Source organism: Aedes albopictus, chromosome 2 (assembly GCF_035046485.1).
Source record: "Aedes albopictus strain Foshan chromosome 2, AalbF5, whole genome shotgun sequence".
NCBI lineage: Eukaryota > Metazoa > Arthropoda > Insecta > Diptera > Culicidae > Aedes > Aedes albopictus.
The window spans coordinates 454,794,365-455,039,291 of record NC_085137.1 but is presented as its reverse complement, the minus strand read 5'-3'; the positions used below and the strand labels follow the sequence as shown (position 1 = coordinate 455,039,291).

The window sequence follows — 244,927 nt, the reverse complement described above, 5'->3', positions numbered from 1 at the left end:
TTAAGTTGAAATATGACAGTGAACTACAAATATAAAAGTTGAACACTATGTGAAATTGTTCAAATTAATAGCAGTGTAAATAACCCAACTAATAACGATAGCTGAATAACAGCTTATTCCGACAAATTTTTCGAAATCAAACTGAAGAAAAGATTGTTCATATGTTACTGTACAACAATGTTTGTTGGGAAGCTCTATCTTGAATAAGAAAAAAAAAATGGCACGATATTCGGACAACATCCGTCGAGGTAACAAATTAGAATGTAAGGAAATAAATAGTAAACATAATTGCTGAACAAAAATTAAAACAAATACTGCTATTATTTTGAACATTTTTACTTAACCTTTTTGCAAGTGCTTCTAAAAAATGTAAATTTTGCTTTAATAAAATTTAGCATTTTTGTAGTTCGCTGGCAATTTTTTAGCTCAATTGGTCATAAGAGATCAAAGATACAGAATGTCAAAGTTGACTCTTCCATATGAAAATTGATTTTCACTGCTATTTTTATGAACAAATATGGAAATCTGCCAAAGTCAGAGGTCTGAAAATGGTATTCAAGGTATTAGGTAACATCCCAGACAACCAGTCATCGTATAAGATGTTGCATAAGATAATAAAGTGGAGGCCTTATACGTGCATGCCTCCATTTAGGCGCATGTAAAATGTACGCATATCGCCTCCACTTTAACATCTTATGCAACATCTTATACGATGACTGGTTGTCTGGGATTTCCAGCTAGTTTCTGTTGGGCTTGTACTATTGAAGCTTCAAGTGACATCAAAGCGGTTATTGTGGTGGCCATTTCTGTACTTTTAACAACCTTGTTCTTCGTTGGGGTTTAAGGAATTGTTGGTTGCACGCTTGTTTCATTAGCGATGGTCAAGGGTTTGATTGCCACTCGCGGCACTAGCAACTTATCGTTCAATCGTATGTTTGTTCAATTTTTAATTATCCAGCTTGTCAATAATTGTGTGATACCCACGTATGTGGCAACCCTATTCACACCATATGAATCTGACAGGATCCAACACCTATCGTGTATCCACATTAATGCACAAATATTTACATACAACATGTTGGATAATGAAAGATGGCGGTCTCGCACTCTGGTGGTTAACCCGGATATTTTAAAACTCATGTATTGATTCAAATTGAAGGCTTGAATTTCATAGAATAAAAACTGTAGAGAAATGTAGCGTTTTGGAGTACTTCCATGGAAAAATAGCAATCTTTGATGCAGTATTTCATATTCCTCATAGCCTTCATGGGATTTTTTAAATGTCAAAAGTTACATTTTTTTACATAAGGCACCTGGCAATTTTCCCCAATTTGGTCCCTTATTTTGCAAACAAAAATTAAAAAAAAAACGAACTTTCTAGAAAATTATTGTTTTAGCTAAAAAAAAATGTTCAAACGGGCTTGGTGGTCTAGTGGCTTCCGTATGCAGAAGGTCATGGATTCAATCCCTGGCCCGTCCCTTTCATCCTACTTTGTATCTTTCCATCCACTTTCTCTCTCTCTCTTCTCTGTATATACAACTCTTGTATATTTATATGTTCATAGCCACCGCTAGAACCAGAAACGAATTCCAAAAATTTGTTTTACTTTCATCCAACTTCCACCAGCACAGTGTATATAACGCCTTCAAGTTATGCAACCAAAGCGAACTGTGCCGCTGTCCTTCATATTCACCACACAATCCATCGCCTTACGAACACTATAAATATCCCTTATCCATGGATCGCATCTCCGACCCAACGGTGACTCCCAGATCTCCCATCCTTTTCGTCTAACAAATACCCCAGTCCGTGCTGATTGTGGGGATGCAGAGGAGAGCTCGGTCTTTAGTAGCAACAACCAGCACACTGGCCGGCGCCGTTATTGATGAAAAAATGTACGAGCTTCACTTTTTTTTTCAAAAAATTATATCTCAAAAAGGAGCAAATGGTTTTTCAATATCTCGATTGCATTGGAAAGATTGTACTCCGTTCTATTTATGGTGGAAAAACTGCAAGTACCTTTTTTGTTTGAAGCTTTTTATTAACTTTTGAAAATACGATTTTTTCATAAACAAGCAGTTGTAACTTTGAAAATCGATTAGATACAAACTTGGCGTCTTCGACAAAATTGTGAGTTTTTGGCTGCTCTAAAAGTGCTCAAAACAAAGTATTGTGAAGAAAACAACACATTAAATTATCTATATATAAAAATGAGTTTCAAGTCCCTTTGAGGCAACAAAACTCAGGAACTGCTGAACCGATCAGGCTGACCTTTGAACTGTTTGATTCGTATTCATGGTTGCTGTGTTTGTATGTACAAAAAGTTAGGAAAATCAACTAGAAAAATAAGAAAATTAATAAAATACTGATTTTTCATGAGCTGGGATGGAAATCAACACGATCAAAATGAAACCAATCTAGAGTGTGCTGCTATTTTGAACTTAACAGTTGTCAAACTACCACGAGACGGCAAGACAAAGTTTGCCGGGACAGCTAGTATTGAATAAAAACAGATTTTCATATGGAAAGCGGAACAATTTAAGCAAATTCAACTCGTCTTTGTTAGATAGATCGAAGTAACCATGTCAAAAATGTTTAAATTTGTTTATAATCCATATTTTGTCAATGAACTCAACTCAAAATGTGATTTCGAGCTGATTTCCATCAATTTAATTTTAATTTATCACTTCAATGTATGGATAGCGAAAATGTCAATCACTAGTTTATGTTGATGTTAACGTAAAAGCCTATCAAAGTTACATGATTTACAATATCTTATCAACATGGTGCCTTAATGGTGATGATAGTATAAATAAACATTGGTTTTAATGAAATGGACGACCATTTACCAAGCTACTTTGATCTATCTAACAAATACGAGTTGAATTTGCGTGAAGTGTATCGTTTTTCATATGAAAATCTGTTTTTACTCTATATAATTCTATGTGTTGATTTTTTCGCAATACTTTGTTCTGGGCACTTTTAGAGCAGCCAAAAACTCACAATTTTGCCGAAGACGTCAAGTTTGTATATCATCGAATTTCAAAGTTACAACTGCTTTTCCATGAAAAAAATCGTGTTTTAAAAATTCAATAAAAAGCTTCAAACAAAAAAGGTACCTGCAGTTTTTTCACCATAAATAGAACAGAGTATCTGTTCTTTCCAATGCAACCGAGAGATTGAAAATCAATTTGCTCCTTTTTGAGATATAAATTTTTGAAAAAAAGTGATTTTTCAAAGAAAAATACCAATATCTTTTTAACCTTAAGAGTTAGAACATTGAGCTCTTTGGAAAATATGCGTCGTTGATAGTTCTAAAAGTGCTCGAAACAAAGTATTTACGAGAAACGAGCAAATTAAAAGTTATTTCAAGAAAACTGAATTTCATGGATCACCCTAACATGAATCTTTAAAAAATTTATAAGTTAGGAACCATAAGAGATAGAATAATGGTTTCTTCGGCAAACTTGCTCCAAATAAGTTGTTTTACAACTTTGTAGAACATTTTGTAAACGTACATAAAACTATTAAAAAGCAGATGTTTGGATCAGCTAAACTGGAGGGACCACCCTAATTTCACAATAATGAGAAAAAAGGTAAAAAAATAAGAAAAAACTTTCCCAAAGACACCATGTATCCAAAACTTATGGTTTAGGCACAAACATTTTTGTCTTCGTAAATACGGCTCTGGACCCATTGTGCAATGGTCATTAAACAAAATGACTATAACTGTAAAAAAAAGCTTAAATTCGATGTACAACCATACTACACTGATCCAGCGCCATGTAGTTTCACATCATAGATGAAATAAGTACATATATTTGATGATATTGTAGAGAAAATTAAAAATTTTGTTTTATCAGATACGAAATTTAGCGACCTGTGTACTTTTCTGTGGTTTGAAAATACAGATTGTTTTCAGCTTCAGGCGCCGCCCTGCAAAGGTTAGTGACCAAAATGGGAAAATGTTTAATTAACTTTTCAGAAAACTAGTCTATTTGAGATCCCTGGGCTTGGTTTATATCTTCCACGAAGCATTGATTTTCGGCATATGACCATTGTGCATTGCAGTGTTGATTGGTTGAACTGAATGTAGATTCAATGGCAAATTTTAAAATCAGATAATTCAATCTTCTGATATAGTGATTCCAATTATACTACGGCATAGTATAACGGTATGTTGTCGAAATCACTTATGTGCCGGGAAAATATAATTCCAAGCTGGTGAGAATATTACCACTGAGGGGGATTATGAGCTCAGTCAGACCCTTGATGGGACAATAATGTGGGATAGTATATGGGAATACCATTGAAGGTGGTTATAATCTCCGAGGCTTATGAAATCCGACAGGGCGCGTGCATTAGGCTGCGGATCTATGTTAAGGGAGATCAGTAGCATCTGTTTGCTATTAGTAGAACAAAATGCCGTTCTATAAAAACGCAGTGTGAGTGACCTCCTATGGTGCTGTAGTACTATAAATGATCTCATTCTCTGTGAATTCTAACTTTGACTATCTAGTCAGTAAATAGTAAAATTATTACCAAAGGTAAGATAGCCTAGAAGCTAAACCTTAAAAGCATACATTTTCTAAATATGACAAGGTTTTGAAGACAAACATGAGCTGAGTATCAGATTTTAATCTTTTAATGAGTCATTAGCATAATCGTATGTGAGACATAGGGTCATGTCGAGCAATTGATTCAGTACTACAAATCCACGCGAACAATTCCATTACAAACTATTGGTTTTCGTCAGTCTTATGACGGAAAGGTTCAGCTATGCTGCAAATCCATGTAGGGTATTGGTTCCCTTACTAATGTCGAATTCGTTTTTGAACCTGGGTTGGAACTGGATCGGCGAAAAATGTGTAAACAAACAACGTCAAACAAACTTTAGTACAAGCGAAACCGAAGTCGGGTTGGGGTTGAAACTGTGATCTGATACAGTTCCAACCCAGGTTGGAACTGAATCAAAAACGAAAACGACATAAGCATGTGGCTCCCATTTTCATCCTACGAAAAACAAAGGATTGAAGCGCTGTTTGTTTTGTTTCTTATTTTTGTATTTTTTGTTAGAAGTAAGCAGCCATGATAACAAAAATAACGGAATCAATCGGTGCCGTAATCGCTTGTTTTCGAATAGGATGAATATGGGAGCGTGAGATTACTGATGGAACACATACCCTATTAGAGTCCGTTCATAAAACATATAGACCGAATATTGACTTCATCTCTCTCCCTCATAAAATTTTGTCTATGCAAAACTAAAATTGCATGAAGTTACAACTTCGCCTCTCTTCATGAAGTATATATGATTTATGAACGAACTCCTAGTTGAATCAAATAAATGGATTTTTATTTCTGGGGCACCCATTGGGTATATCACTTCAATAATACAAATTCTTTTTCTAGGAGGGAGCTGCTTACCAAATCTTCCGGCCTATCACATCTTGTAATTTTTATACTCCTGTATATCAATGATCGAGATGTAACACCTGGTGCTGAAAGGGCACTGATTATCTGACGATTCAATTTCCCGGATTGTGTGTCTCAGAAGATTATTCCAAATAATATTCCGTCAAAGTACCACAAAAGAGTATTGTGCTGTATTGACGGAATTGAGTTGATCTCTGAGTTGTAGATACAAGGCCAAGTCCCCCTGGTAAGGTGCCAAACTGGTAAGCACTGGGTCATTGTTTATTGTTAGATGTCTGGAGTCTGTGATATGATTGACGTTGGCATATAATTCATCATAGTAAAATAATTAGTAGGATATTAATTGAAACAAAATTCGTAAAAAAAAGTTCATAGTTCATGGGTTAATGATCGGACTCAAATAATGCCTAATAAATCAACTCGATTTCTGATGCCTCCAACATGATGTTAGCCACTGTCACTTGATCGAACAGTTAGTTGACTACACGTAACTCAGGTTAATTCAATAGTCGCTACCTCTTCTGTAGTTTTCTGTAGTTACACTATCCATTTGAAGATGTTATAGTAAATAGTAGTAGTTCATATAACCAATATCTATGTAATTTCCTCAATCCTCTTTGTAAGATTTGGTAGATAGTATGACAGCATTGATTGAAACACGAGAGCTCTTATATCATGTTATTATTCGCAGGTTAATTATTTTATGAACAATAAATTTATTGACGAATCCGATTTAAAATAATTGAATAGTAATTTTTATTAAGCCATATTAAAATAATCACTATCATTATCAATGAATGCTATCCGCTAAAGATCTTCGCTACATTGAATTTTGAATTACTGGAGGCTTCACTTATTAACAAATTTACAACAAACACGCTATAACAGTATCTAGAGAATCGTGGGGGGGGGGGGGTGTGAGAAACATGAACTAGTAGCAGTATTCATATATTTAGATTAACAATTATACTCTATTATTTTCAATCATTGCAACATTATACTAATATGTGCGGGCGGCCCATTTGCGGAGTTGTGCGGCCAATTATTCTCTTTCCATTCCAGAAACGACCGTTTTGAAGCAAGAAGTGTCCCAATAGCCAACACAAACGGGACTTGTCCGAAACACACAAGATAAGTACAACAGTTTTATAATCAGGCACCCAACTCTTTCAACTACTTTGCTAATAGATAATGCAATATGCATACTTCAATATCAATTATTTGTTTGTTTGACACTATTGAAGCATTTCGTGTCGTTAATAGTAGTCTGATAATCCAAGTCTAGTGATTTTTTTCCCTGATTTTTGCAGGTCCTCCTCGAGCATGGTCCATGTCTCGTGTCCGTAGAGAACACATATTCTGCCAACCGTATCCTTCCGACTTTGGCCACCTTCTGGATGTTAGGTTCGCCGTAAAGTAAAGCGAGCTCGTAATTCATCCTTCGCCGCCTCACATAGTTCTCCTGCAATCAATATCCACCTGAGCATGCATCGTTCGAAACCTGCTTGCAGGTCCGAGGTCCTCCATTGGTTTCCATAGAAGACATCGGTGTTATTGGTGTTTTGTACAGTTTCTCCTAGAGCCCGTAGTAAACACGACTTCCACTGATGATGCCCCTTCGTATATCATCTTCATGACTCACATTCTTTGTCAGCTGTTAGAAAGCATAACATTTGTTAAGTTTAATCCTAAATTCAAATAACGCCTAAAATGAAAAGATGTGCTTTTGCTGGTTTACTCTGTCTTACCCCTCACTCGAAGTGCTTATGAGTGCCTTCATCGCAAACAATTTTAAAAGCATAGCATACATCTATGCAAAACCTGTTCACTATTTGTTGATGCTCTCCACTCCCATCGCATACATTCGCGGCGACCGATACCTTATTTCGACAAATAAATACAAAGTGCCGGAGTATTTCACTCGCTCTCTCAAACGCAAACCACGATTTCTCGTCCACGCGTTCGAATGCTACGATACCCAAGCACTTAACTACAGAGGATTCTCTATAACCGTTCCGCGGTTATCCAAAGCCGTGAGTTCGTGAGCTTGCGAGCTACACCTCTACCTGTGTACCTGTCATTTTGTGTTGGCCACTGCCACGGGAGAGAAGCTCGCACCCTCTGATGCTGATATAGGTGTAGCTATAGCTTTTACGACGTCGTTTTAAATTCCTTCACATCAGTCAGTGCCCGAAGTCCATTTGCGCAAATAAGTCCCAACCGAAGTCAGTGTGTTCGCAGCCACTTGTGTGTATAGTTACCTGTTTCCAATTGTCTGCCGTCCGTCCGTCTTTCCGTCAACCATCGCATCGCACATCGGTCAGTTTAACTAATTGCTTACTTATTTTCGGTCGCCGTGAGTCGCTCGTTAGTGCATCCGCGTCGTAAAGTGCATGTGACACATATTTTGCGCGTGTAATCAAAGCAGGCGTGGGGTGGCGAATCGTGGTTGCCGTGGAATTTGAATTATCGAAAAATGGCGAAGTGGTTTCATCGTCGTCATCATCGTAGTAGCCGCTGCTGCAGTTTGGTGTGGTGAACGCGATTGCTTGCGAATGCCAAGGGGAGTGCTGGGGCGTGGTGGACGTGGTCTCATTGGGGTCTCAGCGTGCGCTCGTGTGTATGTGTGATTCTGTTGATGTTGGTCCCCCAACAACAAACCGCGGGGCGAAGTGAATCAGTGCGACTAGCGCCTACTATGGTGGGCAGGGTGTGAGTGGCTGTGAGGAGTAGGTTTTTTTTTGCCAAAAAAGAGAGTGGTGAAGAGGAGAAAGAAAAACAAGCCTTCCTCATCATCATCAACAACGTTGTGTCCAGTACATACCGCCGAAAACCAACAATAACCACACACTACTCCAGCAAACGAGCCCACATTGCATTGGGGGTGTGAGGTGAGCCGTGGGACGGATTTGCTGCTTTACGTATAGCGGAGATTGGCGACGAGTCGTCGTCCGCAGCGAAGAAGACTCGAACCGGAGTGCCTTGGATCCAGAACAAGAAGAAAGGCTAAGAAGAATCAATCCAAGTTATTGCCAACCCACCAAAACTCGTATTGTGCCACACACCATCCACATATCCAGCGGCAGAGGAGAATGTAAGAAAGATTATGCTCAACCTACCACCTAAGGGGAGATGGGTGCATTGGGCCCCTAGGGGACTAAATTCTCTAACCTAATTAAACTAAAATACCAACAGAAGTGAAGTGTTTTGGTATAGGACCATTTATTCAACCCACTCCTGCATTTGAAAGAGTATTGATTCCTGTCCGACATAATTTACAAAAACGTATTAGAATTACAAAATCAACGTATTCCATGTTCTAGAGTGAAAAGAAGACCAGTCATACTTGGTTAAGATAGTTTTATCATAAGAAATCAGATGCTTTGAACCTCAGACGTAGAGCTGAAGAGCCTACTGAAACCAGAAAAGCGAAGTTACAACTTCAGTTTTAAATAGTGAACTCCGCCTGTCCAGATTATGTTATGTTCTACGTTAAAAAAATGGGTAGGACAGTGTACATGTGTTATTCTGTCCACGATTTTTATTAAAAAAAAAAACAAAGAAAACTATCAATATAGCAACAATTTTTCCTGCAGAACCAAAAGCTTTTGTTAATCTTCCAGCAAATCCTTCCGAGAATTCTGCGTTAACTCCTTTCGTAATTTCACCAGGAATTTCTTCCGGGATTGCCGCAGGGGTTTCTTCTGGAACTTTTGCAGATGATTCTGGAATTTCTCATAAAGTTCAATCCTCTCAAATTGATGGAAATCCTCCAGGAGGTAATTCCTAATAACAGGCAAGACAGATACAGCGAGAGTAACTCTGTTATCGAAGTGTTGCTCAGAATTCCTCTGGATAGCTCTGGATCACTCTGTTTTTCCCGAAGTGTTACCTGTTACCAGTGAATAACCGAGCAGTCTTGCCCGATTTCCCGCTTCGTAGAGACGTTTCTGAATGAATTCGAACAAAAAAGGTTACTCAGGATTGCTCGGAGTTGCTCCGGATTTCACAATGTCTTGCCCCTTGAGTTTTCCAAATTAGTTCCTTATGAAATTAATTAATTACTTCCTTGAGGTCCTCCAACAACTCATCTAGGAATATCTACAGCAATTTTTTAAGGAATTTCTACAGGAGTACTTTCTGAGTTTTCTTAAATAGTTACTTTCCAGAAAAATCTGAAGACATTCAATAAGGAAATGGAGGAATCTCAGAAGAAACTTGCAAAGGAATGCCTGAAAGAACTTCTAGGAATTCCTAGAGAAATCCTAGAAGGAATCTCTGATAAATTCCGTAACGATTTCCTGAAGATACCCTGGAGAGAACTCCTAAAAGAATCCCAGATGGAACTTCTGAGCAACTCTTGGAAGAATTTATGAAGGAACTCCCTAAAGAATCGCATAAAGAACTCCTAAAGATAAAGAAGAGCAATGCTTCATAAAGAGCAATGCTGAATGATTTCCAGTGAGAACTGTAACTGTCGACTAGCTCAAGAGGGGAGCCTTCTTGAGACTCCCTGAAACAACACCTCAGGGTCGGCATGCTTCTCGACCAGTTATTCGCGGGCAGGGAATCTTCGCACTGTCGTACATAAAAACTCACGTCATGTTACATTATTACACACATTTATTCCCGGAATTTTCCGGCCTCTTCTTCTTCTACCATTCTCCTCATTCCCACATTCTTATAGTCTAATCTAACCTGTTCTTTCACTTCATCGGGGCCCCTTCTTCTACCTTCCACTACGCATCACACCAGATCCTAAATGATGGCGGCCTTACGTACTCGGTGCCCAGTAGCCTTCGGGGTTGCGATGGCGGCATTTCGTAGGCCCTTCTAGTCTCGGGCTGCCGAGTATGTTGACGGACTCGGTTACGACGATTACGATTTGCCGGAACTGCCTCAACATAGGGGGGGGGGGGGGTGTTTGGTATCCTTCAGCAGTCAGAACCGAAGTTCTAACCAAAAATAGCGGGGTTCTATGGATCCGGGTAAACGTGTTAGGATCATATAGGTTTGCTGGAGGAAGAACCAATTACCTGCTGTCTTTCTACGCTTCACTTGCTTTTCCGTCTATATCTTTAACTCTTTCAATGCGGGTACAACCTTCCGCACGATTGTTCACTACAACCTCTTAAGTTGGCGGTTCGTTTGGCAGGCTTTCAAGAATCATGGAGTACAAATGGGTCACTGTCCTTTATACTCGGCCAGCGACCTAGATCAGTCGTGTCCCTCTCTCATCATCGTGTCCGTTAGCCCGTCCATCTTTGTTTCTTCGTCCATTCCTTCCAGGCTACCAACAGGATCTGCTTGTCCCTCTGGTGGTGGGTTTTGGAAACTGGTGGCGTAGTATGGTAGACTGTTCAACTACGGTCTAGCAGACATCTAGCTAACGGAGAAAACTACACAACATATACGAACACTTCCTACACTTTTTATACAATACACGATTCCAATTCATACAAAATATCAAAAACACTCCACACTGAACTGCGAACACTTACACTCTCCCCCAGCTCGGGTAAAAAATATTTACAAAGTAAATATTTTTTACACAGATTACACAAGACTTCCCCGGTTACACGTACCTCTGAACCTACCAACACAAACCACTCAACACCAGAACAAATTCACTTCAACCGACGGTAGTTCACAAAACACTTGACTCGAAACGTACTAGATTAAGTCATACAGAAATACATCAATGAAACACATTGTAAAGGACCAGTAAGTACGTTTACAGAGTATCGGGGTCATAGGTTTTCATCGTTGTTACCAACTCCTCACAATTTAGAGATTAACTCTGTACTGACCGTCAACGCGATTGCTCTGGTCTCCAGCGATCAAATGCGCAAACATTGAGCTTGGCAACCTCTTCCAATACTTACATTTTGTCCATACGATTGTTTAAAAAGCTTTCTTCACAACGAAACAAATGACAATGCTCTATTTACACTACGTATTTACATTATTTACAAGTATTTACCGATTAAAATTAAATTGAGCAAAGCTACGGTATAGTACGGTAAAATAGTGCTTTGAAATGTTTCACCGGTTTGTCGGAGTTGTGATCGTTCTAGTACTACCTACTTCGAATTCCATCCGAACAATAGTCCATTGGTGTGCGTTTGTATTGAGATGATTTCGAACTGTCAAACTATTGATTGGTGTGAAATGGATGAGAACGGTGATGATATGATCAGCATAAGGTAAGTACGATGGATTTTAATTTAAGAATTATTTCTTAGCCGGCGAGTGAAAAATCCCCGTAGATTGATGGCCAAAATCAATCCGGAAATGGATTTTCGCTGCAAAAGATTAAATTCCCAAATCAGATTCCATCTCATACAACAATTTCTGAACGTTAATGAAAAGTGAGGTTATTGTGCAAAAATTTACTGGGCAATAAATATGATCAAATTGATTGCTTTTATGATTCATTATACTTTGGTTATTTTTATTCTTTGGTCTGTGGGTTTACTATCAGTTTTCACCTTATTTCCTTTTTTTTGACTAAACTAAGTAAATTCCTATGACTAACACTTACAAAATGAAATGATAAAAATCAACAAAATTCTACAAACTTTACAAAACATGCAAAAACAAATTAAAATATTGAAATGGCCATCATGCAAAATATATACAAAAATTTACAAGGAAATCCTTTCCAATTTAGGTTGATTTAGCGAGAATTTGGTGTTAAGAAGTTCTCCTAGACAAAGCTTTTAACAGGAGAGACTCCGCAACCAAATCTCTTTCAACACAATTATACACGCACTTAATGCTTTTCGCTTTCAGCTACTACTATCATTCACTTAACGCTTCTCCATTCAGAGGTTTGCTAAGTCTGATTAAATGATTGTTGACAATCAGACTAGCTACTGAAAACGAGATATCTAGCGCATCATTCTGTCTCACTCCCACTATGGGTACAAAGTGAGCAGACCTACTAAATACATGGGCCCATTAATCACACTTTAAAATCTTCCTAGGTATTTCTGCAATTACTGCCTCCGCAGCTTCGAGACAAGATGACGTCACCTAGGCCAAGCATCCGAAGAGTGGCTCGTACGAGGACTGGATGGAATAGTGTCTCTAGATGCAGTATTTACAGAGGTAACTATCCATTCCAGTTGTACTGACCCTTCGCTCCACACTTGCCTATTCATCCATCTTTCTCTCTTTTAGGGAATCTAGTCGCCCTACAGACGATCCTTCCTGTATTGAGTGACCCGGCACTCGTGTGGTCTCACCGTCTCACTTTTGGTGAGTATATCAAGCAATTTGTACTGCTCCTACCATCTACCTAGGCTACTAGATGCACGCAATCCAACCACATTCACCAACACCTTTCTACCGCAATCCCTGAGAAAGAAGAAGTGTTGACTTCTCAGTTCATCGTAGTGTAGTCCGCTGTAAGTGTAAGCGATGAATTTTGTGATCTAGTACCACCTATCTATGCTTCCCTGAGCACCTTTCTACTCTTTTACTCTAAACAGAGTCTGAAAAACATTTGGCCGTAGTGCTCGAATTCAAATTCGCAACACTAGGACTATTACCACACAAATAAACATAAACAACCAGTCAAAAGCTGGGTTTTGGCTGGGAGAACAACATTGTAGAAAAATCTAGGAATTCTTAATTAAAAGAATTAGATTTTCTAAATGGTTCAGTAATAAAAACTGTCTCCGACATTCAAACGTTAGCTTGTATGTGGAAACCAGACTCCTCTCTCGTGTGAAACCTTTCACTAGGCATGTTTTTCTCTACTATTTCTTCTTTACATCCTCTTTCGTTCTTTTTCCTCCTACTCTTGTTAACTCTCATTCATTTCTATTCATGAAATGTTCCATTGGACTAATCTTATCTCTCATTTTAGCTCATTCAACTGAACGATGACAATACGAGTAATCACCGACTCAGGACGTTTTCTGCACGCCAATTCGCAATGGAATTAAAATTTAAAAAGAACTATTTACGAGATAAAAGTATCACAGATTAGAATTTGATAACCTAGTAAATTGAAAAATGCTATAAAATTTGAAAACCTAGTAAATTTGAAAATCCTATTTGCACACGCTTCAAAAGAAGCACACAAAATTTGTTGTAAATAAAAATTATCGTTCTTTTTGGCCTTTTCATTTCACACACATCCGAAATCACATCACAACACACTAAAATTGTTTCAAACAAAAGTAAAAAGTTAAAAATGACTAGTATTGATATCTAATGTTCTTTTTGAACAATCGTTTTTCTTATGTTCATTGTGTTTCTGGACAACAAAACCCCTCCGTCGCAAATGAAATGATTTTGCGAACTGTGTAAGAAGAAAGAGTAAGTCCAAATGTGGTAAGTTAAATTCGTGAAGGCCTGGAAGTTTTACCAGAGACCTCCGTCGAAACCAGTTTGATCCAGTGCGATCTTCCGAACTGACCCTTCCAAAAAACTGTCAAGAAGACGATTTTAAGTTGGGCGCCAAAGTGTAACTGTCGACTAGCTCAAGAGGGGAGCCTTCTTGAGACTCCCTGAAACAACACCTCAGGGTCGGCATGCTTCTCGACCAGTTATTCGCGGGCAGGGAATCTTCGCACTGTCGTACATAAAAACTCACGTCATGTTACATTATTACACACATTTATTCCCGGAATTTTCCGGCCTCTTCTTCTTCTACCATTCTCCTCATTCCCACATTCTTATAGTCTAATCTAACCTGTTCTTTCACTTCATCGGGGCCCCTTCTTCTACCTTCCACTACGCATCACACCAGATCCTAAATGATGGCGGCCTTACGTACTCGGTGCCCAGTAGCCTTCGGGGTTGCGATGGCGGCATTTCGTAGGCCCTTCTAGTCTCGGGCTGCCGAGTATGTTGACGGACTCGGTTACGACGATTACGATTTGCCGGAACTGCCTCAACATAGGGGGGGGGGGGGGGTGTTTGGTATCCTTCAGCAGTCAGAACCGAAGTTCTAACCAAAAATAGCGGGGTTCTATGGATCCGGGTAAACGTGTTAGGATCATATAGGTTTGCTGGAGGAAGAACCAATTACCTGCTGTCTTTCTACGCTTCACTTGCTTTTCCGTCTATATCTTTAACTCTTTCAATGCGGGTACAACCTTCCGCACGATTGTTCACTACAACCTCTTAAGTTGGCGGTTCGTTTGGCAGGCTTTCAAGAATCATGGAGTACAAATGGGTCACTGTCCTTTATACTCGGCCAGCGACCTAGATCAGTCGTGTCCCTCTCTCATCATCGTGTCCGTTAGCCCGTCCATCTTTGTTTCTTCGTCCATTCCTTCCAGGCTACCAACAGGATCTGCTTGTCCCTCTGGTGGTGGGTTTTGGAAACTGGTGGCGTAGTATGGTAGACTGTTCAACTACGGTCTAGCAGACATCTAGCTAACGGAGAAAACTACACAACATATACGAACACTTCCTACACTTTTTATACAATACACGATTCCAATTCATACAAAATATCAAAAACACTCCACACTGAACTGCGAACACTTACAGAACATGGAAGGAATTTCTGGGAGAATCCCAAGAAGAAATTCTCGGGGAGTCGCCAGAAGGACCTCCTGAAAGAAATTGTAAACGAACTCCTTAAGCAATATGCGAATCTCAGAAGAAACTTGAAAAGGAATATCTGAACAAACTTCTAAGGAATTCCTAGGTGGATCCCAGAAGGTATCAGGTATCAGTAGGTCGGCTCTAGAGGCACGTCCCAGAAGGTAAGGAGTAATCGTAGGAGGAACTCGGATAAAAAACTCAGTAGGAAGTTCTCGAATGGATTCCTGGATGGATGCATCTAAGTAGAAACTTCTGAAGGAATCACTGGAGGAACTCCAGGACAAATCTAAGAATGAATTCCTGAAGAAATCCTTGAACTCCCAAAAGAAGTTTTGTATAGAATTCCTGGAATGATGCCCGAAGGAATTACTGGGGGAATCTCGTAATAAACATCAAAGTAAATTCCGGACAGAATTTCGTAAAGAATTCCTGATCGAGCCCCGGATGGAAGTTCTGGAGGAATCTCAGAATGAACTTCTGGAGGAATCCGGGTAGAAACTCCGATTGTAATTCCTGGGGGAATGTCCGATGAAGCTTCTGGTGGAATCTCAAACACTAAAAGAAATTCTGGAAGAGCCCATGGATATCCTTCTGGGGGAACTTAGAAGGAAACCCTAACGGAATCTCAGAAGGAATACTCAGAAGGAGGAATTTTTGAAGAAAATCCTGGAGAAACTGCAAGGAGAGTTATAAAAAAAAAAGAAAGAACTCCTTGAGAAATCTTAGTAGAGCTCTTGAAGAAAACCAAAAAATATCTGCTGGAGAAATGCCAGAAGAAACTTCTGGAGGATTGCTCGAAGGAACGATGTTCCACCGTTATTTTTATTCAATTGAAACCACTTTATAATGATAACATGACAGAATTTTTTTATTAGGCACGCTGTTTTATCTTAAATCTTCTTGGTACATATGGTATTGTTCATATGGTATCTGTTCAGTATTAGTAGCACCAGCTTCGTTTTCTTCGGCAGCAATCAGAACAATGGATGGTTTACTAGGTCCTGAGCTTCGTCTTGGTTGGTACCTAGGCACTGTGTTAATCTTCGGCTCTACCCCGTTTGGCATAATGCCATTTGGCTTAATGCCGTTTGGCATAACGCCATTTTTCATAAAAGCCATTTGGCATAACGGCCATTTGACATTCTTACCAACAAGGCTGCTCTTCGTGTTATGCCAAACGGCATTATGCCAAATGACCATTATGCCAAATGGCATATTGCCAAATGGGGTAGAGCCTTAATCTTTACTACTGATTGCACCTGGTTGATGACGGTGATCTGACCCTGGCAATCGGCGTTGCTGGTCTTGCATTTCTTTGATTTTTTAATATCTGTCTGTTTCTGTTCCATAGGATCTTGCGCCTCAGCAATGACATGCTCCTAATACATGCCTACTAAAAAATCTTAGTATTTCATGATTAAAACAGAGCTTTTCTTTCAAGAGAGCATTTTTGCCTTCTTTCTCTATACTTGCTTTGGGTAATGTATATAGAAATTCGCTCAATATCGAACAGTTCTCTTCTTAGGTTGGACTCTAAAATTTCAGATCACTATCAATAAAATCTAAACCCAATCTGGCGTGGCACTGCACCCTAAAAAACATTGACAACAAGAGAAATGGAAAAATACATATGCAAATCATTTAGCTGGATAAAACTGGACGTGATCATTAGTTTGACGACGCTGCTTTCGAAGCTTGTTTTCTTATCGGTCACGTCATCGTCGTGGCGGCAACCACCAACATGACAACGCCTCGCGTCCAAAGCGACGCGGGAAACATTTGAATTTCTCGTCATTTTGGGTGACAAACGAATATCTGTACATTCCACAAACGAGTTTTGCTCATTCTAAGCCCGTTGTAGAGCGTAACGTTTATACAAAGGCGAAAAGTGATTAAGCGGGGAAGTTTACTAACCGCGTATAGAACAGCGTGCTGGTTGTTACTCCGCTAATGCATCCGAAGGGGAAAACACTTTTGATTTCGATCAAACAATAGACCACGTACCTACTAGTGCGCGTGGGAAAAAAGTCACATTTTCGGCTTACGAATCGAATGCGCGGCTGGCTGGCTGGTCTGGCGCTGTTGCCTGGGAAACAGGTGGCAGCCAACAACGGCGTCTTCGATTGCACACCATTGATAACAGGAGGAAAAAAAATAGTTTCACTGTTCTCTGTTGTTTTTGTTGCTTCTGTTACGTCGAGTAGGCTTCCGAATCTACACGTGTGCTGTTTCTTCTGAGGAGGAACTTGCGTCTTTCTCGAATATGAAGAGTCATAAATATTTACACTTAAAAAGAGTGATGGTCATGCATTCGTACACGCAATAGGATGAATAGAATACGACTAGGTACGACGCGAAGGGAAACTCACTCTGTACATACTTATATAACGAGCTACATTTTGTACAAATCTTTGATTTGATCAGTCTAAAACAGGCACTAAAATATAAATAAGTTATAATAGTATAACATGTAATTATAAATAAGTTATAATAGTTTAACATGTAATTGGGATGTTTATTCTATTCTATTGCTTTCCTGTACAACATGCTTAACTTAGACTGACTGTACATGTGAATGGTTGCTCCTCCGTGACTGATCTGAGCTGAGCTGGTACTAATTGCACTGAGATCCAAATGAATAAGAACAGGGACATTCAACTCATTCTCAAAAGCATTTTTGACAGCTGAAACATTTTTCATCAATAACGGCGCCGGCCAAGTCCTTACAGTCAGTTGGGAAAAAAAGGAATGTTAGAGTGTGAAGGTTGTTACTACTAGGGTAATTTTCCAATTGTTGCACGGCTAAAAATTCGCCAATTGTTGCACACCCCATAAGAATAACATGGAGTGTGCAACAATAGGGTACTGCAGGCACCTGATCTAACCTCACTTTGTCTAACAGTTCAGCGAGCTTGTTTACAAGGTGTTAGAAATTTTAACGAGCGGCGAAAATTGAATTTACGTTTTCCGTCCCGAATCCATTATGATACGGAAATATCGATCATTTTCATCTCTACTAGTACAAAACCAATCGAATAATTACCGTTTTACTGAAATTGTATCGAAAAACAGTTTTGCCGGATCTCCGCCAGAGACTAAGTCCATGTAAACAAGCTCGCTGAACTGTCAGTGCACGGCTTCTTGACGTCATCTTGCAGTATCCTATAGGCGAGTTTTTAGCCGTGCAACAATTGGAAAATTACCCTACACTGCAAAAAAATCTTGTGCTATCATATCATTTTCGCTGCACATCAGTCGCGTCGTAAAAGTGATGTACAAATTACATCCTTTCCACACAGCAAATGAGCCGCCGTAGCTTGAAAGTGGGTCTAGCTATCTCTAGAACCGGAAAGATAGATGATTCATATATAAGTAAAGTATTGGCATGGATTCGTACACAGATCCACTGATTGTGAGGCATATCTCTTGCCTCTCGATTATTTGACCGAGTTAGAAGGAAGGTGATAAATATGATACTGCTTCTAAGTATCCGCTGAAATGGGTTTGTTGACTCTTTCCGGTGCCAACCAGGGTGTACATGGTGAGTGTGATAATCGTTGGAAAACGAGTTGTATATGTAGAGAAGTGAGAGCAAGAAAGCAGATAGAAAAATACAGAGAATGAACGGGCCAGGGATTGAACCCACGACCTTCTGCAAACAGGAGCAGTAGCTACTAGACTACTAAGCCCGTCATTTATTGCCTTACTACCAGTCTATGGAATCAAATCCATATCATTCACCTCAAGTTGCAGAGACTTGCGATGACTTGTTAAGACTAAACTTGGTGTAACAGAAATATTATAGGCTTAGGAACGAAACAAAATGCGAGAAGAAATCTCTTTTTTTTGTCTGTATTGACGAGATTTTTAACCCTAGGCTAGTTCATCTCGGGACCAACGCTTCACTTTCCTTCCGAAGGAAGAACCCACATTTTGTGAGTATGTCGAGAGTGGGATTCGATCCCAGGTCCTCGGCGTGATAGTCTTGTGTTCTAACCACCACACCAGGTCCGCTCCTCCAAAGGAATCTCTGAAGGAAGTCCTTCAAGAATCCCTGGATAAATTCCTAGAGGAATCCAAGAAGCAACTTCAGGGGGAATCCCTGAAAAAGATTCCGGAGGAATCTGAGAAGGCACTCCTGAAGGAATCCGTGAAGGGGATTCTGAACAAATCCTTGAAAAGGCTCTTGAAGGGTCTCTTCTGAAAAAAAAAACTACTGAAGGAACCTCTGAAAGAAATTCTGTAAGGTATCGTTGAATGAATCCCTCCACCTCCAGGTATCTCTGAAAATAAAAATAATGTGAGAATCGCTGAAGAAATTTCTTTTGAAGTCCCTGAAGAAATTCATGGAAGCATCCTTAAGGAAATCTCTGAATGAACTCTTGGAGAAATCCCAGGAGGAATTTTTATAAGAATTGTTGAAAGAACTCCTGGCCAAATATCCGTAGGAATTTCTGAAGGAACCCCTAAAGCAATCCCAGTAGAAGGATAATTTTCGAGAAATTTCTGAAGGAATTCATATAAGGAACTTCTGGAGGAAGCACTGAAGGAAACTTCTGGAGGAATTCATAATGGTACTCGTGGAGAAATCCCTGAAGGAATTCTTGGAGGTATCTGTGAAGAAGATTCTAGAAGAATCCTTGATTGATTTTCTAGTGGACTTCCTGAAGGAATAGCTGAAGAAACTTCTGGATGAATTCCTGTAAAAACTCCCGGTAGAATCTCTTAAGAAATTCATAAAACAATTCCTCAAGAAATCCCGCGCTCCTCGCCTCGTACTAACCAAATCTATGGCAAACAAAACGCCGGGGTGTAGCGAACTCGTGGTTCATCTTTAATGATCTCTCACACATCGCCGAAGATCGTCCTTAGCACGCATCGCTTGAAAATTCCGAGTTAGGGTGGTCCAAACTTGTATAAAAAACATAAACGTAAAAGACATCAATAATAATGGAAATAGAGATGTGCTTCACCTCGCTTTGTCTAATGTATAACTTTTACCACGGGTATTGGATCACCTTGCGGACTTCGACAAAGATGTTTGACACCTACAAGAATACCAAAATTGATATCAATTGAATACTTACAATGCCACCTTGCGAGAAAACTCGAAAACCTATCATTTCTGCATACGTTTAGTCATTTTTTTTTCTTTAGTTTTCCCATATTTCAAGCTCGTTGAGCGCCCCTTTAGATTTAATCGATTTTTTTAAATTTTCACCGTAGTTTCTTTGGACTCCCAGAACAGCAGATTCAGGGGAGCTTTATGCTTTGTATAGATGTGTGGGCCACCCTATCGGATGCTTCAGGACCTCATGAGGGATTTGTCTATATCTCGTGTTCGTTGAGCACCACTGGTCTTAAAAGCGTTTTGTACATGGCAATTCGATACGGCGGTCTATCTTTTCTGACCGCAGTTTCTTGTAGAGCCCATAATTGCCACGACTTCCAGAAAGGATCTGAGAGGTAAACGAATTCTTTCACTTCCTCAAATATATCTCCGTCTATTGTGACATTGCTTTTTAATCGAATGCGATTCGTTTCGGTTCCACCATGCTAAACATACTGACGGCCATTTTCATGTCGTCCGCAAAGCATAGGCATTAATTTCATGAAAATTGTAAACCAGCTGTTGAACCTAGTTTGTCTAATTACGCCTCTCAGAGCGATGTTGAGGAATACGCATAAAAGTCCGGAACCTTGTCGCAGTTCTCGGCGAGATCCGAATGAACTAACTAAACAGTTCACCTGGTACCCGATACACCCGATATAATGAACTAAATAGTTCACCCGATATGCTGTCTCGAAGCCGTCGGGACCTCATCTCTGGAGCAACATTTGAAAAGGGCATACAAGCATTGGTAAACAATGACTTCACACGTCGCTCCTGAGCCCCCCTCAGCTTATTCACACAAACTAAGACCGTTATCAGATAGAGCAAACATCGATCTTTCGCATAACGGTGTTCATTTGCGTGGGCGGGCTGCTGTTAGGCCCTGCGGAGCGTTTTCAAAAAAAGACACAAGACATCTTGGGCCCTTTTCAAATGTTGCTCCAGATCTAGCATAACATATAAAAAGGGCCTAAGTACTTTTTGTAAACAAACAAATAAACATGTTTCGGTCGCTGTAGGGCCAAATTGCATCCACCCACGAACATCAGTACCCTTAACAGATAACCCGAAGATTGTTCTATCTGATAAGGGTGTTGATGTGCGTGGGTGGATGCAGTTGGGCCCTAAAGCGACCGAAACATGTTTGTTTACAAAAAGCACTCAGGACCTTTTCTCATGTTTTGCTAGATATTCAAAGCATTTCTGGAAGATTTGTTGTACGATGAAGCCTGGCTTGATAAATTCCTACGAAGTCATTCATTTCTGGTGACAGACGACGGAAGATGGAAGTCAGGCTTGGCATTGATCACCGTTGGCAATCACTTTCACGTAACCAAAACCAGCTCTACGCGTTCACAGTCGTGCCATCGCAATAGGCTCTTCAAATCGTCTATGGCGTTGCTCGGGAGCACTTCGGGCTACGAACGTCAATCGAACGCTATAGTAACCATAGAATAAGTCAATGAAGTTTTCCAAACATTGAACTTCATCCGTTACTGAATTGACGGTCAAGTCAAGACGGTCACTGCAGCAGTTACATAGCTACCGTACTAATTTGAATTACCTGGACGCTGTGAATTCTGAATGCTGCGAATCAATCTTGGAATAACTTTTTCATTTCAACATTATAAATGAGAAAAAAAGAATAAACCCAAAAGCGCATGACTGCACAAGTGAAGGTGAATTGACCTGGTTTTCAAAACGATTTTTCACGGGTTTTTACGAATTTAGTCCACTTTTTATTTTGTTTCTTCTATTTAAGTCGGGTGACGGAATATTTACAAGATAAACGGCAAACTGAACCTCGCTCATTTGATCAGCACCTCCGTATCGATGAGATACGCCGCGTATCGACGCCGTTTCGAGAGTGGGGTCCTCACTTTCAACCCAGCCCCGGACTTCCAATAGGGTTGAACGGGCTGCTGTAGTTGAGTCACGTCATTCAGCGACGGAACGACTAGAACTGACCAAATCTAACGATGACTTGAACAGCTTGCGGTGCCTAAATTGGATGGAAAAGGACGACGAAAGTTATATAGCTTGACCAAAAAAAAACACAGCAGAATAAACAACGTATAGACTCTTTCTAAAATGGAGTATGAATAATGAATCAAAAACGTATCCATAATAGTCCTGTTCAACGACGCAGGTTGAACTTGCTCGAAGTTGCTGCATCTTGCTCTTACCCATTTGTCATCAAACGGGTAAAAGCGAGATGCAGCAACTTCGAGCAAGTTCAACCTACGTCTATGGCGCTGTCCATAAACTACGTAGACTCATTTTAGCCATCTCAGAAACTTCCCCCCCCTCCCCCTCCGTAGGCTTTTGTCCATACAAAATTTTCGAAATTTGTATGGAGCGTAGACTTTGGCCACCCCCCCCGTCCCCCCTAAGAGTCTACGTAGTTTATGGACAGGCCCTATATTATTTACTGAAACACATTTTAATTCAATATTTTTTTCACTTTATTACGTTCACTGAAAATGCCTATTCCATTGCGTGGAGATTAGAACTACGTCAGGGGTAGATTACTGTAGGGTTCTTCCGGGACTTTCAGCTCTAGATGGAACTGAGCAGCAAAAAATCCAATAATTATTTGCCGGAATCTCAACAAACTTGACTCGGAAACGTTCGTTCCATCGGTAAATATGTGGGAGCATCTAACCTGACGATATCAATCGGTTGTTATGAATCGAGATTTCCTTGCACTAGAATAATGGTTTCACATTGAATTGTTAAGAATTTCGAATAAAACTTATGAAATCTTACTATAAATCTATTCATCCATTGATACAAGGGCTTTCTTCGGGTGATGGTGTCTTCATATGCAAAATTCATGCTTGTAAGGAGATTTCAACTACGTTAACAACTCTTGACTGGCGGTTAATTTGCTGACGGTCAGTGTATAAGATCTTCAAACACATAAACAAATCGTCACGGTCAACTATCTTGGTTACGACTTTTCCATTAGCGTATACGACCTATGGTTACTACCATCGAGTCCGCTAATAAAGGATCGTTAGAATAAAACCATAGCACACTTGTGAGAATCGTGACCAATGCCAAGCCTGGATGGAAGATGATGTGGATAACACTTTGTAGGCTCGGAAGTTTTTACATCCCAAATGGTCACCTTTCTTGTGAATGGGGCAGCTTCCTTTCACTCCTCCGGCACCTGTTTGGTTTCCCAGATCCTGACTATTAACCGGTGTGGGCAGGTGCCAAACTTTTCTGGGTCCATCTTGCTGAGTTCAGCTACGATAGCATCCTTACCAGCTGATTAATTGGTTTCAAGTTGGTAAATGACATCCCTTTCTTCCCACATCGTGGGAGTTAGATTATTTCCGTCCTCTGTTGCACAGGGATAAAAGTTTCCTTCGTTACTTTAACCTTTTGGAGCCGAAGGGGTCAATATGACTCCGGCGATGAAACCGAGTATATCAAACGTGTTCGAGGCCAGAGATGTTGCGGCAGCAGTGGCAAAATTATCCGGCTCGAAAGGGTCTCGTGCCTACATTATTGTCGGCGCCATTCGGGTGCTCATCGAAGTGCTGCTTCCACCTTTTAATCATCATACTTCTTCTTTTTGGCGTAACGTCCCCACTGGGACAAAACCTGTTTAGTGTTCTATAAGCGCTTCCACAGTTATTCACTGAGAGCTTTCTCTACCAAGACCATTTTGCATGTGTACATCGTGTGGCAGGCTAGAAGACCTCTATACCCAAGGAAGTCAAAGAAATTTCTTTAGCAAAAGTTCCTGAACCCGTCACCTTCTTAGCATGGTCATGCTGCATACCCACGCCTTTACAGCTGTGGCGTTATGGGCCCTAACCATCTGTCCATATATCTTAGTATTTCTTCGGGCCATTCAATTCATGATCAATCAAGACTTGGAAGAACTTTGGTTTCCCTACACCATACCCATCAAACAACGTAACGTAATTATGAGAAAGTAAAAAATTATTTCGCCTTTTTACTTTTTAAGCTATTGATTTGACGGATTTGTACCAAAATAAACACGTATCGACGAATTTGGCTGTGTAAAGTACAGCAATGGGTTGACGACCTGGCGCGCTATAATTTACCGCGAAAAAAGCACGATGCAATTTGGCAATACCTATTTTTCTCATCCGTATTTTCTTCCACCAAAGCCACCACATTAGGACTGGCTGTATCTATAGTTGTAGCTGAGCCATGAAGCCGGCGGCCGCACGCCCCCTGGTGTATGTATAATAAATCCCCAACACCCAACACCGCTCTGATGCACGCTTCACTAAGCCCCAAACCACGATGAAGAGAGAAAGATTCCCACCCTACAGCCGGTCCGGTACCTAATGGTATTTGACGCCACTGACTGCCAACAAATCAAATAAAAACCCGATCGAAAAGGGTTTCACATCTGCCACATTAACGGTGTGGATCATGATGATCGTGCATTTCGAACGATCGATCGATCGATCGCTCCCAAATCGATCCATTACACCCTCTCTTCACAGCGCAGCGCGCAGGGTTTCGGAAGGTAAATTGTGGTCGTTCCATCCGATTCCAATTGGAAATGCGATGGAAGGAAACCCCTTCGAAGCCTGGGAGAATTCGTCGGCGATCATCGAAGTGTGGAACACCAGTCTCCTCACTCCTCAATGTGCTTGGTGCGTTCCCTATATGTATTTTCAACGCAAGCCAACACGTTGTGCTGCGCTGCGCTGTCTGCCACTGCCAGCCTGCCGGCCGGGGGGACTGAGAAATGTAAATTGACTTTCCCTGCGTTGCGTTGTTGTAACGAAATCGAAACCGGCCCGACAACGCAATCTTGGGTGGATCAGTTTATTGCATTTTTTTTCGCTTTTTGCTGGGCAGCATTTTTCTGCGCGCTCTTCGTTGTTGTCTGCGTCCGGTCTTTTGCGCGCTTGGACGACGATGACGCGATCAAGGTTGGGTTGGAGAGGTATGTAAAGTCGCTTGCAGACGTCCGCACGCATGTATCAACTATGACGAAGGCTATATCTTTGGAGTTCTTCAGAGTAGGTCCACAGGTTATCCGCTGTGTTCATGTTGTCCGCAAAGCACACAAATTGGCCGGATTTCGAGAAAATCGTACCCTGGCTCGTCGCAGAACGATATTGAAGAGTAGGCATGAAGGTCTGTCGTCAGTTGGTCGCTCGAAGTCCCCGGCGAGATCCGAATGAATTGGATAGTTCCTACTAAACTCTTACGCAGTTTTGCACACCGCCCTTTATTGCTAACCCTTTGGAGCCGTAAGGGTCACATTTGACCCCAACATGGAAACGGCTGTATAAATTCACACATTCAATAAAACAATATGCAAAATAGGAATACCTATTTGTATTTGACACTTCACTGACAATCTAGAACACCATAAAGTTTGGTATTCATTTAACCTTCGTCAAGAATATCAAAAGGTTTTTTTTTATGTTCTGGAATGTTCTAGATCTAGGTGTTCTAAACTGTCCTGTAGTAAAGTCTTCAGTTATGTTGCTGACTTTTCAGTCTTCTGGGAGAACCAAAACGACTATATGTTTTCTTGATCCGACGTTTCGGTCCTTTCGGATCAACAAAACATATAGTTGTTTTGATTCTCCCAGAAGACTGAAAAGCCAGCAACATAACTGAAGACATCCAACACACAGTCGATCACCTAAGAAAGTAGTAAAGTCCTTCAAATCTACAAGAATAATTTTATGTGTTTTCGCCATAAACAATAGCATTACATAATTTACCGGGATCCGTGAAGCTCTTGAAATCTACAATGTCATGTATAGACAGTATAGGGATATTTCAGGTCAGCCAAACAACCTTGGTGTTCAGAACTTCAGGTCTACACTCGTAACAGTAGCCATATCTGTTATTCTGAGTAACGTTACGTAATCAACCGCGACTACTGGACCAGTTTCAAGTCTACTAGACTTATAAACCTTTGGGACATTCAGGGTCGTCCAAATTGTCATATAATGAAGTCCTTCAAATCTGCAAGAATAACTTTCATAATCTGCTGGGATACGTGAAGCTGTCTTATAATGCAGTCCTTCAAATCTACAAGAATAATTTATGTGTTCTCACCATAAATAATAGCATTGCATAATCTGCTGGAATCCGCGAAGCTCATGATATCTCAAATGTCAAATACACACACTTTAGAGATATTCCAGGTCAGTCAATCTACCTTTGAGTTTATAACTTCAGGTCTACACTCGTAACTACAGTCATATCTGCTATACTGAGTAAAGTTGCATAATCAACTACGGTTACAGGACCAACCTGAAATCTACTACAAATTATTATCAACCTCCGAGACATTCAGGCTGTACTCTAAACTGTTCTAAACTATACTTTAACAAAGTCCTTCAAATCTACAAGAATAACTTTATGCGTTTTCACCATAAATATTAGCATTGAGATATTTCAGGTCAGTCAAACTACTTTGGAGTTCAGAACTTCAGGTCTGCACTCGTAACAGTAGCCATATCTGTTATACTGAGTAACCACCGACGAACCGACGTGACTGCTAGAACAAATAAATTCAAATTTGTTGTCCCCGACGCCATGATGAAAAATAGCCGAACACTACCGCCTCCTCTATAACGGTTCGCGTTGTTTTGATAGCTTAACTTCAAACCCCCGTGTATTCATATAGGAAAAGGTTCGCGCCTAAGCTGGTTTGACAGAAGCGTTCGCTCGCTTTGCTGGTCGACCGTTAATTTTAGGGGGGACACTTTTAAAACACCACTGTCACGTCGGTTCGTCGGTGGAGTAACGTCCCATAATCAACCGCGGTTACTGGACCAATCTGAGATCCACTAGATATTATTAATAACCTTTGGGATATTCAGGGTCGTCCAAACTGTCATATAATGAAGTCCTTCAAATCTAAAAGAATAACTTTGTGTTTTCACTATAAATAATAGCATTGCATAATCTGCTGGGATCCGTGAAGCTCTTGAAATTTCAAATGTCATTTAGGGCCGATTTCTTCACCTCGGCTTAACCGGTAAGCCAGGCTTACCCATATAGTTAAGTCTGGCTTAACGCTTAAGCCAAAGCGAAGAAATCGCCCCTTAGTCACTATAGGAATATTCTAGGTCAGCCGAACTATTTTGGAGTTAAGAACTTCAAGTTTACACTCGTAATAGCAGCTATAGGGAAGTGGAACCATCTCGGCAGGGGTCTTATTTTGAGCAGTTTTCTGCTATAACTCAACCAATTTTGAACCAGTTGACACAATTTTTGGAACGCGTTGATATACGAATAGTATCTAGCCGTGTACAAAATCTCAAGTCACTTTGTTTGGAATTGACTGAGTTATAGCGAAGAGTGCCCAAAATACCGGCCGCTGCCCAAGTGGTTCGCTACCCTATCTGATATACTGAGTATCGTTGCATAATCAATGGCGGTTACAGGACCAACCTGAAGTCTACTACAAATTATTATAAACCTCTGGGACATTCAGGGTTGTCTAAACTGTACTTTGATAAAGTCCTTCAAATCTACAATAATAACTTTATGTATTTCCACCATAAATAATAGCATTGCATAATCTGCTGGGATCCGTGAAGCTCTTGAAATCTGAAATGTCATTTATAGACACTATAGGAATATTCTAGGTCAGCCGAACTCTCTTGGAGTTAAGAAATTCAGGTTTACACTCGTGATAACAGCATTGCATAATCAATGGCGGTTACTGGACCAACTTGAAGTCTACTATATATTATAATGATTTTTTGAGACATTCAGGGTCGTCCAAACTGTCCTGAAGTTTAGCTTTTGACAGTTACACTAGTTATTTTCACAATGAACTGTAACATTACACATCCAACTATTGTCTGTAATTCGTTTTAAAAATATTCCAGAATAACTAAACTACTTCGGAGACCACAGGTTCAGGTCTACACTTGTGATTATAGCTTTCTCCTGTACGTTAGGTAGTGTTACATCCACTGTATTTACCAAAGTAGTTAGAGGAGCAATAAGCGTTGTTATATATGTTTGGAATATTAGGGGCCATCCTTACTATTTGTTACCGGTTAATATCCGTCACAAGGTAGAATAATCAAGAAGGTAGGGCTCTAGTGTGCGTTAACAATAATCTAAAGTTCATTTAAATCTTCACAGAAGTTAGCAAACTTTGAACAGGCCTAGTAATTATATTCAAAAAGGTTTTATAGCATAGCAATCCCCTCGCACTATAAAAAAACGACACATCTTTTGAGCTGAAAATAGCGATAGGGTAACACTTTACTTGAATCAATAGAGAAGAATAACAGGCGCAGAGGGATGGAGGATAGAGGGTGAAGGAAGGGAAGGAAAGCAGGGGATGGTGAGCGAGATGAGCGTGGAGTTGAAGAAAGGCTGCCAAACGAAGCAGAGGTGGATAGGCTCGGACGAAATTTGATCGCGGGAACCAGGCCGATAATCCAAAAGTGATACCTTCGGGTTGTGCTGGTGCAAATTGCCGTTTATCGGACATAATCAAAGCCGTATCGACGATGTTTTGGGAGAGTGAGGAAGACTGACCCCCTCCTATCCATGAGTCGAATTTCCTGTCGGTGACGCCATCTTGACTACAAGGAGTCCACACACGTGATGGCTCCGACATGCTCGGAGTTCTACGGCGGTCATCTAGATAGTGGCCGCACTTTCCTGTTGAGTTCGAGCCGCCCTCAGCCACCGGAGTGGATCTATTGGTCGTTGAGTAGCCCTGAAGCCACAATTCCGTCATCTGGAGGTCGTCTGCGGTTCAATGGACCTTCCTCAACAACTACCCGGCAATCCGCCGGCCTACCGTTCTCGGGTCGCCTGCCATCACCTGGCTACCCACTGTTCGAAGGCATCTCACTGGTCGACAGTGCGTCGTACGAGGAGCCAACGCTGTACGGTGGTTCAACGATAGTTCCCAATACTCTTTATGACGAGCCGCCGGGAGGAAATCCCCAAATCTCCGGCAGTCTGAGGTTTCCGAACCTGCCATCGCTAGGGTGCCCAACGTTCTTGGGTATCAGCCATTCGGAAGGCCGACATTTGCAACCCCTTCATTCAACCGCAAACCGCCGGATGCATTACATCAGGATCCGGAAAGCTCATTGTCCATCGAAACCCCCCCCCCCTCCACGGGTGGCCAGTGTCCGGAAGACCACCGACCGGAGAGATTCGCCGTGGGGCATTGTCTCTACAAAGGACCTGCCTGGAAATGGGCAAGTAAACACCGAATAACCAAGGTATGAATTCCTGTATCATCCGTCTCGCCCCCCCCCCCCCCCTCTCTGCACGTCAAGGGCCCCACCGGTTCTTCAAACGGCCGCAACGAGCTCTCTATATGTTTGTAAATATTAAGTTAATAAAACTGTTTATGTTAAGTTATGAATGATGTGTTTGTCAATCCTTCCATTATGTCCTTGATTGTCCTCTATTTTGTGATGGTTCGAGTAGTGCGATGTCCACGTCATTGGTGGGGTGAGTGATCCTTTTGCAAGCTGTCGCCGACCCTGAGAGGGTATAGCCACGGGGCTAGTCGGGAATTACATATTATGGAGCTTAGTTGATAATAACAACCACTGTAACATTCGTATAAATAGTAACGTTACACAACCATACAGGTTCCATGAACCTCTTTGCTCTCCAGGATCACTTCATGATAGATTTGTGATAATTTAGCTCATCCAATCTTTCACGGAATGCACAACTTTATATTAACACTTGCAATGCTGGCCTGCTGCACTACATAATGATACTTAATGAACCATTTTTTTTTAATATTTTTTTTAACGGAAAACGTCTTCAGCTTTCGGCTGTACAGACTGTTTTAAACTAAACATTAGACAACGGACAATGGAGCATGCATCAGTGGAAACGGGGAAGAAACTGTTCCCACGAAAAGTTTCAACGCCCGAAGCGGGAATCGAACCCTCACCCCATAGCATGTTGCGATTATAAGCTTGGTGACCCTAACCGCACGGCTACGAGGCTCCAAAATATTCTTCAAATACTAATAAAATACAATGAATGGGTCCCTTCTACCATGGTGAATAGTGACCCACCACCTATTTCACCATTTTTTGTGAATAAACTTCTACTTTTGTGGTTGTTTCTTTAATTTTAACCTATAATGAAGGCAATTAACAGCGGTACCAAACATGTTTATAAGATTGGTGTAAAACGATAGCCCTTATTCGCCCCAAATCTTCTTAGACCCACGGTGAATGGCGACTTGACGGTACAATTCTGAATATCTCAAGCTATGTCATAGTCTCTGATTGTTATCTGTGAGCTCCAGTAAGTATGAAAGAATATACAACATAACTCTATATAGCCAAAACAGAAACTTCAATTGCTGTAGGTGCTAGATTTTGATCATTATAATATTTTGGATGATCCCAGCCGATCTGATGATGTCAATTGAACATTCAGAAGATTTACTAGACATGACAGATTACATATCGTAGCTTTATATAATGAAAGAAGTTACTGTTACACCTATAGACTTTAGGATATAAACTCAAAAACAGTTTGGATAACCTATGACATCCCGACTGATCTGATGCTGTCTACTGAACATTCAGAAGAATTACTGGACATGATAGAATACAAATCATAGCTTTGTATAATGAAAGAAGTTACCGTTACACACGTAGACTTCAGGATCTGAACTCAAGAACAATTTAAATAACATAGGATGACTGTTCTGATACACTCTTTTGAATTTCCAGAAGACTTACTGGACATGATAGAATACAAATCGAAGCTTTGTATAATGATCCTAGGATATCCCGACTGATCTAAAAATCTCTAGTGAACTTTCGGAAGACTTACTGTACAGGATTGATTACATATTGTAGCTTTGTCTAACGAAAGAATTTATCTTTACACACGTAGACTGTAGGATCTAAACTCAAGAACAGTTTGGATGGCCTAGGATGTCCTGAATGATTTGCTTCTGTCTTTTGACCTTTCAGAAGACTTGCTGGACATGATAGATTACAAATCGTAGCTCTGTATAATGAAAAAAGTTACCGTTGCATGCGTGGACTTGAGGATCTAATCTCAAGAACAGTTTGGATGACCTAGGATATCCAGAAAAAATATTCTGCGTCATATTCTACCCTTTCTATGCTGTTTAGCATCAATACCACAGAAATACGTAGAAAAAACTCTATAATACCCGAGCAGGAGAAAATAGCTGAAGAATAACTAACTCAGGTATGGAAAACCGAATACCTACAACCTGAATGAGGTATTAAGTAGCCCTGCATAAGAGGTAAAATACCTAAAATAATAAGTGGTGTGTATTCTGTGCATAACGCGTGAATAATGACATAATAATTGGCGATTTTTCCATACAAATAGGGATTTTTCCAAAATTGAATAATACTTCAAACCATCCTCAACACCAAACCAATAACTCGTTGAGGTATTGTATCAATACCAACCAAATACCAAAATAGATTATTTTCATTACCTGGATAACCGACCAATACCTTGTCTTGGTATGATACCTGATATTGGTATGCTCCCGTTATGTGGCAGTTATTCATTCCTGCTCGGGGAACGCTGGGAGAAATTCCGGCTTCAAAGGGTTAATCAATCTGGTCAGCTTACCATTACCTGCGCTGCAGGAAAGCCGTTCTCGTTGGAACCTCACCTCACTGTCCATGAATATTCGATAACGAAATGTTTCTAAGCTTTGGACTAACTCAGCCTGGTAAACACGTTTTCTGCTGGAAGTCAATTTCCCCAAAATCCGGTCAATTGCCTGAAGATCATACCATTACTTTCAACAACACCTCAGCTCCGTCCTAGAAATAGGAGAGCTCTTTCCAAAGCGGCGGCAGCAGCCAGCAGAGAGTAGAGATGCCCAACCTACCCCACACTTGTTGCACGTACGCATTATATTGCCATTGCAAGTGGTTTACACGCGGGGAGCTCTGTGGCGAGTGCGACGAACGGACGCACCACAACCCTTGTAAAGCCGGATTGACCGCTTACTCATCATCAGCACCTCCCCCCCAACCAATCTCCTCCACCCCGTCAGTGTGAATAGCAACGTCTTGCCCCGTTTCGGTTTCACTGCACTGACTGGCATCACGGGGTCTCTCAATGAAATTGCAATTAAAGAACAACATTACCAACAATAACAATGTACACTATAGCTTCAGCCACCAGTAGTGCCAGTCGAGTTTTGCGTATAGGGGAGTTTGGCCATGAGATGATCATCACTCGTTTTAAAGCTTCCCCAGCAAGCTAATTTAAGGTTTATTGAAACGCTGATGTATGGCTTAATATGCGCTTAATCGATAATCAATCAAATTTGATTGATGAAAACACTTTCGTATGTTTTTTTTTCAATTAACAGCTTTCTACTTACAGAAGATATGTTTGGGAATCTATAAATTAATCTAAGGGAAAATTGGGAACTGAACTCGGACCTCCTGATTTATAGTCACTCACCTTTGCACATACATCACACACAATTATATACATGTCATCGAAAACGAGAGCACTACTTGTTGTATCTGAATAATCAGAAACATAAGTTGAACTGAACCTGTATTGAGGCTGCAGAAGCGATGTGGACTTAACAAAACTTGGATCAGCTGTCAACATTTATTTGATTAAAGGTTGAACAACAGATAATTAATGCTGCGAGATGGTGTATGTATAAAAGGTTACACGTTACACAGATTAATTACATTCTATCCCATCCAAGTCGAGTTCCGGAACTGTGAAGGAATTTAATGGTCATTTCAAATGGCAACACAAGTAGCAATTCATGGAGGCGCTGCTATCGCAAAGTCCCATTACGTTGTCAATAGTAAATATGTAGTATACTCACCACTGATTGTGGCAACTTGCTGAATGATGGCGCTAGTATTGTCAACACTAAAAACATTTGAGTTCTTACATAGCTTTTGAGAGAAAATTTGTTCTAGCTTGGATGTCTGTTCTCTGTGATTCTGTTCAACTATTCAGCCATCTATGCTTTGCTGATTGGGGAGGTTGAATAAGCCATACTTCAGACCAATATTCAGCTGTCATTATGTTCAGCCTTACTTGATGGGCTACAACTCGTAGCGGTGTGTCTACGCCTAATGAAGTATCCGCCTCCACTGGTCTCGGTCCTGGGCGCTTCCAGTTGCCCTTAAGGGTGTTACTTGGGATTTGTCTATATGCCGACGGGTCTCCGGGTGGTTTCTCCACCTTCGGCAATAGAACCAGGCTCTGCCTCTTCCAAACTTCTGGGAAAACTCCCTCGTCAAGGCATTTCTGCATAGCAGACCTGAACAACTCGGAAGCTTTTGTAATAGCTGTTTTTAAGGCCAGGTTCGGAGCTTCCGTCCGGACCTGGGGCCTTACCTAAGCTAAGGGACTTAGTTATCCCTGCAAGTTTCATATCGGTGACGCCTAGTTGACTCTTCCTCTACCCACTCTGCAACAATCGATACTGTAGTAAACCACCAGATGATCGCTGTGAGTAGGTACAGCCATCGTCTACTCTCCAGCTCGAACTATTTATTAGGTCATGGCTACAAAAAGTAACGTAGATAATCGACTCCACTTCGTTCCGACTAAAGGTATTTTTGGTACCGACATTGGCCAGATGAACATCTAGCATAGCCAGCGCCTCTAGCAGGATCTAACCCCGCTGATTCGTAAAACGTCTTGGCCAAAACACGATCCAGGCATTGAAGTCACCCGCTATTGCCACCGGCCTTCGCCCAGTCAGCACGGTCGTCATTCAGTCCAGCATATGTGTGAACTGCTCAATCGACCACCGCGAAGGCGCAGAAGAAGACCCCGTTTACTTTGGCGACAACGAAGCCCTCATAGGTAGTAGACACCAAATCCTGGACGGTGTATTTTCCCGTCGTCTATATCGCCGCCATTTTTCTGGACACATCCGTGACCCAATCACCGATGCCGGTGGGTACTGGGTATGGGTCCGGTATGATGGCGTTATCCGTCCCCCACTCAGAAACCGCCTGACAAAGCAGTTGCAGAGCTGCATCACAGTGGTTCAGATTCAGCTGCGTTACCTGCACTGCGATTTGTTCACTGCAGCCGGGCACCTTGGACCTCACTTTGGGTGTCTGTAGTTCACGGATTTCCAGGTACAGATCAGACAAATGGGTGGACTCATGCAGCCTTGTGCCTTATGGCCTTCGGCGCCGCATCTCCTAAACAGTTTGCTCCTGTAAGGGCCTTTGCAGTCCGATGACTTGTGCCCTGGTCCAGACATCTGAAACAAACCTCCGGTGGCTCGTGGAGTGTTAGATGACATACGCACCAGCCTACCTTGATCCTCCCTACTTTAACGGACTTTTTTTAAGTCCGCCACAGGTAGCTGTACCAAGACTACTTATAGCCGAACGGCTGCGGTGGCCACCTACACCTCGTACTGTTGCCCTATCATAAGGATGATAGGGTGACAATGGGTATTATCGGCAGGTTTGTTCTCTTCGTCATGGGGGGCTTTTGTCAGCCAAATTGCCTGAAACTTGGCCATATAATTCAGCTTAGTTGGGAAGGATTTGAGATCAACTCTGTGTTCAATAGGTTTCAAAAAATCCCTAAGACGAAGAGAACAAAACGGCCGAGAATAGGTAATTTCCTCTATAATGAGATATGATGGCAAAATTTATTTTTATTTTGTCCTTGGTTTGTTCTTTGCCTCTACCCGGGAAGTGTAATTATAATTTTTGAAACAGTCCAAAAGAGAAAGAATCATTGCAATCAGTGCTTCTCCAAAGACTTGAAAGAAGTCTGTTTGAAGAGACTCTCCCCTAATGCATATTACTTACTTATCAACCATGAAAAGCGTAAAAACCACTTGCAAACAATCTTCCCCCTTTAACAAAAGTTGCGGTTCGTTATATGACTCCCCCTTTACTTAAATGACTATGGTTAGTACACTGCACTGCGAGTACGGTTCTGAATACAGATTTCGAGGTCTGATGCACCAAAAGGTCACGCCGCCGTATCGGAATGGATTACGCGCGCATAGAAGAAGTACACTTCCGCCCTTTTGAGTCGTTTATAATCGTCGCGTCGTCAGGATGCAATCACCATCCGCCAATGTGGCGACGCCTTACGAACTAATGGTGTTAGATCTACTGGATCTACCCGCCCATGATATACCTACTTAGTTTGAGTAGCTAGCTCTATGTATTATTTGTTCCGCCGCCCATCGGAACTGACACACTTTGGTGGTGGCATCACCATCAGTTTATCCACGGGTCAAGGTTTATCACTTGATCTAGTTTGAGAGACGCGCTTGTGAACTGAAATGTATTATTCTTGTTTGATCCGATCTCTGTCTAGTGGCGCACGGCGCGGTGGTGATGCCTCAGGGCAGTGATGGCGACAGGAATAGTAGAGCTCTAGGTATACGAACATCGATACAATTGTTGAGACTTTGGCGGCGTCGAGTAGTCGACCGATGCAAACACCATAGTAGGTACCTACATATCAGTCGCCAACAAACGAATGCGCTTGCAATGAGTGAGAGCATCATCGAGTTACATCAGCTGAAAAATGCACCATTCTTCTCGGTCGGACAATAGACCGATAGGTTTAGACAGGGGGAATCGTGAGCGTGAATCACCGAAACCCATGCCGCGTGTGGCCGCAGTGGCGTGCGCAATGGGGTTGTGAACCATGGTGGAAATGAATCCCACCCGTTGAAATAGTGGTGGAGGTGTCATTCAATCGATTAAGATACGGATGGGGGAGTTGGGAGAAACAATTTACACAGCATCTAATGTCAAGATTAATTGAATACGTATTTGTGGAGAAAATATTGATTGAACCTTGAAATTGCAATCAGTATATTCCGCCGGTATGGACTCATGCGAAAATTTCTGCCAAGATTTCTCCACAGATTTGATCAGAAATTTCGACAGGAAATCTTCCATCTGGTGGACTTATCGTTATCGATATGGATATAATTTTAATGAAAATCACATGAAAAAATCATATGCACAATATCACTTGTTTCACAACGAATCGCATCACCGGTCTATTACTTTCGATACGAATCAGAGTGAATGAATAATTTCCAAGTGTGGCTTTCAACCGTTCGTCGGAGTATACTATCGTCGCCGACAAGCAGGCACACAAACAAAAGCGACAACCGATCGCTGCTGAGTGGCTTCAAGTGTGACTGAAGATGCAAAATGGGAATCAAGAACTCTGGCCGTAACTCTTATATGACATGTATGTTGCTTGTGCTGTTAACTCTTTAGGATATTTTCAAGCTCTTTCAAATAGTTTGTGGAAAAGTCCTTGTAAGAATAATTCTCTTAATTCGGGAATAATGCACTTTTTTCTTAATTAATGAGCATTTTGACATAGCCTCTATAACGAAATATTATTCAGAATTACTCACAATTGCTGGTATGGTGTTATATAACATAAACGACACTAAATCACAGAGAACAGACGAACATGCTCGAACAGTAGCGCAGTAGCGACATCAACGGTGACTTTTCCACTTAAAAACTTGTTTTGACATCATGATGGCGTTAACTAAAGAAATATTTCACTAGTTGACCTTTAAATTTTACTACTCAGAGACTGAGGTACATTTGCTCAAATAACAATAAGTATTTTGTAATTACACAAACCTAACAACAAAATTTGAGCAACTTATTGTCAACTAGTTTCACTATTTTCAATAAGAGATGAGTTGAACAATAACACAATTATTGTTTTCCAAGGGAAACCAACACGTTTGCTTGGTAGAACTATACTAGGATGCGCACTTGGTGACACTAGCGCCAAGGGGTAAAGCAACGGCAAATTTGTACCCCGATTCGAAATGTAGCAGCACCGCGTAATGGCAACATTCCCAGTTATTTCAAAACAACCGTTGTAATACTTTACACAACCGCACTTCACGAGCTTGGACGTCTGTTCTCTGCGACTAAATTGAATACACACAGAAAAAAAATTGTAATTAAAATTCAGCGAGAAATCATGCACATAAAGGGAATGCTAGAGTTATTGCACTTTAACATGAGATATAATGTACACGATTGTAACGTAATTTTACATGATATCTCATGTAAACATGCAATAACTCTAGCATTCCCTATTTCTCGCTGAATTTTACACGAATATTTTTTTCTGTGCTTTATGTGGCCAACAGGGTACCCGGGTATCCAGCGCCCATTTAAAAAGCACGATGTAGAAAAAAGCAAAAAGTTTGTCGGACACATAACGGTTAAGATACATTGTATGGCGCATAGCCATACGTTATATTGATTTTGTATTGTTTGTTGTATGGTATCTACAATAAATCGTATTGTTATGTACCAATGTATTGTATTTATTCCAATTTCAGGATTATTTTAATCATTTCGCAGAAATTCCTGCTGGAATATATCAACAGATTGCTTCGGGAAAATGTCTCAAAATTATTTCTTTCGGAAATTTATGAGCTTCTGTAGGAAGTTTCTTATGATATTCATTATTTTTTTGGAATTTATACAAACATATTTGTAATATATTTAAGAAGGTATGCTTTCCTCCGTTGGAATTCATTTAAAGATTCAATCAAATTTTCCCAAGGGATTCTTCTGTTCATTCTTTTGCAAACTCATTTATTCCTTCAAAAATATACTGACTGGTTCCTGTAGAAATTGCTCCGAAGATACTTTCGGGAATTCCTTCAAATATTACGTCGGAAATTTTCCTCTATAGATTTCTTCGGTGATCTCTAGAGGTTCAACTGGGAATTCGTCTAGCCATTCCATCGGGAATTTCTTCGAAAGTTTTCACACTCACACTCAGAAATTTCTCCTGAAACTTCTTTGAGAATACTTTCTGAGTTTCTTTCGGAAATTCAGCTCGGAATAATTCTTTAAGAATACTTCCAGAGTTTTTTAAGGAATTCTTTCACAGATTTATATGGAAATTCCTTCAAAAATTTCTTCACAGATTCCTTCATTTTCAAGTTCCTACGAGAAGTACTCCATCGATTCTTTCGGGCATTCTCCAGCGATTAATTCGGAAATTCTTCCTGAGACTCCTGCTGAAATTTATATAAAAAGTTTCCATAAAAAAATCTTCAAGAGGTTCTTCTGGAAATTACTTCCAAATTCCTCAAATGATAACTTTCAAGCATTTTCCTATAGATATTGATTTCTCTAGAGTTTTTTTTTTAATTTCTACACAGATTTCTTCAGAAACAGCCACAGATATTCATTCCGAAATTCCTCCATGATTCTGTTGGAAAATACTCCTTTGTATATGTTAAGGTATACCGGGGCAAGATGAAACGCGAAGTCTTGAAAAAAAAATTTGATGCAATTTGTAATTTTAACCTTCACAAAAAATTGTTTAATTCAAAAACTAAAGCATTGTCCAGTTAGAATCCGGACGCAGATAATCACTTATATCTCAGAGGTGGAATAACAAACAGAAAATGTGAAGCCCTCAAAACAAAGATAATTTACTGTAGTTTCATGGAAAAATATCATTAAAATAATTAAGTTTAATTTTTAATACATTTTCTCATTTTTTCCGTGATGGCTTCCTTAAAATCTGCACAATGGTAGTAAATTTTAACATCAACTACTTCGGCGTATTTGTTTAACAATCGGGTCATCTCTGTAGTGTCCTGAGACCCTCTACCAGTCTGATTAGGAATCCAAAGAAACTTTACCAAATATTTCTCTTCTTGCGAAATTAAGGGCTTATCAGTGAATTCCAATGAAGCGAAATTTGAGTGTTTTTTCGTTAATAAACACTATCCAACAGTAATGACACCACTGCACATCTCAGGCTGTCGTGATAGCTCACCAAAGTAGCTCAAACCTCTTCAGATCCCTTGTGGGCATTTTTGAAAAGCAGCACGCGATTCTTGAGGTTATCATCTTTGTACACATTTGGTATCAAAATCGTGATGTGAGAAAACGATGTCCAGAGCTTGAACTTCCTGACAAATCTTGGAATTCCAAGCAGATTTATCCATGAACATAAACTTTAATCTTCCTTGGACACTTCCTCTTGGCATGGTTAACAATATCTGAACACATCACACGAAATGGTTTTGGAGATATTAACATTTTTAGCGACTGTCGTACCTGACCACCCTAAATTTTCAGCGTGTTTGTGCAAGATTTTTTTTCTTCGCATGTCTTCAATCTGGAATAATTTTTCAATCGTAGGAAGAAAATCGATGAAATTTTCACCGTCATTAGAGGACTTGTTTATGATCAGACTGCAGTGAAAAAAATATGGTTATGATCATTGAGAGCGCCACAATAAATTATCCTTTGCGTCCGGATTCTAACTGGACAATGCTTTATGTGTTATGACGTGAACACGATTAGATAATATATTATTAACCAACATTTTCATCTTATCCCATCCGTTTCAACTTGCCCCGGTGTACCTTATTCTTTTCCAAGGGCACTTTAAAACATTTCTCTAGAGATTTTAATGAGAATTCGTCTAGTGATTCCTTCTGGAATTTGAATAACAGTTTCTGAAGCTCAAGTTTGTTTAAGAGTGGTTTGTTCCACTCTTGTACAGCAAAAATGTTTCTTGGGATTCTTTCGTTTTTATCTACAGAGATTCCTTCGAAAATTCATCCTGAGATTTCTTTGAGAATATTTCCAGAACTTCTTTGAGAATACTGCCAGAATTTCTTTCTGAATTACTTTACAGATTTCTTCATAAATTCCCGTACAGGTTTCTGTGCAAATTCCTCCACCTGTCGGACATTCTTCAGTGATTTATTCGGAAAGTCCTCCTGAGATTCCTACAGGAATTTATACAGAGTTTCGAAAACACAGCCATAACTATTTTCGGGGATTCTTCCGCAAATTCTACATATGGTAACAAAAGTTTACAGCATTTTTGAACTCGTTGAGCTGATGATCATTTTTACTGTGGATTGATGCCCTGAGTTCGAAAACACAGAGGAATTTTTTTTATCTGTATTAACGAGATTGTTAGCCCTGGGCTAGTTCATCTCGGGACCCACGCTTTACTTCCCTTCCGAAGGAAGAACTTGCATTTTGCGAGTTTGTCGGGAGTGGGATTCGATCCCAGGTCCTCGGCGTGATAGTCAAGTGTTCTAACCATCACACCAGGTCCGCAACACAGAGGAATAAAGTATAGTGGTGCGGATTTTTTTTTTTTGTCGATTTCCCACACAACGCTATGTGATTTCAAAACTGTTTTTGTTCAAATTTTTACGAAAAGTTGCTCATTTTACACATGTATTTCTCTGTAACCACTGCTCCGAATGAGTTTAAGTTTTTACTGTAATTTGCTAACATCTATATATTTCTAAGCACATTGAGAAAAACTTCAACTTTCTATCTACTTTTGAAGTATTAATATATTGTTGATAAACGTTCAAAATTTCATTCTATTCGGTTTACTGGCTTTGAAGATATGACAGTTCAAAACTTAGTTACAAAAAACAGAGTTCTATGATAATGGTTCTAGTTTGCGAAAGAATAACCAATCGAGCTCAAAATTGTACCAATTCTGAACATATAATAGGTTGACAAATAGCCAAAATTTTAGGGTTTTTGATGTTTTTTATGAAAAGTTACAGCTTGTTGACCTTTTTGTGAGAGAAAAAAAAGTTGCCTATCCTGAACATTTTGAGTTTTAGCAAATTCTGTGAACTTAGTAAACATTATACTCCAAAAATGTTTGCTTTTAATATCAGTACTTAATAAAGAAGCTTGTTTTGTTGATGAAAGAAGTAAATTTTGTATTTTTTTGTCAACTAGTGTAACTTTCACGCATTGTCAAACAGTTTCTCTTATTTTTTCTCCAGAGGTTATTTTGTAAATTTCTACATAGATTTCTTCGGGAAAATCTCCTGATATTCGTTCCGGAACCCCTCCGTAGATTCCTCTAAAATTTCCTTCTTTGTTTATGTTATTCTACACAAGGAATTTTGGAGTTTAACTAATTCACATACAGTAGACGTTCGCTCAATGCAACTGCAATGTTTTTTAACTGCAAGTCCACTAAGTGCAACAATTTTGCAGTTATCGCACCGCTATCCGTCAAAATGAAACGTCAACAACGATGCGATGTTTTTTGCATGCACTTTTGTTGCAATGCGATGTTTTTCGAATGCACATTGGTTGCATTCAGCAGCAACTGACAGTTATGTGACGCCTGTCAGTTGTTGCAGTTATCGAATCTCATTCGGTAAGTGGAACGTAAACATGTTGAACTTGTCGAACGTCTACTGTACTAGTCTATCTCAGTTATTGATCTCCAACACAAGTAAATCTACATAAAAAGCAATGTGGTATGCTAGCTATAAAATAGAATCTTTGAAAGAGATATGAACATTGTTTTCAAGTGTGATCCTAAAGTTTTGATTGGAATTGTTAATGATTAAATCGCACTTACGATCGTCCATTATGATAAAGAAAAATAAAATATAATGAAGACGCCCACTGAATAAAATATATGAGTTAACCGTCATTGACAATCACAAACATGTATGTTTGACCAAACCGGTAGTCATGTCAATAAATGAACGCATGATGGGTACAGCGCGTAATAAACTTGTCCAACCTGTTACCAATATTTGTGGATCGGTAATCGGTAAAGCTAACAACGTTTTGTATATTCCATTTCGGCCTGACACAACTGCCAGAAATAAAAAAAAAATACTACGCAACTATTTAACCTATAACACATATTTACATATCCAACCCAATCATATCTCGATTAATTATTCAACCAAGTCATCAACTCGAATGGGTGCATCGTCTGTAGGTATGGAAAACCCTTCCAAACAACTACACACTAAGATTCAGATGTTCCAGCTCAGTAATTTTTTCACTGAGTTCAGTATTTTTTCCATCTTTTTACTGAGTTTTCAACAGCAGATTTATTTCGGTACACTCGGTAATCGTATTTACCGTTCACCAGTAACGATATTTACCGTGCTTCAGTAACTTTTGACAGTTTGTGAGCTGAGCTCGGTAACTCATTTACAGAATATCCGCAAAATAAATAACCGAGCGTACCGAGTTAAATCTGCTGTTGAGAACTCAGTAAAAAGATGGGGAAAATACCGAGCTGATCTTAGTGTGTACGCTCATCGAATCAGTAGAGTGAGTATTAATTATTCTAGGCATGTCTATGAATAGGGGAATTCCCGAGGTGACAAATTATAAGGGGGGACACATTTGATAATCAAAACCGCAACGCGTTTGATCACCAGTGAAAATAGAGAGAGAAAAAATATGGATGATTCAAGTTCATTCTGTTTAAGTCTCCATTTTAATAATCTTACTTACATAAATTGAGATTCTGGGAAAGGGACTGAGAATCGTTTAAAAGGCGTGTTTATTGTGGAAATGAGAAGCACGGGGATATTGTGTGACTATTCAAGGCTTTTTAAGAACTCTCTTGGGTTTAGGTCTTGGAATCTACACGCTGAACTAGTGATATCTTGTTGTATTGTGAATAAGTTGTATATGTATACTCACATTGACCCAAATATTTATGTTTTGTCAACTAGTGATCTCTCTGATTTATTATGACTATAGTTTGAACACACAGGATCATATCTCAAAAGCAAAACAACATACATTTCTGATTTTTTTTATATGTTACGCCAAATTTCCTGAATTTTCTGATAAAAATATAAAACCAGGGTACCTGACCATGAAAACGTGAAAAAACTAATATATTTGCATATTTTATAGTACTCTTTACATTTTAGCCCCTTTAACGTATTTTTCCTGAAAACTACAATTCAATAGCTTTCAAACAAAAAAAAAAGAAGTTCAAAATCGGTCAAATGGTTCAAAAGTTACGATTTTTTGAAAATTTTTAGTTTTGAAAAACCTTGATTTTTGGACCACCCTATATGAAAATTGGTCACCCTAATGACGAAATAAAAAAACGGGTCTAATTATTTCCGAAGAACTACAAGCCCACCAAGTTTCACGACAATCGGGGAAGCACTATATCGTTTTTCTATGGAATGGCTGTACAGGCATACCTCGATAGTACGTACACCACCGCTTCGTTTAGTGTACGTGTACTATCGAAACGTACGTACTATCGAATCACAAATTTTTATTTCATTTTCAAATCAAAGAATGTTATTTCTAGAACGTCATGATTGCCAAAAAAATCCATGTGGCCTAAGGGTCCGTTTATTAATTACGTAATTTTGCTTGTTTAGGATCCTATCTCTATTGGAAAAATCTTCTTGTGCTCTGGGGATGCTTCGTAGAGGCATCTCGTTTCTGGGAACTTATATTGATTTTATTTGAATTATCTTTTAGAAGCATCCAAACTAGTCTAGATATAACTAAATCGATCTTGATCAGTTATATCTTGTTATAGAAACATTCTAGAAGTATTTTCTCCTTCTCCTGCAATATTTATTGACGTGATATTTTTAAAATCTTCTGATCATTGCTCCGTCTAGGACACCTCCAAGAGTTTATTTTTTTATGAGAAGGGATTCCTAGAGGTATCCCGGAGCTCTTGGAGGAATCCCGGAGTTCTAAGAGGAATTCAAGGAAAAATTATTTGATGAATCTTAGAAAGAATTCCTGTAGGAATCTCGGAATGAATTTCTGGAGGAATCTTAGAATGAATTCATGAAGAAATCCGGAACGAAATTCCTGGAGGTATTCAGGAAGAAATTCCTGAAGAAATACTGGAAGTCCCGAAAGTATTACAGAAGAAATTCTTGGTGAAGTTTCGGAAGGAATCTCTGGAGAAATCTCTGAAAGAGACCCTGGAATCTCATTAGGAATCGAGGAATCGCAGAAGAAACTCCTGGAAGAATCCCTAAGGAATCCCAGAAAGAATTCCTGGAGAAATCTCGGAACCAACACCTAGAGGAATTTTGGAGCTGAAAGAAACTTGAAACTTGAGGAAATCCCTAAAGCAAGCGAGAAAGTGAAATGTCTTACCCCGAATCCCACAATTCGAGTTCACTCTGAAACAATTGAATTGGTACAGCCTATAGGACAATGCAAGCGGTTGCTAAAGAATTTTTTGTTGTTTTTGATGTTTTGTGACCTTTTTATTTTCGTTCGGACTTCTAAAGATTTTTCTTCCAGAATTTCTCAAGAAGTCCTCGGAATCCTCCAGGAATTTCATCCGAGATTCTCTGAATACTTTCTTTCAGGATGTCTCTAGATTTATTTTTTGAACTTCCACATGGTATTTCTGGAAATTCTAGCAACTTCACTCAGGATTTCTCTAGGAGTTCTTTCGGAAATTGTATCAGAAATTCTTACCGAGATTCCTTCAAAAACTCCTTGCAACAATCCGTTGGGATTTATTCCTGGAATTTCATACGAGATTCTTCCCGGAGTATCTTCTGGAATTCCTTCTGAAACCCTTCCAGAAATCCTACAAGATCCCTGACAAGAACTTCATTTAGTATTCCTCTAAAAGCTTCTCCGAGATCCCTCCAGGAACTTCCGGTTTTTTTTTCGGGAGCTACTTCTGATTCAAGTATTTTTTCTGGGATTCCTACAATAAATTCACCAGGTAATCTTTCTGGGATTTACCCAGGATTCTTTCGGAAATTCCTTCCGGGAATTTCTTCTTGGTGACTGTCAGGAATTACTTTTCAGGAACTTCTTCCGGGATTCCTCTTAGAGCTTCTTCTAGGAGTTCTTTCAGAAACTGATTCCGGGATTTCTTCGAGAACTTTTTCCAGGAATCATCTAGGAACTCTTTTTTGGTTTCTACCAAGAGCTCCGTCAGGAATTCCTGCAGACCCTTCTGGAATTCTTTCAGATGTTTGTAATGGAAATCCTCCTGAAGTTCATTATGAATTTTTTGAAGTATTTTGTGTTTGGAAATCCTCGTGTAGTTTTTGTAGGATTTTCATGATTAAACACAGGAAAAAGCAACTTAGTTATAGCTTCCTCCTAGAGGAATTCTAGAATAAGTTTGTGGAGAAACCACGGAAGGAATACATGGAAGAGTTTCAGGACAAATTACTAAGGTAATCCTAGAAGGAGTAATGCTGAAGGAATCTCGAAATTAATTTCTATAGAAATCAAGGAATCTCTGGAAGAATCTCGTGGAACTTCCTGGAACAATCCTGGCAAGAGATTTTGACGGAACCCCATGCGGAACCTCTCAGAAATAAAAACTCCTGGGAAAACCCCAGGGGGATCTTTTGAAGGAATCCTAAATAAACTTCCGGAAGAAAAAGCTTACGGAATCCCTGAAGAAAGCTCTGGAACAAATTTGTGGACAAACCACGAGGGGAGTCCTGGATGGAATTCTTGTGGAATCCCAGAAGGAACTCCATGAGATGAGCCACCAAGTTATAAAACAGCACACGCACGCATACCCCCCATTCTGAATTAAAACCAGCCACTCATGATAAGCTGGCGAGTTTTTTTTAATGCGAGAGCTGACGATATTTTTAAGTCCGAATCGTAAATAACAAAGCCTCGCAACGTCAAAAACTAAGAACATTTTCCTTAGCAACCGCGGCTTGCAGTGCCCTACGGTACTCAAAGTTGTTTAAATTTCCGAACTCATGGAAAACTGTCAAATATTTTATACCTATCGCAAAAAAGTGACTGTTGGAAAACGTAAAAAAAACAAGTAAGTGAACTGAAATCAATGGTTTAGATAAGTAACTTGATGGGTTTGATTCATGTTTTGGAGAGCAATCTTCGCCGAGAAATTTAGTTTTTTTATTACCACACAAAATAGAACCATCATGTGCCTTTTTATTATTTTATTACAACGTTCTATTGGTAAAGAAAGCGTTTAGTTAATAACTGTGCAAGTGCTTATAGACCACTAAGCTGAGAAGCAGTCCTCCCCAGTTGGGATGTTACGACAGAATGATGATGCCAGCTATTATGATTGGCAGAAAATATCTCTGTAAAGCGAAGAATACTGCAATCATTACATCAAACGTATTCGTTCATGCCTTTCGTTTTGCTACATTTTAAAACTGTTTAATGACGTGCTTTCGGCGACCCACCATAGAAATTCCCTAATTTGTTGTCTGTTACAGTAAATTATTCAACTGACCCTTGCAACCCGCTGGATGAAGGCCGGCGACCCCTGGGGGGTCGCGACCCACAGTTTGGGAAACCATGGTTTACTGAAAAACCGTGTTATAGGAGTCTGCATAACGCAAATTCATAGTATCGGAGTCTCTGCTATACGTCTACTAATGATTCGAACTCATTTTTGTAGATTAAAAATTAACTAAATTTTGGTGTACGTACTATCGAGGCAAAATGTACGTACTATCGAGGGTACGTACTATCGAGGTACGCCTGTATATATATACATATTAGACTGGGTCAACAAAGTCGATTTTTCGGAACAAAGCTTTTTCGATTCCTTTTAGCGTTCAGAACAACTGTGCAAAATTTGGAAGCGATTGGTTGCTTCCCCGTATTCTGCATTGCGATTGAAATTTGTATGGAAGTTAGTATGGTAAAACGTACTTTTTTGCATTTTTCTCATACACCGTGTCCAATAAGTTCTCATACAAAATACAAAATTAGAAATTATAATTTTATTTCACATCTGTTATTCATATTTTTAAAATGAATGCATGTATTGAAGGGCCACATAATACTGATTCAATAAAGCATAAAGAATAAAGTTTTTTTAATTTGTTTTTAGAAGCCTAGTATAACACTTCCGTTTTCTGAAATCCGTTTGCTCCGACACGCAAGAAAAATGATCAAAAAGTTTTTAATTGTGCGGTAGCTAAATAGAGACCATAAAGTTAAATTTTAAGTTTTTATCCCAAGTATTGTTCAGAATGGATATACTAAGGTTAAATTTAAGAATTTTTAGTGATGATATGGTAAGAAATTTCTTAGTAAGCTCAACTTGTGCTGATTTTCTTTAAAATAACCGTTATATTAAAGATAAACATCATAAAACGTAAATCTTGAACAAAATTTACCACAATAGGGACACAAGTATGTTTTAGAAGTGAGAATAATGTGAATCAACAAGATAATATGCACCCCTGCTTCTTTAACACAACAATTCATTGGACATTTTTGTTTAATTTACGTTTTATTTTGTACAACATAAAACGGCTACGTACTTTACCAATACAGAGTCTCATATTTTTTCTCTTCTGGTCATAGTTGCTACTAGCAGTAGTGAGCACAGGAACCTAATTTGTTTCAACTTAAAACCTTTACTCGTTAAAATGAGACGAAATACTAATGAAATAGCGTGCGTGCCAGCTGAAATGGACTTAAGACACATAAGCGATCAGCAGAGAAGGATAAAGGACAATTAATTCCAAAACATATGCTGTATTTCATCAGTGTTAGTTGGCCTTTAAATAAATAAATTTACTTTGAAAATCCTAATTACAGATGTGAAATGAATTCAATTTGATTTTGTATGAGCACTTATTGGACACGGTGTAAATTAAAATTTTTCGTCTAAAAAATCTAACTAATGGCGTTAAAGTATAGCCTAGCATATGCCGAAAAACTTTGCCGAAGACGGCAAAGTGATAAAATCTCAGTGTTTGGCCTAAGTTACCAGGCGAATATTTTTTTTACAAGCGTCGGATCACTTTGCGGTCTTCGGCAAAGTTTTTCGGCATATCCCAGGCTATACTATAACATCGTCATATGGTGTTAGACAAAAGAATTCAACTTATGAGTAAAATGCTAAAAAGCAAGTTTTCCCATACTAACTTCCATACAAATTTCAATCGCAATGCGGAATACGGGGACGCAACCAATCGCTTCCAAATTTTCCACAGTTGTTTTGGACGCTAATATAGATTGAAAAAGCTTTGTTCCGGGTTGATACGATCAAATTTAAAGCTTCTCCATACAACGTTGACCCACTCGAATATATATTTTATCCGTTTATGAGTTCAATAGGTCGTATGAATAAAACTTAGTAAATACTCCACGGATTCACATTGATTTGATAAAGCGTATTTACTCAACTTTATTCAAAGGACTAAATTCCATACGTGCACAAATTCAACTATAGAGCTTGCTGACGTTTATTCACCTTTCTCTTTCAAACATGCAAGCGGAATAGGATTTGTTGTCATCAGGAAAGGTTTCCCGATGAAAACAAATCCTATCCCGTCTGCAAGCTTGAAAGAGAGAGGTGAATAAACGTCAGCAAGCTCTATTGTTTATGCGTTTCCTATACCTTCATTGAGCGTAGACCTTTAACAAAACTTTGGATCCAGTCTCGAATTTGAAACTTATATTTTGGAAAATTCTTGGCAACATCGAGATATGCCAATGACTGTTCAAACTCCAGAACATTTGCAAATCATTCAAATGCATAACACCTTTGGTTCTTCTTATTCACGTTATCCAAACCAATGCAGGTGTTCATTGCATTTATATTCCAAAAATAAAAAAAAATCCCAACCGGCAAACCAACAAATAACTTCAAATTTAGTCAGCTCAATAGCTCCACTTCGTATTCACTGCACATCCGCTCGTAACCATATAATCTAATCGATCCCCAATTGTACAAACCCGTTTTCAGCATTCGACCGGAGCAACAACAACGACCGCGCGCGCGCACGCGAATCATCACATCGCGACGAGGAAACGTAAACAAACCTAGCTAAACTGTTGCGCGCAGGCGGCAACAGCTTACGACACACGATCGATATTTGTGCCTGCCCCGTGGAATTTGGTGGAACACCTGTGCCTGGCTGAACCGGTCGAGCACGCGTCCGCCTGTTCCAAAAACATCAGAAGAACTTCAGAACTTACCGCGCTTACAAGGCCGGAGGGTAACGAGAGTGTGGGGGAAGCCTACGGAAGTACCTGCGCTAGCCACAGAACGGCCCGAGCGATGCACATGCAACCATGGCCATGAGTTCGAACATCTACGCCATTCTGGTGACCTGTTTGGGATTCTTCTGTCTGGTGATCAGTGCCACCGCCGTCGGAGTGCCGATATGGGCGTACTACGAGAGTCGAGGGGGAGGTGAGTTATTCGCGAAAGATGAACCGGTGACGCGTGATCAGATTAATTGAGTTTTATTTCTTCATTTTAGAGGATCGAGGGTACTTCGGGCCGTGGCAAAAGTGTCAGAAAATTAGTTACCGGGAACGGTGTGGAGACGTGGGCCGGTTTCAACCGTCAGGTGAGTAGCTTCTTCGCAACATGTACCTAATATTATATGCATCCTTATATCTTAAGCAATAAGAAAATACCTCAACAATCGACATAACAATATGAATAAGTCAGGTCCGTGCACAGAAGTGGTGCCAAGGGAGGGGGTTTTCCCAATTTCGGCAAAAGGGGGAGGGGCGCCTAGTGTGTGAAGCGCCGTTAATGGGGGGGCTGGGTTAACACCCAAAACTCTCCCTTATGCACGGGCTTCGAATAAGTATCTATTATACACAGGTTCCAAAACTAGACATTTAAAAAAAATGGAAAGCAATTAATCTTACACCGACTTTTCAAATCCTTTAAGCAACATCCCATAGTGTAAAAAGTTGTTGTAACTTTAAATTACCTCCTTTCACGATAATGTCCATGCCAAAGTAGGGTAACCTGGGGTAATACGCACCCCCGGGGCAAAACACCCTCACGCAGTTTTGTTATAGAGCGATTCCACGAACAAGTGGGAAATTTTTCCAGTTTTTATTTTTTGTATTTTTTGATTTGCATTAAACCTTGCATACAAGTTTTTGGGGAACGAAAACGCCGTTTTGCATACTTGGTTCGCCATTTTGAATCTAGCGTTACTTATGAGAAGGGCCTATGAAAAATGCACATGATATCTTCAAAAAAATTGTATCTCGAAAACGGTTTGTCCGATCGGTTTGGTGTCTTCGGCGAAGTTTTAGACAATTGTTGGTGCTATATGGAGAAAATATGCACGGTAAAAAAAAATATTTGGTTTTTGTGATTTGAACTAAAATATAGATTTTCCCTCAAAAGTGACATGTCAATATTTTTTTTATTATCCTTATGTTATAGCTGACTGAAAATGCTATCTAGTGCACAGTGGGTTGTTCTGGAGAAAAATAGGTTACAATGAAAAAAAAATGTTTTAAAAAATTACGGTTTTCAAAAAATGCTATTAAGAAAAGTCAAAAAAGTTTGTCGCCCTAATTTTATGAAAGTACATCAAATTTGCAAGAAAAAAGTACTTTGGTAACATTTTTCTAAGATGCACCGTTTAGAAGATATTACTAATTTAATATTGATTTTTTTGATAACTTAATAAGTTTTAGCCCTTTTCGGATGTACTCCGTGTTTCTCCAGTTTCAAAAGTATTTTTTTCGGAAAGATTGGAAAATTTTGAGTTAAAATGACACTGACAGCTTAAAGATTTGAATGAAATTCTCTGCCTTAAAAGTATTTTGAAAAACAAGTTACAAAATCCCACTATCAGGAACAATGATTTCTTCCAGTGGTTTTTGGTGTATTGTGTTGAAAATGTGCATTCAACTCTTGCATATCGCAAGCTCCTCAATTAGCAAGATTCAAAAGAGCGAATAAGGCTTATTTTTCAGGGGTGGTATTTGTGCACAATATAAAATAACAATATATTTTGTACATCAGTTTATTTTTATTCCTGTATTTTATCAAATTATTGTTTACACAACTTTCTTAACAATATCGAATATTTTGGCATCATTGTTAGGACAGTTTGAATAAAGCTTTGCCTTTATTGTATTTTCTGATAGAGGAAGAAATGAGTGGAATTTTTGAGTTCCTTGAATTGTTTTTGCATTATTATATTGATTATTTAGCTGCAAAGACATATTTTCGTATTCTTCTGTAGTAGAATAACAAAATGACAACTTTGTAAGTTCTTCTTCTTTTCGTTTGTTTGCCCAATTAAACAACTCTCTTGCAGTCTTTATCGGGTGTTCGCGTTCTTTGGCTAAACTTGCTCTGGTAGCCATGCGTTTTATCGTACCTCCAATAGCATCGCATAAACCTTTTCCGTGCGATGTTGCGAAGAAATGCCATTCAGCGTCAATACCATACTTTGACTTAAACTTACAAAGGCTAAAAAAGTTTTTTTGGTTTTTATACTGTGAAGCAGCACCATCTGACATAAAATAATTTTTTTTCATGTTTTTATTTTGATCAATTTGTAAAAATTTTATCATTTTATCAATAAACAAATTAACAGCGACTGAATCATGTCTAAGTTCTTCTGAAATTATAATGAAGCTAAAATGTTTAATTTGCATATTTTCAGTATAATATATTACGAAAGGATGGATTGTGGCCTGTTGCACGTTCCAATGGTGTGATTGAACTTCATCCTGCAAAACGAAGCTGTAATTTTCAGAAAAGTCACAAATAGCTAAAAATTCACCATCTTGCAAGTTTTGTTTTGTAGTTTTCAAAAAATTGGATTGTTCGGTTTTTACAAAATCATGCGGGAATCAAACTTTCTAATTTTGAGCTGAAAAATGTAACAAAGTCATCGGTTTGCTTTACAATAGTTTCCAAATCCCATCTGTCAATGGTAACCCATTGTTCGAATGAAAGCTTTTCAACAAAGTTTTCTTCCAGTTGTTTCAATAAACTGTCTTCTAAAACTGAGGTATCTGGGCAGTTTTTACATCTTCGTAGATGGCAATGAGTTGTCTTATTTTCGCAAAGTAATCTATTCGTTAATGTTTTTAGATCATTCAAGACATTGTATTTTTTTAAGCTAAGTAGAATTAAATTGACATTTTCATGCGTAGTGCAAACGCAAACATTATGTGTTCCTGTGATAGTCAATAGTTTACATTGCCTTGGCCGGAGGCTTGCAAATGATGAAAACCCTATTTTTACATGGACGTACATTTCATTAAAGCGATTAAAAGCTTCTCTTAATGTCATCATTAACAATCTTTTCTGAACAGCCAATCTCTTATTTCCTGTCTTTACGCTAACAAAATCTCTTTGGCCTGGCATTGCACGGCTTATATCATCGTCTTCAAAAAAATTCAAAACCAGTTCTTTTGTTTCATTACTCAAAGCTTTTCCAGAGCTTGAACCTTGAGATGAATCTAATACATTATCTCTTTCCTTTCTTGCATCTGATGCCATATTTCTACTAGTTTTAAATTCGTCTACAATTTTTTGTACTGACCATGATTTTGGTAACAATGATAAAATTGATAGTTTTTCTTGCCTTGTGGCTGAATTTAAAAATTTAAATTTCAGCTGACACCCGACCGCGACAACGAAACGAAGGTAGTGAAAAGTGTCGAATGTTTACAAGCCTGGGCCAGCGTGGCCATGGTGGACTAGTTCCAACAAAGACCATGTTCACAATCACCAACTGTACGTAGTACAGCTAACTGGTATCTAATTACCTGTATCTAATACTTATTAGCACGTTTTCAGCAGAAGGCACCAAAAACCACTGGAAAAAATCATTGTTCCTGATAGTGGGATTTTGTAACTTGTTTTTCAAAATACTTTTAAGGCAGAGAATTTCACTCAAATCTTTAAGCTGTCAGTGTCATTTTAACTCAAAATTTTCCAATCTTTCCGAAAAAAATACTTTTGAAACTGGAGAAACACGGAGTACATCCGAAAAGGGCTAAAATTTATTAAGTTATCAAAAAAATCAATATTAAATTAGTAATATCTTCTAAACGGTGCATCTTAGAAAAATGTTACCAAAGTACTTTTTTCTTGCAAATTTGATGTACTTCCATAAAATTAGGGCGACAAACTTTTTTGACTTTTCTTAATAGCATTTTTTGAAAACAGTAATTTTTAAAACATTTTTTTTTCATTGTAACCTATTTTTCTCCAGAACAACCCACTGTGCACTGGATAGCATTTTCAGTCAGCTATAACATAAAGATAATTAAAAAAAAAATTGACGTGTCACTTTTGAGGGAAAATCTATATTTTAGTTCAAATCACAAAAACCAAACAATTTTTTTTACCGTGCATATTTTTTCCATATAGCACCAACAATTGTCTAAAACTTCGCCGAAGACACCAAACCGATCGGACAAACCGTTTTCGAGATACAATTTTTTGAAGATATCATGTGCATTTTTCATAGGCCCTTCTCATAAGTAACGCTAGATTCAAAATGGCGAACCAAGTATGCAAAACGGCGTTTTTCTCCCCCAAAGACTTGTATGCAAGGTTTCATCCAAATAAACATATATGAAAATTACTCGTTGCTGAAATGATATGGAACCGCTCACATGTAAAAAAAGCAAATAGGTTTAAAAAATGACCAATTTATTTCAATCATCTGGCATAAAGTCTAGTGTTTTTGTGAACGCATTGATCATTGCGTACGCCCATTTCGGTTGATCACGTGGAACCATATGGCCGGCATCTCGTAACAGCACCTCCAGCATGTTGTTCACCAACTTGTAGTAACCGGCTATTTCGCCATCAACGTAAAATATGTACCGTTCGGCGCTCCGATATTGGTCTGCTCCATCGAAAGGCAAGTTTTTCAGATAATTGACCATCATCGGGTAGGCGCAGATAATGTCCAGCTGGCCGTTGTAGATCATCATTCGATAGTGCGACAACAGCTCTGCGATCCACGGAGCAACCGAATCCAAAATATCGTGCTTCAGGAACTTGAAGACCTTATTTTCGTCGTCTAGATCGTGGAATGGGAGATCGCCCACATGAATCGCCCGTCTAGTTTCCGATAGCTTCAAAAACCCTATAAGGTAGAACTCATCCTTTGGGTCCTCCGCTGTGTGCAGGTAATTGTAGTACGTGTTGAATCCGGATATATTCTTGAAGAATGATGCGCCTTCCTCGTCACCGTTCAACAGCTCGTCCATGAAGTGAAAAGCGCACTGGTAATCATTCTTCTTTACGCATTCCGCCGCAGCAGCTTCATCATGATCAAATCTCTCTTTCGCGTTCACATCGATCAACCCCAGCTGGTACAGATAATCTCCGTAGTCAAGTTGGTTCACAGGGTCGCTGTACCCATTACCGATGGCCATACCTTGTAGATTGATTTTGATCTTCGCTGTTGGGTTCTTCTTATGGATTGTGTAACCAATTGCCGGTACATATTTACCAGCGTACGATTCACCACTCGCATAAAATGGATTTTTCTGCAGTTCCGGGAACAACTGGAAGAATTGAATCAAGGCCTCGTACAAATTCTCTCCAACTTGGGTTTGATTCCGTGCATATCCGTCTTCGTTATCAGTGAAACTGAACCCAGTGCCGACGGGGTTATCAATGTAGATCAGGTTGTGGTTAATGTGCCAGGAGTACTCTCGTGGAAGGGCTTTCAGATTTTTCGAGATGAAGAACGGACCGTTCTCTTCGAAAAGGCCGAACAAGGAAGAAGCCCCTGGTCCACCCTGGAGCCACAGCAAGACCGGTGCATTGGCCGCGTTGTTCTTTGCAGGGAAGTACCAAAAGAACAAATTAGAGTTATATCTCTTATCAACGGTAAAGAATCCCGTGTAGCTTTCAAAGCCAACGATACGGCTATGGTTCACTCGGGCTGCGGTCTGGGCTTCCTTGATTTTCCCGGCTTCCAGGTACGGTGTGATGAACAACGGATCGCCATTATTTCCTTTGTAGCGGGGTGCTGATGAGTACATTCCACGTTTCATAAACTGTGCATACGGGTTGATAAACGAGGCACTGACCACGGACAACAGAGCAAAGGTCAAGAGCACTGCATAGCATCCTTTTGATACTACTTTTTCCATCATGACTTTCTTTTACGTTACTTCTGTAGACACATCACCAACTAACAACGCAGACTAATTCAATTATCAATGAGCAAATTAACGAGAACCGTTGCAGCTGATGGCTAGACATGAACTGAGAATTCAAATAAACCACCATATGATGGAAGCATTTTGTGAGATGTTTGTGAATGCTTCTCTCAATTGTCTGTGCCTTTAGCGATAACAATTTGTTTATAAATAAGCTGAAGCTAAGTAGCTGCAAAAAACGAAAATACATAAAGGCACACTACTGGGCAGTGATCATTATTTTGATGAAAGAAGTTAACAGACTGTATGACGCTACTTGCTCTACTAGTTGAGAAATATCAGAATTAATGGACAAAGATTGAATGTTTGAGGAAGATTATCGTAACAATTCCATTGCTCAATCGTTTTGTTTATTTTTTTTTATTAGGGTTTTATTGCAGCAATAATCAACACTCACAGTTCTAAGACTACTTTTATGAAAACCATTGATGAAATGCTTTATAGTATACTTGAAGATATCCATGAAACCAGATTTTTAGAATAACCAAAACTCTCCTATATGTAATCCTTCTGGCATTCATTATCACCACAAAAAAAAACTGTTCAAACTCTCAACAGATGGCGATCCGTTCGATTAGTAACGACATCTGTTGGTGGAAAATCAGAAACTATGACACTGCTAGGTTTATTGCGGTCATCATAAAAGTAAACTTACTTTCGTTTTATTTTCGCTATTTATGGTCGTCAGCATATTGAAGAATTACCTAGATAACGTGAATGGGAAATTTTGATCAAATTTGCAATGAATTGATAGTTTGCCGTCATTTCCATAGCATCACAAACAAACAGACGTAACACTCTTCAAAACGGCTTGGCACATGCATTTAACGATCAATTTAAATTTCATTTGATTTGCGCGATCGTTCCACCAGATGTGCTAGTGTTCAATCGCTTTGACGTTTGCCAGTGTAAACATTGCTGAATGATGCAAACGAAAATTACAGGCAATTTGTGTAGTAGTGTGCGTGTCAGCAAAACGTCAAATCGAAATCCATCATGGCCGACAGTGTCGCGCGCGTTTCTACCAACAGGTGGCAGTGTGCTCATGAAAATGACACCGGTCAAAAGTTTTTGATGAATTTCCTCTAAGAGTTACGTCTGTTTGTCTGTGATAGCATGCTCAAATAGATAAACTCTCTCAGCTGAGTTTTCTTGTAATTTGAGATAGTTTTACAAAATTAACAGATTGATTTATTCATTCCAAGATGATAATATTCAGCATTTTCGAAGCGCATTAATTTTATCTTTCTGCAACCCCAATATTCGCGGTAAAACTGAATACGCATAAGCCTAGCAACATAATAGCTACTAAAATATTAATTTGAAATGATCGCTTTCTGCTGGCAAATGATGTGTCCTACTGAACTTATTGTGCCATTGAAGAAACTTCTCTGCATCTTGAGCTGTCATAGCTTTAACTTTCTATTCATCGTTTCTTTCGTTACTTTTGTTACTCCCTCCTTCTTTGAGTAGTATTAAGTTCACCGAGAAAAGCCAATAAAATTTTATTATCATGTCGTAGCTTCTGTTGAATGAGAAACAATAAGGGAACTCGCTAAACAGTTCAAATTGCCGCGTAAGCCATGATTTTCTGTTATTTGTAATTAGTTAAGTGAATCCCCCTAATAACAATCGAGTATAGAACATTTTTCAACTAGGTTTTAAAACAGTTTTATTGCTACTCTTAATATGGTTCGCAAAACCTCTCCGAAAATGGTCCACTTAGCCGGAACATGCTTTTGGAGAGGTTATCAAGAGGTTTTGATCCCAAGTAACAGTTCCTTTGCTGATTGGTTTTGTTTGATTTTTATTAGGGTTATATTACAGCCATAGATAAAACTCGCAGTTTTATGATTACTTTTATGAAAGCTATTGATGAAATGTTTTATAGTATACTTGAAGATATCCATAAAGCCAGATTTTAAGAGTAAACAAAACTCTCCGATATGTAAACCTTCTGGCATTCATTATAACCACAATAATACTGTTCAAACTATCAACAGATGGCGATCCGATCGACTAGTAACGACATCTGTTGGTGGAAAAGCAGAAACTACGACACTGCTAGGTTTATTGCGGTTATCATAAAAGTAAACTTGCTTTCGGTTTATATTCGCTAATTATGGTCGTCGCCATATTGAAGAATTAGCTGACGTGAATGGAAAATAGTTATTTTTGCTCAAATGGGCAATGAATTGAAAATGTGCCGCCATTTCCATAACATGCTGACATAAGTAAACTCTCTCAGCTGAATTTTCTTGTGATTCAAGACAGTTTTACTAAATTAGTAAATTGATTTATTTTATTCTAAAATGATAATATTCATTATTTTCAAAGCGCATTAATTTTATGTTTCCGCAACTCCAATATTCACGGTAATATTAAATGCGCATAAGCTTACCAACACAATAACTACTAAAATATTACTTTGAAATGATTGCTTTCTACTTACGAATGATGTATCCTCCTGAACTTTACGTGCCACCGAAGAAGCTTCTCTGCATCTGGAGCTGTCATAGTTTTCGTTGAAAAACAAATCAACAACAATCATCTTAACCTCTTTTCAAGAATGGAAAAACTTTCAACTAGGTTTTAAAACAGTTTTATTGCTACTCTTAATACGATTTGCTAAACCTCTCCGAGAGTGGTCCACTTAGCCGGAAGCTTTTAAAGAGGTTATCAAGAGGTTTTGATGTATAAATCAGTTTTATTGCGAGTTTCATAAAATTGGTCATGAAGATCTCTCATAGAGCCAAACACAACTTAAAATGTTACTTGGAGATGTAGGATTCAGTTTTGTGAGGAATTGGTTACTAAAACCTCTTATAGAGCAGAATAAAACTTAAAATGTTACTTGGGGAATGCAGGTTTTGTCACAAATAATCAAAATATTTATTTAGTTTATCGACCATATCATTAAAGATTTATATTTGAATCATTTTTAGCTTTATCTGTCATTGTCTACTCAAAGAGCAAGGGTTTAGAATGTTTAAAGTAGGTAATGAAATGAAAGACTTGATAGTTCGCATACTAGGAACAAGCGTGAAGTTTGTAGTGGTTTATAGTTAGAAAGTGAAAATTAGGCATGAAGACCACATCGTCCCCTTAGTGCTAGACTCCTGGAGCAATCTCAATGCAGAGAAAAAATCATCTAACAATCCCAGGGGAGTACCTCTGAAGCATTCTCAAGGAAGAAACTGCTGAAAGAGTAGTATTAGAAGAATACTTGATAAATAACTTCTGGAAAAATCCTCGGTTTAGAACTTTTGAAGAGATTTTAGAGAAAAAACCTATGCATGAATTTCAGGGTAAACTTCTAATGGAAATCCAGAGCAAGAACTCCTAGAAAATATTCAGGGGAGAAATTACTGGAGGAATCCCTGAAGTAACTTTTGGAAGAATTCTGGAAGAATCCTGGGAACTTCAGGAGGAATGACATGGAGTATCTCCTTTGCAAAGGGACTCCGGAACGAATTCCCGCAGGAACAGATGGAATAATTCCCATAGGAACTTCCGGTAAAAGTTTCGTTGAAGAAGTTGATGAGTTTCGAAGCATTTTCGTAGTAATGCTGTTATTTTCATAAAAACTTATGGGGAATCCCTGAAGGAACTCTTGGAAGCATTCCCGAAGTAACAGTTGATGAGATCTCCGTAGGAACGAGGCGTTCCCTCCAGGAGTTCCTACGGGAATTTCTCAAGAGGTTCCAAGATAATTTTCTCCATGAGTTCCTTCTGTAATTTCTTCAGGCGTTAAAGCAGAAGTTCATCCAAAATTTTTTATGGAATTTCTCCGGAAGTTTCCATAGGAAATCTTCCGAGAGCTCTTAAGGAAAATTCGTCCAGGAATTCCTATGGGATTGCCTCCACCAGTTTCTACTGAAATTCCGCCAGCCAGAATTTCCTACGGGCAGTCCTCCAGAAGATACGACGGGAATTCCGGCAGGTCCTTTGAAATTTCTCTAGGAGTTCCTACAACAATTTGTGCAGGAGTTGCTACGGGATTTCTTTCATCTGAATTCCAACCCGGAATTTCATCAGATGTTAATACCGTAATTCACCCGACTTCCCGCGGAGATTTATTCTTGAGTTCATACTTAAAATCCTTCAGGAGTTCCTGTAAAAAAATCTCGAGAAGTTAATACGTGAATTACTTAGTGAGTTGTTACAGGATTTTTTCGGGAACTAGGTGATTTTTTGCAGGAATTCCTAAGGGAATATGATCAGAAGATTCTTGGGAAAATCTCCAGGAATTATTATGATAATACTTTCAGAAGTTTCTATGAGAATTCTTCCAGGCATTCCTGAGAGAATTCCTCAAAGAGTTTCCATGGGATTTTTTAAAGTAGTTGTTATGGAAATTCTTCAGGAGTTTCTACTGGGCATTCCTGCAGGATTTCCTATGAAAAGTATCTACGGAATCTCCAAGGAGTTCGTATGGGAATTCCTTCAGGAGTTTCTATGGAATTGCTCCTGGAATTCTTACAAGATCTCATCCAGAAGTGGCTATGCAAATTCCTCCAGGATTTGCTATGGATTTTTTCCACGATCTCCTTCGGAACTGCTCCAGGTATTCCGATGAAAATTCCTCTAGGAGTTGCTACCCAAGTAACAATTTGAATTCCTTTTAGATTTGTTAATTTTTATGGAAGCTTTATCGTAGCATGAAAAATTCATTAATCATTCATAGTTGTTTTTATCAAGAGAAAATAATCTCCGTTCGTATGCGGTTTTTAAGTTTTCTTCAAGTTAATTATGAAAATCGCGCATAAAAACTTGATTCACTAAGGCATTTCATCTTATAATAAGTTTTAGGATGTATTTGAAGTTATTTTCAACACATAACATCAACAAATTTTATTAAAAGTTTATGCTTCGTTTATTAAAGTACAATTCATCTGAGTTGTTCCCATTCAAAAACTCCTTAAAGCTTTCAATTCTTGAGCAAGAGCCTCTACCCTGGAACAAGAACTAAGCGGAATAATAAAACAACGAACTATCTTATTATTTCAAATAATATATTATGCAACAAATTGGCTTTCTTATGCAAATATAAACACTCAAACATTTTTGCTCACTGTTAATTTAGCCGTTTTGGTGCTCAAAAGTAATCATATCGACGAAATATTCATTTTATAGCCAATTAAAAATGCGAGTAGCTTGCTGCTGTCGTTCAAGCTTCAGCCAGTTACTCACACAGGCCACAGCAACTTGAGAAGATCTTTTGAGAAAGCCAGCTAAAAGATCAACATGCCTCAAGCTATTCTTGTTAAAGTTTTATGAAGTTTTTATAATCAATCATCAGTGTAAGTACATAAATACAACTAGTTTCAAAGCAGTTTTCAAAAGCAGCCTTGAAGATCTCCTGAAGAGTGGGCCAGATTAGTCTTATGGATATTTTATGCCTATTTAATCTCGGATTTGCAGAACAAAGAGCTTTATTGCTATGTTTTATTATTCAATCTTAGAAATTACTTCAGGATTGCCACAAAAGTATAATTGTTACTTGGGTATGAGAGTTCCTTCAGCAGTTCCAATAGAATATCTCCAGGACTTTCCATGGAATTCCTCTGGGAGTTCCTATAGGTATTCCCAAGGGTATTCCTTCAATAGTTTTTATGGGAGTTCCTCAAGGAGTTCCTATGTAAATTCCTCCAGGACTTCATAAGGAACTTCCTGCAGGATTTTCTACGGAATTCCCACCGGGATTTCCTATGGAAATTCCTCCAGGTGTTCCTATGGGAGTTCCTCCAAGGGTTCCCGTTAGAATTCCTCCTGGAGCTAGTATGGCAATTCTGTTAGAGTTCATTTGGAATTTTCCATGAGTTCTAATGGGAATTTCTATTCGAATTTAACCAGGAGTTCCTATAAAATTCCTCCATAAGTTCATACGAGTATTTCTCCAGAAGCGCCTTTCGGAATTTCTTCAGGCGTTCAGGTTTCCTATGAATTTTCTGTGGAAACTCATCCAGTATTCCCCACGGAAAATTCCTCCCAAAATTTCCTATAGAGATTCCTTTAGGAGTTTTTATGGAATTCCTCCGGGAGTTCTTATGCAAATTCCAGGAGTGCGTATAAGAATGCCTTCTGGAGTTCCTATGGCATTTTCACACGGGAATTCCTCCTGAAGTTCCTATGAGAATTGCTTCAGGAGTTCGTATGGGAATACCTTGAGGGGTTCCTACGGGAACTTCTCCTATTAGAAAACCATCAGGAGTTTCTACAGAGCTTCTAGGGACATTTCCATGGAAATTCCTCCAGGAGTCAATACGGAAATTTCTAACAGGAATTTCTCTAGGAGTTTTTACGGAAATTCTTCCAGGAGTTCTTACGGAAGTTCCTTCAGAAGTTACTACGGGATTTACTCGAGGATTTAATACGAGAATCGCATCAAGAGGCTATATGTAATAGGGTGGGGCGGGGCAAGATGGGTCAGTGCCATTTTTGGGCGCATTACTCATGTTTTGTTGATGTTAATAATTTTGCTAGATGACCAGCATGAATATACAAAAGTTTGAAGCATTGATTGAAAAATAATTCACTATCATTGGAAATAAAAAATAAAATGGTTTTTAGTCATTTTTCTTATGCGATACATTCCATATAATCTCCATATAAACGGCCACGGGGCAAGATGGGTCACCTTCAATTTTGAACGTATTGTTGGAGCATTCAAAAGTTAATTATTTTTTTTATTACAAGACCATCTCATAAATGACTTCAATCAAGTGGAATGAACGCTCAAAATTATAACATAAAATTATGATATTTTTTTAGTGAAAACATCGATTTTCAAGTCGCCTTAGGACCACTCAAATCGTAAAGTTTTTTATATTCCAAATAAATATATAAAATGTTTACTAGTAGCTCTTGTTTACTCAGTACCCGAGCAGAAGAAAATAACAAGTCAATAACATATCAAGGTATTTATCTTAAATACTAGCATGCCTTGATATGCCCTTCATTAGGTGGTAATAAGAGGCAAAATAACAAAAACGAATACCAAAATGTTGTACAAATAACACCTAGAAAATAACAAATCTTGTTAATTCAATAATGAATACATACCTAAAATATCAATTGCTGTATTTGTTATTCCAAAGTTATTGAATAACAAACTAATAACATTTCTTGTTATTAAATGTTTCATATGTTCAATGACTTCATGATGCAATAGCAAATCTTGTTCTTCGGTTATTTTCACTGCTAAACTAACAAATACTACATCAATACCAAACTCTGCTCAAATACCTCCAACTGTTATTGTGATGTTCTCATAACATTTTGTACAATAACGCAGCAATAACAATTTTAGGTATTAGAGCACATGTTGCTCTTCGCATGGTATTTGTAAGGTATGCCCTTCTGCTCGGGTATGGATATGGAGCATATATGAATGCGGAACAAATCTCATATTTTGACGTTTTTCGTTGAGAAAATGTGAATTACTTAAAAGGTGACCCATCTTGCCCCGCACTTTTTTCACGGCGCCAAATTGATCACTTTTTAAAACTGCTCGTTAAACATCATATTTTGTATGTAATGAACTTTTTATCGCCTTTTAACATAGCTAACTAGTGTATTAAAGAGTAGCGGACGAATGCAAACCAATACGATTTTCATTTACAAAGTTATGGTGATCCATCCTTAGGTGACCCATCTTGCCCCGCCCCACCCTATTAATTGGTAGTGAACGCATCTTGATTATCAACAAACTGGAAACCTTGAAAAATAACAACAATTTTAACTTAATGCTGAGAATTATGAACAAAACAAAACCAAAATAAAGGATAAATAAGAAGAAAACAAGATATGAAAAAAAAAACTCATGAAACGATCTGTCAATGTGAAATCGGTTGCAAGAGAACTGTGGAAGAAACATTTTCTTAGTATACAAAATGGCGTCCGTGTGGTACGAATAGAACTTTATGGTTGCACTTTTTGGCCATAAAACGATCTCCGTAGGAACTCATAGAGCAACTTGTGTTTGAATTTCTGAAGGATTTCCAGAATCAACTTCTCGATGCATTTTTATAGAAAATGTTGAGGGCATTCCCAAAGGAACTTCTGGATAGAAGCCCGTAGTAACTTCTGAAGGAATTCCCGTAGAAATTGCTTGAAAAATTTCCATCTCAACTTCTAGGAATTTCCATAGGAACTCCGGAGGAACTTCCATAGAAGCTCTTGTGAAAATTCTCTCTGGAACTGCGGGGGAAATGCCCGTATGAAATCCTAGTGGAATTCCCCTAGGAATCAAACAAGTAAGTTCCTGTTGATACCCGTACGAAGATTTTCCATCTTAACTGCTAGGAATTTTGGAGAAATTTCCACAAGTACTCCGGGAGGAATTACAGTATTTGCATCTGAAGGAATTTCCATTAGATGTAACTACTGGGAGAATACTATCAGGAAATACAATTCCGGAATTCCCGTAGTAACTCATGATGAAATTCCTGGAGCAATTCTCGTATTAAATCCTTCAGGAATTCCCGTTATGGATTTTGAGGAACTTCCGTATGAGCTCCTACAGTAATTTTCGTAGAAACTTCCTTTGAAACTTCAGAGGAAATTTCGTAATGATCTTAGAAGGAATTCCCATATGAACTTCTCAAAGAATTCCCGTAGGAAATATTCTAGGAATTTCCATTGCAACCACGAGAAGAGTTTCTGTAGAAACTCCTGCAGGAATTCCAGTATTTATCCTTGAGATATTTTCATAGATACTCCCGGAGGGTTCCCGACTAGAAAATTGTAACACAAATATAACATAATCCTAACAAACCATGATATTTATAACTCAGTGTGATATAATCATGTTCAACATCCTTGGTGTTTTCAAAATACCATAACACAATTATATCACATTATGTTATGAATGTTGTTTGATAACTCATTGTAATATAATTTAGTTTCGAGTCTTCAACATTTGAACATAATGTTACAAAACTGTATCATATTTTGATAGAAAACTGAAAATGCTGAGGCCAAAATTTATGTCACATTTTGTTATAACTTTGATATTATATAACAAAGTAGATTATAATCTTGATTAGACCAGTGTACTTTTTGTTTCAATTTTACTAATTTTAACATCATCCTGCATCTAGTTTATAACATAATATAGAAAAATATTATAATATCATAACACAATATGATATAAACATGATATGATTTTCTGGTCTGGTTTCACGTAGGAAAGAAGAACGTTGAACTCATGGAGGAATTGATTTAGTAATTTCTCGAGGAATGCTAATAGAAAGTACAGGAAAATTTCCCTGAAGGAAGTCCTGGAGCAATTTGCATTGGAACTTCTGGAGAAATCCAATGGGACCTCCTGGAGATGTTTCATAGGAACTCATGAAGTAATTCCCTTAGGCACTCCTAAAGAAATTTCTGCAGAAACTCTCTGAAGAAATGTGTAATCTCCCTTTTTTCGACAGTGAAACATCCGGAAAAAGGTTCGAAGTGCAAAAATTCCGGACGTCAAATAGTCTGTAAAAGCCCCCATTAATTAACTTTCCCATTTAATTAACAAATGTACGAAAATTGTTAATGAGGCCATTTCACCAAAACCCCGACATACATTCGTGTAAATATGGCACTTCACAAGTTGTTTAACTTCGAGCCCTGAAGAAGATCCAAACCCAAGGATCGAAACGTTGGCGATGAATTAAAATAATCAACGCTTATTTCTGTGACTGCAAGTCGAAACCATTGGAAGTTCCACCAAAATCAGTCATCCAATAAACATACCTACATATAAGAACTGTTGGAGGGATTTCCGCAGGTAATGGAAGAAATCCCTTAGCAACTCATGGAAAATTATCGTAGGAATTCCGGAAGAAATTGCAATGGAACTCCTTAAAGAATTCCCGTTGAATCTTCGGAAGGAATTTCCATAGGAACTTCTGGAAATTTTTTCATTGGAAATCCTGGAGAAAATCTGATAGTAACTCCTGGAAGACTTTCAAAGGATCTCTTGGAGAAATTCCATAGGAACACCTGAAGGAATTTTCATCGGAACTCCTGCATTCTCCCGCAAGAACTCCTGGAAAAAATCCTTAGGAACTCCTGGAGGAATTCACACAGGAACCTTTGGAAGAATTTCCGTATGAACTCCTGGAGGACTGGCCGTAAGAATTCCCATAGAAACTCCATGAATTTCCCGCAGAAACTACCGCAGGAATTCCCATTTGAACTTCTGGATGAATTTCAGTTCCAACATCGGAATAAATTCTTGGAGAACCTCCTGGTGGGATTCCCGTGCAACTCATGGAGAAAATAACCAAGGAATTTCTTGAGAAACTCCCGTATGAACTGCCGCAGGAATTCCCGTATTACCTCCTCGTATGAACTTCAAGGGGGATTCCTGTAGGAACTCCAGAAGAACTATTTTAGGAACCGCTGGATCATTGTCGGAAATCCTTGGTATATACGGTCTATATCAGATCTGATAATCATCATGAAAACAATGACAAGTTGGCGTGACAAACGCAACTTATAATTTGAAACAAACACCGGTGGAAGCGAGTGGAAGTATGTTTTTGGAAACTGTTTTTAATTTGAACCATAAATTTTGACCTCTGTTCAAAACGACCTAAAAGCGTAAGATTCCAACTAAAGAAAATTGAGGAATTATACCTAATTTCATTGTAGAGATTGTTGAGGACAAACTCGCCTCAAACTGAAAGTTCGCCTGCGTGAACATGAAAAATGCGTTTGAGAATGATAAGCCGCGCGAATGAAGTTTAGTAGTACGTGTACACATTGAACAAGCAAAACTGTTGAAAAATGTATGGAAAACACCACACGAATGCTTGGGAATCAATGTTCATTACTACTGCCCGGTTAAATGAGGCTGATGCGCCATAGTTTTATCTCGTCTCGCTTCGAAAGTTTCCAAAAGCTGGAGCATTTTTTTCAATTTCGGAAAAATTAGTTAAATTAAAATCAATAAATTGGCATATTCCTTCAATCACATTTTAAGTTTTATTATTCAAAACTGAACATCGCTTCCCTCACAGGTAGTTTTTGTGAGTGAACGAGGTGATCATGTCGAATGCCCACTTCGGTTGATCCCGTGGAACCATGTGTCCGGCGTTGCGGATCAGAACCTCCTGCAGACGGCCGGCCTTCTTCTTGTACCCGGCAATTTCTCCGTCCACTCGGTAGATTTCACGGTTTGCTCGCTTGTACTCGTTGTCCCCATCGAAGGGCATCTTCATCAGGAAGTTCACCGTCATCGGGTAGGCACAGATGATGTCCAACTGACCGTTGTAGAACAGGACACGGTAGTGCGACAGCAGCTTGCTCACCCAAGGAGCCACGGTGTCCAAGGTGTCTTCGGACAGCATTTCCGCGACCTTGTTGTGACCGTCGGAATCGTGGAACGGGAGTTCACCGACGTGGATACCCTTACGAACCTCCGGGTTGCTCAGGAACTCCATCAGGACACTGCTTTGCTTGCTCTCGTCGTCTCCCTTGATGAAGTTGTAGTAGGACGAGAATCCGGTGACCTTCTTGAAGTACGACTCCTGTCCATCGATGCCGTCGAAAAGACCTTGGATGAGACGATTGGCGCACTTCATGTCCTTGCGTTCGGCGCAGGCGATAGCAGCAGCCGTATCATCGTCGAACTTCTTCCGTCCGTTCAGATCAATCAGACCCAGTTCGTATAGGTATTCTCCGTAGTTCATCTGGTTCAGCGGATCGGTGTATCCGTCACCGATGGCCAATCCTTGCAGATTGATTTTCGGTTGGTTCTGGGAATTGTGGATAGCATAAGCGAAGGCAGGGACGAATTTTCCACCGTAAGATTCTCCGGAGATGTAGAACGGATGGTTCAACAAATTTGGGAACAAGACGAAGAACTGATGAATGAATTTCATCAGGTTTTCACCGACATGTTCTTCGTTGGTGGAGTAACCTTCATCGTTATCGGTGAAACTGAATCCGGTTCCAACTGGATTATCGATGTAGATCATATGGTGATTCTGGTGCCAGGAATATTCCCGTTGCTTCACCGAGTTGTTCCTGTGAATATGGAACGGACCGTTCTCTTCGAACATTCCAAAGAGCGACGAGGCGCCTGGACCTCCTTGAAGCCAAACGAGCAGAGGCGCTTGCTCACGGTTGTTCTTCGCTGGGACATACCAGAAGAACAGGTTGGAGTTGTGCTTGGCGTCAACGGTCATGAACCCAGAGTAGCTTTCCACTGAGCTCAGCATGGGGTGGTTGACGCGGGCTTTGTTGCGAGCTTCCTCGATTTTGCCATCCTGCAACAGTGGAGTCAGGAACAAAGGTTCGCCACTTTCACCTGGACGACGTGGCGAGGCAGATCCTCGCATGAGCTTGCTATACGGATTCCATAACGCAGCGTCACTGCATGCGTAGCAGGTGAGCGCAAACAACACTAGCGTATGAAATTTCACCATACTATTTCCACCAACCTTATCAACGAGGGCCACCAAATACAACTGGCAACACAAAAGATCTACAGGACGGTTTAAATAGATAAGCCGATCATGGTCCGATTGAAAAACTTTACTGATTTTGATGCGATAATCAATTCTCGTTTCTGCGATGGGAGTCAATGAACAGTATGAAACAACATCATCGACCTGATAACAAATAAAGTTAAACAACTACATAGAGGGCTACCGTAAGGTCCGGTAAAGTTGGACAATGCGTCATATGTTTTCATTTGTTGACAAATAGTGTGTTGGTGTTAGCTAAATTAACACTGCTTATACCCAGTGTTTAACCCTTTCCTTCCCACGACTTTGAACGAATGTTTCTATGCCAAGGAAGCGTTTCCGAAAAAAAGTGCTTGAACAAAAGTTATTGTAAATACACTGAAAGATGGCTTGCGGTTGAAATTACTATTCTGAGGGTCAATTTAAATACACAACGCCACTAAATTTGTGCAGACTGAGTTTCGTTTCAATTCAACAGAATTATGTTTTCAATTTTACCATGGACCCAATTTACGATTTAAAAAACTTTCTGTTGGCAGCCGGATTCGAACCAAGAACCTTGAGATCACCAGGCTCACACGCTAGCACGCAGCTATCGAACCGGTCTCAGCGTGCACCTTAAATAGACAAATAAATGAGTTTTACGTTGACAATATACGTAATCAGAAGCCTTTCACTTAGCATTAAGAATGTCCTCTTTTGTATGCTTTTATGAAGTTATTATACCAGTGGCAACCCTATAGGTTCCCTATAGCCACGCTGTTAAGGCGTGGGAATTCAGCATTCAGCATAACCATGCTTGACTCCCTTAGGCATAGGCTATCTTCGTACTTGCCACACGATCTACAAATGCAAAATGGGCATTGGCAGAGGAATACATACATACATTTATTTGTTCAACATCATTAAGACAAGACATAATCAACAATAGTACGCCACAATACTCGGTTTGTGGCTGCCGCTCTCCATCCTCGGTCGCGCCCAATGCTCGCCAGGGCACGCTCCACCTGGTCCGCCCATCGTGCTCTCTGCGCTCCACGCCTTCTTGTGCCAACCGAATCAGTTGCAAACACCAGTTTTGCAGGGTTGTTGTCCGGCATTCTTGCAACATGCGCTGCCCACCGTACCCTTCCGGCTTTGGCCACCTTCTGGATGCTGGGTTCGCCATAAAGTGCAGCGAGCTCGTGGTTCATCCTTCTCCGCCACACACCGTTCTCCTGCACTCCGCCGAAGATCGTCCTTAGCACGCGTCGCTCGAAAACTCCGAGTGCTTGCAGGTCCTCCTCGAGCATGGTCCATGTCTCGTGCCCGTAGAGGACCACCGGTCTTATTAGCGTTTTGTACATGGTGCATTTGGTGCGTGGGTGAATCTTTTTCGATCCCAGTTTCTTCTGGAGCCCGTAGTACGCCCGACTTCCGCTGATGATGCGCCTCCGAATTTCACGGCTCACGTTGTTGTCCGCCGTCAGTAAGGATCCGAGGTAGACGAATTCCTCCACCACCTCGAAAGTATCCCCGTCTATCGTCTATCATTACTATCCAGACGGATCCGGTCGTGTTCGATTCCGCCTACCAGCATGTACTTTGTTTTTGAGGCATTCACTACCAGTCCGACCTTTGCTGCTTCGCGTTTCAGGCGGGTGTACAGCTCTGCCACTGTTCCAAATGTTCTTGCAATAATGTCCATGTCGTCCGCAAAGCACACAAACTGACCGGAATTTTGTTAAAATCGTTCCCCGGCTGTTGAGCCCGGCTCGTCGCATCACACCTTCCAGAGCGATATTGAAGAGTAGGCATGAGAGTCCGTCAACTTGTCGCAGTCCCCGGCGGGATTCGAATGAACTGGATAGTTCACCCGAAACCCTTACGCAGTTTTGCAGACCGTCCATCGTTGCTTTAATCAGTATAGTCAGCTTCCCAGGAAAGCCGTTTTCGTCCATGATTCTTCATAGCTCTGCGCGGTCGATACTGTCGTATGCCGCTTTGAAGTCGATGAACAGGTGATGCGTTGGGTATTCACGGCATTTCTGGAGGATTTGCCGTACGGTAAAGATCTGGACCGTTGTCGACCGGCCGTCGATGAAGCCGGCTTGATAACTTCCCACGAACTCATTCGTTTTAGGTGACAGACGACGGAAGATTATCTGGGATAGCACTTTGTAGGCAGCATTCAAAATAGTGATCGCCCTGAAGTTCTCACATTCCAAATGGTCGCCTTTCTTGTGAATGGAGTAGATTACCCCTTCCTCCCACTCCTCCGGTAGCTGTTCGGTTTCCCAGATCCTGACTATCAGCCGATGCAGACAGGTGGCCAACTTTTCTGGGCCCATCTTGATGAGTTCAGCTGCTATACCATCCTTACCAGCTGCTTTGTTGGTTTTGAGCTGGTGAATGGCATCCTTAACTTCCCTCAGCGTGGGAGTTGGTTCATTTCCGTCCTCCGCTGCACTGGCATCGTCGTTTCCTCCGTTGCCGTGGGCTCCCGTGCCTATACGCAAAAAAGTCCGTTCCGATATACGTGAACTCCCCGTCACGGCAACGGGAACAAACAAGAACTATGCATAGCAACGATAACAACAATAAGAAATGTACACCGTGAACTAGATTTCACGTTTTCTAGAACGCCCATACTGACAGCTGGAACTAGTTCCAGTTCACGGTGTATATTTGCTTGTTCCCATATTTGCGTTTGTTTGTTCACGTTTATCAGAACGTTTTTCTGAGCGTGTACATTCTCCACGCCGTTCTGGTGCTGATCGAAGTGCTACTTCCACCTTTCGATCACCTCACGTCCGTCCGTTAAGAGGCTTCCGTCTTTATCCCTGCATATTTCGGCTCGCGGCACGAAGCCGTTGCGGGATGCGTTAAGCTTCTGATAGAACTTCCGTGTTTCTTGGGAACGGCACATCAGTTCCATTTCTTCACACTCCGCTTCATCCAGGCGGCGCTTTTGCTCCCGAAAGAAGCGGGTCTGCTGTTTCCGCTTCTGTTTATAACGTTCCACGTTCTGTCGAGTCCCTTGCTGTAGCATTACCGCCATTGCTGCGTTCTTCTCCTCCAAAACCGTTCTGCACTCTTCGTCGAACCATTGGTTCCGTCGATTCCGTTCCACGTACCCGATGGTGCTCTCGGCTGCGTCGTTGATGGCTGTTTTCACTGTACTCCAGCAGTCCTCTAGAGGGGCCTCATCGAGCTCGCCCTCGTCTGGCAACGCGGCCTCGAGATTCTGCGCGTATGCTGATGCGACATCTGGTTGCTTCAGTCGCTCTAGGTTGTACCGTGGCGGTCGCCGGTACCGTATAATGTTGATGACGGAGAGTTTTGGACGCAGTTTGACCATCACCAGATAGTGGTCGGAGTCGATGTTGGCGCCACGATAGGTCCTGACGTCGATAATGTCGGAGAAGTGCCGTCCGTGAATCAGAACGTGGTCGATTTGAGATTCCGTCTGCTGTGGTGATCTCCAGGTGTAACGATAAGGGAGGCTGTGTTGGAAAAAGGTGCTACGTATGGCCATATTTTTGGAGGCGGCGAAATCAATGAGTCGTAGGCCGTTTTCGTTCGTTTGCTGGTGGGCGCTGAACTTACCAATCGTCGGTCTGAATTCCTCCTCCTAGCCTACCTGAGCGTTCAAATCACCTATGATGATCTTGACGTCGTGGCTTGGGCAGCGATCGTACTCGCGTTAGAGCTGCGCGTAAAATGCGTCCTTGTCATCATCAGTACTTCCGGAGTGTGGGCTGTGCACGTTTATTATGCTGAAGTTGAAGAATCGGCCTTTGATCCTCAACCTGCACATTCTTTTGTCGATCGGCCACGCCGATCACGCGCTTCTGCATATCACTGATCACGATGAAAGCTGTTCCCAGCTCGCGTGTGTTGCCGCAGCTCTGGTAGATGGTATGATTACCTCTAAACGTTCGCACCATGGATCCTGTCCAACACACCTCCTGCAGCGCTACGATAAAGAACCCGCGGTCCTTCAGTAGATCAGCGAGTATGCGGGTGCTCCCAATGAAGTTGAGAGATCGGCAGTTCCACGTACCGAGTTTCCAATCGCAAGTCCTTTTTGTTCGCTGGGGTCGTTGCCGTTGGTCTCGGTGCGTATTATTCTGTTGCTGATTTTCCGTTACAATGGTTTTTTACGGCTGGCTCGTAGGGCCTGACACCAACCCCCTACTGACCATACCCAAGTAACCAAAAGTTCAGATAAAAGGGTACTTTATAAGCTAATCAGCTCGTTCAAGGTTGCTCATTAGCCTTCTAAGCAGCTTCTGACAGAACTTCTTTTTTTTTATCTGTATTAACGAGATTTTTAGCCCTAGGCTAGTTCATCTCGGGACCCACGCTTTACTTCCCTTCCGAAGGAAGAACTCACATTTTGCGAGTTTGTCGGGAGTGGGATTCGATCCCAGGTCCTCGGCGTGATAGTCAAGTGTTCTAACCATCACACCAGGTCCGCTCCTCTCTGACAGAACTTTGACAAAATTCATGCAGATACAAAAATGTGTTTTCCAGAATCTCAACCCTGTACCCTGTTGGTGGGGTTTGTGATTCATGTCTGGAAATTGCTTCTGATAATTATATTTTCACACATGTCGCTTCTATGTAGATTTGAACTGGATCCTCCTGCGTGAGAGCCTGCCGACTTAGGGACTGTTCATAAACCACGTAGACCAAAATTTGGCCATCTGAGACCCCCCCCCGCCCCCCTCATAGACTTTTGTCCATACAAAAATTTCGAAATTTGTATGGAGCGTAGACTTTGGCCAGACCCCCCCCCTCCCCCGAAAAAGTCTACGTGGTTTATGAACGGCCCCTTACCGCTGCGCTGCTGAAGACACTTGACAAAGTCAAGCTAACTTCACTACTGTCCAAATGTGCAAAACTAGCTGCGACAGAAAATCGATTCAAGTCAGACTTTAGCTGCTGTTCACTCAATCGCAACTGTAGTACTGTGGTAGAGCGTAGGGTTCTCACGCATCGACTGTCGGTTCGAATCCGATGGGCGGCAATTTTTTTTTGCTCAAGCCTAGTATTCATTGATTTGATAAATTCATATATGTCTTTTATTCGTGTATGCTTAAACAGTTGTTTTCTGTTAAAAAAAGTAAATTCAATCTTCATTGAAACATAATACTTCTGAACTGAACTTCTATGAACTTGAAAGTTTCGACAAAGTTCCGAGTAGCATCTTAAGCAGCTTTAAATTTCAGCGAAGTTCCGATAAAGTTCCGAATGGAACTTTCTGGCTGCTTAAGAGGCTAACAATGAGCCTTGCCGGAACTTGTGACCGAAGTTCCAGCAAGGCTCATCGTTAGCCTTTTAAGCAGCCAGAAAGTTCCATTCGGAACTTTATCGGAACTTCGCTGAACTTTAAAGCTGCTTAAGATGCTACTCGGAACTTTTGGTTACTTGGGTAGTGCACAGTTGGGCTTAGAGTCCTTCCCTGGCACTCGGACGCAGATCAGCCGCCCCTAACATGGAGATCAGACGCTGTTGTGAGCCGCTCCTCCTAGAATTATATTTCTTAAATTTCTGACTACAGACCATTGTTTGAGTTTTGAACATTACATCGATCATTTGTTGCCATTGTTCAGCTACGATTGAGCCCCAAATAAATGAACCAGTTAAAAAAAAATGTTCAGCTAAAAAGTCAAAATCGGAAGCTTAGTTCAGATAAAAAGTCAAAAAATGAATCACGTGCATTTTCAGACTTTGATGTCTGGTGATAGGTATTAGAGATGAACTCTTTATCTTAGAAACCGCGGCTTGCAGTACCCTGTCTAGCGGGCAAAGAGTGACGTGGGTTCAAAACCCACCAGAACTGCTTGTTTTTTTTGTCCATTTTCTGCTTTTCCACTAAATTTGTTAATTTTTCAACACAAATTATGCCTATGAACTTCACTGCCCCTATTCGCATAACAGCCCCATGTTTGCTGGGTTTCCTATTCACATGGGACTGTTGTGCGAATGGGGGCAGTTCAGTCATTACTTATGTATGACAAAACAATTATTGTCGGAGTAACCATGAGCAAACGATTTGAGTGAGGTGTGCAAATATTCACTGTGTAAAAATTAATTGCAGAGAAGCCATAAAATTCATGCAGTCGTCAATACAATGGGAACGTCGATAAATTACGTCACGCTATGAGGGGGGAGGGGGGGTTCAACAAAGTGTGACAACCCATACAAAAATTTCAGAGGTCTCATACAAAAAGTGTGACACAGGGGGGAGGGGGGTTGAAAATGGTAGATTTTTGCGTGACGTAATTTATGGACGTTCCCAATATTTGATTACATTTGAATTAGTGTAGTTTAATATTTGTTAAAGATGTCAGAAACCTAATTGAAAATATAAATAAAATTTAAACATGATTACACCCGATTCTTTTTTGCACGGGGGATGCGAACCGTGCAAAAAAAAATGTTTGGTTCAAAATTCGAAAAACCGTGCAAAAAAAAAGTAATGATTTCTCGACAAATCATGCAAAAATAAGAGTTTGATTTTTTTTTGTATGTTTTTTTTTGCACGGCCGTGCAAAAAAATCCGTGCAAATTAAGAATCGGGTGTACACACTACGAAACAAACGTTTTCAAGCCCAATCTCACCCTATTTTACGGTACTCTCATTTCAGGCGTCGTCTTCACCAGTGGCCTGATGGCGGTGGCAGGATGTGCCATGTTCGGCATATACTGCATACTCAGCATCATGCAGATAGCGATGATCTCGTCGCGGGACCGCATCTGTATGAAGTACAACGCACTCATCACATTGAAGCTGGTCCTGGTGGTGCTGGCTACATTCCTTTCGCTGGCGGCAGCCGGCCTGTTCGCCCTGCAGACCGACGACGATCGGACGGGGTATCACATCACGCGGGGGATCTCGTTCTACCTGCAGATCGTAACGGTGGCCCTGTCGTTGGCGCTGATGGTCCTGTCGGTATACGACAAAATACTGACGAAGCGACCGGACGGTGATCCCACCATGATGGGCAACGCCAACGGCAATGCGACCACGTACAACAATCCGGGCTTCCGGGAAACGAACGGTGGGTATTTTGGATTTATAAGAGATTTGAAGACACATTATTGTTGTTCTGATGCCATTTCTGAGCTCAAAATAGAAGACCAGAACTCATCACGGTCGCCATGTTGTGTTCTGGTTCAGAAGACAATATGGCGACCGCAATATTTACGCGCGTCGGTTGCGTCAACTTACTAAAATGTACCAACTCGAATTTTACTGCTGCCACGTGCCTCATTGCCGTCTACCATTCTGTTCTCTATTTTGTGACAAATATGATTTGTTGTTATTGCTACTCAATCGTACTTTACGTCATCTCGCCCACAGGCATCGCCGTGACCAACGCGAGCGGTCGGCCGTACTCCAGCATCAACGGAAGCGTCCAGTCCGTTACCACAACCATGACGACCATGTCCAATGGGTCAACGATAGGATCCGGTTCGGTCACCCGAACGCCGCTTCGGTCCAGCTTGAAAAAACCCCGTCCACAGAATGCCGATGGCCTGGGTATTCGAAATCCGGGATATTCCGAAAACGGCACCGTCAAAAAGGTGCGCATTCAAACGGGCAGTACTGATGTTTAAGGGGTCCTCGTAGGGTACCACATATGTACCACATGTGTCCGTCCGTCCATCATACAGAATAAGAATGAGTAGAAACAAATCTCGACAAGATGATCTTTATTTACTTAAGCTATACGCAAGCAAATCAAATAGGTATCTGAATTAAGTGTTATTTAGTCGTAGACTATACATATGAATATTTTTTTTTGTTGAAGCTGTCACTTTAAAAGTACTGATTGTAAATAGCACAACTATTGAAAACAAAAAGACGTACTAGAATGAATCAACAAATCGTATCGAATTACCTAAAAGCATTAAGTAACGCGCAAATGGAGAAGATGACAAAAGTCACCAATCTAGTGAAGATTAATAAGAAAGAATTTGCCAATTTATTATTTATGTATGAGTTTTTAACAGCAGAAGGTAGCAAAATTGTGCATCAAAGTAGAAGAAAAACTTAAGTGCACTTCAACGTTGCCTTAGTGCTTACCAGCAATATGAAGCAAGAAATCTCTATTATATGAATTATATCATATGCGTAAGAATGCGTGCGGGGCCAATCGATGAGTGCAGTAACGGATGTATACACATTTCATATCTCAAAAGCAAATTTAATCTCTGTTTCAACAAACTGTCTCAATTAGTTTTACCGAAAACCCCAAGAAAACATGAATAGTGAAGCTTCGGCCAATCACCAAGATTAATATTTTGTTAGCAAAATCAAAATTGAAATTTGGTTTTAAAATCTAAATATTTTATTTGCTATTGGATTCTTGATTTGATTTTCCTAAGATCATCGAAAAAGTTTATGTTTGTTAGTCTCCAGAGGAATTGAAACTTGATTTCGTTTAACAGTTTAATTCCAGCTTTTATGGTTCATGTTAGTGTGAATGATCACTTGAAATGTTCAATCAGCGTTTTGCAGCTCATTTCTTCTTACTTGATTCAGAATCAGGAGTATTGTGTCGAGTTGTCCAATTTTACGCATGAATATCACAACACAATCAGCATTCTTAACCATCATTACTAGGGACAATGGAAATTCGCGATTTCGCGGAAGCCGCGAAATCCGCGAAATTGAGTGTCGGCCGCGAAATTTGGAAAATTCCGCGAAATTTGCATAAAATGACGAAAAACCTTATAAATGTTCTTGAAATCTTAAGTTTTTAATCAAATTTTCAAGATTTTTACCGTTCAGAACTCTGTCCACATGAGCATTATGGATATTCAGATTTACAGTTAGGCTATTTCTTTGCGAAATTTTACTACTTTTATTATTTTCCGGCTTATCACTAATCACATTCTATGACGTCAAGTTTTCTTATACCCAAAATTGCGTTTTTTTACATTTATACGGTCAAAAACGTAGGAGCGCGAAATTCCGCGAATCTTTTAGCTTTTCAGAAAGGTCACCCGCGAAATTTCAGAAATTTTGCCGCGAATTTCCATTGTCCCTAATCATTACCTGTTAGATTTTAGTTGCCTAAGCTCCGATCGATAGTCTTCCACTTAAATCCAGAATTAAGTCCAAGTATTCTTTTTCATTTTATAGCGTAGCAGGTACCATAATTGTATAAGTTAGAGAACATCAGCAACAGTATACTTTTAGCTATGCGTTGTCGCAAATGTGAATCAAACAATCCGTCCATAATGAAACAATTGTTGCGAATCAAATTATGTGTTTATAATTTGAGTTTATTGATTTTAAAGGAAACATTATCACATAGATGAAGAAATGTGTACTGTGATTCATTCAAAATGAATTTTGTAACGGAACGAGACCTATGAATGAGAAGAACAATAAACGATTGTTGCTAACAATACATTCATTTCATTTATTTAGTTCAACATCTAATTCATGATAACACTGAATCAAAAATTTGCCGCCATAATACTCGATTTGCAGCTACAGTTCTCCAACGTCGGTCACGCCCAACGCTCGCCAGATCACGCTCCAACTGGTCCGCCCATCGTGCTCTCTGCGCTCCACGCCTTCTTGTACCAACCGGATGGTTAGCAAACACCAACTTTGCAGGGTTGTTGTCCGGCATTCTTGCAACATGTTCTGCCCATCGCATCCGTCCAGCTTTAGCCACTTTCAGGATGTTGAGTTCTCCATAGAGTGCTGCCCCCACTCGCATAACTGTCCCATATGAATAGGAAACCCAGCAAAGATGGGACTGTTATGCGAATGGGGGCAGAGTGCAGCGAGCTCGTGGTTCATCCTTCTCCGCCACACACCGTTCTCCTGCACGCCGCCAAAGATCGTGTCCTTAGCACGCGTCGCTCGAAAACTCCGAGTGCTTGCAGGTCCTCCTCGAGCATCGTCCATGTCTCGTGTCCGTAGAGAATCACCGGTCTTATTAACGTCTTGTACATGGTACATTTGGTGCGGGGGTGAATCTTTTTTGACCTCAGTTTCTTCTGGAGCCCGTAGTAGGCACGACATCCACTGATGATGCGCCTTCGTATTTCACGGCTCAAGTAATAACTTGAGTAATAACAATAGTCAGCCGTTACCAAGGAACCGAGCTAGACGAATTCTTCTACCACCTCGAAAATATCCCCGTCTATCATAACATCGCTGCCAAGACTTGACCTGTCTCGCTCAGTCCCACCTACCAGCATGTAGGGTCCTAACCGCATTCACCACCAGTCCGACCTTTGCTGCTTCACGTTTCAGGCGGGTGTACTGTTCTGCCACCGTTCCAAATGTTCTAGCAATACTATCCATGTCATCCGCAAAACAGACAAATTGGACGGATTTCGTGAAGATCGTACCCCGGCTGTTGAGCCCGGCTCGTCACATAACACCTTCCAGGGCGATATTGAATAGTAGGCAGGAAAGATCATCACCTTGTCGTAGTCCCCGTCGAGATTCGAAGGATCTGGATAGCTCACCCGAAATCCTTACGCTGGCTGTTCTGCACAACATCCATCATTGTTCTTATCAGTCTGATAAGCTTCCCGGGAAAGCTGTTATCGTCCATGATTTTCCATAGCTCTGTGCGGTGGATACTGTTGTATGCCGCCTTGAAGTCGATGAACAGGTGGTGCGTTGGGACCTGGTATTCACGGCATTTCTGGAGGATTTGCCGTACGGTGAAGATCTGATCCGTTGTCGACCGGCCGTCGATGAAACTGGCTTGGTAACCTCCCACGAACTTATTTACTTTAGGTGAAAGACGACGGAAGATGATCTGAGATAGCACATAGCACTTTGTAGGCGGCATTCAAAATGGTGATCGCTCGAAAATTCTCACACATTAACTAGTCGCCTTTCTTGTGGATGGGACAAATTACCCCTTCCTTCCACTCCTCCGGGAGCTGTTCGGTTTTCCAGATCTTGACTACTAACTGGTGCAGACAGGTGGCCAACTTTTCCGGGCCCCTCTTGATGAGTTTTGCTGCGATACCGTCCTTACCAGCCGCCTTGTTTTTGAGCTAATGGATGGCACCCTTAACTTCCCTCAGCTTGGGAGTTGGTTCGTTCCCGTCCTCTGCCGCACCGAAGCGGACCGCGGAACCGGGATTTCGGGAAGAAATAAAACGCTCCGCGTTCCGCTTCGGAGACCCGTTGTACTGCGTAGGTTGTGTCCACCTCTGCTCAACAATTTCCTCCGCTACCTTTATCTCACGTGCCTACATTCTCTTCGCCATTCAGGTGCTTGTCAAAGTGCTGCTTCCACCTTTCGATCACCACACCTTTGTACGTCAGGAGGCTCCCGTCCGTATCCCTGCACATTTCGGCTTGGGGCACGTGGCCTTTACGGGATGCGTTGAGCTTCTGGTAGAACCTACGTGTTTCTTGTGAACGGCCCAGCAGTTCCATTTCCTCGCACTCCGCTTCTTCCAGGCGGTGCTTTTTCTCCCGGAAGAGACGAGTCTGCTGCTTTCGCTTCTGTCTGTATCGCTCCACATTCTGTCGGGTTCCATACTGCAGCATTACCGCCCGCGCTGCATACTTCTCCTCCAGAACCACTGTGCACTCCTCGTCGAACCAATCGTTTCGTCGACTCCGTTCTGCGTACCCAATATTAGTGCTCTCAGCTGCGTTGTTGATGACTGCTTTGACTGTACTCCAGCAGTCCTCTAGAGGGGCCATATCGAGCACACCCTGAGCACTCAATGGTGCCGGCCATACAAACGACGACCCTCTCAGTCCCAAACCCAATTATCTTACACAACCCAAGTATCCACACTGCTGACTCTGTATGCACTGTCCGAACGAAACACACACACACACCGACACGCACCGCTCCACACAAACCACCAAGGCCCAACAAAAACGGAAAACAGCGCCACCACTGCTGAATCACCATATACCAGTTCAGTATATCGTAATTCAACAATCGTAGATCCATCCCCCGCCTATACTCAGCCCTAACGGTGCATAGCAATGCCTGTCAATGTATGCGCCCCACACATGCAACCCCCACTCCCCAACAGTATGGTCACGGGTATCCCTAAGGTTTTGATTACATGATGGTCAAGGATCACAGCCATCAAAACGTTCTACACTTAACCAGTGCTTGCGACCTGTAGTCATAATGATTATTCAATAGTTTTAAGTTTCTTTCGGCCCTTCCGCTATTGGGGGAAACCACCACACCTAGCGGTGTTACGTTCGAAAGTGGATTCGATCAAAACAAAAATGAGGTTGATACTCATATAGCCCATATAGCCGAGGCGGTAAACGCACGGGTATTCAGCATGACCATGCTGAGGGTGACGGGTTCGATTCCCGGTCGGTTCAGGATCTTTTCGTAAAGGAAATTTCCTTGACTTCCTTGGGCATAGAGTATCTTCGTGCCTGTCACACGATATACGCATGCAAAATGGTCATTGGCAGAGGAAGCTCTCAGTTAATAACTGTGGAAGTGCTCATAGAACACTAAGCTGAGATTGAGAAGCAGGCTTTGTCCCAATGAGGACGTTACGCCAAGAAGAAGAAGAAGAAGAAGAAGAAGAAGAAGAAGAAGAGGTTGATACTACACTGAAGCTAAGTAACCTACATAAACAAAGTAAGGCAGAACTTTTCGGCGTTCCTTAAAAACTCTCAAAACCTTATAAACGAATAAATGTTTGTATTGAGCCTAAACCTAAGCCGTTCCGAACACCTTCCTTCGATAAGCCGGTGGCAAATGTTCGACCATCGACAGTGGATTCGCTTCCACGACCACCAGCTCGTCATTCCCCAGCCAAGCGCTGTTCACCAACCGTGTGTACGCTTTTAGCACCTTCAAACTGTACCTCCGGCTAGGGCTGGCGCCGTCCTCTTCGTCGGCACTTCCTTTTCCGGAGTTTCTTCGCTTTCGCTGCGAGTGGTCGGCTTCGCTCTCTTCGAACTGCGACACCACCAAGCTGGAATCGTGCTGCAGAATCATCACGTCATCGTTCCGGGGATCGAACACAATCCCGGTGACCGGTTTGTTGACCGACGCCCCCAGCATGTTCATCCTCAGGTAGGACGAGAAGGTGAATTTGTACTCGCTGAAGTCGTACTGGAATATTTTGTGGTCGGGAAATACGGCCGCCAGAACGGGGGAGTTTGGCTGGATGGCAATTGCCGTCGCCGGGAGCTTATACTTGGGCAGCGTGGTCAGACGTTTCCATTTGCCAAACTTTTCTCGCTTGAACACCACTATCGCACCGCAAAGGCTGGCGCAGACCAGATAGTTGTCGTCCTCGGAAATGGCGGTTAGATGAACTCGGTCGGCGAACCCTGTCGGGAAGAATGACAGGCAATACATATTAGGTTAACAAAAATTAAGCTCTATTGAAATTTGTTAAAAACTGATTGCTTTTTAATTATTCTTTGAGACAATTTTTTTTCTCATTTTATAATTCATCAATCGAAAGATTTGATCGAAAAAAAGTGCAACGTAAGAGTCAAATTTACAAAAAAGTAATCCGTCTGCGTTTGGCCCTGCTCAATTTGGACGGCAAGGAACTTTTCTGGTACTGAAGCGTCAAGAAATTGCTTCTTTGAAGTTTTTAAATTTGTCATGCTTCTCGTGATAGTATGAAACATTTGAGGGAACATTTTAAGCATACTTGTTGCCGCGATCCCAGGAAAAATGACCTTACTTTTCCAGGTATCTGTAACTCCGATTCGAAGGAGATACCATCTCATCAGTTTCGTCCTTATTGAATTATGAAGAAGAAATTTTCAACTGGGACGACTGACTCAGACATAGTAACATGCCGCGTGATGAAACCGGGATTATGTTAACCGAATCGCTCAAGCTCTCAACAAGGAATGGATAGTATGTATACTTACATTTTCCAGTTTCGATTGTTTGCTTGTGATCGAAGTCGCCGTCCTCATTGAAGGTAAAATATTCGATCGCACCACTACCGCTGAACAGAAAAACTCCCTTCGAGTCGTGCGTAAACGCCACCCGGTAGCATGGTTGGAACTGTTCGGGTACGGCTCGCTGGCGGATCAATCTGGATTGGCCACCACTTTTGTGCTCAAATCGGAACAACCGAATGGTTGAATCGGTTGAGTAAATGATCCAATTTCCATTGGAGGAAATCGAGCATGCCACTATGTGCTCGTCCAATTTGCTACGGATTTGTAGGATCTTATCGCTTTCAACCGATTGCGAACCCAGGGTCCACAGTTCCAAATAGTTGACGTATTTTAGTAGAAGCATTCGGCTCTCTAGAGCCATGATGCTGCTGGGGCCTTCCAAATAGGGTAAATATTTATCCACGGTTAAAGGAGGAAAAGAGCTCACAATGAGTGAGCCATCGACTCCTCCGGAAATCAGCTTACCGTGGTACATGGTCATAGCTTTGATATCGTGGGTGTGAAATCTTCTGTTCAAGGTTCGAACGAAACTGTTCACCTTCTCATTGCCCTTGGTAACTTCAACTCGCTGGTACAACTTGATAACTGGCTCAACACCTCCCACGTAAAGTGTCTTTTCTCGATCGTCTATCGCCAAACACAAAACGTCAGCTTTCGATGACGGGATGCTATCCAAAGCCGTTCCTAGCTTTCCATCGAAAAACATAATTTTGCCTCGTGAATCGCCGGAGATGATGGTAAAATCCTTCAGTACCAGCACATCCCACACGATCGTTTCCTTATCGCGACTCGCTCGACCCGTCGTCATCTTGTGCACCGCATGCCCCTTCTTGATGTTCCAAATCCGTACCGCGTCCGCCGATCCCGTCACCAGGAAGTCTCCACTGTAGTCAAACCGTACGCAAACAATCCGTCCTTCCTGCTTGTCCAGGATTTTCTCATAGTTGATCTCGTCATTTTCAACATTATACACATTGATGTATCCTCCCTCTGTTCCGACAGCCAGCCTTTTCTCGTCCTTGCTGACATCCAGACACCAAGCGGCATTTCCCGTCACCAGTATGGTGTTCTTGACTGCTAACCTCCGCAGGTCCCACTCGACCAAGGTCCCCGCCAATCCAACCGAAAACAAACGATCTCCAACCCAGGCCAGTGCCTCAATCGATACCTTCTCATAACCGGGGATGGTTTTCTCCATGAACGGAGCTCCGGCCAAGCTCCAGATTTCAATCGTCCCGTCATCTCTGTAAAATCAATTAATCTGTGGAATTGCTTGCAATAATCCAACAAGTTCACCACTAACCTCGCTAGGGCCAGCTTGCTGCTGGCACTGTTCACCGCGAAACAGTTGATCCCTCGAGGAAGAAGGCTGTAGAACTGGACATGGTGCAGTTTACACTGGCCGGGTAGCGTTTTCGATATCATTACTGGATAAAGAATTCAATATTCGCTAATTTTTAGATTCTAAACGATTATTTTCAACAAAAACCACTAACTTTTGGATAAACACGCGACTCGTCGAGAGCGGCGACGAAGCAAACTGTAAACAAAAACAGCATGGTTTGCGAATGTCGACTTTATCGACAGGGTAAAACGTCAAACGAAACGATGGCCCTTCAGTAACGTTGCACAGTGGGCTGTATCCGCTGAAACGTGCAAATCCCGCTCAGAAATTTAAACTAGAAATCTAGTAGACGTCTACTACACAACCCAAAATGTCTATTATAATAGATTTTTAACCTTCCGTAACTCGCGCGGTTGACTGCCTGCGTCAGCACCACGCTAATGCTGAGTACAAAAAGCGAGATTTTTTCAACGTGTTGTACAAAATACAACAGCGCGATCGCTCGAGGGTTAAGTAGATATCTACGTATCTACTACAGGTTGCATAGAAATCTTCCTCCAGTGCAACATTTTTGTCTTCCTCAAATAGGGCGATAACAGTTTCTCCCGCTTTCTATAGAAATCAATTAGCTGTCTAGCAGATTTCTACTAGCCCAAATTTTGTTTATTTTTCTTTTTTCTAATTTTATTTAAAAATACAAAAACCTTTTTGGTCTATGAAAATTTATTTTATTTTATTTATCACTAGCTGCCCCGGCAAACTTTGTCTTGCCGTCTTGTGGTGGTTTGACAACTGTTGAGCTCAATATAGCACCGCACTCTAGATTGGTGTCAATTCGATCGTGCTTATTTCCTTCCCAGGTCACAAAAAATCGGCATTTTGTCTATTTTCTTACATTTTTAGTTCATTTTCCTAACTTTTTTTACATATAAACACAGCCACCATGAATACGAATCTAATCATGCAAGATTGGTTCTGATCGGTTCAGCCGTTCGTGACTTTTGTTGCCTCAAAGGGAAGTCAAACTCATTTTTATATATATAGATAGATACAAAAACCTTTTTGGTCTATGAAAATTTATTTTATTTTATTTATCACTAGCTGCCCCGGCAAACTTTGTCTTGCCGTCTTGTGGTGGTTTGACAACTGTTGAGCTCAATATAGCACCGCACTCTAGATTGGTGTCAATTCGATCGTGCTTATTTCCTTCCCAGGTCACAAAAAATCGGCATTTTGTCTATTTTCTTACATTTTTAGTTCATTTTCCTAACTTTTTTTACATATAAACACAGCCACCATGAATACGAATCTAATCATGCAAGATTGGTTCTGATCGGTTCAGCCGTTCGTGACTTTTGTTGCCTCAAAGGGAAGTCAAACTCATTTTTATATATATAGATTATTAAACAAAAAATACAATATAAATGGCCTAAATGCTAGAAAAACAGAAGCAGCATGTAGTTTTAAAAGTATTCAAAAAGTATCTCAAGTAGTATTCTAGGATGTCCACCAGGGTTTTCTCTAGAAGTTCCACCTTTTTCAGAATTTCTGCAGGAATTCCGCCAGATAGTTTCGATGTTTTCTTCAGAAATACTTTTGTAAGCTAGTTGGAGTGTCTCCTTGAGTTTTATCAGAGATTTTCCCATAAAATCCTACAGATGCTCCTCCAGGTATTCCTTCTGAAATTCGTGTAGGGATTCTGGTAATAGTTCTTTATGAAGCTTCTCCAGAAGTTCCTTCAAGGATTTCTCCACGGATTCCATTAGGAGTTGTTTAGGGATTCCACTAGAAATTCCATAAGAGATTTCTTCAAGAAATCCTTAAATAACTCACCGAGATCCTTCGAGGGTTCCTCTAGGAGTTTGCATTGATCCAGGAGTTCCTTCAGGGATTCCTTCAAGAGTTCCTCCAGGTATTCCTCCAGGAGTTATTTCAGGGATTCTTAAGAGAATCCATCAGAAGTTCCTACAGGGATTCCTGCAGGAGTTCCTACAGGATGGTTTCCCAAACGGCCTCCACCTTATCCAACTCGCGAATCTCTTATATCGCACATAATTCGCCCAAATCTTCATTAAGGTGGCAGCGATAGCCTTCGTAATCCATGCTAACCTTGAACGACCAGTGGACATCTTCGGGAACAGTTGCCCTTGCTTTTTTCGGTCTAAGACCGTTTTACCAAAGACTAATTTTTACGGTCCACCTGAACCTAACGGGCAAAACGGCTCACTTCAGTGATCGGATCCGAACCAAATCCACCACATTAGTGAACCGGATCTTGTGAGCGGATCAGCGGATCCGTTAGAACGAACAAGCCTCACCGAGCAAATGGGATTGCTTGCTTTCAGTTTGTTCTCTCAAACACAGCATGCGACACTCATCTCGTCTTGATGTCACATTATCTCTCTACCAGCGCCAGCACCACACAACACACTGCTGAAGAACCGAACGAAAGGAGTTATAATGTGTGAGTTCGGGCTCGGGTTTGTATCTGCTTAATCTGGGAACGAGAGATCGTATGAGTTGCTTGGGGCTGCATGCCAGGGGTGAGAGAACTGGGCCACCGAAAACACGTTTCATCGGATTTGGAAATGAACCAGAGCAAAACAAAAAGAAACTTTCGGTTCTTTCAGGATTTTTCTCACTGAAGCATGTAAACTAGTGATCCGACTCTCTCTGTAAAAGATCCACGGCTCGCTCGCTCACTTTACTGATACGGATCTTTTTAGCGGGTCCGGATCTGATTGCCCATCTCTAACCTGAACACTCCTGAAATGTCTTTTTTTAACATTTGCGCGTAGACATATATCACGACTACCGCTGCCACCTCTTCATGGTGTAAAATTTAAACTAAGGAATCGGATTTTTTACCCGCAGCCTACTATGATATGAGTTAAAGCTTACGTGCATGCAAAAAAAAACAAGACATTGTGTGTGTAGGTGATATGCAAACCTTATTTCTCGGATACTTTTTCAAAACGACGTATCAACATAGGATTTGCGTGTATTATACGTCGTATTGAAAAAGTATCCGAGATTTGTACAATGGTGCAAACATTATCACTAGACCGGCCCACATTTGTGTGACGCGAAAAAAAAAGTTTTCAAAATTCACGGGGCACCCCCTAGAATCGTGCCTTTGGATGAGAAGAACAATCTATGAAAGATTCAGCTCAATCGGTTGAAAACTGAGCTGGCGCAAATGAGTTGAAGGTTTGTATGGGATTTTCAGTCCAAATATATGGGAAATTGGATGACCTCCAGTCTCTCATACACGACACCGGTTTGGCGAGTTCGATTTGGCTCAGAATTGAAAGAATCGTAGTTGATATCCTAGTGAACAACTTTGTAGAAGACCATATCACGATAAAACTAAACTTAGTTGCGGTTTCAGCCAACGAACGCAGGATGAGGACATATTCCCCAGTTTACACTCAGTTGTTACATGCAGCACGTGTTGTTCGTTCGAAACTTGCGCACTACATCATAGGCGGCTATGTTGTCCTTCATTTCCATCGCTCACACACGTGGATTGGTATCGAGACAATGGAGAATTACATAGCTGCATATGATGTAGCGCGCAAGCTACGACCGACAAACACGTGCTGCATATAACAACCGAGAGTAAACGGGAGAAGATGTACTCATCCTGCTTTCCTTCGCCGAAACCGCAACTAAATTAAGTTTTATCATGATATGATCTTCTACAAAGTTGTTCTTTGGGGTATCAACTACTATTCTTTCAATTCTCGCCAAACCGACGTGCTGAATGAGAGACTGGAGGTCATCCGACTTCCCATATATTTGGACTGAACATTCCATACAAACCTTCAACTCATTTGCGCCAGCTCAGTTTTCAACCGATTGAGCTGAATCTTTCACAGATTGTTCTTCTCATCCAAAGGCACGATTGTAGAGGGTGCCCCGTGGAATTTTTCGACATTTTTGCATTTGGGCCAGTCTAATTATTACGCATACGGTACGCTTCATGCGTTATTACTGTGCCCTTTTCAGTGCGCTGTTTAAACCCATTGTGATACGCTTGTGCGTTTAAGACGATCCCAGTCCCTTGCCTTCCTTATTCCTTCCCCACCTAAATGACGAATGTGCCCGTGTTCATGACGATGGCACCAATTTCCCAAATGGAGGAGAACGTGCCTCTGGAGCCGACCTACTGTGTAAGGCCGTCCCTATTTTTGCAAAAGTTGGAAATGTTAAAAGTTCAATATTGCAAAACGATCGTTTTAGCTAAAAAACAATCAGGCCGCCGCACCGCGTTGCGCGTTCACTCTGGCCGGTACCTAACTCAAATACAAAAAGAGATATCCTAATTCTGAGCACATTGTTGGTTCTTTAGTATCCCAAAATCGTCGGTTTTAGTAGAATAGGGTATTTTTTGAGTCGAAAAAGCTTCATGTTTTGTGACCCCATGCAATTTTTGAGAACTTTAGGCCCCGTGGGAGACCACTTAGCCTTGAGATACGGACTCCAAATTTTGGCCTGATTGTTTTTTAGCTAAAACGATCGTTTTGCAATACTGAACTTTTTAACATTTCCAACTTTTGCAAAAATAGGGACGGCCTACTGTGTACCTGATACATGTAGTGATTCGATTTAAAACTGCCACAAATTTTGCGTAAGTCTAACGCCCACTTGCAAAGCTTCTTCAAAACTATTCGCACGCATGTGGAACAATCCTGCTGTCCTTTTATCATTTGTTTGAATTTTATTCTCGACTTTGGTATCTCCTTATATTCCATCTTCATCCATACGTCTAACACATCTTTCTTTCTATTTTCATCTGTTCTGGTTCTATAGTTTCTCTACCCATCACAAGTTAAGATCAAACTGAAAAGATCTGGGTTTGTTTTTACATGAACGAACATGCATCTTCTTATTACTGCTCTGCGTGTGTTGTTTTACGGTTAAATTGTTCTTATGTATCGTTACTCTATGTTTTAAAGTAGTAATCGTCTTCGTAATCATAATAACCATATGTGTGTGTGTGGTTGTTTGTGTGTGCAATCGTTTTTCATAGCAGCAGTATAATTAGCTTTTCCAATCTCTAACTGGACATGACTTGCAGCATTCTAACCATTCGGAAAATATGTCCCTCATCTCAAATGCATTAATGTTAACCTGACTACTCTCAGTAGTTTTTGTTCCGCTATCGTATTTGTGTTTAAATACATTTGTTGATTTTTTAAATAACCGACGATTTTTTGCGGCAAACTGCACTCTACTTACAAGTTGATAACTATCAGCAAGAAATCGCATACGAGTACGACACACGCTGCCGTGCCTGTCACTGGTTTCAATCATAGATAGTTGAAGGAAAATTCAACGAAAAGTTTGTTCTTGCGCTAAGTAAATGACTGATTCTATTGATTTTTGAGTAGATGTGTTTCTGAATCGATTCTTTCGATGTCTGTGTTGAAAACAATGTTTGAACATTTTTCTGTTATTTGAGATTGTTAACGTTTGTTCTAATCTGCCGTGTAAAGAGGAACACATTTTGGTTGTTTTCGTGCAGTTGATTTTGTTGAGTTGTTGTTCGTTAAAGAACTTAACGAATTTAATTTAGGTCCTAGACACAAAACGTTGTAAAAGTGCACGTCTTACTAATCTTTCAATAATCTCAAAATATTTGTTCTATACAACAATCAATCGGCTCGCAAAAAGATTTCCGTACTTGATCTTCATGTTTAGGCAATAACAGTAGCGACAAAAATGACGAAATTTGATTTAGTACAGATGTCTAGTTCGCTTTATGATTACTATTTGCTCCAGTGTGCCAAAGGTAATCAGCGCACCGAAGAAGGTTTCCTCTAAATTTACATTTTTATATGCAAGGTTTTATCTAAACGAATATATTTCATATATATGATTCATATCAATTGATTTAGAGAAATTTCTCTTGCCTAAGAAAACAAGGAGAGAGAAATATTTCTTCTATATGCACTACACCTTGGGTTTTTGATTCACTTTAATCGCTTGTCAAATATTTTTGTAAATTATGTTTTAACTAGTTAAATAGTAGTTTTGTTAGGTTTGCCACTCTAAACGCTCGTCCATGCCCTTATAAACGATTATCAATCACTTATCACTTAATTTACGCATTTACTAAATAATATTACGAAGTTTTCTAATTCGATTTAAGTTAGTTATGAGCTAAAAATGAAAACAAACACATAAACAAAACCTTACACAGAAGAAACGAACGAAACGGGAAAGTCACTAAAAATACTAAAACATCGTTGCCCCTCGGCGGGAACCGTACCTCTATGCGGCCAGCAGGTTCCGGATGTTTTTCGGCGTGTTATCCTCGTTCAGATGCTTGGTGGTGTATCGCAGGGCGTTGAGCAGGGGTTCGGCTTTGATGGCGGGCTGCGCTTGCAATAACCGGACGCAACCCTTCACGTCGACGTGAGCCCCCCGTGCAAATGCGCCCACCGGGTGGACGTGGTCGTACAGTATCACCAGGCCGACCATGACCCGCAGCAGCAGAAGGTGCGTCTCTTCCCGTTCGATCTGGGCCAACAGTTTACTGGAATGTAAAAAAAATGGCGTTGAAAGTGGATTAGACAAGATGCTGGAGCCTTTACCTATTATGGTGATTAGTTTGATATATATTCCTTGAAAACCATGAGACATTTCTAAAACCCCCTGGAATACCCCGGAAACCCGTTGAAACCCCCTCCCCCGAAACCCCTCTGGAACTTTGCTGAAACCCCTGAGCACCACTGAAATCACCTGGAATACCCTTGCAACTTCCCTGAAACGCCCCATGAAACTCCTATAACGCTCCTGAATTCATCTGGAATATTCCTGCAACTCTCCTGAAACCTCCTGGAACACCCATGACATCCTTGGAACGTCCTTAATTTCACCTGGAACACTAAAATTCCATAAAAAACCCATGAAACATTTCCGAAATATCTGAAACGTCCCAGAGACTCCTTGAAAACCGCTCGAACAGCCCGGAGACCCCTGGAACATTCTTAAAATCTCATGGAGCACCTCTGAAACCTCTGGAACGCCGCTTATATTACCTAAAATGCCTCTGAAATTGCATGAAAGCCCTCGAAATGTCCCTGAAACCATTTGCAACGCCCCTGAAACACGCGGGAACATTCTTATAGTCCTGGGAAACTCATGAAACGCCCCATGAAGCACCCTGGAACGCCCATAAAACCCCTTGGAACACCATTGAAACTCCTGGAACCCCGCTGAAATCCCCTGGGTGGTTCCCTGCAACCTTGAAAATTACTGAAACCCCTTGAAAACGCATGCAGCGTCAATGAAACTCCCTGGAACGTACAGAGATTCAACATAACTTAAAATATGTGTTTACAGTTTATCAACAGTTCCATGAACTCAAGGCCTGACTTCAGCCAGGTACTCAGGAATCGAGTCGAGAAATTCACACTATCCTTCCAAATTCAGGGTCTTGAGCTATCGCATATCGTAACGTTTGCTTGACAACCTAATATGGTTCCTGTCTAGGTTCCTGTAGTACAAAGTGTTGTTGGCGCCTATAACGGCCAAGTATGAACCAAAGCTCTAAATGGTAGATCTTTTCAAGCCCTAAAGCTTTTCCGAAGAAAGTATTGCGCTATCTCTGAACACACCCGAGATAATTGGCCACACCCCCAAAAAACCGAAATCCCATAAGCTCTTACCCAAGTATCAGTAGGTCGGCTCCAAAGGCACGTTCTCCTCCATATGGGAAATTTGTGCCCATTAGCCGTAAAAAATGGCACCAGATCCATGGTTAACAGAGCTATTAGGAACAACATATCTTAATAGGGCTGCTTAAAAGCCACTTTTGACGAAATATTCGGCTGATAAGGAACTAATTCCAACCGTTCGTACCGAGTCTCTGATGAAAAAGTTGTCCTAGGGGCAAGACAGATACAGCGAGAGTAACTCTGTTATCAAATAGTCTATTTTACGAAACGACAACAGTGTTGATATTGATATTCACACTCACGTGCTTGAACGCGACCTCCTGTCAAATTTTCATTCATGAAATGAGCGATCAGCTGATCCAAAACGTCTCGTAAAATGGCTCATTGTTGCTCAGAATTCCTCTGGATAGTTCTGGATCACTCAGGCTTTCCCGAAGTGCTGCTTTGATACCAGTGAAAAATCGAGCAGTCTTGGCCGATTTCCCGCTTCGTAGAGACGTTTCTGAATGGATTCGAACAAAAAGAGTTAGAGGATTGCTCAGAGTTGCTCCGGATTTCACAGTGTCTTTCCCCTAGGTTTTGTATTCAGAATTTGGTCAAATTTTGTTGAGAAATGGTCTCTTTGAGATTTTTGAACTTTTATTTCGCAGCTGGGGACAAACGGGTAATAACGTACGTTACCGACAGCCGCCTCAGTATAATCTGGAGCGACTGTAGCAAGCGGAGTGTCGCCACCGCATACGTGCAGAATCTCGAAGCAGCGTTGCCGGACGAGGGCGAGCTCATTGAAGCGCTTCATTACGAGGACTGCTGGGATATAATAAAAGCAGCCATTAACATTGCAGCTAAGATTAACGTTGGGCATGTGGAAAGGAGCCGAAGGAACGATTGGTTCGACGATGAGTATAGAAAATACTTTGTAAGAGAAGGCCGCAGCGATCGGGTGCTGAACCGTAACAGGAGATGTTGGTAGTTGCCGAACAGCTGAACGAGCTGATCGGCTACACGAGCGGGCGGACTACCATTAGCAAGGACCTGAAACAGGGCCTGCTGAAGTTCCACAAATCGCTGGCTCTGGTTAAGAAGGAGTATGATCTCCTGGTCGAAGAGCGTACTGCGGCTGATGGGAGCAGGGAAGAGCGGTAAACCCAAACAGACAGCTTCCTTTTTGCTGGCAACGCGACGATGCAGCACGAAATCATGCCAGGTGAAATTTTCAAATGTCTTCACATGTCTTCACACCCCATATTGTGGCTTTAGTATAAAATTAATGTTAAAAGTCAAAATTTATGCTATTTTCTCATTAAGGTTTTCTCACTTAGCTTTATATGAAGGTCATCTAACAATAATGCATGGGTCTCTCCAGAATTTTCATGGCAATTTTAAGAGGTTTTCCTGAAAATCCTTAAACAAGTTCCTCGGATTTATTTCCTCGAGCTCCACAAAAAAATCCGGAAATTTCTCCAGGAATTCCTTCGCGAATTCATCGAAAATTGCCCAGGAAGTCCTCGCGAATATCATCAGAAGATACCAGAGAATTCATCGTGGAGTTTCTCGACAATTCCCCCAGGAGTTCCTCGGAAATTCCTGCAGAAGCAAATCCTCAGCAAACCCTCCTGGAGATCCTCGGGAGTTCCTCCAAAAATCCTCAGGAATTCCTCCAGTAGTTCCTCGAGAACTCCTCTAGGTATTCCTCCGGAATTCTTTCATAAGTTTCTCGAGAATTCAGGAGTTGAGTTTCCCGAGAATTCTCTAGAAGTTCATCGGGGATTCCTCTAGGAGCTCTTTAGAAATTCCATCAGGAGATATTCGGGAACTCCTCCAGAAGATCCTCGAAAAATCCTTCAGGAATTTCTCGAGAATTCATCCAGTTTCCCGAGAATTTTTTTTTCTGAAGCCCCTCGGCATTTTTACCAGAAGTTTCCCGGAAATTCCTCCAGGAATTCCTTGGAAATTCTCCCAGGAGTTCCTCGGAAATTCGTACAGGAGTTTCTCGGGAATTCCTCCAGGAGGACTTCATCTGGAATTCCTCGAGGAGATCGTTCGGAATTCCTGCTGGAGTTCCTCGGAAGTTCTTCCAGGAGTTTTGGGAATTCCTGCAGGAGAACTTCGGGAGTTCCTCCAGGAGATTCTCGTAAATTCCTCCAGGAGTTGCTCGGGAAATACTCCAGGAGTTCCTCGGAAATTCCTCCCGGAGCTCTTCGGTAATTGTTCCTGGAGTTCCACGAGAATTCCTCAAGGAGATCCTCGACAACTCCTTCAGATGATCATCGAAAAATCCTCCATGAGTTTCTTGGAGATTCCCTCAGAAGATCCATGGAGATCCTTCCGGAAATTGACGAGGCTCCAAAAGATCCTCAAAAATTAATCCAGGATTTCCTTTAGAATTCATCCAAGATCCTCAGGAATTCCTTCAAGAGATCCTTCGGAATTTCTACAGGAGATCCTCGGTATATTCCTTGCAGGAGTTCCTCGGGAATTCGTCCAGAAGTTCATCGAGAATTTCATCAGCCATTCCTTTAAAAGTTTCTCGGAAAAACCTCCAGGAGTTCCTTAGGAATTTCTCTTGGGATTCCTCGGGAATTTTCCGAGGAGTTCCATGTTTCTCGGGAATCTCTCCAAGAATTCCACGAGCAGTTCTTTACAGTTTCTCGAGGTTCTTTTCCGGAAGTTCTTCGGGAATTCCTCTTGGTCCCCAGAAAACCTACTCCTGCAGTCCTGGAGCTTCCTGGTAATTCCCGACGATTTCCTGGAGGTATTCATAGATATATTCAGCTCTGGCAGTGTTGGCAAGTGTCGTGGATCCTCCTGGTGTAGACCTCCCATTTTGTACCACCCACCCACTACCTTCGAGGGTGCTGGCAGTAAATGTGCAGTGCAAATTCGAAACGAGACAATCAACCGTGAGATGTATACGGGATTAGACAAAATTGATTAATTTCGAGCCCTGAAGAAGATCCCAACATCTGGATCGAAACGTTGGCGATGAGATAAGAAAATCAACGCTTCTCTTTGACTGAAAGCCGAAATCCCCGAGAAAACAAAATATATTCAGATGAATTTCTGATAAACTCCTAAAAAATTTCACAAGAATCTTCGGGAAGAATTCCCGAGAAAATGCTAGAGGGATTCTGGAAGAACTTCTGGAGGAATTTCCAAGGAGTTCCTAGAAAAATTCCCAAAAAAAACTCCCTCTCAAGAAACTCCTGGAGGAATTTCAGAAACTCCTATAGGAATTCTCTTAGAGGCATACCCGAGAATCTCTTGAAGAATTTTGGAGGAATTTGAGGAGAAATTTTCAAGGAACTCTGGAAGAATACACGAGTAACTCATAGAGGAATCCCCAAAAAACTCCTGGAAAAAAATCCAATGAATTCCTCAGGAACTCCTAGAAGAATTCCACGGAATACATGGAGCAATTTTCCAAGGAATTTTCTAGCAACTCCTATGGGAATTTCAGAGGATCTCATAGAGGAATTCTCAAGGAACTTCTGGAGAAAATTCCGAGGAATTCATGTAGAATTTCCCGAGGGACTTCTGGACGAATTTTTGATGAACTCCTAGAGATATTCCCGCGGAACTCTTAAAAGAGTTCTCAAGGAACACTAAAAGGAATTCTCGAAGAACTTCATAAGTAATTTCCGAGGAACTCCCGGAAAAATTCCCTTGGAACTCCAGAATGAATTCCCGAGAAACTCCTAGATGAATTCCCGAGACACTCTTAGTGGAATTCATAAGGAACTTCTGAGAGAATTTTCGAGGAACTCTTAGAGGAAAGGAATTTCCGAGGAACTCTTAGAAGAAAGGTATTTCCGACGAACTCTTAGAGGAAAGGAATTTCCGAGGAACTTCTAGAGAAATTCCTGAGAAACTCCTTGAAGGAATTCTCGAGGAACTTCTGGAGGAATTCCCGAGGAACTTGTGGAGAAATTCCCGATGAACTCTGTAAGAATTCCCGAGTAACTCCTGGAGGAATCCGAAAAAACTCCAGGAGAAATACCCGAGGAATACATGAAGGAATTTTCTGGGAACTCTTGGAAGGGTTCCCGAGGAACTGCTGGAGAAATTTCCGAGAAATTTATTTAGGGAACTGCTGGAAGAATTTTTGAGGAACTCTTCGAGGAATTACCGAGGAGCTCCTGGAGGAATTCCCGAGGAACACCTAAAAGAATTCTCGAGGAACTTCATAAGGAATTCCCGATGAAATCCCGGAGAAATTCCCTTGGAACTCCAGAATGAATTCCCAAAGAACTCGTGAGGGAAACCCTGAGGAACTCCTAGATAAATTCCCGAGAAACTCCTGGTGGAATTTCTGAGAAACTTCTGGGAGAGTTTCCGAGGAACTCTTGGAGGATTAACTGAGGAACCCTTAAAGGAATTCCCGAGGAACTTGTAGAGGAATTCCCTAGGAGCTCAAGAGGAATTCTCGAGGAACTCTTTGAAGAAATTCTCAAGAAGGTATTCTCTAGGAATTTCTGGTGGAATTCCCGAGGAACTCCTGGAAGAATTTTCGAGGAAATGCTGGAATAATTACCGAGGAACTCCTAAAATAATTCTCGGAATTCTCGAGGAACTTCTGAAGGAATTCCTGAGAAACTCCCGGAGAAATTCCCTTGGAACTCCAGGATGAATTCCCGAGGAGCTCTTGAAGGAATTTCCGAAAAAGGATTTCTCGAGGAACTAATGGAAGAATTCCCGAGCAACTCCTGGAGGAACTCCCGAGAAACTCCCGAAGGAATTCTCGAGGAATAGCTTATTCCCGAAGAACACCAAGCTGAATTCCCGATGACCTCCTGCAGGAATTTTCGAGGCTCTCCTGAAAAAAAAAAATCGACAAACACCTGGAGAGATTCCCGAGGAACTGAAAGAATTCCTGAGGTGGAATATTCAAGGAACACCTGGAAGAATTCCTGAGAAACTTTTGAAGGTATTCTTGATGAAATCCTGAAGAAATTCCCGTAGAACTTCTAGAGAGATTCTGGAGGGACAACTGGAGAAATCTTTACAGGCTTGTACAAATTTTCGGAAAAGTCTGCGGAAAATTCTGGATGAAGCTTTGTAGAGAGAATGAATTTTTAGTGGGTCCAAACCCACATAACCCGAGGAACTACCTTTTGGGTATCTGATCAGCAGATTTTCTTATTCTATAAAAAAATAAAAACTGATCCAAAATCGAAATTGAAAGACCCATTTACATCCCACAGGGTATTCCAAAGCTTTACTTACGGGTTCTCCAGCATCCGCAGGCACACCTTGGCCATCGTGCCGAGCGTTTCCGTCGTGTTGTCCACGTTGTCGGAGTTGTCCTGCACGAACTTTGACGTCGCTTCGCTGAGCACCTTGAGCATGGGGGTGGCATGTGCGTAGAACAGCGACATCCGATTCGCTAGTTCGGTGGTCACGATCAGGTTGTTGCTGTGGTCTAACCGCTGCCGGCTGGCAATCCGCCGGTAGTAGCTGAAATCGTTCTGAATGGCGGGGGTTTTCATCTAAAATCAAAATGGAAATGGTTGAGTAATCGTTTGTGGATGAAGGAGGGTAACAATTACTTTGTACTCGTCAAATTTTAACACAAACTCTAGAATCTCTGCCAGCTGTTTGACGAGGGCTTGCTGTGTTTCGAGGTGCTGTGTGGGGTTGAGTCGGCCGCCAACCAGCTGTCCAAGGAGCATCGGTACTATCCGTTCTAGTTCGAGGGAGTGTTCGTAGCATCGTTTCAGTTTCTCCACCAGCGGTATCACAATGTTCCATGCCTTTTCCTGGCATTCGGGTGTGGGGTCTGCGATGGCTTCTCGGATTTCTTTGCCGGCACCCTGGAAGAGAAGGGAGAGGAAAAAAAATCTACATCAGTAATGTTGAGACGGTCATATGTCTAAAAATAGCAGTTATATTATTGTTTAATAAAATTATTAAAACGTTTCTAATTCCAATATAATTATTATTCAAAGATTGGAAAATAAAGCAGTGAAACTTAAGACTATGCTCTGAAACTAATGTTCTGCCCGACAACAACTCAGCAGCGCGAGACTCGGACGTAGTCACAGGGTCGGCGCGCTACCGGGCAACCGGAGGGGCTTCGCGGATCAAAATTGGCACTCAATCATTCAAATAATCTGTTATCACACGAGCGGTTCAAATTACACTATTTATTTGGCCAAACTGTTGTTCTGTTGTTCACGGGTGTTTCACTGGATTTCTGGCACGTACCTGGTGATCTGCAGTCCTGCGAACGCTCGCGATGGGTTGCCGGATCCAATTCCGGCGGCACGGTTACTCCTTCGGACGTTGTAGTGATCGGCAAGGTGGCCCCGATCTCGATGAATGGGGATTTGGGGACAATGGCAGTTATCGGTGGGCTGGAATGGCGGTCTTCAGCGATGTGGAGCTGGTTCGGATGATCAGGCGCTTCCTTCGGACGAAACCGGTCGACGACGGCAAGGCCGCCCTATTGTCGAACCGTGAAGGGAATTCTCCTTGGAAATTAGGGCCACAGCCCGAGAACAGTCCTCCTTGACGTAGATGGCCTTCGGCCAGAGGTATTGCGGTCCTTGACAATTAGGTCTTGGCGACTACGGAGGTCACCTTGACCGGCGTGCAATGGCGGTCTTCAGACACGCCAACCAGAATGTACTACAGAAAAAAGTACAAGACAAAAGGTCCTGGCGAGGAGGTATCAGGATAATTGCTCCTTAATTTGGTTCGAGCTATTAAATTACCTGAATTGCGGTGAACGGTCTCTCCAACGTAACTCGATTCACTACTCGCACAAGTTTTTCTTTTTTTTTTATTTCTTTATTATAGAGATTTTCAGCCACTGGCTGGTTCGTCAAGTTTTTCTTAAAAATTCTCAACTCCACAGAGCACTTCTGGTCTACACGCTCGCCTGATTAAAAGTGGGCGATGGCCGCCCAACAATCATCCTTCGAACCCTTCAGCCCACTCGAGACTCCATGACCCATCTTGTTGTAATTGTGTTACGCCATGTTACAACGGCCGTTACATATGGCCGTGTCGGACTGCTAAGTGAGTTTGACTGCCGATGATGTTCGAATATTTGAATGTTCGACCACATGGTGCATTTAAAAAAAAACTATTTGATGCTTGTAACAACGGCTCAAACTTGCAGAAATAGACTAGAAGAAATTATCAGAACTACCATAAAAGCCAAATTGAAAAATAAAACAGGTTTTATTAAAGTTACCATAACCTTTTAAAAGCTAATTGAACTTGAAAATTTTAATCCAAAACAAATTATAATTGTTGAAGCGAATAGAAAAAAAATTAACTCATCATAGGATATAAAAAAATCGAAATCAAGCAATTGAGGGAACCGTTCTTCTGATAGACGTTCATATATCTATCTACCCGGTATTTACGACGATTGCATGCACAATCTAGAGGTACAACTTTTATAGGCTAAATCACGCTTCAAAGAACATTTATTACTATGGCGCACATATGTAGTAGGTGGGTAGGGAGGTACTATAAAGTGGCTGCACACAACAACGGTTAATTTATTTCTGGCACGATGCATTTACACATGCATCTCCTCTACCACACCGTCCGTGATAGCAAACAAACAGACGACCGACCAGATAGTCACGCATAGGAAAGTGCATACAATCGGGAGAAATGCATTCTATTAAATCGGTAGAATGAAACAATTTGAGAGGGGAGAGAGAATTGTTTACGATTGTAGATATAATTGAACTTTATGCATCGCTATCTATGCACTTTTGCAGGGTTATAACGCTGTAATTTTATTTTGGACAAGTAAAAACTGATAACAAGTTGGAAGTAAAATAAAGTTTACTGTAGTACTTGGGAACTTCTGGAAGAATTCCCAGTGCAACTCTTTCAGAAATATCCAGTGGAACTCCTGGAGAAATTCCTAGTGGAATTTCTAGAAGAATTTCCTGTGAATCTCTTAGTAGATATATTGCCAGTAAAACTCCTAGACGACTCCTAGAGGTATTCTTAGTGGAACTCCTATACAAGTTCCCAATTGAACTCCTAGAAAAAATCCCAGTGGAACTTTTACATAAATTACCGGAGGCATTATATGAATAATTTCCAGAGTAACACTTAAATGAATTCCCTGTGGAACTCCTAGAGAAATCCCCAGTGGAATTTCCGAAAAAAATGCAGAGATTTATCTAGAGGGATTCTCGATGGAACTCTAAGAAATATTCCCGGACAGAACTCCTGGAGGTATTCGTAAAGGAACCCCTAGAGGAATTCCCGATGCTACTTTAGGAGGAACACTAGATCACACTTTTAGAGGGATTTCCGAAGGAACTACTGGAGGAATTCCTAGTAAAACTCATGAAGGAATTTCTAGTGAAACACCTTAAGGATTTCTCAGTGATACTACTGGAGGAGAAAATCTTCTAGTGAAATTCCCTGGTGGAACTCCTAAAAACATTACTGATGAAACTTCGAGAAAAAAAAATCTCCTGGAGGAATTTTCGGAGATAATCCTGGAGAAATACCCGAAGCAATTTACTTACTTTCTGTGTAGGTACCCATGGTGGTGCAGATGGCCAAGTTGAAAGATCTCCATCCTGAGCAATTATCCGTCATAGCCATGATCTGTGGCCAGGTAAAATTTCTACTCGGAGCAACTCCTGGTGAAAATTTCCGGAGAATCTCCTAGAGGAGAACCCAGAGGAATTTCTGGAGGAATTCCACGGAGAAACTCTTGGAGGCATTCCGTGCAAGACATCCTGGGAGAATTTTGCGGAGGAACTCCTGAAGTAATTTCGTGAGGGAACTCCTCGAAGAAATCTCGGATAAACACCTGGAGAATTTCTCGGAACAACTCCTAGTGGAATTCCCAGAGGAAGTCCTGGAGGAATTTCCAGGGAAACTAGCTAAAACTTCAAATGGAGCTCCTTGTCCTTGAGAAACTTGCGTTAAAACTACTCAGGCAGAAATTCCTAGAGAAACATGTAGAAGAACTTGTAGAATAATTTCCAATGGTACTCCCAAATGAAACTACTATCAAAGTTCTCGAAAACACTTCCGGAAAAATGCCCAGAAAATCCTAGAGGGTTTCCCGGAGAAACTCCAGCAGAAATCACAGGAGAAATTCTCAGATTAACTTTTGAAGGAATTCATAGGAGCTATTCTAGAGGAATTTCAGAAGGAAGTCCTGAAGAAATTCTTAAAAGAATTTTGTGAAAAACCAGCTGCAAAACTCTCAATAGAGCTGCTAGAGGAACTACATTCGATGCTACTATTCGAATCCCCTGTAGAGAAAATCAGAGGAATTCCTGGAAAATCCGGAGGAACTACTGCAGGAATTTCCGGATAAACTCCTGAAAGAATTTCCGGAGGGATTCCCAGAACTCGTGGAGGATCTCCCGGGGGAATTCTCAATGAGACTCCAAGAGGAATTCCCGAAGACAGCCGTGTAGAAAAATTTCCAAAAAAAACTTCTAGCAAAATTCTCGGAGGCATTCCCGGAAGGAACTCCTGAAGGAATTATTGGTTATACTCCAGGAGGAACTCCTGGAGAATTTCCCGAAGGAATTCTCGGAGCACCCAATAAAAACTTCTAAAAAGAGAAATTCCTGAAGAAATTCCCGCGGGGGAACTCACGAAGGGATTCTCGGTTAAACCGAGATTTACCGGGAGAGTGCTCGGAATAATTTCTAGAAGAATTCCCAATTCTCGGAGGAAGGCCTGGAGAAATTCTCGTAGGAATTACCCGGGAAAACTTGTAACAAAATTTCAAATGGAAATTCTAGATGAATTATCGTTGGAAATTCTATAAGAATTTCCAAAAAACTTCTACAAACATTTTTCAAGGAACTCCAAAAGAAATTTCTGGATGAACACCTGGAGAAATCCCGGGTAGACTACTAGATGAATTCTCGGAGTAACACCTACAAGAATTCCCAATGGCATTCTCGGAAGAATTCGCGGAAAACAATTTAAACAACGCATGCCCAACGATGTTTTGGGAAAAGAAGTCCTAAGCAGTACCTGCAACATCATCCAAAATGTGGCTTTCTATGCTTTGGTCTAAATAAGTTGCACTGAAAGCACACGCAACTTCCATCTTCTCAATTGAGTTGCATTTAAACTCCGAATTTCGTAAAGTTCCGGCTTTGTTTCATAGTATAGGGTAAGTGTACAGGGTGCGACAGGAAAAAATGCGAAAATTTCAAGGCGCTATCACACGTTGCATATGGGATATATATGACTATTTTTTCATGATAGTGTATAAGTCAACGTCTATATTCTACCACTACAAAATAAAAATGAACATATTTGATTTTGAACATGTTATAATGTAAGCCTAAAAAGTTGGTATAAATAAACTGCGCGCCCAAGGCAAAATGGCTAAAATAGTAAAAAATAGCTTCAATTCGATGAAAAACCAGGCCATACTAGTCCGGAGCTATGTAGTTTTACATACCAGATGAAATAAAGACATATATATGATGATATTGTAGAAAAAATTGAAAAATATATTTTATCAGATATGAAATTTAGCGATCTGTGTACTTTTCAGTGGTTTGAAAATATTGATTGTATTCAGCTTCAGGCGCAGTCTTGTAGACATTTTAAATTACCTTTTATAAAATTAGCCTGTTAGAGATCATGGAATGTTGAAACATAGATTGGTTAACGTCAAATGGACGAACATGAGGTTTGAACCTTAATCCAGTAAGTCATGAGGTTTGAAGTTGAAAAAAACCCTTTCGCATTTTCTACTGCCGCATACTGTACCATTCCTTGGCCTAATATGTAAGACATCTTAACAGTTTTGGCCATAAGTCATGAATTAATAGCTCTAGAAATAATATGTTGACCCTATTACGCACTCTAGGCAATGCATGGTTCACCAATTAGAAGTAAACTATCATAAATATTCAAGAACTTACTTAATCACGTTGAAAAGATTCGATGCGATGATATGCAACGTTGGTCTACGGTACAAAAATTGGCCTATTAGTGGATACAACGTTGGCCTATTGCTTTCCAAGTGCTAAGAACCACTTACACAGCGCAACATTTTTTTGTCTCAAGAGCAAACTTATGTGTCTCCGAAGGATTTTGGGCCGCTGAATCCGAATTCGGGCTCAGATTTGCTCTAACACGTCACAAGTTTGAGCTATACCTCAATTTATAGGGCAAAATATGCGATTGCGGGCTTTTTTGACTGCAAGCCATTAAGCTTGGAAATATATTTTTAAGCAATCAAAAGGTTAATTGGTCAATTAACATCTAAATTAACGACTCATGCAAAATATTTCGTTTTACCTAATCAAATTTGATAGATTTAAGCATTTTATTTTAGTATGAAAACTTGCATGCAACTTTTGGAGGATGACTTGTATGGGAAATATCGTACCTAACATAAATCGCTTAAAACTATCAAATTCGATTTGGTAAAACGAAATATTTTGCATGAGTCGTTAATTTAGATGTTAATTGACCAATTAAACTTTTGATTGCTTGAAAAAAAAAATTTCCTTGCTTAATGGCTTGCAGTAAAAAAAACCCAAAATCGCATATTTTGCCCTATAAATTGAGGTATAGCTCAAAATTGTGACGTGTTAGAGCAAATCTGAGCCCGGATTCGGATTCAGCGGCCCAAAATCCTTTGGAGACACATAAGTTTGCTCTCGAGACAGACAAAAAGTTAATTTTTGTTACGCTGTGTTATTATCTCATTTATTTAATATTCCTGCTGAAGTATTATCTCTGTTTGTTCACCAATCTTACTTTCAAAATAACTTTTCGAAGCCAAATTTTCACAAAACTATAAATAAATTACTAAAAAAACAGTTATTTCTTTATTTAGTAACGCGAATAACGCAACCAAATTATTGTGTCATATTTTTACAGTCACCGCACAAAAAATCTTTCTGTTCGTTTTATCTGGTTTATACACAAGCAATGTTGTTGACGTCACTTTATCGGTGTTGTTGACGTCACTTTACTGATGGGCGAAGATTTGGGAACTTAGTGGAAAAAAAAAATGTCCCTAATATTCGGCCCACATTTAATTTATAAAATAGTTATTATTCGTTGAATACAAATGTACAAGTTCAAAATAGCGTCTTTGACCTTCACATTAAATGTTCAGTTATCAAAAAGTCAATTCAAAATGTTCCAGAATCATGTCATTTATGATCATGTGTATAGACTACCCACTAAGCCGAAGAATCATGGCCTCTACAAAAGCTACACGAAGTGACATTTCCATACAATTTTAATACTCCAAAGTGCTAAAATTGAAACGAAATGTTACATTTGTTTGTTGCTTAGCTTTTCCTATCTCCAGTGATGCGTGTTTGTTTGGATTTTGGGTTTATGTTAAGATAGGCTGAACGAGGGGACTATGCCAGCGAAGCATCCCGATATCCTAGTCACCAAATACCTCGTGTTTGACATCGATTTGTGGAGACGGAGCTTACATATTCTTTACAAGTGATAAAACAGTCAACTTGCATTAAATGTGCTATGTTACAATCATGCAACATTAAACTCTGGTTTGTTTATTCAGATTATATTCTAAATGTGTTGCGAAAAACTTGCGCGTCTTTTCATTTTGACAGTTCTCTAACTTGCGACAAAGAAGGTGAAATGAAGTAACAAGTAACTTCAGTCTAGCTTTTATGGTGTTGAGTAGCAACTCTCTCACAGAGCATTTGGTGTAGTATGTAAGGTTCCATGGTGTCCATGGTTCGGGTCTGGACAAAATCTTTTTTTCAATTTTGTTTATCTTTCCCTCTCATTCAAGTTGCATAACGATTGAGAATCTGTGCTCTTTGGGTTTCAAAGAAGAAGCAATTGTGTTCTATCGTCTATAATACGGACAGTGAATAAATTGCACTAAAGTTTCTGTTACTGGCTTTGAAACAAGTCATGTTTCTTGGGGAACTCCGGCAATTCCTTTAGTAGATCCACTGGCAGTACCTATAAGAGATTTTCCGGGAATTCCTAAAGAAGATCTACTGGGAATTTCTCTAGAAGTTCCACAGGAAGTGTCTCCAGAAGCTCCACTGACATTTTTTAGTAGTTGCAGTTATAATTCTTCTAGAAATACCACAGAGAATACCTCTAGGAACTTTGCGAGGATTTTGTTCAGTAGTTTTACTGAGAGGTCCATTAACCCTAGTAGGATGTTGGGGTTAATATTACCCAGACAGGAACGCTGAACGTGCACTGCGGTATAATGGCGCGCATAGCTTAACATCTTAGGAGGATCAAGAATGCCATTGTGAAATTCTCCAGGAGTTCGACTGTGTTTTATCTTCAAAAATTCAGATACGTAGGAAATTCCTTCAGGTGTTTCACCAGGAAATTCTCTAAGAGTTCCATTAGGAATTTATCAAGGAAATCCACAAGGAATTTCTTTAGCATTTTCAGTAGGAATATCTCTAGAAATTTCACTAAGAATACGAATAGGAATGCTAATAAAAATCCTCTACAAGTACCACTGGGAATAAATTCCTCGGGAGATTCAAATGTTTTATCTGCAAGAATTCATAAGATATGTACGAAATTCCTTTAGGCATTCCACCAGGAATGTCTTTAGGAATTTCACAAAGAATTCCTTAGGAGTTCCACTGTGCTTTCTTCTAGAAGTTACTCCAGGACTTCTTTCCTTTCTCCGAAATCCCTCTAAGATCCTCTGAGAATTCCGGGAGTTTGCTCCTAGAATTCCTCAAGGATTTCTACTGGAAGTTTCTCAAGGAGTTCCACTGAGAATTCCTCTAGCAGCTCCTCTATTTTTTCGGGAAATCTTCAGAAGTTTCTCTGAAAATTCTCAGGGAAGTGCCGATAGTACCTTCAAAAATTCATCCGAAATCTCTTGAAGGAATCTTTTTAGCAGTTCCTGCAGGAGATTTTCAAAAGACCATTTAGAAATGCTTATTGAATGTAATCCGTGAATTTTAAATTCTCATAGAAATCCCTTCGGGAAATCTTTTTTTATTTTTCCATAAAAATCTCTCGCTTTTTTTAAATTCCTTAGAGAATTCTTCCGAAAGTTCCTCTGGAATTCTACTGAAAGCTTCTCCGGGAATTTTATCTGTAACTAGCTGTCCCGGCAAACGTCGTACTGCCTGCCTACTGTGTTTTTTGACACACAGCTCCGTAGGGACGTCCCCCGCAAAGTCATTTGTATGGGAGCCCCCCGTTCCAGAGACCGGAGAAGTCCCGCACCAAGCTAAGAACCTTCCCCGGCCCCACAAATATTCACATACAAAATTTCACACCGATCGGTTCAGTAGTTTCCGAATGCATAGTGGTCAGACAGACAGACAGACAGACAGACAGACAGACAGACAGACAGACGGAAATTCATTTTTATATATATAGATATCCTCTTGAGTTCTTTCTTTTCTTCAAAAGTTGCTGTAGATTTTTTTTTCCTTCTTCAAAAAATTCTCTGAGAATTTTGGATGAAAATCTGGCGGGAATTCTTTTGGGAGTTTTTATTTTCAGAATTGTTCCAATTCATACTACGGCACCGATTGAATAAAGAGCGCTTCAATCCTTTGTTTTTCGTAGGATGAACATGAGAACCACATGCTTAATAAGGGAATCAATACCCAAATAATTTCGAGATGTGGTGGGCAAAACTCCGTGTAGGTTGTGACTCACAATACGGTCATCCATTGCTGCCGGTGTGTGCTGTTTATGTTTTGATTCACTTGATTAAATGCACCGACGAAAAGCCAGACGACGACGATTCCTAGTATGGGGGAGATTGTTGCGACCAGCGGTCTCAGATAATGCCCCGCGCTGTTCCATCTCAATCACGGCACGCGGTCATTTTCATAAAATATTTATATCAGAGATGTTTATCTCCTGCATGCGGACATAAAAGGTGACAACTTGGGCGGATGGATGGTTGGTTGTCCAGTAAATTTCGTTCAAATTGGTGCACCATAAGCGTGGTTTATACTTTTGCTGGCGAGTATTGGTTTTTATTGTCACAGGGTGTTTGATGTGGCCGTGCCCATATAAATATTCATTGTGCTTCATTTTCACAGTGGCGCGTTATGGAATCAGTTGGAAGCGACATTAAAATGTGGATGTGCCTCCTACCCACTACCTACTTTATTAAGAGTGAAGAGCTACGGAGTATCTGTTTCAAACTCTGTTTGGTTTTGAAATTAAAAGTTTGATTTGCTTCTGTTTAATTGAGTTAACATTTTTTTTTCTTACGCTAAAAAATCGATTGATAAAAATGAAAATATGAATAGAGATTTGTTTTCGTTACACGACCTCTGTGATGCATAATTGATCAGATTTACGATGATTTCCATACAAAATTGTCAACTTTGAGAAGCAATAACTATGGCTTGCTTTGACGAATTGAGCCCAAATTTTGAAACGTAATTACAAATATGCTGAATTTAGCGTGTACGGAGTACAATACGTTTCCTATCACAGGTATGGGCGTGACAATGTATTCAAAATTTTCAAAGCAACAAGACAGTGATACCCATTTTATTTAAACGCGTGCCGCTTTCTGATTTGAATGACTTCCCACGTTCAGACCTGTAAAAGGAACAGTTTTGTATTACGCATACGTAAAATTTGTAGTTTCTTGTCAAGAATTTGAGCTCATTTCGCCAAAGCAAACCATAGTTATTGCATCTCAAGTTAGCAAATTTTGTATGGAAATCGGCGTGTGCCCGATCAATTATTTACCACGGTTTCTCTGATAGAGCTGATGTAGCTTTTCAATGTTACAAAATCGATAAAAATATTTCAAAATTTTAGTTTTACATAAAGAAAATCGGTATGATTCATTTGTACGAGAAAACATGGGAACAGTACCTCCTAAACATTACCTACTTCCATCACGCCCTATAAAATCACGTGTAAACCGTTAACACCATTCAAATTGATGTTTTCATTTCTGTCGGTTGCCGAAAACCAAAACCACATGCTTCGGCGATACGCCGATGTTGATGTTTACTTTTCCTGGACAGACAGAAGCGAACCAACTTACATGCTATAGGTACAACACAGACCGGGCGAACCAAAAGCACATGGTTCCGTGCGTGTGTTTAACGACCAACTGAGTCCGACACCCAAAATAAAGAATGTTGTTGTTATTTTGAAAAAGCAAGTGTGTACTTTTGCATAAGATACACAAAACATGGCACACGCAACTTCATGCCGCCTGCACCCACTACTTGAAAGTCAGAAAGAAGAATGATGGATTTTTTACAAGGTTTGGAATTTGTTTCATCTGACAGGGGATTTGGTTGCGGTAGCAATCCAATACCTTTCCTTATGTAAAAAAGATGTAAATCAAGATGAAGTGTGTAATCGTGATGAATAAACAAATGTTGTTAAGCAATTGAATTTGTTAAAACAACCTACTAGTTCCAGTATGATGTTGATACGAATGATACATGTTTTTATTTTCATACACTTTAACCAGAATCTTCAGATAAGGGCGCATTTACACATGGACAAATATTATAAATAAATCCAGCATGAACATACTAGGGGTGGCAGGTTCGATTCCCGGTCGGTCCAGGAACTTTTCGTAAAGGATATTTCCTTAAGGACAAACGTCTTGAAATTTCGCTTCAACAGTGCATCAGAACTTCAGACGCACAAATATCAAGAAGCAAGCTTCAAACAACAGTGCATTTTATTACTCTATCCTTGCTCACTTTTAAGAAGATCAGGTGCGCTAGTTTTGTTTACAAAGATATTTGTGCGGTCGAAATCGTGAGTAGGTGCCAAAGTCGGCCATTGTGGCGGCCATTTTGGGTTTCTAACAAGTATGTCCTTAATATCCTTGGGTGTAGAGTATCTTCGTGCCTGCCACACACATGCAAAATGGTCATCGGCAGAGGAAGCTTTCAGTTAAAAACTGTGGAAGTTCTCGTTACGCCAAGAAGAAAAAGAAGACAGATTCGCCACTGAATTCAACACCCCAAATATTTTTTGCTGAATTTGGCCAAGCTCGAACTTTCAGCAAAATATTCGCTGAAATTTAGCAAAGTTTGCTGATTTGTTCAGTAAAATCCAAGGTAAAACTACTGATCATCAGCAATGTTTTGCTGACATTTAGCAAATTTACCGAAAGTTCAACAAAAAAATGCTGAAGAGTTCAGCTCGGCTGAAAGCGTCTTGGTGTAAACGTCATCTCCATCGAGCTCCATTATCGTTTGTATGGAGGCAATTTTTTATTCAAATGTTCAAGCAATCCGGTTCAGTAGTGTTTATGAAGTAATATGGCTCCATTCTTTACAGGTTGCACAACGCCAACGACGAGCCCAGCAAAGCCTGAACACAATTGCTGACAAAGAATAAAACATTTCTAGACTAACATTTGTAAAGGGCGTAACAACTATGTCATGTTCCTGCTTCTCTCATTCCTCCTGAGCGTATGTCTTATTATTCATGTAAGACTCCCCTCGGGGATAAGTTTACATAAATAAATTGAAATAAGCCTACATGCAGAAAAATGACGCTCGTTTACAACAATAAAACGCATGGTTGGTTTTAAACTAAGAATTTACTCATTCCAAAGTTTTATTTTTTTATTCTTAATTTAAGTTTATCGATAAAACCATTCAATTCCGGGTAGACGAGAATATCTAAATCATATCTCAAATCGAACAACTTTTGCTGTCGTAGCTCAAAACGGTTTTGATGTGTAATTCAACAAATCAATGAACATCGCACTAGGGCAGTTCATGTTCATGAAAATGTTCAAATGAAAATTCAAAGCTCCCATATGTTCATTACAATCCTTGGTGCAAAACTAGAGTCCTGTCAAATTTTTAGCCATTTTGATGGTGATTTAATGGTGGCTTAAAAGCAAAATAGGTTTATATGGAAAATTTTCGAAAAAGGTTCTCCGCGCTGTAGAGCAATAACCCATGGATGAAGTCATAGGGTCAAAGCCAAATTTAATTCTTCAGATCTCAATGATGAATGTTGCCGAAGACCGGAACTTATTTCGACAATCGGGTAAAAAGATATTAAACAAATTCTCACTCGCAGGCGCATCTTTATACACGATGTCCTGCAAGATGTGCAAGGAGGTAACACGCATACTATGATTGCGTGTCAAGCGTGTCGATCGAGCTATGGTTCTCTGTTCAAGCATGCATGGATAAGTATTGATTAATAACTTCTGTCTCGTGAGTCGAAACGAGTTGCGGTCTTCGGCAACATTCACCATTGATATTTGAAGAATTCAATTTGGCTTTGACCCTATGACTTCATCCATGGGTTATTGCTCTACAGCTTGGAGAACCTTTTTCGAAAATTCTCCATAGTAATTCCCATATAAACTTATTTTGCTTCTGGACCACTGGTGATTTAACCACCGAAATGGCTGAAAATTTGACAGGACTCTAGTTTTGCACCAAGGATTGTAATGAACATATGGGAGCTATGAATTTTCAAAATGTTTGAAATCTGAACTGCCCTAATATCGCACGAATAGCTCAAAGTGATATATCAGTTTCTGCTCTTGTTGAAATATCTGAAAATTTCTACATAAGAACAAGCTCTTCTGTACGAAATGGAACACATACACCCATAGAGATGGCTCAATGTTAGTGAAATGCTATGTGCCTCTTTCTGAGCGGTGGAAACGAAGAACGTCATGCTTTTGTTGCCATGGTATTCAAAACAGTTAGCCACAGTTGAGTGGTAAGCATCGGCGTCAGTAAACCCTAAGGTCGTAGGTTCGATGCTGGATGTTGGCATTTCTTTTTTTCAAGTAAAAGTCGACAAATCTTGTCTGCTATTGGTTTGATCTTGTAATATCTTAACGAGCTATTATTGAGCAACTCACTATACTAGTTTTTGCCATTATTTCTGATCTTTTACCTCTTATATCAATCAAACCAAGGTCAGGTTTTTGTTCTTCAGTAATTCAGTCAATAATAACTGAATATGCTATTCATTAGATATTTTAACCAACTCGGGATACCATCATTCCAACATTAAAAACTTCATTTGTTTCTACAAAATGGGGTTTAAAAACATGACCCAGAAGCACTCACACATCTTTAAAAATTTTACCTCAACATCGGCAAAACGAGGAAGGCAACTCCATCGCCCAAATCAACGTATCTAAATACCAAGGTAAGATATTCCCGCAAATGTCAAAAACGAGACCCACCAACACATCTGCGTTAGTTATGAAAAGTTGGTGTTTTACTCTAAAATGTTATTATTTCTACAAAATTTGCAATGTTTTATTAGTTTGGACGTTTCTGATTGCTGTAAAACTACGTTTAGAACCAATTAAAAAAAATGTCACTGATTGTCAAATGGCGATATTTTCTGATATATTGAATAGAAATCGCTTTTAATCTAGTGAGATGCATTTTAATAATTTCTTCTATGATGTACAATTACAAATCTGCGCAAATTTCATAACTATCTTTTGCTTTTTCCTTTTCTCACTAATACATGAACTCGTACATGAATAATAGTTGGAATATCTTACCTTGGTATTTAGATACGTTGCGCCAAAACTTCCAAGTGCAATTTTGGTTACGATGGATAACGCGCAGGTAATTAAGACAGCATCCACAAAAAGTTGGTCTGTTTGTTGCATTTTTTTCTTTTGTTTATTCGTTCTCCTTGCCATCCGCTTGCCGAGTGTCTAAAAATAGACTTCCGAACTGGCGGAGGAGCTTCCGTCACCAACACAATCACATTCCGGCTTTGTTAGTGAAAAAGTGCGAAACTACCAAATCTCAGTTTGTCGAAAATTTCGGCAAAATATTTGTATCATCAAGCAGTGATCAGTTCAGTTTAAACTAGAGATCAGTTTGTCGCTATAGTTAACTGAAAAATCGGTTGATTTGAACTAGAATTTGATTGTGTTTACAATTTATTTCTTAGTGTGTAGAAGACGCGAAAATGGGTGGCCGTAGAGTAGTTGTCTACACTTCTGACTGATAATCAGATGATCATGGGTTCGATTCCCACCCCTTCCATCCTTTAGCTATTAAGGGAAGCCGTCTACGGACGTAAAAAGTATAGGAGTCCACGGACATTGAAACTGTCAAATTGGAAAATAAAATAAAGCAGAGCTGAAATTTGTAAACTCCACCGGAGTCGATATATCAGAACACAAAGAAAAAGCTTTGTAAGCTCCAAGGGCTGTTACAAAAATTTCGATTTAAAAACCGCAAAATCCGCGCCGAGGTCATCAAATCCGCGCCAGTACAAAACATACGGTTTTGTTGACTCAAACTCCTGAAAAGCCAGAATTTCTAAGAGAAAATCAACTATACATGACTTTTGTTGCACTCCAGGCGAACAGCAAAAAAAACTTTTAAAACCAGTCCATGACTTTGTTTGACCACTTATACATTAAACATGTTGCAAACAGGCTAGTTTTTTTGTTGCAATACAAAGTTTGGGATCAATAGTTCTTTGATTGCTTATCAATCAGGGTGTTTACTATTTTACAAGAAAAAATGAGCATTTTTGGAGAAACTTTTGAAATAATTAATAGAAATCCTGAAATCCCAAAAGATCATTTGAGAGAATTGCAAGAAAATTTTCAGAAACTTTTTTTAGCGAAGATACATTTTTTTGATTAAATCACTCTAAATTTTATTCATTAGGGTAAAATTTATGAAAATGGAAGCATTTCATATAAAATGTGGCAAATGTTATGAACAAGAGCCCTAATAGGAAAATAAGATACATTATTAAGCACAACCATTTTTTAATTTGATCATACACGAAATGATACAATCATTCACTTAATCGCCAGTGTATAATGCATTTATTAGGGATATATTTAGAAAAGTATAAATTCATTGGAACATTTTTGATAAGAGTTTCTGGTCACGCCACACCCTTGGAAATTCCCTTGGATTCCGAAAGCTTCAACAATTTCTTCAAGTATTCTGCGAAAAAACCTCCAAAAAGTCTACCAAGAAACTTTTTAATAACTTGCTCCTCTTAACGGGTGCTTCGATTGGAAATAATAGTTTTAGCACGATTTCGGAAGAAGTTCCCTTAATAACTGATTCCTATTTCGTCAATTCCGTCATTCTGAAACTCATCCGTAATGAATCAAGAAATTCTTGCATGTTTAAAAAAAATCGCTAGAAATTTCTTCTGATTAATATTTTCGACAAGACGAGACGAAATATTTTCAATAACTATTGAACATCCTATGAGGATCTTCTCAGTTTTAACAAATGCGTATAGTGCAGTCAAACTTATCTAGCACTCCAAGCTAGGGGTGTTTTTTTCTGATTTTGTTGAGTTCCTTGTCTAAATGTTTGATGTAAGTGCTTTTGAAAACCATTTCCGCAAAATCCGCACCGAAATTAGCAAAAACGCGCGAAATCCGCGCGAAACGCAAAAACCGCGAAAAACGCAAAACCCGCGCCACCTGTAACAGCCCTGGGAGTATAAACAGAAATAGATGCTGGTCCATTAGAAGGTGGTACACAAAAGAACAGTACCACCGGCCAGAAAGAAGAAGAAGAAGAAGAAGAAGAAGAAGAAGAAGAAGAAGAAGAGACGAAAGAAGCTGAGACATGCAATGGTTGTTCCGCCCTTTTGACATGTTGATGTAACTGGAGTTCCCGTCGAAGGAATCGGGTGGGTCGTCGGAGGTGCGAAGGTAATATCATACAGGGGATGGCCAAAATGTTTGGGATAGGCAACTTTTTTTTCTCTCACAAAAAAGTTCAACATGCTTTATCTTTTCATAGAGTGCATCAAAAAATCTCAAATTTTGACTGTTTGTCAACCTATTATATGTGCATCATTGGTACAAATTTAGGCTCGATTGATTAATCTTTCTCAAAGTTAGAACCGTTCGGGTAAAACACTTTTTTTTGTCTGTATTAACGAGAATTTTAACCCTAGGCTAGTTCATCTCGGGACCCACGCTTTACTTCCCTTCCGAAGGAAGAATCCACATTTTGTGAGTATGTCGGGAGTGGGATTCGATCCCAGGTCCTCGGCGTGAAAGTCAAGTGTTCTAACCATCACACCAGGTCCGCTCCACAAAACACTTTTTTTTAGACAACTCATTTTTGAGCTGTCATATCTCGGGAACCAGTGAACCGAATTTAATGAACATACACTAACAATATACAAATGCCTCACAAACTATTAAAACATAGATACTTTTTGAACGTTGAAAAAAGTTATCATGGATTGACACTTTTTGGAGTTTTCTCGAAAAAATGTAATTTTTTTATGTCAATGTCAATGTTCTCAAGTTACCTTTAATCAGATACATTAGAACCTATTTAGATTAAGGACAGAATCCCAAAATGGCCGCCACAATGGCTGACTTTGGTACCTACTCACGATTTTGAGCGCACAAATCTCTTCGTAAACAAAACAAGCGCACCTGATCTTCTTATTTTAAGCTTATTACAAGTGAGCAAGAACAGAATAATAAAATGCACTGTTGTTTGAAGCTTTCTTCTTGAGATTTGAGCGTTTGAAGTTCTGATGCACTGTTCAAGCGGGATTTCAAGACGTTTGTCCTTAAAGGAAGAACACATTTAGTAATTTTTGTGCGATATAGTAAATTTGACTTATTTTCCTCTATATGGGTAAAAATTTCAACCCGGTATAACTTAATTCGCCGCGAGAAAAGTATTAATATATTGTTGATAAACGTTAAAAAAATCATTTAATTCGGTTCACTGATTTCCGAGATATGACAGCTCAAAATGAGTTGTCTAAAAATAGTGTTTTACCCGAACGGTTCTAACTTCGCGAAAAATTATTCAATCGAGCCCAAATTTGCTTATGAAAACACTATACTAAAAACTTGACAAGATGTAAAAAATTCCAATGGAAACGTAGAGTCATAAAGAAGATATTGCTACTGGAAGCCAAAGTTAAAGTGGATCTCTCACGTCTAGTTCTACATCCGGAAACGAATCACTAGTCGTCGCTTACCAGCTAGTAAAAATATCAACACATAACAAAATCGTCTGCCACTTCCCGCAAGCACCAGTTGCGCACTATTTCCGATTCTGGATATTGGTTGTCCGGTTGGGCGCTTCGTCTGCCCAAAATAGATTCTGCTACTATAAACAGCAACAAACACTATTTACGCTTACGCCCGGTGGTGTACGTTAATGTTGTAGACAACCCTATATATTGATACGCGAATATGTGCTTGTAGCCAGTTTTATTGTAGATTTTCGTGGCCTGCCCTAAATGGGATAAACCTTCGATCAAAAGGTCCCCACATACTAGGTATAATCGCGGGTGCTTTAGTGATGGCCCCACTACTTCATCCGTTGCCGGCTCGTTTCGGTTTGGCATTCTATCTGAGCATTAGCGACGCCGGCAACAGCAACAGCAGCAGCAGACAGTCGACCGTGGACCGATATGCCATGTTTAGGGGGATTGGGAGCATAGTGGGACAATCTGCTTCAATAGCTAGAGAGTAACTGCACTTAAAAATGTTTTTATCTAATTCCCGTCTAGCTAAGCATTGACCAATAATGATCAAGTTTATTCTAGCACTTCACCTAATGCCTCATGGTATCATTTACTAATTTATAAATTAGCTCCCATATCATTTAAACATATTGTGCAAGAATTACAATTTCCTTAAAATAAAAAAAAAGATTGCATGATTGTGCCTTAAATTTTGTTTCCGTCTAGTCTACGTCTATTTCGGCAACAATCTGAATTCAATTCCCGGCACACCTTCTATGACACGTGACACTATGGTACATAGGGTGGTCAAAAATTGTGATTTGACCGTAAGTGTTTATTTGAAAGGTCAGTCAAACTGTTCGCAATCCAAATGAAATAGCATGCATCCTGGCCCATATAGCCGAGGCGGTAAACGCACGGGTATTCAGCATGACCATGCTGAGGGTGACGGGTTCGATTCCCGGTCGGTCCAGGATCTTTTCGTAAAGGAAATTTCCTTGACTTCCTTGGGCATAGAGTATCTTCGTGCCTGCCACACGATATACACATGCAAAATGGTCATTGGCAGAGGAAGCTCTCAGTTAATAACTGTGGAAGTGCTCATAGAACACTAAGCTGAGAAGCAGGCTTTGTCCCAGTGAGGACGTTACGCTAAGAAGAGAGAGAGAGCATGCATCCTCCCTAGACGAAGACAACTAGTTGTTTACAGTTTTCCGACTCCAAAAAAAAAAAGATTTATTTGATGAATTGAACAGCTTTTGCTGCATGTAGGTGTAGAATTGAATTGAACTGCTAAATGACTGAACTGAATGAATTGAACTGCTGTAGAAATCCAACTTTGAAATGCAACAGAATTTTTGTGGGCATCTAGCTGCTGCTTTTGTGCAGTTGTCTTCGTCGTTGCAATACGAAACAAACTTTCAACTCGTGAAATTAAAACGTAAAATTTTGCGTAATTATTCGATTTCCAGTGTTGTAGGGGTTTGTTATTGATAGTCTACATCTTTTTGCCTTCATCTGATGAGCCTTTGACAAAGGTAAGTTGGAAAATTTGTAATTATTGACTATTCTCGGTCTGATATGACGTGAATTAGTGCATATGACGATGTAGATTTCTACGATAAAAAATATAGCCGATGCGGTGAGCAAGCGGATATTCAGCATATGACCATGCTGAGGATGATTTCTGGTCAATCCAGGAACATTTCGTAAAGGATTTTTCCTTAAATTACTTGGGCATAGTGTATCTTCGTACCTGCCATACGATATACACATGCAAAATAATCAGTTTTGATTATCCGTTTTGCCTCAAATCCCCCCTAACATCTGCTTGTTCCACCGTATGCTCAAGTGTGTGCGATAAACGAGCATGAACGGAACAACAACCTTAGCACACATAAAACAGTTCAGGCCAAACATGTCTAAAGGTCCTATCTGCAGAAGAGATACTCTCTTTGGTTTCCCTCTCTTTCGTTAATATCTCAGCTGTTTATTTGTATTATGATTGTCTCCTTGCATTGAACGATGGTCAAATCAATCGTCTTTTGATTTGTACTGCAAAAATAGTTGAAAAGTGTACCATTACATTGCATTAATTGAAAGAGAAAGTAAACAAAGAGAGCCTCTCAAATGCAGATAGGACCTATTGAAATGTTTGGCCTGAGTTATGCTGATAGCTTTATAGGCGACAAACTATCAATTGATCCGAGTGAACGAAAGGCCACGCCTGCCTGGTGCAGCACAGCGGATGGAATTTGTTTATGGTTATTTAAGCTTTTACTCGGTTGGTTGGTTGGTTGGTTGGATGGATTGCCATTTCAATTGTGTGTAATTAAGTATTGAATGACTATTGAAAATTTTATGCTAAAACATTACACGCGGTCATGCACGACTAAATGCACTGCAATCAAATGCATAGTTGACGTGTTTAAGATTGATGTGTGCTAACATTGACCTTGATGGCAGGATTGGATCTAAGGTGGACTCCCTCAAATATGTGCCAGCAGTTTATAGCTTGCGTGAGTAGTCAGAGCTTATGTGTTTATGCTTGAATGTTGGACTGTGTTGGGTTGGCGAATGATGATATTGCATGACTCAGGTGGGATGGTCAACACACACGCAGAAAAATGAGGCTTGTTTAAAACAATAAAACGCATGGTTGATTTTCAAACTGAGCATTTACTTATTCCAAAGTTATATTTCTTTGTTCTTACTTAGAGTTTATCGATCAAAACAACCAATTCTGCATTTGTTTCAACAAAATGGGGACCTTAAACATGGCCCGGAAGCACTCACACATCTTAAAAATTCTTACTCCAACATCGCCACAACGAAGAAAGTGTAGCAAATCCATCACTGCAACTTCCAAGTGCAGTTTTGGCCGTGATGGATAACGCGCAGGTACTCAAAACTGCATCCAAAAAAAGTTGGTCGGTTTCGATTTTTTGCCTTTTTTCTATTCGTTCTCGCTTCCATCCGCTTGTCGAGTGTCTAAAAATAGATTTCCGAGCTGCCGCAGGAGCTGCCGTCACCAACACAATCACTTCCCGGCTTTGTTAGTGGCAAAAGTGCAGTCGTTTTAAAACAATCTGTTATTTTATGTTGAAACTATCAAATCTCTGTTCTAACAAACTGTCAAAAATTTCGGCAAATGAAAATATTTGCATTATCAAACAATGGAACAGTTCAGTTTAAACTAGAAATCAGTTTGTCGCTATAACAAACTGAAAAATCGATTGATTTGAACTAGAATTTAATTGTGTTTACAAAATATTTTTCTGCGTGCATAGTAATCAGCGGTTCTATAACTTAATTAGACGAAAAAACTCAAACTTGTTTGAAGACACAGTGTGAGTTTGAATGACAAATTGAGATATAAATTTGTGAAAAACTACCACTTGTTGGGATTCAAACCCACGACTCCGTATCGCTAGTCCGGTGCTTTAACCAACTAAGCCACAGAACAAGTTACAACTCTGTGAAATATATGGAATCCAGTTTGACTTTCTATTTCACAGAATCGTAACTTATTCTGTAGCTTAGTTGGTGTCAATTAAACACTCACTGTGTCTTCGAAAAAGTTTGAGTTTTTTGTCTATTTCAGACATACCAGCCGACTGGTATACCCGATAAAGGGCAATAAAATTATCTACATAACTTGATTCTTCCTAGTTTTTCAAGTTTTCTTAGTTTTTGGCAACATACACCCGATTTTTTGCACGGGTCTGGTTTTTGCCATAACTCAGTCAATTTACAACTGATTCTCATAAAATTTTGTACACATGTAGGAACGATTAGTACTATCTGTGTACAAAATAACATGAGAATCGGTTAAAAATTGACTGAGTTATAGCAAAAACCAGACCCGTGCAAAAAAGAATCGGGTGTATGTATATTTTTTGAAAGATGTACATACTTCAAAAGTAAACTTTTTTTTTCATGATAAAATATGTAAACCTTACTGGAAGATACCGCCTAGTTTCTCTATATTTTGCTCCTCAATGAACTCTAAAAATAGATATTTATTGGTGAGCTTATTCCACCTAAAACAAGAATTTTCGGAATTCTTTCAGAAATTCTTGGAGAGTTCGTATGTTGGCTGTTTTTCCCAGCCTAAAAATTAAATAAACGATTATTTGCAAATGGTCCAACGACACGTTTTTCTTTCAATTTAAATTAACTATTGGTTTGCGATCGAAGCTTCATGCCATTTCACAACTTTCCATACCACCCGGTCCTGATTGAGAACTGCTGGATTAAGTGATCAAGATTCGAGCATGAGCGATAAATAGACTGACTGCTATACAGTGACGTGTTTAGCTACCTGAAAGGTGAATCATAACGCTGTCCCCTGGTGGGTCAGAGTGTCTGACACAGTTCTAGCCTACAGTGACGTAGAGGAGGAATTCCAATGAATCATTCAAGTTTGATAGCATGATAAACGATCGTTATTATTGTAATAATTTTACAGCCACTTCACATAACCACATTGATGAATTGCAAACTAACCACAATCCAGTTAATTGATTCTGCTAGGTTGGAGAAACTTACACCTATCACCAATTTGGAATTTTGGTATGATCTGCTCCCCTCGGAATTCTCGGCTTACCTACTTTTAAAGCATCCACTTGTGGAGCTGTCCGATCGAAGAGTGCTCAACTGGGAATCCCAGCATCATCGTTCGAATAATTCAATCATCGTTAATAATAGCCACCAAACGTGTATGGCAGCGGCGTCAATCAGGTTGTGGAAAAAAAAAACGATGGATACGAATGATTCGGGATGGAAGGCAACTTCAGTCATTCCCATCAGATGAAAGATGACGACCAATTTCGAGCGTAAACATGCTCGCGCATGCATGCGGGAGAAACGAAATCGAAAATGCTTCTCGACTCAAGAACCAATTCGATCTTGGTCGGAGCGGCCGGAGAAATCAATCCAAACGGCGAAAAGGTGTTCACGGAACGAAGAAAGACACTTGTCGGTCGGTAATTTGCATATCTAGGTTGGGTGTTTGAAAAGTTTATTTGAAGATAGACAAAGCCTTCAAAACATCTTAACTTGATGCGGTAAACCCGGTTTGGGTGAGATAATTTGATACTTGATTTACGTTGTTTATGAAAACGAAGTTCCTTACGAAAAAAAAACCATCGAAGAGATTTATGAATGGCCAGAAATCGTCTTGCATAAGAAGCTTATTGGCCGGGGCCCGTGGCGTGCTCCTCGGCTTTGCAGACGATCGGCATCGATCGTAGGGCAGTGGAAGAAGCTTATGCTCATCTGAAGAGAGAGACAACGAGGATAGGACGAATAACTCTACCAAGACGAAGTACATGGTAGCGAGTAGAGACAGAGGCATGCCTAGTGGTGTTAGTACTGAGGTAGTAATTGATGGGGATGTTTTAGAAGTTGTTGAAGAATTTGTTTATTTTGGAATATTTGTGACATGTGGCAATGACGTTTCCCGTGAAGTGAAAAGGCAAATTGCAGGTGCGAATAGGACCTTTTAAGGTGACTTGGTGCATCACAGAATTTTCATAGGAATCATTGACTTTTTAATTTTCAATGATTGTTTGCCTCGCGTTTTTGAAGTGATAAAAAACGGGCAATTCTGTAGTCACGCAGCAGAAAAAGTATCATCACACTCACCACGAGTGAGCATATAGGATGATACATTTTCATACAAATGTGCGCTTTGGTGACTGAGTTTTATCACTTTGAAATTTTGAGCGAGATGTCAATGATGGTGATGACGCACTACGCGTCCTTAAGGATTGCTTAAGCGTAGGTCCCGTAATTTGCAAACGCAAACGAAATTCGTTCTATATAAGACACTGATTCTTCCGGTTGCCCTTTACGGTCACAAGGCGTGGGCGTTAAAGGAAGTAAGCCGAAAAGCTTTCGAAGTTTTTGAGCGAAAAGTGCTGCGAACAATTCTCGGTGAGAAACATAACAAAAAATGGGCGCAGACGAATGAATCACGAGTTGTACCAAGTGTACAAAGATGCGGATATTGTGAAACGTGAAAAATACGGCAAACTTCAGTGGGTTGGACACGTAGTGCGAATGGCAGAAGAAAGAATAGCAAAAACAATATTTAGAAGGGAATCAGGAAGAGGTCGGCAATTCCGTGCTGCACGCAGTTGAAGCCATAAACTACATATACTCTTAGAGGGGAGAGAAGGGCATCTGCCCCAAAGTCTATGCGCCATACAAATTTGGAAAATTTTGTATGGACAAGACTCAGAGGGAGGAAGAGGGGGAGGGGGGTCTGAAATTGCCAAATATAAGTCTACGTACTTTATGTACAGCTTCATAGGTAGAATTTTGAAACTGAAAAGTGCTGTAGAAGAGGTCTGCAGTAGATAAAATTCGGATCAACTCAGCTAATTTAAAGAGTGGTCACATGATGACGGGGCAAAAGATATCATAGGGAAGAAAATCACAGCAGTTGTGAATTCTCGTCACGAAATAACCTGCACCAACTTATAAGGGCCATTTCAAGTAAACCTTATGAACATTGCAGAAAATCCAGCCAGCTCACCACAATAAATGCAGGTATAAGAAACCGAGGTTATATTAATGCTTAAAGCTTGTGTTTTCATAAACTTAGTTCATGATTTCAGTGTACATGCTTGAACTTAGTTGTTACTCTTTACCTCTCTACAAATTGGAATCATGCCTATTTTTTCATGAACTTTTTCATTATTTTAGTATGCATGTTTCACGACATCATGACTTTATTTGCTACTCTCCATCAGTAGAACTTGAAATTCTAAATGGCATAAACTAGATTCATGATACATACTAGTGGTTTCATGAACTAAGTTTGTTATTCCGTTGTGCATGCAACATATCATGACTCAACCGAGAGTTTGTTGTGGCACCTTTTTCATGGTTAACTTTAACAACATGAAAACAAAAACGTTTATCAAAATCATGAATCATTCAGGGTTGTTACAACAGCGCGGATTTCGCGAATTCCGCGGATTTAGCGATTTTCGCGGATTTGGCGCGGATTAACCCATTGAATTTGGCCCACGCGCGGATTTGGCGCGAAAATGATTTTTGTAGTGTGTACAGCGAAATATTTGAATGATTATCGGCACTTGAATTAGAAATTATGAAAAGTAAATATTTGTTTAACCCTCCTAAGATATTAGAATTTTTGCACCACGATAGCGTAGTGTACGTTCAGCGTGCCTGACTGGGTCATGTTGACCTTAACATCCTACTAGTGAAGAATTGGGAGCAAGTTTTCGTTTTGGTTTACGGCAATCGTTTACGAATTTCATCAGCTCTTCAAAATATTTTTTTGAAGAAATTGTGCAACGATTCTTCCAATTCCAATTCCATTGTGCATCTTTATTCAACTTTCGAGTTCTTGTTTCTAAAAAAATCAAATAAGGAATAACTCAAAAATGGATTCTTAAGCTTTCATCCGACGTTTCGGTCGCTATATTGCGCCTTTTCTGGGAATTAACTATGCTCCGTTTTATCGTAAGTATGAGCCCACTGCATAGTCCACATTCGTCCCAGACGTAACATATCGTCCGCCGCCGGCGCGGTGTTCCTTTGAATGCAATATCCGAAAGATATCCGTTTATCGGAAGCCGACAGGGTAATAGTAATCTGCCCGAGTTACTGGTACAATTTTGAAAGGCACCAGCTATATATTTTGAAGAGATTTCTAGATAAATCCCTAGATTATTTCGGAAAAAAAATCTTGAAGGGTATCCTAGAGGAAACTGCTAGTAAAAACTTTGGCGAAAAACTCTGGGGGATCTCTGTCGGCATTCCTGGATATATTACTGCAGGAATTCTTGGAGAAACTCCTAAAAAATCCAGGAAAACCCTGTAGGAATTTCAAAGGACTCCAGCAAGTAAATCTTGAAAATTGTCAACATTGTCCTTCTAGGATTTTTCCAGTGATTATTTATTTTAAGGGACGTTTTCCTCTGGGCAGAGGCACAACCTTGTGATCAGCTTATTGCTGTCAGGTCTCGGGGCTTAAATGTATCTTTACTCTATAGAGAAAGATGCACACTCGTGGTGCCAAAAAGAACCGATACTTTTCATGATCAAACGAAGAAGCGTCACGGCTCTTTTTTTGTTGTTTTTGATATATTTGATTTCTATTTCCATAAGGAATTAAGGAAGGAGATTGTTACACAATTTATTCTTCTATTTTTTTTTTAAATTATTATTAACCAAGCTTCCAATATTGAAGACACAATGTCAAGAATCACAAGAAGAGCTGTTTATGCTCACTCTTTAAAAAAATCATGTAAATTTAAGTTCACTTTGATGCACATAAAAGGAGCGGCCCGTTTGACACAAATTTACATCTTCTATCACAAATCCGATGCAGCTCGGCTTCAGCAAGATCTGAACAACTTCGACCAATGGTGTACCTTAAACTGCATGGTCGTTAACCCAGAAAAATGCTCCATTATAACTTTCGCTCGAATCCGTAACCCCGTCATCTTCAATTACAAGCTTCGCGATAAAGTAATCCAACGTGTGGATCGCATAAAGGATCTCGGTGTTATCCTAGACGATAAGCTGCAGTTTAATTGCCATGTTTCGTACATCGTGGAAAAAGCGTCTCGTACATTGGGGTTCATCTTTCGTATCGCTAAAGACTTCACCAGTGTATACTGCCTCAAATCACTCTATTGCTCGTTGGTTCGATCAATACTTGAGTACTGCTCGGTTGTATGGCATCCTTATTACCAAAATGGGATTGAGAGGATCGAGTCCGTCCAGCGCCGCTTCCTCCGTTACGCTCTTCGCCGTCTGCCTTGGCGTGATCCTCATAGGCTACCCAACTACATAAGTCGATGTCGATTGATTCATCTGGACACACTTCAAGTACGCAGGAACGTCTCTAGGTCACTATTCATAGCAGATGTTTTACAGGGTCGGATTGACTGCTCCGCTATCCTAGAAGCTGTCAATCTAAACGTTCGTCCCAGGGCGCTTCGAAATAATTCTATGTTACGACTACCTTTTCGGCGCACCAATTACGGCCTAAACAGCGCACTATTGGGCATTCAGCGAACTTTCAACAGGGTGGCATCAGTGTTTGATTTTAATTTAAGTCGTGAAAATGTTCGTCGTAGCTTTTTCTCTTTTTTCTCTAGTTCGGATAACGATTAGTAACAAACTTTTCATGTTTTTTTTTGTATAAATGTATTTGTCTAGTTTAAGTTTTATTCAACCATTGGGACCATTATTGTCTGTTGGTGTTGTCAAATAAATAAATAAATAAAGTCGAGCTAGCAATCGCTAGATCCGAAGCGAGAGATAAAACTTATGTAAATAAAATAATGAACTAGATTCAAACTCTGGTCCGCTGATTGAGAGGCACGTACTATACCTCTCAGCTGTATCACCGAGTTGTGAGGCAAATGATAAATGTAAAACTGTTTCTTCATATCTGGTCAAATAGGCTTGTTGACATCTTGTGCAACCAACTCGAACTTACATGATGGATGTAAAATTGAGTCAAATTTGCCATTCAGTCATGAAATGTTTACGTACGATGATGGTTTACGTCTCGTGTAAATTCCTAATTTTTTAAGAGTGTAGTTCACTGAACATGATGCTTGATCGTCAAATTTGTTCATTTTGTGTGAAAATACGCAAAGGTAAATAATGTTGACAATTTAATTAACAACACATTCTTTTACAGCTCAATTCGCAAAATCAATCTCCCACCTTTCCTCATCCTTAAGGCCACGCAAAACTTTAAAGCCACATGGCTAAAGAGGTTGCAATACCTACTCCCAAATTCCACGGTGTATTATGGACGATGTGAGTTGTTTTCTCAGGTTTTGCCAAGTATTCTCCTTGGAAAATTCCTCACTGAAGATTCATTCAAGAACTACTAAGACATTACTCAAAAATGTTCGAAGTGATCTTATGAGAATTTTTCATGAGTATCCTTCTCAAATTCATACTGGTTTCAAAAAATTCTTTAAAAAAAATTGTTCGGGTTACTGTCTCCAAAAATATTCAGTAATACTTAAACAAAGCCAAGAAAGTTCCATTCTGTTTATTTCAAAGATTTTTTTTCAGTTTCTTATAAAAATTTCTTCAGTTTTTTTAAATATTTTTCCCACGAATACACTACCTAGTTCTTGGGATGTTTCTCCTGAGATTTTTTCTAGAAAATTCTTTTCAAAAATCGCCCAATGGATCTTTAAGAAATGTTTTTGGAAAAAAAATAACGAAAGTTTTGCCGAAACGTCTTTAAACTCACTTTCAGAAAGCATGAGTTGCGTTGAATTACGAATCAAAAGTTTATTCTTCATCCAGCAGTCCATTCCAGTTAATTGGATTTAATGGATTTCTTCAATAACGTGAAGAACGAAAAAAATACCTTCACGCTCTCGCGGATTTGGCGCGAATTTATTTCCAGTATCGCGCGGATTTGGCGCGGATTCAAATTTAACTCGCGCGGATTTGGCGCGGATTTTTTTCCACCCTTCTCGTAACAACCCATTTTATGAGAATTTGACATTTTTTTTTTCGTGAAGACTTTAACTCTTAAGTAATATAACCAGGTTCAGCAAAACCTACATAAAACCAATGATTTTAACATGATGATTTGGAATAATTCAATAATACCACAAGTAGTCCTCAATAACAAATCCAATAAAATGATGAAATTTGTTGAAGCATACTTCGTCGCAGTGGGGCATTAGATCAAGAAACAATGGATACGTTTATGCTTGTTATGACAATGTTAATCGCATATTGTAGTAGCAGCCAGAAGGAGTGTTTGTTTTGCTTGACAGCTTCTTAAATGCCAATTTCATGTTTCTCGTTTTTTTTTTCTTTTCTCTACTAATCGCTGTATTCTTTCCACTGTCGCTAGATTCATATATGCTGTATGTGCGCATATACATCAAGGGACCCATCTGCTGTCAGTGAACGGATTTTCACACTTTTTTTAGCGCATACCCACCATCCAAACCGTGGATTACATACGTTTCGCAGCCGCACATCTCGATATGTAGCTTTTCTAAAAGCATTCTAACTGAGAGGATGAGCGAGCAGCATGAAAGAAAACCATGTGCTCCACTTCACTTTTGCTTTACTTGCACCCAACACGGTTCCCCCCGTTATCCGATACCTACGAAGAAGTAATGTAATTCCCAACATACCACCGCCGTCAAACCGAAGAAGTCTCGAATAAGGTCGACAAGGTAAGGTGCACACGGTTCCCATCCGTCGTCGCCCAAGCCAGCCACAGCCAGTCAGTCAAGGCAGCGACGAGTAAATCGTTCCTTCGCGCTTTTCTGGATTGCCCAATTGACACTTCATGGATGCAGCCACCCGGACGGATTGGAATGGATTGGATGATGTTGGCCTGTCAGTCAAACGAGTCGTTCACACGTAATTGGAGGGCATATTTATGTAACACGTTTGCTCGGCTTGTCTGTGTCTTACTTGGCAGAGTTGAAGAAGGTTAGCACTTGTTCCTATGGTGAGTTATGCTCTTTTTTTTCGTTGTTTGAAGTGAGAATAACAAGAAGAGGTGCTTACACAGGCATTGCATCTTACTCTGCACAGAGTTCTTATCGTACTCTCGTACAGTGCGGGCTACAAACTCTTTACTAAATCTTATTTAGTTATTTAGAAGCTCAAAAAAAAAACCGGGAGAAAACACGGAAATAATTTTAAAGAAATGCCTGAAGCAATCAGCCAGAGATCCCTAAAAAAAAGTTGAAGATATCTCCTAATGAATCTCAAAAAGACTCCCTTTGACTTTCCTCCAATTCCATCAATTTCTGGAAGAATCTAGGGGGAAATTTCTAAAACTATCCAAGAGAAATTTCTGATGAAAATCTAGGAGAAGTCCTTGAATGAATTATTGAAAGAACAGGAATTAGTAAAGGATTCCTGGGAGAAATTCCTGGAGGAATATTAGAAGGAATTTTGGAAAGAATGCCCGAAGAAATCCTAGGAGGAATGCCTGAAAGAATCACTGAAGAAATCTCTGAAGAAATTCCTAAAGAAATCCCTGAAAGGATCCTTGAAGTAACCATTAAAAAAATCTCGGGAGGAATCTTTAAGAAACACCCCAAGTAACCAAAAGTTCAGATAAGAAAGTACCCTCTTAAGCTAAGCAGCTTGTTCGAGGTTGCTCATTAGCCTTCTAAACAGCTTCATTTTGAGGTAATTTTGGAACTTGAAAGTTCACATAAGGCAGCTGGATAGTCTTCTAAGCAGCTTCTGACAGAACTTTGACAAAATTCATGCAGAAACAAAAATGTATTTTTCAGAATCACAACCTTGTGTGTGTGATATGTGATTCATGTCTGAAATTGTTTCTGATAATTATTAGTAGATTTGAACTGAATCTTCCTGCGTGATAGCCTACTGACTTACCGCTGCGCTATTGAAGACATTTGAAAAAGTCAAGCTAACTTCACTACTGTACAAGTGTGCAAAACTAGTTGCCGACAGATAATCGATTCAAGTAAGACTTCACCCGCTTCTCACTCAATCGTAACTGTAGCATCGAGGTAGAGCGTAGGACTCTCACGCAGTGACTCTCAGTTTGAATCCGGTGGGCGGCATATTTTTTTTGTTTTAGCCTGATTTGATAAAATCAAATTTGTATGTATTCGTGTATGCCTACACAGTCGTTTTCTGAAAAAAATGACATTTAATTTTTCCTAGTAACACAATGCTATTGAACTGAAAGTTCCGACAAAGTTTCAAGTAGCATCTTAAGCAGCTTTAAAGCTGCTTAAGAGGCTAACAATGTGCCTTGCCTTGTTACTGCTACTGAATTTGAAATGCTACTGAACTTGAAAGTTCCGACAAAGTTTCAAGTCGCATCTTAAGCAGCTTTAAAGCTGCTTAAGAGGCTAACAATGAGCCTTGCCGGAATTTGTGACCGAGGTTCCAGCAAGGCTCATCATTAGTCTCTTAAGCAGCCAGAAAGTTCCATTCGGAACTTTATCTGAACTTCGCGGAACTTGAAAGTGAATTTTGTCATGGGAAGCGGAACTTTTGGTTACTTGGGACCGAGCTAACATAACCACATAGCACCATTGATCGCCTTGTGTGCAAATACAGTGCTAGTGCAGAACTGGAATGCTCTGTATTGGCCTTATAATGGCCTTATGCGAAATAGAGTGCTGATGGTTACCTGTTTCTGAGGGAAAATCGGGAAGAATCAATGAACGAATCACGGGAGCAATTTCTGAAGGGCTACCTGAAGGGATTCAGGAGGAATCCCCAACGGAAGACTTTCAGGAATCTCTGCAGAAACCACTGAAGGAATCCCGGAAGAAATCCGTAAGGGATCGGAAAAGAATCCATGAATGAATCTCAGGAGCTTCCTTTAAAGAAACCTAGGCAACTAAATATTTCCTGGAAGAATCCTTTAGAGCAGCACAGGAGACATATCTTAAGGAATCCCGGAAACTCTGAAAGAGACCTGGAGGAATCCCTGATGCAATCTCGGGAATAACCCGTGAAATAATACCGGAATAAACCCGTGTGAAATTATCGGAGGAATCTCGGGAGCAGTTCTTGCTGGAATGCGGAATATATCCATTAACGAGTCCCGGAAGAATCCCCTGCATGAATCCCAGGAGAAATCAATGAAGGAATCCCGGGAAAAATCCTAATGAAATACCAGAAAAAAATCTGGAGGAATCCTTGAAGGAATACCAAAAAAAAATTCCTAAAAAACACGGGAAGGATCCATTAAGGAATCCCGGAAAGTATCCCGAAAGGTTTCCCGGGAGAATTTGCACAAGGAATCCTAAAAAAATAACAGGAGAAATCAACTGAAGAATTTCATCAGAAATCTGGGGAAAATCTTTGGAGAAATCTAGGGAAGATTCCCTGATGGAATCGCTGAAGAAATCCATAAGGAAAACCCGGGAGAAGTTTCTTGAGTAATCACGTAAAAAATCAATGAAGAAATTTCTGGAAAGTTCCAAGGAAAATCCCCAAAAGTATCAATCAATGAGTTTCTGCAAGAATACCTAAATGAATGCTGAAATTATTCCCGGGAAAAATCCCTAATGGAATCCCGGAAGAAAATCCAGGAGGAATCCTGGAGAAGCTCCTGATGAAATCTCGGGAATAATTCGCGAAAGAACCTACAAGGAATCCTTGGAGGAATCCTTGGAGGAATCTCTTTCAAAAATCACAAAACAAATCAATGAAAGAATGCCGGGAGAAACCATTGGAGAAATCCTGGGAAGAATCCCTTATGGAAAGCCTAAAAATATCTCTGAAGGAATCTCATGAGGATCCTCCCTAAAGAAACCCCGGGAGGAATCAATGAAAGGATCTCAGGAGGAATTCCCTACATATTTCCAGACAAAAATATATTAGAGGAATCCTTGTCAGAATCCTGTGAGTATTCAAGATGAATATTCCAGGTTTTTCCTGTTAAATAAATTTCCCTGAGGGTTTCCATTTTTTTTTTCAGATAATAGACACCCTGTATAAATAGCTGGACGTGGATGGATATGGGTTAAGCAGGAATTGTTTACTATTCCGACGTTTCGGCATATTGATTTAGATTTTCTACAGGAATTGTGATTGTACTGGCTACCCTCTAATGTCATTAACAAATTTCCCATGATCTGATCTAGATCGAAGGAGATGTAGAGTTTGCATGCCAGTTGATCGCTAGTTTGTTAAAGAAGTTTGGTGAAAAAGTTTCGATCCAGCATGATCTTGCTGAACACCTACACCATCAAGGATGGTGAATGTCACAAAAATTTCATTTCGTTATTTGCTAATTTCACTGCCCTTAGTCTGAAATGTTAATTGGCGATATTAGGTTTCTCATCAATGTTTAGACTACTGTGATAATTTGATAATCCACTGAATTATCATTTTCTAGCGACATTTCACTTTAATCAAACTTATTTTGTTTACCTGTTGTGTATCCGACGCCCTTGTCATGAAATCAACCGAACTTGTTTACGCTAGCTGCTGCGAAGTCGTGTGCGAAATTCGACTGTGATAATAATGAATTTGGGCCGAGTCTAAATGGGTGCAAATGTCGTAATATAATGATCAGCTGCGTTTTTGCTAGAGGCGCTTTTCTGATAAATGCGGTAAACGTGATAACAGTGTAAAGTAACAGCGAAGGTTACACTATGCGATCGTAGACGGCGCTCGTGTTCCACGTGTTTTTCACATATACAGTGGCGCCGTCTGGCACTTATCCACTCGAAACATCATGCGCAACACGGGTGGATAATGCCAGTCAAGAAAAATGAAGTAAACAGCTTGAAATTTGTATGGAGGTGCAATAAATTCTCTATAGGTAACTGGAATGAATCCGGAAAAACGCATTGAGATAATAATTTTGTTTCTAATTTGCAACTTTTTGCCCCAGGGTACAAATCGCTGCGATGCGGAACAAGTGCAAGCCAGCGATTTGTCCATACAAGATTTTACTTCAAATGTGGTGGTGCCATCTCAAAGAAAAACGATCATTGTTTTCCTCCTATTGATTATCCATAACTAATCAGCGTTATGGGCTGGTGATGCGTTCGAACAGAAATTTACACTTACATCACTTTTAATGTAAATAAAGGAATGTCATGACATTTTTTTCATGAAATTCCGTGATATTTTCCTTCCCTGTACGTGATAGTCTTATCCGATGTGGATTTACCCATAGATGCGGCGATGGGAAACTAGTCGGCTCTTTAATTCCTACGGCGTTCTTATGGGAGTGACGTCATGTTTACAAATATGGAACATGACGTTACTTCCATAAGAACGCCGTAGGACTGACAGAGCCGACTAGTTTCCTTTTGCCGCACCTTAGGTAATCCACATCGAGTCTAACCTATATTGGGTTCTAAAAAGTGACGATTCCCTTGCGACGATGATCTTGGATCAAAATTCAGTTTTCCAAGCGGTACCCTTGTTATGGGTGGAAGAAGGGTAAAAAGGAGTAGTAGAAATATTTAACAATCATAATAATGGTTTATGTTCTAATGTTTCGAAAAAAAAAATCATCAAAATAATTAGTTACTCAGATTTTGTCTTCAAACATATCAGACGTGCATTATGCAGCATACGGCATATACATGTACATATATGCATGTATATCATTAACACAAAACGTTGTCATACTTCATGTCATCCAACCCGTTCAATGTGTATTCAGACTTCAAATAGACCATAAATCATCCGTGAAAATTGGGGAATCTCCTGGCAATGCGCCTCGAGGTTCTCGGCGTCTTTGAATAGAGTCTTCAAGTTCTGGTCGCACCATTTTCCCCGCCAATCAGCACCAGGCAGAAACAGGCAAGTTAAATTTAATTTTCCACTCATTAGCAGTGCACATTCCAACATTTCGCACATTTTGCGCGCTGTCCCACTTTGGCCGTTCGCATATGTTTGTCAGTTCGTGCACCGTGTTGCGCCTCACCTCGCCGAAATGTCCATACAATTCAGCTGTCCAATTCTCGGCTGCGTTTTCGACTTCCAAGATCGCTGCGATTACCACCAGTCTCGGTAGAAGCATCTTTTCTCTAGCAACGGACCCATCCTCGTCGCCCTCACTTGCGTTTGCAATGTAAACATGAGCCGTTTAATGAGCATTACATTGACTGACGCGAGAAAAGCAAAAAAGGTGGCATGCATAATTAATGACATGTAGAGAAGCAACAGCCAGCAGCTTCTACCGAGTCGAGTGAATCATCGACATCAACATGTGGGATTCTCTGCGCTGTGCTGCTGGCCGTCAGGCAGTTTTGAGCAGCGAAAAATGCGCGTGAAAAGCCGTTAGCCTTGCCGGTTCTCCCCGGTTTCCGCTGTTACGAATCGACTGACGACGACGAAGACGAGACGGAAACCGGCCGCGGTCGAACGGTACTGTCGCGCTCAGCTGATCACTACTGCGGCGGCGGGTGGCGGCGCGCCGATCTGTATCAGGAGGCAAAATCAGTCTCGGTTCGGTTCAGTTCTTTGTTGGATTGGATCGGGGGAGCTGGATCCACCAGATCTAAATCTAGTTACCGGGAGTTTACAGTCCAACTGACTGTAGCAACTGGTGCCCTGTCAGAGTGGAACTCAGGCTTTTAGAAGTATTGGTCAAATTATCATGAATAAATAAAAAAAAATAAAATCAATAGGCTAGAATACGGATTCGTTCTGCTCAGGATTTCGGCAAAATCTTATACAAAATTATCACAGAATTCCAGCATCCCGTTCAGAATTTCACAGCATCTTGCACATGGTCACCTCAGAATCCTGTTTCAGAATTCCATTCAGGATTCCGTCGGAATCCTAGTCAGGATTCCGTCGGAATCCTAGTCAGGATTCCGTCGGAACCCCAGTCAGGATTCCATCGGAACCCCAGTCAGGATTCCATCGGAATCCTAGTCAGGATTCCATCGAAATCCTAGTCAGGATTCCATCGAAATCCTACTCAGGATTCCAGCGGAATCCTACTGAGGATTCCAACGGAATCCTACTCAGGATTCCAGCGGAATCCTACTGAGGATTCCAGCGGAATCCTACTGAGGATTCCAACGGAATCCTACTGAGGATTCCAACGGAATCCTCTCAGGATTCCAACGGAATCCTACTCAGGATTCCAACGGAATCCTACTCAGGATTCCAACGGAATCCTACTCAGGATTCCAACGGAATCCTACTCAGGATTCCAACGGAATCCTACTCAGGATTCCAACGGAATCCTACTCAGGATTCCAACGGAATCCTACTCAGGATTCCAACGGAATCCTACTCAGGATTCCAACGGAATCCTACTCAGGATTCCAACGGAATCCTACTCAGGATTCCAACGGAATCCTACTCAGGATTCCAACGGAATCCTACTCAGGATTCCAACGGAATCCTACTCAGGATTCCAACGGAATCCTACTCAGGATTCCAACGGAATCCTACTCAGGATTCCAACGGAATCCTACTCAGGATTCCAACGGAATCCTACTCAGGATTCCAACGGAATCCTACTCAGGATTCCAACGGAATCCTACTCAGGATTCCAACGGAATCCTACTCAGGATTCCAACGGAATCCTACTCAGGATTCCAACGGAATCCTACTCAGGATTCCAACGGAATCCTACTCAGGATTCCAACGGAATCCTACTCAGGATTCCAACGGAATCCTACTCAGGATTCCAACGGAATCCTACTCAGGATTCCAACGGAATCCTACTCAGGATTCCAACGGAATCCTACTCAGGATTCCAACGGAATCCTACTCAGGATTCCAACGGAATCCTACTCAGGATTCCAACGGAATCCTACTCAGGATTCCAACGGAATCCTACTCAGGATTCCAACGGAATCCTACTCAGGATTCCAACGGAATCCTACTCAAGATTCCAACGGAATCCTACTCAGGATTCCAACGGAATCCTACTCAGGATTCCAACGGAATCCTACTCAGGATTCCAACGGAATCCTACTCAGGATTCCAACGGAATCCTACTCAGGATTCCAACGGAATCCTACTCAGGATTCCAACGGAATCCTACTCAGGATTCCAACGGAATCCTGCTCAGGATTCCAACGGAATCCTGCTCAGGATTCCAACGGAATCCTGCTCAGGATTCCAACGGAATCCTGCTCAGGATTCCAACGGAATCCTGCTCAGGATTCCAACGGAATCCTGCTCAGGATTCCAACGGAATCCTGCTCAGGATTCCAACGGAATCCTGCTCAGGATTCCAACGGAATCCTGCTCAGGATTCCAACGGAATCCTGCTCAGGATTCCAACGGAATCCTGCTCAGGATTCCAACGGAATCCTGCTCAGGATTCCAACGGAATCCTGCTCAGGATTCCAACGGAATCCTGCTCAGGATTCCAACGGAATCCTGCTCAGGATTCCAACGGAATCCTGCTCAGGATTCCAACGGAATCCTGCTCAGGATTCCAACGGAATCCTGCTCAGGATTCCAACGGAATCCTGCTCAGGATTCCAACGGAATCCTGCTCAGGATTCCAACGGAATCCTGCTCAGGATTCCAACGGAATCCTGCTCAGGATTCCAACGGAATCCTGCTCAGGATTCCAACGGAATCCTGCTCAGGATTCCAACGGAATCCTGCTCAGGATTCCAACGGAATCCTGCTCAGGATTCCAACGGAATCCTGCTCAGGATTCCAACGGAATCCTGCTCAGGATTCCAACGGAATCCTGCTCAGGATTCCAACGGAATCCTGCTCAGGATTCCAACGGAATCCTGCTCAGGATTCCAACGGAATCCTACTCAGGATTCCAACGGAATCCTACTCAGGATTCCAACGGAATCCTGCTCAGGATTCCAACGGAATGCTGCTCAGGATTCCAACGGAATCCTGCTCAGGATTCCAACGGAATCCTGCTCAGGATTCCAACGGAATCCTGCTCAGGATTCCAACGGAATCCTGCTCAGGATTCCAACGGAATCCTGCTCAGGATTCCAACGGAATCCTGCTCAGGATTCCAACGGAATCCTGCTCAGGATTCCAACGGAATCCTGCTCAGGATTCCAACGGAATCCTGCTCAGGATTCCAACGGAATCCTACTCAGGATTCCAACGGAATCCTACTCAGGATTCCAACGGAATCCTACTCAGGATTCCAACGGAATCCTACTCAGGATTCCAACGGAATCCTACTCAGGATTCCAACGGAATCCTACTTAGAATTCAATGAGAATCCTACTCAGGATTCTATGGGAATGCTACTCAGGATTTCATCAGGATCCTGCTCAGAATTCTACTTAGGCTTCCACCGGAATCCTACTCAGAATTCCACCAAAATCCTACTCAAGATTCCAAGGGATTCCTACTCAGGATACCAACGGAATCCTACTCAGGATTCCAACGGAATCCTACTCAAGATTCCAAGGGATTCCTACTCAGGATTCCAAGGGAATCCTACTCAGGATTCCAAGGGAATCGTACTCAGGATTCCAAGGGAATCCTACTCAGGATTCCAAAGGAATCGTACTCAGGATTCCAAAGGAATCGTACTCAGGATTCCAACGGAATCCTACTCAGGATTCCAACGGAATCCTACTCAGGATTCCAACGGAATCCTACTCAGGATTCCAACGGAATCCTACTCAGGATTCCAACGGAATCCTACTCAGGATTCCAACGGAATCCTACTCAGGATTCCAACGGAATCCTACTCAGGATTCCAACGGAATCCTACTCAGGATTCCAACGGAATCCTACTCAGGATTCCAACGGAATCCTACTCAGGATTCCAACGGAATCCTACTCAGGATTCCAACGGAATCCTACTCAGGATTCCAACGGAATTCCACTCAGGATTCCAACGGAATCCTACTCAGGATTCCAACGGAATCCTACTCAGGATTCCAACGGAATCCTTCTCAGAATTCTAACGGAATCCTACTCAGGATTCCAACGGAATCCTACTCAGGATTCCAACGGAATCCTACTCAGGATTCCAACGGAATCCTACTCAGGATTCCAACGGAATCCTACTCAGGATTCCAACGGAATCCTACTCAGGATTCCAACGGAATCCTACTCAGGATTCCCACTGAATCCTACTCAGGATTCCAACGGAATCCTACTTAGAATTCAATGAGAATCCTACTCAGGATTCTATGGGAATGCTACTCAGGATTTCATCAGGATCCTGCTCAGAATTCTACTTAGGGGCCATCCATATACCACGTGGACAGCTTGGAGGCGGGAGGGGGTTAGCGAAAAGTCCACGCTTTTCCACGGAGAGGGGGGTGGGGGTTCGTCAAATGTCCACGTGGACAACATTGACATATAAAATAGGAAACAACAATCAACAATAACGAAACAAATTATGTCGCATTAGTGATAAGATTCTCTTCAACAGTTCTTTCATACATTTTATTTTATTATACATTGTGTTTTAGTTGTAAGTTATTTCTACAAGGGAAAACAAATCATGGTATTGATTCACAGACTAATTTGTTTTGAACTATCAGAATTTCTAATTACTTAGTTTCCTTCATCGAGGAATATTCTGGAGATTAAAAATGGAGTGTAGGCCATGCAAATGTTTCAGTCAGAAAGTTTTCATTGAAGTTCTGTATGGATTTTTCGAAGTTTCATATCAAATTTTTAAACTACTTCAAAGTTTCAAAATACATGTAGGGAATTGCAGGCTTATCTCCAAAACTTATTTTTTGTAGGTTCCTTCAAAATTTAAAATGATTCTATTGGATATAAAAGTCTAAACCTCAGTAAAACAATTCAATTGCTGTAATTCTTAAAAAAATAAAATCTTATCTCAACAAAAATCTAAGATTTAAAATTACCTTATCTCAACAAAACAATCAGACAATCATAGATTGAACAAACATTCTGAAAACACCGTCTTCAACCAGAGGCTAGACAGACTAAACATTGAACAATCGCTAACATTAGGCTATGGACATTACACGAAAAACGACCAATGAAGAATTTTTCATTTGACGAAAATTTTTCACCAACTGGCGCAAAAATCGAACCCACACTCTCACAAACATTAAGCTGAATTAAAAATAGTGTTGAAAACTTGTAGGTACCTATTTTGTGCTACTTGTTTGTATTCTATAGAATATTTGTTTTTCAGAAAGTTTTCAATTATATTTAAGACATTGTTTATGAAGAAAAAACAACAATATTTAAAAAAAATCAAAATCACTTTTTCCATTTATTTTAGAAATATGAAAAAAAAAACTTTTTTTCGGATGTCCACGTGGACATTGAGAGAGGGGGGTAGGGGTCAATGAAAAGTCCACGCTTGTCCACGGGGAGGGGGGAGGGTGTCAAAAACCATGAATTTGCTGTCCACGTGGTATATGGACGGCCCCTTAGGATTCCACCGGAATCGTACTCAGAATTCCACCAAAATCCTATTCAGGATTTCATCAGAATCCTTCTCTGAAATCAGAATTCTAAGAAGAATTCCATCAGAATGCTACTCAGGAATTTTTCTCCAGGTTGATGGAAAAGTTGTTGCCAGAAAGTCTTGCTCAGAGATTCAAGTCTAAAATTTTGCTTCGTACTGGTGCAAGAATCCCATGCCAAATACAAGACAGAATCCTACTCCAAATTCAAGAAGGAACTCTTTTTCGGAAAGTATCCTATTCCAGATTTACGGAAAAATCTTCCCATGATAATAAACAAATCATCCCCGATTCAAGATGGATTTTTGCTCTAGATTCAGGTGGAATTTAAATCAAGAAAGAATTTGACTGAATATTCGGGTGATCCTTCTTGATATATGGAGAAAAATTCTGCTCCAGATTAATGCAACAGCCCTACCCGGAATCTGCATTTTGCTTCAGAAAGAAAGAATTTTCGACTAGAATGCAGCTGTTTAATGAGGAAGCCTCCCTGCTCCCAGATCCAGAAAAGGATTCTACTGTATATTCAGGGAATGATGCTTCTCTCTCTCTTCTTGGCGTAACGTCCTCATTGGGACAAAGCCTGCTTCTCAGCTTAGTGTTCTATGAGCACTTCCACAGTTATTAACTGAGAGTTTCCTCTGCCAATGACCATTTTGCATGCGTATATCGTGTGGCAGGCACGAAGATACTCTATGCCCAAGGAATTCAAGGAAATTTCCTTTACGAAAAGATCCTGGACCGACCGGGAATCGAACCCGTCATCCTCAGCATGGTCATGCTGAATACCCGTGCGTTTACCGCCTCGGCTATATGGGCCCTGGGAATGATGCTTATCTTGGGGGAATCCTAGATTCAGAGCAAAATCCTACTCCAGATTTAGGGAATGATCCTGCTACAGAATAAAAAAAAACTGCCTCAGCTTTAAAGGCAGAGTTTAATGCAGAGAAAGAATTTTACCGAAAGTGTCTACTTCATATTCAGGGAAGAATTTCAATTTTTATTCTCAATTCAATAAACAAATCTACTCTAAATTTTAAAGAAAGAATTCTATTTCAAGTTCCAGATTAAGGGAACAATTCTGCTCCCGATCTACGGAGCGGCTCTGCTTCACATTCAGTGGAAACCCCTATTTGAAATTGAAGAATAAATCTTCTCATAATTCAGATTAGGACAACAAACCTTGCTCAGACCACTAGAGGGCTCCTGATTCAGATTCAGAAAAATAATCTGCTTCAGATTAGAGGAAGGATCCTACTTCAAATTAATCGGAAAACCTGCTCCAGAGGTACGTTATTTGGGACATTTGTGCCATCACTACTTCAGATTAAAAAAAATCCTGCTGTAGATGCTTGTAAAACCGTAGGGTGAACTACAAATCAGTAGAGTGTAGAATTAGCATTTAAGTTAAAATACACATAAATAAAAACTAAAAAAAAATACAAATCAGTGAATAATCCTCCTCCAAATTCGGTGACAAATCCTGTTGCAGATTCAGAGATGCTATTGCCAAATCGGCAATGGAGCTTTACTTCAGAATAAAAGAATTAGAGACGAACCAGCCAAGGGCTGAAAGACAAATCAATCAACCAAAGAAGAGCCCTACTCCACATTGAAGGGAGAATCCTATCACAGATTAAATGAGCAAACCTACACCAAATCCAGGTGTGGACTTCGTAACCGTGTGCCACGTCAGTTGTTTAGGCGTATTGTGAGTGCCACAGAGTGGAGGTTCGATTGCCGCAACAGTCGAGCGAAACCTTTCGTTAAACGAAAAATCCTCCACTGCAGCACTGGTCCACTGGGTTCTTGAAGCAAATCCGGTTTCAGTTCAGAGTCTTTGCTTCACATTCACGAAAGAATTTTACACCAACTCCAGATAGAAAAGAGATAAATGCTACTCTTGATTTGGTGTTGGATTCTACTCTACATTTAAGAATCTTACAGTACTGCTACAGATCTTGGGTGAGTTTGTGCTAAAGATTTAGTTAAAAATTCGACTAAATTTGCAGGTAAAACCCATGTTTCAGAGTGCCAACCACACGATATACACGCAACAGTTATCGATAGAGGAAGCTTTCCATCAATGACTGTGGAAGTGTTACAAAATATTAAGCTGAGAAGCATGATTTGTCCCAGTTGGAACATTACGCCAAGAAGTATGTGCTCCCCAAGCTAAGATGCTATAATGCTATGTGCAATAGACCCCGTACGATCACCCAAATCCGGGACTGTGCCCTGTGCAAGCTCGATGGTGATGAATATGTAAGTGCTGAAAACCCATGCCGCAGGGAAACTGTAGTGTTAAACCGCTCGGAAGCACGTGTTGAACAGTTTTCTTATTCGTTGATGCTCCCCACACCGTGGTGCGGCGCAGATGGAGTTTTCGTCGGTCGAGAGTGTGCGGTAAACGTGATGAAAACTAGGTGGTTCGTTGCTCCCCGTCAGTGCCTGTGTAGGAGCACCGCACACGACTCGCTTCGATCGTTAGAGCATCAGCAGCAGCGTCGAGGTTTAATTATCCCTAGAAGCATAAACAGCACTTAGAATAACACTCCGCAGTTAGCGAACCTTAACAAGCCCTCCGAATGAATTTGTTGCCCACCAACTAAGCTTATTAGATCATCCCAGTAGTGAATATTTATATGGAGCAAATTTGCCACGCCTGTTCAACCAGTAGCATCCAATGCATTGGTACACGTAGTGTGGGGCACTGACTGGGACACAAAGCGACAAGACACCGCTATTCTGCCTGGCTGGCTGGTTAGTGGTGGCACCTCGCATTTTAGTAGGTGGCAAACTGCGCAAATGGGTGTCGTGCTGGTTTACCGGGAATCAACAGCGCTGCCCTGAGGGGCCACTGCAAAGCTGCGAAGCACAACCGCAGAATGAGTTTGATTTCTATGGAAATGACCTTGGTCAAGTGCGCGAAATTGCCGCATCGCGTCCGATTAATATTAGAATCAGGGAGTGGTTGAGTGGAGATGGTACCGTTGAAGTGCTTCGCATACTGTTCATGATTCGCAATCCAATGTTCGACTGTAAATTTAGGAAACGAAATTCTAAGCCGAACGCAAATGAACACAACTATATTGTTGAATGCAATCCAAATATTGAACAGTCCCTGAAAATTGTATAATAAATCGAGTGTTAAGTAGGTATTATTGCTCAATGTAAATATATGATATAGGTGCTTTGCTTAGGCATAAGTTCGACGTTGCGGCGATTTGGTTACAAAATTTTAAAGATTTCCAAGTAACATGTAGTTTCGCTGATGACATAAAAAGCACCATTGTTAAGAAAATGTTGTTACAAATAAGCTTTGCGTGGAAAACTCACCACAGATTGGCCGTGAGGTTAGGCATAATAATTATTATGCATGCTGGTTAATGATCCATGATGGGTTTAAATGACCGGCCTTAAGTCAGAGTGCACTAGGCGATTTTAAGGGCAGAAAAAGATAAGCGAAGATATTCGACAACTCATGACTTTTCGACGTTGTTTTGAAGCCAAAGTTTCATTACATAGAAGAATTATAATTTTCAGAATTGGCACTCAGAATCTCAGCGCTTGAATTGCTATCCCAACACGACATTTTTCCGAAATCATTGAAAAACAGATGGTTCCGTCTGACTTAACACTGACCAAGTAGCGTTTCAGGACATTGCACGAGGTTCCACAGGGGAACTTCAAAAGGGATTCAGGGATGATTCAGTTTAGATGCGGCTGCTGAGTTTAGATGCGTTTCGGCGGTTTTAGAGGCGTTTAAGATTGAAGGATTTATCATTGACATAACCGTCATCATTGAAAATTCAAAAGCAGTTTTCCTGTTCAAAGCGGGAAATTCCGCAGTGAAAATGTATTCACTGTACTACGGATATAGAATGGATTACAGTGAATATACTTCCAAAGTAAACATTCAAGTTTTGTTGCGAGAAAACTGCTTTCGAATTTTCAATGATGACAATTGTGTCAATGACGAATCCTTCAACCTTAATTACATGAGTTTTGAAGTTTTTAGGGGATTTCATGGTATCACAAGGGAGTATCTAAAGGAGTTTAGAGAAGTTTGAAAGGGTTTGTGGCAGATCAAAAGGATTTCAGAGGAGCTCCATTGGTTTTTGTAGGGTTTGTGGAGTGATTGAAAAAAATTCGGGGGTTATAAGGAGGTTTTCAGAGCTTTTAGGATGGTTCTAGAGGGTATCGGAGAGGTTTCAATAGTGTAACGATCCAACTTAATCAAGCCCTGTCTGGCGTGAACCCTGGACAACGTGATTCGAAACCATCATACTCTAACGAGAGATCTGCTTTTGCCGCGGCTTTTGAGATGGACTCTGGTGGTGATGAGAACTGGAGAGAATGGGAGCCTGATGCTGTACGAGGAGCAGTGGTGTTCGATCTACAGAACGGGTGATTGTTTAAATATGGTTCACTGTTAAAAGTTTGTATTTTTTTCAATAAAGTTTCCGTTCGTAAATAAATACTGTAACAATAGGATGTGTTTCCAGAATTAAGGGGAGCTTTATCTTCCTGAAATAGCATTGAAACTCTCAGAAACAGCCAAGAATTATGAGGTTTCCCGTGAAACCCTCAACACAGATAAAAATAATGAGGTTTACACGTCATGTAAACTTCATGTTGAGATGGTTTACATGTTATATCGTGTAAGTTTGTTTTATATGTCATGTAAATACTCTGAGTCATACTAAATTACATGATATATAATGGAAGTTTCCATGATATTTACATGATAAGTCACGTAAACTTCTGTGATATCCCACGCTCCAATTATGTGCATCATACGGGGTGGCCAAAATGTTTGGGAATGTTTTTTTCACAAAAAAGTACAACATGCTATAACTTTTCATAGAGTGCATCAAAAAATCTCAAATTTTGACTGTTTGTCAACCTATTATATGTGCATCATTGGTACAAATTTGGGCTCGATTGATTAATCTTTCACAAAGTTAGAACCCTTGGGATAAAACACTATTTTTTAGACAACTAATTTTTGAGCTGTCATATCTCGAAAACCAGAGAACCGAATTGAATGAAATTTTGAACGTACATTAACAATATATTAATGCTTCACAAATTATTAAAACATAGGTTCTTTTTGAACGCCGAAAAAAGTTATCATAGATTGACTCTTTTTGGATTTTTTTCCGAAAAAATGTAATTTTTTTACATTAATGTCAATACATTTTCGTGTTGATATCCAAAAATTTTCCACTTCTGTTCTCAAGATATCTCTAATCAGATATATGAGAGCCCATTTAGATTAAAGAAATAATACATTTAGTAATTTTTGTGTAGTATTATAAATTTGACTTATTTTTCTCTATATGGGTAAAAATTTCAACCCACTATAACTTAATTCGCCGTGAGAAAATATTACACTTTATAACGTCATATTAAGTATCAATTAATTACGTTTAAAATTTCATTTAATTCGGTTCACTGGTTTCCGAAATATGCCAGTTCAAAGATTAGTTGTCTAAATAATAGTGTTTTACCCGAACGGTTCTAACTTCGCGAAAAATTAACCATTCGAGCCCAAATTTGTACCAATGATGCACATATAATAGGTCAACAAACAAACAAAATTTGAGATTTTTAGATGCACTCTGAAAAGTTACAGCATGTTGAATTTTTTTTGTGGAAGAAAAAAAAAAGATTCCTATCCCAAACATTTTGGCCACCCCCTGTATGTCACAGAATGTTACACTCTTTTTTCGATCTGTGTAGAACTACCTGAAATATTTCTGAAACCCCCTGAATCTTTTTGAAATCTTCCTATATCCTTCAGACTCTCGAAATGCCTCTAAAACACGTTTGTAATCAACATAGAGTCTGTTACCTGAAAACCTGCAGTTTAATGGGATTTTACTAGGAAAAATCCTTGAATTCTCACGGAAATATGGAGACAATCCAGGAATTATGTTGATAAGCAATGAAGTAGAAGAATTCGTTTGGGATTTACATGTTCTAGTTCTGTAGTTCTTTGTGATTATCATGGTTTATTTAAAAAAATATATCACCGAACCAAATTATTTGAAAGTGTTACGATTAATATCTTTAAAAAAATTCTATTGAAATTAAAAACATTGCTTGCAATTATTAAATAAAATTCAAGCAACATTTATGGAGCTCTATTTCTAATGAATCTTGTGGAATTTCTGAAGAAACCTTTGCGACGAAATAAACCATATTCTGAGAAAAAAACCTCAAGGGCTTATTAAAAGGTTCTGTTAAGAAGGCCATGAGGAAAATTCTAACCGAATTGCTGAAAAAAAAATTAAGGATTCTTCGTAGATTTTTTTCGGCATTCATTGAGGGAGGCGTCACTTCCTCCAGGAAAACTGCACTGGATCCCTTCAGTGAATACACCAGTGATTCTTTGAAGCGTTATTTCCAGTATACGATGAGAGATTCTTTTAAAAATTACGCAAGTTCTTTCAGAGCGTCCCTAAGGCGAAACTGGATGCTTCTTTTATTATTATATTTTTATTTTTTTGGTTTTTGATTTTTATTAAATAAAGGAGCAACATTTTCAAAATCGGTTTTCATATACGGTTCAATCAATCTTCTGATTTTTATATGGTGGAAAATATTTATCAGTTTTCAGAAACTTTTTTCTTCAATTTCGTTTGAAAATGGTTTCTTTAAAATTCAAATTGATAAAAAAAATCAATATATGTAGAAAAACATCCAGTTTCGCCAAGTGGTTTCATTTGGAATTTTCCTGAATTCCTTTAGAATTTCCATGGGAAATGCTCAAGGCATTTTTCGTGGATTTGTTTTTTGAAATTCTTTATTGCAGTTCCTTCCAAAGTTTATTCCAAAATTTATTTGGGCTTTTTGTTAAGGGTTTCTTTAGACGTTTGTTTAGTGGCTTCTTTAAAAATTACTCAACAAATATCTCGAAAGATTCCGGTGAATATTTAGGGAGTTGCTTTCGAATTTTCATTATGGATACCTGCTGGAATTTCTCAAGAAAATCATTCAAAGGTGTAATTATTTAATTTGGATATTTTTAGTATTCTTTTAACCTTTCAGGACGCGCGCCATCAATCAGCTGAAAAGGCACCGCGCTCGCGCTGTATTCGATGTGCACGTCCTAATAACCTTTCAAGATGGAAGATTTCTTCCGACAATTAATTCACATGGAAATTTCTTCAAACATTTACAGAGACTCTTCGAGAAAATCTTCCTTAAAGGATTGCGTCAAAGATTTTTTTAGGCATTCCTACAGATATTTCTCTCAAAATTACTCAACAAATATCTTGAAGGATTATTTTGAGAATTACTTGACTCTCTAATACCCAACCCTGCCTTTAGACGGAATATAGTTTGAGCATTCTCGTATTTTTCTTCTCTGGGCTGTGAAAACTTTTATATTTTTGGCCCATATTTAGGACTATTCTGTATTTCTTAAAATATTTTTTGTAAATATGCTTTAGTTACATTTTTTAAATCATTGAAAAATTGATGTTTTGTTCACTTTTCAGATGTCTTTGTTTCTTTTGCATTGAATCGCATCACTTAACATATTTTAAGCAATTCAGTATCGTAATTTCAATTTTATGTAACTCATTTTAATATCATAATGGTCAACTTTTCCGCACTGGTTCATTATGCAACTGAAATGAGTTGCATAATAAAAAAATAGTTGCATAATGTTCATAATGCAACTCATTTGAGTTGCATTATGAACATTATGCAACCCAAATGGGTTGTATAATAAAAAAATCATTGCATAAAATGTTGTATGTTACTCGTTGCAAAACTGGATTTTTTCAGCACTCTTTGTATTTATCCAACTCGGCAAGCTAAATGTACGATACGAGCTGAAAAAAATCAACTTTTTGCAACTCGTTACAATAATAACTATTATATTTTCCCCGAATCATTCTGTTGTAGTAAAAGAGCTTAGGAGAGTTCCTTTTAAATTACAAGAAAAATAAAAATTATTCAATATAAACAATCATCAAATTTCAAAATGTTTTTGTTCTTAACAATCGATATCCCAAATAGGCTTCCAGGAAAAATATAAATGCTTAGGGATGTTTGTAGGGTTGTTTGGCCACCACCACCAGCACCACGCTAATGCTGAATACAAAAAGCGAGATTTTTTCAACGTGTTGTACAAAATACAACGATTGTGCTGTTGCTCGAGGGTTAAAAATAAAAATAAAAAATAAAAAATAAAACCAAAATTCACAAAATAGCGAGTTACCTTCCAGAACGTGTTTAAAGCTCCTAAGATGTTAGGTTTTTCGCAGCACGATGAGAATTAGAGGGTCAAGATATCCTCTTAAGGCGAAACTGGATCCATTTTCTCATTTTTTCGGATTTTGATTTTTCATTAAATAGCGAAGCAATATTTTCAAAATCGGTTTTCGTGCACATGTAGAGTATGGATCAAGGTATCTTCTGAATTTTTTTGAGGTGGAAAATGTTTTCCATTTTTGCAGAATCCATTTTTTTGTGAAATTTTGTTCAAAAATGGTTTCTGCAAAAACGAAAAACATTTTCCACTACAAAAAAAATCAGAAGATACCTTGATCTATACTCAACATGTACACGAAAACCGATTTTGAAAATATTGCTTCGTAATTTAATAAAAAAAATCAAAAACCAAAAAGTGAGGAAATGCTTCCAGTTTCGCCTTAAGCATTACTTCTAAGATCTAAGATCTTTGGGAATACTTCAAGGATGTTTTGAAGGATTGCTTTCGATGTGCATTGAGGGGTTCCTTCAGGGATTCATCACATGATTTCTTTAAAGAGTACATTTTGGATTTTTCTGAAAATCGCTCCAAAAATTCCTAACTTTTTCTAAGATACGTATTCTGGGAAAACATCTTTTGAAATTTTTCCGGTGGTGCATGCAGAAATCACAAGGATTCCTTTAAGGAATCTTTCATTGATTACTCCAGGATTCTTCCGGAGATTCCGTTCCCTCCCCCCATCAGAGTCTACGTAGTTTATGGACAGGCTCTTTTGATAACTATTCAGAGATTCCTCGAAAAATACCTTCAAAGGTTCCTTCTGAGAATTATAGCATTTTTACAATAATTACACCGGCAATTTATTCAGAAATTTTTGTATTGACTTGGGGATTTATTCAGTGAATTGACGTTTTAATATATTCCTCAGATCAATCCCCGAAAAAATCTCCAGAAAATCCCTGAAGGAATCCCAGAAGGCATCCTTAGATCATTGCCCGAGATAATCTCGGGGAGAATTGTTTTCGAAATTTTGAGAGGAATCTCTGGAACAATCCCTAAAGAAGCACTTAAGGCGAAACTGGAAGCATTTCCTCATTTTTTTGGTTTTTGATTTTTTATTAAATATCGAAGCAATATTTTCAAAATCGGTTTACGTGCTCATGTAGAGCACGGATCAAGGCATCTTCTGATTTTTTTTGTGGTGGAAAAAGTTTTCCATTTTTGCAGAAACCATTTTTTTGTGAAATTTCATTTAAAATGGTTTCTGCAAAAACGAAAAACATTTTCCACCATGAAAAAATATCAGGAGATACCTTGGTCCATACTCTACATGTGCACGAAAACCGCTTTTGAAAATATTGCTTCGTTATTTTATAAAAAAATCAAAAACCAAAAAGTGAGGAAATGGATCCAGTTTCGCCTTAAATTCAGGCGCGAGCGAATCTTCGAAAGCATACCTGAGAGATTCCCTCAAGCAGTTCCTGGAGAATTCCCTGGATCAATTTTTGAAGACAACCTTGGTGGAATCCATGCGAGAATTCCCAGAACAACCCAAGAATCTCCGGAGCAATCCGTGAAGAAACACCCAGTTGAATCACTGCTGCAGATGGTTGCATGGTTTAAACTGATCAAAGGCTAAGCAGTTCTAGACGGTTAAAACGTGTTGATAACTAACCCATCTTCAATAAAAGAAAATCTGGTTTTGTCTTCCTCAGGGGAAAATAAATAAATTAACACAATACACAATTACAGTTAGATTGTTAAAGTCGAGTCAAGTACAAGACACTGAAGACGACCTTATAGTTGAGATCGAAATACGTAGCTGCCAAAGGATGCAAATTGTTAGTGGAATTAAAAGTAACAGTACTTAACCCAATTTTCTGTTTATTAACTTTAGGTTGTCATGTTTTAACCACCTAGGACTGGGTTGCCTTTAGTCAGATTGAAGATAATTGCAAACAGTCGACTATCATCTGAATTGTTTAGCCGGGAATTCCATCAAGGATTGTCCCGAGGATCGATCCATGAATTTTTCAGGGAATTCTCTCTTTAATTCCATAGAAGACTCGTTTAGGAATTGCTTGAGGGATTCCTTTAGGTATGCTTTCGAAAAAAAATCCGAGTATTCTTCTGAGGATTTTTTCATGAATTACTCAAAGATTCCTTTTCAGATGCCATCAGGGATTATTCTGGAGATTTCTTCTGGGATTCCTCTGTCTTTTGAAATTCCTTTAGGGGTTTTCAAGAGTGCTTAGGAGATTGATCTCTACGCGTTTTTACGGAGATTCCTTTTTAGAGACCCATCATGAAATACTTCGATTGCTCTAAAAGTTCCTTCTGGGATACCTCCACTGGAGTGGAGGCGGTACCTCCACTGAAATTTCCTTCAATGATTCGATCGAGTTTATTTCCAAGAATACTCCAGGGATTCTTCCAGGATTGTTCTAGAGATGCCTTATGAAATTCATCTGAAGAGTTTATCTGAGATTGCCCCATATGTGGAGACTTTTTCTGGAAAAGCTTTTGGAAATCCTACAAGTGTATATACTATACTGTATAGAGTTTGCTATATGGATATTATTACATGGATTCTTTTTGGGATTTCTCCGGGGAATTCTCAGGTATTTCTCCGAGGAAAACTCAGGTATTTCTCCAAGCTTGAGAAATGCTGCTCCTCAAAGGTTTCCTTAAAAAAATCTGCAAAAATTCTTCCACAGTTAATTGAATTCTGATTACAAATAGTATGTGAATTAATGACACATTTAAACTGTGGTATACCTGTGAGTATACTTAATAACATCCGTGCACGGATACACATTACAGTTTAAATCCATTTTTTTTTTCAAAATGTTTGGAAACGCTCAGTAAACATTCCAGATTCGAATTATTCAAGATAAGCTACTATACCAATTTACGACATTTCAAATTTGTTATTCAAATCATATACCACTTCTTCGCATATAAACTAACACATTATAAAACTACATCAAAATTATTCGTCACGTGAACTCGTTACAAAGCACATAAAGTACAAGTTGTGCTGTGAAAAATAACGTCATTTGAGGCTTTTGAACGCTTGCACATGTTGATACAAGTGGCGAAAATTCACATTGATTTTACTAATTTGGAATAGAATAGAAACAAAATATTCTAACGCTGTAATAAACGAAGCGATACGCTTCATTTTAACAAAGCGGAATAATCTTGGACAAAAAAATAGCGTGTATATCAACTCCGGGTAATCCCAACGTGACAAATGTACAATTAGCATAATGCCATTCTGACCGGCTAACACCACCAGAGAGCCACATCGTATACATTTCAGGTCGGCGCTGTCCAACCATTTTGGTCGACAGCTGAGTGGGAAGTGGATCCAAAACGGCTTATTTCCAAAACTGACGGCCGGGGTATAATTCTGTGATTTGTTTCACATTTGCATGGACATTTAGGAAGCTAGGCTAGATTGGTCATCTTCTATGAGTGGGTGTAGTATACTCTGCGCGTGCACGTTAGATGAGTTTTGCGTAATGACGTAGAGAAAAAAATCATAAATACTGAGAATAATTATTTCTGACCTTGCTCAAACAATCCTGTGGACTAACGTCAATCCTAATGGCGAACGTTACCTGAAACGATAAAAAAATAAACAAAATGGATGAGTAAAAAATATGCCTGCTTTCATGAGGAAAACTATACAAAATACGACTACAGAAACGTGAAAAGAAATCCGTGCAGCTAATATCCTATAGCCCAACGAGTAGACAGAAGAGTGAAAAACTAATATCCACTTGCCAACAGAGCACACCAGTCAGCAACAACCTTCAAAAGTTTTCCCGCCGTAGTTGGAAGAGAAAAGTACTGGATGGGTTGTGAAAAGGCATCAATATTTAAACATCTTTTGGCCTTCCTTCGGAGTTCGGGTTCGGAGAATCGGAAGGTTAGCGAAAAAAGTGAAATACACCTACAACATGCACTGTGGACATAACTTCCCTCTTTTCTAGACTTTGGTGTCACTGTTCAGAATTCTCTTGGGGCTAATGGAAAATGATTGGGAGCAAAAAAGCAGCATCCTTCTCTACGTAACGTAACGATATTTGCGCAAGCAGACGTGCGGAGATATTTTATGTCTGCTAGAATCCGGTGGGTATTTGGCAAACAACGGCAAAGTGAGGAGAATTCCAAGGCTGGTGCTGATGAGTTTGTGATTACGGTAAATAACTTTTATGATTATTTCATTGGGCCCATATAGCCGAGGCGGTAAACGCACGGGTATTCAGCATGACCATGCTGAGGGTGACGGGTTCGATTCCCGGTCGGTCCAGGATCTTTTCGTAAAGGAAATTTCCTTGACTTCCTTGGGCATAGAGTATCTTCGTGCCTGCCACACGATATACACATGCAAAATGGTCATTGGCAGAGGAAGCTCTCAGTTAAAAACTGTGGAAGTGCTCATAGAACACTAAGCTGAGAAAGCAGGCTTTGTCCCAGTGAGGACGTTACGCCAAGAAGAGAGAGAGAGATTATTTCATTGAAGACGCAGACGAGGCGTTCTGCCGTTTAATTAATAAGAGTAAGAAATTAACCATGTAATTCATGAAACAACTGTCAAGAATATTGAAAAACTTTCGAATGCAAACTTTACGCAAATACTGATGTAATATCAGTGATATTGCTCTTCATCATCACTTTAAAAATTTGTCACAAGCTCAAATTTATAATCCTCCGAGTGCGAAACAACACTCACCCGTAAAAGTGTCGCAGGAAAATCATCATTAAATTCCCCATGCTGTCTGGTGCACTTCTCCTATCCTCAAACCAGTCTGAATGATGCATGCACGGATGTATCAACTGCAGCGCGCACTCGAGTTACTGCCTAAATTGGATAGAATGTCGCGACCTGCAGCGCAGTAGTTCATCGCGATACCTACAGAAAAATACGTTCGTTCGTGGACTCCCATGATGATATGGAGAACCCAAACCACCGCACGTTGAACGTTTTCCGCTTTGTTTTGACTGGATTACACAGCCGGAGCTGAGGATTTACTTCTCGGTTATAGCAGCACTGCAGATAATGCAGACTGTCACCCAGCACAGCACAGGTGACGACGAATGGCGAGACAGTTAATGCATACCATTCAGTTTGGTGTGGCGGTTAGTTAGACGGCTGTTGAACAAGTGGTGTGAGATGAGAACCCCTTTGTTTTCACCTATGAATACCTTTTCATCGCCTCGGAGCTTGGGTTACATATAAACTGACGAGAGGGTAAGCTCGGCAAGTTAATTTCCTGAATGCCAATGGAATCGCTGCTGCGCTGGTTGGCTGATTGAAAAGCTAAGTTTGTGTTGTACATTCTTTAACCGACGTGTATTAGAAATGATTCTTCATTTAGTCTAGTGGTTAAGGCTATGGATCACCAATCCGGAGACAGCGGGTTCGATTCCCGTTGCGATCGGCTTTTCGGGCCCGTATGAAGTTGATCACCAATATTAACTTCTTTTCCCGATCAGCCTAGATAGCTGTGTAGTGTCGGTAGCGGTCAGTTTAATTGGCTAAGAATAGCACTACGGACCGCCTGTTCCAGTGGTAGGAGTCCACTAATCAGGTGACCCCTAATTCAAGGTGTTATGCGGCTTTACGATTACCGTGCCTAGGAATGAATGGTTAATCGCAAACGGAGCCTGTGGAGTACCAGGGCACCCTCCACAGTATTTGCCCTTACTGTGCTAACCGGAGCAATAGTGCGGTGGACCTTGTGTTTCTCCGAGAGAATCAGCTGCCCTTCTTCAATCTCATACGTGAGGCTGAATAAGGGCGGGATTATGAAGATGTTATTAATTAGTTTAAATTTTCACCTATATGGTTTCGCATTATGCGTTCTATACAGTGTATTCTGTGCATTCTCGCCTTTGGCGCACTCAAATCGATACCGATCTGGCTTTAGAGGAATTCCAAGGGGTCATGTCAGTCGATCCTGAACGACCATTTCAAAAATATCTGAAACTTTGCACAGTTTTTCAATTTCATCTAAATCGCCATTTTTCGATATTAAACCTTCATATTCTCTCACGACTAACTTTTCAAAAGGGTGTATGCGAAAATAGTTCAAAAATATTCTAAAAGCTGTACAGCAAAAACGGATTGTTCGATTGTTATGAATTTTTCAGCAAAGTTAGATAACTAAATGATGATTCCTTAGAATATATACACTGTAAAAAATTTCTTTTTTTACTTTAAAAAAATATGATCTTTGTCACAAAAACTCAAATATCTCAAAACCCTATCTTTTTACCAACGTCAATTTTTTAGAGGAAATGGACCATTATATCAGCTATCTACCATAAAATTTTGGTGATGGTAAACTGATAAACAAAAAAGTTATGGCATTTCAAACATTTCACAATTTTTACATTTAGTAACAAAAAAAAATTTTTTCTGTGTAAATTATTTTGAGAATTATATTTTGATGCTGATTTTATTGTAAAAGCTACCGCCTGAATTAAGCAAGTTGTTTTCATGATATTTTTGTTTGAGACGAACCATCCAAGGGCTGAAAGTCTCTTTAATAAAGACAAATGATTCAATGAATCAATCAATATTTTTGTTTGATTATTCATAATTACTATAGTATTTATTTGAAACTTAGACGCGATCCAGTGTTGTGATCAAAAATATTGAGTGTCATACTTGTTATTGTACGTGACTGGTTAAAAAATCCCTTGATAGTGTTGAAAAGATGTTGATTATAAGAAAAATGGAATTAAACTTATTTTTAAGACAAAAGCTGTACCGTCAAACGGGGTTACTTGCAACAGCGGTGTAACTTGCAACACGATGGCATACACTAAATGTGAAGTATTTTCTAATAATAATGAAAACTAGTATGCCCTTTTATTTCGGTAATATAGATTATGTATACCAAGGATCGATTTAGTGGAAAAAATAGTTTTGTTTCTTTGTTTATTGTTTCGCTACACTGTTAAAACGGTTTGCTCATTTTATGCCATAAAAACAAGTATGAAAATCGTGTTTCACCTCTCCCCTATGGTAAGTGCGATAAGTCTGATGACCTTGGTTGTAGTTAGGGTACCTAATAGTAAGCTTAGCTAAACGATAAAATTTTATTAAACTTATCGACTAAGTAATGTAAAAAATCATTATTATATTCGTCAACCACTATGGGGTAGCTTGCAACAGTTAAATTTGACAAAATCTTCTATTATTTATCTTCATTTCACGATATTTTTGTCAGAAATAACCGAAACGGATCATTTCTTGGTTACGTAACGAGTTCATTTTCAAATGACAACTCATTTTTTACATTTTTTGAACGTGATTTTCAAACATTGTTAGGAAATACCATATTATGGAGTTTTATTCATGTTACATCTTGTTAACGTGAATTTAATTTATAGGCGCTTCAAAACAATCACCAACATCAATGCTGAACCTAGATGGACTAAATTATTTCAGCTGAGCATCAAATTAACGACTTCGATATTTACAAAGTTCAATAGATGTGTTTCAATCAAGGTTATTTTAGTTGAAATTGTCAAACATCACTTCAAACTGAAAACTACTTAAAAATGACTCACTCTACCTTTTCAAGAAATGACAATTATTATTGTTGACATTTTGTTACGAGTACTATGTCACGAAATCCATACATATTTAATATTTGAGGGACGTGAGACCTGTTGTTAAACGATATACTCTCACTTGCAGTAACTATCAACACTTTCATGAAAAATTATATGTCAATTGGTTAGTGCACATCTTAGCAATGCATTTTTCATGCATTTCATCAAAAAATTACAATACGACTAAGCACTAGAATGTTCGTGCTGTTTAATGATAGCTAACTTAACTTCATGTCCTGTGTTGCAAGTTTCCCCACAGATGGGGAAACTTGCAACAAGCATGTATTCCGCACCTCCTGATTAGGTGACAACATATTTTGATAAATCAATTGCTGCATAGTATTCTACTCTGGGTAATTAGCGTACACGATGCTTTACAGGATGGTTCAAATGTTTAGATTTTTAATGATATTGCTTCAAAGTCGAAAAGTGTTGCAAGTTACCCCATTTGACGGTATAATAAAAGTATATACGCGTATACGTCTAGTTTATCTGCAAAAAAATACCTCTTAGAGAACAGACTTTATGATCGCGCGAGTAACTTCAACAACAACAAATGCATGAGAGGTACATACCACAGACAAACAGACGAAACGCCTAGAACAATTTTCGTGAAAATCCATCGCCCAGTTCACACTACCACCACCTGGTGGAAATGTTTCACGAAACACTGCGTTGTGCAATATCGTCATCAGAAGGCGCTAGTATGAAACGTCAAACGCAAAGAAAAACGATGGGCGCTCTTCTGGTTATGAAAGCCACAACCAAGATTCAAAATGATCGTTAAAGGCGTGGTCAATGAAAATTTCGTCAGTGTTACGTTTGTTTGTCTGTATACATACCATGACAATGCTCACGAAAAAACAAAAAAAATACTACCGCTATGGATATTAAAAATTTTATAGTAAATTTTTTCTTCAGCCAAGCAAACAACACCTAACTAGTCAGTTAAAACTAATAAGTGATTTTGTTTATTATAATTTAACAAACAACATGGACAGTCGCTTTCTCAAAGGTCTTCAACTCAACGCTCTCTTGTAGACCGTTTGATGAAAAAAAAATGTTCAAAAGAGTTACGAAATCTCACCGAAAGCACCATAGATAAACTGAAAGAGACTGGTTATGCCCAAATGTCCACATTGAATACAAATTTACGCATTTGCACGTTTTGCCGTCTAGACTTTGACAAACGAGCCATCTGTATATCATCGGTAAAGCAGAGCGCAGGAAGTTCGAAAACGACAACAACTGAGAAATTGCCAGAAGTGCTAAGTGCAGAGAGTCATGCCACCGTACCATCAGCGACATCTGTTTAAACAATTTAATCACGCCCCTTTTCAAAAATGCTTTGAAATATTCTTCAGCATCTATACCTATTTCAACATTTTTAACGTTGCAAAACACGCTTTCAACATTCATCTTGAAGAAGAGGGAAAACACTTGTCCTCAAATGTAACAGCAAATTAATAAATAAACGACTAATGCGCGAAGGGCGTGATAAAATCGGAACATTACTGTACATATAATATACATTATACATAATAAAAACAACTTGTTTTTCTCACGCAATGCCATTAACAATAAAATCAGCATCAAACTGCGATTTCCGGCCGAAATAATTTACACTAAAAAAAATATTTCTAAATGTGAAAATTGTGAAATGTTTGAATTGTCATAACTTTTTTGTTTATTAGTTTACCATCACCAAATTTTTATGGTAGATTGCTAATATAATGGACCGTCTTCCCTAAAAAAAATACGTTGGTAAAAAGATAGGGTTTTGAGATATTTGAGTTTTTGTGCCAAAAATTATATTTTTTCATGTTAAAAAAGATTTTTTTTTCACAGTGTATATTTTCTTAGGAATCACCATTTAGTTATCTAACTTTGCTGAAAAATTCATAGCAATCGAACGAACCATTTTGGCTGTGCAGATTTTTGAATATTTTTGAACCATTTTCACATACACCCTTTTGAAAAGTTAGTCGTGATTCAAAATAAAAATTTGATATCGAAAAATGGCGATTTAGATGGAACTGAAAAACTGTGAAAAGTTTCAGTTCAATAGAAAATCACGAATTAAAAAATGTCCTTAATTTTGATGCTGTTGTTTGGAATCGCTCTTTATTGTTGCTGTTTTTTTTTGTGCTGTGATTGTTAAGAGTTTAATCTTGCCTAGTTTGGGTAGTGGCTACGGTTAGGAAAGCTCAGATCAATCTTCAGCACAAAAGCAACGATCAATCTTTGTAGACTTATGCAAAATGGTACAGCCCAAGTGGCCTTGGTCCAAAAACCTTACTTCCGTAAGGGGAATTTCTACCAAGGAACCCTTGTGAACCCGGTGTTTGCTACTTTCAGTAAACATGAAATGGCAAACTCGCGTGTCATGGCTCGAGCCTGTGGCTTGTCAACAACGCAATAGTTGCTACACTCATCTCTGAACCAACCGCCAGAGATGTATGTGCTATAACAATTGATGTATCTGTTGGAAACCTCAACAGGAAATACGTATATTGTTTGGTTTATTTATCGCATGACGAACCATCCCCTACGGATGCTTTCAAACACGTTATCGCATACTGTACTTCAAAAGTGGGATTTATCCTATTTTGCTTCAGAAGGGATTTGATTATTTCAAACATGTTTTGAAAAAAAAAACTTGTTTGCAGTTTTGCTACAGGGTATATTCCCAAATCTTGGCGGGATATTACTGTGAAGTTCATTCCGAAACAAACTAAGTCGTGCGTCGTATGAAGAAGCAAAGAGTTTCAGACCTATCAGTTTGATCTCTTTTCTTCTGAAATGCTTAGATCGCATTGTGGATGTTCATCTGGCCAACGTGCCTTTTCATGTGAACCAACATGCCTACCAATCTGGTAAGTCCACTGTGACTCTTGTACACAAGGTTGTTTACGATATCGAGAAAGCATTCGCTCAAAAGCAATCCTGCTTGGGTGTTTTCTTAGATATCGAGGGTGCCTTTGACAACGTTGCCATATTGGAAGCCGCACGGAGTCATGGTATATCTCCAATGATTTCTAATTGGATTCACCAAATGCTCAAAAACCGACATCTCTTCTCGACATTGCGTCAAGCGGCGATTAGGAAATTGAGTGTTTGTGGATGCCCCCAAGGGGGAGTCTTATCACCACTTTTGTGGAATCTTGTAGCAGATACGCTATTGAGGCAACTCAATAATAGCGGTTTTCTACTTATGGTTATGCCGACGACAACGTAACATTGTTAGTCGGTATGTGCATCAGCACCCTTTTCGACCTGATGCAAAACGCTCTTCAGGTAGTTAAGGGTTGGTGTCGCCAATATGGCCTTTCGGTAAACCCGAGTAAAACATCTATTGATCTTTTCACGGAAAAGCGAAACCGTAATGGAGTTCAACCTTTGCGTCTCTATGATTCTGAAATCAACGTGACTGAACAGGTAAAGTACGTTGGAGTCATTCTTGATTCCAAGCTTCCCTGGACACCTCATATTGAGTTCAGAATTATTGTATGGCCTTCGGGCAATGCCGGCGAACCTTTGGTACGACTTGGGGTCTAAAACCCAAGTATATCAAATGGATTTACACAACTGTTGTTCGTTCAATATTGGTCTATGGATGTCTTGTGTGGTGGCAGAAGGGCGAAGTGAGAACGGTCCAATTAAAATTAGGCCATCTCCAAAGGATGTGCTAAATGGCGATGTCTGGAGCGTTCTCTTCAACTCCCACGGCAGCGCTCGAGGTTCTCTTTGACGTTGCTCCACTACACATTCATCTCAAACAAGAAGCACTTTCTTGCACTTACCGCTGGTGGGTACTCGGTCTACTAGAGGAAACTCCTGTAAACCGCACATCAACACACACCTCGTTGTTTCCACTTTTGGTGAATTGGGACAAAGTTGTCCTTGCTCCAAGTGGTCTTACAATTGCTTGTAATTCTCCATATAGAACATTTTCCACGAAATTCCCTTCCCGGGAAGAGTGGACATCTGGATATCTGGAGAGAAGTATTTCAGACGACATCGTATGTTACACTGATGGCTCCCTTCTCGAAGGTCGAGCAGGTGCTGGTGTTTATTCTCGTGAGCTAAGGCTGTATCAGTCTTACTCACTTGGTAGACACTGCACCGTTTTTCAGGCCGAAATCTTTGCTCTTTTGTGCGGAGTGCAATCAGCACTTCAGCAGCACGTAATGGGCAAAGTAATATACTTCTGTTCAGATAGCCAGGCTGCTATTAAACCACTTGCTTCGGCCAACTCCAGGTCGAAGATAGTTATCGCTTGTCGAACTCAAATCGAGGAGCTAAATTCAGCAAACGCTGTTTACCTTGTATGGGTACGTGGCCATTTTTCCATCGCTGACTTCATTGGTCCTGAGCCAGTTATTCCGGTATCGAAGTGTTGGGTAAAGCTTCAGATTTACACCTGGGCTGCCACTCAGCACAAACAATACTGGAATAGTTTGGAGTCATGTCGTCAAACAAAATTGTATTGTACTGAACCATCTCCAAGGGTGGCGAAGTATCTAACAAATCTGTCTAAGCATAATTGCAGCATGCTGGTCAAAGCGTTGACTGGCCACTGCCGACTCAGCTATCACATGGCGAATATTCAGCAAGCTGATTCATTTGTTTGTGATAGCTGTGAATCCGATTATGGAACTTCGTATCATTTGATATGTAACTGTCCAGTTTTTGCGCAACTGCGTTTCCGAGTACTCGGTAAACACTTATTAAGTGAAACTGACTTCAGAAACCTGAATCATCAGGTCATCCTGTCGTTCTAAACCCGCTGTGGTAAAGAGCTATAGTCTCTCTTTACGCTTTATGCGATATCACAGTGCCCTTTTCAGGGCGCTGTTTGAACCCGTTGTGGTACGCTTATGCGATATTACAGTGTCCTTTTCAGGACGCTATGTGAACCCATTGTGGTACGCTTATGCGTGCATGAAGACCCTATTCCTTCACCTGTCCTTTTCCCTGTACCATCCTTTTTTCCTTCCCTTCTCCCTCTGGTAAATGATGAATAGGCTCGTGATTATGGCGATGGCACAAATTTCCCAAATGGAGGAGAACGTGCCTCTGGAGCCGACCTACTGATACCTGATACCAACTCAGAGCTCTAGAGTTTTCAGAACACTCTGGGGTAGTTTATTGCTACTGAAAATCATTAGTTTTTACACTACTTTTTTAACTTAATAGTTTAATTTGTTACAGATTAGACGGGCTTGATGGTCTAGAGACTATCGCTTCTGATTCGCATGCCGAAGGTCCTGGGTTCAATCCCTGGACCGTCTCTCACTAGGTATTAAATAATATGTTCACCCGAGCAGAGGGGAATATCAAATTAATAACTACGAAATTACAAAACCTGTTTTTATATCTCGTTTTGTTATTATTGTATTATCAAGGCATTACGTTTCCATAACATGTTTTGTTGGACAATCTTATTTTGTTATGACCAAGCTATTGATATACAGCCATTAAATAATATTTCAATATTACATTTTGTTGTGGAACAAGTTTGATTATTATTGTATTATTGAGAGTGTACCAATACTTTATGCTATTGCTATCAAAACTTAAACCAGTTTTGAAATAAATCCTACGTCATTCAACAACGTTATTTACAATATTTCGCGAGTTATGCTTACGGTATCATATTTGTTAAGAGGTGTGGTATATTACGTGACATGGAGGTGCTGTAATGTGTACAAAACCAAGTCCCTGCTGGGCGCCGCGAGGTTTCAAATTGACTGAGTTGTAGCTGAAAAGTTCCCAAAATATCAGCCACTGCCCAAGTGGCGCAGCACCCTACATACATCAAAACGTGAACATAGCGACGATACTGAAGGTGGGGTTTGAAAGGGACGTTCCAGATTCCGCATTTGACATGAGAATTTCAATTATAAAAATGTCAAACTAATTTAGTAAACTTGTTTGAACGAAGTTAATACAGACAGCTGAATACAAAATTGTAGATGGTTTTGAATGGGATTTTTCAGAAATATTTTATATTTTCACACGTTTTCCAGAGGATGAACCTATTTTTGGTAAAAGATTACATGAATAGTTTAAAATACACCTATGAGGGAAGAGAGAAACTTAAGTTCGCAATGATTGTTCCGTTATTCTCACATGCTGGTCTAAATATGTATAGCATTCTCAGCCAACACGTAGTCATATAGGGTAAGTGTACCAATTATGGCTATAGTACCAATTATTCGCCATAGATAATTTTCACCCTTTAACGATGTAAATAAACAAGAAAAATTTTGTGAACAACGGATCACTTTCACAAAAAATAGTCGCACTCATTTAATTTCCAAATTTTACTCAAATCATGGTAGAAATAAATCATTTTCCTTAAAATTTCGGCTTCCTTGCACCCTTTTTTGCCATAGTGTACCAGTTATGGCTAACCCCATAAGGAATGCATGCAAATAGTGCGAAAAGGAACCGAAGTTAAAAAATGTAACCATAACTGGAACAGGGTTCCTATCATTGGCACACGCTGTAATCAATACTAAAAGTAGTTTTGGCTCCGTTTCTATATTTTTCCTGTAAAGTGTGGAAACTAAGCCGTCTTTTAATTTATTGATGACATTCGTTGGTCTTCTCGTTATTTTTGTATAAATAGCTTTCCTTAGGTAGTGCCATAATTGGTACACGCACCCTATGATGTAGAAAAGGATGCTAATGTGGAGGCCATATGCGTACATGCTTTCATTTAACCACGGGTAAAGTGTACGCATATCGCCTCCACTTTAGCATCCTATTCAACAGCATGTGCAATTGTTTGATATCATAACTAATTTTGCTTTCGGGATGTTATCAATAACTCTTTAATATCAAAATTTGTTATTGAAATATTTCCCAAATTTACTGTTATTAAGTTGTTATTGACACTAACAAAACATGTTATTATATTGGTTTTCCAGGAACAAATTTTTGTTATGTAACTTGTTATTTTGCCGCTTATGACAGACAAGTTTATAACTCAATATGTTATGTTAATAACATAAAAATAACTAATTCCATTATGCAGTTATTTTGCCAAAATAACGCATTTTGTTATGCTGTTATTATTCTCTTCTGCTCGGGCATAGCCATCGCTAGAACCAGAAACGGTTGAAAAGCTGTTTGTCTTCCTTCCAACTTTCACAGCACTATGTTAATCTATCAGATAACGCCTACGAGTTATGCAATCAAGCCGAACTGTGCCGCATTGGCTTCATAGTTATAAATCATACAAGTCTATCACCTTACATGCCTGGCATACACGCACCAATGTGTGAACCCTCTGCCAATCATATCCCACCAGCACTCCAACATCCGCATGAATTTGTGCAGACACAGAGATATATTCGGTCTGCTGTGAATATCAACAATTGCAATAATCACTTTGTTCCCCTTCCCTACATTGACCTGCAACCTGACGTGACTGTCGCCACTGTCGCCTAAAAACAGAAGATCATCAACGCTCACACACTGAAGATTTCTGCCAGTCCCCGGCAGAGATCTCATTGGTTCCATGTGTGAGTGTAGCTGGCCCGACGATACTGGAGTAGCATCCACAAGCGGTCAATCAAGGTCAAGCGCAATCGTTAAATTTGTAACAAATTATATAACAATTGTGGTATGTATGGAACAAAGTTTTAGTTATATGTATCAAAAAAGTTTTACATCTTGCTTTCGTATTCTGTATTTTACATGTTAATGACGAAACAACAATTCGCTACAAAAAGTCTTCGTAAAACATAATAATATCTTATTACAGCTATTGCAAAAAAAAAATACAACATCAAATTCGCAAGAAGACTAAATAAAATACTCATTGGCTGAAACACCGGCAGCTATAAATAAAACATAAGTAGAATATAAATTAAGTAACCGAAATAGCACACTGTAAGCATCTTCGTTCTTCTACTACATGGCCAACTTGCAGGAGATAAGAGTGTAGACCAGCGGTGCCTTCCCTTCAGTGAGTGCGGCCAAGTTCAATGACCAATGGACAGCTAATTGGCTCAAACAGACCGCTACCCCTCTCCTCCATCGCCAGCACCAGTCGCCCCTCCTCACCACTAATCGCCAAGCCAGGTGGAACCACCTGGAAACGGTTGTTGTAATGAGGCGTTCATCTTCCGGAACGACGACGACGAGAACGGCACTTGAGCGGAAGAAAACTCACCCCAGTCGGTAGAGTAAAAAAACGGCTGGAGCTAGAACATAAATCACTCACCGTTTCTTCGGTTGCCTTCGTGGAAATGTTTTCCTCCAATCCCTCAATGAATGGCCGCCCCCCAGCTCAAACGGAAGGCCGAAATCGGCTTATGCAATTTCCCGTTTTCAAAAATCGCCTCGGAGTAAACTGTAGCTACAGCACCTGTCAGCACCGAAAATGTCCGCGAATTGGTTGCGGAGAACACTAGCACTTCTGGTGGCTCCCCCACTTTTAGCAGCGAATGTGCTACCTTACCTCACGCTATGTCTGAACCAGCAGATTATAAAAATCGAATGTACATCGGGTTTCTTTCCACAGAATATCAGAATTCATGCTATATTATCATATGCAGAAACTTTAAAAATATTTCATCGGGGAAATTTAGATTTTTTCATCTTTTTAGCTGTTTTTCATACAAATTTGCATGAAATTCTCATTATCGGCCAATTCCTCTCCCATACAAAATGTATGGAAAATTTTTCACCGATAGAATATTTTGAAACCTCCTGCACATGAAAATATAGCTCGAATACTGATGTTTGGTGGAAAGAAACCCGATGTACATTCGATTTTTTTAATCTGCTTGCTCAGACATAGCGTGTACCTATGATTTTGAGTTATTACCTTGGGGCATGCATTCTTGCTCCGGTTCCGGTCCGTTGGGTGGTTGGGTTGTTGGGTTGGTTGCATGTTTGCAAGGAATCTTCTTTCGAGAACGGAAGCCCGAAATGGTTGCACCAAAGGATTCCATATTTAGAACACGTCGTCGTTGTCGTCGTTGTTCAGTAGCAGCAAATTGTTGTTACCCACATACTGGCTGGTATGTCATGTGACCTGCATTGTTTGGTGCTTATTCGGTTCACCTTTGCATGCCGAGGAAATGTGTGTCAATATTTATAGCCCGCAGATTGTGGTCGGTTCCGTTCCGGTGTGGTGCATGTAGTTTCGCTGACGACGCTGAGGAACTACTTTGGACTTCAAGGTAACCTCGAACATGCTTGTATGCGGTAATGAGAGCAGAAGAAATAATGACAGAACTGCTCCGGTTTTCCAAAGAAATAAACAATCGTGTTCTCAAATAGTACTGTTCCATGTGTTTGCATGACTGATGATATTAAGATAGTAAAAATATAACGTGTTGTCCCTTCTTTAGAGTGTTTTACCTTAAATGAAGCAATAACTGCAGAAGTTTAGTGCTATACACGAATAATAACTCCATGCATGTAATTTGGTCAGGTTCAACTCTAGATATTTAATACAACGGTAGTATTTAACTGATGCATACAACTCATAAACATTCAACAACTATCGTCTATTTGTATTGTTGGGTATGGAGGGCCAAAGCCGAAAATACGCGTGTATTCAGGAATACCATGCTAAGCGTGACGGGTAGGAATTCCCAGATTTATTCTGAAGGAATCCCTTGAAGAATTTTTGGAGGAATTCCAGGAAGAATTCCACAAGAAATCCAAGTAACAATTTCAGAGGGAATTTTAGGAGGAGTTCCTGAAGAAACCCCAGGAGGAAGCTTGAAATCAATCCCAAAAGGAATTTCTTCCAGTTCTGGGCACCCACGGTGGTTCAGAGGGCCGAATTGAAAGATCTCCGTCCTGGGCGATTGCCAGTCATCGCCTTGACCTGTGGCCAGGTGAAATTTCTGTCGACTTGCTTGATTTCGTTGTTGAGGCTGCGCCGCCATGAGCCTCTGGGTCTGCCTCTGTTGCGATGTCCTGCTGGGTTCCAATCTAACGCTTGCTTGCAGATTTCGTTTCCGCCCCTGCGTAGAGTGTGGCCGAACCACCTCTACTTTCGCTCCCGAACTCCTGTCGCTATCGACTTTTGATGACATCGACGATGGACATGGAGCTCGACGTTGGAGATCCAATTGTGAGGCCACCATGCACGAATTATACACCGCAAGCATATAAAAAAGACAATTACACCGTCTTCTACCTTACGGTCTCTACAGACTGAACAGTACAAACATTCGACAACGGACCACACATGTAACTCCCAGTGGCCCAGTGGAGAATTTTCCGTTTGACGAAAAGTTTTCCCCGACTGGAGCGGGAATCGAACCCACACTCCGAGGCTTACGAGACACCTAAACGACTGACGCCGCTAACCGCTCGGCCACGAAGCCCACATATGTTGATGAAGACCTGCAGCCGTTGAGTGTTCTCCACTGATACACACCAGGTTTCACAGGCGAACAGCAGCTCAGATTTCACGTTCGAGTTAAAAATTCGGATTTTGGTGCGTCGACTAATCTGGTTGTTTTTCTATACATTTCTTAAACTCGCAAAAACAGCTCTCACCTTCTTGATATGTGCACCTATGTCGATCTTGGTGCCGCCATCGGCCGCCTTTTGACTACCAAGATATTGGAAGCTTTCAACATTCTCCACTAATTACCCAGCTACCGTAAAGCTGGAAGGGTTGTCGGTGTTTACATCCATCGATTTGGTCTTGTTGACGTTGATGGTAAGACCTGCCACTGAGGGGCGATTGGCAAGATCATCGAGCTTGCTCTGCATACCAGAGCGCCGTTGAGCTAAGAGAGCAATGTCATCAGTCAGTTCGAAGTCATTTAGGTGCTCCATGGTAATGGGCTGCCAAAGCAATCCACGATTTGGTTCACGGTCAATCGCACCAACCAGGATCTCGTCGATTACGATGAGGAACAGTAGCGGTGATAGTATACATCCTTGCCTCACTCCATCAACGATCCGGATGGGATCGGACAAAACACCGTTGTGCAGTACTCTGCACGAAAATGCCCTGTACTGTGCTTCAATGAGGCCGATGATTTTCTCAGGGAGACCCTTGCGCCTGAGGGCTTCCCACATGTTTCCGTGATTGAGACGGTCGAAAGCTTTTTCGTAATCAATGAACACCAGGTAGAGAGACTCTTGGAATTCATTGATTTGCTCCAGAATAATACGGAGCGTGACAATATGGTCCACACAGGATCGTCCGACACGGAATCCTGCTTGCTGCCGTCGGAGAGTTGCGTCAATATTCTCCTGTATCCGGTTAAGAATCACTTTGCAGAGGACTTTGAGAACGAAACACAGTAACATGATGCCCCGCCAATTATCGCATGCAGTCAGGTTACTCTTTTTGGGTACCTTTACTAAGACGCCTTGCATCCAGTCGGCTGGAAATGTCGCGGTTTCCCATATGTTGCGGAATAATTGATGCAGTAGTTGAGCGGATACTACGGGGTCAGCTTTGAGCATCTCAGCTGATACGCGATCGACCCCTGGGGCTTTGTTCGATTTCATGCTACGGATGGCTGTTTCTATCTCCTGCACTGATGGAGCTTCGGTGTTGACACGGGTAATGCGTCGAACCCTTGGCGGATCATGATGACGTGGCCGACACTTGAAAAAGGTTTCCAAAGTGCTCGAACCAGCGTTTCAACTGGTCCACCGGGTTGATCAGTAACTATCCAGACGTGTCTTTCACGGGCATCGTAGCATTCATCGTGGTCCCAGTAAAGCGACGTGAAACATCGTAGAGGAGACGGATGTCGCCGGTGTTTGCGGCTTTCTCGCCTTCGTCGGCTAGGGAGTCCGCCCACACTCTTTTGTCCCGTTGACATGAGCGCTTCACTTCCTTCTCGAGAGCCGAATAGCGCTGACGGGCTACGGCTTTGGCTCCTCGTGTTTTCGTTCGCTCTATCGCGGCTTTGGTGTTCCTTCGCCCCTTTATCTTCCTCCAGGTATTATCTGTGATCCACTGCTTTCTCCGGGTGCGTAGCTCACCCAAATTATTCTCGCCGGCGGCGATGAAGGCGTTTTTGATGGCGCTCCATTGATCTTCTACGCTTCCACCTTCTGGAATATCCGCAGCACGGTTCTCTAGCTCCTCGACGAAGAACCTTTTCGCCGCAGCGTCTTCCATTCTCCTCCTGTGGATGGATCCTAGCAATGCACAGTCGGATCTCGCCATTTAGGAGATGATGATCGGACGCAATGTCGGCGCTACGTTTGTTGCGCACATCAAGAAGGCTCCGTCTTCATTTTCGGTTGATGTAGATGTGGTCGATTTGATTTTCCGTGACGCCATCACGAGAAACCAATGTCACTTTGTGCGCTGGTCGATGAGGACAGAGCGATCCCACAATCACCATGTTATTGTTGCCACAAAACTCAACAAACAGTTCTCCGTTTTCGCTCATTTCTCCGAGACCATGGCGTCCCATGACGTGCTGATAGTCCGTCGGAATCAACCTTCGCGTTGAAGACGCCCATGAGGATCTTGATATCACCTTTCAGGATCTTGTCCACGACAGCATTCAGTTGACTGTAAAAGTTCTCTTTGTCGTGTAATTCGGAAGCAGGAAACCAACTCCACGGTGGCGAGGAGCATGTTCACCTCGTAGGCCAGAGTATAGCAGAATTTGGCCAGACACCAAACTGTGTTCTCCAAAGTTCAGCCAACGGACATCCCTCCCTCAGTCCTAGGATCTCAAGCATCATACGCCATGCCTCATTGCCTAGTTGTGTCAGTTTACCTTGCTGGGCTAGGGTTAATACATTCCATGTTCATTTTCGGTTTCAGTAACGGTTTTTTGGGTTTCGGAAATAGTAGATTGTTGGCATAAGGTTCCCTATCCACCGTGGTGGGGCTGCCACCTCAGGTATAGCTTCTAGTGGAGGAGCTTTTCATACTAAGCCGCTGCACAGTGTTTTATTTTGCTGATTTCGTGCGCTTTTTTAATAACGTTTCAACCGATGATTTTAGCGATATATCTTCTTCGGAGAAGTTTCTACATTAGACAAGGCGCATCTTTTGGCATAAAGAGTTGAATGATCAATCCACCTATAAGTGAGATGAAAAACATATTTTTTTCAAAAAATGCAGATAGACGTTTGATGTCTTCGGCAAAGTTATGTAAAATGCAATTTTGAACAACTTTGTCAAAGACGTCATAATGCTGAATCTTATACTTTACGAGCTATATTGTGTTGTATGTGCATGACCCCTAGAAATAATATATTTCATCATAACTTTTTAACGGGATTTTTTAGATTTTTTGCGTCTTCTACAAAGTTGTTTGGAATGTAATAATACATGTTTTTGCTAAACATCGAAAAACGCTAGCTTTTGAAATAACAAAGTTATTTACAGATTACTGATTTTTATAGGGTAACTCTGAACTCGTGTTACTATTTTCGGCGCAATATGGCGCAGAGAACAGTTTCGAATAATGAAAAAAACTATATTTCTACTATATGAAAATGGCCTAAACTTTTGTATGCAAGTGTATTCTTTATGTGTCATGGTAAATATACAAACAATTATCAAATATTGAAATTATTTAATAACTTCTCAATTTAAAGAGATAGAATGTCGCAATGTTCAGCAAAATTGTGTATTCTTGTATGCTCAACAACTTTCTAGAACATGAAAAAAATGTAGGAAATCTTGGTAAAAAGCTATGATTATTTTAACGAATTATAAATAAAAACATATTTAAAAATCGCTCAAAAATTGATTTTTATTATAACTTTTAATCCATAATTTTAACATTATTTGCATGTTCTGCAAAGTTGTTGAGCATATAAAAATACACAATTTTGCTGAACATTGCGACATTCTATCTCGTTGAATGAAGAAGTTATTAAACAATTTCAATATTCGATAATTGTTTGTTTATTTACCATAGCACATAAAGAATACACTTGAATACAAAAGTTGAAGCCATTTTGATATAGTAGAAATATAGTTGTTTCATTATTCAAAACTGTTCTCTGCGCCATTTTGCGCCGAAAAAAGTTACACGAGTTCAAACTTACCCTAAAAAATCAGTAATTTGTAAATAACTTTGTTATTTCAAAAGCTAGCGTTTTTCAATGTTCAGCAAAAACATGTATTTTTACATTCCAAACAACTGTGTAGAAGACGCAAAAAATCTAAAAAATCCCGTTAAAAAGTTATGATGAAATATATGATTTCTAGGGGTCATGCACACACAACGCAATATATCTCGTAAAGTATAAGATTCAGCATTATGGCGTCTTTGACAAAGTTGTTCAAAATTGCATTTTGCACAACTTTGCCGAAGACATCAAACGTCTATCTGCATTTTTTGAAAAAATATTTTTTTCATCTCACTTATAGGTGGATTGATCATTCAATTCTTTATGTCAAAAGATGCGCCTTGTCTAATGAAGAAACTTCTCCGAAAAAACTATATCGCTAAAATGATCGGTTAAAACGTTATTTAAAAAGCGCACGAAATCGGCAAAATAAAACACTGTGCGCTGCGTGCCAGAGCAGACGCTGTTTGAGCCGCACCTCCTTGGTGAACAGACGCTCAGGACGTACCTCCTCAATCTAGCTGAAGTCAGAAGGACAACATTGCCCAGGCTGCACTACCAGCTAAGCGCACAACTCTTAGCTGGCGGTCTTTATCATTGCTTGACCCGTGGGGGCATGAGGTAGGAACTTGTGAGGACCAGCTCGGGTTTAAAAGACACAAAACTGATTATACTCATTCGAAGCGGGTACTCTACTTAGAAGTTTCGAAAAGTCGGTACATGACTTGGAACTGTTCAGGAATCTCCTAACTTTCCTTGGGCATAGAGTATGTTCGTGTCGATGAATAAATAATAAAAAAAATACCATTGGCAAGGATAGATCTCAGCTCTTTTGCCACAAAATGAAAACGAACATAATTCGCAGTATAACAACATTTACGCATACGCTAGTAGGTCGTACCCAGGAACAACAACATCTGCTGCATTATGCGTCAGATTGAATCGATTGCATGAAGCCAACAAATATAAATAAGCGTAGTGCACTAGAGCAGGTTCCCAAGAAGGAGAAGTACAAAATGATTCGTGTTGCGGATGCAAAGTACGTGTTGTTGTGCTAAATGCATAATTAGAACGATTGAGTCACGTTCCAAGTAGGATTTTTTATCCTTAATAAAATGTGAAGGACTCTGTTATTTTTCTTACTGACTTTAATTTTCCACTGAAGTTTTATCTACTTCTTCAACTATTGTTGCCTGAATTGGAAATTATGTGACAAGTACAATATGTAATAATATAATCATATTGGAGCGGATCTGGTTGGATGGTTAGAACACTTGACTATCACGCCGAGGACCTGGGATCGAATCCCACTCCCGACAAACTCACAAAATGTGAGTTCTTCCTTCGGAAGGGAAGTAAAACGTGGGTCCCGAGATGAACTAGCCCAGGGCTAAAAATCTCGTTAATGCAGATAAAAAAAACATAATCATATTCCGAAAGATATTCGACCAGAAAAAAGATATTATGCATCATTATGCCTCTTTAACACACAAAATCAATCTTTAACCTCTTACGATTCATACTGATCTCCCACTTGACCCGTTGACTCATTTTAACCTACATCTAGAAACAAGCGTCCTTTAAATCGTAGCTCATTTCTTCTGAACAATCACGTCCAACTGGCAAACAACGATGATGATGCTGGTTCTGAAGCTGATCACCAGCCGCTCTGCAGTCAAGAACCGAGAACAAGGCAACAGACAGTGTAGTGCGCCAACCGGAGCACGATTCGCAATCTAAATAATCGAGATTTTCTCCATTCCCCCTCATCCATTTAGAGAGTAAATATGTGCGCTGCTGGCTGGTTGACTGCCGGGGTCCAGCTCAACTCAGTTCGCACTTATTCCAAGTCACTTTCTTTGTCTGTCGGTGCCGCAGTTACCTCCAACATCTCGTCGTTAACCGGTGGGAAACGACATAAAAATGCATCGCACACACAGTATCCCTGAACTCAAACCTGAGTTCTTTGTTCCACATGTTTGCTTCGCAATTGCAAAAAAAAAAAACATACGATGGGATTAGTCAGTAGAGATGCGAGAGTGAATTGATTCTGGTGAATCGTGTCCCCGAGGGAATGGAACCTTTTAAGGACATTCGCACAAGTAGAATAACTCCAGTTGCAACTCATGAGCTATGAATGAGTTCAGTTACATAAAGTGCGTTTTGATAAGCGTCATAACTTACAGAAATTTGTTTGTTAATAAGTCATCTCTCATAACTGAAAAAAAAAATTGATGGGCAACATTTTACGCGTTTACGGCGAAATATTTTTCTCTACATCACCCCTTTCTCCACATTTACTTTGTTTAGAATCTTGAGGCTGTCTTGTTTACTGTGGCAAATGGTTTCTTTTTCAAATTTTCATCTGGTCTGCACTATTTACTCGTACAAACAAATGCAAAGCTAGGACAAGTGGTTGGTGAGATGTTAATCTCTTCTCCTAATGCACGACATGCACATGCTTCTTCTCGTAGCGTGTTTTCTGTAATCCCCTGGGCTGTTACGGTTGACATGGTTGGAGAGCATCATCTCTTGAGCGAAACAGAGAGACGGGTTTTTGGGGCTTGATGACAGATATAGGGCAGTGATATTCTCGACTCGCAAACGAGACATTCAGCACTCTATAGACAAGGTGAATTTTAATTTTGGTTGGTTTCCATTGGTTCATAAAACTGCAAAATATATTCTGAAATCGCTCTATTCATTTTCAATATGCTTTACTTTGACTTAAAAAAGCAAACTTGCATATTTGTCAATAGAGATAGTTGTTAATCTCGTTAACTTCACAGTCGTTCCACAATTCGTTTCGTGTGAGTGATAAAAAAGAAAACTGAAAGTAACATTGATTGACAAGAATCAAACATATAGGATGGAAAAAATCTTGTTTTATTTTTAAAAAAATGTTATGTTTAATATTTTAACGGGGATTATTTTTCAAAAATTTCTAAATTACCAAATGAATTAAACTTAAAACTTCAAGCTCAGATCAGCATTGATGGTTCACTAATCAAATGTTATACATATCATCTGCTGATCTGCTATGACTCAATCGCAACCATAAATAGACCATTCAGTCATAAACTAATAAAACTGTCAAATCATAACCCTAACATCTAACTTCACGGCACCGTAACCGGTAATGACCAGATTTGACAAATTAGCCAGCTCTGAGAAACGCCTCCCCGGATGATCATTATCATTCTGCATTGTTTCGGATTTGCAAAAAAGGCGACGACGACAACACTTGAACCCACTCGTAAAATTTACACTAACGAAAAGAAGAGAGACACACTATCCTAAATCAAAAGCCAGCGAAAAAAGGCAACAGCCACCTATCAAAACAGTAAATGGTAGAGGTATCATCGAACGAAAAAAAAATCGCCGACAAAACTGACGATTGTTAACGAACGGAGAAACCCGCTCTGGAACGGATGGAATCATAAAACGTAATCGGCTTCCACTGCGGACTCAACTACAGCCAAAACACGGTGTTTAGCAGCAATTTGTGTTACCGAAACTGCAAAGGAAGAGAAGCGGAATGAACTAACATAAAACTTGTCGATGAGTCATATTCGTAGTAGAGGAGCACCTTCTTCTCCTACTACTTTTGCTTCTTGGCGAAACGTTTCAACTGGGACAAAGTCTGCTTTTCAGCTTAGTATTCTATGGCACTTCCACAGCTTCTGAGAGCTTCCTCTATCCACGACCAAATGAAATCGATTTATGTAAGAGTGGCGATGAACCTACCTTTACAAATGCTATTAGACAGGAAGTTTTAGATTTGACATTGTGTAGCCCTACACTTTCGAAAAAAATAAAAAATTGGCATGTGTCAGAGGAAATTTCTTTATCTGATGACAAGCATATACTGTTTGAATATGAGGCTGGCTGTCAGCTCAAGAAATTCCAGGGAAACTAACTGGGAGATTTATACCTCGAAACTTTTATCGGGAATGGATAACTTAAATTACATTTCAAATTCTCGTCATGAGCTTGAAGAAAGCACTTAGACACTTTCAAGCATAATCAAACATGCTTTTCATGACAGTTGTGCACCAAACCCGAGCAAAGGATAATATCAGATTCATAACATCAGAATCACAAAACCTGTTTTTATATCATGAGATGTTATTATTAACTTATCAAAGTATTACTATCTTATAACATGTTATGTTGGGCAATCTTATTTTGTTATGATCAAGTTATTGAGATTCATCCACTAAATAACATTTCAATAACATACTTTGTTGTAGACCAAGTTCTGTTATTATTCTACTATTGAAAATGTACAAATATGTGATAACCTATAACACAACAATAACAAGTTTTCAAATTCACTGCATGATTCATTGTTATTAAGTTGCTATTGAATCTAACAAAACATGTAATTAGATTGATCTTCCAGGAACATTTTTTTGTTATGATTTTTGTTATTTTGCCGCTTATGACAGACAAGTTTATAACATAATAAGATATGTTAATAACATAAAAATTACTGATTCCATTATACAGTCATTATGCCAAAAGAACATATTATATTATGCTGTTGATATTTTCTTCTGCTCGGGAAGAAACGCTCTTCAAATAGAGATGTTCCTTGGTGAAATAGTAATCTACAAAAACTGTGGCAGAAAACTCGGCAATTATTTACCCGGGCTAAAAGAACACAACAGTGGGAACAATACAAAGAATCCCTCACGATTTATAACAGGGAAGTTCGAAGGTCGAAGAGGATAAATTGAAGGCACACATGTGAAAACATTGAAAGTACTCCGATTGTTAGTTGCTAGATTGCAAAAAGTCCTCGCTAAAGATCATTCAAAAGGTCTTGGAACTCTTAAAAAAGAAGACGGTCTTTTACGAAAAGCTCCGAAGAAATTTTAGAAACAATCTATTCTATTGTTGCTTTCACTGAAGACCAGAATACATCCATATCACAAACTGAGGACAATGAAACCAGGAGATATATTCAAGGAGATGATGAATCAACTGGATTAGAAGGTGCCAGGAGTGATGCATGCATTCTGGCCGATCAAATTATTACTGAACAAAAGGTTAAATGGGCGATTGATTCCTTTGAGCCCTTCAAAGCGCCGGGTAGGGATGCAATTTTTCCTGTACTATTGCAGAAGGGTAAAGAAATCTTAACACCTATTTTAACCAAGCTGTTCCGATTAAGCTTATCATTAAGTCATATCCCTACAGCTTGGAGAGAAGTGCGAGTCACTTTTATCCCAAAGGCAAAAAAGAAGGATAAATCATCACCATAATCCTTCAGACCCATAAGTTTATCGTCCATTATGTTGAAAATAATGGAAAAAATACTAGGTGAGTATATAGAATCGTCATATTTAACTAAAAGCCCATTGAGTCAAAATCAATTTGCATATCAAGAGGGCAAATCTTCAGTGACAGCACTTCATAAGCTGGTTACAAAATTGGAAAGACCATTTGAAGCAAAGAAGATTTCACTTGCTGCGTTTCTTGATATTGAAGGAGCGTTCGATAATACATCTTACGATTCAATGAGAAATGCTATGTCAAGACATGGTTTTGACAGATGCATTGTTGATTGGATTGGAGAAATGTTATCAAAAAGAGAGATATCATCTAACATTGGCAGCTCATTTATTACCGTTAGAGCAGTTAAAGGGTGCCCACGAGGAGGCGTGCTATCACCTCTATTTTGGTCTTTGATAGTTGATGATCTCCTCAAAAAAAACTGGAAGCACAGGTCTTCGAAGTAATTGGCTTCTTGCTATTGAAATACGACTGTATGGTAGACTCTCTTGATTAACGGCTATGCAGTCTTGGAATTTAAAAAAACGAGTTGTTTTATTAACCCGACATTTCGACACGGGGATTGTGTCTTCCTCAGGGGGAAAATAATTACTATCGTTTTTTGTCAATTGTTTTGTCTAACTGTAACTATCCCTTTTTATGTCGTTTTTGGTACATGACTTCGGAATCACTTTCAGCAAGGATCGGTAAATTCGCCTCACTCCATTCATATTCACTCCTCTTTGCTGAAGCAAATCGAGAAAGATGCAGCAAACGGATAGTCGTGATCTAACACGCAACCCCATCACCAGTGGGAAGCGATGCGCAAGCTGGTTGACATGGATATTCGTGGCCGATCGTCGCAGTTTGGATCGCAAGCGAATGAATGAATGGCGAATGGTGACGAATGCTGGTGAGCGATCGAAGCGGCTATTATCATAACTAGAAGAGAATTTCTGCATGTAATGCATACGTTTTTAGTGTATTGTTGTAGAAATGCTAGATTAGCAAAAAAATAATAAACATTTTTTGAAAACTTCAAATATTCTTACGCGCAATATCACTCACGAATCGCATCACCTCATCATCGCTTGCGATGCGAATGTGGACGAATGTTTAAATTCCATGTATGGCTTCCCACCGTTCGCCGGTGTTTGCTGTCGTCGATGACAAGCACACACACAAACTAAAGCGACAACCGTTCGCTGCTGACTGTATTCGAGTGTGGAAGAAGATGAAAAGTGGAAATCAGGAACCCTGACTTTCAGTTTAACGGTTTTTTAGGCAATGGCGAAAATTTTCCCTCTTTAGCATTAGCATACCATACACAAAAATGCACGCCAATTCAAAGGCTATTCAGATTGCATATGCAAATGTTACCCAATCAAACTGGGTAATACGGGTAAATAATGATATCTAACATCCGAGGTGAGAGTGCATATGTGTTTCCCCAAGTTTCACAACTACATCTACAAAAGAGACACGCACACATTTGAACGTCATTACCACTATTAGTGTGCCGTCGGACTCTCGACGGGTCGGTCCTCGGCCGACTTATTACGGTAGTGTGACCGTAGCACCCTACAAATGTCAATTCTGCGATTTTTGCTTAGGCTAACCAACCGTATATGAATGTCGAAGCAATCAAACGTTAGGGTGGGGCTAATTTCAAAAATCTCTCCGATATATGATTTCCCAAGTGGAAAATGATCTACTAGTCGAAATAAGTCAGCTATACAAAAATGAGCGATTTCGGTTGATATTTAGGGGTGGCGCAAAGGGTTCAGTGAAATTTTTGCTAGAACAAACTTTCAAAAATCATTTCAAATTTAATTTTCAAACTTATTTTTTCTAGACTAAATCGGTGATTCTAGAACCCAATTGGGCCAAATTTGTGCTCAAAATTGCGATATCTCTACTGGTTTCTGAGATATTTGAAAAAAAAATGTCGTTTTTCAGTATTTTTTGGGTTTGGTACCAAAATATGTCATTTTTCTCAAATATCTCGGAAACCAGTGGAGATATCGCAATTTTGAGCACAAATTTGGCCTAATTGGGTTCTAGAATCACCGATTTAGTCTAGAAAAAATAAGTTTGAAAATTAAATTTGAAATGATTTTTGAAAGTTTGTTCTAGCAAAAATTTCACTTGAACCCTTTGCGCCGCCCCTAAATATCAACCGAAATCGCTCATTTTTGTACAGCTGACTTATTTCGACTAGTAGATCACTTTCCACTTGAGAAATCATATATCGGAGAGATTTTTTGAAATTAGCCCCACCCTAATCAAACGTGGTAATGTTCACTTGGCTTGGTTGGTGGTCAAATGACTCCGTAGCTTAGAGGAACGCCCGTCTAGTGACTTGGAAGTCGTGGGTTCGATTCCATCCGGAGTATGTGGGTTTCTTTTAAAAATTCAAATCTTAAGGCCCCTTAGCGTGTCATCGCAAAATGGCTTCTTCAAAATCATTGACCGAAATCAACTTTACACAACATTGCACCAATACATGTTTGTAAAAAATCGACACTTATCTTATTCTATAAAATAATCAATTTCACGCGAGATATTCGGCATTAAAATGTATTCACACTACTTCAAATACAAACCTCTTTCCAAGTAATCACAATTACTAAGCATTAGTTCACTCGAAAGTAGAAATTTTAACGATTTGGTTCGATCGCACTAAAAATGTGGTTGGCGCTGTTTACCACCCACCGCAGTACCAACGACGACGGCGGCGGCGCGGTGATGTCTTTTGGCGCGCACAATCATCGATCATTGCACGCAGTGATGTCGATCCTGCTGGCCAAAGCATCAATGAAATTGATCGAAATCAATTAAAAAATCCGGGTTGCCGGGTCATTAATTGGCTCGGTAGCTTAGTTGGTAAAGCACTTGTCTAGCGAATAAGGGTCGTGAGTTCAAATCTCACCTGAGCTGTGGATTTTTTCCCAATTTAACCAATAGTTTACCCATCTGTACATATGTACGTTGAGTTATTTGAAATTCATAATTGACCACACGGATTGGTATTACCGAAAATTTGCATGAGTCGTAAAAAATCCAGTCAAACACATTGGTTATGCGTCATAAAATCAAAAATAATTTGTGGGGTAAATATTTTTTAACTTTTTTACCACAATTGTTAGTGAAATAAGCAAAGTCTCAGAGACGAATGCCTCAGAGGTAAAGTCTCTCTAATAAAAAAAAAAAAAAATAAGCAAAGCATTATAATTTACGAAATCTTCACCAAGCGGTCCACCAGCACTGCTGTTGCAGCAAACATAAACAATGGGAGAGCGTACCAAAATAATTGGATCATTTCTAGCTTGTTACATAAAAAGTCTAACATTTTTCGTGACATTTGGATATATTTCCTCGTTATTCATTGAAGTAGAGTAGTTTACTGCTTGAGTTGCTTTCAAATGATTCATATTCTCGAAATGTTTACATTGGAGGTACCGAGACAAAGAGGTGCTATTTTTGTTTGTTTGTTTATGGAATTGGTATAGAAAGGCTGCACAGCTACTATCGTGCTTGATGATTGTTTGGAATAAGAATCAAATAAGTAGAGCAAAATTTGAGCTGACACGCTAAGGGACCGTAGTGTTCATCAAACACGTGTTTCAATAGCGTGTTTTACTCGACTTCTTAAGCAAAAATCGAGAAATGGACAACATAACACTGATTGAAATAATCGGCTGGTTATTGAAGTTTCCGAATTATTACCACATTAGTCATTAAATACCGGTCAAACTTTCATATCATTCACAGTTCGAAAAAAACCCTGTAAAATTATGACGAATCGAGTGTAACAAAAGGACCCCGTTATGTGATGGAAATTATTGTGCGATCTTAAAATTACATTGCAGATATTTGTTAGAAAATATAAAGTAAAATTAAGCTCTGAGCGAGTATCGAACTTAGATCCTTGGGGTGTGAGTAACACACCCGAGCACGCAATTTCTCAAACACAGACGCCTAACCTTATAAAAAAAAAACTTAAAAAAAACTTGATTGACCGCTCGCAGTTGCTACTCTAGTATCGCCAGATAAACAACACTCACACAAGGAACCAATGAGATACAGGGGATAGACAAAATGATCGGGACAGGCAAAATTTTCGCTTCTCAAAAAATGAGAAACTAACTGTACCTTTTCGAAAAGTGCATAAAAAAATCTCAAATGATTACTGTAAGTTAGTCAAATATTTGCATTACATTCAGTTCACATTCGGAGATATAACAATTCAAAATTGCTATCAGATCGGATAATTATGCCTTTTACTGGAATTTTTCTCATTTCATGTAGAATAGCTCGATCTTCTCCAAATTTGGACCATTGATAGACAATTAGTTGACCAACTCACAGTAAAAATTTGAGAATTTTTTATGCACTTTTCGAAATGCTACAGCTAGTTTACCATTTTTTGAAAAGTGAAAATTTTGCCTGTCCCGATCATTTTGTCTATCCCCTGTAGCTGCTTGGGACGAACATCAGGCATGTTCAGGGTGTGAGCGTTAGTGGTCTTGTATTGTTGGGCGACAATAATGGCGCCTGCTGCGATGAATGCAATTGCTTATTGCCAACAGACCACGGCGTTCACTCCATCTGCACAAGTTCATGCAGATGTCGCAGTGTTGTTGGGAAATGTTTATTTTTGGCAATTCACGCATTGGTACGTGGTACCAGGCGTAAAGTGATAGATAGCGATAAGATTACTGTTAAGCGGCACAGTTCGCTTGATTAGGTAAAACAAAATATTTTGCATGAGTCGTTAATTTAGATGTGAATTGACCAATTAACCTTTTGATTGCCTAAAAACAATATTTCCTTGCTTAATGGCTTGCTGTCAAAAAAGCCCAAAATCGCATATTTTGCCCTATAAATTGAGGTATAGCTCAAAATTGTGACGTGTTAGAGCAAATCTGAGCCCGGATTCGGATTCAGCGGTCCAAAATCCTTCGGAGACACATAAGTTTGCTCTTGAGACAAAAAAATGTTGCGCTGTGATATTTTCAAGATTATCAATAAAACGCGCATGCTTTTTTGTTCATACAAAATTTTCACAATTTTCATGGGGCGTAGACTTCGACTAGGCCCTCCGTTTCCCCTAAAAGTCTACGTAGTTTATGAACAGACCCTTTCTTGAAAACTTATACAACTTTGTGGAAAAGAGCCACAGTAACTCTCCCAAACTGGGAGGCATGTTACATCATATGAAGAGGCATGTTAGCCGACGAAAACCACTGAAACGATAATCAACAACACGTTTAAAGCATTTCAGAAGAACCAATGTTAACCAGATACATCTGAAACTTATTCCTTCATCATACAACGCACGCACCCTTTCGGGATAAAGCTAGAATAATTTCACGCCATGAAAATACCCACTAGGAAAACTACAAGAGAGTATTCCTCAATTCCATTTGTTACTGAAAGCAGTAAAGCTTTTAAGTGCCCACTAAATCGATTCTATAGCTACAACACTCGGAGCGAAAGCTAGAGATTCGTAACTATACCAACATATTGGTTTATCCGAAGAATGAGAAAACGTCTGTTGGAACATCTTCTACGTCGTTTCCTGAGCTTGACCACACAGCCTCACACAGATCGCATAGAACAAGCTTTTTTTGAAGCTGTAGTTATGGTATACCACAATGAAGGGCGTTGTTAGTAGCAAAACCGTAATGAAACTATCTTGAAGTGTCAATGGAAGCAAGTTATAAGTTTTTCTATTGTTATTTTTATAAATTTGCAACCAGCGCTACCTAGTGACAGAAACTAGAACCAAACGGTTATTAATCTGAAAGCATCTGATCTACCAAACAACTTTGCCAAAGACACCATCTCTCGCAGTAATCAGAATCATGAGATATATGAAATCTTAAATTGTTATGCCCTCTAGTGCCGTTTAGTGGCAAAATTTCGAATCAAACTTTATAGGTTCTGGCCCAGCCGAAATTAACTTTTAATTATAATGGGGGCGTTGCTAGAAGTAAAATTGCGCCAATTGCGTACAATAGGTTACAAAACTATACCAACGAAATCAATCATATACCAACAACAAATCAACCAGACACTCAGACAGTCCATATGCAGCATAGCTGCCCCATGTTACTTTTTGAAGATTTTCACTTTATATCGCAAAATGGTCTGAATTCACATCAGTATACTTTGTTCGGAAACACCATGAAAACAACCTCAAGTCAAGATGTCCCATATTCATTTTTTCTCATAATTCATCGTTTGTGCAGTTTATTCGCATAAAAACTGTATCACAAATGCTGAAGAGTGAGAAGAGAGAAGTGAGCAATGTAGAGTGTTCAGAAAACAGAGTAACCTGTAAATAGTACAGAGTGTGGAGCAGTGAGGAGTGAAAATTGGCTTCTTTAGCAGTGTTGAGATAATTCCATATTCTGAATCTGCATGCCAAACTGAGCCGAAATCCAAATTTTCATGAATTTTGGTGTCTGGAAACCTATTTAAAAATTAATTTGAAGTTTGTATGGGAGCGATTTGATGAATCACCCCTCGTCGGTTTTGTACAGGGCGGATCTGTCAAACAGTTGCCCAGCTGTCAAAAGATGATTTGAAAAAATCTCTTTGTAATTGATTTTAGGTATCAAAACAAAGTTCTAAAAATCTGAAAAAAGTAGTGAAAAGTGGGGAATAAGAAGTAAGCTGTGAGGATTGAACAGTAAGTAGAGTGAATCAGTCGAGCACTCGACACTGAAGAAGTCTGTAAGTCGCAGACGAAAAAGGCCTATCTGTCCGAAGATAAGCAAAGTAGTAGAATTGAAAGGAATTTGCTCGTCGTTGTAAATTAAGTTTGTTTTTTATTTGGAATATTCCAGTGTCCCAAAATGAATTCCAGTCTTTACTCGGTCTTACCCCGCTTGTTCAACACTCTTTAATTTGACATTACACATGAAAGTAGAATGTGAAACTTTTCCAAATAATGTGGCAAAATCGACCTTTGCCCCGTTAATCACCCCTGGGCCCAGAAACTCCATCGATGGATGGGTACCAACCATTTGATCTTACACGACATTTGTTCTAATTTAGCGTTTCGACTCGGACGGACATTCGCCTCTGACCGGGGAGGGTGAGCCCACCATCGCAAACGCAACCCAATAAGCCCCGAGTAGGGTTATTTCCCAGTGGATTTCCGAAGTGTTGAGTTTATGTTTCGAACGGTATTAGGCTGTCGTCATTGTCGTAATCCTGCTGCTCATTTTTGGTTTCTGTGTTGTGGTTTGTCTACGTTGTTCATATATTTACAACCTCGGGGACGATGGTTCAGCCAACGAAGCAAGGAAGTAAAGGAAACAGTAAACCACCCACCATCGAAGGGGTGGTTCCTAGCTAGGTCGTTTATTAGTAATAGATATAGAACAAAAATCATGAATGGGCGGAAAAGTCGTTGAACAAAACCGTCTAGCAGCGCAGGAAGTCGAGTTAGGCAGCTAAGCTGCTAGCTACCGGTGAACAACGCTATATGGCATTGTCAGGGGCGCTCATGCATCTGACTGGCGCTGGAGTCTTTAATGCCGGATTGGTGGGCGATGGTGATGAAAAGTGGAAAAAGAACGGGAAAAAAGCAATTCGTGCCCAACGTGCTGTGGAAATTAGCTGTTGTTGTTTGCTTTACTTGCCTCGAAGAAGGGGTGTTGTCGAACCCATTGGATTGGTTCAGGTGAATAAGATTAACTTCCCGTGAAGCGAAACCGAATTAGAGAGGCACTGGATTGGCTCGGTGTTTAATTGATTCGAAGTCGATTAGAAACTAGAGCTGTTTTGATTCTATTTATTTTAACTTAAAAATTACTACCGAATGGTTTGAAAACAAACAGAATGATTGGTTTCGGGGCCGCGTGGGTATTCAACATGAACATGCTGAGTATATCTGGAACCGATTTCACCTTCCTACCTAGCCAGACAGCCGTATGAGGTTGCAATGCCACAGAGAATTGAATTCAGCGCAGCAAAACACGATAGCGCGAAGAGAGTGTTGTTATTGAGGAGCAAGAAAACATGGATCGGAATGATATTCGGAGGTTTTATGCAATAGTTTCTGATGCGCGACCCAAGACTGCGCCAGTGTTTGTATTGTGCAATAATCAGGAAGGAAATTTTCCATTTTTATGTTTTAAAAGCTACATATTCTTCCTAGGGCCCATATAGCCGAGGCGGTAAACGCACGGGTATTCAGCATGACCATGCTGAGGGTGACGGGTTCAATTCCCGGTCGGTCCAGGATCTTTTCGTAAAGGAAATTTCCTTGACTTCCTTGGGCATAGAGTATCTTCGTGCCTGCCACACGATATACACATGCAAAATGGTCATTGGCAGAGGAAGCTCTCAGTTAATAACTGTGGAAGTGCTCATAGAACACTAAGCTGAGAAGCAGGCTTTGTCCCAGCGAGGACGTTACGCCAAGAAGAAGAAGAAGATTCTTCCTGTTGCCCTTTACGGTCTGAATGATATGTAGTCCTACGTCAAAACTACCAATGTTAAAGTCAAATATCAACTACATTTTTTGAACTGTATCGGATTGTAAATAAACCGGCAACTCCGTTGAATGCTACCGCGACACTAGGATGAGTCACATCTACTACAGGCAACGAATGTAATATTATGACAATAACGAAGTGCTAACGTGAGGACTACCTATACCTTGCATGCACACACTCCCACAGCAGTGTCCATAAGTGGATGACCAGGTTGCAATTTAACAGCGCCATACCCAGAGTGTATGGTGTAAACCGCTTCACAATGTGATGACGGGACGGGAAATGAAACAATATTAAATTATTTCATTAAGGCTCTATTGAGAATGGCAAATGTACCAGAACTAAAAAAGCACTTTTTCCCTAAATGATCCACAAATTGAAGAAAATAAGAATGTCCGATTATTTATTTAGTCAATTATGACAATCGGACACGCTGGTTTTGTTCACTTTTTTGTCATTCTGGAGAAAAGTGCTTTTTCAGTTTTGGATATTATATGATTCTCATTTGAGCCTTAACAATCGGGTGGCGGTGAAAATCATCGTCACTGAACAACACTTGGATCAGATGGTAGATTTCTTCTGAACCTGCCCCCTATTGAAATATATTGTACATTTATGCGTACATCGAAGATCGGGAATGACCTGTAGGGGATGCGATGTGGCTTCCTCTTTCATTGTCGTTTTTTTGCTGTCATGGTTGTGTGTGCATTGCATGTTGACCGTGACTGATTAACTTATGGGAATTGGTGATGAACGTGTTATGGGCTTAGAGCGGAATGCTGCTCTAATTAACAAAGCTATGTGAGATTTATAAGTGATGATTAATGTGGAAAATTTTACTTTTTGAGTGTAAGAGTATAGTGAACTTATATATGTATATTTGACAAAGTAACGTATGAAGATTTTTGTGTGGTTCAAATTTGGAGTGCTCTATGCAGTGCTGAAAATTTCATTTCGTCATATTTAAATTCAACCACCTACAGCTCATTTTAGAAGCTGAACCTGAGAATATGCTATATAGAAAACTTGTGCGGCCAAACCAGTTCTGCAAGAAAGTCACGGAAAAACCGCTATTTTTCAAATATTTAAGACAAATGTCACGGACTACCTTTGAAAAATGCCAAATGATATTCACCGTGAATATCATTGGCATTTTTCGAAGGTAATCCGTGACATTTACCTTAAATATTCGAAAAATAGCGATTTTCCCGTGACTTTCTTACAGAACTGGTCTAGCTGCACAAGTTTTTCATATACCATATTCTCAGGTTCAGCTTCTAAAATGAGCTGTAGGTGATTGAATTTAGATATGATGAAATGAATTTTTCAACACTGTCTATGTCCAGGAAAGCCCACGGAGACAAATTTCGTTCGTTTGAAACAAAAATATTCATGTTTATTCGGTAAACTGATAAAATATTTAAAACTAAAATATTAATTTTTAAAACAAACTCAATTACATATTGATTTCTATAATACCCATTGAAGAGCTCCCCGTTCCGCCGTCGAGAACATAAACAAAACTCTCAAGTTCCAGCTGCATCACCAAACAAGATTTCCTCTTGCAAAAAAGGCAAGTTTCACCAAAAGTTTCCACGAAATCCCATTGATTTCGGTAGCGTATGTTATCTACATGATGTTGGCATTGAAAGTGCCACTCGGGAAGTGGGTTTTCCTAGAGAAGGAAATGACTTTGTAAATTTAATTGAAAACAAATATTTCCGTAGGGCCGACCTGCCACAAAAAAAAACAAAAATGTTTACATTTGTTTCTAACATAACCTGTCAGAAGATACATGTTTGTTTCAAAAATGGATTGCATTTGCTTCAAATGTGACGTTCGATTTGCTCCAAACAGTTTTATTTTTGTTGCCAGAACAAATTGACAATTTATTTGAGTTTACCTGAAATATTTTTGATTTTACCATGCTTTTTTCTGCGTGCCGATGAAACTTTGATTGCAAAAAGATCTTAGCCTGTACCGGAAATAAAAACATAAACAATCTAAGCAAGGTCTTACTGAATAGTTGCACGCTTGTTGGTAGACCTAGACACGAACCGAGAAGTTAAGATCGAGCCCTGAAGAAGATTAAAACCAAGGATCGAAACGTTGGCAATGGAATAAAACTATCAACGCTTTTCCCGTGACTAAAAGCCAAAAAACTTCATAGGTATCAATAACCCCAGTTAAATTATTAACAGATTTCAATATCAGTGCAATAACGAATGAATAGCTAGATGAAGTTATTCTCGGAGCTCAGTTTTACATTATATTTTCTAACAAATATCTGCAATGTAATTTTAAGATCACACAAAAATTTTCATCATACATGACGGGTAATCTACTTTGTTATTGTTTTGAAATTTTCAAAACAGACTCTTGGTACTATTTTTTTGTATTCAACTTTTTACTTATTAAGTATGCAAGTATCCAAGTATCTAACGAATTTTCAAGACAAAAACTTAATGCAGCCGAATAACGATGCTCCCAAAATTGTCTCTTCATTATTAGTATCAAATTCGACAGACATAATGGTTTTCACTTTCCTCCAAAAACCGATCGCGTGTTTCTTCTTTGTTAACCCATTCTTGGCAAACTTTCGTCGATGAATCGATATCAAATATTAAACATTGTCTGCTCCATGCATGGCCTTACCATTTAACCCTCTTCAACTGCCTAATATCAAATATCGCTCCATTATTGAGTGCCAATATGCATCAGAATGTAGCCGCAATGCCATTAGATAGACAGACAGAAAAAAAAGAGCGGGCCGAGTGATGGCGAAACTGTATCCGATTTGGCAACAAGCCCCTGACACGATATTAACAGTGTGTAATTGATACCGGAGACAGTGTGCCAGTCAGCTAGTGCTGTGATATAGCATGTCATTCATCATGTTCGTTCATGCTTATGACTATAGTTATTCATTTATGGTATTGCACATAATGACGTCTCAAGTATGGACGGACAATGGACACATGGAATTCTATGCGTACTACAAACATGATGTCATTCATGGAGTTCTTCATTTGCCAGCCACCCTTCTTGCTTTCACTTTTATTCAATAGAAGTCTAATTGTATTTATCTTTTCTGTGTACACTCGAGAAAGCTTGAAACAAAATGTGAATAAGTCTTACGGGAACATAAAAAATTTACACACTTAATTTAGAGTCCTATATTGTGTTATATTTTAAAATTGGTACATTGCACCTTAAATACCAATACCAGAATAATAATTGGCAAGATGTTGGATCCGTATACCAGCAAAGACTTTTAGGTACAAGATGATTCACTCTTGAGTTTTTCATGCTATCGATCGGCGAACAGATTCGTATGACACAAGTGCCATGTTGCGACAGAAAATGAAACTGATGATTCTTCAAGACATTTTTTTCTGGGATTTCTTTAGAAATACCTTTTGAGAACACTTCAGGAGTTCCTAAATTCCGTCAAAATTCTGTCCGAAATTTCTCTAGCAATTATTTCCGAAATTTCTCCAGGATTTCCTTCTTGGATTATCTCAGCCATTTTTCCTGAGATTCCTTCGAGAATTTCTTTCGTAGTTACTCCACAAATTAATTCTAGGATTCCTCTAGGATTTTCTTTTGTGATATCTCAGGAGATACATTTTGGATTTTTTTGGGTTTCTTCAGAAGTTCCCTCTAGGATCCTTTCTGAGATTCCTAAAAGGTTCCTCCGGGAATTCCTTTCATGAAACCTTAAGAGATTCCTTCTAGAACTTTAAGGGATTTCTTCCGGGACTTCTAAAGGAGTTCCGGTGATCCTCCAGGAATTCCATCCAAGATTATCCTAATTGTTTCCTTATAGCTATTTAGAATACGATCAGGGGTTTGAAAAATTGTCTCTCTGTTTTTGGCTATTTGCGGTCAAAATTGATTTAGGAGATAAAATGCTAGCGGTACGCCTCTATAATGAGTAATTTTAGTAAAAAATGAGGCCCAAACCAAGGGCCAAAACGTTGGAAGCTGTAAAGTGATTCCACCTAAAATCAACTTTGACCGGACAAAGCCAATTACAGAAGGACAGTTTCTTAATAGTATTCCTGGAAAATATGTCTGGGATTTATTCCGCAATTTCTCCAGGAGTTTACTTCGGGAATTTCTTCGTAAATTACTACAGAAACTCCTTCCAAAACTACGTCTGGGATTCCTTCCAGTAACTTCATGCGAGATTGCTCCCAGAGTTCTTTCTGGGATTTCTACAGGAATTCTTTCTGCGATCCTTTCTGAAATTTCTTCAGGAACTGCTTTGTGGATTCCTTTGGAAACTTCTTTAGGGACTCTTATCGGAATTGTTTCGGGAAGTAACTCTGGAATTCTTTTAGATGTTTCTAATGGACATCCTCTAAGATTTTATTAAGGAGTATTTTGAGATTCCTCCTGATGTTTCTATTTATGGCATTCCTCATGAAGTTCCTACCGGGATTTCTATGAGGAAATACTCCATCAAGTTCCTTCTGGTTTTCATCCAACAAGAGCTTCTGGAGGAAGCTCAGATGGAACCTTTTAGGAATCCCAAAAGAAATTAGGAATCGCAGAAGAAGATTCTGAAGGAAACCTACATAAACCCCCAGAAAGAATCTCATCACGAACTCCCTACGAATCCCACAAGAAACTCCTGGAACAAATTTGTGGAGAATCCACGAATAATTTCTTGAAGGAATCTGTTGCTTATCCAGAAATTAATTCCAGGATTCCTACAGGAATTCCTCAGGGAAATTCTTCCGGAGGTTTATTCAGGATTCTGTCAGAAGTTCCATTAGGATCCTTCCAAGAGTTTTTTTTTCTGAGATGCTTAAAGAGGTTCCATCTGGAATTCTTCAAGTAGTGATTTACGGGATTTCTCCAGCAACTCTTCGCGGGATTCCTACCAGGTTTTATCTAGGAACTTCTTTCAAAATTCCTTTTGGAGTCTCCGTATTCCTCCAGTTCATTCTGAGATTCATCTAGAAGTTACTACAGGGATTTATACAGCCATTCCATAGAAAAACGATATAGTGCATCTCCGATTGTCGTGAAACTTGGTGGGCTTGTAGCTCTTCGGAAATAATTAGACCCGTATTTTTTTTTATTTCGTCATTAGGGTGACAAATTTTCAAGGTTTTTCAAAACTAAAAATTTTCAAAAAAAAAAAACGTAACATTTGAACCAGTTGACCGATTTTAAACTTCTTTTTTTTTGTTTGAAAGCTATTGAATTGTAGTTTTTAGGAAACATACGTTAAAGGGGCTAAAATGTAAAGAGTACTATAAAATATGCAAATATATTAGTTTTTTCACGTTTTTGTTGTCTCGGGACCAAAGAGGTACGCTGGTTTTATATTTTTATCAGAAAATTCAGGAAATTTGGCGTAACATATCAAAAAATCAAAGATGTATGTTTTTTAGTTTTTGAGATATGTATATTGTAAATGTATATGTGTATTTTCTAAAGTTCTTTTAGTTCCTTTTTGAATGTCTTCAGCAGTTTTTTTTCTGGGATTCCCACTAGGAATAGGACACGTTCGGTGTAGTGCTAGAATTGTAGTAGTGAGATGAATTTTTGTATGTTGAGAAGCTGAATTCTCCGTTTCTGCAATGAAATGGTGCATGTGGTGACAAGTACCTTATCAATAACTATTACATATACGATACACACCTATGCATAAGCGCACCTGCGCGGTGGGCCGACAACAAGCATACGCTCCGCTGCGCCGCTCCAGAATGATCAGTCTTCTATACACACTCGAGCTACCCACACGCGGTTACCACAAGTGGCGACGAGGATAAAAAAAAAAATAGCGCGAAAATAATAAAGCGATGCAGTGAATTGAATCAAAAGTTTTGTAAATTAGTAGTGCACAGAACAAGTGGTTTTTCCCGGTTACAAAAGGGGAAAATTGGAAAAAAAATGATGAGGATGAGTGGGTGACGCCAATCTTGTCGCAACATGTCGGCGACCAGTGAAAGTGAAATATGAAAGAAAAGCAAAGTTTTGTCTATTCTGCAGCGATGGGGGTGCGGTGCACATGTAATTAAATGAAATGGTTTGCATCTCGTGTTGTTTTATCATGTTTGTCGGCGCCCTTGAAATAGAATACGGAAGATATGTATTTACTACAGAAAAGAGCCAAGTGATAAATGCGCTCTCGTGGTGAAAGTGATGATTCGGTGGGGCACAAATTGTGCCGTAAACGTGTGATGAGGTGGAGGTTTGCATCAGATCTACATCAAAAAAGGTATGTAATTATTGACAATTTGTTCAACTTTCCGGCTGTCGCAGTCGTATACATCAAGTAATTTTCTTCAAATGTGTGATGAAAATTACAACAGCGCTTAAGTCGAGGCGTACCCATGAAATTATTGCCAGGGAGTGGGACGATATGATGCGCTTAGACTTTGTTTTTTTATGAATTATTTAGCATCAATGATGTATTTATTATTCGATGAATCATGAAAGCACTCATCGTTTAATAGTGCAGGGTTTTTAATGAAATCGGCTATTGAGCGAAGGGGTGACAATCAGAATAGGTTGAGCTTTGTTGAGGACGTATTTATGCCTTTAGTGCTGGTCAATGAAATTCGTAGCCGATCGGTGGTTAAACCCGAGGTTCACTATACAATTACAATTCATTAAAAATTAAATTGTTCCAGTAGCAGAGAAAGTGTTAACAATGTCATTGAAAATGTGTATGGTATTTGCATGACTTGATAAATGGTTGCAACCAAGATTAGAGGAAGGCGGAGCAGTAAAACAATTGTTAACGGTGCCTGTGCGTAACCTTAAGCATCTCCTCGGTTGTCTTGAAAATAAGTGTTGTTAGTTGAGTAAAGGAAGATGTGAATCTCATTTATAACTGGTAATTGGAGATTTGTAGAATATTGTGATTGAATTCACTATTGCGAAAGGCTGCGTCGGTATGAAATATTATATTAAATTGCGACAACTGTTTTAATATTTCAAAAATAACGCCGAATCAACAATAATGTGTAAAAACACTTCGTTTGCGATTCATCTTTTTAGTGTGAACCATGCTCCTTTTAACTATGCTTTTTCGGTGCACTTTGCCACCTCTTTTGTACTAGTAGAAGGGCAGTTATTATAATATATATTTTCCAGTGTCACAAAATACCGGTACTGCCCATGTATCCTTCTAGTCACTTTCGACTTAAAAAAAGAGACGAACCAGCCAAGGTCTGAAAGTCTCTTAAATTAAGACAAATCAATCAATCAATCGACTTAAAAATATTTTGAATTCTCGCCAGTATTTGCAATTTTGTTGATGTTCTTCGTTAGAAAAGGGATGGACTGATAATCCAACATCAACTGTTAAACTAGTGTGTAACTCCATAATCATGTGATGGAATTCATTAGTAGAGCATAGATATTGTGATTGAATTCACTTAGATGAATGTAGATGACGTGATTAAATTCACTAATACGAAGCGAAATGAGCAGCAGAAGAAAAGAATTTGAGTATATTCATTGAGAACAAAAGAAGCTGTGATTAAATTCACTCAGAGCGTAATGAAGGTTGTGATTAAATTCACTGACATGGAGAACGAGAAACCAAGCAGATGACAAAACTGATCTAGCACATATAGCCGAAGCGGTAAAAGCATTGATAGCAAAGCCATGCTGAGGATGACGGGTTCGACTCCCGGTCGGTCCAGAAAGAACCCCGTAACATTCATGGACATGGAGATTCTTCGTACCTGCCACACGATGTACTCATTCGAAGTGACTGTTGGCAGAGGAGGCTCTCAGTTGGTGGTTGTGGAGGCACTCATTGATCACTAACTGAGAATTGGGACGTTATCCTCTAAACGAAACTCATCCTTTTCATTTCTTCAGTTCAACATCAAGTTCAGGGTAACACTGAGACAACAATTTGCCGCCACAATTTGCAGCTGCAGCTCTCCAACGTCAGTAACGCTCAACGCTCGCTCCACCCGATCCGCCTATCTTGCGCTCTGCGCTCCATGATTTTTTTCTGCCAACCAGATGATTTGTAAACATCAGCTTTGCAGGGTTATTGTCCGGCATTCTTGCAACGTACCCCGCCCATCGTATCCGTCCAGCTTTTACCACTTAAAAAAAAAAACTGTTAGGTTCATCTTAGAGTACAGCGGGCTCGTGGTTCACTCTTTGCCGCAGTTTCTTCTGGCCGACTACCAATGTGCCTTCGTATTTCACTGCTCACATCAGCCACTAGAAAAGAACTGGGCAGATGAATTCTTTTACCACCTCGAAAGTATCCCCGTCTATCTTAACACTGCTGCCGAGGGATGTCCTGTCTCGCTCAGTTCCACCTACAAGCATGTGCTTTGTTTTAGCCGTGATCTCCACCAGTCCGACTTTTGCTGCTTCACGTTTCAAGTGGGTGTACAATTCCAAATGTTTTAGCAAAAATGTCCATATAATCCGCAAAACAGACAAATAGGTCGGATTTCTTGAAGATCGTACCCCGGCTGTTGAGCTCGGCTCGTTGAATTACACCTTCCAGAGCGATGTCGCAGTCCCCGTCGAGATTAGATGAACTGATAGTTCACCCGAAATCGATAACGAAATTGGGAGTGAATAGAGTTGTGATTAAATTCACTGAGAATGAAGGAAAGGTTGTGATTCAATTCACTAACATCAAGAACAAGAATGCAGCTCGATGACAAACAAGTTGATAAACTCGCTAAGGTGGATGATTTGTGATTAAATTCACTAAGGATTTGTAAAAGGTTGATATTGAATTCTCTGCAATGGCGAAAATTGAAAGACGAACATTTTCAGGAAAGATGAAAGCTGACGTAATGGAGCCATAGAGAGCTGGATCGTCAAATAGGACCATGACATTGAAACGAGGTCACGTTAAGAAGGCGTTCGATGGCTCCTTCAACGCCCACTTGCACATTTGAGTCAGTTGTGTAAAAACTGAAAAATCAAGAGAAAAAAACATCATCTCTTCTAAAAACTCAAAAGCAATTTTTCAGTAGAAATCCAATCGAAGTGAATGCATATTTAACACTTGACTCTACGTTTCTAGTTAACGGTAAAACCGTTTTAATAACGTCTTTATGATTTAAAACCGGAGCTGATTGCTTATTCCCATCACTCAAGTTTTTGAGCCATAAAGCGAAAGGGTTTTCAGAAAAAAAAATGGGAAAGTTCGAGAATTCTGAATTTTGAAGAGGCTGGAAAAGTTCGGGAAGTTTGAGAAGTGGAAAAAGAAAAAATGAAAGGGACAACAAAATTCTACCGTTTCGTGAACCAGGTAGACCGAATTTATACGTCGATTCCGTGTCCGTTCTGAGTAAATTTCAGAGCAGAACCTAGCGAAGGCAGCTTCGTTACCATATCGGCAGTACCAAGGCAGGAGACCCAGAAAACTACGTAGTCCATCCTTAAGCCACTTCGTACTGTAGGAAAGCGTTATTACTAAGGGATCCAGTAGCGGTGAGAACTCCCGTGTGCTATCCATTACGTACGCCAGAACAAAGAGGCACTTGGGGACAGTAATGGTGGTATACGGCAGGATGAAAGAATTCCTAACGAATATGTCGGAATAGATTGAAGAGGTGAGAAATAAGTTAGAAATGCTAGCCGTAAAAAAAAAGAGTTGTTGTCCGTGAAGTGTTGTGCATTCTTACTTACAAAGCACGAGAACTACCTGCCAGCGAGTTCAGAAGGCAAATTGAAGGCTTTGAATAATAATTTGTTCTTGGCATAAATTAGTTGTTACCAGAGCCGTGAACGATGTTGGGGTGATTGAAAAAAAATCAAGTGATACAAGGATTAAGTAGAGAATCAATCCTTCAAGTGTTCAAATCTGCCCAGCGTATCAAGAAATTGTGGATCAGTTCACTAATATCAAGTGAATAAAACGGTGATTGAATTCACTTGTAACGTACAAAATACCCTGTTCGTGCATTCACAATAAATTGAATGAAAATGTTGTAACCAGGTTGATCGTAAAAGAACAGCAAACCTTGAGAAAAGAATATCACTCAAGAAGTAAGAAGTGTGATTCGATTTACTGGGAATCATGTTCCAGAAACCAACAATACTGTGCTGTGATATCTTAAAAATTCATATGAGACCCGTTGTAAATGCAAGTCTTCTGATGTTGTTCATCAAGTCACTAATTCGCGAAAAAAAAAAGATTCGCAGTCGGTTTAATAGTTTCTGTATGATTGGCAAGTGTTACCCAAACTTATAAGACATTGATCACTGCAAACAATGATAACTAAAAGTAGTGAGATAACGAATTACTTAATTCTTTACTTACTAGAGGTGATCGTTCTATAGTTTCTACTATTCTAGACAACGAAGAGAAGAAGTAACATTATCTGATAATCAAACTCGTAATTTTTAGGCTGAAAGATTTTCTGGATGCAGAGAACTAACTTAAAAAAAAAACAACAGTCAATCTATGGGTTTAGCCATAGTTACAAATTCAACCAGATTGTAGAAAAGGTGAGAGGAAGCTGATGCCTTGACATTCATCGCAATTTGAAAAGAAATGCAAGACATAATAATTACACTTCTGTTGTGTTGAAAGTAATAAAAACATTTGGTTTACCATCTGACAGCGTCTGATAAGTTGTGTGAGGTCACCACAAAGGTATTGAAGTTGTAGATTAAAGAAAGGGAGATGTGGTGACAAGTACCTTATCAATAACTATTACATATACGATACACACCTATGCATAAGCGCACCTGCGCGGTGGGCCGACAACAAGCATACGCTCCGCTGCGCCGCTCCAGAATGATCAGTCTTCTATACACACTCGAGCTACCCACACGCGGTTACCACAGTGCATAAAGCGTGGGTATTATGATTCCTTGCCTAATTTAATGCTGTTTGAGCAAAACTTTGGGTAACTGTTTTATTTACATTGCAAGAAATGAAGAAAACAACAACACTGTTGCCCAAAGTTTTGCTCAAACAGCATTAAATTAGGCAAGGAAACATAATACCCACGCTTTTTGCACCATTTCATTGCAGAAACGGAGAATTCACCTTCTCACCATACAAAAATTCAGCTAATTACTGCAAATCTAATATTTCCTGATTGCGTCCTATTCAATTCTATGGAATTCAATGCGTACTACAAACATGATGTCATTCATGGAGTTCTTCATTTGCCAGCCACCCTTCTTGCTTTCACTTTTATTCAATAGAAGTGTAATTGTATTTATCTTTTCTGTGTACACTCGAGAAAGCTTGAAACAAAATGTGAATAAGTCTTACGGGAACATCAAAAATTTTCACACTTAATTTAGAGTCCTATATTCTGTTGTATTTTAAAATTGGTACATTTCACCTTACCAATACCAGAATAACTATTGGCAAGATGTTGGATCCGTATACCAGCAAAGACTTTTAAGTACAAGATGATTCACTCTTGAGTTTTTCATGCTATCGATCGGCGAACAGATTCGTATGACACCAGTGCCATCATGCGACAGAAAATGAAACTGATGATTCTTCAAGACATTTTTTTCTGGGATTTCTTTAGAAATACCTTTTGAGAATACTTCAGGAGTTCCTAAATTCCGTCAAAATTCTGTCCGAAATTTCTCTAGCAATTATTTCCAAAATTCCTCCAGGATTTCCTTCTTGGATTATCTCAGCCATTTTTCCTGAGATTCCTTCGAGAATTTCTTTCGTAGTTTCTCCACAAATTTATTCTAGGATTCCTCTAGGATTTTCTTTTTGTGATATCTCAGGAGACACATTTTAGATTTTTTTGGGTTTCTTCAGCAGTTCCCTCTAGGATCTTTTCTGAGATTCCTAAAAAGTTCCTCCGGGAATTCCTTTCATAAAACCTTAAGAGATTCCTTCTGGAACTTTAAGGGATTTGTTCCGGGATTTCTGAAGGAATTCCGGCGATCCTCCAGGAATTCAATCGAAGATTCTCCTAATAGTTTCCTAATAGCTATTTAGAATACGACCAGGTGTTTGAAAAATTGTCTCTCTTTTACTGGCTATTTCCGGTCAAAATTGATTTAGGAGATAAAATGCTAGTGGTACGCCTCTATAGTGAGTATTTTTTTGTAAAAAAGGAGGCCCAAACCAAGGGCCAAAACGTTGGAAGCTATAAAGTAATTCCGCCTAAAATAAATTTTGACCGGAAAAAGCCAATTACAGAAGAACAGTTTCCTAATAGTATTCCTGGAAAATATGTCTGGGATTTCTTCCGGAATGCTTCCAGGAGTTTCCTCGGGAATTACTTTGGGAAATTCTACCCAAATTGCCACAGAAACTCCTTCCAAAACTCTGTCTGGGATTCCTTCCAGTAACTTCATGCGAGATTCCTCCCAGAGTTCATTCTAGGATTTCTACAGGAATTCGTTCTGCGATCCTTTCAGGAATCCTACAAGAACTTTTTTTAGTATTCTACCAAATACTTCTCCGGGATTCTTCCAGGAGCTCCTTCAGGGATTTTTTACTAGGCTTCTGTCAGGATTTGCTTCTGGAATTTCTTCAGGAACTGCATCGTGGATTTCTTTGGAAACTTCTTTGGGGACTCTTGCCGGGATTGTTTCGAGAAGTAATTTTGGAATTCTTTCAGATGTTTCTAAGGGACATCCTCTAAGATTTTATTAGGGAGTATTTTGGGATTCCTCCTGAAATTTCTATCTATGACATTCCTCATGAAGTTCCAACCGGGATTTCTTTGAGGAAATACTCCAGCAAGTTCCTTCTGGTTTTCATCCAACAGGAGCTCCTGGAGGAAGCTTAGATGGAACCTTTTAGGAATCTCAGAAGAAATTAGGAATCGCAGAAGAAGATTCTGAAAGAATCCTAAATAAACCCCCGGGAAGAATCTCATAAAGATCTCCCTACGAATCCCACAAGAAACTCCTGGAACAAATTTGTGGAAAATCTACGAAGAATTCATTGAAGGAATCTGTTGCTTCAGGATTCAGGATTCCGTCAGATATTCCTTTGGGATCCTTCCAAGAGTTTTTTTAAAGAGGTTTCATCTGGAATTCTTCGAGGCACAATTCTTCGAGTAGTGCCTTGCGGGATTTCTCCAGCAACCCTTCGTGGGATTTTTACCAGGATTTATCTAGCAACTCCTTTTGATGTTCCCGCATTCCTCCAGGAGTTCATTTTGAGATTCATCTAGAAGTTACTATATTGACGTATTTTCTAAGGTTCTTTTAGTTTCTTTTGGAATGTCTTCAGCAGCTTTTTTTCTGGGAATTCCCACAAGAAATGATATCCCTGAAAGAATTATTGCAGGAAATCCAGAGGAAATTGTAAGAGGAATTCTTCGAGGAACTTCCGTAAGAATTCTATAAGGAAATTATAGAAGAATTTCAACGGATATCCTGAGTAATTTCGTATGAATTTCAGGAATACCTCCTGGGATTCCTCCATAAATTCCTCCTGGGATGCTTCCTAGGATTTCTCCAGGAATTCCTCCGGGGATTCCTCCAGGAATTGCTCCGGGGATTCCTACAGAAATTCCTACAGGGATTCCTTTAGGAATTTCTCTGAGGATTCTTCCAGGAATTCCTCCGATGATTTCTGCAGGAATTTCTCTAGGAATTCTTCCGGGGATTTCTCTAGGAATTCCTTTGGGGATTTCTCCAGAAATTCCTCCAGCAATTCCTCTTGGGATTCCTCCAGAAATTCCTCCAGTGATTCTTCCAGGAATTCCTCCTGGGATTCCTCCAGGAATTCCTCCAGATATTTTTCTAAGGATTCTTCCAGGAATTCCTCCGAGGATTTCTGCAGGAATTCTTCCGGAAATTTCTCTAGGAATTCCTCCGGGGATTTCTCCAGGAATTCCTCCGGGGTTCCTCCAGGAATGCCTCTGTGGATTTCTCCAAGAATTCCTCCAGGAATTCCTATAGGAATCAGTGTTGGTAAACTCACACTCAAAGCTCACTCATGAACCGCTTCTGCGTGAGCAAACTCGTGCGGGTTTCATGCAAAATCTCGCTCTCACGAGTCAAGCGCCGAGATCTCATTTGCTTGTAAAACGAATCCAAATCAATTTAAACGACAATATTTGTTGTTGTATGCAAGGTTTGATCTTGTTCTGTCATACAATCCTAAAAACTTCGTTGTAAATAATAAGACTACCAAGAAATTAAGGAATGATCAATGAATGCATGATTTTTTCGGCGGTGTGTTTGGCGAATCAAGAATCGCGCGTGAATCAACTCAACCATGATATTTGAGAATTTGAGTTTTTACCAACACTGATAGGAATTCCTCCTGAATTCTATAGGAATTTCTCCAGGAACTCTTCCAGGGATTGCTCTAGGAATTCCTCAAGGGATTCCTTCAGAAATTTTCCTTCCAGAATGATAATCTTCGAGGGGACTCCCATTGGGAAAATCTGCGAGTATTTCAAATTTTACTCCTGGTGAAATTTCATCAGGAATTCCTAAAGCAAACCCGGAAACAGTTCCTAAAGGGATCCCGATAGGAATTCCTAGAGGCTGCCCAGGGGAGTTGCGGAACCAATCCCTTAAGATAATGCTGAAAGAATTTCACACTGTATTCCTAGAGGAATCTCGGGTGGCACTCCTGGAGAAAACCTGAAGGAATCTTCTTCTTCTTCTTTATGGCTCGACGTCCCCACTGGAACTTGGCCTGCCTCGCTTCAACTTAGTGTTCTTTGAGCATTTTCACAGTTATTAATTGAAAGGCTTTCTTTGCCTGTCATTGCATGAATTTGTATATTGTGAGGCAAGTACAATGATACACTATCCAGACAACTACCCAAGTAACCAGTAAGCATTTAAAATAGCATTCCTTCAGCATTATAGTAGCCTTTAAGACAAGGTGTTTAGTGCTAATTAGCCGTATATGCGCCTATGCTACCTCACAGCAGGTTTTGGCATAATAACGGGCTGTCTTAGTGCTACCCCTTCAGGAACGTCGTGACGGAATGTCAAAGAAGCGTAACGCCTCGTCGAGCAAAAAAAAAAAACAAAAATAGATTGACGTCTGCCTCTCGTTCTCTGAGCGTGCTTCTCCGCTTCATCGTCCTTCCATATTCCAGCTGGTGCTAGGTGGTACTTTTTTGCTCATTTTTGTTGTGATGTGGGTTTGAACTTACGATCCGGAGATTGATCAATCATATCTGCTTCGGATTCTGTTGCTCCTGATCCACGATGCTACAGCTGTTCCGGTGGCGTGCGTTGGTTTTACCGCCAATATAAAGAATGATTGAAAACAGCTTCAGTTTCAACATCCAAACCTTGTTTTCAAAGATATACATATTTCATAGTGTTAGAGCATTACCCTTCCTACTTTTATCTGTGAAATATGATGCTCTCTTCCCAAAGTATCCACCTATTCGGCACACATTTTCCGACGAAATGATAATTGATGATTTTTTTAATGGACAAGTTCTCAATCCAATCCAGCTGCAGTAATGTTTTCTGTGGGGATTTTGGATGAGTAGGGGAAAATGAAGAAACAAATCAAATGCATAAATTTGTAAACAGGAGCATAGGCTCTGTAAGAGAGAGACAATATGTGTTGTCAAATGCATAACATATCTCCCGACCTTTTTGCTCTTAGCATTTAAAGAGCAGTTGGAAAGCATTCTGATTGCTTCCAAGTGAAAACACCTCAAGCAGTTGAAATGCTAATTAACAGCCAAAAGCTTTTTAGTAGCACAGCTTATGCTAACTCAAGGCAGTTATGCATTCGAACTGCTTGTGTAGGGCAACAAGCAATTCGAATGCATAATACGGGCTAATGTACGGCTTATTCAAATGCTTAGTGGTTACCTGGGTAGTAATCGTATAAGATGTTGCATAAGATGATAAAGTGGAGGCCCTATGCGTGCATGCCTCCATTTAGGCGCATGTAAAAGGTACGCATATCGCCTCCACTTTAACATCTCATGCAACATGATATACGATCACTGGTTGACTGGGTATGCCCAGGGAGTCGAGAAAATTTTCCCGACCGGAACGGGAATAGAAAACGCCGTCTCCGGATTGGCGATCCATAGCATTAACCATTAGGCTAACTGGAGACCCAATATAGTATAATAAAGCTTCCAGAAATTATTTCAGCAGGATTACTCTAGATGGGCTCTACCCCATTTGGCATAATGCCATTTGGCATAACAATGATTATGTACATTCTTACCAAGAAGGCTGTTTTTTGTATTATGCCAAACGGCGTTAGTAATTTCATCCGAAATTCATCCAGAAGATCCTTTCGCATTTCTCTAGAAGTTTTTTTTCGTAGATTACTACAAAATTCCTTCCTACATTCCTTCAGGTTTGAAAGGGTTCCCAGAAGAAACTCCTGGATTCTTGAAGAAATGCCACTATAAACAACTTCATTAATCCCAGAAAGAACACCTAGAGTAATCCTGGGGAGCGGACCAGGTGGGATGGTTAGAACACTTGACTATCACGCCAGTGAATTAAAACGTGGGTCCCGAGATGAACTATCCTCGGGCTAAACATCTCGTTAATACAGATAAAAAAACCTAGAGTAATCCAGCTGAACTAATTTCTGGAAGCATTCCAAAAAGAACTCTTGGACAACCAACTGGAATCCTGTAATACATTTCTGGAGAAGTTGCAAAATAAATTCCTGAATGAACCTCGAAAGGAATTGAAAAAGTAGTGGAAAGTTGTATCGAGTTGCATTGTCGAAGAGATTTTAAGTGATGAAATCAAAAACCAAGTAAAGATGTAAACTTTTCAAATTGTTCCTGAAACTATCAAGAGCTAAACTTCAGGATAGTTTGGACGACACTCAATGTCCCAAAGGTTCATAATAATATATAGTAGACTTCAGGTTGGAAGTCTCCAGTTAGGCAAGTGGTAAAGGCTATGGATCGCCAATCCGGAGACGGCAGGTTCGATTCCCGTTCCAGTCGGGAAAATTTTCTCGACGGCCTGGGCATAGTGTATCATTGTACTTGCCTCACAATATACAAATTCATGCAATGACAGGCAAAGAAAGCCCTTCAATTAATAACTGTGTAAGTGCTCAAAGAACACTAAGTTGAAGCAAGGCAGGTTAAGTTCCAGTGGGGACCTAGAGCCATAAAGAAGAAGAAGAAGGCTTCAGGTTGGTCCGGTTACTGCGATTATGAAACGTTACTCAGTTTGTCAGATATAGCTGATGTTATGAGTGTTCAACACTTTGTCTACTAGAAGAAGACTGGTAAGGTGTTACAAATCCAATCATCCAGGACATGTAGCGGTCAACTATTCAAAAAATATCAATGAGAATAGGCCCTTTGATGAACTTAATCTTGGTCAATCATCGCAAATTGGTCATGGAGATTCAAGTATTGACGAAAATTTCAAAGCAACGACCTTGACACACATAGCAAAGGAGGATAGATGAGACGGATTAGTAGACTTTAAATTTTTATTTGATGATTATATTTATAAAGCCCTTTCTAACACAGGCAGCCCAATTTCATTTATACGCCGAGTGTGAGATCTTTGAGAAGAAAAATATAACTGCTTTAACCCTTAGGATCCGGAGGGGTCATATATGACCCCAACATATAAACGGCTGTCACCCATTCGATAAAACAGAATACTGTCTTCGGCAAAGTTGTTGCAAATTGAGTCCTCTATTAGGGAAAAATGGGAATTGTATTTGTATTTGAGACTTCATTGACAACATAGAACATCCTGAAAACCATGAAATTTGGAAAAAACGGAATAACCAGTTGTTCTAAAAGCTGAACTTGAATGTGCGTTACGTTTATATGTATTCATTTAGCTTTCGTCAAGAATATCAAAGGGGGTTTTATATTCTGGGATGTTCTAGGTGTTCCAAACAGTCCTATAGTGAAGTCCTTCAAATCTATAAGAATAATATTATGTATTTTCGCCACAAATAATAGCATTGCATAACCTACTGGGATACGTGAAACTCTTGACATCTACAATGTAATTTATAGACACTCTAGGGATATTCCAGGTAAGCCAAACTACCTTGGAGTTCAGAACTTCAGGTCTATACTCGTAACAGTAGCCATATCTGTAACGTTTCATAATCAACCGCAGTTACTGGAGCAATCTGAAGTCTTCTAGCTTATTATAAACCATTGGAACGTCCAGGGTCGCCCAAACTGTTCTATAATAAAATCATTCAAATCTACAAGAATAACTTTATGTGTTTTCACCATGATCTGCTGGGATCCGCGAAACACTTGAAATCTCATATATCATTTAGAGACACTACAGATATTCCAGCCAGGCCAGTCAAACTACCTTGTTCAGGACTTCAGGTCTACACTTGTAACAACAGCCAAATCTGCTATACTGAATAACTTTGCATATCTATCGGTCCCGACACGAATGCCCACTTTTGGGTAAAATGTCGTAAATAAATTATAATAATAATAATATCTATCGGTGGTTACTGGACCAATCTGAAGCCTACTTTTTTATTATGAACCTTCGGGACATTCAGGTTCGTCCAAACTGTTCTATAATGAAATCCTTTAAATCTACAAGAAAAAAATGATGTGTTTTCGCCATAAATAAAAGTATTGCATAATCTGCTGGGATCCGAGAAGCTCTTGAATTCTCAAATGTCATTTAGAGACACTATGGGAATGATCCAGGTCAGCCAAAATATCTTTGAATTCAGAAGTCCAGTTCTACACTCGTAACATCAGCTATATCTGACATACTAAGTAACGTTCCATAATCAATCGCAGTAACTGGACCAATCTGAAGTCTACTATATATTATTATAAACCTTTGGGACATAGAGTGTCGTCCAAACTATCCTGAAGTTTTGCTCTTGATAGTAACTTAATATTTTAGATCAACAACACTTCTCCGCAGACCATAGCTTCTGGTCTACACTTGTGATAATAGCTTTTGCCACTATGTTAACCCGGGAGCGGTCGTGTCGTGTACTGAGTACACGCACCCTGAAAAATGTACGCATGTGGTATACAGCGTGAGCGTGGCGTCGTTGCAGGTAGTCAAAAACGCGACTGCTCGAGGGTTAAGTAGTGTTATATATCCACTGTAATAACCAAAGCAGTTAGAGGAGCAATACGCGTTGTTATATATTTTTGGGATATTATGGGCTTCCTTACTATGATGAAGCTTAGTTGTTCAAAACAACCACGGAAACTTTCAGAAGACTTACTGGACATAATAGATTATAAAAGCCGGGGCCCGTGGCGTAGTGGCTAGACGTTTGCTTCATAAGCAGGTGGTCATGGGATCCATCCCAGCCCTGACACTTTCGTCAGTTGCTCTTTCCCCCTGAGAGCAGCTGACACTGACCCTCTTCTGAGCCCATGGCTCAAATGAACCCGGATACTTGGACATCGGCGAACAGCAACCAATAATGGACTCCCAATCGGACTGGAAACAGGAACAACCAACAGCCACACATCAACATCCTCGTGCTCATCATTCTACCATGATAGGGTAGAAAGTGAAAACAGCGCAACGGCAGTTAGTTCGATGTAGTACAAATAGAATAGAATACATTTAGGCGCTGTACAAAGTGTTTGTACAGCTTCCAATTGGAATCGCTCACGTAGTGCCCTAGTGGACAATAGAGCTGTAAATTAGGTTAAGGGATTGAAGAATAAAAAAAAATAGATTACAAATCGTAGCTTTGATTAAAAGAAGTTACCGTTAAACCCGTAGACTTAAGGATTTAAACTCAAGAACAGTTTGGATGACCTAGGATACCCTTTGTATAATGAAATAAGTTACCGTTACACCCGTAGACTTAAGGATCTAAACTTAAGAACAGATTGGATTACCTAGAGTATTCAGAAAAAAATATTCTACATAACATTCTATCGTTTTTATGGTATTGACCACCAGAAATATGTACAGAAAAACGTAAAAAAAATTCTTTAATGACGATTGGAAAAATTCCGGCTTCAAAGGGTTAACAAAAAGCTTCTTCCTGCCATTGCAGCCGTAGAAATTGAAAGATAATCTTTGTGTTCCTTCCCTCTCTCGTGGAGGACGTGCTAAGCGAAAAGTTTTGGAATTGCACCTCCAGGACGGTAGCTACTCCCAAGCTTCGTTTGTCAATTCCTTGAGCAATTGCGATTATTCTGTTCAATCGCGGAGTACAAACTGAGAATGTATGGTCAACTATGCTCATAAATAGCATTGAAAACCCTATTGAAGATGTCAGGGTTCGATTTGTGACACGGATAAGATACTTTCATAATTAGATTTTTTTGAATGGCATAAAATCGAAATGTTCTCATGATGAAGTGTTTTATTCGGCCACATATCCCGTTTCCCCGGCCATTAAAGTATACTAGTGCAAAATAGCTATTTCAACAAATAAAGCTCTCATCAAATAAATGTTGAAGCGCACAGAACAGTGAAATAGGCTGTGCCCTAGCGGGGACAAAACGCCAAGAAAGGAAAAAAAAATACTAATCATTCAAGTTCAGCGGTCAAATTATAGTCACGATATCGCTGTGCCATAGTTGTTGCACTACAAATGGCTCTTTGTGAGAGATATGTAAATAAAAAACAATTCATATGTTCCAGGGTAAAGGGGAAACCTGCGAATTACGTCAGCTTTTGATGTTTGAGAGCTGAGCGTATTGATAACAGTTATGTGAAATGATAAATATGACAACAGAATTTGATAAATATGCAGCATATTCAGAGATACCACCGTGTCATATATCCCCTACGTTTGATAAGCTCGAGCCAACAACTTTTCGCGTCTGCTATAAGTAATACCAGAACCAAAATATCTTAAACCAACAAACTGTTTATGACTACTGTCAATCATTTCTGTCAGTTGGAAACATGGAATTCGATTATGGAAATAAGTAGGGACAATGGAAATTCGCGGCAAAATTTCTTAAATTTCGCGGACTACTATTGTGAATGTCGCGGCAATTTCGCGGTCTCATATTTTTGACCGTTTTGTTGGAAAAAACTCCAAATTTGCATGTCATATGAATGATTTACTTTGTTTTGTGAGGCGTAATCATAAATTCCCCCAAAAAAGCAACAAATTTGATAAAAAGTATAACCAAGCATACTGTCTAATATGTCATAAACTCGTAACTAACTTTACACTGTCTACAGTTATCAGTCAATTTTTGCTAAAATATTTATAATTGATCGAAATTTACAGGGTATTTTTACAATTTTACCAAATTTCGCGGCAATTCGCGCAATTTCTCAAATTTCGTGGCTATAGTCCAATTTCGCGGATTTCGCGGCTTCCGCGAAATCGCGAATTTCCATTGTCCCTAGAAATGAGCATTTGCCAAAAAAGTATTCATGTAAAACAGTTTTTCATAATTTTACGGAACTGTGTGCTCTAAGTCATGTTTCTGAGGAGTGTACCATCATAAAATATTATCGATCGTGTTCCAGTAATATATTGAAAATAAAAAACAATAAGTGGTGTAATAGCATGCATACAGTTTTAATGGATTTTGCTCATAATCAGTTACACCAACGCTTCATTGTGAATAAGTGCAGCTGAGCTTCAAAAGCATAGATTTCAATCAACTTCCGTTGCATGTTGGGTGCGTTAGTTTTCGTTCGATTCCACTAAGCATAACCAACCAACTAGCTACTGCAGCGAGAGGGAGCGATATTCAGATATTCTATACGGTCGGTGGGCAAAACAAAGAGGTGTGACTTCCTCTCCATATCGAATCGTCGGCAATTCGTCGGAATTGGACAATGCAGCATAGCAATTTACTACTCTGTTTATGACTGGTTCACGTCAGTTTAGATTTCAGTAGCATGCATTCTGTTGCGCTTGCATGCATGTATGTACTTTTCTGATTCCTTTCGGGGTCACACAGTCATCAACGCCAGCAGCGCCAAAAATGGTCAACTCGAATCAGTCAGTGCACTGCACAGCAACACAATCCCGTTAACCCATTCTCCCAGTGAACTACTCGTTGGAGATGTCGACGTCGTCTCCGCCGCCAATACTAACACACTTTCATCGACAGAAGAAGGACCCGTTATCATCTCGCTGCACGGACGAAAGAGCATCCTTTGTTCCTTGCTCTCGGCAGCAGATTCCAGTCGCAGCCAGTACTTACAGCGGTACCTGATTTTGGCACATATCCTGCCGAAATAGACTATGTTTTGTTGTTGAGGCGACTATGCTGTTAGTCAAACTAAAATCATATTTCAGTGAATCTCGCATATCACTCAGATGCTCTATGACCAAGGAAGTCAAGAAAATTTCCATTACATTTCGCTGTGAACCCGTCACCCCCAGCATGGTCTTGCTGAATACCCACGTCTTTACAGCTGTGGCTATATATGTAAGTCCTTTTATCACCTACATAAAGAGTATCAAAACCAGACCTCCACTGTACCACGAACCAACAGGAGGAAGGAATCGAAAATTTACTGTTTTCAACCCCCTGTTTCCCTGCTGGAAAACGTGACCACCCCACCCGCTCAGGGGTTCATCGTCCTACAAATGTTTCTCGTCCTTGGGAACGCAACGACGACGAACGCAACCTTTGTGTGCTTATCTGGAGTAATCGCTATTTTTATCGCTTCGATAATCTCCCACAGCAAGTCCTAGCCCACTATATTTCCCAACGTGTATCTGACCTACCTTATAGCATTGTATCTCGTCCAGCACGATCTCGGACTGCTTCAGCACTCGGTCCACCTCCTCGTAGACCTCCCGTTCCAAATCGGTGGGGGCAGCGTTCTCAAAGTCCAGGAACACATCGTAGGTCTTCGGTGTGCAGCACGTCGACTCATCGCGGGCCAACAGGCTCAGCAGCTTTCCCATGATGACTAATGGCTTTCACGTGCGTGTTAATCCGTGTCGGAACTAAATTCACCAGCAAATTTTTGCACACACTATGGGGGCTACTTCGATCCACTTCCCACCGGATTCCCAAAACCCAAAACCAAGCAACCACTGATATCGCTCTCGCTTCACGCTTATCGCCTACTTGGACGACGACTGCTTGCTTCCCGCTATGTTCGTGTATTCTTCACTTCACACTCTAGACACCCCTTTTTTCGCGTTACTGACTGCTGCTGCTGCTAATCGGAAATCACTCACTCAGCTGCGCTGCTATCGCACATATTCCGCCTGCTTCGATATCAGAAAAGCCTCGTCACAACCTCCGATCCGGACGAAAAAATCTCCCACATCGAACGCTATACTGACTGCACACTAGGGTGTCTCAGAATTGCACAATTTAGTCAAACACAATTGCGGCGGTTCACATGAATTTCTTCCAAAAATCAGCTAAAGTATTCTAAATTAATATATTTTAATATTCCAGAAAAGACCATAGAATTTTTTTACTTCAGGAAGCTATATCTCCGTTTTTTTTTGTTTGTCTTTTTTTTATCCTTCAAAACTTCAGAGAATCTTCCTGCAGTAGTTCCAGGAAATCCTACTGAATCCTAGTATTAAGTAAACTTTACTAGACAACTTCACAAAGTTAGCTGAGATTCGGAAAACCAATCATTTAGTTCTTAAGATATTTTTTTCAAAATTTGTTAACGAAATTCTTCAAGATATTCAATTTTGTCTCCAATTTTGTCTGAAATTCACTGAAATTCATGGATACTGTACTATTTTGAGACACCCTACTGCACACTACTCACACTGCAGCTCCAGCCAGTCAGTCAGTCAGCACTTTCTATACGAAAAGAACACTCTTCACCGCGCCCAGATATCTCGCCTCTGCCTTCACCCAAAGCAGCAGCTGCAGGAGGTCAATAATTATTTTTGAACAAAATTGAATGCTGCTCTTCACTTGCAGAACACACGGAGATCCGAATCCAGCGCAAATTGCTTTTCACTTGCTGCAGGGCTATAAATGCCTTATAGCCAGCCAGGTGCTTCCAAAACGATTGAACGGAGGAACTAATACGCGGGTTGCAAGAAGTGCTGATAAAATTCTGCTTCTTTATTTCGCGAACATCGACACACAACTGCACAGCCAGGAGCCAGCGCAAGCGAGAAGCGAGCGCCGTCTCGTATGTGGTGGTCGTTTCCCCTGATGGTGAGTGAGCGCACCAGCTCAAAATGCGATACACTACGACGGATGATACGGAACAACGCGCACACAATCTTCCGTTGCGAGAGCCAACTAAAAAGTATAATCGTTCCACGGTTATGGATCAGAATTTGAACAATAATTTGAAACCGAATCACTACTTCATATGGCAGTGCTATTTTTTTTAAATAACGGATTTGTTTAAATTTTGAGAAATATCCACTCCTACATTTTGCCGCGAATCCGGAATATTTACAAATCAACGCTTATAATGTTGATCATGATTTGTAATAATTACATTACATTACAATACATTAGGGATACTCACTAAACAGATTAAATTGCTGCGTAAGCCATGATTTTCTGCTTATTTGAAATGTTACACGATTTTGCGAATGAAATAATCAAAGATTGCCTTGGTGATCGCGACGTTTAATCAGTTTAATCAGTTTACGCTGTTTAGTGAATCCCCCTATTAAATTGCTGCGTAAGCCATGATTTTCTGCTTATTTGAAATGTTTCATGATTTTGCGAATGAAATAATCAAAGATTGCCTTGGTGATTGCGACGTTTAATCAGTTTACGCTGTTAAGTGAATCCCCCTATTATGTATTAATCATACGCAAGCCTGGCAGTTTTACAACTTTCTATTAGGTTAAGAAAAATATTAGACATACAAAGTTTGCAAAACGAACAATACTATTAACCTGAGCAAAAGTTGTATTAACTAGCAAGTTACCGTTTCAGAAATTACAAATATAAAATGATACTAAGTAAGTCTTGTATTAAACAATTGGATAAAAGTACTAGACTTCGCCCCCATGTTATAGGTAGTTGCAATAATCCAAAGAATCGATCGTCGTTTTGCGTTGAAAAGCTGATATATTGGTCACCATCAGCGGGTAATTGATCAACTTTCCAGCGCTAACCGACATTCGGTTTTTTTTTTTCAGATGTTTTGGCTCTTGAAAATTCGAGTTTTGGCTTGGTCTCATCTTCACCTTAATCACACTACTGTCCCGTATCTCAGAAATAACAGTACCTACAACACGATTCTCTCTGACAAACACGCACAAAACTCGTGAGCTCTCGTTCTCATGAAAAATCAAAGAATATTGAATGCAAATACGCGAGAATGGAGGGGAAATTTTAATCGAAAACACTCTCCTCCCTGGAGGGGTTGCATACACGCATACACGCAATAAGGTATCAGCAAACAACGAGCAAATTTCAATCGCTTCCAACCAGACGGAAACTTTTCCCTATCGAACAGGAAGGATTTCTTTAAGAATCCTACTGAGGATATGTTCACTAAACCGAGAGCACTTTTAAATGATACTTTACACTGTTTCTTGCAAGATTAATACACACTTTTCAGCGCAATTTTTCACTTAAGAAAACTTTCACGAACGCGATTGTAAACAGTACGCGGCCTTTCGTTCACACACGGTTTGCAGAGTGTTGTTTTCAGCCACTCACTCACACTACTACTGAATATTTTTTTGTTTAATTTGACAGAAAAACAATCACATTTCCCTTCAGAAACATAACCAAACCAGTGTTGTCAGTAGAGATTAAATTTTGAAAGCTCAGGGCTGTTAGCGAAAGGCCCGTTAAGACTTTATCTGATTGGTCGCCCGGATAAAAAATGACCATTCATTACATGGTAAATATTATTAACATATGACTGGTTTTATTGTTCACAATAAAATACATAGTAGGTATATTTTTTTTTTTTTTTTTTTTGTAGAGTGACCAGGTGGAGCTGCATGACAGCTGATAGCAAAGCCTGGACCCTTTCCCAACTTTCCCCCTACTAGTACCAATACTCACGATGGACTAGAAGATGTCGTCAACTTGAGCAAAGTGTGTAGTAATTAGTATTGGGTCGTAGTAGTTTTTAGAATTACTGTGTTTTAACTATTCCCATCGCACTAGTGTTTTGACCGAATGGAAGCTCCAAAGATGATATGATAATTGAACAGTATTCCAATAATCGAAAATCTCCGAGATCACTGGACAACATTCAGAGAGAAAAAAAGCTGTACATGTTAACGCCTTCAAGGCACTATTCCTGAGAAATATTACAAAGAAGAGCAAAAAATTTGTCATAGCTAATGTTTACAGGTTTGATATTTTTAAAAATTATTCGGAGACAGCTGCCAGAGCTAGCGTTTTTAGCCGATATGGGCAACTAGTTTTCTGATAGCATCTCTAAACAATAAATCAAATAATAACCTAAGTTTTTTACAATACATTCTGAAAATTATTTCAAGCTGATTACCAATAGTGTCAATAATCGATGTTGGTCATTGACAGCACCAGCATCATCCCCAAATAACTCTCATATTAGTGTTAGGTAACACTTTTTGAGCTTCCATTCGATGTTGTAATGAAATCAGTCAAACCCTATACGTCGAAATATAGTCTATAATGTGTCAAATTGTGTTCTTAATTTCGTCTAGTCGTCTTCTGCATATCTGTGATCATCTAAGTCCGAAGTATTATTACATCCACCGTAACCCTTTAGATTGTCAACCGTCCTAAGTCCTAAAGAAACATGTAACAAAATTCCTGCTTTTTTGGTCAGTGTTATAATACCGTCTAGAATATAAAACAAAAAAGTTCAGTCAGCTGATTTTTGTGTCAAAAATTTAAATGATTAAGATTATTTGTCAACTTCTATATATTCATCCCTACAAAACCTATACAAAGAAGAAATACAAATATAAACTCATTTCTAAAATCAGCAGTTTTGACTGATTAGGGTCCAGAATTTTCTAAAGGTAATAAATTTAATTGTTAACGTTACCTAATCTGTAAGGCTGTTAGTCAAATTATCCTAGCGTTCCCTGTCCTATGTACTTTTGAATTCAAATGATGAATGATGAGTGTAACGCAGAGACCTCCCCTACCCACTCTTGCGTTACGTTAAATTCAACAATTATTGTTAAATTTGAGAAAATTTAAAGAAGGCAAAGATTAGGTCTATGCAAGCTGAATTATAACTTGTGATAAATGCACTACGGATACTCCTTTGGTTCCCATTAGCACTTACGGCCAATTCCTTCACTTGCGCTCAACTCGTAAACCAGATATATCTAGCTCAAAGTCCAAGCAGTGGAGAATAAACTGGCGCTAAAATGCTAATGGGTTAAGCCCTCCCATCGCGTCAAGATTGAATATCCAGGGGGAGGGAATAAAATACATAGTAGGTATATTGTTACTTTTTACAATACAAATCAAACCCATATAGTTCGTACAATAAGTGAACATTAGCTTTATTAGTGACCAATTGATTCGATTGTTTTTCAATAGTTCTATAATAATTTAAAGTTATTATCAGTAAAAATTAATTTAAGTTGTTTTTATGTAGTTGCAAAAGTGCCTGCAAAGTTCTCATGGACTTTTTATTAAAAAAGAGTTTATTTCTCAATTACACTTGTAAACAATTCGTTACAAATAAATAACAATAAATATTTTTGTTGCTTGGATCATGTTTGTATAATGAAATACAAAATCACCTGACATATTTCTTTATAGTTTTCGTTTTTAATTTGAGTACAGTAGATGTTTCGGTTATCGAATGTTATTCGTTAAAACTTCAACGACTGACAGACGTCAAGCAGAGGAAGCTCTCAATGAATAACTGAGGAAGTACTTATAGAAAACTAGCTGAAAATCAGGTTTTAGCCTAGTGAGGACGTTACGACAAGAAAAAGATGAACAATGATTTTTCTAATGTTTTCCAATTAATTAAAGGAATCTAGTAAATAGTAAACGACGATTGATAAAAATACAAATACAATTTGTTTAATGGGGTCAATTTAACCGATGTTAAAATAAACATGCAATAATATTTGTTGTTATGTAAACAGGTAAACCGATTTCACCTTTGAAAAACCAAAGAATTCATATTTCTCGGTAACATTTTCAGATACTAATGGCCACATGAATTTGTGAACGATTTATGGTATGGATCATACGACCTGAGGTCTGACTTGTGATATTTGGCAGTTATTTCAAAAGATTGATGATAGATCTTATCAACAGCTGTCAAACAACACATACCAGACAGACATCAGAGTGTTTGACTCTTATCAAGAAATGTGCATATCATTCTGGCGGTCGTTAGTGCTCGTAAATGCTGGATATATTGTCGTCGCGGTTGAAACCCGATGTTTCCCCACACCCGACAATCGAATTTTCTCGAAATCCATACGTGAAACCTAACGTCGGACGTAGGGCACTGGACAGCGGACCTGGCCCTCTATCCAGCGCACTGTGCCCGACGTTAGTCAGACACACGGTTTAGGAGAAAAATCGATTTTCGCGTGCCAAAAATTCCAATTTTCAACTGCACGAACAAAAAAATGTTAGCGGGAAATATAAATTCTATGGATTTTCAAAAGCGAAAACTGCTCACAAATAACAACAAATATTATAGTATTTTTATTGTAACAACGATGCATTTGACGCCATTCAATTAATTGTATTTGTATTGTATGAACAATGAAAAAACATTAAGATATAATGTTTTCTTTTGAAAATTGCCCTAAAAATGTCTCATAAAAACACAATACATTCTATTGTTTTTCGCGAAAAAGTGTATGAAAATTTTATCAAAATTTTATGGTTAAGATAAATAACGACCACCATTTTTTATTATAAAAGTGCCATTTACCATTCGCCGAATGGTATAAAACAATTGGGGTGATGGTGAGTGTGCCGTGTAAATTACAATACGTTTAATGGTGAATATTTTTCGAAAAAATGGTGTTGTAACAATAAAATTTATCGTATTTTTATGATATTTTTTATCAGGGATACGACCTATTCTAATCGAGCTCCAGAATTAGTTGACCAAAAAAGAAAAAAATATTAGATCCAGTATTGGTGAAGAACGAAGCCGTTTTATTTTACATAAAATAAAACGAAAATTTCCATATACCTGTTTTAATGGGATTTGTTGTGTTAAAGAACCATGGCTGCACCGTATCTTGTTGATTCACAATATTCTCACTTCTAAATCTAGCTAGTACCTATAGGTATACACTGCCCCCACTCGCATAACAGTCCCATTTGACTTTTCATCACTTTTGAGTTAACGTTATGAATAGTCATCATTTTTGATGTACTTCCACAAACAACAATAAAAATTACGATTTTTTGTCAATGTGTTGAAAAATACCAAGTCATGAGCGTCCCATATCAAAAGTACCCGCATAACAGTCCCATCATGGATTTTTGTGTCACGTAACACAAAACTGAACAACTTTGTAGGGATTGTAATATTTTTTACAGTTATATATTAATATGCAAAACAATCTGTGAAAGTTTCGAGATGATCGAAATATTTTTCAAATTTTGGCGATGTTTCAATTTTTTTTATGGAACAAGTTTTGAATCTTCAAATACTGTTTTCTCAATTCTTACTTTTTGCAAATGGAACTGTTATGCGAGTGCGGGCAGTACAGTCAGCTTTCGTTCGTTGCACTAAGCTCTCAGTCCAGCTAGTGAAAGACTTTCATTAACTGGGCTGAGTATTCAGCTGTCAAATAACCTCTAAGAAAAGAAATTCAGGGCTACCAAGACAAATGGCGCTTAACGTCATATATGATATAAAGTCATAATGTTATAAAGTGACGTTTGACTTCGCTTCAATTGAACTATAGCCAAGGGGAATGACATATCCTTTTCTAACCGGAATATCCGCATTTATCCGTTTCTAACCGTCGCTAACCGTGTCTAACCGCTGCTCACTTAGCAGCCCGCTTAGCAACGGTTAGCGACGGTTAGAAACGGATAAATGCGGATATTCCGGTTAGAAAAGGATATGTCATTCCCCTTGACTATAGCCCACCTCACGGGCGCCCAGTTAAAACGAAGCCCACCTAAACGTAGCCCAACGAACGAAAGTTGACTGTATCCCATTTGAGTTGTTTAAGTGAATAAAATATTGCCATTTTCTTTACCCAAATCTAAAGAGCGCATATTTCTGAGTATAACGTGATTTTATCACGTTCCAATTCCTTTATTTCGATGGTTAAATAAACAAAACAGTTTTAATTTCCGTGGATAGAATGACAGTTCAAACGATAAAGTAACAGTTCACCCTGAACAAAAAAAATCCCCACAATCTTTAAATGCATTTTAAATGGTATCTTGTAACGTGTTTCAGTATTTTATAAGTCGTGTTGACGGATTTTTCGTTTAAAATAGTATTTCTAACATTGCTATAATTTTATAGCATTATTTAAAATGGTAAAAATCGGATCAGTCTATCTTGCCTAACTTTTGCTATAAAAAGCGTTGAATGAATTAAATGAAAGCTCCTGTAAATATTTAGTACTAAAATTGTTTCTAGGATTAATGGTAGATGGCCCACTAATGTTAAATGGAAATATACTGTGGTAGACTCGTCGAATTATTTTCAATAAGTAGTTGTAAATGCCAAAAATGATGACTAGATATTTTTTGGGTAAGATATTTTAGATAACTGGTCGGCTTGTTCACTTTTATCTAACGTCGGCTAAGAGCAAGTAGTGAGTCCAGTGATCTACGTTACGTTTTTCTTTGAATTCTTTAAGGTGTGTAGAGGTGAACAAAGAGTTTAAGTAATTTAAAATTTAATTAAAACTAGTGCAGCTAAACTTATTAAAGTGAAACGTGTGCTAATTGGATTTAAAATTTATTTTCTAAAAGTAGTTTTCGCAGTTCCATATCACCGAGGGCCGAACACACTGCTCTTGTGTTTTTTCAATCAAATTAAAAAGGTAAATTACTAAGAATTCATTTATTGTATAATATTTCTAACAATCTTTTCACGTTGGACCTCAGCGTCCAACGGGCGCTTTATGTACGGGCTGAAAGCTCGGAGACGACCGCCATCTTGTTGGCATTTTCCACGCTTGGACATCCGGTGCCGATTTCGCTTGGCCCGCCAGTTCCCTGGTAGCTAAACAGGGCGAGAAGAATTTGACCGGCCTACCTGCATTCCTGACCGAATGACCAGGCAGAGTTCCGGTCCGCCGACTGCCTCCCCTGCACCTATAGTTCGGCCGCAGTTTATAGCGAACGCCCGGCGGCGTGATAGTCGTGAACCACTTGGATCGATCCTCCCCGGTGGCGGCCGCCGTCGTTACACCGCTTCGACGTGAAGGTCATCGCACGCCACTCGTGCATCCCCCGGTTGACGAACCGATGGCCGCCCAGCAGCATAAAGACCCCTGCGCAGGTATGTTCATCCGTATGGCCATAACACCCTTTACAACACACACACTTACACAAAAACCAATGTTGAAAAGACAATGAAGTAATATACACCAATGAATTCAGCATAACTCTACCTTTTATATTCATTTCATACGCCAAGAGCCCTGTGGTAATTAAGTCCGCCAAGGTGATTCTTTTCGTTACGTTCGCTTCGATTTTACGTTCACTCAGAGCACGTTTCACGTTGGTTCGATGCGTCTGCTCCCGTATATTTCATTTGATTTCGTGGCCATCTTAATACGTATGCGTTAGAAACCGTTGCAAATCCCTAGAGAATAGCTCTCATGCTTCTAATGGCAAAAGTCGGGCAACTTTATTAAAACACGACCAGTGGTCTCTCAACACAGAGAGTGGCGCTAAAGCCACTGCGTTTACGGCTTTTCTTTAGCTCAATTTACGAACGGTTACAATCTTACCTAAATTCCTACCACAGACTGTAATTTCCTTTCAAGAAATTTACAGACGATAAGTAAAACCTTACGAAGAACTCCGGAAAAACCAATTGAAGAAATCTCGAAAGAAATCCTCAGAAAAACTGGGATATATTGGATGTTTTTTGAGTAATCTCTCTCCCTCTTCTTGGCGTAATGTCCTTATTGGGACAAAGCCTGCTTCTCAGCTTAGTGTTCTATGAGCACTTCCACAGTTATTAACTGAGAGCTTCCTCTGCCAATGATCATTTTGCATGCGTATATCGTGTGGCAGGCACGAAGATACTCTAAGCCCAAGGAAGTCAAGGAAATTTTCTTTACGAAAAGATCCTGGACCGACCGGGAATCGAGCCCGTCACCCTCAGCATGGTCATGCTGAATACCCGTGCGTTTACCGCCTCGGCTATATGGGCCCTTTTTGAGTAATCTCGGGACGAAATACTATAGAAAAACTCCAGGAGGAAATTTGAAGATTTCTAAGAAACATGCCAGAAAACTATCTGAAAGAGCTTCTGCAAAAGTATCACAAAAATCTCGGATGAACTGTTGAAAAGCCATCGCGGGAAATCACTAATCCAACGAGAAGAACTTGCACTCAGAATAATAGGGTCCTAAAATTGAAGACGAAATCTTGCTTATATTGAATAATACGATCAAGCATGGTATTCTAATCGGAATTGTACTTTACTCGAACTTGAAAAACAAAGGAATAATGAGAAAATTCGAAATAAGTAAAATGGTAAATAGTTCTACTTTGACATTTGAGATCAACCTTGTGTGACTGAGCTCGACATTTTTCGCACTGGGATTTCAAAAATGTTCCTATCTGACATACACGGTGAAAAAAGAACACTCAATGTATGTGTTATAAGCTAGGGACGAGACAAAAGGCTAAAAAAATAAAAATTATATATTTTCAACTACGGTTAATAAAAACGTCAAAAAATGAGTAAATATGTACTCTTGAACCATATATTGTGGTTTAAAACAAGAATCCCGATAGGACTTTAGGAGCCTATTAACATATCAAATATAAGTTCCCTGCACTTAGATTGTGACCAATTGCTTTTGCACTTAAAAACTAAGTGCAGTCCTATCGAAACTTTGTCAATTCAGTCAAGATTAATTTCATGTGCGAACCTTTTGCTTTGTAAATATCAATTGATGGGTTTTAAATTGTGAGGCACTTGGTTCCTATTACTAAGAATAACAAAATTATTGGCTTTAGAAGTTGACTTTGAAGTAAAACTAAATGAAAATTTTGAATAATCTGTGATCAAACTGATATAAATATACTTTCCAGATCATTTTCTATGATTAGTTTTGGAAAGTAATTAACCAACTCGATCACATATTATGCCGAACTAGATTTGTTATCAAACACCAAATAAAGAGAATAGTAAGGAATCAAAGCTTGTTTTTCTCAGAGATGGCGCCACCACATTAAAAGTAAAATCATTTTTCTTGTATGGACAAATCGCTGGCTTGCACTTGTTCCGCATCGCAGCGATTTGTGCCTTGGTGCAAAAAGTTGCAAATTAGAAACAAAATCGTTATCCCTACGCGTTTCTTCTGGATTCATTGCAGTAACAGAGAATTGATTACATCACCATACAAATTTCAAGTTGTTAACTTCTTTTTTTCTGACTGGCAATAGTAAGAAATCAAAGCTTGTTTTTCTCAGAGATGGCGCCACCACATTAAAAGTAAAATCATTTTTCTTGTATGGACAAATCGTTGGCTTGCACTCGTTCCGCATCGCAGCGATTTGTGCCTTGGGGCAAAAAGCTGCAAATTAGAAACAAAATCATTATCCCTACGCGTTTCTTCTGGATTCATTGCAGTAACAGAGAATTGATTACATCACCATACAAATTTCAAGTTGTTTACTTCTTTTTTTCTGACTGGCATTTTCCACCCGTGTTGCGCATGATGTTTCGAGTAGATAGGTGCCAGGCGGCGCCGCTGTATATGTGAAAAACACATGGAACACGAGCACCATCTATGATTCCGTAGCGCAAACTTTTCTGCTTGTTTACACTGTTATCACGTTTACCGCATTTATCAGAAAAGCGCCACTACCGGCACTTTAGCATAAGCGCAGCTGCTTACTTCCTATTTGCACCCGTGTTGCGCATGATGTTTCGAGTGGATAGGTGCCAGGCGGCGCCGCTGTATATGTGAAAAACACATGGAACACGAGCGCCGTCTATGATTCCGTAGCGCAAGCTTTTCTGCTTGTTTACACTGTTATCACGTTTACCGCATTTATCAAAAAAGCGCCACTATCGGCAATTTAGCAAAACCGCAGCTGCTTGCTTCCTATTGTTGACGATGGTTGCAAAATATTCAAGATTTATTTTTACACCATTGTTTGCTCAATCCGGCGACATCACGGTCAACAATGATGATGGACCGGGGAGATCCGCATAGATGCCATGATGAGCTCCCGCAGTATGCCGGTCAGCACGTCTCATTCGCAGCTCCCTCCGGCACTGTGGCAGCCTCCAAATCATTTACGACTTCGTCCTTGGTGACGGTGGTGAAGTGGTCAACGTTGTAGTGCAATTCTATCGAAAATGTAAAACAGATGTAGAAAAGGTTTTTAAAGTTTCAAGTTAACTTCTTACCTTCAAAAACAGAAAGCAATTCGGTCGGCAAACTTGATTCCTTGAGGTGGACAAAGAACTTTTCCGTGACAAAATTTGGATCTTCTGCGCGCGCCATGCTCGTTTCGCGTTTGTTATGCTGTGTTTGAAATTTATGTTGGCAGGGTTGCTTTTTAAGCTGCTACACTCTACATTTATTATTAAAAGAATAAAATTTAACAAAGTAACTTTTAATTTTCATCAGTTGCACATAGATTGATTTCTCTCTCTCTCCTTCGTCATCTATGTGCTTTTTGCACTTAGATTCAATCAGTAAATTAATTTGAGTGTGTAGAAGGTACAGAAATCCCAGTAACGACCCTCAGAAATCCGAGAAAGAACACCGGAAAAATATTGGCATGCGTTCTAGGAGCAGAAGAACCTCTGTATAAAATCTTGAACTCTTGAAAAAAAAATAAAAGAAAAACAACCTTTGACAAATTTAGGGAAGCACTCCGAGAGAAATCGCAGGAATCATCCCGATCAGAAAGGCATAACAAAAACATAACATAATTATATCAACGGTTGATATCTATATCAAGGTTTGTTATATTTAGATATATTTGTTGGAATTAGTGCGAAACTAGTTTGTATTATTTCAAGATTCTAACAAAGTCAGTTACAATAAATGAATATGTGATTTGATCATCATTAAATACATCAACATTATAACAAACTCAGTAATAATTTTTAAAATGCAATGTGTAACTAATCAATAGGGGTATTCACCAAACAGATTAAATTGCTGCGTAAGCCATGATTTTCTGCTTATTTGAAATGTTTCATGATCTTGCGAATGAAATAATCGAAGATTGCCTTGATGATCGCGACGTTTAATCAGTTTAATCAGTTTACGCTGTTAAGTGAATCCCCCTAATATTTTTTTGGTAGTGTTTAGTGCGTAAATTAACCGCTGTATGGCGTCATTGTGTTTAGAAAATACACAATTGTTGATATCCTTTATTATATGAACTACCAAAAAAGCTCATGTCTTCATCAAATTTGTACAGAAAGCTTATGACTTTGGAAGATGGAAAATGAGGTAGGCAATTCCTACATTACGTGATGATATTGGGTAGTTATAAATGTTTCTTATCATGATCCAGATCACCTGCACAGTTCGTATGTTCAGCAAAGTTGTTCATGATTCTTGAAATTCTCGAATGGTGTAAAATTGTATGCACAATTTCACTACTACGAGCTATTTGATATGATAAATCTCATTATTCTGCTGTCCTAGGAAGTTCGGATCATCACTTATCAGCGAAGTTGTCGAGAAGTCATTGGCTCTCAAGTGGAAAATGTTAATTGTAATTGAACCGCGGCGTTTACATTTGTTTACAGGATTTTGTACATGTCTTACAGGTTGTCTGTTTGTTATGGATGGCCACGGAGTACTTTCAGGGAATATTTCTAGAGATATAAAAAGTATTTCTCTTGTAGGTCTTCTAGGGAGCTCACTAGAAGTTCTTCCAGAGATCTCTCCGAGAGTTTTCTCAACGATTCCTACGTGAATTCTTACTGACGATCCTCCAGTCAAATATTCAAATATTTCTTCAAAAGTTCTTAAAGAGATTTCCCCTAGAGTTCCTGTAGAAATTGTGGTTGGAGAATTCTTCAGCAACTTCTCCAAGGATTTCTTAAGAAAGGCTTCTTAAAATTACTCTAAAGATTCCTACGGTAATCCCTCCAAGGAATTCCTCTAGAGATTTTTTCCAATAATTTTCAAAGGATTTCTCCAGGAATTTCTGCAAAAAATCCATAAGAAATTCCTCCACGTATTCTTCCGGGTAATCCTCCAAGGAATTCTTCAACAATTACTCCATGATTTTTTTCATGACCTCCTCTTTGAATTTTTTAAAGAACTTTGCCCCAAGGATTTGTTGAAAGATTATATCTTATACATGTTGGGATCCCAAGTAAACCACTCCTATGAACCATCATCTTGATCATAGAGCACGAAAACACATTCCAATTCACCAATTATATTTCACCGACCAAATCACGTCGCCTTTGATCTGTCAGAGCTCTCAACTTAAACTACTAATATGAATTCAATTGTACAGTATACAGATCATTCGCGATAGGGATTTCCCGCAAGGTTAAACCTAAGTTTAAAATCCAACATACATTTCCTCCCTTGAGAATTTCTTCAGAGAATCCAAAAGGGAGATTCTTTAAGACAATTATAGCAAATTACTTCAGCCTATGCATCACAAATTCCTTAAAGGATTCTCCATCAGGAAAAATCCATTAGAAATTCTAAAGGATCTCCGTATTTCATTAAGTTCTAGTTTTAAAGTTAAACTTTTCAATCCAATTCCAATTTCTTCGAAATTTCTCAGTATGTGGTCACTCAGTCTCTGTTGTGAATATCACTACAATGAACTACAGCTTTTTTCCGCACAGATAATCTGTGTATGCATATCTGCCGATCGGAATAGTAATGTACTACCAAATGAAGTGTAGTTGTTTTGTTAGAGTTAATAAAATATTTAGTTCAACAGTGAAACGAGTCGGGGCCCGTGGCGTAGTTGGTCACACGTTCGCTTCATATGCGGATGGTCATGGGTTTGATTCCCAGCCCCGGCACTTGCAATTTTTCGTCAGCTGCTCTTTACCGAGAGCGGCTGACACTGACTCTCTTCTGAGCCCCATGGCTCAAACGGACCCGGATACCTGGAAATCGGCGAACTTTTGCTACTCATAATGGACCCCCAATCGGACTGGAAAGGAACAACGGCCATCCATCATCCTTGTGCTCATCATTCCATGTAGTAGAAAAGTGAAAGCAGCAGAAAGGCAGGCAGTTCAATAGAGTAAAATAGAATAGGGTATCGCGCCACTTGGGCGGTGGCTTCTATATTCGTCTGTTTCCCACTATAACTCAGTCGGTTTTGAACCAATTGACTCGAAATGTTGTACACGGGTAGATACTACACCTATCTCATCACATTCCAAAAGTTATGTCAATTGGTTCAAATTTGACTGAGTTATAGTGGAAAACAGACGAATATAGAAGCCACCGCCCAAGTGGCGCGATTCCCTACATCTAGGCGCTGTACAATATTGTAGGTGCAGCTGTCAATTGAAGTCGCTCACGTAGTGCCCTAGTGGACAATAGAGCTGTAAATTAGGTTAAGTCATTAAGAATAAAAAAAAAACAGTGAAACGAAGTGTTTTGATATCCCTTTGGATTTCCTGAACGCTCTGTGTTCGAAAACAAATTACTTCAAGTATTTATCGAAAGGTTTCTTTACAATTTTTATCGACAATTACACCAATGACTCGTTATGGAAATGCTTTTTTCTATTCTTTTAAAAATTCATTCATAAATTCCTCCAAGGGAATATTCCTGCAAGAATTTGCGGTGGATATTCCTACCAAAACATTCACCACTTTAGCGCCATAATACTACTGAACAACTTTGCAGAAGGCATGTCATGAAATAATAATGGAATAAAACATGCGTAACAAACACTTTAAACATTTAAATAAACGCTGGCGCAACTAGTTCCACACTTTTCACTATTTGAAAGTCATTATCTATCTATTCAACTAAGTTAATAACACGAAGATATAATTGCTATCAACTGTATTAGGAGCAGTCTCGTGTGACGTCCATTCGCGTAGGTACAGCAATGTGGGCTCCAACTCCGAAGTAGTGAACGCTGGCTCTAGTGCACAACAAGCGCACACGACATTGAAGCTGAGGGACTAAATGGGCTGTAGTAAGGTGCATGGTGACGTCATAACTGGATATGGTGACGTCATACTTTCCCTCTCCGGTATGTTGGATCAGCGGGTCTATTTATAGAGGAGCTACCAATATGAAGAACCATTTCATCTTCTATCGCCTCTCACTTCAAGTGCTGCGATGGCCTCACTGGTAAAAACGACGAGCTCCTGTTCTAGGTTCTAGCCGTCCTAAGTTCGAATCCCTGGGTTTTATGTATACTATGTGGAGAAGTTTTTTGATGCCAGTAACTTTTTACTAAAAATAAAATATCACTCTAAAAATTGATTACCCAAAAATGAGTTAATTTTTACACTTCTTAATTTTTACCCAATATATTTGTAACTGCTTTATAACAACTTGTGATATAATTTGATTTTCCTTTCTTGATTTTTTATATCTCATTTTGTTATAAACTTGTTATAACTGTATCAAGACCTGTTATAATTATGTTATGGCTAGAGCAATTTTAGTTATAATTTTTGTTATTTTAACAACTAACGGCGAATTTTATAACTCATTCTGTTATGAAAAATCTTTGAAATAAATAACTTATTCGGTTATAATTTTGTTATGCCTTTCTGATCGGGATCTGTGAAAAAGTGCAGAATAAATCAATTGAGGAATTTCAGTAGAGATCTGAGAATCGAGAATCTACAAGGAAGAATCTTGGATAGACCTTCGTGAGAAATTGTCTGAAGAGTTTTGGATCGAATTCTGGATAGATTTTCATGCAAATCTCTAAACAAATCTCTGAAAGAATTCTCCGGATTGCAAAAAAAAATTGCTACTGGCATTTTTTGGTAGCGTTCAGTACAGCGTCACGCAGTGATAAGTAAAAAATATGTTGTTATTAGACACCATGAATTTCGGATAAGGAACTACGAAACAACCTTATTTGGCATTTTACGAGATTTTATTATAAAATAAGAAGAACAAGTGGTACTTTTTAAATGGTTTTCTTACTTTTTTTCTGTTTGCTTCCTACGACCTAGTAATTCTCTCAAATACCTTATTTTCACCAGATTCTGTTTTTTAGCTCCTTTCTTTTCCCTCGACCAGTATGTGTCTGCTTCCTGTTTTACCTGGAGCGGGTTTTGTTGACTGACTTTTTGGATTCTCGTTTTCTACTGTTTATTTTGCTTTTGTTTCTTTTCGCTACAATTGGTACGTGAGAGTGGAATCTCGAATGGAGTGACGCGTGGGTTCTGTTCCTGTGTTTAAACTCAGTGACGACGCTTTCACGCGGTGTGTCTACGCTGTTTTTTTTCAATTGCCAGACGTGATAAAAAGAGGAAATCGGAAAAAGTGCGATCTTAATCGGTCAGGGATCTGAGCTAGCTAGGGGCTTCCTACACGGGTTTGAGTTTCGGGGGTGTTTTCACTGTTCAGAGAACACACTGTTCTGCTTTGTTGCGCGCGCATAAGCTTCATCTTTCTTCCTTGCGGTTCTATAACACTATGATTAGAGAGTAATAATTATAATGTACTTTTTTCTTGTAATATCCTTATCAATAGTAATAATAATTTGGCGAAAGTGGGAAGTTTTTAGACTTCTCGGTTTGTTTTTTTTTGTAGATTTTTAAATTTTTAAAATTACTTCTCTAGAACTAGATTTCTATTTGTGATTCTTGTTCATTTATCTTCTTTTGAATTACTTTCCTTCGTCTAAGCGCTAAGATTATTTGTATTTTTGTGACAATATATTTGAGCTTACGTTTAGCGTTTCTGGGATCTGGGTCAATGGAAGGATGTCGGCCTTTTAGATCGGTACGTCCCTAACCTCTTCACCATTGAATCGTGGAAATTTCCGTTAAATTCTATTCTACGATTTGGAGAGCGTGTTGGTTTGTGATGCTTTTGGAATCGCAATTTCATTGATGCACTATCCGAGGAGTTCCTATAGAGCTGCTGCGGAGTGGTTTCCTAAATATATATACTTAATAACTCTGTTTGCATTTCAACTGGAAGAGTATCGTTTTAAAGCTACTTCACTGTCCCGTTTGTTTTGTTATGTTGTTTTCTTGCAATACGGTGATGCCGAAAATGGAATAATTCGACTTTCGGATCCTTTGACTTGAATACTAAACAGCTTTGTTGGAGAGAACGATGGAAAACATGAGTCTGAGTTTTTTGTGTCTGATGTTTCTCGTTTTAATTGCGATTACGAGCCGTTCTTCAATGGTGATTTTTTGAGTCTGATTTGATAGAAACAAAGTATACAATCAGCTATGTACAAACGAAGTCGCAACACATGAATTCTACACGTTCTTTTCCAAGCTTTGTGTTTTCATCAAACGGGTAAGCTTCAGCGATTTTTTTTGCAGTCTCAGATGAAACGAATATGGCCGAAATTGTTACCAATCGGCTCACTGGTGAAGATAAAGAGAAAGCATGATGTAATATGACGGTCCATCAAAACTCGATGGAGTAAGACCGTTATGGTTCTACTCGTGTTTAAAAAGTTTAATTCAGAAAGCAATAGTGAGTAAGCTCGATCAGTTCAATAAAAATGGCTCCTTGCTGATGCTGCTGCCCTTTATTCGCGTGCACTATAGAGAGGACCTAATCATCGGAGTCGGAGAATACGATTACCACTAGAATATATCTTCGTTATATATGATTAGAAGTTTCTACTTTTACAGGAGAATAAAAAAAGAAAACAGAAAAATATAACCAACCTAAAAACAAAACTCGAACTATCTGAATCGTCTTAAATCAAATATGGCCTGCGTGTTCTTAGAGAGACGCTTCTGATTTGAAAACAATTAAATTCCCCTACATCTCTAGACGTTAAAACAAAGTGACGACAACGACGACGGTGTGTTTGTGTGAGTGTGTGTTTGTTTCGTATTTTGCGCGGTTGCATTTCCTATTGTTTGTCCTGCGACATCGTACTATTTCTATAAACCTAGGGTCTATCGATAACTAACTAGCACTAACTTGTCTAATGTTTTGGTTTTCTCTTGCCGTCTTTGAGCTGTTCGCGTGTGTTTTTTTCTTTGTCAAAAGACGAATTACATGTTCTGGAGGATTTGGAGTAGGAAAAAAGGAGTTTCCAAAGCTTTCCATGCTTCAGAACACTGTTGTTATGATATACGAACGGTGTTATTTGCATCTCCATATAAACCCGTCATTTTCATTGTTACTGGGCTTCGTATGTCTAGTCATATGTGCGTACAAAAAGGTTAAATTAGAACAGTTGACTAGTCTAGTACTGGTGATCTCAAGAGGAGGACTTCTTCTATGAGAAATCAGTTGAAATACTGTTCAATCCAGAGCAATTCTGCGCAATCCTTGGACTAGTGGCAAGACAGATATTGCGAAAGTGTCGCTCATCATTCCTCTGGCATTATTGCCCAATTTTCCGCATTACAGAAACGTTTCTGAATGGATTCTAATAAGGAGTGATATGGGCTTTTTCATTTGACGTCTAAAATCAGCTGATTTTGGGGGTCTTTGACAGCTCTCCTATGAAACTGGCAATTCAGCGTTTGCGCCTTTGTTCGGCAGTTGTAAACAGTGGCATAGGGTACTGCAAGCACCTGATCTAACCTCACTTTGTCTGACAGTTCAGCGAGCTTGTTTACAAGGTGTTAGAATTTTTAACGAGCGGCGAAAATTTAATTTACGAAGCCATTATGAACCAATCGTCAAATTACAGTTTTACTGAAGTTGAATTGAAAAACACTTCTGCCGGATCTCCGCCAGAGACTAAGTCCATGTAAACAAGCTCGCTGAACTGTCAGTGCACGGCTTCATGACGTCATCTTGCAGTATCCTATAGACGAACCTGTCACCTGAAAAGGCCTATTCAGCATTGCTTAGAGTTGATCCGGTTTGCACAGTATCTTGCCCCTAGATGTCCGTAAACAAAAACTGGACAAAAACCTTTAGAAACACAATGAAAACTTGTACATTTCAGAGATGTTTCTGAATAAATGTTTATAAAAAGATTTGCTACAAATTTATCAGAGTTGCTCCTGTTTACACAGTGTCTAGCCCCTGACCTGCAATCAGAAGGTGTTTCTGAAGGGCGCATTGTTGACAGTTTGTTTTTGTTTTCGCTAAGAAAAACCGGAAGTGACGATCGAACACGTGGAGAAGTTTTGCTGTGCTTCTAAGTAGAATTTAGAGTAGAACATCCAGATTGAAGCTTACGTTGAAGAGCAGTTTTTAACTGGCAAAATATCTAATCAAATTGTTTCCTTCTTTCAGGTAACTGCGATGGATTTTCTGAAACGCAATCCGAAGAAATCCGCTTACAAAAGCCAGTCCTCTGGGATACAGAATTCAGAACTTAACTGGCGATTGTTTTCACTGGAACCAGTTGAGTGTAATGTTGACGTTGACACAATCTGTCAAGTGGTTATCGAGATTTCATCAAAACAAGACATGATCCAGCAACAAATGTGTGTGTGCTGTTGTGGAAAATTCAACTGCGTCTCATGGATGGATCGGAAAACATCTTCCAAAGTTTGCATCGTTCGACGGCGTTCCTGGTGGTAAATTTGTTCAAGGAAACCAAGAAAGTGGTAGTTAGGCAATTTCAGTAACCTAACGACAGTTGATCCGATAAAGGCAAGGAAGGTGTTAAATTTGTTCAAGCGTCGCCCAAGAAGGCGAAGGTTTCTACCTGCAAACGTGTCGGACTTCATGTTTACAAGGTACGGAAGACATCCATGGCACAAATCTCCCAATAGTAGGAGAACGTGCCACCTGAGCCGACTTTCTGAAGAAAGGCACCTAACCGGAACGACAAACCAGAAATCTGTACCCGGGAGTGGTTGACGCAAATGAGGTTAGTCATGCCGGACAACAAAGAAAGGAGAACATGGAGAAAGTTGTTAAGTTCTTGGTTTGGCGTTGCAGAACAGGTAAACCCATTGTCGGTATAAGGCATTTTGTATTCGAGAAGAATTGAAGAATTGAAGAAAATTGCCCATGGCTAAGTGTAATCAAACATCTCAAAAGCAAGAAGTCTGTAAACTGCACAGATTTCTGTCAAGCAATCTGTCTTACAAAGAAGATGTAACCTTCTATTTTCTCAATCACAACCATCCACTACCAAAAAAAGCAGTCCTAGAGCTGAAAACACCCTCCCCCCCTTCCAGTTTGCACGTAATTCGACAATCGACGCTACCAACTACAGTGCTCCTCATTTTTGACAGCGTAACACATAACCTAAAACTATTCAATGTATAATGAACGTTACCATTAAAACGAAAAACTAAATCTTACAAACATAGAATGCCCTGATTGAGTTTGTTTGCTTCTTCTCCGTCCTACTTCGGCGTCTGCTGTTTTGTCTGAGTTTCGTGTCCGCATCAGTTGCATTAGTGTGGGTGATGATTAAACATGTGTGCGAGCGCACCAGCGCCTACCTAACCTTAGAACTCTGATGTACTTCGATAATGACTGTAGTATAACTCATCTCCAAACTTCTACCTCCATAAGAGTAAACGATTAACATAAAAATATACGGTATTTGCTTTGTGCACAATTCGAGATTTGAACCGATATGACAACGCGCCGCCACGGACGTACTAGAATAAAAGAGATTAAACCTAGGTGATAGTATAATATGAGTAGATTTCCGTTCCATTTTAACTGAGAAGTTTTTGCCCAGCTGCGTGCGGTCGTAGAACCTAATCTCTCGAAGCAGCTCGCTCGGTTCAGTACTAGAAGAGCTATAGAAGTTGCTGAGTATTTGTGGCCTCCTCCCTATGACTATCGAGACTGGTGATGATGGTGTTGACTGACTGGGCTGAGACTGAGTTCCGTTTCGTACAATTCGTACACACATACACCCGCCCTATTTTACCGTCTATATTGTAAATTTTGGAAATTGTACAACACCAAAATTCGTAAAGCTGCCAAAACAACGGAAAACAGATTCCTGTACGGACGTGTTTGTCTGCCTGCGCGTTTGTGTTTATGTTTGCTATAGCGTGAGCACATTGACTACCTACTAGCGAGTCCTTGGAGGAAAAAATCAGACTCGATTTTTATTTTCTGTGGGAATTATCAACATGTTTTGTAACTTTGTATGTTTGCTTTTGCTTCCCTTCGCTTGCGTCTATATTGATTCTGGTTAGTCGATAACTTTGGCTCTTTTTGTTATTACGTGTTTTTGTAGCATTAGCTTTCGCTCCCATTTCGCGATCGCGATTTGTATTTCGTGTCGTAGTAGAATAATTTTAATATAAAATCATTCTGCAGAGTGTATTTTTCGTGTGTTTGTGTGTTTCCTCTAAAACTAGAATCAAGGACAACGACGTGGACTGAGAACTTCAACTTCAATCTAGTACTGTAACACAGTTGCGATTGACACTGAGCAGTACTAGAATCAGATCAATACTAACTTCACAAATCTTTTCATTTATTTCACATTATGACATTCAGAGATAATACATTATATATATATATGCGATTTTGAGCATTACCCTCGAGGAATTTCTACGGAAGAAATTTCCGAGGCACAAAAAAGAATTCTACAAACTTTATAAATTTTACCAAAAAACACTGACATCTCACTAAATTCTCGGTATGATGGTAACTGAAAAAAAATAACCTAATCGTAATAAAAAAACAATTTTGGAAGATTCTAAGGATGACTTTGTAACTTTTTCCGTTAGCTGTTTCTACAGGAACTACTTGTGTACCGCCAATACCGGTTTTCATTCTGGAAGGAACCGCTTGCAAACGGAATCGGGAAAACTTTCTGTGAGTATTCTTTGCTGGGTTGCCACCCTGTCTCCTAACTAGAGGAGTTTCGGTGAACCGAAAACCCCCTTCAAAACTATAAATCCTACCGTCTACGACCACCACATTAGAAGAGAGATTGACCTCTTGTTGTCACGTTTTTGCTTCCGTCACAATCGAATATCATTGTTTGTTTCAGTGTGTCATGGTTGTCACAATCATCCTTGACGTGCGTGCGTGCGTCGATTTCGCTCCGTGTCGCTATCGGTGAGTGCGTTTACGAGAGAACAATGCGTATATCTACAACGGCAGATATGACGAACATTACTTAGATATAGGGAGAGAGCATGCGTTATTTCCACTGCAATGGCGGCGTTGTTGTAGGCCTCGATGCTACCATCCTAGCATCGGGCTCGTTAATTCTTCTTTTCTTGCTTCTTAATCATCATCATCATTCATGGTTTTGTGCTACAACTTTGGTATCGATCCTGGATTAGTGGGTTTCTTATGTTGTTTGTTGGTTAATTTCCATTCGTTTCCTCCTCACTGGGAATCGTTTCCGACGCTTTCACCGCTCGCCTGCCTGCCTGTCTGCCCTATTGTTTGTTTCGCGAATCGAAAGAAAAATGTAAACAAACGGACGCGCGTGTGCAGAAAAAGGGGTTGTTGTTGTATACGTGTCATACAAAATATGGCGGATGAACGGAACAAGCTTTGTCTGCTTAAATCTAATATGGCGCGAAACGGTTGTACGTTCCTCGATACATGGTTGCCTACAAAAGTGAAGAAATATCAGTAAGTGGGAAGTACTAGAACAAAGAGACACTGATTCTTACCCCGTAGCCGGGAACTGGTCCAATTCCGTGACCAAGGTACGGATCGGCGTACTCTCGTCCGTATCTAAAACACAATGCAACGAACATACAGTTAGGATAATATTCACCGAGATTAGATCTAGTACTGCACGATTGGCCAGAACTTACCCCGCAACGGTGGCGTAGCCTGCTACGGTTGGTTGAGCTGCCGCTGCAGCTCCGTAGGCGGCCCTAGCTGCCACGGCCGTGTAGGTTGCTGCATTGTAGGCCTGCTGGGCTTGCGAGAGAGGTGTCTTGAGCAGAGGGGCTGCGGCCTGAAAATGAAAACAAAGGGATGCGAATGTTGAACGATTTTATTTTATGATTTTAAACTTAGTTTTATTAGAAGAGTTGGTTTCTGCATTTTTTTGGAAACTTGAATACCTGAAATAAATAGGGCACAGACATAGTAGCTTTGCAAAGGATCGGTAAAATTGGCAATAAAATTAACCGAAAACACTTAGGGTTATGGGGTGAACTTGTTGTAATGGTTAAAGCGCATGCCTTTCACGCCAAGGACCTGGACTCGAATCCCACTCGCGGCAAAAACAAAATGCCATTTTTTTTTCATCGGGAGTTTATCTTACACTTACATTACATAATTTTAATGACAAGGATGTCGAAACAGCTCATTGTTACATTTACAGAAAATAATTAACATGGAACGTTACAGTTGTTCACTTGTCTTTGACGGTTTACCCAGGTTCCTTTCAGGGTTCCCATAAGGCAATCTGGAGTTCATCACCCTTCTCTTTCAAGCAGCAGCAGAAGATAGCAATTTTTTGTTTAATGCTTTCGTAGGGAAACGTTTTCCTATGAAAGCAAACCTATCCTCCTCGGGAGCCAAAAAGAGAAAGGTGATTGAACGTCAGATAGCCTTACATGAGTTCCTTCCGGGATTTCTCCAGGAACTCTTTATTGAATACCTTCCGGGATATCTCTGAGAATTACTTCTGTGATTCTCTCTGGACATTCGGAATTTTCCAGGATTTTGTTTTCCGAAATACCTTCAGGAATTCTTTTCGAGGTTTCTCCATGATTTCCTCCTGAGATTTCTGTAGAAGGTCATTCTGAAATTTTTTAAGTTTCTTTTGAGATGTCTTTAGAAGTTTTTTTTTTGGGATTCCCAGTAGGAGTTCCTTTACAAACGCGTGAAAACATTGAAGTAAAACCAGAGGAAACTGTAAGAATTCCTAACAAAACTGTTGGTGGAGTTCCTTAAGTTGTTGAAGGAATACCTCAAGGGAGTCCTGTAGAATACGAACTCATGGAAGAAATCCATTATCATTGGAGTAATGATAATTTGGAATTCCGTTGAAAACTATTGGAGGAAATTCGTAATAAACTCCTGAACGATTTCCATTAAAAACAGCTGAGAAATTTCCAGAATTTCGTGTAGATGAATTTCCAAAAGAAGTCCTGCTGGAATCTTTGAAGGGAGTTCTTGGAGGAATCACAGAAGGAACTCCCAAAGGAATCTCTGAAGGAATTCTTTCAAACTGCTCGGAAGAAGATGCGGGAGTAACTTCAGATAAAATACTCGGGGTTGGCAAAATTTTTGGAGGAATCCCGGAAAGATCTCCTGAATGAATTAACGAAAAAATTTCTCAAGAAATCACAGAAGAAACTCGTGGAGAAGAGAAATCTTGAATGGAATTCCTTGACAAGTCCTGAAAGAATCCCTAAAAAAAATCCTGAAGTTATTTCTGTGCAAGTCCACAAAGAACTTCGGAAAAAATCCTGTTTGATATTGCTCGAGAGATCGAAAAAGATACTCCTGGTGTAATATCAGAAAAATAAAGTTCTGTTCTGGAGGAATCCCTGAAGGAACTGTGGGAACAACCTGTGAAAGAACTCTTCAAGGAATCACGGAAAGGTTTCCTGGACGAATCCCAGAAGGAATTCTTTGAGGAATCCAGAAGGAATTCTTGTAGGAATCCCAAAAATCTGAACCTGTTGTGACAGATTGGAATCCATTACCCCCATCCAACACATCACAGTAGCATCCTCTAAGAAAGCTCAACTTGGAAGGATCTTCGGAAGGAATCCTGAGTAAATCACTGGTAGAATCTCTGAAGAAGCTCCCTTAGGAGCCTTTCTTTTCAGAAGGAACTCTTGAAGGTATTCTGGAAAAATTCTGTATACATACACGGTATACATTCCTGGAAGTAAACAAGGAAAATTTTCTTAATGAATATCAGAAGGAATTCCTTTCGATCGCTGGTTGTTCATAAAAAAGTCCTTTTAGAGGGCAACAGTTCCCGCGTTTAGAGAAAGTCCGCTGCAAACGAGGCGATTGCCACGATTTTTTTTTAATAATTTGGACACTTTTTGTCGGTTTTCTTTGGTAATTTGTGAAATGTGTGGTTCACACGCGTGGAAGAGTGCGCTAATGGCGCTAATTCATAACTTGCTGGTGGTATTTCATCATGAGCTCCTTTTGAGACCTTCTGAGATTCCCCCGAAATTAATACTCTAGGAAGTTGCTCCAACGATTCCTTCCCTAAAAAGCTTCTTCTGGGATACCTCAGAGGAGCTACCTCAAAATTCTTCGAGGCGTTTGTTTGGGATTCCCTCAGAAGTTCCCTCTGAGAATCTTTCATTAATTTCTTTTAAGATCCACGTGGGATGCCTTCCTGAAATTCCTGAAGCAATTCCATAACAAAATCCAGGAGGATCTCCTTAAGGGATGAGTCCCAGCAAAAAATCCTGAAGAAGTCCCAGAAAGCATCCATGTAGGTGTCTCGAATGGAATTTTCAAAGCAAACCCAGAAGAAATTCCTGAAGGTATATTGGAAGAAATTAAAGAACTTCTGGACGAAGTATTTACTGGATGAATTTTAGAAATAACTCTCACAGAAATCCCAGAAGAAACTACCAGGTGAATTTTGGGTGAACTCCTGGAAGAAAACCAGAATTAATAGAGGATTGTCCGATTATAAGAACAATAAGTGTTATGTCTTGTCTCATGTCACGTCTCGTGTGTATCCTGGAGGAATCTCAGAATAAATTCCTGTAGGAAACACTGGGAATACATGAAGGAACATCTGGAGGGATCCCAAAAGGAACTCCCGGTATATTTCAGAAGAAAATCCTGTAGGAATCCCAGAAACAAATCCGGAAGGAACCCATGAAAATATTGCTGAAGAAATCCTAGAAGAAACTTCTGAAGAAATCCCACTGGAGGAATCACAGAAGGAAAAATCCTCAAAATGAGGAATCTCAGAATGAACTCGTGAATCTCAGAAGAAACTTCTTGAAGAATTCTAGAATAAACTCCTGGAGGACTGCTAGAAAAAGCTCCTGTAAGTAGTTTAGAAACAGGAATCCTAAACAAGAAGAATCCCTGGAGGAACTCTTGGAGAAATTGCAGAAGGAACTCCTGAAGGACACCTTGATGGAACTCCTGAAGGGTTCCTTGATGGAAATCCAGAAGTAACCCTCTTGAATCAATCTCAGAAGGTACTACACTTCTACTGTTAATATTACTAGATGTCTATTCTAGTTCTTCCTAGTTGGTAATGATGATCGTTGAATCTATTGTCTTTCGTTTATATGCCACGAAGCCATTGAGTCTCATAGAATACTTATACTGTTATACCAAACCTCTTAATATCAACTGGATCCAAATAAACCTTTTACCAACACCACTGACCCTGAGGTCGACCTTGACGTGCTGTACACGGTTAACAAAATTCACTCAATATATGAGTATAAAGCTAGTATTTTAAAACTGGTTTCTAGTTAACAATGGTACAGTAGACGTTCGATAACTGCAACATGTTCACGTTTCACTTAGCGAATGAAATTCGATAACTGCAACAACTGACAGACGTCAAAGAACTGTCAGTTGCTGCAGAATGCAACCAATGTGCATATGGAAAATATCGCACTGCAACAAAAGGGCATGCGAAAAACATCGCATCGCCGTTGACATTTCGTTTTGACGGATAGCGGTGCGATAACTGCAAAATTGTTGCACTTAGCGGACTTGCAGTTAAAGCGTTTGCACCGAGCAAAGGTCTAATGTATTTTTAGCAAAAAGCTAGAGGCAAGACGCTGTGTAATCCAGACAACCCGGGAGCTACTGCGGTAAAATAGAAAAAATCCAACGGGGTTGCGGTGGTTTCGACCGCCGCAGTCGTTCCGCAAATGTCAAAAGTGCTCGGTTCACGCTAAAAAGCTCTCACTCACTTGGTTGCCATAAAATTCAAAAATAATGAAAATTGTTTCATGCATGGTTTATGTAATCGCAATTGCTGCCACAACATGTAACTTATATCTAAACTATATTAGGTGTAATTTTAGCACTTAAGTATGCAGCTGTACGCCATTAAACATAATTTAGATTCTCAACTATTTATTTTTGTTTCAAGGTTGTGTGCATACTTTTTGAAGTGTGCATCAGTTTGACGTTTGCGGAACAGGTCTTCTTTGTCTTCTTCACTCCGCCAGGTTGGAAGATTTCTCTGGATAAGCAATACTTGACAGCTGCCGAACAACGTCAGCGTACCTAAAAATTTTGGTCCGGGTGGTACTGTCAGATTCAAAGCGGCAAGCGCTACTTTTGAAAAGGACGAAACCGACAATAACAAACCGCACAAAAAATATTAAAACATTAAACAGAAACCTTAATTTGTTGTTTCCGCTTTTTTGTGGTAGATAAATACAAATTAAGTGCGGCATGATGAATTTTGTTTACTAAAAGCGAAAATTATATCTATAAAACGGGTAAAGGCAAAACAGTCGGCATTCATAAATTGATAAGAAACTCATGTTTTCTTCTAGTGCGGTTATTAAGCACCAGTTAGTAATAAATAAGGTTACTTATGCTAATATTTTACAGCTACATATCTGGTGGCAAAGCCAAAATGAAAGTTAAAAATAATCATTTGTTGATGTTTTTTTCGAGTTTGGTCTAGCATGCGCAGTCACCAATTAATATGGAAGACCGTTTAAACATGTGCTTTTATTACAATTCTTACAACAAATAAAAAAGAAAAATCAAAATAATTTCAATTTAATGAACATTAGTTTTTGCGCTTCTGTGGAATACGTCCTTTTGATACGAAACGCTAGCCTCTTGTTGGCTTCCACTCACCACGATACAAAAAGATGTTTTCGCATGGACAAAAATTGTTGCGTCAGTGAAGGATGGACCCGTTGTTTACGAACAGTAGCGACATCTGCGATTTGCAAGTAGGTACGCGAAACTGAGCTCATCTGTCAAGTTACGGAGGGATTGAATCCAGAGCAACTCAGAGCATTGCAGAGTCACTCTTTTTGTCCGAATGCGTTCAGAAACGTCGCTGGAATGCATAAAATTGGGCAATGCTGTTCAATTTTCTTCTGGCATCGTAGCTGGCGTAGATGGCTGCTAAAGAATTTTTAACAATTAATTGATAAATGGTTGACAACAGTTCACAGAATAATTTGTAATTGATTTACTGAAACGCTTGACAAAATCTGTGAAATGACTTTTGGTGAACATCTGAGTGCTTAAAATTTATGGGTTTTTAAATAGTTCTAGACGAAATTTCTCTGAGCCGTTCCAGGGAGCTTCAGGGGTTTCAAACCCTCAGAAGTCCCTTAAAAACCCTCAGAAACCTCTTGAAACCTAGGGGCAAGACAGATATGACGAGAGTAAATATTTTTTCAGGGTGTTATTCAGCGACGTTTCCGAAAAGTTTCAAATAAAAATAATTGCTCAGAGTTGCTCCGATTGGCACAGTGTCTTGTCTCTAGCCTGGAATCCCGTGTAAACGTCTGAAACTGTTTTAAATTTAAACATCTGTAGATAGAGTTCCAGTGGCGTTTTGAAGGATACCATGGGTTTACATGTGAGCTTCAAACATGTAAACCCATGAAATTTCTCAAAACGCCACTGGAACTCTATCTACAGCGGGGCTGACAATCGCCCTTCTCGTCACCGCTCCGTGAAGTGAACAATAAAATCATCGTCATCAGAAAGAACAACGGTGACGACTAGCCGTTTCATCGCCGACTAAGGGCTTCACGACGAAGCTCAATTATAAAATAGTCGACCACCAACTTTTCGTCGCCCTCTTTGTTCCGTGGAAACGAACGACGAGTGGTTTCGCAGCGCAGTGTCACGAACACTAATGCAAATCTTCTGGTTGAAAATATGCGATGCGCATTTGATTTTTCTGGGAACAGCTGACCTTTGTTTACTATTTTCAACCAGTAACTCAGGTGGTGTTCGTGTAATGCAGCGTGTACCTATAAGCAACACCACTTAAAGCAGAAACCACTATGGAATAGCTTTTATGCCTGGTTTACACTGTTCAATTCAAACGAGCATTAGACTTGCAAACTTCTCAAACATGATCAATCCAATGGAATGAGGTGTTTAGACTGAGCAATGATTTGAGTGTCCACTTGCAAGCTCTGGAATGCGTCTCAGTAGAAGGAAGAGTTTACATTGTTCAACTCGTGCGGTGCGTAAGCAAACTGAATTGAATTCATCTCGCTTGACAGATGACTTGAATTCATCTCACATGAATCGCGGATTTAGACGGGGCAAGCGAAGTGAGATGATTTCGTTCGACTTGAATGAAAAAGTTCAACATGTTCAACTTTCGTTCAAATCAAGTCAGTTGCTCAAGTGAGATGGATGGTGGTGTTTACTCGCATTCAATTGGGCATTTTGAACTGGCTGGAATCAAGTCACTTGCGCCGTCAACCAGGCATTATTGCCGTTTCAACGCACATGCTGGTGTGGAACCTCATTAGCTCAGCTAGTAAGAGTACTGGATTGGCAATCTAGAGGCACGTTGTTTGATTCCAGTTGCAATTATTATTTTTTTTTTAATAAAAATCTATTTTTCTTTGTGTTGCTAGGGGCAACATTGACTTCGTCGGCTAGGCGAACTTAGACGAAGAGCGAAACAAAAAGAATGAAGATTTTATTTTCTTCACGACGCAAGCCCTTCATGACGATTCGCTGGCTAAAATGAGTCATCCGATGTGGAAGGAGCCACGACGACTGCCTAGTTTTCGTTCTCGCCGTCGATTTTTCTGTCCGGACGGCAACGATTTTCAACCCTGATCTACAGTGAATCCCTCTGAAACCCTTTGAAATGATGAGTAATTCGCAGCCGAAAAGATTTGCTTACAGATGGCACTATCTTGCGATGCTGTCAGTTATTTTGTTAATTTTCCTTGTGGAACAATATGTCGATGTATTATTCCGAATATCTTTAAAAGTTCCTCAGAAATTCCTCCAGAATTTCATCGGGGATTTCTCCACAAGTTCTTTGGGGATCATCCAGGAGTTCCATAGGAAATCCTCAAGGAAATGTCAATTTCTTGATTTTGCTTTGGCTGACCAAGCCGTGTGGGAAATTACACTGTTGAAAATGCTTTGACATCCATGTGCACAACAGAACATGTGCTCGATGAACAAATTGAGATTTTAAATTATGAAAAGAACTCCACGTACTCCGGTGAGACTCGAACTCACGACTCCCAATTCGCTAGACGGGCGCTTCTATTCCTTCAAGCTACGGAGTCACTCGACTATCTCCGTCGCCAGCAGGCCTAGAACTGAACTCGATTCCACAATCGCACATGGTTATCTTCTTTTCACAATCCAAACCCCCTTCGGATGGGATTAGATGAACATCTAACACATTGTCTGTTGTGCACATGTATGTCAAAGCGGGAGAGGAAGTTATTTTTAATTGTCGAGTGCTTCGGGCACTGCCTTCCAATCACTTATTGGTATGGCAATTAGTGTGCAGTCGGACTCTCGACGGGTCGGTCCTCGGCCGATCGAATACGGTAAGGGTGACCGTAGCACCTTACAAATGTCAATTTCTTGATTTTGCTTTGGCTGACCAAGCCATGTGGGAAATTACACTGTTGAAAGTGCTTTGACATCCATGTGCACAACATGTTCACACATGTGCACAACATCGAGCACATGTTCTGTTGTGCACATGGATGTCAAAGCATTTTCAACAGTGTAATTTCCCACATGGCTTGGTCAGCCAAAGCAAAATCAAGAAATTGACATTTGTAAGGTGCTACGGTCACCCTTACCGTATTCGGTCGGCCGAGGACCGACCCGTCGAGAGTCCGACTGCACACTAATTGCCATACCAATAAGTGATTGGAAGGCAGTGCCCGAAGCTCTCGACAATTAAAAATAACTTCCTCTCCCGCTTTGACATACATGTGCACAACAGACAATGTGTTAGATGTTCATCTAATCCCATCCGAAGGGGGTTTGGATTGTGAAAAGAAGATAACCATGTGCGATTGTGGAATCGAGTTCAGTTCTAGGCCTGCTGGCGACGGAGATAGTCGAGTGACTCCGTAGCTTGAAGGAATAGAAGCGCCCGTCTAGCGAATTGGGAGTCGTGAGTTCGAGTCTCACCGGAGTACGTGGATTTCTTTTCATAATTTCAAATCTCAATTTGTTCATCGAGCACATGTTCTGTTGTGCACATGGATGTCAAAGCATTTTCAACAATCCTCAAGGAGTTGCTCCGAAATTTTTCCAAGAAGTCCTCGGGAATTTCTCCGGGAGTTCCTCGGGAATTCCTTCAGCAGTTCCTTGAAAATTCCTCCAGGAGCTCCTCGGAAAATCGTGCAGGAGTTTTTTTCCGGGAGTTGATCGAGAATTCTTGCAGGAATACCTAGAATTCTTCAAAGAATTTCACGGGAATTCGACAAGTAGCTTCTCGGAAATTCCTACAAGAGATTCTCGTGGCAAGTACCACCAGAAGATTGACGGCATTTTCTCCAGGAGTTGCTCGGGGTTTCCTCCAAAAGTTTCTCGATAATTTCTTCGGTAGTTACACGGCATTTATTCCAGGAGTGTCCTGGGAAACCGTCCAGAAGTTCCTAGGAAATGCTTCCAGGAGTTACCTGGGAATTTCTGCAGAAGTTCCTTAGGAATTTATCCAGGACTTCTTCTATAGAATTCTTCCAGGTGGCTTTTCAGAAGTTCATCGGAAATTCCTCCAGGAGCTTCATTGGATTTCCTGAAGGAGTTTCTTCAGAAAGTCTTCTTGATATTTTGCAGGAGTTCCTTGGCAATCTTTTTTTCAGAAGTTTTTAGGAATTCTTCCAGAACTTCCTCGCGAAAATTTCTCCAAGAGTTCGCAGGTAATTTCTCCAGGAGCTTCCCGCGAATTTCTGCAGAACTACCTTGGGAATTTCTTCAGGGAATCTACGCGAATTCTTCCAGAAGTTCTACCAGAAGTTCCTCGGAAATTCTTCCACAAAATTCCTCCATAACTTCCTTTTCCTAGGAGATCCCGGTAGCTTTTTTAACGACTCACAGGAAATATATTCAGGATTTCCATTGGTAATTCTGCTGGAGATTCCCGGGAATTTATCAAGGAGTTTCTCAGGAGTTCCTACAAGAGTTCCATGTGATTTCCTCAGGGTATTCCTCAAGAATTTCCTGGAAATTCCAAGAGGAATTCCCGGGGAACTCTGAGGATTTTTTTGTGAGAAACTTGTGCAAATAATTTCTGGGGAACTGCTGGATGAGTTTCTGGGCATTATTACTAGAGGACTTTTTGGAGAAATTTTGAACTCATAAAACATTCGTGATTTAGAGAGAATTTTAGGATCATTTATGAAGTAATTACTGTAGAGAAATTCCCTGGAAAATCCTAGAGGGGTTTGACCAGATAAATAAAGCTGGTAACAAAACGCTGGAGGTATTCTTGGGGAATTTCTACAAATACCTCGATTAAGTATATCTGGGGAAGCCATGGAAGTATTCCCGGGGCTCCTGTAGGAATTCTCATGAACTCCTGAAGGACTTCCCGGGGTACTTCTGGAAGAAATTCTGAGTAGATTCTAAAGATATTCTCAGGGTTATTTTGAAGGATTTTCCGGAAAACTATGAATTCTTGGGGATCTGCTTGAGGCAATTTTAGTATTGATTCTCAGTAGTATCACAGAAGGAATTCTGGGAGAACTATAAGAGAAAACCCAAAAAGTGCTTCCAGAAGAATCTCAAAAGGAACTGTTGTAGAAATCCCCAAAGAAACGACTTGAGGAGTTCTTGAAAGTTCTGCTGGTAGATTTTTAGGAGCATAACAAAAAAAACTAAGGCATTCCCAGAAGAAACTACTCAAGGAATTCCACAAAGATGAATCCCACAAGGATCTCCAGTAGAAATTGTCAATTTTATTATTCTTCACATCATTACTACAACATCGTTTCGTTAAAATGTCAGTTAAACAAATGTCATAATTACTTACGGAAAAAATAGGAATTTTACTTGAGCGCTCTACCTGGGAATAGGAAACTTACCATGTCCATAAGCATACTAAAACTTGCCACATTGGACCACCCAAGTAGTAAAGAAAGATATTACTCGGGCAAGTTCTCCTTCTCTTGCACGGTGGTCCAACAGCCACCGCACCGAGGGAAATCCAATAATGAAATCCTTCTGTGGTTAGTTTCTGAGGCATAGGTCACATATCGATGGCACTGACTTAATTAACCGGATGAACCATTATTGTGTGATAATAAATATCATGAATTTATTGGGTGCGCATTAATTCGATTGTTCCGATATCGATTGGATGGCTAGTAAAAGTGGGGAAAAATCATAGTAATTTGCTTCTTTTTTTTTGTTTTGGTCGGCTACGCAATAATGACGAGCTTGGGAGACGATGATAGCATCGTAGTTACTCAGTAGTGTCACGTTTGCAATAAATTTCATCGTTCTGACAGGCCACTCGGATATAAAATTAATTTCCCCTGTTTGGTTATGTGAACGCAGTTTTTTCTGCTGTTTTACTGCTTCTGATTAGGAGCGCTGTATGACAACTGAAATTTATTCCATCCGTGATTCGCTTGTCGATTTTATGCTTCATTAGCGAAAACATTGAATCGTATTAAACAGATTACGTTTTGTGCAAGTTTCGCGATGAATTTTTCTGCATTAAGTTGAACCAGAAAAAAAACTTTCTTGGGAATCTCGATTAAAACGTTCTATTTGCACACACCTTCGCTCCCAGCTGTCATCACGGGCGAGACCCTTTAGTGCAGTGGTGTTCAACTTTCCCACCTGATAAAAGTTTGATTCAGTTCTGAAATTTTATAAAACAGTAATTTTTAACTGTGCAGTCTGTGTAGTGCACATGTTGCAGAGCAGATGTAACGCCGATGTCCCTGGAAAGAACTACTTATCTCTAGTCGTGCATTGGGGTCATTACCACTCAGACAAGCACGTACGCTGAGTATGTACTACTGCAGCGTGCTGGTGAGCGTCAGCTAATACACGAAAAAGGTTAAATGCTTTTGAAATAGTATAGATTGATGAAAGTTTTTCAGAAATTGGAGTTATTTGGCGTACGTTGAAAACCACTGCTACAGCGAGCTCGAAAGCTGGATATTTCACCCTTATTCGCGCGGGGTTTATGATTAATTCATGACATTCAAATCCAGTGCAGGGGAAGAAGAGATGAAGACAGTCAGTCCATTTTTTCCCTAAACAGAAAGGTGCACCATACTACTTTGGAGTGGTGCGGGGCGGGTTTCCATTCTGGGAAAAAGGTACAATCGACCTCCCCGGCCCTCGATCACAGTTATACGTGGCGGCCACGTGCTGGAATCGTTCCATTCAATTATGGCGATCCATTAGGGTAAAGGTTGTTCCTTCCTTGAAGCGCTCGACGAACGAAGGCGGTGTGCAAAGTGAAGAATGGAGACGCATGGTGCAATGTTTCCTCCAGGACAGGAGGTTAACCGCTGCGGCGTCCCTCGGTCGATGTTAATGAAAATTGATGTCTGAATGCGCAGTTCAACTCATTTAGTTGAAAAATTGGATCAGTGAAGGCATTGACCAAAGTGAGGAAAGTAGATTTAAGTTGAAAGAAAAGGGGCTTGAATGATGCAATCTGTACCGTTTTGCCTAGGGTGAAAGTGTTTCTCGGAATCCTTCATAAGACTAAGAAATCTCGTCAGATTTTCAGATTTCCGAAGTGATTTTTTAAGAGTATATACTCGACAAAAAGTACCACACTGGATTCTTAAGATCTCAGTACAGCTAAAAAGAAACCAATGCTCAAACATCTTGTTTAACTCGATCGAATTTTCATTCGTGTCAAACAGAGGTTGTTTCTTGAGTTCTTTCCTTGAGAGTTTCTTTGGTCCGCATCGCACAGCGTCTTTTCCTTAGAGAAGATCCAAAGTCCAAAGCAAATCGTGAATTAGTTTTTTCATAACATATTAAACAATTCTTGGATTAAAAAAAAAATAAAAACCAAAGCATCTTTTTTTTATTTTCTTTTTGTAAATTTGATGAAAAATCAAACAATTTCGGACAAATTTTCGGCATCAGAGAGAGAGAAAACATCTACTACTTACATTCAGAATGGCCGGTTGGGCGGGTACCTCCGTCACCGGTTTGGCAGCCTGCAAAGAGAGCGAACAACAGAAAGAACCACATGACAAAAGGACACGTGTATAACTCATTTAAAAATTAATTCGATATGGAGATTAACGGCCAAAAAAGAGAATTGGTCAAAAATCGAACAACAGCACCCCCACCCCAACATCGCTCGAAGGAAAACAAAAGAAAGGGTAAACGGGGACCGCGCCGAACCGAAAGGATAAAAAGTGGATTAACTGATGTTTTCTGACTCCCCTCGAGGTGGGCTGCATCGGTCGGCCAAGCACCGAGAAACAAAATTAAATTTATCGATTTTAAATTTGTAGCACTTTTGTCCTGTGGGAGCAGCCGCACCGCTTCCATTGTCATATTGGCGGTGGTTTCCCGAGACGAATCGGAATCAGTAATTCAGGAAAATTACCAAGTTACTTATAAAATGTTTTTTTTCAATACTTTAACTTGATAGTGGTTTGATATTTTAAACTATAAACAAAAATATAAAAAATATACTTCAAAAAATTTGTGCTCTCTAACATACATAGTATGCTACAGTTTTGAAAGGTAATTCACAAAAATTGCAAAAAGAAATATCAAAATTTGATATTCAAATATCAAAATAGTTTCAATATCAAAATATTGAGAATTGGAATTTCATATTCTCTCAATAATCAAATTCGAGGACGAGTTTCTAAATATATTCCAGTTAACCCTACCAAAATATTATCAACTTGAGTTTTAAGAATATCAAAATCAGTTCTCCCTATTTTCAACTCGGGCCAACAGGAACACTTCACACCCACGTGATAACGAACAATCACTGACTGTGACTAGGAGGCGGACACCGTCGTGATAGTAACCACAAAATATCATTTTTTTTAAATAACGGCACTCTTTGGCCAGTGGTGATAAAAATCATAAAGACCCAATCGGATAAATGGCGGTCAGGGTGGAAACAGGGCCAAACAAGGGGATGATGAGGTGGACTGGACACTCTTGGACAGTGCATGAATAATGAATTATCGAGAGAGTTGCTGTTGCTACTGCTGCTGCAACAATCGTCGTTATCGAAAATTGTTGTAGTTGTTGTTGTTGGCGGTAACTGTTATTATCGCGATTTATAAAGGCCATTTTCGGCGATCTCCTGTGTTCTGCTCTGTTTTTTTTTTTTTTTTTTTTTTTTTCAATTGTGTGGTGGGATGCGGTTGTTGATTGGGAAAATAGATGCAGGAAAACAGATGGTTATATATAGGTTTGCCATGTGCAATTATCTTATTACTGATATGCTGAAAGCTCGTTCAAAATATCGAAGAAAAATTGAAATTCGACATTCAATCATGTTCCATCTGGATAAATTTGATATTGTAACAATACAAAGATGAACAACGAATAAAAACCCGAGATGAACTAGCCTAGGGTTAAAAATCTCGTTAATACAGACAAAAAAAAAAACGAATAAAAACAATGTTTTACTCAAGTGGCATAATAGTCCCATTGATAGGAGTGGAACATTTAAATGCAACAGTTGGAGTTCAAATCTTGTTTGAGGCATGTTGTTTTACAAATCGTGAAATTGGGTAAATGTTTTTTTGAATTTTATGTCAGAATACTTCAGAAGAAAAAAAACAGAAATTTATCTCTCTAGGCGGATGAATCCAACTGTTTTCTGCTCTGTGACTGGCCATCATCACCCAAAAATTCTTGGAAGCAGTAAACATTGATTATTTATAAAAATAACGAGTTCCTTGAATGCATACAACTTTGATTTCATCCGGAGTTCAGCAGCATTGGTTTGTATCAAAACCAAATTAAAATTTTAATTACACAGAGTGAAATAAGTGCAAACGTTTCTTGTATTCTCTTGATTCTCTTGATTCTCTTGATTCTCTTGATTCTCTTGATTCTCTTGATTCTCTTGATTCTCTTGATTCTCTTGATTCTCTTGATTCTCTTGATTCTCTTGATTCTCTTGATTCTCTTGATTCTCTTGATTCTCTTGATTCTCTTGATTCTCTTGATTCTCTTGATTCTCTTGATTCTCTTGATTCTCTTGATTCTCTTGATTCTCTTGATTCTCTTGATTCTTTTGATTCTCTTGATTCTCTTGATTCTCTTGATTCTCTTGATTCTCTTGATTCTCTTGATTCTCTTGATTCTCTTGATTCTCTTGATTCTCTTGATTCTCTTGATTCTCTTGATTCTCTTGATTCTCTTGATTCTCTTGATTCTCTTGATTCTCTTGATTCTCTTGATTCTCTTGATTCTCTTGATTCTCTTGATTCTCTTGATTCTCTTGATTCTCTTGATTCTCTTGATTCTCTTGATTCTCTTGATTCTCTTGATTCTCTTGATTCTCTTGATTCTCTTGATTCTCTTGATTCTCTTGATTCTCTTGATTCTCTTGATTCTCTTGATTCTCTTGATTCTCTTGATTCTCTTGATTCTCTTGATTCTCTTGATTCTCTTGATTCTCTTGATTCTCTTGATTCTCTTGATTCTCTTGATTCTCTTGATTCTCTTGATTCTCTTGATTCTCTTGATTCTCTTGATTCTCTTGATTCTCTTGATTCTCTTGATTCTCTTGATTCTCTTGATTCTCTTGATTCTCTTGATTCTCTTGATTCTCTTGATTCTCTTGATTCTCTTGATTCTCTTGATTCTCTTGATTCTCTTGATTCTCTTGATTCTCTTGATTCTCTTGATTCTCTTGATTCTCTTGATTCTCTTGATTCTCTTGATTCTCTTGATTCTCTTGATTCTCTTGATTCTCTTGATTCTCTTGATTCTCTTGATTCTCTTGATTCTCTTGATTCTCTTGATTCTCTTGATTCTCTTGATTCTCTTGATTCTCTTGATTCTCTTGATTCTCTTGATTATCTGATTCTCTGATTCTCTGATTCTCTGATTCTATGATTCTCAGAAATTTGATTTTCTGATTCTCTGATTCCCTGATTTTCGGATTCTCTGATTCTCTGATTCTCTGATTATCTGATTCTCTGATTATCTGATTCTTTGATTCTCTGATTCTCTGATTCTCTGATTCTATGATTCTCAGAAATCTGATTTTCTGATTCTCTGATTCCCTGATTTTCGGATTCTCTGATTCTCTGATTCTCTGATTATCTGATTCTCTGATTCTCTGATTATCTGATTCTCTGATTCTCTGATTCTCTGATTCTCTGATTCTATGATTCTCAGAAATCTGATTTTCTGATTCTCTGATTCCCTGATTCCCTGATTCTCTGATTCTCTGATTCTCTGATTCTCTGATTCTCTGATTCTCTGATTCTCTGATTCTCTGATTCTCTGATTCTCTGATTCTCTGATTCTCTGATTCTCTGATTCTCTGATTCTCTGATTCTCTGATTCTCTGATTCTCTGATTCTCTGATTCTCTGATTCTCTGATTCTCTGATTCTCTGATTCTCTGATTCTCTGATTCTCTGATTCTCTGATTCTCTGATTCTCTGATTCTCTGATTCTCTGATTCTCTGATTCCCTCTGATTCTCTGATTCTCTGATTCTCTGATTCTCTGATTCTCTGATTCTCTGATTCTCTGATTCTCTGATTCTCTGATTCTCTGATTCTCTGATTCTCTGATTCTCTGATTCTCTGATTCTCTGATTCTCTGATTCTCTGATTCTCTGATTCTCTGATTCTCTGATTCTCTGATTCTCTGATTCTCTGATTCTCTGATTCTCTGATTCTCTGATTCTCTGATTCTCTGGTTCTCTGATTCTCTGATTCTCTGATTCTCTGATTCTCTGATTCTCTGATTCTCTGATTCTCTGATTCTCTGATTCTCTGATTCTCTGATTCTCTGATTCTCTGATTCTCTGATTCTCTGATTCTCTGATTCTCTGATTCTCTGATTCTCTGATTTTCTGATTCTCTGATTCCCTGATTTTCGGATTCTCTGATTCTCTGATTCTCTGATTATCTGATTCTCTGATTCTCTGATTATCTGATTCTCTGATTCTCTGATTCTCTGATTCTCTGATTCTATGATTCTCAGAAATCTGATTTTCTGATTCTCTGATTCCCTGATTCCCTGATTCTCTGATTCTCTGATTCTCTGATTCTCTGATTCTCTGATTCTCTGATTCTCTGATTCTCTGATTCTCTGAATCTCTGATTCTCTGATTCTCTGATTCTCTGATTCTCTGATTCTCTGATTCTCTGATTCTCTGATTCTCTGATTCTCTGATTCTCTGATTCTCTGATTCTCTGATTCTCTGATTCTCTGATTCTCTGATTCTCTGATTCTCTGATTCTCTGATTCTCTGATTCCCTCTGATTCTCTGATTCTCTGATTTTCTGATTCTCTGATTCTCTGATTCTCTGATTCTCTGATTCTCTGATTCTCTGATTCTCTGATTCTCTGATTCTCTGATTCTCTGATTCTCTGATTCTCTGATTCTCTGATTCTCTGATTCTCTGATTCTCTGATTCTCTGATTCTCTGATTCTCTGATTCTCTGATTCTCTGATTCTCTGATTCTCTGATTCTCTGATTCTCTGATTCTCTGATTCTCTGATTCTCTGATTCTCTGATTCTCTGATTCTCTGATTCTCTGATTCTCTGATTCTCTGATTCTCTGATTCTCTGATTCTCTGATTCTCTGATTCTCCGATTCTCTGACTGATTCTCTGATTCCCTCTGATTCTCTGATTCTTTGACTCTCTGATTCTCTGATTCTCTGATTCCCTCTGATTCTCTGATTCTCTGGTTCTTATTATCTGATTCTCTGATTCCCTGATTCTCTGATTCTCTTGTTCTCTGATTCTCCGATTCTCTGATTCTCTGATTCTCTTATTTTCTCTGATTTTCTATGATTCTCTGACTCACTGATTCTCTGATTCTCTGATTTTCTCTGATTCTCTGATTTTCTCTGATTTTCTCTGATTCTCGCTCTGATCCTTCGATTCGGTAATTCTCTGATTCTCTGATCTTCTGTTTCTTTGATTCTGTGATTGTATGCGTCTGAAAAATCATTGTGCTTGATTATAATAGTCATAATGATATTCTTTACTTTATCGTCGTTCAGGGCTCAAGCGCCAGCAGGCATAACGGATGTCAATTTCTTGATTTTGCTTTGGCTGACCAAGCCATGTGGGAAATTACACTGTTGAAAATGCTTTGACATCCATGTGCACAACAGAACACGTGCTCGATGAACAAATTGAGATTTGAAATTATGAAAAGAAATCCACGTACTCCGGTGAGACTCGAACTCACGACTCCCAATTCGCTAGACGGGCGCTTCTATTCCTTCAAGCTACGGAGTCACTCGACTATCTCCGTCGCCAGCAGGCCTAGAACTGAACTCGATTCCACAATCGCACATGGTTATCTTCTTTTCACAATCCAAACCCCCTTCGGATGGGATTAGATGAACATCTAACACATTGTGCCCGAAGCTCTCGACAATTAAAAATAACTTCCTCTCTCGCTTTGACATACATGTGCACAACAGACAATGTGTTAGATGTTCATCTAATCCCATCCGAAGGGGGTTTGGATTGTGAAAAGAAGATAACCATGTGCGATTGTGGAATCGAGTTCAGTTCTGGGCCTGCTGGCGACGGAGATAGTCGAGTGACTCCGTAGCTTGAAGGAATAGAAGCGCCCGTCTAGCGAATTGGGAGTCGTGAGTTCGAGTCTCACCGGAGTACGTGGATTTCTTTTCATAATTTCAAATCTCAATTTGTTCATCGAGCACGTGTTCTGTTGTGCACATGGATGTCAAAGCATTTTCAACAGGCATAACGGAGCCGAGTCATTATGGTAGTGATAACAGTAATGGTAATGAAAGCTGTGACAACAGTGATAATATCGTTGTAATCAGGGCTCCTACATCTATGTTTGCACCTAATCCACTGCTTTGTTTTCAGTTCCCAAGAATACCAACCAAAGCAAATAAAACCTAGCAACAATTCGGCGGAATTAGTAATTGAAAATTACTCCTCTGTGTGTCGCAACAAAGCCACCATAAGTCCAGCTCCCCTCAAGCACTTTTACCCAACCAATTTTTTTCCAAACTCACCGTACACCTAAACACATTCCCACGTGAATTTTTCACACAAATTCCACTATTTTTCTCTTGTTCTCCACTTCCACATTGCACGGCGTATGTGGCACGGGTTGGGCGGTTGTTGTTCTGCATCACTGACCGCAGCATCACTAATAGTGCGCCTACAACTGCATGAAATACGAATGAATCAGAACAGAACTTTGCAACTAGCCGTTGCCTAGGATTTTAGAGGTGCGAAAAAATCCTATTTCCTGCGGCGGCGGTGGTGGTCAAATTGGACGCCCACAACGCCTCGTTTGCCGGTTTTTTTTTGGCCGGCCTCTGTTTTTTTCTGTGGCGTATGATAAATATTGAATTGCTGGCCGTATGAACAAATCATGGCATGGAAATTTGATTTATTTGTTTAACGGTTCAATTCAGTTGAATGGAGTTTGCCTTAATTTGAATTCTAATTGATTGCATATTATTTTATGGGCGTGTATGGGAAAATGGAAGAATCTTCTCACACCGAAATGCGAAGGGTTGAAGAGAAGTTGCTTCCTGTTATATTATATACAGATGTTTCTCGAAACTTCTAGACTGAATTTGGGATTAAGGTTAAGGATTGTTCCGGATAATCTAATACTTGAAAGGAATTTCTTTGAAGTGAAGATGTTGATGTCATATGCAAAACTCTTCAAGTTGTTATAAAGTGCAGGTCTGTTGAACTGCAAGACATACCTTTGTAACTAAATATCTAAATCAATCCATGCAGTTTCAATCAAAATGCATTGTCTCACAGCAGAAACCCTTATTGTCAATAATGATGTAAGGACACCACTTCAAATGTGTTGACATCTGTTGCACTCCCGGCAATCATCTTCCCATCAACGAACGTCCTGACACAGTTGCTGGCACTTTTACGACCTTCTGCACCCGTCCGTTCGTAACTCACCATTAGTGTCAATTTCCGTCATCATCACACGACAGTCAGTCAGTCAGTCAGTCAGCCAAGTCAGGAGGCCAAAAGGTGTGCATATCAATTTTCCCCCACTCCACGAGTAGGAAAACTACTTTCCCCCTTGGCATCGCGTTCTGTCAAGCCGCATCGCTCTTACGGTTGTTGTCACAATAAAGCAGCAATCACTCCAACCAATCAAACTGCCATTAAACTGGTATTTACACACGGTGGTGGCGGTAGTGGTGGTGGTGATGGTGACGCAGTCTAACGATTATGGATCCTGTTTGACAACGCCACTTTAGTCGTCGCGTCGGGTCGTAGTTAACCGTAGGTCCCCCCCCCCCCCTTTAGGGTAGGGGGACATCGAAATATGAATATATCCTGCAAAATCCTGTGTCCTCACTTGGGCGGAGGTAGCTCCCACCACGATATTTGAACATCAACTCTTACAAATAGTTTATACACACGATAGCTGATGCGTAGGTATGCTCCCTTTTGAACTTTGTCACGAAAGGATGGGGAATGGGGTTACTCCCGGGTTGAGGGTGGGGGCTGAACATATCAAATTGTCGGTATGGCACCTTCCACGACGATAATTTGAAGTGGTTACAACGCGGTCGTATACTACTGGCGCCGGACGGGCCAGGGATTAAATCCATACGAATCAGAAGCGGTAGACCACCAAGCCAAGAGGGTATTCCAACAATAACTTCAGAAGACAAATAGCAAAGTTCTGGAATATACATCACCCTGTAAGCATACAAAACATAGTATACGACCGCGTTGTAACCACTTCAAATTATCGTCGTGGAAGGTGCCATACGGCGCAGTATCATAACGTCCGAGGCCATAAAGTCCCAGGACTTTATGGCGCATTTTTTCGGGGCATAAGGTCCAAACGTGCAGGTATGTCACGAAGTCCAAGGAAAGAAGGCACATAGGATATTATGACGCACCCAAATTTTTGGACGCTATTTCGCAAAAAAACGCGACTTAACGACCGGGACAGTATGGCCTCGGACGTTGTGATCCGGCCCCGGCCCGTCCCTTTTCTCTTACTTTGTATCTTTCTATCTACTTTCTCTTCTCTACATATACTTCTTCTTCTTCTTCTATATGGCTCTACGTCCCCACTGGGACTTGGCTTCCCTCGATTCAACTTAAT

The 244,927-nt window shown here is 39.7% G+C and overlaps 6 protein-coding genes across 21 annotated transcripts in view; 1 reads left to right on the top strand and 5 right to left on the bottom strand.

The window, feature by feature from the left end:
* Positions 1-7,583: 7,583 nt before the first annotated feature.
* On the top strand, positions 7,584-76,742 carry LOC109398212 (uncharacterized). Of its 2 annotated transcripts, XM_062853903.1 has the most exons (7): positions 11,532-11,643; positions 12,427-12,550; positions 12,623-12,700; positions 48,633-49,082; positions 49,153-49,242; positions 73,968-74,381; positions 74,684-76,742. In XM_062853903.1, the coding sequence occupies exons 4-7, from the start codon at positions 48,962-48,964 to the stop codon at positions 74,938-74,940; spliced, it is 882 nt and encodes a 293-aa protein (XP_062709887.1). In that variant the 5' UTR covers positions 11,532-11,643; positions 12,427-12,550; positions 12,623-12,700; positions 48,633-48,961; the 3' UTR covers positions 74,941-76,742. The 2 variants fall into 2 exon arrangements, with proteins under 2 accessions (XP_029733532.1, XP_062709887.1); XM_029877672.2 differs by lacking the exons at positions 11,532-11,643; positions 12,427-12,550; positions 12,623-12,700 and adding an exon at positions 7,584-8,531.
* On the bottom strand, positions 53,307-54,921 carry LOC109398194 (vitellogenic carboxypeptidase). Its single transcript, XM_019670510.3, has one exon. The coding sequence runs from the start codon at positions 54,788-54,790 to the stop codon at positions 53,333-53,335; it is 1,458 nt and encodes a 485-aa protein (XP_019526055.2). The 5' UTR covers positions 54,791-54,921; the 3' UTR covers positions 53,307-53,332.
* Positions 65,827-68,918, bottom strand: LOC109419712 (vitellogenic carboxypeptidase). Its single transcript, XM_019693982.3, has one exon. The coding sequence runs from the start codon at positions 67,285-67,287 to the stop codon at positions 65,872-65,874; it is 1,416 nt and encodes a 471-aa protein (XP_019549527.3). The 5' UTR covers positions 67,288-68,918; the 3' UTR covers positions 65,827-65,871.
* Positions 76,743-79,985: 3,243 nt separating the features above from the next.
* LOC109419709 (U3 small nucleolar RNA-associated protein 4 homolog) lies at positions 79,986-82,789 on the bottom strand. 2 transcript variants are annotated; one of them, XM_019693980.3, is made up of 4 exons: positions 82,735-82,786; positions 82,542-82,665; positions 81,203-82,482; positions 79,986-80,644 (listed from the first exon to the last, which is right to left on the bottom strand). In XM_019693980.3, the coding sequence occupies exons 2-4, from the start codon at positions 82,661-82,663 to the stop codon at positions 80,022-80,024; spliced, it is 2,025 nt and encodes a 674-aa protein (XP_019549525.2). In that variant the 5' UTR covers positions 82,664-82,665; positions 82,735-82,786; the 3' UTR covers positions 79,986-80,021. The 2 variants fall into 2 exon arrangements, with proteins under 2 accessions (XP_019549525.2, XP_019549524.2); XM_019693979.3 differs by having other exon boundaries at positions 82,542-82,789.
* Positions 82,790-87,283: 4,494 nt separating this feature from the next.
* LOC109398227 (CYFIP-related Rac1 interactor B) lies at positions 87,284-202,741 on the bottom strand. 4 transcript variants are annotated; one of them, XM_029877668.2, is made up of 5 exons: positions 202,360-202,741; positions 201,344-201,919; positions 95,821-96,084; positions 95,498-95,760; positions 87,284-89,127 (listed from the first exon to the last, which is right to left on the bottom strand). In XM_029877668.2, the coding sequence occupies exons 2-5, from the start codon at positions 201,524-201,526 to the stop codon at positions 88,863-88,865; spliced, it is 975 nt and encodes a 324-aa protein (XP_029733528.1). In that variant the 5' UTR covers positions 201,527-201,919; positions 202,360-202,741; the 3' UTR covers positions 87,284-88,862. The 4 variants fall into 4 exon arrangements, with proteins under 4 accessions (XP_029733528.1, XP_029733529.1, XP_029733531.1 ...); XM_029877669.2 differs by having other exon boundaries at positions 201,344-201,838; XM_029877671.2 differs by having other exon boundaries at positions 201,344-201,835.
* Positions 202,742-217,737: 14,996 nt separating this feature from the next.
* Positions 217,738-244,927, bottom strand: part of LOC109419707 (RNA binding protein fox-1 homolog 1) — an 823,173-nt gene continuing 795,983 nt past the window's right edge. For 10 of the 11 annotated variants that reach the window (XM_062853919.1, XM_062853914.1, XM_062853920.1 and 7 more), the window contains 4 exons: positions 236,767-236,814; positions 224,533-224,678; positions 224,386-224,449; positions 217,738-224,322 (listed from right to left, as the gene is read on the bottom strand). In XM_062853919.1, the coding sequence (XP_062709903.1) occupies positions 224,278-224,322; positions 224,386-224,449; positions 224,533-224,678; positions 236,767-236,814 (303 nt within the window). In that variant the 3' untranslated portion in view covers positions 217,738-224,277. The remainder of the gene's footprint in view (positions 224,323-224,385; positions 224,450-224,532; positions 224,679-236,766; positions 236,815-244,927) is intronic. The other variant, XM_062853917.1, reaches the window with a different exon arrangement.

Bases quoted from the DNA above. Each gene is read 5' to 3' on its own strand.
- LOC109398212 (XM_029877672.2), top strand. From the start codon at position 48,962: ATGGCCATGAGTTCGAACATCTACGCCATTCTGGTGACCTGTTTGGGA. The intron at 49,083-49,152 runs GTGAGTTATTCG...TCTTCATTTTAG, and splicing joins CTACGAGAGTCGAGGGGGAG to AGGATCGAGGGTACTTCGGG. The intron at 49,243-73,967 runs GTGAGTAGCTTC...CTCTCATTTCAG, and splicing joins GGGCCGGTTTCAACCGTCAG to GCGTCGTCTTCACCAGTGGC.
- LOC109398194 (XM_019670510.3), bottom strand. From the start codon at position 54,790: ATGATGGAAAAAGTAGTATCAAAAGGATGCTATGCAGTGCTCTTGACC.
- LOC109419712 (XM_019693982.3), bottom strand. From the start codon at position 67,287: ATGGTGAAATTTCATACGCTAGTGTTGTTTGCGCTCACCTGCTACGCA.
- LOC109419709 (XM_019693979.3), bottom strand. From the start codon at position 82,663: ATGATATCGAAAACGCTACCCGGCCAGTGTAAACTGCACCATGTCCAG. The intron at 82,483-82,541 runs GTTAGTGGTGAA...TTGATTTTACAG, and splicing joins AGCAAGCTGGCCCTAGCGAG to AGATGACGGGACGATTGAAA. The intron at 80,645-81,202 runs GTAAGTATACAT...TCTTCCCGACAG, and splicing joins AACAATCGAAACTGGAAAAT to GGTTCGCCGACCGAGTTCAT.
- LOC109398227 (XM_029877668.2), bottom strand. From the start codon at position 201,526: ATGGGAAAGCTGCTGAGCCTGTTGGCCCGCGATGAGTCGACGTGCTGC. The intron at 96,085-201,343 runs GTAGGTCAGATA...CTTCTCTTCCAG, and splicing joins ACGAGATACAATGCTATAAG to GGTGCCGGCAAAGAAATCCG. The intron at 89,128-95,497 runs GTAAGTAAAGCT...TTTACATTCCAG, and splicing joins CTGCGGATGCTGGAGAACCC to TAAACTGTTGGCCCAGATCG.